This window comes from Peromyscus californicus, unplaced genomic scaffold (assembly GCF_007827085.1).
Source record: "Peromyscus californicus insignis strain IS unplaced genomic scaffold, ASM782708v3 Scaffold_12__1_contigs__length_115047231, whole genome shotgun sequence".
NCBI classification, from domain to species: domain Eukaryota; kingdom Metazoa; phylum Chordata; class Mammalia; order Rodentia; family Cricetidae; genus Peromyscus; species Peromyscus californicus.
Genome location: NW_026294413.1, coordinates 74,881,770 through 75,170,127, shown reverse-complemented (window position 1 = coordinate 75,170,127; position 288,358 = coordinate 74,881,770). Strand labels below are relative to the sequence as shown.

Below are 288,358 nucleotides of genomic sequence, written 5' to 3'. Positions count from 1 at the left end.
ATTCTACAGGTCATAGTTTCTCCAAGGTACCTCTGGCAGGCTTCCATTGGAGCAAATCTAACCAGCTTGCCTAGAGGGATCACAGTGTCACCAAGGCCCTGCTGGTGTTGATTCTTCTGTTGACAGATGAAGAAACCACAGCCTCAGGAGGATGGGTCAACTTGCGCGTGGACACTTGGCTGCTAATAGCAAAATCAAGATAGGAACTGGCTCCTAGTCCTCAGCATTACAAACATTCCAACTTTTGAGGCTGTCTGCAAGTGAAAGGGCTGTGCCCTGAGTGTGGTCTTGCACAGTGTGGTCTTGCACAGTGATGAGCTCATAGGTTTGGGGGGCGCGTAGGTGGGAACTGGGGCATGTCTGCAAGGCGAGGGGGATGGTAACCTTTGTGCTTCACGCTCTCTGAATAGGATTCCTTGTTGGCTGACGTTCAAAGCCTTTTCTTGCTCCTTCAGCATATCAATCATTTCCTTAAAACAGTGACACTCATTATAGCTTGCAAACAAATGGGCAAGAGCTAGGCAACTCCAATTATTTCGCTCAGCATGTGAGATCATTTTATGAAAGTTCATAGGACTGAATGAATCGTATGGGAAAGACATAGGTCCCTAGAATGAACTCTTTTGTGGGGAGAAGAGAGCTTGTATTTATTGTGGCCAGGAAAGATATGCTGTACGATGTAAATGAGCAAAGTGTTAGAAGGTGGGAGTGTGGAGCCCAGGATCCCCCTTGAACATTGGTTTTGATTTCTTAGCTCTTTTCAGTTCAGCTATGGAACAATTACCTAATTACTGTAGAACTCATTTTCTCAACCAAATGGAGCTGCGGCCACCTTGAATCTTTAAGGATCTCTTAGAGTCCTGCCATGAACCTGCCTTGGTAGCATCTTCACCATGCTGCCTATCTGGAGCATGTTTCCAGTGCTGGAAACACCGAAAGGGGCCTCATGAAAAAGTGCTTTGGCAGTTAGGCATGTGCCTCTGTGGCAGAACCCCTACTCAGCCTGCAATGTGCCCTAAGTACTAGCCTTGAGTTTAGGGAAAAAGAAAAAAGTGGTCCCAGCAGGGATGTACACTATGGTGACTGTGCGCACACACGTTTCTAAATGCTTAGAAGTCAAAGGCACACATCTATAGATAATTTTGTGTTGGCCATCAGTTACCTTTTTACTTAAACAGCATAGGCAGCTTTTTGTTAGATATGAGCTTGTAGGGGATGGAGCATTGCCTGGGGAACGTACTAATTGGAAAACACATTGAAGACAGAGCCAGAGAGATGCTGCAGAGGGCACTCATCCCTCCTCCCGTCATTACCAGTCTGAGAAGAAACCTGCCAGGGCCAAGCGTGCGGGAGCAGGAGGCTGCCAAGGACAGGTAGTTTTCTCTCCAGCCCATCCTGACTTGACGCAAGCTTGCCCATGGCTGCCTCCCCTGAGGTGTTGCTGAGATGTATGATGTTACTTGGAGAGCGCTCATTCTGCTTGTCCTCAGGAATTCTTCGTGTTCCTTTCTGAGGAAAAAAAAATGAATACTCTCCCTTGACTGGTGGAGTCTCAGGATATAAATGTGCAATCATGGGGAAATGGATGCAACTTCTAAATGACAACAGAGACAAGATGGTTTTCCAAAGGCAGTCATGAGCAGAAGTCTAGCCCCGCCACTGAATAACAGTCATTTCCCTTAAGCATTACTGGATTAGCCTTTCCCATCTCTGTGACTGAACACCCAAAACGACAGTTTATGGAAGGAGAGGTTTGCTTTTCCGCTCATGGTTCAAGTATATAATCATCACAGTGACTGAGGTCATGGCGTCAACGGTATCAGGCTGCTCACATTGCATCCACACACAGCAGTGAATGTCCATGCTGAGCTTGCTTTTTCCTTTTTATTTTGGTCCAGGACTCCAGTTTATAGAATGGTAACACCCATATTTAAAGTAGATCCCACCTCGATTAACCTAATCTAGATGATCCCACAGACATAACCAAGGATTTCTTTCCATGATAGTTCCAAACTACAGGGAGTTGATAGTTTTAACCATTTCAGTTACCCAGAAAGGCTCTGGCAACTGGGGAGGGTGAGGATGGTAGAGGCAGGGAGACATTTTTCTCTTTCAACCTAAATTGTCCCTTGGAGGCTTACAGGGTGAGGGGCTCTTGTAGCTGAAGTTTTTTGTGTCTACCTGGCTCCTATGTCCTTGTGTTTTCGCAGCTGCTCAGACCCAAATAAACACACATAGGCTAATATTATTTAAAACTGCTTGGCCATTAGCTCAGGCCTACCATTAGCTCTTACACTTAAACTCAGCCCATTTCTGTTAATCTATATGTTGCCACGTATTCCATGGCTTTACCTGTGTGCCTGTTACATGCTGCTCCCAGGACGGTGGCTGGCATCTCCTGACACAGCTTTTCTCTTCCCAGAATTCTCCTCTCTGCTTGTCCCGCCTATACTTCCTGCCTGATTACTGGCCAATCAGCATTTTATTTATACAGAGTGATATCCACAGCAGGCTCTCTTTTAGCTCTGATTGTCTTTTGATTTGTTTTAAATATCAAATGGTTTTGGAAGGCGGCATGCCACCTAGACACAGGTTATGTGTAGTGGAGTGATGCTGGAGTGACCGGGAATTTATCCCAATTCAGACCCATGTACCTTTCTGAAGCCCAGTCCTGTGTTGGGTCTTGGAAGTAGGCTGTGTGAGATTTCATATGTGCTGGCTTTCCTATTTGTTTGCAGTGGACCTCTCTGAGGTTCAGTGTTAGTGGAGGGAAATGGGGGTCTCTGTCTGTCTGTCTTTCTCTGTCTCTGTCTCTCCGTGTGTGTGTGTGTGTGTCTGTCTGTCTGTTTTTTTGAGACAGAGGCTCACTATGTAGCTCTGGCTGTCCTGGAACTCAATGTGTATGCTAGACTGGCCTCAAATTCATAGGTTGGCCTGCCTCTGTCTCCTGAGTGCTGGGATTAAAGGTGTGCGCCATGTCTTGTTCTCTTGATGTGTGTGACTAGCCAAGCCTGGAGGGATGGGAGACTGGTGGAGGTCTAGGGGAAGCAGTGGGCAGAACTGTGTTAATTGTGGTCATGTGATTGGTCAAACAGAAGAATCATGGGGATCACAGTGCCATGTGATTTTATTTCTGGCCGTTTCTTTTATTATTAATTTTCAAATCCTTTGTACTTTTCCTCCCAGAAACAAAACTACAGATGCAAAAGAGAGATCATAAGAACTCTAAGCCAGTCAGGTGGTGGTGGCGCATGCCTTTAATCCCAGCACTTGGGAGGCAGAGTCAGGCAGATCTGTGAGTTCGAGGCCAGCCTGGTCTACAGAGCGAAATCCAGGACAGGCACCAAAACTACACAGAGAAACCCTGTTTCGAAAAACCAAAAAAAAAAAAAAAAAAAAAAAAAAGAACTCTAACCAAGAAAACCTGTTCCTGGTGGATACCACACTGAACCACAACTTGACTTTGGGCCTGACAAAGGCGAGAAATGGCCTTTTTAAATATTCTGAGTAGGGGCTTGGGAATCAGAAAATGTAAAATTCTGGCCTCCGAGAGTGTGATTAATTCTGGGTGGATGCAGTGGCTCTAGCCACGTAGTAATTTCAGGCTTTCTAATTGGCACTTTAAAAATAGCAGTCAGCCCCTGCTCTCCCGGCCCCTTTGTTCTGCCCGGGCTGTGCCTTGTGTTTAAGGAGCTTGCAAGGTCCCACCGTAAGTCCCAATGTAGGTCTCCTAGGGTACCCGACTCTGCCCTGAAATACCAGGGAGTGATAAACCTTTGTGCTCCTTGCAAACCCTGCCCTCCTGCCCTCCTGCCCTCCTGCCCTCCAGCTTACAGGCCTATCCTTCTCCTTCCCTAACAACCAGGTGCCTAAGGGATGGATTCTACCATGGCATTCCCTTCAGGCCACGTCTGGCCACTCTAAGTTGCCAGCTGAATGGCATCATTTGCCTGTGAGGTAATAAATAGTTTAGGCTGGCACCAGGCAAAGGGAAACCGAGTATTTACCAAATCCTTTCCCAGATCTGAGTGAGCCCCATTCCTAGGCAGAGGTGAATGCTGGCCTTTTTGTCACTGTTTGAACTGGCGGTGAGATAATGAACCCGTGGAGACGTCACAGCAGAAGCAGCTGCATTTGTCTCTTTCACCCTTGCCAGAGGCTCTGAGAGGTCCGTCCCATCAGGGGCACAGTCCCTCATTTCAGTGGGAATGAAACGCCCTAATTTCAGTCTTTGTTTGTTCCTTCTGGGGGATACCTGCAGTTTCACCAAGGATGGTAGGGACGCCCGAGTACTTAGCTACATGGAGCTGTCCCTAGCGATTCAAGAACTGGGGTTGCTTGAAGCCTCTCTGATGATGATTGGGCTATCTGCTGCTAATGTTTTAGAAAATAACCTCTGGCTTCATTTGGCGCAAGACAGTGGACGAGAAGAATTGTTTTGTATCAGAGGAGACCCATCTATTTCTGGGCTCTTAAAATTTTTATATGGTGTAGGAGTTACATGCATTAGAGTCCACCCGCCCCTGTGAGCATAGGGCTTTCCTTGATATTACTGTTAATGTTGTTTTGTTTTTTAATCACATTGTTTATGCTTTAAATGTACTTATATCCCTCCTTATTATAATTCTACCTCTAATCATACCCTTCCCTCTGGTAAGCAACTGCCTTTGGGATGAACCTTTTTTTGTGAAAATATTACATATACTGTCCTTTCTGTGGGTTTTAAAGGTTTATATGGAATTTAAAAAAAGAATTGGGGTTATAGGTAGTGTTGGGGGGCTGTTGGGAGAGTCTCAGTTGGCTCCCACATGCCCTGCTTTGAACATTAGGTACATGGAATCTTGCCCTTCCTAACTAGTAAGGTTGCAGACACAGACTGTATTAAGCCAGTCAATCCCAGACTGCCCTAGTCCTGGCCTAGCACCTGATGAAAGTGGCCTTTCTCTCTGCTGCCAGTTGTGAATGCCCCACTGGAAGGCAATGGAGGAGGCAGTGTCAGTGAGAGCCCTGCTTTGTGAGAGGACAGCCTGTTCCGTCCTTCACTCCCTGCAGGACCTCCACCCGCTGCTCCTGCGCATCTTAAATCCTCTTAGCATGCAACACTGTAAAAGACAGAAAAACAGTGGTTTTTGTCTAGTATTTTGCAGCAGAAGGTAGAATCCACTGGTAGACTTTTGTCTTCCCTTCCAGGCTCTTGGGAACACACTAGACACATTAACAGAGGGAAGTGGCCCTCTCTTCCAACAAGGAGAGAATTAGCCACAGAAAAACAGGCCAGGAGGATTTCTTTCCCTGCAGAGTGATGGTGAGGAAGGGCCTCGGTTCCAGGGAGGATGAAGGGGAAGCCTTGGCTCCCCTGTTGCAGGGCTAGACCTTAAGCATTTTGGTTTGCCCATCATTAGCGGGACCTGACAAATATTCTTGAGGAATGAGGGGAGAACGAGCTGGAAGGGCCAGCCGAGAACATACTCCAATGACAATCAGTGGGACGGGGCTGTGTGGGCAGAAAGAGCTTAAACTAGTTATTAAGCCATCTTTGGTGATTGTGACCCATGTTCCTTTTATAATATACCCAGGGTAAGGTCTTGGACACCGGAGGACCTGCACCCCCAAGGCTGGAAAGTGTGCAGTGCCCACATTTCTCAGCTCAATGCCCCTGAGCTGCTCATTCCTGGGTTCCCTACGCCATTGCACAGCCTGGGCTACACTCTCATGGCTCTTCTCACCCATCTCTCCTGCATTTCATATATACGATTTGTGTTATATGAATATTTAATATTTTGATATATGCACATTTAAATGTATGTAAATATTTATATCGATAATATGTATTCATTACCAGAGGAAGAGATCAGAGGATAGAGGAAAGAGAGGGTGATAGAGCATGAGTTGATATATACTAATAAGAATTCAGAATGAAAAAACCCCACACAAGCTGCATGGTTGTGAGCAGAGAAAGGAGCGACAAATTACAGAGGCCTCTCCCCCACCAGGGCCCCTCCCCCTCCCCAGTTTTCCCTCTGGTTATTAGCACCCAATTACTTATTAACCCGTGAAAGCCAGCATGGGAGAAGGTTGTGACAACCCAGGGTTTCACCTCTGCTATCTCTTTTAACAGAAACTGTTGAGGAAATAGACTTAAAGGCTGACAAATGTGCATGTCACTGTTGATGGGGTCCACAGTGCCCCCACCCGCTCCAGTTCTCAGGGACTTAGCCTGTGTTCAGAGTGGAACACCCTAAAGAGTGGGTAATAGGACTATTTCCTGTGGCTTAAAGCCATACACATGTATTATAGTACTGTAGGTATGTATTATTTGCTATTATTATTATTATTATTATTATTATTAAATATATAGTTCTGGAGTTAGATGTCTAAAATGTGTCTCAGTGAGCTAAAATCAAAGTGTTCTCATGACTAAGCTCCTTCTGGGAGCTCTCAGGAGAGAAGTGGTTTCCTTGACTTTCCTGGATTCTGGAAGCTACTGAATCCCTTGGCTTGCAGCCCCCTCCTTCATTTTCAAAGGCGGCACTGGTTTTTGAGTCTTTCTCATGTACGATCTTTCTGATGTAGACTGTTCTTCTGCTTCTGTCTGCTACTTAGAAGAACCATTGTGATGAAATTAAACTACTGTATATAAATCTGGACAACCTCAGTTCAAGGACAGCTGACTGGAAATCTTAATTCCATTTGCAATTTTAATCCCCCCTTTCCAGGTTCTGGGATGTAGCTCTTGGGCATTGTGATGGCTAATCTTGGCTGTCAACTTGACACACTAAGGAGGAGAGAAACTCGACTGAAGAATTTCTTCCATCAGATTGACCTGTTGGCATGTCTGTGGGGGCATTTTCTTGATTGCCAATTTCAAAATAAAAAAATTAGGAGGGACAAGCCCACTATGGGCGGTGCCAACCCTGGGCAGGTAAGCCTGGGCTGGGTAGGAAAGATAGCTGAATGTGAGCCTTGGAGCAAGCTGGGAAACAGCATTCCTTCGCGGGTTCTGTTTCAAGTTCCTGCCTTTTAATGCTTGCCTTGATGTCCCTTGCTGATGGACTGTAACCTATAAGTCAAATAAGCCTGTTCATCCCCTCAGTAGTTTTTAGCCGTGGTGTTTATCACAGCAACAGAAAGCAAGTTAAACAGGCATCTTTAGAAGCCATTGTTCTGACACTTCTGTGGGCTGCACTCCTTGAGGTCCATTGCATATGACCCATCAAGAAATTGCACAAGAATTCAGTTCAGGATTTAGTGGTAAGAAAGATTGGACACATCACTTCCCCTGGAACTTGGGGGATTTACACTTCAGTCCCCATATCTCAGACATCAGAGCAAAGTGTGTCGATTAAAAATCATGATTTGAAGTAAAACCTTGCTTTAGTTCATGACTGCAAAGCAAGGAAGGAGGCAGTGTGGTCTACTCAAGGACTTTCTTAAATCGAGAAATAAATCATTCACTTTTCAGCATCTGGTGCTAATGACCTTCTCACTTGGACCTGTTTGCACAATGCCAATCCTGGTTCATCTCTCTGCTTACACCTCAGACTCTGAAAAAGTCGAGGTCACTCTGCAAGGCATGGCCTGTAAATTGCCACCTCCCAGCCTAAATGTGCACCAAATGGCATGTGTGTGTCTCCAACTAGACTTCGCTGCCACTGGAGAAAATGAATCAAAGGCAAGGATTGGTCTTTGAAAGACCTACAGAAATTTATGGCTCAACTTAAAACCACTTGCAGTTTATCAAAGCAAAAGAAATGGAATGGCCAGCTGCAGGGCAGAAATGAAGAGGAGCCTTGCTGTCCAGGTCTGCACCCCAGCAGGGCCCTTCCTACAACCCTGCTCCGAGGCTCTCACAGGCTCCTAACAATGCAACACTTAATCAGAACTCCTGACTGTCCAGACTGCCTCTCTTGGCCTTGACTGGCTGGAGATTGTCCGTGGCCACTGGCGCAGCAGGAGAAATACAAAGCTTAAGACTTAGTCTCAAATTTGACTGCTGACCTCCACAACATGTCCCAAGCAACCACTTTCCTTCATGGGGGCGAGGTTGTGGTGCCAAAGACTCATCATCAGCTCGTCTTCTGTTCTTTGAAAGTGCATAGTGGTCCAGTTTGGGAAACACATGAATAAGGGGTTCCCCATGTCTGATCCAGGCTCACGGAGACCGTGGCACCCGGCAAGGATCGCATGGTTTCAGTCCACTGGTGCTTATGGCTTCCAGGAGCAAGGACCTGATGACAGAGGCTTGAGCACATGACAAATTTCTCTTGCGTATTAGAAGTTTGGAGGTGGATACAGGTTGACCTTAGTTCAACAGCACAAAGATGTCAGAGCAGAGGTCTCTGGTTTGTGTGAGTTTTCCCCTCATTGTCTCCAGTGGGTTGCCGCAGCTCCAGCCATTACAGCCTGAACCTCAGGAAGCAGAAAGGTGGGATAGGAGATGTACTACTGGAGGTCTCAGCCTGTGACCTGTTCTGGTTACATCACAGGTGCCACACCTAATTGTGAAGGCTGCTGGAAATGTTGATTATCTTTTCTTTTCTTCCCTCTGTTAGGCACTTTTGATCCCCAACAACACAGGAGAAGAAGAGGAAGACAAGGACCAGGTAGAAAAAGAAACTTCCTTAAAAATTCACAGCTGACATTCAGTACCGGAAGCCTGTCCTGAGATTGATGTAGCTGAACTCGGGTGGGTTTCACCAAGCTTTTCTGTCTACTTGGAGGACTTACTCCTCCTCACTTTCTCATGGAATTCTTTGTTTTAACAGCCTTTTGAGGGTCTGGAGAGACAGCCCAGAGGGAAAAACACGTGCTGTGCAAGTGTGAGAACTGGAGTTCGGATCCCCAGTACCCACACCAAAGCTAGGCAGATCTGGTGATCTGTGTGTAATCCTAGGGGCTGGACAGGAATCCTTTGGGTAAGCTGGCTTGCTAGGCTAGCCAAATCATTGAGCTCTGGGTTCAGTTTAGAGACCTTGCCTCAATAAACAAAATGGAGGATGATTGAGGGAGATGTCCAACATCAACCTCTCTGCCTACCACATGTACCTGTGTACAAAACACATGTGCACTTGAACACACACACACACACACACCACAGACACACATACACACACACCACAGACATGCACATGCAAAAAAAAAAATAAAATAGAATTAAAAAGCTTTTTAAACATTAGCTATTTTTTCTCACCCTAGGGTCAGGGGTCATACCTCGTGGATTTTAGTGGGTTCTAGAAAAAAGGATGCTTTCTGCATTACTTTTGCACCAAACAACACATTTACCAATGATTGTGGGGCCATTACCTGCCAAGCTTTTAGAAAATACTTGGAAAAAGGGGTGGGAGCGGTGCTTAGCTAGTGCCAGGAGCAAAACCATTTCCCAAATGTTAGATGGTAGTGGTAACTAATTATAAGTGTAACCATTGCTTACTGAGAGAAACTTAAGCACATAAGAAAATACGAGAAGCCTACAACTGCATCTGTAATCCTGGCAGTGAGAGCAGCAGTGTGGTAGTGTCTAGTAGCATGTATATATACAATATATAAATCAGGGCTGGTGTGGCGGCACACACAGCTGTAATCCCAGCACTTGGGAGGAAGAGGCAGGAGAACTATGAATTCGAGGCTAGCCTGGAACACACAAGTGTAAACAGAAGTGGAGTTTTCTGCCCGACTGCCCAGTCCCAAATAAACACACAAAAGCTTATATTTATTACAGAGTGTTTGGCCGATAGCTCAGGCTTACTACTAACTAGCTCTTGCATTTAAATTAACCCATTTCTATTAACCTATGTATTACCACGTGGTCCATGGCTTTACTGGTCCTCTGGCATCTTGCTTCTTGGGCTGGGCAGCTCGTTCATGTCTCTTTCAACTCCGCCTTCCTTTATCCCAGTCCTCAGTTTGATTGTCCTGCCTAACTTTATTCTGCCTTGCCGTAGGCCAAACAGCTTTATTATTAACCAAAGAGAGTAATACATATTCACAGCATACAGAAGGATTATCCCACAACACACAAGGTAAACCTGCCTCAAATAATAACAATACACATAAAGTAAATATTGCATATTTTCCAAGTCAGCATCTTATATGTTGTATACATTTTTTAAAAGTATATTGAGAGTTGTTATCTCAGGCAGTAAAATGTTTGTCATGGTCATGCAAGCACAGAGACCCAAGTTCATCTTTATAATCTGCTTTTTAAAAAAGCCAGGTGTGGTGGCATGATCTTTTAATCCTGTGAGGTGGAAATAGATGCATCTCAGGGGCTGCTGACCAGCCCGTCCAGTCTGCAGGATAAGTTTCAGGCCTGTTGAAAAGGGAACATCAAAAAGGTGGATGGCACCTGAGGAATGACTCTTGAGGTTGTCCTCTGGCCTCTACACACACCTGTCCACACACACAAAAAGAAACACACTGAGATTAGCATCAAGTGCCATCATTCCTCAAGACGACCCTTTAGGCCTCTGCTTCGCAAGCTGTGCTGTTCTGGGGTCCTTTGTCCAGAGCGACCTGCCTGTGTGCATAGGCTAGCCTGGAGAGCAAAAGCCCAACCATCCTAACCACGACGACGGTTGGGAACTGGAGCCTGAGCATCCGGGCTTCCTGAGGGCCTCTACTGAGCCCACAGTCACTTTCTGTTGCCAGTCAGAGGGATCTTTACCTCTCAGTCTGTGACCTGCTTGTTCATGGCCCTGTCTTCTGCCAATGAGAAAGAAGGCATTTGGCCAGTCAGTCTCTCTCAATTGCCACATGGTAGGTCTTAGCTCACAATGGCTGCTTGGTCTGGAGGGATCCTGGACATTTGAAAGTGACATTGCTATTTCCAACAAGCTAAGACTACTTCCAGCCAAAGGTAAAAATTTACATTTCAATGATCAGCAAGTTTCTGAGCACTTAAGAAACTGGCCTGGGTGCTCAGCCCTATGCACAGGTTTTGTTAATGAATTTGGCAGGAGGAGAGTTGCATTCCTAGATTAAGTCTGAGAACAAAAAGGACCTGTTTTTCCTGTGTAATGAATTGCTGAGAAATTATTCAAAATGTGACTTAGAAAGCCTCTAGCCAGGGAGCTCAATTCCCTGGGCTGTGAATTAGATAAAAGGCTTTTTTTATGAGCCCACAGAGGGAGACCTCTGAGGATTTATGTGGGTGAGGAGAGAATGTCTGTGCCGTGGCACTGCCCCCTCCCCAGGGCCCATGCACAGTGCAGAGGCCCAGGGACATGCCATGCCAATGCCGAGGGGAGCCAGAGCAGGGCTGGACCGGGCAGTGCACATTGCTGTTTGCCCCTAGCTCCGAGCTGCAGTGCGCACTGGAGCCTAGCCGGGCCTTGAACCTGCCCTGCCCTGGGAGCTAGAGTGGCTGGGAGGACAGGAAAGGCCTCCTCCCAACCCAACACCATCCTAAAGACATGTTCCTGTCCCCTTAATCCAACACTGATAAGTGAGAAGCCCTGAGCCTCCTGTGCTGCTAGGACTTAGATCCATATAGAGGAATGTTTGAAGATGCTTTCACATCAAGATCAGAATCCCTTGCACAAATGGAACTCTAAGAATGAAAGACAGCCAAGAAGGTAGCAGACTTGACAGTCCTTTAACCAAGCTGTCCTGAGGATAAGTCCATTCACAGGCACATGGAACTTTCCCTCTCCTCCTGAGTGTTCTCTGGTACGAGACACAAAGCACGTTTTATTATGAGCAACCTCCATGTCTTAACGAATTACCCGTGAGGCTACACGCTTGCCGTGAGCCATCAATGTCTCAGATTGACGGTGTCTCATGTCTGCCTTCTACCTGGCTATGTGTGCCCTTGGGCTGACCCTTGGAACCCTGACCTGGCTCCTTCCAATCACTTGGGCAGGAGGACAACCTGGATGTGACATCTGTCAGTCCGATGATGGCCAAGACAGTTTGGCAACACTAACCTTGTTTGGCTCCCCAAATGTTCCCTCAAAAGACTATCTAGCGGTCTCTTGTGACTAGTGGCCATGAAAAGCACAAAGGACTTTTCTCTGTAAAACTAAGCTCCCTGGTATGAGAAGGAAATAACAAATAAGCAAATAGCAAATGAGAGGGAAAAATACAATGGACAAGAGTGTTCTATACTATTGTATCAGACCACCCCAGCACAACACCTACAAAAAATCAAAACCCTCTTCCTACCCAGTACCTGTGCCGAGGTGTCATTATGAAAAGGGCCAACATCCCCATCTGGTAAACTCTCACATCTATCTTGCCAAAGCACAAAGGATACAGACTTAAGAATGCATGTTACATCCTAAGAGTATGGGGGGGGGGGGGCGCAGATCGATATCAACAGGAGTTATCCTGCTGGATGAATCCTGGAGGTGTGGCCCAGAAGCCGAGAGGCTCAGTGGTTAGTATCCTGCAAGAAACTGATGAACATTTGAATTGGCAGCTGCCCTGCCAGCCTCCTCGCAACTGTGGTGGCTAGCCTTGCCACTCTAGCTTTATGTCTGGTCACCTGGTGGCATATAAGTACATGTCTATGTCATCCCTCCTGTAATTCAATACATCTGTGTGCAGTGCAGTGCCCAGCATTGCAGAAGGGGCTCCCTGAGAGAAAAGAACCAGAGGAACTTACAAACCACTGCAGGAATGCCTGACATCTATCTATCTATGTATCTACTTATCTTTCTTTCTTTCCTTCTTTTCTTTCTTCCCTCCCTCTTTCTTTCTTTCTTTCTTTCTTTCTTTCTTTCTTTCTTTCTTTCTTTCTTTCTTTCTTTCTTTCTGTTTCTTTTTTCTTTCTTTTTGTTTCTTTTTCTTTCTTTCTTTCTTTCTTTCTTTCTCTTTCTCTCTCTCTCTCTTTCTTTCTCTCTTTCTCTCTCTTTCTCTCTCTCTCTCTTTCTCTCTCTTGCTCTCTTTCTCTCTCTCTCCCTCTTTCTCTCTCTCTCTTTCTCTCTCTCTCTTTTTCTCTCTCTCTCTTTCTCTCTCTCTCTTTCTCTCTCTCCCTCTTTCTCTCTCTCTCTCTTTCTCTCTCTCTCTCCCTTTCTCTCTCTCTCTCTTTCTCTCTCTCTCTCCCTTTCTCTCTCTCTCTCTTTCTCTCTCTCTCTCTTTCTCTCTCTCTTTCTCTCTCTCCCTTTCTCTCTCTCTTTCTCTCTCTCTCTTTCTCTCTCTCTCTATCTCTTTCTCTCTCTTTCTTTCTCTCTCTCTTTCTTTCTTTCTTTCTCTTTTTCTTTCTTTCTCTTTTTCTTTCTTTCTTTCTCTTTTTCTTTTTCTTTCTTTCTCTTTTTCTTTTTTCTTTCTTTCTTTCTTTCTTTCTTTCTTTCTTTCTTTCTTTCTTTCTTTCTTTCTTTCTTTCAAGTTTGCTTCATTTTAAAATTCAACAAGCTGCTTAACCTGCAGTGTAAACAAATAGACCACCATCACTACCCACATGTCTCTCAGAGTCCATTTCACCCCTTCTGCTTGGCCTCCAGCCTTCTGTCTTTCCCTTAGGTGACGTAGATTCCTTTTCCTCGTGGAAGAGAAATCCATGGCTTGTTGCCTTTGCAGATCACAAAGATGTAGGAGAGGAGGGCAGCAAAGTCATTGCTGTTGGCATCCTTCACATGGACCATGTCAAATGAGACCAGGTGGCACTCTGGGTTGGTGATGGCCTCGATGCACCCCAAATTGGTGCCTCTGGTCACCATGCACAGGTTGCCTGTGTTGAATTAGATGACATTAGCAATATTGCTGGTGTCCAGCCAGATCAGCATGATGCCTTTAACCTTGATGAGTGGGTTGGGGTAGTGGATGGTGTGTGTGTAATGCATTATGAGATGCAGGATGCCTTTGGTACCCACGACAACCATCCTTATCTTGAACTTGTTTTTGGCCTCCTTGGGTGTGATGTGGTGCATGGTGAAGTAGTCCTTGGTGTCGCAGACCAAGCAGAAGTTCTTGCCACTTTTATTGATGGTGATGACATTCATGAAGCCCGCCGGGTAGGCCACATTAGTTCTGATGTAGAGATCTTCTTCATCTTGTCTCTTATCAGTGCATACTTGAGTCTGTTCCTGAGGGAGATGCGAAGGGGCAGGCACTCACACAGGCAGCATCCAGTGGTGTGCTTCTTGGAACCTCTCATGAACTGTGGCGGAGCAGCAAGTATGCATGCATGAGCGGAGTGGGTCATTTTTCTCTTTCCTTTCATTCCAAGACTGTCTTTCTCTCACACCTGATGCCCTCTACTAGAAAACTCAGCCCCCTGTTTCTCCACCATTGCTGTCTCAGGTAGCAATGGGTTAGCAGCCCTACTAACTTCTCTGGAATCTGGGATTCACCTGGCACCTGCGTGCCCTAGAACAAAGCCATGACCAACTGCTTAGTCTTTATTTACTTGTACAATTATTGTCCCTGTTCATTTGTGCCCGCACCACCCCCTCCCCCCATTGCCCTTAGGTGTGAAGTTTTTCTTTAAATGCTAAGCCATTTCTTTGAGGTCTGGAGAGCTCACTTGGCTTTTACCAGGACTTGTTCTTTGGGGGTGAGAACTGTCTGGAGCCATTGCTGCAGAGTGGAGCCCTGTCCCACAATGGGGAACAGATACAGTCACTTCTTTGGGATATACTGTTGGCTGTCTTGGCAACTACTGCCACTGCTTCCCATGCCAGGAATGCTTGGCCACTGCTGTCTGTTGGGTCAAGGCTGAATGTGGTGTTTACTGTGGGGTGACTGACCACCTGTCCCTTTTTGGCCTGCCTATGTTCATGCTATGCCTTGGTCTCCTCTCTCTCCACGGCTCACATTGACACCTTGCCTAACTGAGACCTGAAAGCCAGGAGACACTAAACCTTGTGACAGACAACCTCCACCACCTTTTTATGCTGTGATAGTCCTTTCCCGTGGAGATGTGACCTCCCAGGGTGACTTCCTGAGTTAGTGCTCACTGTACTCCTTTCTCTAATTTCCCAAACTTCCAAATCCAACCTTCTTCTAAAGCAAAAACTTTAACACCCACCACTTTCTGCATCGTCTCTCTTCCCAGTCTACTCACTTCTAAGTTGAAGCATCAAGGAAGTTTTAGCAGAACAAAAAAAAAAAAATGAGAAGTGTGTGCATGTGTGTTCGTGTGTGTGTTCGTGTGTGTGTGTGTGTGTGTGTGTGTGTGTGTGTGTGTGTGTGTGTGTGTAGTTCTAGCTGTTCTAGAGGTTAATTAGAGTCAAAGATAATTAGTTGTGTAGAAATTAAAAAGAACTCACCCTAGTGATGCTGAGGTAAGCCATTGCCCGTCCTTGCTCTTGACTGGCCATGGCAAGTATCTTGTCTCTTTCCTTTTATGGTGAACAGGCTTCTTCTTTTTCTGTTACTTACTTATTTTTTTATTACATTTATCTATTTGTGTGTGTGTGTGTGTGTGTGTGTGTGTGTGTGTGTGTACACATGTACTCACACTTTGTGGTAGGAATGGTAGCATTAAAAGCAAGGAGGCAAGGAAGTTAAGGACAGCCAAATGGGCTGTTTTTCCAGTGGACTTGGGCTCAATTCCCAGCACCCACGTGGCAGCTCACAACTGTCTGTAGCTCCAGTTCCATAGGGATCAGACATCTTTTTCTGACCTCTATTGGTACCAGGCATGCATGAAGTATATATACATACACTCATGTCGGCAGTCACCCATCCATTAAAAATAAAAATAAGTCCTTGAGTTTTTTTGGGAAATGATCCTGCTTACCATATGTAGAAACTATGCCACCAAGGAGGAGAGCAGAGCTTTGGAAAGCAACAGAATAAACTTCAGATGACATCATTGGTCTCAGCCATTTTTAAAACACCACATCCCATGGGCTTTTCAGTCCAAGAAAAAATACGGTATGTTCTTACTAGGTGAACTTGAGTTAAAGTCCTCTCCTTTTAAATCAAAACATTCCTAATAAATATATGTGTTATCATTAGGATAATAAAGACTTATCCCAGGACACAATGAAATTGTGGGGGAGACAAGCTGTGGTTGTTAATATGCTAAATGGACACTTGTAGTGGGTAACACACAATCAACAGGCTTGGTTTTTCAAAGTGTTTATTCATTTAGAGGGAGTGTGACATTTAAAAAGAAAAGACGTCTTTTACTATAGAGCCCAGATAGTTATGACATGAAAACAACAGTTTTCAAATCTGCTGACTAAAGCTGTTGGAAACCGCTGTATGATCCACCCTCTTGAAGGAAACCCAACTGTTTCTCAAGCATCAGGAACCGAAATGGAGTGAATTGAAGGACAAATCTCTCTGCCTTCCCACTTTGTGAGAAAATACAGAGGGGTGAGTTAGAGCTAATTGCCAACTGAGCCTATCATATCATGATCCATGATTTCTTTTAGGGTGGGTCTCACTTGCGGGTCCCTTTGGCAGCACCAAAGAGATAAAGTAAAAGAATCAGCAGCTTAAGTATGACAGGAGCTTCTGGCTGTCTTCAAGGAGTGCTGAGTCTCTCCCGGCCCTCTAGTCTACCCTCCCTGGAGCTTTGAGTTGGGTTCCTGAACTCCAGTTATCATTGCTTCTCTCCAGGCAACCGGATGGATGTACTGTCAAGAGTACAGCTCTCCCCATACAGAGTCTTCCCCCAAAGTCACATGGAACTCCATGACCTAAACTTAGTCATTGTGGTCACCCTAACTAAACTCTTTTAATTGATGACAGACTGCCCAGCTAAAGAGCAGAAATTACATTACTAAGAAAAAGTGAAGGATGTATGTTTGGGGCTAACTAGCAATCGGTGGGTGCCAGGACCTGGGGCAATAGGCAGGGACAGCAAAGAAAGATTGCTAAAGTTTTCAAGACTAAAAATATCATTGCTTTCTAAACTAGATGCATCTTAGCAGAGCCTGTTGAACTGCATTTGATAATGACTGATCTCTTGGATTCTCTGAAAATGGTTTTATTCCAGCTTTCCCTGCTTGGTCTTTCATAAAATTCAAGTTTCCCAAATACACTCTCTAGATGTTTCCATTACCCATGGCTTTTTAATCATCGTATCAGCTAGGCTGTTCATATAGTTGCTAATGATGGCTGTAAATCAAGATTTTAATGATAAAAATGAAATATGAATATAGTATTTTTTTTCCTCTTGGTATGCATCTTTTCAAGTGTGTTTTCTGAAAAATATAAACAAAACAATCATAGCTCTTAGACTACAGAATTGCACTTTGGATGACGGACGGCAAGCTCATTATGGAGGAGGATGACAGGCACAAAGCTCGCTCTTAGCTATTCCACATCAGTCATTACTCACCTCCATTCCCACCTCCTTGCTGCCTCCCAACATCTGAAAGGTGCTTGGCAGGCACATGTTCTAAAACCAGAGAATTGCTAATGGGTTTTAGTACATCACTCTGTGGTAGTTTTGCTGGTTGGTGAGTAGGTGAGTTGCTTTTGGAGATAAGAAGGATTAGAATTCCTCCCTGAGGTTCAGGGGCCATCAGGAAGGTGGCAAGACTGTAAGAACTAGAGGTCTGGGGAGACTAGAGTGAAGCAGTGTCTTCCGGACACGACAGGACCACTGCACGCATGGACCTACAGCACTGTGGTTGCTTGTATGAGATCAAGTCAGTCAACATTCTGGCACAGAATGGGAAGAGGTACATGAGCCCCTTCCTGCAGCAGAGGAGCAGGGGACAGTGATGGCTTGTGGGGACAGAGGTAGTCAGTTGTCTTTAAGCGTGTGGCTCCTTGTAGGTTGGATGGTCTCCAGTGGTGACTCCTTATACCCAGGAGTACATGGACAGCAGAAATTGGAGTTGGGGATTATTTTTCTTTTAACACCAAGTTTAGGGAAAGTTGGGAGGTGGGAGTAGTTTTGGAAGATTTGAGGGTAAATAGGGTGAAAATTTATTGTATGAAATTCTCAAAGAATTAATAAAAATAATTTTTAAAGGATTAGAGTTTATAGAGACCCCCAGTCCAGATGTCACCATGCTTTATTCTTTGAAGTATTCATGTGCAAAGCACATTGCAAAAATAGACTTATTAGTATGAGCCATATGAAATGCCCAGGAGTTGACCATTTTGCCAACAACTGGCAATTTCATAAGACTAAGTTTAAGGATGAAGAGAAAAAGAAAGCAAAAAAAAAAACATATCCAGGGTCAGAAATAAGATAAACTAACTTAAGATTAGATCTGGAAAAGAATCATGAGTTGGCAGAGAGTCAAGGTGTTCTCTCACACTCAGATGGAGACAGGCAGAAATTTGGCTCTTGTGGTATAGTGAGGCACCCCAAGTCCACAGACTTGAGTTAATGAAGCTTCCTGAGAATATAAACTGTAGACTGTTCCTGGTGACAAATGGCAAACAAGGGGATGGAAAGTCACAGATTCAGTCTCGCAAATGCAACCAAGTCAACTGCTGGTTGGCCCAGCAAATCCATATGTAACCAATATCACATCAGAACAAGAAAACTAGACCGGCCTTGTGGCCAAATCTGGGAATAATTGCATTCATAAAGCCACTACTCAAAGAAGGCTGGTGATATAAAAGGAGAAAGGAAAAAAATATTGAAGGTGGACGTGAAAACTGTAGAGACCCACAGGGGGTTCCTGGTGAGACCTTACTCAAGGTCCAATAATCTGAGCTTGCTGTACCCAGCAGGGCTGCATAAGGGGATGATTTGACCACGGGCGTGGTTACTAGGTGTTTGGAAAGGTCTACACTTGGCTGTACGGTGTGCTTTGATCTAGCAAGGGGTCTTTTGCTCCACCCCTTGGCATTGTTTTAAAAAGTCCTTTTGAAGAGGCAGAAGGGACCATTGGTTTTTAATTCAGGTCCTCCCGAGGCTACCCTGTGTTTCTGTCTTTCTCCTCTTTGCTATCTTTCTATCTAAACGTTTCTTATCCCTCTCTCCTCCTCATAGGAATCCTTTTAAAAAGTGGGAGCTGGCCTCCCACAGAAAACCCAAACTCTAGAGCACAGAGAGTCTCCTGTTATAAGAGCCAACTCCTGAGTCTTTAATGTGAATTTGTTCTACAGGAGATAAACTTTTAATAAGATTGTGACAGAAACTTTAAACCTTGACTTACAATAAAAGATAAATTAGAAAAATAGCAAAAACTAATTAGAAATTTTCAAAAATTAAAAATAGTCATTGAAGTAAAATGCAGTAAACACAATTTAATCATGACTGTAATGAAATAAGGGACAACAAATGAGCTGGTAATTCATCTGGAAAACATAGATAAAGGAAGTATTTAAAATCACTAATAAATAGTTAAAATATACAACACAAACTGAAAGTCTCTAACACACACTTGATAGGAGTCCTAGAGGAGATGGTGGGAGAAGTTAAAAATGTATTCATGCTAGTGCTTGCCAGGACTTTACTTCATGACAGTAAATGCAGTTTGTTTTTGTTTTTGTTTTTGCTGTTTGCTCTTTTGGGGGCCCACCACCCAGCTCCCAAATAAATCACACACAGAGAATTTTATTCTTTCTTATGAATGCCTGGCCTTAGCTTGGCTTGTTTCTAGCCAGCTTTCCTAAAGTTATCCCATCTACCTTTTGCCTCTGGCCCTTTTCCTTTATCTACTTCTGTATATTTTTTCTGTCCTCCTTATTCTGTCTGGTTGTGTGGCTGGGGGGCTGGCCCCTTCTTTTCTCACTTCTTGATCCCTCTTGCTCCTTCCATTTATTCTCTCTGCCTGCCAGCCCCGGTGATCCTTTCTCCTGCCTGGCTATTGGCCATTCAGCTGTTTTTTAGACCATCAGGTATTTTAGACAGGCACAGCAACGCAGCTTCACAGAGTTAAACAAATGCAACATAAAAGATTGCAATACATCTTTGCATCATTAAAGAAATGTTCTGCAGTATAAGCAAATGTAGCACATCTTAAAATAATATTCCACAACAAGTAAAGGAATAAAAAAGACAGAAACACATAGAAATATAGATTAGAAACAAGAAAATAGATGAAAATTTTGGGAGTCTGGGAAGTAAATAACTTAGCAGATTTGGCAGCTAGGAGCAGAAACTTAATCCTGAAAGAGAATTTCACAATAAGCTTGATCTACACCTCAGGACACAGGAACAGTCAGGAAGTGCAGGGCTGTGTGCTGGTTAAGTCTTCATGGATGAACATCTCCCACCAGGTACATCTAGGGGATCTCTCCTGCTTGAGGGCTGCAGTTCTGCTTTTGAAGAAGCATTCTGGGGGACTCTGGGATCGGAGACAGTAGACCTAGACAAACTAAATAAAAACAGAATTTTGAGTGCTAAAGAAAATGCATTTAAAAAAAAAAGAAAATGCATTTGAAGCTTGAAAGCATCCATCTGAGACCCAGACAAGGACCCATCTCAATATACATCATTTTAAAGTTTCCAGTTTGCAGAGATTAAGAAGAGAGCCCAATATAGTTTGAATGCTGTTTCTAAAAATTTAAGAACAACACACCCAAACTACAAAGTTTAGGGGGCTGAGGGTAGAGAACTTGCCTAGTATGTGAGAGGGTCTGGGTCATTTAAATCACTTGTGTTTTTCTATTTCTGTGGCAAACACCATGTCACAGGTCTTCACTGAAGGAAATTAAGGCAGGAACTCAAGGCAGGAACTGAAGCAGAGCCACAGAGGGACACTACTTGGTGACTTGTTTTCTATGGCTTTTTCAGCTTTTATATATCTTCCAGGACCACCTGACCAAGGATGGCACTGCCAAAGTGGGTTGGACTCTTCCACGTCAATCATTAATTAAGAAAATACTGCACAGACTTGCTCATTCGGATGGGGTCATTTTCTCAGTTAAGGTTCACTCTTCCCAGATGACTCTAGCTAATATCAACTTGGTAAAAACACTAATCAGCACACTCAATACCTGTCAACTTGATACACAAACACATCATAATTAAACCATAATATTTCCTTTTGTGTTTGTCCCCAAGATCTCATGCCGAGATCACATATATAAAATAGTATAACTTTAAAAGTTCCACAATTGCTAATATGTCCAACATTTTAAAAGTTCAGCGTCACTTTAAAACATCCAAAGTCTCTTCACTGTGGGCGCCTGTAAAAATCTAAAATAAGTTACGTACTTTATTTATTCAAAAGGGAAAATGTAAGGAACCATTACAATCATATTAAAGGAAAATCAAAATTCAACGGTGTAAAAAGCTCTGTGCAGTTTCTGAGCTCTTTTCACAATCTTCTGGGCTCTTCCACTTCTTCAGCTTCCCATCCTCAGGAAACACAGCTTTCCTCACAGGCTCAGGCTGGCTCACTCTACACCTGCCTCTGTCCACGGCAGATATTCCATACTCCTAGTGAATCTGCTGCAACTGATCTGCACCTTCACCAATGGCCTCCAGGCCACTCCAGCCCCACTAAATGGGGCCAAGCTTCAACTTCTCTCCATGACACTTTCAATCCTGTGGTTTCCATTGCAATTGGACTGTACCTTTACCAATGGCCTCTTAGTGGGCCAAACCTCAGTTGGTCCCTGTGACTCCTTTAATACTGTGGCTTTTGTGCCACCAAAACTAGTATTACTCTTATATATTAACAAGTTCAGCTTCCAGCACGAGGTACCTTCTGGACCACAGCTTCAGTTTTCTGATTTCAAGGAAATAATGCATAGAAGATTTTACCTAAATGATGCTTCTTAATCACCACCAATTTCTTGGCTCCAGGTGAATAGCATCAATTGTCCCAGTAAAGCAAAGATTTTTACCTTAATGGTGCTGGTCTCTTGTTAATCACAGCTGATTCTCCAGCCCCAGCTGACCAGAAACCAGAGATTCTTAATTCGAATCTGTCACATGAATGGCTCTAATAGTCTTTGCTTCCCTGTGAAATGTCATAAGCCATTGTCTACACCTGTCTCAACATTCCTGTCTTCCATGTGCCCACAACAGCAGCTAATCCATCTCGAACTACTTCCAGAGTTATGAATGCTTTCACAATCTTCCCCAAAACAAAATAGTCAGGTCTGTCACAGCAATAGCCCACTTACTAGTGCCAATTTCTACTCTAGCTTTCCTTTTATTGCTGTGATAAAGCATTCTGACCAAAATCAACTTGGGAAGGAAAGGATTTATTTGGCCTATGTGTCCCAATCACACTTCATCACCAAGGGAAGTCAGGACAGAAGCTCAAGGCAAGAACCTGGAGGCATGAACTGAAGGCCATGGAGGGACACTGCTTAGTGGCTTGCTTTCCATGGCTTTCTCAGTGTGCCTTTATATGCAGCCCATGGCCTCCTGCCCAGGGATGGTACCATTCACAATGGGCTTGGCTCTCTATATCAATTATTAATAAAGAAATTGCCCCCATAGACTTGCCAACACTCCAATCTGATGGAGACATTGCCTCAATTAGGCTTCCTCTTACCAGATGACCCTAGCTTGTGTCAGGTTGGCAACAAATAAACAAAACAAAACAAAACAAAACAAACCCACAAAACTAACAGCACACCATTCATCAGCAAATTCTGAGAACATGTTTTCCAGTTATCATGACCCTTCTGGAGAACTAACCAGGGTTCTGTAGGCTGAGTTTTCTTGTCCCAGCCACCTATTCCCAAATAACCAGCAACCACTTCCCAAATAACTAACTTGGAGACTTAATATAAATTATAAATGCTTGGCTGATACCTCAGGCTTGTTACTAGTTAACTCTTACATTTAAATTAACCCATATTTCTTATCTATGCTTTGCCACATGGTTCATGGCTTGTTACTTCATTTTCTACATGTCCTATTTCCTCGACAGCTGGCTGATGTCTACAGGCTCTGTCTGCCCTTCTTCATCCCAACATTCTCCTAGTCTGGCTCCCCTGCCTAACCTTATTCTGTTCAGCTATTTGTCAGTCAGCTTCTTTATTAAACCAATTACAGTGACATATATTCACACACTGTAAAGGAATATTCCACAGCAGGATTTCTTGAGAAAAGGCATAAACTTTTCAAGAGAATGCCACCAGTGACTAAGGATCTCCAACCAGGCCCTGATTCCTAAAAGTCTTGCCAGCTTGCCACATCAGAGAACAGACCTCTGACCCATGAGCCTTTCTTGAACAGATAGCATCTAACCAAAGCTTTACTTCTGTGACCTTGGACAAGTAATTGGCCTCTCTAGTTTCTTTTTCCTCCATAAAATAGAGATGATAATAAAATTTACCTAAAAAATTGTTTGCAAGTATTCAATGGTTAGAATGTGTTAATTGCTTAAATCTGTCCCCAATAAATTGTTCTCATAAAGTATTTAAGTAGGCTAAATAAGTAGACAGACTAAAAAAGACCTTTCTGTGCTAGAGTTCCCAACACAGTCATTCCTCTGAGTTATTTGCCAAAAATATAAAATCACACGTTGCCCTATGATCCAGAATTGCCAGTTGATTGGCTAGATTAGATCTACTTTATCTCTGTGAGCTAAGAACTAGAGGCCACCCGACTGAAGGAAAGGATCATGACCTCGTCACTGGGGACTTTGACTTTTCTGAGTTATGCACTGTTGTCTTTAACATTTCTTTGCTCAGTGGCCCAGAGGTTTGTATACCTAAAGGACATATAGTGAGCTTCCATGTTGGGAAGCCGTGGGGCCTTTCTTCATTAGCAAAGGCAAATTGTGAAATGTGTTATTTGTTGGAAGGCATGATCATGAGGAAATGGTATAGGGAACTGTGTGCATGAACATCAAATAACCTAGGGAATTACTCTTGGCATCAGATGATGTTGGGACCCTGAAGTTTGTGTTGCCCCTTTGAATTTGTTGTTTTCTCAATTGCCAGGCATTTGTCATTTTTTGGTTTTTTTTGTTTGTTTGTTTTTTCTTTTTTTAAACTTACAAGTGAATTCATCAAATAACCAGCTATTTAAAAAATTTCAGGCTGGGTGGTGGTGATGCACACCTTCAATCCTTTAATCCCAGTACTTGGGAGGCAGAGGCAGGCTGATCTTTTTGAGTTCAAGGCCAGCCTGGTCTAGAGAGTGAGTGCCAAGACAGCTAGGGCTACAAGGAGAAACCTTGTCTCGAATATTATTATTATTATTATTATTATTATTATTATTATTATTATTATCACAGCTGGCTAGGAAATACTTTGCTTTGATGAGATGTGTGTGGGTGTAATATTGTCATTACCACACAATAACACTTTTCACCTTCTTCTAGCCTCACCCAAATGCACTAAATGTCACAGATCAAGGTTGCTTTCCATTAATTAATGATGTTTTGTGACTCCCCTTTTAAGGTGGTAGATACAAAGACTCAAGGAATATGTTGAAATTCCATGTATGTTCAAGAAGATTTCTGTGCCACAAATGTTTTCTAAGTTTTTATAATTATATTTATCTCCTGTGATCAACAGCCAGAATTTAGGGATGTGATGGGACATTCTCATCAATAGAAAGAAGGACCTTAAAGTCTGAAAGGCTCCAGGAGACTGATGTAGAAACAGCATCAGACCATGAGGAGAAATGACATCATTCTTTTCCAGTGTTAGATGGTTGGGTATCACCGAGGGAACTCTCCATCTGATTAAAAATAATTACAGCTGGCATTAAATCCAATTGGAAACGCCCCACACAATTTATCTTCTACTTCATGCTGCTACCATATGCCTGACATTGCAGAGCAGAAGCATTCCCTCCCTCTCTGATAAATAGTACTTTGTAAATATTTGGAGACGGGAGCTCTGGATCACTGAACCATCCTGACAGGGAACATGTGCAAATGAGCCTGTTTATCGTGTTCCTGCTAGAGACTCTCTTTGAGGGGCAGGACCCAGAAGCAGTCAAGAAGCTGTGAATTTTCTTCCCCCAAAGCCTTGTTCATAATTAGCAGCCATTGGAGGAGCCTGGCTGGGCTGTCTACCACAAGTGGCGGTTTCCAAAGAGCACACATACATTGGAGTGAGACATTTTGCTGTCTGGCTGGGGCTCTGTAAGCTGATAAATTGCTATGTTTATTAAGCCGGCTTTTCTTTCAACACTTGACTCAAGAAAGAAACCACACCTAGGGGGACATTATTTGTAGGTTAAATCTTTACAGAAACGCTCAAATTTAAATGAGCCCTTAAAGCAGGCTCTACTCCATTAATGAATGGCGTCCCTATGAAAGAGGAAATTGGGACAGAGAGGTGGGCAGTTGGGGAGGGGGAGACAATGTGAAGAGCTGAAGAGGGACATCTACAAGCTAGGAGAAAAGCAGACCCTATACCCATAGAACAAACCAGTCACATTGTGGGGGGTTAAGTGATAGTGTCCCCTATAGACTCATATATTTAAACATTCAACCTCTAGTTGGTCGTGCTGTTTGGATGAGGTTTAGGAGGTGTGGGCCTTGTTGGGGGAAATGTGTTACTAGGCATGGGCTTTGATGTTTTGAAGACTCATGCCATTCTCAGTGCTCACGCTCTCTACATCATTCTTCTCTCCCAGGATGAAAGCTCTCCTCTACTGCTCCATCTATGGCCATGCTATCCCGACACTGTGGACTCTAACCCTCTGGAGCCATAAGCTCAAATAAACTCTATTTTCCTTAAGTTGCCTTGGTCATGTTTTATCACAGCAACAGAAAAGCAACTAATACACATGTCGATACCTCCTGCTGGTAGGGGGTGCTGGTAGTCTTATGGGGATCCTGAGAAAATGAAGAATTATAGTTAAGTCCTGACTGGAATAGTCTGTGAGGCTGCATTGTCTAAGCAAATTGCCTTGAAGCCATTCTGGATGTTGGTTCATCTGGGTCACGGTGTCATCGGAGACCTTTCAGGGGGTCTTGGCTGGTCAAACCATATTAGCCTGGAAGCAATCCACAGGTTCTCATCTTCTGTGGAAAGAAAAGCAGAACCTCTTTTCCAAAGCAACATATCCTTAGACATAGATTTTGAAATAAAGATACCTTTAAAATATACATATTGGTTTAACTGAGCAGCCTTTACAATCAAATGTCTTTCTACAGTAAAAATATCAAAGACAACACAGTCCAGATTCTCTGTGTAATATCCATCTTTACGTGGCTTATTTTTTTATATTACTTTTACTGTCTCTTTAAAGACTTTATTTTTAAAACTCTTTATATAACTGTCTATATTCATTTTCTTCTCTCTTCCAAGCCTACATACATTTTTACACATACTGTAAACCATTTAAAATCTTACTCCATCTGAATCTGCCTTATTGTGAATCTATTGCTTTAAATTGCAGTGGCTAGGACTGAAATGGCAGCTTTGGCTGCTGGTTCCACCCACCTCAGCTTCCCAACATGGCAAAACTACATTTACCACCAGCTGTGGGAACCATGCTCACTGCTGACTGTGGGAAGCAGTGGGTCTATGCTTCCATCCAGTAACTTGTAGCCAAAAAACCTCTCTCTCTCTCTCTCTTTATTTATTTTTTGTACTAGCAAAAGCTAAATCTGTCACAATGCAGTGCATTGTGTGGCTTGGAGACGCCTCTTTCCCGCCACGCTGCAGGTCAATCCCACACTCCACGAACCTGCCATAGAGTAGCAAAAGCCCACAGGCTGTGACTGGCCTGAGAGAGACAACAAGGAAGCTGTAACTGCCAGACATTCTACAGGACACAGAAAAAAAAAAATGACTGAGAGACTAGGTGTATGGGCTGAGGATGGATGCCCCAACGTTATAGAGGAACTTTGGATGACTGTCCAGGCAGGCAGCTGTCTCTGTCATTCTAGATTCATGGAAGTTGCTTACAATGCTCTTTCTGTTTACTTAGGTACTATTGTATCCTTCTGAGGTCTTTGATGTGGTTAAAAACTAGATGATTTTCCTTGGTTATGATAAAAGATAAATTAGATATAAAATTTTAGACTCAAAAATATAGTATAGATAAAATATTTTCTTTAATTTTACAAAATACAAACAGACTCAATATTGTAACTGTAATTCTTGCTTGATAATTGATTTGTTATATATAACTTTACTATGCTAAAGTTAAAACTTTCCTTTTTAATTAAGCAGAAAAGGAGAAATGCTGTGGAATAATGCTTTTGTACACTGGTTCAATAAAATGCTGATTGGCCAGTAGTCAGGCAGGAAGTATAGGCAAGATAAGCAGACACGGAGAATTCTAGGAAAAGGAAGGCTGAGTTAGGAGATGCCAGCCTGCTGTCCAGGGAGCAGCATGTAATGGCACACAGGTAAAGCCAAGGAACATATGGCGACACATAGATTAACAAAAATGGGCTGAGTTTAAGTGTAAGAGCTAGTGAGTAGTTAGCCTGAGCTAATGGCCAAGCAGTTTTAATTAATATAAGCCTCTGTGTGTTTACTTGGGTCTGAGTGGCTGTGGACCAGGTGGGACATAGAACAACTTCAGCTACAGATACCTAACATTCAGTCTTCCAGCCTGATTATGAGACATTCCAGCATTATGAGACAGTAAACTCATGCTGGGGAAGCCACCAATTTGGAGCACCTTGTGACTAGAGCCTTAGAAAGTCAATGTAGGAAGAAACAATAGTGTTCTTGGGGTGTTTCTATGTGGAGAAGTTCCAGTCACCTATGAGAGAAGGTAGACTTAGGGGACGGTGTGTCCCTTTTTCTTCTCATGTGAGGAGATGGGGCCAGCTTGTGACACTAGAATTTGGTCATTGATTCTGATGGCTAGCCTTGCTCTCACTGGGCCACTTGACCTCAAAGCATTCTCTTTTCCTTCACTCCTGCTCCATGTAGCAGAGTACTCACATCATGCTAGCTTCCCTGGGGGTAGACCATTCATTCTCTAGAAAGGCTACACAGGTTCCACTCAGGGAAAGTATAAGAAGTCCTAGTTCAGACTCTTCTCAAGCAGGGTCACCATCCAACATCTGGGAGAACAAAGTTAGTAGTTTGATATGTGTCTTCTTGGTCCCTAGTAAGATCGTCCCTTTGGCTGGAATTGTAGGAGGCTGAATAACAACCCTACAGTTTGATTTAAATATCAGACTGTGAAGACCCTAGACTCTTCCAGGACTAAGGATGTGGACTATGGTGCTCATCTTACTTGTTTCTTCATGTGTGGCTGTCCTCCCCCCAAACCGGAAAAGATTAAAAATAGTAGCTGGCTATGCTTATAATCCCAGGGTGTGGTAAGGATATCAAGAGTTCAATGCTAGCCTGAGCTACATAAGTAAACAAAAATAGTAACCACAACATTCAGTTATATCAAGTTAGATTCCTCTGCTCATGCCTTTTGTGGATAGCTGGTGTGTTGCCAAAATGAAGAAAATTGCCTGATTAGTGATTCTTCTATGAAAGCTGATAACATTCCTGAGAGGAAAAAAAATCATCGACTATTTCCAGATCATTTTGGATGGGCTTTCTTCAGAGGAACACCCTGTCCATCATCCATGGCGATCTCTGTGGGAGATGCTACCTCTTTCTGAAGTATGCAGAGCTAAACTTGAGCAGCTACTAAGGGCAAGGCTGAGCATTTCAGGCCACCAACTTTATCCCCTTGCCAGCTTCTTGTTAAAGGTCATATGTCCACTCTGAACACATTGCTAAACATTTGCTGAGTGTAATTATCAAAGTGAAAGAGTTTTCCAGTCAGTAAGAGCAGGCACTGGTAGCGTTTTGATATAGAGAATGGAATGTATAAAAAAAAATGTCAATTGTCATTAGAAACAAAGAACAAGAGGTAGAAATACAAGAAAAATGTAAGGTCAGGAAGCAATTTCACTGTTATTCCAAACATGCTCTAAGGGAGTGAGAGAACCCATTTTCCTCGTTCTGACACTGTGGAGCAGAGCCAGCCAGGCAATCAGAGAGAAGGAGGAGCGTGAAGAAGAGGGAATCAAAAATAACTATTAGTCATTTTGAGACACAGAGGGGAAAAAATAGAGGAAATGGTGCATCTGCATGCATTTTCTCCTGATTAAACCTGCACAGATAAATACCAGGGCTTTTCTAAACAGTCACCAATTTTATAGCTAAATATTAGACTTAATGGTATTTTAAAATAGCATTTATATAGAATACAGGTTCTCTGTTCTTTATTCTCTACCAAATAAGGCAATACTTCACATAGAAAAATTTGAATTTTATAGTTTATGCACCCAGCAGAAATGGGCCTAACACCTTTTTTTTAAAAAAAAAAAAAAACAAAAAAACAACAGATGATTTAAAAATAGCAGTTTCTGTATTTTTTCACTAGTAGGGGAAGAAAAAGTTCTTTATGTTAGGCTAGCAAAAAAAAGGGGGGGCTGCAGCCCATGCAACAGTTGAAGGGTCTGCAGACCAGCTTCAGCATATCAGGGGCATCATTACTGTTTACCATGGTAGATGAAGAGAGGGATGGGATTACAGTTCAGAGACACCCATGGAATGTTGGAAGCTATGATGTGGGCTGTTGGATAAAGGTGGGTGCTTCTCAAGAACCATCACTGAGTGTGATGGCTATTCTTGGTTGTCAGCTGTACCACAACTGGAATTACCTAAAACACAAATGGCTGGGTATATCTGTGTGGGAATTTTTCTTAGTTAAATCATTTAAAGCAGAAAGACTACTTTTAATCCAGATCTTGGTTGTTTCAATGGTATCCCATATGACTTATCCCTGTAGCTTACAGCAGATAAGAACTTTGCCTGCTACATTGTTCACCTTTTACCAGATGTTTTCATCTTATTACTAAGTGGACACTGCCTTGCACTTTTTCCATATCAAATTTAAACTTTTTAAACATTTATTTATTTACTGTGTGTGCAGGTGGGCATGTATGGAGAAGTCAGAGGACAACTTGCAGGAATCAGTTCTCTCCTTCCACCATGTGGGTACCACCCAGCTCATCATATACCTGCTGCATCAGTTTAAAGAGTCAGAACTCCCACTAATGAGAAGACGACACGCCAATCTTGCTGTTGTGGGGATTCCCACAACACTACCAACCCAGCAGATTAGCTTAAAAACCTCACTGCCTACTCCCATGAGGCTCTTTGATGAAGGTCAGCTCTACCTTCCGGTTGTGAACTGGCAGGGAAAGGGGATGGTCTCTGTCTTCGTTAGGATTTCTACTGCTATGAAGAGACACCATGACCATGGCAACTCTTATAAAGCAAAGAATTTAATTGGGGCTAGCTTACATTTCAGAGGTGTTGTCCATTATCACCATGGTGGGACATGATGGCATGGAGGCAGACATGATGCTAGCCACATATCAATCAGAAGGCAACAGGAAGTGAACTGAGACATTGGGTGGTATCCTGAGCATAGGAAACCTCAAAGCTTGCCCCCATAGCAACATACTTCCTCCAACAAGGCTACATCTACTCCAACAAAGCCACACCTCCTAATAATGCCACTCCCTATAAATTTATGGGGGCCAATTACATTCAGACTACCTCAGTCTCTAAAAAGATTAGAGGCTCCAGACTCTGAAACATAACTTTCTTTAAGAACAGTGCACTGCCATGTTTTCAAGTTTGAGAACAAAAAGAAAAAAGAATGCATGGAATACAAAAAGCTTGATCTCAGTCTGGACATAATGAACCTTCTGTGTCCTGGTTCCCTGTAGCATTTCCAACTCTACCTGGCTAAACACTTCCCAGTAAGCACTCCTCTGGATGATGACATGGGTCTTTTTCTTGTGTTTTCATGTCTTAAGAATGGGTTTGGGGCAGGACTGCTAATTCCTTCCCCTTCCTGCTTGTCACTCACTCATCTGATGATGCGCATACACAACTCAATAGCTACTGTTTCTTCTCTTTTCAACATTAATGTCTAATCCCTCCCCAGAGATTGTAAGTTTCTAAGAAAATGGACCATCCTGAAAAATTTTTATCCCCTTATAGTGCCAAGCATGCAATGATGTTTTAATTAAAAGATGGATAAGAGCTAAGGTTTTTGTTGGTTTTTTTTTTTTCCTGTCCATCCTATCCTTTTTATCTCTTTGCTGAAACTGCTAGTTAGTCAAGTTTTTAATATACCTTTTTTTTGTATGTGGTCCTGGGGACTGAACCCAAGGGCCTTGACATGCTAGGTAGGCAAGGTATCTACTCTGAGCAACAGCCAGCATTTTGTTAATGGAGAAAGAGACCCATAACATCTACACATTTATATTTTAGAATCTAGTTCAATGCCATCCTGCCATGATTTCACTGCACATGCATTAGCTCCCTTAACCCTTGAAATATTTTAGCCTACTCTTTATGTTGCTCATCTTTAGATATGAAGGAGCAAAGTGAAGTGGCTAAGGGCACAGATTCTGAAGACAAGTTTCTTGACCTCACAAATCTGGCTGTGTTTTTTCCTTCCTAGATTTGTGGCTCTGAGAAGGTTTCCTCATTTGGAAAATGGTGAGTAAAGCGCTTATCTCACACAAAAATTGTATGGGTTTACACAACAAACGGTTGGGACAGGGCAGATATCTAGGGTGTGAATATATGCTGACCTAATTAATGTTGTCTGAGCATTCATTGATAGATATCCTTGATCATAATGACAAAGTGACAAGATTTGGTGTAAGTGGGATGAAAAGATATGTACCAACTAAAGTAAAAATTTAAAACAAAAGCACCAATAAAATTAAACTGATAACATGCCCTTTGATGGTCTACTTCAGTAGTTACAACACAGATTTCTTTCTTTCTTTCTTTTTTTTTTTTTTTTTTGGTTTTTCGAGACAGGGTTTCTCTGTGTAGCTTTGCGCCTTTCCTGGGACTCACTTGGTAGCCCAGGCTGGCTTCGAACTCACAGAGATCCTCCTGGCTCTGCCTCCCGAGTGCTGGGATTAAAGGCGTGAGCCACCACTGCCCGGCTCTTTTTTATTTATTTTTTTAAAGATTCATTTATTTATTATGTATACAGTGTTATGTCTGCAGGCCAGAAGAGGGCACCAGATCTCATTACGGATGGTTGTGAGCCACCATGTGGTTGCTGGGAATTGAACTCAGGACCTCTGGAAGAGCTGTCAGTGCTCTTAACCTCTGAGCCATCTCTCCAGCCCCCACAACATAGATTTCTGTAGTGTGCTCCCAAAGTGCTATGTCCAAGACCTGAAGAATTTAATCTGCTTTAAACAGTGTATACTAGAAATATGCACAATGTTTTACTAACCAAAGAGGGATGTGGAGCTATATACATCTCCACAAAAGATGACACCATAGTGTTTTAAATAAGCTCGATTCCATGACATCTAACAGATGATGGACAAACCCCAGTGGTCCAAGCCAATGAAATTTTCTAACATTGTGGCTATTTATCCTGATACACTAAATGCAAATCACCTAGACTCTTCCAGGAACTGAGTTAGTTATTTTCTTCACAGGATGGCTGGGGTGTGGCTTAGTGGGTTTGCTCCTGTGGAAACAAACTTAGATGTGGAGATTTATTTGCAGGAGGTTGACTGGGGTCATGCTGAGGAAGAGGCCAGTCAGGAGACAGAACAGCAGTGATGAAGATGCTCAGCGATGCCATAGCAACGGGTGCTCCACCTCCGAGGGTGGGTTCTGAACCATTGCATCACCTCCACTGTTCCCACTGACCAACTGGAGGAAGGAGAGGCAGGACAATGAGCAAAGTCCTCTCAGCTGTTGGCAATGCCTGAAGGGCCACTCAGCCGGGAGTCTTCAGTAGCTAGCGCTCCAGAGGCCAAGGGAATGAGTATCTAAATCCCAAAAACAGGTTCCAGGCAACAGCCTTCAGCATTTGTTACACCACACACAGGAGCCAGCAATTCCCATGGCCTGCCTTTACCATTCTAGTTAATGAAGCAGGTGACACAGACCATGCAGTGAATTCTAATTCCACAAGTCCCTTATCCTAGTCACCCAGGGTCCTCGTGTGAAGATTGGAGCTACTGTATGAGAAACTGCCAGATCTGGCCAGGCGGTGGTGGCACACACCTTTAATCTTAGCACTTGGGAAGCAGAGACAGGGATCTCTGTGAGTTCAAGATCAGCGTCGTCTACAGATCGAATTCCAGGAAAGGCAAGGCTACACAGAGAAACCCTATCTAGAAAAACAACACACAAACAGACGAAAACAAAAGAAAAGAAATTGGTAGATTGGGAGAAAAGAGTCTTGTGGAGCAATGTTGCCTTGAATATCCATAGACAGCCCTTTCTCAGGGCTGTTACTTTAAGAAACAGATCCCCAACCCTTGTGATTTTTTTCCCCACTGAAGGCCAAAAGAATAGCTCATCCATCCCTTGCCTATTGAATTTATCTTGAATTTCTTTGGGCAGGTAGGGGGAGGGGCAATCTGGCATAATTTATGGCAATGGATTTTCTTCCTTGCCATCAAATGTATACTGAAGATGAGAAAATGGGAGGACTCTGCACATCCTTTATGCATCTGACCTCTGGAGGTGTCATCATTTCTGTATGTTTGTTTGGAATCTGATTGAAGCCCTTGAGTAAACAAGACATATTAATTGATCCCTGCATTTAGGTGAATGATAATTTTGAGCCCCTTAGATTGATTTTTTTTTTTCCTGAGCAAGACAATGAAGTGGGTAAACTTTGCATTATTTATCACTGGCTAACCAGCTCGGTGTGTGAGCCCGGCTTCATGTGTCTCCTCCAGGAATAGAGTGGGCTGGTTTGAGGAGAGACCACGTTTTTATGCCGCCTCTGGTTTTCCCTCCAAGCCTTCCAAAGTATCACAGAAGGAGCACCACAGTACTGTGTCTTCCAGCTTGCCGGGTGAGTAGAACCACGTAATGGGGAAGATCGTCTGCCTGCAACCTGGGAGAGAAAGCAGCATACCCGAATGAAGCCACATGTATTTTTACCAATGTATGAGTCATTGTTCCCGCGAGGTTAATTATTATTAACGATGTTAATTAAGGAATCGTGTGAAGTATTTTTCTTGGAAAATGTGGATCTGTGTGGGCTTTGTACTGTTGGATTTTAGCTCTCTGCTGTGATGGCCCTCTTTCAAAGCATCCATCCTATTGGTGCTTAGTTCCTGGTGCTGTGTGCTAAGACAGCAAAGACCTAGGGCCTGTTTCACGGTGACATCAGCCACTTTTAGCTTGGCATTTAACTATCAGTGGAGCTAGAATTATTCTTGTTCATTTGAAGTCTCCAACTTGGAATTTATAAGGCAAATGAGTCAGTTACGTCTCTTCTCCAGCAATTAACTGGTAATTGAGGCATTTAATCAGAAACTAACTTGAAGAACTTTGGCCTGACTAGATGCTGTTGGTATGGAAGAAAAAAAAAAGAGAGAGAGAGAGATTAAACCCCTAGTTCATTTTACTCCTATATTCTTACCCTAAGCCCAGATCAAACACAAATTGAGCTCAGCAACAATAATTGTATAATGAGTTCAGTACTTACGAATATGCTTTACATAAAAAAAATTAATAGAGTTAGAAATCATTATTATACCACTCAGGTCAACAATATTCATATTCTGGGTGTGGTAGCACATGACTATAATCATGTGTACTAGGGAGGTTGAGGCAGGAAGGTGATGAGTTAAAGGCTAGCCTAAGCTACATGATGAGACCCAAAGAAGGTACTTCTAGGAATAATATAGGTGTTGAATTCAAGAAATCTCAATGACCATGTTTTACTACAACAGAACAGAAATCAAGTGAGGAGTTCCTTCAGTTTCCTACCTAAAAAACAGATAACCACCTAACTTCATGATATACACATTGAAGATGCAGCAGACAATCAAGGTTTTATGGTTTGCATAAAATATAATCAACGTTATATATGTATTGGCGAAAGTCAGTGGCGAAATTGCACTGCCATTCCTGGCAATGCACTGGAATCACGTGGAATGGTCTCAGAAACAAAGTGATTCTTGAACAAGGTTTGCTGTGATTCAAATATGGTTTAAGTAGGTCCCCAATCGTAGGTGTGTTAGAAGCTTGGTCCTCAGAGTGATGAGGGTAGAAAGCAGTGGACTCTCTAAAAGGTGGGGCTTAATGCAAAAAAATTAGGTGATCAGGCATTAATGCAACTGGAAGGGATCATTGTAACTCTCATTAGATCCAAGTTCGTCCCCACAGAAAGGACTGATCTGAAAATAACATAGCTATTGCCTCCTCTCTGGCTTCCTGTCTTGCCATCTGATCAATTTCACAGGTGTCCTTTGTTATTGTGATACTATCCACCCATGAGTCCCCATCACCAGAGGTGATGACTGTGCCTTCTCCTTGAGCCTCCTTAGCTCAGAGCCAAATAAATCTTTGTGCCAAATAAATCTTTGCATCACCCAAATGTTCAAGTTTTATTTCTGTTCCTGTGCCAAAACACCTCAACCAAAACCAGCTTAGGGGAGGAAAGGGTTCATTTAGTTTACAGTTCCAGGTCACAGTCAGTCCATCCTCAGGGGAAGTTAAGGCAGGAACTGAAGCAACTAGTTACATCACACCCACAGTCAAGAGCAGAAAGAAACACTCTCATCCATGCTTCCTGTTTACTGTGTTGCTTATGCTCAGCTTCTTCACCCCTAGAGTCCTGGACCACCTGCCCAGGGAATTGTGCCGCCCTCAGTGGGTCTTCCCAAACCTGTCAACAGTCAGAACAAGACCTCACAGACATACATACAGACCAACCTGATCTAGGCAATTCCTCAATTAAGCCTCTCAAGTTCTAAATCCAGGTTTTGGCAAATTGACACTTAAAACCATCGTGCACACCAGCCTTGGGACACTTAGATTAGTTAAATCTGAGTATATGGTCATTAGACCATTGCATGATTTTTTTTAAACAAGTTGGATTATGTCAATGTGTCAAGAAGTGCTAATATAAGCAAATACATTTTTATTTAACTTTAATTGATGGATACAAAATGTGGGGAATATAGATATGAATATAGAAGGATAGAACTCATGTTGGGTGTGTAAGAAGGAAGAAAGCATTCTGGGACCATCCGAATTCGGCTCTGTAATTGCTTCTCCACTGAGAAATGGTGACCTTTCTTGCAAGCAGAGAGAATGAAAGAAGAGTGGCTTCTGCCTCACAGCGATCCTCCTAATCTTAAGCCCCGACATTCCCGTCCTTCCAGATGGTAGGACAGGAAAACCCTGGAGGAAGAACGAAGCAGAGTTTGAACTGGACATTCACGTATTTCTCATGGCCTAGTACAATGCCTAGTACAACCAGGGTATGTGGTGAGTTCATTTGTGCTTCCCTTTCAAGGCCTTGCCGTCTGGCCCACACTGAGGTTGATTGCATTTCTTGCCCAGCAGACCAAGAGCTGTCTCTAGGAGATCAGATCACATCCCTCTTCCTGGTTTTAACTACCACCGAGCGAGGCTGTCTCAGTTACTTTCTCTGTGGCTTTGATAAAATACCTCGACAAAAGCAATTTAAGAGGGAAAGCATTTATTTCGAATCACACTTCCGGGTTTCATTCCACAGTGGGGAAGTAGCGGGCAGGAGCTTGAGGGTGTTGACTACATTGTGTTATGTCGAGAAGAAAGCAAAGTAGATGCAAGCTTCTCCCTCTCTCTCTTGCTCCAAGTGTGGAGTCCAAGACCCAAGCCAAAGAATGATGCCACCCACAGTGGACAGGTCACAGTGGACAGGTCTTCCCACCTCGATTAAACACAATAAAGATACTCCACAGACATGCCCAGAGGCTTACCTCCAGGGGATTCTTCTAAGATGGAATTAATACTAACCATCACTCATATCAGTTCCTGTGGTTAAAACCTGCTTTCCTCAACTTAAAATTTAAGTATTTAAATGCTACCAGGCATATCTAACTAGAAAAGGTAGGTCATCTAAAGTTGATGTATTGGCCAGACTATACTTGCCTCTCTTCTGACATTTGGGTTGTTAAGAACATTATTTTCATCTACTCAGGCCCTCAGCTGCATTCTCAGACTCTGTGTGAGGCTCTGTCCTTTGCTTCACTTCCCATATTTATTTCTCACAGTCTGTTTTGCCTCATCAACCTTTCATGTTAATCTTGTTCTCCCAAGCCGGGCTACAGCTATCCTAGTCCAAGATCATAACATCTCTTGGTTGGATTTCTACCAGAACTTCCTTACTGATTTGCCCGGCTCCGGTCTTCAGCTCTCCAGATTTCTCCTTCATGTAGTTAACAATGACTGTGTTAAACACACATGATCAAATCAGCTCCCTGCTTGAACCTTGCCCCAGGTTCTTCATTGCCCATTGCAACAGCCTTAAACATCAAAATGTACTGTCTATTATATGGCATATCTTAGGAGTTTTCAAAAGCATCAAATGCCCATGACCCATCTCAGATCACCCTAATCAGTTGGAATCAGTATTTTCTAACTCTCTAGCTGACTTTAATATGGAGGTAGTGCATGTTAGACCAAATCCTGCTTGCCTAGTTACTGCTACACAACACAAGATCATTCAGCAACAACTTCTTAAAATAAAACAACCATTTTATTGCATTGTGTGGATTGCAAATGCAGGCAGGATTTACCTTGGCTGTTCTTCTGCTCCACACCATCTGAGGTCACTAGCTGATATTCAGATAGCAGAGGGTCCAAAGAGGCTTTGCTGAATTTAGAAAGACTGTCCTCTGCCCCTACAGTACTGGACAGTGCTCACAGTTAGCCTTTCAGTGTGTAGCAACCCCAGACAAACATGGTGCGAAATACACACACACACACACATATGTATATGTATGTGTGTGTATATATATATATATATATATACACACACATACATATATACATATATCAGCAGGGTAGACATCATCACTTGGAAGTGTATCAGAAAATATAGTCTTTGCCCACCCCATACCTCTCAGCAAGTAATTTATATACACACTGAAATTGAGGTGCACTTATATACAGGTCCAAATCTGATGACTTAAGATATTTGAGGTCATCGTCATCTGATCTTAGCCAAAAGGCAGAGATGCTACTTGAAGTCTTCTTTAGTCTGGTACATGCTGCTTCACTCCTGACCTAGTTAGGGCTTCTGTTGCTGTGATGAAACACTATGACCAAAAGCAAGTTGGGGAGAAAAAGGGTTTATTAGACTTACACTTCAGCATTGCTGTTCATCACTGAAGGAAGTCAGGACAGGAACTCAAACAGGGCAGGATCCCAGGGGCAGGAGCTGATGCAGAGGCCACAGAGGGTAAGTGCTTACTGGCTTGCTTTCAATGGCTTGCTCAGCCCACCTTCTTATAGAACCCAGGACCACCAGCCCAGGGATGACACCATTCACCATGAGCTAAACCCTCCCCCATTGATTACTAAATGAGAAAATGCCTTACAGCTGGATCTCATGGAGACAGCTCCTCAACTGAGGTTCCTTCCTCTGATGATTCTAGCTTGTGTCAAGTTGACACACAAAACCAGCCAGTACACTCTGTATTTGTAATAGATGTGAAACAACCCAATTATGATTCGATAGGTGGGATGGTTACTGGTAACTGTCAACTTGAAAGACTCTAGAATCGTCTAGGAGATAGGCCTCTGGGCATGCCTGTGGGAGATTCACTTGATGGTAGTAGTTGAGGTGGCACCATTTCCTGAATAGGATACTGGACTGTGTAAATGGAGAAGGGAACTGAGCTACACTCATTTGTTCATTGCTCTCTTCTGGCTGTGGACACAACACATCCAACTGCTTCAGGCTTCTGCTGCATTTATTTCCCACCATCATGAACTGTACTGTGAATTCGAACAGGCTTTTTCTCCCTTAATTGCTTCCATTGGAGTGTTATGTCACAGCAACAGAGAAAGAAACTAATGCAATCGGTAAGTGGATGATCATGCCACATTCATGTGGGTTGGCTAGTTTCATCAACTTTATACAAAGTAGGCTCATCTGGTGAGGGGGGGCAATTAAGAAAATGCCTCCATTATATTGGCCTATAGGCAAGTCTGTAGGGGCACTTTGATATGGGAGGCCCCAGCCCATTATAGGGCATCCATGGGCAGATGTTCCTTAGAGGTGTAAGAAAGCAGGCTGAGCAAGGCAGAAGGAACAAGTCAGTAAGCAACACTCTTCCATGGTCTCTACTTCAGTTCCTGCTTCCAGGTTCCTGCCCTGTTCCAGTTCCTGCCTTGGCCTCTCCCCTCAATGATGGTGTGTGACTGGGACGTAGAAGCCAAATAAACCCTTTTCTCCCCAAGGTTATCACAGTGACAGAAAATAAATGAAGACACTATGCAATGAAGTCACTTGTTATTTTAAAGAATGAATTGATGGTCTATGTAAAGACATGAGTGAATTTTTGAATTATTATGGTGAGTGACAGAAACACTATACCAGTGACAGCACATATGACCCAACTTCCATAAAATTCTAGAAAATGAAAACTAATTTATGGTGACAGAAAACAAGCCAATGTTGTGCCCTAGAGCAGCAGGGGGAAGAATTTAGAAGCATGTGAGAACATGGGAATGGGGCAACACATTTTTCCCCATCTTGACTAAGGCAATAGTTTCAAAAGTTATGAATGTACCAAAATATCAGGTTGTAATGAAATCAACTCAAATGAATGCCCATCAGTAAAAGGACAAGTATAAATATTTTGACATGTATTGTAATATATCTGTATATTATATAAGACAAGTAAATTGTCATAAACAGAATATAGCAGAAGCCATTTTTTTCTATCTTTAATGGTCAAAGATGTCACCTGAGATCCTTTAGCTTTGAAATGGGGCTTGATATTCTGCCTCTTTTGTTACATTTATTTATTGTATGTGCAGGTGTGTGCGTGTGTGTGTGTGTGTGTGTGTGTGTGTGTGTGTGTGTGTGTGTGTGCAGTGTGTGTGTCTGTGTGGGCATGCCATGACACATAAATGACATAGATTGATGTCTGTCCATGACAGGTGCTATAGCTTGGATATGCTTTGTGTCCCTGGCTTAGGCTTTCTATTGCTATGAAAAGATGGCATGACAAGGTGACTCTTATAAAGAAAAAACATTTAATTGAGGTAGTGGTTTACAGTTTCAGAGGTTTAGTCCATTATCATCATGGTGGGGAGCCCGACAACATTCAGGCAGACATGGTGCTGGCTACATCTTGATCAGAAGGCAACAGGAAATGGACTGTGACACAGGTGATATCTTGAGCACAGGAGACCTCAAAATCCACCCCAAAAGTGACACACTTCCTCCAACAAGGCCACACCTACTTCAAAAGGCCACACCTCCTAATAGTACCACTCCCTGTGAGCTTATAGGGGGCAATTACATTCAAATGACTACAGTTCCCCCATTGTGGCAGGGTCCTGTGCTGTTGTTTCCTTTGGGGGAGAGGGTCAAGTAGGAGCAGAGTCAATGACACAGACTCTGGGAGAATGTCGAAACAAGCAGCTCAGTTTATTCAGGAAGAGGCAAGCCTTATATACCCTCCACCCCACCCTGGGGGGAGGTCTGATGAATATGTATCTGCTGGTGTGACATGGCTGCCTCTCACTGGTCCAGGTCATCTCCAGATCATGTCTCAGCTGCTGTTGCTAAGGCCCTTAGGCAGACCCAGGCTGGCTCTCAGAAAGTTTCTTTTTTTTTACTGGTTTGGGCTGGCTGGCCCTCAAGCCTGTTAGGGATGAGTCATCCCATACCCCATCACCAAGTTCACAGGAGACTCTAACCCATGAAGTCTCAGGCTATTGATATTAAAAGAGGCTTAGTCTGACTGAGGTGCTTAGAGATGGAAACCGGGGCTGGAGAGATGTCCCTGTGGTTAAGAGCACTGGCTCCTCTCTCAGTGGACTTGCACCCATGTGGCAGTTCACAACCATCTGAAACTCTGGTTTCAGGCAATCCAATGCTCTATTCTGACCTCCAGGGCACACAGTGGTTCAAAGATGTATATGCAGGCAAAACATCCATACACATAATTTTGTTAAGTAGAGGTTGGGCTTTAGGAAATGATTGGATTGAATCTCTAAAATGGCACCCCCTGATTCAATCCCAGTGCTTTACAAAGAAGAGAGAGGCTGACCATAATGCAGATACATGCACTTTTGCCATGATGGGTACAGCCAAGGAGGATATTTGCCATGGCCTATGCAATGATCTTTGGTCCTTATATGACCACAACTGAGTCAAAATAAACCTCTTTCTTTATAAAGTAACCTTCCTTGGTTACTTCTTTATTGTAACTAAAAACTAACTTATTCATTTAGAAAACAGAGAGGAGAAAAGCAAGTTGCCAAAAAGATTTATGCTTACGTGATATATTTGGCACAAAAGTTTCAAAAGCATAAACCAATATTATGTCATACATTGTTCATAAATAGAAATGAATAAAGCTAAAAATGTAATATAGACATGGAGCTTAAACAACAGGAAAAGTTAGTTATAGAGGGGAATAATGAGAATAAGTAAAACTGGGAAGGGAAATAATAATTTATATTTCAGCCATAACATTCTACTTTATTTATATATTTTTTTAAAAGCCTGAGGTAAAAATCCAAAGCAGTAACATTCCTTTCTTTCATTGGATGTATGATGTATACTATTGTTTTATAGGGTTCTGTTAATGTTGGCATATTTCAAACTTATAAAACAATCACTAAAGGCAGCAAACACCCCAATCCAACCTATTACACCACTCAACCTCCACAATAACAGGCCTAGATCTTTACACACTCAGTGTTGAGGTGGCTAAGTTGTCCAGGGCCCTAGCAAACACCTCAATCATGTTTCATGGATAGGAGGGGACGTCTCCTGATTATGTGTAACACCACATCAGAGTTCCTAATATGCTCCTGCTTTTGTGCCTTAGTCTTGGTCTCAATCTATTTTGTATTGCTGTAACAGAATACTCAAGACTGGGTAATTTATAAAACACAGAAATTTATTTCTTCCAGCCTGTATGCCAAGAAATCTAAAAGCATGGTGCCAGCTGCAAGTGAGGGCATTTTTGCTATTTTATCTCATGGAAGAAGGACCAGAGGCCATGTGAGACAGACAGAGTAGAAAGAAAGAGATCAAAGTTATCCCTTTCATTAGGAACTTGTTCCTGGAATAACTACCCCATTTCTAGGATCCAGTCATTCATGAGGGCACCTTCTTTGTGACCTAGTCACTTCTGAAGGCTCTGCCTCTCAACTGTTACAATGGCCATTAGATTTTGACATGAGTCAGAAAGGGTGTTCAAACCATAACAGTCTCCCTAAGCAAATGCCACTGAGTGACATTTTATTTCTTATTTATTTCCATGGCCTCAAAGTTAATGGGATGAACTTGTCAGTGACTAATGCAATTGGATTGTATGTGTGTGTAGTGTGTGTGTGTGTGTGTGTGTGTGTGTGTGTGTGTGTGTGTGTGTTCACCCTGTGTGTGAGTGCAGGCACAGGACAGTCATGTGGAGGTCAGAGGACATCTGCTGGTGTTGGTCCTTGCCCTCCACAGTTAATAGTAAACTTATAAAATAGGTAGCAATGTGATGCATGGTTGTATGGATGGTCTTAGCTGTATGATTTTAAATGTTTCTATAATCTGGCTACCTAGGACATGGCAAGAAAGTCCAGGCTTCATGATTGATAGCTGTCTGTCAGAGATAGGCCACTATTAGCTGACCCATTAGAAGGGAAAGGAGAATCTAAGGAGTCCCCTAAACTGTGTTATAACTATCAAAGCTCTCAAGACCTTTTGACATTTACCTATTTCTTCTTCCAAATGAATGAATGAATGAGCGACTCTGTTGTATGATATTTTGATTGTGTTCTGACAAATAAAGCTTAGAGTCAGAGGGCAGAGCTAGCCACTAGCTGACCATTGAGGTTTGGAGGACTGTAGACAGAGAGGAGACAGGAAGTGGTAAGGCAGGGCTAATGGAGGAGCTCAGCCCTTTTGGACGGAGGAGCTCAGAGAGAGGTAGGAAGTGACTATGGCTGCTCCTGGTTCTCTGATCTTTCACATTCTGATCCCAATATCTGACTCCTGACTTTTCATTGATAAGATTAACTTGATTAATGCTTCACAACTCCCTGTTCACTAGATCACTTGACCCCTACCTGAGTTCACGAGAAACCAGCCCTAGGTTTAATATGACTCCTGCCCCTCTCCTCACTGGGTCAGGCAAGGACAACAGGGGATATTAAAGTAAACTTGTTTTTAGTGAGTCCTCTGAATCTGTGCTTTTGTGTGGAGGAAAACTATCACATTTCACTTCCGGAACTAGAGAGTGTCCTTAGGCACATTGAAGAGAGGCCTCTTGGTGCAGAGTTCCCTGTGCTGATGACAAGTGAGCCTCGGCCTGCAGTGTGGCCTTCTGCTCACTCACAGAGACATTGTGATCAGCAGGAGGATGAACTGGGATGCTGCAGCCCAGGGCCCTGCAGTACAGAGATGCCTCTGTAGAGACAGAACTTGGCTCCTGGTCCTCTGGCCACCTGGAGAGGTAGGAATCCATTGGTCTTATTGTTGGGAAATTGGAAAGATGCCACTGTACCTTGAAGCCAGAGATCTTGTCATTGTTCTGGTTTAAAAAAAAAAATTAAGAGTGAGGAATGTTTTTCTGTATTTAGCCCAGGCAGGAAGATGGACACAGAGAAGGAAGGGTCATCAGTAAGGTTGATTGAGCCTACAGTGTGACAGTGTTAACACAGAGCTTGTTCTGTTTCACACAATGACTGACGGATACCGTCACCAGGGCTTAGTCAGGAAGATTCTGGATATTAGCTATTGGACCATTTCTGAAATCACCCCTCCACAGATCCCTGTGATTATATGTCTCTAAAGACTTGGTTGTCCTCCCCATTGTCCTACTGAGGCCACCCCAGCCCACCAATTCTGACATGGCTGTGTGGGTGTGAACGATGGACCAGATTCAAGTCCCTGGTTTTTCCCTGGTCACTTCACTCCCCACGTAAATGAGTGGATAAGAATAGAAATGTGAAGGGAAGGAGCAAAGTCTACAATGGTGCCTACTGGCCTGGTGCCTCAAGGACACAGTTTCTGCCCGAGCCTAGAAGGGACTCTGTTGTCAATGCATTGCCTTCATTTTCCTTCATGTATTTCCATTGATTATCACATGGACTTGTTATCCATATAGTCACATGTTTTGATACTGCAGTCAAAGCTCAGAGATTTATGTGAGAAGTGACATGACAAGTTCTTGGAGAAAAGTTAGTAATCCAAGTAAATAATTCAGAGGTTGGGTGGGCTTGGTCCATATAGGGAGTGATCCGGGAACTGACTCCAGGCCGGAGCTTGCAGTGAAAACCTACTCTGGAAGGTGAAGCAGGGAGGACCACGATCATGGGCATTCAAAGGCAGGCCAAAGGGCAAAGGTAAGTTATTTCATGAGTACGGGAAGCTCTGCCCACTGTGAAAATGATGTGGGTTGATAACTGGCTCGAAAGAGTGAGAAACAAGAGAGAATTTAGGGAAAATAGGTCAGATATTGCTACAGTAACTCAAACAAGATAGGTTGATCTGAGGTGAGGAGGAAGAAGGACAAATCCCTGATACTGCAAAGAGAATAGCCCATTATACCAGACTGAACGATGAGGCCAGGAGACCAGAAGAACCACGTGTCTGTTTTTTAGGATGCCGCTTATATACCCTGTGGGAGTAGTCTTGAGCCTCTCTGGGGGAGGAACTGTGTTTGGTGGGCTTTGAAGGGGTGGGTTTGGGAAGGCGCTATGTTTGGTGGGCTTTGAGTGGGTAGGTTTGGGGAAGAGCTGTGTTTGGTAGGCTCTGAAGGGGGGGGGGTCCAGGGAAAGAGATGGGAAGGGGAGCCGAGGTGGATCTTCCACCAGACTCCTTCCAAACAGTAGCCAGGAGTTTCTCTGGTCCCACCCGGCCCTGTGGTCCTGTAGCTGCTTATAAAATAATCACTCAGAGGCTTAATATTAATTACAAACTGTATGTCCTATAGCTTCAGCTTTTGGATAGCTAACTCGTTCATCTTAGATTAACCCATTCCTATTAATCTATATGTTGCCACATGGCCGAGGCATTATCAGTCCGCTGGCATCTTGTTGCTCCTTCAGCAGCAGCTGGTGTCTCCCCCGACGCTGCCCTTCTTCTCTTTGTACCTCTGCTTGCATTTCCCACCTGGCTGTAAACTTTCTTGCCAGAGGCCAAGACAGCTTTATTTATTATCTGATGAGACCCACACATATTCACAGCATACAGAAAGACATCCCACAGCAGTGAACCCTAGAGTTAAGGATAGAGGGAGTTTCCAGGGTCCTCAGGGCTTCAGGTATATTCTAGAATACAAAACGTTGATGAAATACTTGGGCCAGATAATTTGAGTTGACTCTATGATATAAAGAGGAATAATTATTCTAATCACAGCTATCTTCTGGGAAATCCTTTTGACTGGACACCTTGAATTTGAGTTTGTGGTGGTATTGTGTTCCCCAAAATATTGTGCATGCTAATAAACTTATCTGGGGTCAGAGACAGAATAGCCACAATATTAAACATAGAGGATAGGCAGTGGTAGCACACACCTTTAATCCTAGCATTCCAGAGACAGAAATCCATGTGTTCAAGGATACAGCCAAGCATGGTGACTCACGCCTTTAATCCCAGAAAGCGAGCCTTTAATGCCAGGGAGTGATGGCAAAAACAGAAAGATATATAAGGCATGGAGACCAGAAACTAGAAGCATTTGGCTGGTTAAGCATTTAGCTGGTTAAGCTTTCAGGCTTCTAGCAACAGTTCAGCTGAGATTCATTCTGGATGTGGACTCAGAGGCTTCCAGTCTGAGGAAACAGGATTAGCTGAGGAACTGTCGAGGTGAGGTAGCTGTGGCTTGTTCTGCTTCTCTGATCTTTCAGCTTTCACCCCAATAACTGGCCTCAGGTTTGATTTTATTAATAAGACCTTCTAAGATTCCTGCTACATGAGTTATATAAGGCTGAGCTTGGGGCTTTAGGATTTGACTGGCAGAGAAGAATTCAGACTTGGGCTTTGGAGTGGGGAAGATTGAACTGTGTGATCTGGGCTGAAATGCATCAGAAATATCTCTACAGAGAATGGATAGTATGGCCCTTTGTGGAGAGCCAACCCAGAATGCTAATGTTCAAAATTACTGAAATCTTATGTTAGGATCACCTCCTCTTTGGAATAGATAACATTTCTTAAGATATGGCTAAAAAAGTATGAACCATGCAGAGAAAATGTGGTAAGTTTGACTCACAGACATCAAAAGATAGCATTGGGACAAGTAAGGTGGCTGGCTCAGCAACGAAAGTCTGAGGACCTGAGTTCAAATCTCCAGAGCCCATATGTAGGTGAAAGGAGTGGAGTGACTCCATCTGATCATCCCCTACTCCTACCCCACCTCCCATATATATCACATGTGCCCCGTCACACACACAGTGATAATCATTAATTTTAAAGTAAATTTAAGAGACAGCATTGAAGAAATGAATAGACAAAGTCAGAGTCAGAAGAAATGGTTGTGGAGCATCTCTCTGTTAGAGAACTTCTTTTATCTGGAATAGATAAAGAGAAAATGTTTGCAGAGCATCTATCCGAGAGAGAAATTTTATCTAGAATAAAAACCTCTCAGTTCAACAGCAAGGAGACAACACACACACACAAAATAGCAACTTGGAGATTCGAACAGACACCTCAGCCAAGAGGAGTATGAATGTCCAATAAGTACCTGCAAAGATGCTCCGTGAAACGCATCGTAAGGGAAACATATGCTGCACATCTGGAACCTTAAAAAGACTGTCCACACCAAGCACTGATGCAGTAGACAGTGACTACCTTCTTAAACGTTGCCGGTGGGATCCTAAAACAGTACAATGATTTTGAAAAAGAGTATGTCAGCTTCATGAAATTAATCATACTTACTGAATGGTACAATCATTCCCAATCCTAGTATTTTTTTCCAAGAGAAAAAGAAAACTAGATATCCACAGATAGACTTTTAAATAAATGTTCATAGTAGACTTAAATATAATCACTTCTTCTTCTTCTTCCTCCTCCTCCTCCTCCTCCTCCTCCTCCTCCTCCTCCTCCTCCTCCTCCTCCTCCTCCTCCTCCTCTTCTTCTTCTTCTTCTTCTTCTTCTTCTTCTTCTTCTTCTTCTTCTTCTTCTTCTTCTACCCTAAGTACTCACTAGACTGCCTCTTAGATGTTTAGCCTTATGTAAATGTAGTTCACATCAGGGTTAATGTGTTATGGGATAAAAGATCACATTTGAGTTAGTGAGAAGAACCAGAAATTGGATTATTTAATCAGGGAGTGGCACCTTGAGCCAGCAGTGAAAATCAGAATGCAAAATGAGGTTCTTCCATGCCCCTCTGGCCCCTTCACCCTCCATTGCTATTTCCTTAGCATTCCAGAAATCTCAGCATAGGGCCATTAGGACCTCCATAAGATACAGTAAGGGTATGAGCCAGACTTGTCTAGGTCTCAAGGGGATGAGGAGATTCTAGCCACCATATGGGCTGAGTTAAGAAGCTTCACCCAGGCAGTTCTGATATGGCTCACTGGATTTGGATAAGCATTTGAAAACTTTGTCTCCAAGGAACTTGAGGGTTTTTTTTTTTTTTCAGTTACTTCTCAGCAACTGTTACTCAGTTCTCACGGTGGCGATGTCAAACTCTGCTTAGCATGCTAAATTCTCGGGTTTCTGCTCTATGAAGGCTTACACACCAACCTTCTCTCCCATCTCCTTCCTTCCCCGCCTCCTTTTCTCTTCCTCCTCTGCTGTGCCCCCTTCCTCGTATTTCCTGATTCTCTACACCTTGTTTGTTTGTTTGTTTACCTTTACTAACCTAAATACTGCTTTAAGGAATGGCCCTGGTAATAAATAGTCACCATCTATTCAAGAATCAAAATTAACCCTGGGTTTGATCCTTAGCAATGTGTGTGTGTGTGTGTGTGTGTGTGTGTGTGTGTGTGTGTGTGTCTTATTGGATAAAGGCACTTGCTGAGTTCAATTCCTTGGACCAACCTGGCAGAGAGGCAACTGATTCCTACAAGTTGTTCTCTGATCACCATAAGCATGCTATAGTGCACACACACACACACACACACACACACACACACACACAACTAATTAAAAATTATTGTGAGGGCTGGGACTGTAAATCAGTGGTTCAGTGATTGTCTAGCTTGTACAAGGCTATGTGTTTGAAAAAAAAAAAAACAAAATGAAATCTAAACATCCAGGCATAGTGGTCCCTACCTGAAATCCCAGCACTTAGTAGTTTGAGACAGGATGATTATGAATTTAGGACAAGCCTGGGCAACAAAGGGCTATGCTATATAAATAATAATAACAACAATAATTAAGATAAGAATGATTCTACCACATTGGGCATTGTTTTATTTAACAATCTCATGCATACAAAACAGCTGAACCTCAGACGATGTGTTGCAATGGCCGGCTCATGAGGGTGGCTTGCATTCAGACATGATTGAATTGTCACCTAAAGTAAATAAACACCAACCAAAAAGGTCTGGCTAATTTATGAATGAACGCCTTGAATCAATGCACACAAAGAGCACAGCTGTCCTCATATTGTTCTCCCGGAGCTACTTCAAGTTTGTGGCACTGAGTAGTAAACACCAGCGAGGAACAGTCCAGCAAGCAGGCACAGTGCCGTGCTGGGCGACGACAAGGGAAGAGTGGGTGCTCAGTGTCATTTTTGTGTTTCTTTTGTCGGGATTGGTTTGAAGTCAAAAGATGATAAGACTGAAAAGCCATAATCAGCTTTGGGACAGACATAAAAACTGCCCGCAGCTCTCTAGAGAGAGAGAGGAATGGACAGCTTCCAAGGCATAGAGGGGCTGTGGTGACAGAGAAAGCTTTGCCTCTCAGTTTTCCCTCTGCATCCGAGGGCTCCCAGAGCAGCTCACAATTAGGGAGAGAAAAACCTTTGAGAACTTATTCTAAAGGGGGTTATTTTGGGGAAAGTGTAATTGAAAGAAATCGCGGCCAGTTGGTTTAGAATTTGCTCATGTAAAATGCATGCCTTCCACAATGCACAAAGGGTTCCTGTTATAAGCCTCCCTCGTACCAGTGAGGAGAACTGGTCTACTGGCAAATTTATCGAGGGATTTCTCAGCTTAAGTACTATTTGTCTGTGAAATCTTTTGCAGATGGTAAAGTTATTTTAGTTCACCGCGATGTCCTCCACATTTGTAAAACAGAAAGAAAGAAAACCCTAGACCGGTGGGTTGGTGATGCCATGAACTAATTACACACTGCCCAGATAGTTTGGAAGGAAGACATAAAATCCAGTGGATGTCAACAACCCTTATTTAAAAATGAAATGAAGAATATATCCCAAAAATATCTCAAATGATCTAATGCTGCAAGGCATCAAGAAAGAAAAAAAGGAAGGGAAAAAAGGAAGAGAGGGAGGGAGGGAGGGAGAGAGGGAGGGAGGGAGGGAGGGGGAAGAGTAGAAGGAGTAGCAGAGAAGGAGGGAGGGGGGAGGGAAGAGGGCACTTCTCATTTCAAAAGGAGAAGGTTTGCAGGAAAATGGGACCCATTCATCTGATACCTGAAGCATCAACCTTCAGCACACACATCACTGACGCCGAATAAGATGCCAGCTGTGGGCCATACGTGCTGTTGACAACAACAACAACAACAAAAAAGCCATTCTGAAACCTCAGGTTGCTGTCTCATCATCAGGAAATCACTGACCCGGAGAGTCAAGGGTGTCATTTGTCGGAAGAGACTCCTAGAACCATGGAGGGAGAGATAAGTTCCAGCCTATAATGCTGAATCAAGAAGGGAAAGCAGAGGACCTGCTTCTCACCAGGGACTGTAGGCTCACAGCGCCATGGATGACGATGACATAGAGCACATGGCTTAAGTGCTCATTCCATTTCCGAGACAGCTTCTAGAGGTCAAGGTCCATATCTTTCTCCCTACAGGGGATGAAAATGATAACAAGAATTAAAGGAAGCTTGACTTTGGGAGGCTAAGTAATGTGCCACAGCCAGTCAAGCAAAAGCAGAGTGGCATGGTGCCCACCGTGGAATAGTTCTCACCTCTGCTGTTCCATATGTGGGTGGAGGCCACGGAGCGTCAGCTGTTGGACTGCTCCCCATTTCCAGAGTCCCTTTCCATGCTCCACAGTGCACTGCTCCTCCTTTATCCCCACCCCTAAATGGCAGTGCTGAGAAAAGCAACTCCTCTGTGGGTTATCCAGAGAAGTAAATAAATGAACTCCTGTCCCTCAATAACAGCAGCCCTTCTCTGCAGCAAAAGCCCGGAGATCTGGAGAGCCGTGTGCGGATGGGATGGGAGGGGCAGGTGTGGGAGCAGAAGTGAGCCCAGCAGTGTGCAAGACACAGGATGCACTTCTCTGTTTACCAGGGAATTGCTCTGTGGTCTTATCTTGGCAACCCTGCTGTGCTCCATTCACTATCCAAAGAAGGTTGGAAAGCAGAGGGCTAAAGAAGACTGAATTATTGGACACAGCCAAGAGTCTGAGAGATTTCAGCCAATAGGAAGGAGAGAAAGAGGGCCATGATTTACATTGTCCTCGGCCCCATGGGAGAATCTGATCTCTGTATTTATTTCCATATGGCTAGCACCCAAGCCTGGAGATGGATGAATCTAACAGTAGTGTCTTGGAAGATGGATCATCATAAAGTTAACTGAAATAAACCCTTTCCCCTCTAACCTGAGTTTGTGATTACAAGGCGAGGGAGCACACCAGCTGTCCATTTGGTAGTCACAAAGGTAAATGGACTGTCATGGTGCACAGTGGGACACAAAGGCTACCAGCTATTAAACATAAGAAACAAATGCATTAACACTAGACACCTCCTGGAAGGGAGGGAAGCCTGGCAGCTGGTAAGAACTGTCCTGAGGTCCCAGGGCAAGATCTCAGATGTGCCAAGAGCAGCCTGGAGCTGCTCAGTCTTTTGTCTGTCCCTGGCCCATCACTGCTTCTAGACCTAGCCCCATCCCCACTTCTCAAAACCACCTTCAGGCTTTAATGAAGTGCCATATGCTGTTTTAAGAGCTCACTGAGCCCTTTTGCTCAGACTTGTAGACTTACCTTTTCACTAGTCATTTTAGTGGCATTGTCTTAACAACCAGGTCCATCTCACTCATTTGATAAACATCATTTACCCAGATGTTTGGTTAAAGTTTCTGAATAGTAATATCCTAGGTCAAAACAAGATAACCAGTGCCTTAACCCTTGACCTAAAGCAGATCTTCTTTCAAGAAAGCAGCTAGTGGGTGGGTGGAGAGATAGCTTACAATTAAGAGCATGTACTGCTTCTTCCAGAAGACATGAGTCTGGTTCCCAGCACCCATGTTGGCCAGCTCACAACCACCTGCTACTTTAGTTGCAAGGGCTATCGTATCCTTTTCTAGCCTCCACAGACACTGCATTCAAGTGTACAAATTTATACATAGATGTACACATGTATGCATAATTAAAAATAAAGATAAAAAATCCTGGAGTATGTGGAGTCAAACATGTTCCTCACAGTAATAAAACAAAATCAAATAAAAATTTGAGAATTCTTATTTTTTTAATTTATTCAACTTTGCATTCAAGGATTATCCAGTAGTCCTTACCATAGTATTTTTTTGTAGAACTTCTTTTTTCTGTTTTTTTTTTCTTTCTGAAAAGTTTGTGCAAATCTAAGAAAGTCTAGTAGAAAACATGGAATTAGCTGAGGTTCCGAGTTAATTCCTTTATGTACTTCTTGCCCATGTCTTACATTAATAACATGCTGCAGATGACCTAAAATTATAGTACAGGCTACACCCATATTTTCAGATAAATATTGTCATTATGTATTGACATTTAAAAACTAGAAACAAAGGGGAAACAAATACAAAATACCAATGTTTCTTAGAGGTAGTAAAAGTAATTGTTTATCAAGTGCCTGCCTCTGTCCTGGGTATTGGTTGTTAATACTGATATTTCTGTGCGTATCATGAAAAAAATCTGAAAGTGACTGACTAGGACCTATCATCCCTTCTTAAACAGTAAATGATACACAAGAAAGGTGATATTTCAAAAGTCTGGCAGCTTTTGGGCTGGATATAGAAACCAGAACACTGCGGATGCTTCTTAGAACAGAAGTCGATTCTTATTATCTTCAGCATGAAAGGAAGTTTCAAATAGATTAGCATATTATTTACAGACACGCTGAGGACATTAGCCAGCCATGTACAGGAAATTAACAGAAATGAAGACATCCCATCACCAGAACCATGGACATGTCTTCTATGCTCAGCACTGGAGAGTGTGGCTGTTCTGCTGTCTGAGAACTCCTGTGGGACCCTGAAGACACTCGTTGACTCTGCCAGCTTAGCTGCTGCAACCAAAGGGTTCTCCTTCGTTTCTGCCCTCTATTATTAGCCCCAGACCTAGGATCCAGGGTAGCTGCCTCTGGTTAGCCAAACCCAGGTGCGGCCCGTGACTATAGCTGCAAGAGAGGCAGGGAAAGTCATCTACTCGCTCTGTCTTCTACAGCAAGAAGAGATCTCCAGCTTCCATTCAGATTCATGCAATGAAGACGTCTCTAAATGCTGGAAAAGTAGTCAGTTTACCATGGCCACACTAGACTATTGTAGTATGATAGCTACATCATAGTGTAGTAACAAAGGCTCAAAGAAGGAGGGTGACAACGAAGAGGCCAAAAGGACTAAACTGAGAGGTGAGGAGAAGGAGAAATAGATGTGGTGATGGATTGATTATATATATATGTAATATATATTATATATAATATATTATATATGATTAAAGACAGGCAGTGGAGAAAGCTAACTCTGGGCTTCTGTCCTGAAATTGATAAGAAGCAAGTGCCAATTGACAGATACAAGAACTGAGAGAAGAGAGAATTTTAAAAGATCCTAGAGTCATATTAGTAGCAGCAAACAGCTTCATTATTTTTACCTATCTCCTTCAGCTGGGCTCAGTCTTTGAGTTCATCTGTAATGACTATGTAATGACATCTCTAATGTCTATTATTGGCTTGAGTGGCTCTTCAGAATGTCTTCAGTGTCACTGGTGGTCTGATAGTCTTGACAGTTCAAAACTTGCTGAGTCAGTATTCCCAGGTAGCCTGTATCCTGAATCCTGAGTCTTTTTTATCTTTAATTTTATATATGCATTTTAAAGACTTGAGTTAAAATGAGTTTTAAAGAATGATTATTTCTCTCAAAATTGTAATAGGACCCACAAGAATCAAAATTCTGAAGACCTGGGTTCAATCCCCAACACACACAGACACATGAGTCACAATTCCCATTGGTCAAGTTAAAAGTCACCAAAGTGTCTAGTCCATACCCAGGAGCACACATCTGCACTGAATGATAAGCCTGTATAGTCACTAACTGCCTACATCACTCTTTTTATGATGTGTGGTTCTTTCTTTGTCATTGCTTGGATGCCCTTTGCTCTCCCCATTTGAGATTGGAACTAGAAACTCATCACTATTGATTGACAAGTGGATGCATGAACTTTCTCAATTGCATCTTATGTCTGACTGTAGGTCTGCTCTACTCCAAACTTTGCAATTATGAAAGCAGAATGGGGACCAGAGAGATGCCTCATCAGATAAAGGTGCCTGCTGCCAAGCTTGATGATCCTAGGAGCCACAAGGTGGAAAGCCTAAAGGAGTCATTCTGGCTTTTTTGACATGATCCCTGACCTGTTCCTATGGATGAGATTCCCTCTCAGAGCTCAGGTTTCATTCTTGCCTCCTCAAAAATCCTAGTACTAGGTGCTGAGACTCCTGCTCAGCCAGGCTAAGCTCTGCTGATCCCGTTGAGTGTGGCAATGGCCCTCTTTGACAGCTTGGTCCTCATTCTGTCCCCCCTCTAGCCCTGGGGACACCCATGGCTACAGGCTGTAGTGACTCCTTTCCCCCCCTCTCATCCATGGGAACCGTGATTTTTCAGGACATGTATGACTTCTATGAGTGATCAGGCCTGCTCCCACTCTGACGTGGTCTTTCACTCTTTCCTTTTCCTCCCTCAAACCTCTTCCACTAATTCTGCTGTATGTGGTGTGTCTACGTGGTGGTATACCTTGGCAGGGCCTGCCAAAAGGTACCCACTTACTTGCCTCCACTCCCGTCAGATCTGTTCCCTCCTGCCTGTAACAAGCCTGCTGTCTCTTTCACTGGCAGCTTTGCCTTCCATTCAATACTGTCACTCAGGTCTCTGGCGGAGCTACCTGCCTCTGACCTCCCATTATGTGGTCAGGCAGATGCCATCTTGACTAAGGTCAAAGACAGGAAGGTCATATAGCTCCACCACCATATTTGATAAGGGCAGCAAAAAGTTACTTCCTGTCTGTGGCTCAAGCATGGGTAGGGCTCCCAGTGCTTGGGCCATCTGTACAGGGGGAGGTCAGGAAATTTCCGCCTTGCACTGACCATTGTTTTCCGGGGCTGAGGACTTGAGCCTCTGGTTATGGCCTGGTGTTCCTCTGCTGCTGCTCTCATGCTCATTGGGTAGGGCCTAGAGACCTGTCCTCTCCCTCCCTGGCTCTAGGGCTCTAGGGCATCAGCGGTGCCACATGCTGGCAATATGGCCAACTTGCCAGCTCATTTTATAAATAAAAAAAAAAAATCAAGCCTTACTTTTCCTAAAGCTACTAGGTCTCTTGACATAAATGATTTAAATGCTTCAGATTACTTTCCCTTTCTCTGATATTGTTATATTAAGATTTTTTTAAATTTCAAATTTTAACATTAATAGAGTTATGGTGCAATTTGGATCACAAACCCAGGATTTTGGATTTTTTTTCAAAAGGACTCCAGATAAAAGAGTTTTCCTCACCTGTCTATTCCTGAGGATGGTATTTTTCTCTCTCCTGGTCTCCGTTTCCCAATCACTAAGACCATGGGCCTAAAAGTTTCAAATAAGTTCATGAATTTTAACTCTTGTCTCTAGTCTATATCTGTTTCAGTGGGCTTCCATTTGGCTGACTGACACATCCAGGCATCAGCTACTGACTTCAACCTGTGACACCTGGACTTTCTGAAAGCTGATATGGACCAAGCCAGCTGATATGAATGCTCCTTGTTTCTAGCCGGATCAAATCAGATATTTCTGGTTAATGCTCCATTGCCTAAATTCCCTCCCTATCTTTGACTAGCTGTTGAACCTTCCTGGGCTCTGACTATATCTGTGCCCCATTTCAGCTTGAAGCAGTTACGGAAGAGAATACATCATCCTGTGCTCCCCATTCCCAAAGGCTAAGTTAAAGGTAAAACCCCTAACATAGGGGACAAATTGGCTACCTAGTGCCCATTGATATACCAGGAAACTGGACCCAACCTTGTCAATGAGTAGATTTATTAACAAAAATGGTTCTGCAACAGGATAAGACACTTGACCTTCTTTATGCAGAACCAAAGAGGTGTTATATGACCGTAACAAATTATTATTTCTATATAAATCATTCAGGATTATAATCTGGCTGTACTCAAAGATCAGAACTACAGGGCCTTAAAAATGGTAATAGATGCAGATGTCACTGCCAATGGCTTAAAAATGTCTCTCCTTACTCAAGGTCTAGTCAGGCTTAACAATGTAAGCCTCCTGTCCTTGATAAATTTATCTGTTCAGATTAACAAAAGCTAACTTAGAGATTTACACCTCTAGAGAATTTAAATAAATGATGCCATATGTTTGATAAATAAGATACTTGATAAACATATAATATATATATATGATATATATATATAGATAGATATAGATATAGATATAGATATAGATATAGATATAGATATAGATATAGATATCCTATGATGGAGTTTCTGGTCTCCTGACAGGGTCCTTTTCTCAGAAGGTCCTTTTCTCAGACTTAGGCCATACCCTGACTCACAAGCCCCTTTTCTCCTGTTCCCATTCATCCCTGGCATCTTTCCGCTGTCACTCTTCTTTGCCTTCTCAGGAGACAGTAAGTCCTAGCCTTATGGAAGCTGCTAAGATTTTGGAGACTTGGGGAATACTAGCTGGTAGTCAGCTATTCACACCTAATAGACAGGTAGTCCTCAAATTCTCAGAGATTTGCAGAATATGGCATTTAAAATGTTTATCAAAAAGTTTATTATATCAGACAGAGACTCTCTGATCCTAGCAGTGACCCAAGGTCTGTCTCCAAAGACGATTACAAGGCACCATGATGTCTCTGCCTGGATGATGGCAACACTGACCTCTGGGCAAGATGCCCCAATATGACATCTGCTGCCAGGACATGGCCCAGACTGTGGACAAACAGCAGGACATTGGGGAATTGATTGCACCTCTTTTGCCTAGACAAAGTCAGATCAGTCTTCCTTATGGCCATCTTCCACAGGAAAAACTCCCACCTTATTGGTCTGGTGGCCAAAGATTGATGCTGTTCTGATACTTCTGCCTCCAATGATGTGGAGACCTGGGTGTGGGCTGGTCCCTGTCATTTTTAATAGATTTGAAAGCTGCTTAGTCTGCACTCAGATATGATTTATCTTTCTCAGATCGCTGATTCCATTTGATGACCAGACTTTGCTTCAGCTGCCTTCTCAATTCTCTATATAAAATTCACAGGTCTCCCTCTCCTAGGGCTACTACTAGGTCTAGGCACAATTTACCTTGTTACCAGATAAGATAAACTCACAGAACAGATTTCAATGTAACTTTTTACTATTGACTACTCTCAGTATCTCCTGGAAAATTAGATAAAAGAAACAGCTTTAAGGTTTGTTTATATGAAGATAGGAAAGCTGTCTCACTTCTGTTCACTTACATATCCTTCTCAGATCTGATGATGTTTAGGGAAGCCTTCCTCCTCCTTCACTCACTCAACCACTTCCTATCAGTACATTTCCTCTGGTTATAGATTTAAAGAAATGTTCATACCTTTTAGCCCAAAGCCATAGCATTTTGCTATGACACAAAGATGTAAATCTGTTCCAATTTTACACATTTACATGTTCCTGCATAGGTCCACCCCTCATACCAGACTTGTGCCAAGACCAACTCTCAGGGGCTCTTCAGATACACCACTAGCCCCTGCATATGCTCCGAGGATGCTAACCACCAACTAAGGACACCAACTGGGTGAATACTGACAGGTTAGCTTCACCCACATGCCCATTCATGAAAACTCTGTCTCCTAATTCATTGGCACTTTTTACAGAATAAATAGAGACATTTCCACCTCCAGAGAAACAGCAGATGTGATGACTCCTTTACTCCTGATTTGAGGTGCTATTCCCCCAAGTTCCTGGAATATCACTGCTGCAACCTGACTTCTCAGTTCCCTCAAAACACAGATGCCTGAGGACTCCATGATGATGTTTCTTCACTCACACCTCCTGCCATGGGTGACCCCAACTCACAACTTCCCCCTCCCACTTTTGCCCCAAAATCAACAGGAAGCAATCTCATGAATTCAGTACCCTAGTTCCACCCTTGGTATCCATAACTTAGCTTTTTATAATAATCAAAATGGAGAAATGTTAGTATTCTGACCTGTTCCTTGGAGACTGGCCCAGCATCCTGATGTTATCTTATGTGAAAGCCCCCTTAAGAGGAAAAAAAACCCTCCTCCCTTCCCCTCTTGCCAGAGGTAGTGTGTATCTCTCTCTCTCTCTCTCTCTCTCTCTCTTTCTCTCCTTTCTCCTTCCCTCCATTCCCTCTACTCTCCCCACAAAAATAAACTTGCCACGTGAACGATGCATCTGCTCTGTGAGTAACTTTCCACTGTCTGCTGTACCTGCATAGCATGTCTCACCTGCCACAGGGCACCTTGGTCCAAAACCTGTCTAGGCCTCCTGTGAGTCATATCATTACAATAACCATGAGGACATAGTCTGTGTCCAGTTGGAGGTATGAGAAAACAGAAACAGGCTCATGGGGGCCATGGCCCTCAAGAATCAGTATAATTCATCAAAGGAGAAAAGAAAGAGCCAGAGCAGAATACACATCTTGGGTGCTTTTCCCAGAATGCAGTGCAATGTCTCCTTAGCCAGTAGTAGCCCTCAAAGCCAAGACAGAGCTCAATTTGTCTAACAGCTACCGCTTCCGAGTAAGTTCTTTGTGGCTCTAAACAACTCCTCTCTCCCAGCAAGCTGTAAGTAAAGAGGTGGAGAGAGAGGCTAAGCCAAGGTAACAGTTCCTGATGTTTGCTGAGTGGCTCAGGGCCAGGCACTGTGTTAAGAGTTACCTCTTTAACCTGCAGGGCAACTGTCTGGTGTAGAAACTTTCTTCTGAAATAGGAAACTGAAGCACAAAATAAATGACTCATTCAGGGCTGCACAGCAGAGCCAGGATCTGTACCCCAGATATAGGACTTGATGATCCACACCTTAGCTACATGATCAAATGACTCCCAATCTGCAGCCAAGGCATCTAACATCAAATATTTACACGTGGATTACTGGGCATATGTCCTTGAGCAGGGTCAATGGCTGACATAGTAAAGATTAGTCAGTCACAAAAGCTCCCACCATTATATAATTTATATAACTTTCCTTCCTTCCATTCTCTCCTTCCTCCCCCGACACCACCCTCTTATTGTGAGATACAATTTCTCTATATGGCCCAAGCTAATGTGGAACTTGCTATGCAGTACAGGATGGCCTGGAATTTGCAGTTCTCCTGCCTCAGTCTTGCAAGTGCTGATACCACAGATATGAGCCACCACAAGCGGCTCTTCCTTAAATTCTAGAGATAAATGAAACACAGAGGCAAGTAAGGACAGCATTTGTACAGGATCGCCGATCAATCCTGGAATGAAATATGACGATTGGATTTCTAATGTAGGAAAACCTTTAGATTCCCACGGCTGGTTTGGGAGTCTTAACAAACAGGACGAGGAAGTCCTGGGGGTGGGGTAGGGTGGATACAATTCTGTTAGATCTGCCATTTGGGAATCAACAGTATCTGAGTCTTAGTCTAATTTTCAAGGCTCTCAGAAAAGCTCCAGTTTCTTCCTTGAAAACTCGGAGGATTAGGTCAGGGGTGTTCCCTTCTGTCACTGAGAGCTGCTAAAAACAGAAATGCCCTGCACCGATCCCAGATTCTTCTGACTGAATCTGCTAAGATGAGACCTGAACATCTGTATTTGCTCATTTCCCTGGGTGATGCACAGATGCAGCCAGGTTGAGGACTTGATATCTGATGGCAGTTTTATTTTCTTTTTCTTTTAATGGATCTAAGCATTCATATTATAGAATCACTGGGCCCGGAGAGAGGCAATTTCACATGGTCCTTAGGGTAGTTTGTGTCCAGAATGCAGAAACACTGGAAGTTCAATGTTTAGGTGTGTGTACATGCACATATCATATGTGCCTATGAGGAAATGCCCATGTTAAGCATTGTCTGTGCAATTCCAGGCTGGCAGATGTCTGCACAGGGAGTCTTTTGGTCTGCAGTCAGCTATTTTTTGGACCTAAATACACTGTGCTTTTCATTCTCTCTAAACTGACATAAGGACGTTAGCTAAAACCTTTAAGATGTTCTAATTTGATTTTAGTTTGTTGTGGAAACTATGAAGAGTATTGTTCAGAACAGAGCTAAGAGCTCTCACTGAGAGCCATGAAAGAGCTGAAGAGGAGATGGGGACAAAGTATTTGCTTTAAAAATACATGGCCCCCGAGAGTATTCATTCTCTGAATCAGGGCAGGTCCATAGTTCCTTAGATATGGGGGGTGTGGCCGACAGAGAACAATATCAGTACACTGAGCCAGTAGTGTGTGTGCCAGCACAGTGATGTTACATCTATGCAAATCTCAACAACATTTCTAATCCCAAACATTCTGCTCTAAGTGATAGCCAACATTTACGAGGAAAAAACAAACAAGGGATTATGATAAAGGAAAATAAATGGAATCTAGTTTTAGTGTGATCAGGAAAGCCCCAAGTACATGCCAGTCTAAGCCTGAAAACATGTACCTATAGTATAGCATTTGCCAGTCTTCCTCATGTCAACATCCTCACCATGACTGACTTCAGGCTGTCGGCTGATGCCCCTGAATGCAGAGCTGAGAAGATTCGGTCAGTCCCGTGAACCGTTATCAGCTGCCCAAGCACACCCTACTTAGCCTTATAAATAGAGTCATGCTAACTAACAGATCAGTCTGTTTCTATGTCTGTGACACATGAACTTTAGAAAACTTCTGAATGAGACAGGGATAAGTGGGGGTGTGTGTGGCAAGTAAGGTGAAAGGAAAGAAAGACAGGGATAATGTGTAAGCAGTTACCAATCATTTCCTAGATGTTTACAAGTAGATATTATTTGTGAACTTGGATAAATGTGTGGTTGGGCCAGAATAGAAAGTCCATTATGGTTTGAAGCAGAATGTCATCTCTTTCTTCAATTTACAATCAAGGTTTTCCCAGAGCCATCCTGAATCTTAGATGGAGTTAAGATGACCTTTCTTGGATTTTATTTTAAATTTTGTGTGCATGTGATGCTGGGACCTGATCCCAGGGTTCTGGGCATGCTAGGCAAATATTCTATGACTAGGCTATATCCTCAGCCCTGGGTTTTTAAATTAAGACAATACTAACTAGATTCTTCAGATTAGTAGGGAGACCCAGTGGACAGTGTTGTCACAGTGACCATCTTGCTGTTTAGATTTAAGGGAAGGATCAGTGATCCATAATGCTATTTTAAGAAGAAAAGGAGAAATCAAAGGTCCCCAGTGCTACAGCCCATGCACAGAAGCATCCTGCTATTGCATTCTTACAGAAACAGTTGCATCCTTATATATTAGAATACATCCCTAGAAGCATTGCAACTGTTACTAGACTGAGACTTCTTCAGGACAATTGTCTTTGTTTTGAAATAAAAATAAAACAAGACCCAAACCAGCTCCCATTTATTATTAAAATTATTCGAGGAGAAACCTAATTCATAATTTTGTTTCACACCACTGTATGATGATGAGGCATTTCATTATCACAACTTAGAACAGAAACAGCGGTCTTACGCCAGTCAATACCAGCTCTCTGATGGTTCCTTCATTCATTCCGTGGGGAGAAAGTGAGGAGCAATTGCCCAATAGGTTCAGGAATTGGGCGGTGGTGGCGGTAGAGTCTTCTAAAATGAATTGTGGCAGTGGTCACTATACTCTGTCACAGTAGTGAAGACTGTTCGTTCATTTATTCTTTAAATGTTTACAGTGCGTCTTCAAAGTGCCAAGCCTTGCCGTTGCCCCTAGAGATGACAGAGAAAAAAACAAGTGCAGCCGCTCCTTTGTCCGTCTTACAGTCAAGTGGAGGTGTTCAGAAACTAAACCGCTGGCAAACCAGGGCTACCAGCTATGGAAACACAAATTCAACATATAACCTAGAGTTCGGTGCTCTGAAAATGGACCAAAGTACAATTTTTGAGCCCTGGCATATTTCCCAGAAGTTTCAGATTCCCAAACATTTCATATTTTGAATTTTTTGATTCATGATTGTCCTCATTTGCTTTCTGTTGCTGTGAGAAAACCTGTCTTAGTTAAGGTTTCTGTTGCTGGGAAGAGACACCGTGACCGTGGCAACTCTTATAAAGGAAAACACTTAATCGGGACTGGCTTACAGTTCAGAGGTTTAGTCCATTATCAGTGTGGCAAGAAGCATGGCAATGTGCAGGCAGACATGGTGCTGGAGAGGAGCTGAGAGTCCTACATCTGGTTCAGCAGGCAGCAGGAAGAGAATGAGACACTGGGCTTGGCTTGAGCTTCTGAGACCTCAAAGCCTACCCTACTCCACAAGGCCACACCTCCCAATAGTGTCACTTCCTATGAGCCTACAGGTGCCATTTTCTTTCAAACCACTACATAACCTCATGACCAACAGCAACTTGGGGAGGAGAGGGTTTATTTGGCTTGCACTCCACATCATGATCTATATCACTGAGGGAAACCAGGAAAAAAACTCAAGACAGGAACCTAAAGGCAAGAAAGAACTGAAGCAGAGACCATGGAGGAATGCTGCTTACTGGCTTGCTCTCCATGGCTCTCTCAGCCTGCTTTATTTTACTACCTAAGACCACTTGCCCAGGGGTAGCACCAACCCCAGTGAGTGGGGCCCTCTCACATCAATCATTAATCAAAATATGTTCTACAGACTTGCCTACAAGAAATCTGATGTGGCTATTTTCTCAACTGAAACTTCCCTCTTCCTAGGTGACCCAACTTTGTTTTACACTGACAAAAAAAACCAACCAGCACAGTGATGCTACATCTATGCAAATCTCAGCAACACTTCTAATCCCAACATTCCGCTTAAGTGATACCCAACCTATACTAAGAAGCAAGGAATTGTGACAAAGGAAAACATAGGGTATCTAGCCTTAGGATGATCCATACAAATACATGCCAGTCTAAGCACGAATGATAAGGAATCAGTTAAGATAGATACGGGAGTATGGAGCCTTCGAGCCTTGGAGCTGCAGGAAACAGCACCTTTAAGGGCATGATGCAGGAAAGAGTTGGGTGTATTTGGATCTAAAAATAAGACCAGACAAATGTATGGAGACAGAAAGTAGATAAATGGTTGCCTTGGCAAATTGTGGGAATTGCTAATGGGTACAACCTGGAGGAATGATAAAATGTTCTAAAATGGGTTATAGTGATAATCAAAGAACTCTCTGAATTCTAAAAATCATTAAGTTATATGCTTTAATTGGATGCTCAGTGTGACATGTGAACTTGATAAAGTTGTTTTCTCAGTACCATCATACATGGAGCCTAATGAATGAATGTCGGGAGTCAGAGAATGAGATGAAGTTGGAAATTCTCAAGCAGGCCTATGAGTCCTGGTAACAAAGCTGAACTTGAGGAGCTGCCCAATCACATTGGCACTGTATGGATTTAGGGTGGGTTGGAAAGGCATGAGGGAAGGAGAGATACTAGCTAGGAAAGCATTACAATAATCCAGGTGAGATGTGATGACTGATGGAGCCCCGGTGGTAGGACAGGCATGGAGAAGAGCAGCGTCTCAGCTTATTTCCTGCTGCTGTGATCAAATGCTCTGACAAAGGCAACTTAAGGGTGAAAAGGTTTTTTGTAACAGATCCAAGTTACAGTCCATCACGGCAGGGAAGCCAAGGCATCCAGAGCTTGATGGAGTTAGTTCATCACATCCTTCTCCTGCTGGTGTTGTTGAGATGCCCACGAATCCCAATAGCTCTTGCTATGTCTTGCAAATGCTTGAAACATCTGAAGAAGCCTTCTTTTTTTCCCCCATAGTTGTTTTAGAAAAAGATATTGACTGGGGAAGGGGACACAAAAGAGGAATAAATAGGTGGCTGTATCTTTCCCCTTCCTTTCCCATCAGCTTGCCCATCGTCTCTCCTACAGTAACTACTGTATTTCTCTCCCAAAGCATCCTGAGATGCTAACTCCTGGCCTTTTCAAAGATTTTGTCACTGCAGGTGCACAATGACCATGGGCATGTGGTGACTCTAGGGACAAAGAACTCAGTACATTCTCAGTCTCCCCACCTCCATCACTGAGCCAACCTTGCCTATCTTTGGCTGCCTCCTCTGTTATCCATATGGCTCTAAGACCAAAAATACATCTTTCCTTAGGCCCAAAATACACCTGTCCATGTCCCTAGTCACACCTCCATCCCTGTTTCTCAACTGTCTCTTGACACAGTGGGGAGTATGGAGACTTTGGCAGCAGATGGGAGACTCCCTGCTCTTCTAACTGATGGGTTCTATTGACCAGGACTCTCTTCTGAACTTCAGTTTCACAAAGAACTACCGAAAACAAAGTCATACCTAAATATGAATGGATACAAAGCCAGGTGTCCTTCATTATTCGTTCAGTAATGTTACTGGCATCTTCTCTAGGTGACAGGGCTACTGTGGTGAGTTAAATGCATGAAGCTCTGCCCAATGGATATCGTATTCTTCCCTCTAACTTCTAAGAACATGTGGAACAGGGGGTGGTAAGACGGCTCAGTGAGTAGAGTGCTTGCCTGACTCCCTGAATTTGATCTCTAGAACCCACACAAAGGTGGCCAAAGAGAACCTACTCCAGAAAGTTGTCCTCTGACCTCCACATGCACTCTGGCAATCACAAACACTGATCACACGCAATGATTTTTTTTTACAAGTCTGGAAAATGTGATACAGCACATATGCAGAGAAGCCCACAGATCCTAAATATATATAATGAGTGTATGTGTGTGCATGTATATCAATGTAACCATCACCCAGGCAAATTCCCCAAGCCACACTATCAGTGCTATCCCCATCCACACCTGCCTCCAAATAGAGTTAACTTCTCTTCTGACTTCTGTCCCCAAAGACCAGGTTAGCCTCTTGAATTCCTACAAATGAAATCATATATACCCTTGTGAGTTTCTCTTTTGTATTTAGCATCTTTTACTAAAAAAAAAAAAAGTTTGTGAAAGTTTTCATACTGTTGCATGTGATGGTGGCTTCCCCCCCCCCCCCAGTATAAAAAAGAGAATATTTCTTTTTTGTGTTGGGAACTAAAACCAGGCCATTTCAAGTGAACTATACCCAAGATGACTGGATGTATAATATTTCATTAAATGAACACATTATCACTTATCTATTCATTTTACTTTTGACTAATAATGGATTGTTTCCTATTTAAGCTTTTGCAAATACAATTTGATATGGACATTTTTATGTACTTGTTCCTCCTATATATTTAAGAGTGTCATTCTTTGCAGTGTGGAAGCTTTGATAACTTTGGGACACACTGACATATGACTTTCCAAAGTAGCTCTAACAATTTACAAACCCATCAGGTTGAACATATCAAGATTCCATTTGCCCGTGGAGAGATGGACAGAATTAAAAACATGTTACTATAGCGTGTTAGAAGGCTATGTAAAAATAAAACTTGGAGGGAGAGGGTTAACTTTAAATAGTGAGTTTATACATGTATCTCTCTTTATACTTTCAAACCATTTTGTATTCAACATAGTCAGAAGTGATTTGACTATCATTTAAAAGAAAAAAATCTTTATTGAGTGTTTGCTGTGTACCAATAACTCCATCAGGGGGATACAGAAAAGTAAGCCAGCAGGCAAGCAGGGCTGTCAAATCAATGCCAAATCACCTCTTCTCAGGAAGTGCAGGCCTCACTTGCACAAGACGTGGTTATCATAGTTATTAGTACAGTCTCTGTTATTCATAGTTAAACCTAATCTTAATGGATACAGAGCTGTTTCGGTTTAGAATGGTTTTCTTGACAAATTAAAATTTGTCAATTTTAATACAATCAATACAAACCAATCATCAGGTGATTACCATCATGCATGATGGAAGGTGCTATGTCCATTCTTCCAATTGCATTTTAAATCACAAGAGTGATTTCACACTTTCAAACTCTATGAAGATATTAGAGTAAAGACTGACAAATTCTCTTTGAAATTCTTGCCCTCCCCCACTCTTTTCCACTTCTGGCTTCCAAAGCACACACTGTGAAATGTAAGCATCATCATCCTTGAGTCCCCATATAATGCACACACTTTCACTGAAAACATATGACCCTAATAGACATGTTTGCTGCAACTTTTTTTTTTGATGACTTTAATACTGTAGTACAAATTCTATCTGGACTGGGGGATATTTTTCAAACACTTTGAAGCATTTGATAAATATGGATAAACTATAATTATTTAACCAGTTGACCCCTACCCCTTCCTGAGATGAGTCTCACTATGCAGTCCAGACTGGTTTCCAACTCATCCCTTCAGCCTCAACTTTTCAAATGCTCAGATGACAAGCATGTGCCACACACCTACCACAGTTGCCTCCAGGTACACTCTTAGGTTGTTTCCAATTCTCAAATCATAAATTGCAGTAGGATAGGCCCATAGGGTCAAGGAAATTGGCTCAAACAAGTTGCCAAGGCATGCACATAATGTACTTCCTTATGAGTCAACCTAAAGTCTACCTGAGGGTCTAGCAACAGGAGCTGTCAGAGTTCCTAGTCACTGTCAGAATTCCTGATCATGCCCAGCCAATGAGGGATGACCACACAATGCTACCAGATTGGGACAGAGACTGGGTGCTGGGAGGAGTGTATATAAGGCCTTCCCCATTATTAAATAAATGAGTCTTCTGTTTTCCTTCAGCTGACTCCCGGTGTCTGTGCTGTTGATGCCATGCCTTCTCACCCCCTCCCCCAAGGGAGCCATTAGGATCCAGCAACATCTGGTGCCTGAACATGGGGCTTCTGTTACTTTGTGTCTCCCTCTCTTCACTCCCAGTGCCTGACAGAGCCCCCAAGATGGTGTGTTTCAGTGAGAAGGCCCCTCAGTGTTGTTTTCATTTTGTCCCTTTGGCAGGTAAGCATTGGGACCCCCATTTCTTTCCTTCATTTGTGTTGTCTGTCATGTTTGTCTTCCCATCCCATTAAGAAGGCACATTTTTTTTCTGTTTTGGCTCACCCAGCACCTCCACATAAGGATTGACCCCCCAGGAGGTGGAACCAAGGCTCAGCTCCCTAACACTGTCCCTCAACTGGAGAGACCATGTGGGCATACGGCTATAACCTAAAAATCCACAGAAGTCCCCTACTAAGCACAAGACATAAGGGTCCGATACAAACTTTCACCCCTGTTGACTATCATCTCCTCTCTGTTGTTTGCTTACTGTTTACCTCTAAAAGATGGATAATCTTTTCATCACCCCCACCACTTCCATGTTGGATATCTCTGTGATATCTGATGATGAAGAAACAGTTCGGGCCCCACGAAATCTGTCAAGGAGAACATAGCTGTCAGTTTGGGCCCCAAGATATCTGTAAAGGAGAAAGCAGCTGTCATTAAGTCATGTGCGGCTCTCACCACCACCATGGGCAATTTTGCCTCCGCTTTGATATTCTTGGGTTGATCTACCCCAGTACCTACCTGCCTCATGAGGTGGCTACTCTCTGCCAGTGCTAGGCATCTTACAACCCTCACAGCCTGTACCACTGTCAGTCCATAGTCCCATAGAAGTCTTCCCAGTCAATGTGGGCCCAAACTGACAGCTCAGCCGATGCTCAGTCCTGGATTCCCACCCCCACAACTGATCTCTCCCTTATCTGTAAGGCAGCCAATGAGTCAGGCTCAGATTCCCCCTACTTTCAGCAGGTCCTTGCTCAATGGTCCATGCAGTTACAAACTTATTTTGATTGGTATCATTTGCTCAAAGCTGTGTTGGAGCCTGCAGTCTATGATGATTGGGCAGAATCCCAGGCCCAGACGAACATCTTACTTAATGTCCTGGTGACCTATGACATGCTCACAGAGCACAGGGGATATGTCCATTCTGTGCACCAGATTGGCTTGAATGCCTATTTTCAACATGTCTCAGACCTGGCCCTCCAAGGCCCTCAGAGCCTGTATTCCCTGGGACCCATCAGCCTACTTTCAAAATCTTATCCAACAGCCCAGGGAGCTCTTCACTGACTTCCTGGCACACGTCAATGAGGCAGAAGAGCACAGAGTGGATGCAGGCCTCACTAGAGATATGTGGATTAAACAGCTGACTTGGGAGGGGCTCAATGCACAAACCCATAATGCAGTTGCAGCCATGCACAATGAGGACATACATAAATGGTACAGGCCACCAGAGATCTCTCCCCTGCACCAGTCCCATCGCTGCTCTTACCACCTCCCTAGACTCTCTCCTTGCTGATAGGTAGCATGCAAATGACACTCCCAAGGGTTCTCAGGTAGATAGAACTAGCTGGGGATGTGGCAAACCAGGCCATTTGCAGTGTGACTACCCCCAGGCAAAACCTAGGACCTGATGCTCCAGATGCAATAAGGGATTTCATTGGGCAAAGGATTGTAGGTCACAGCCTGTCAAAACACCAGCCCCTTTAAACTACGGGCAGGGTGTTCCTCAACCCCACCAGTAACAGGAGGCTCTGGTAATCAAAAAATCTATTGGACAATGCCCATTTTTCCACACTGCCCAATGCTGTCTATCTTGATGGACAAGCTGTCAAAGGCTTGGTTGACACAGGTGCAGACATCAACATTTTAACTGAGACTGAGGCACTTTGCCTCCCTCATTGGAAGTTTAAACCCAGCACTTTCATCAGTGGTATGGGAGGCCAACAAGATTCTAAGATGACCACTCGTCCAGTCCATTGGAAGGATCTTGATGGCAATCAAGGAGCCATTCACTCTATCATTTCCACTGTACCTAGGAACCTGTGAGGTAGAGATATTTCAGAGGATACGGGTATTGTCCTAACTGCAGATGACAGGGACTTTTTTGATGACATAGAGGTCCATGAAATGGTGGGTCTCATGGTCCATGATCCTGCACAAGATCTGCACCCCCAATTCTGAGGGCAACTGTCCCCATGAGATCCACCATGATCAAGCTCCCTAGCCCCATTCAAGAAGTATGGGTGGAACAGAGGCCTATAATTGAACCCAAGCTATCAAAGCTAAAGGAATTATTTACAGAACAGCTAAAGATGGGGCATATAGAACCAACCACAAGTAAACATAATACCCCCATATTTGTTATCCCTAAGAGATTGGGACGAACTGTCTCAGTTTTCATAACAGGGGGCTCAGCCCACCCTACAAGCACTGGGCATCTCTGCCAAAGAACATGCCCCTGCCCTTGGTGAGATGGAGAGATCCTATCTCCCTCCAATGGCAGCCCCCAGTCCCCCTGCTAACCCATGGGAGAGGGTATGCTTGTGTTCTTCCTCCGAGTGCCACTATTCTCATATGGGTCCCAGTAAGAGATGTATGCCTGGCTACAGATCAGCCTGCTTCCACCAAGGAGAAAATCACCCAGGATGGGTAATATATATACTCCCTTGTTCTCATTGCCTCTCCTAAAGCTGACACTTGTGGACTCTCACTTTTCCACATTTTGTATGACACCTTTTGAGATGAGGAATGTTAGTTTAGCAAGCTAGGAGCTAGATGAATGTATTAAGGGCTCATGGTCAGCTAAGTTTCTATATTATTCATTACAGCTAACACACAGAATTTTCCAATTAAATCAGACAAGAGCAGAGGTTATGGCTTTTGACAATTTTTTGAAAAAGTTTGGCATGATATAAAAAGGCTGTTTGATCCTTCCTGGATTCTCAATTATGTTTTGATTGGTGGACTGGTGCTTTTAATCTTTCTCCTTTTTAAATATCTCCTAAAGCACATTCAGCAACAACAGGCAGCCACTAAGCTGACTCTACAGGTGTTAATGGCTCTTAGACATCCAACTCATATCCCTCCACAGGAGGCTATGCATGCCTGCTTTCTGAAATTCAAAATGCTATTGCCCAATCCTCCCCACCCAGGGTGACTCCCTAGGGATAGACACTCTTTGAGGGCTGATAGTCAATGACGGGTAAGAGCTGTTTGGCAAGCCAACCTAAGACGGGCACAGTTCAGTTGCTGAGTGCCCCTGAGGTGGGGTCAACAAGGCCCCAACAAAGAACTCCAACTCCTGCTGAGTGCCCATATAATAAAATAAAAGAGTGGATATGTAGTAGGACAGGCCCAAAGGGTCAAGGAAACAAATTGCTCAAACAAATTGCCAAGGCAAGCACATAATTTACTTCCTTATGAGCCAACTTGGAGTCTGCCTGAGGGCCTAGCAACAAATGCTGTCAGAGTTCCTGGTTGCTGTTAGAGTTCCTGATTGTGCCCAGCCAATGAGGGATGACCACACACTGCCACCAGATTGGGACACAGACTAGGTGCTGGGAGGAAGGTGTATAAGGCCTTCCCCATTTTTGAATAATGAGTTTGCTGTGTTTTCCTTCAACTGACTCCTGGTGTCTGTGCTGTTGATACTGTGCCTTCTCACCCCCTCTCCCAAGGGAGCCATTAGAATCCAGCAACAATAAATGACAGTTTGAACAAGGCACCTGTGGTCATATAAGCTTACTAAGATGGACATTCAGAAGTGAGTCTATGGGGTCTGGACTTTCTGAAGAGGATGCATTTTTGAATGGTCAGCAGCTTCATAGCAATTCTTTATTTCTCCTTCAAAGAGCAGATACAGATGGCAGAACCCAGGATAAGATGGAGCTAGTGAGACAGCTTGGTGCCCATTTCAGCTTAAAGATCCTGGAAAGGCCATGATCTATGAACTGAGTGATATCCTGTGAGTCCAGGAAGGGATGGAGCCTGTGGCCACATCTGACTTTGTGTCCACTTGAGGAGAACACTCCCTGACTCCAGATGTTCCCGTCTCCCAACTTCCTGAGTTGTTCTTTGTGGCTAATTTCTCACTAGGCTGGGTTCAGGGAATTACCCCAGAGATAGTCATGCAGTTCTGCCCCTTGTTTTACAGTTGCTTGAACCATAATCTGATTTAAAAGAAAACAAACACAAAACCAGGGTCTTTTGATGTCACGCAGGCAGATGTAGCCCTATGCTACTCAGGATCTGATTGCCTTGGCCTCCCAAGTACAGGCATTACAGGCTTGTCCCACCATGTTGGGCTTATCATATCTCATGTTAACAGTTCAAATACCCTTGAGTGTTCATCTTAAGAGTGCCCCATAACTAGAATCAGTGCATAGCATTGCACTGGCTCACAATTTCCCGAGAACAACAAAAGAAAGCTCCTGGGGCCCATTTTGAACAGGAGACTGAATCTTTAAAGGCCAACTATTTTGGGAAGGAGGTCAGAGCTTCCTAAGCAAACAAGTTCTACTTCATCTCCATTTGCAGCCAACCATTTCCTTTCATTTCCCATCTATTTCTGGAGTCTTTGGAATAGGTCACATTCTTCTCAGAGTATGGTTGCTCAGCAGAAAGCAGTGACTTATTGACCAGGATCACTGTCTTCAAACTCAGGACCAGAAGTTCTTGACCTTTCTCTGGTCCATGGATGCATTTGGCAGCTTTCTGAAGCCCATAAACTTCTTCTCGGAATAATGTTTTTGAACATTTGTTATAAAAGATATGGCATGACAAGTGATGCAATATCCAAATAGAGTTATTAAAATAATAAAAAATGAATGTATGGTATAATAAATATGCTTTCTTGTCCACATTAAATAACAACATTTAGCAGTAGGCCTAACAGCTAGTGCTGTTTTGAAGAAGTAATAAGTGGAAATAGTATTTCAAGATATTTGCAGTGATCAAGGCCTGATATGAACATGTTTCTATAGATGCTAAGCCTGGGCTGCTACTCATACTCTTGTGCTCTGTTGCTCATTCCCATAAAGGAAGCTCAGAATTTGAGTTTGAATGCAATGAAGAGAAAAAGTGCCTTTTTTCCCATCTAGTTTTAAAGACCTTGGTCTATACTTTAAGAACCCTTGTTTGAAAACCAAGAGAGCCAGGCTTTGTGGCACTTGGGAGGTAGAGGAAGCAGGACAGAAGTTCAAGGTCATCCTAGACTGTGTGAGATCCTGTTTCAAAACAGCAGCAATCAAAAGATCAAGAATTAGAATCAGACTTCTCAAGAGCAATGTGAGAAGCAATCAGAGAGTAAGACAATGTCTGCAAACATTGAATAAAAGTTATTTCCAACCTGGAATTCTATGACCAAACATTTTGCAACAAGCAAATGGTTTATTGCATGACTGATTTGGGAATAGTTTTTACATAGTCATAGCCTTATATACAGCACACAAGCTAAACAAGACTTACAATATAACCATTTGGTGACCAGAAAGTCAGGAAACAAATATACTATCATTTATACTAATGTAATGCCAATAAAAATCATTCTAGACATTTGCCTGCACATTCTCTTGTCTATCTGCTGGATCTCTCATCTTGATTTTCCAGGGCGATCTTAATTCACAGTGGCATGAATTCTCCACTCCCCATGTCCAGAAATATACCACTCTTCCTTTACATTCCTCCTGAGTCCTCTCCTCTCCACACTGCTCTTCTGTACATTTGGGTGTGCCTGTCTGGATCTCTGCCCCTCCGGTCAGGCCTCTGGACTGTTGTGGGATGGATGATTCCAACACAGCAATGTCTTCACAGCTTCCACATGTTTGAATGCTTCCATGACATCCAGATAGAGCTGTCTGCCTAGTGTGGCATGGAAGACCTTCTGAGGTCTGGCCCCTCCCACATTAATGCCTCTGTCATGTGGTTTCCTCAGCAGTACTCTGGGACCCAACCAGAAGATGCAACTCTACTTCTTCACCTCAGGCAGCCTAACCCATTCCACCCTGTTTCCCATGGCAGTACCCATTTGGTCTTGACTAACCTTGTAAGGCTATTGAAGGGCCACCTTTCCCATGAAACTATTAGTAACCATCTGTATACCCAGCCCTTTCTTGTATGTACACACATGCACACACACTTCTAACAAGAAAAAATATAAATATGATTTGGGTATTTTTTTCTTTATTGGGTCAAGTTTTTTATTTTCTAGAACCAAACATCTGACGTTTGATTTAATTTTCTGCTCCTGTCTTTCCCTCAATATTTCTTCTTAAAGGGGAGAGGGCTTAGTGGCTAATGTGCTTGTTGTTCAAGCATGAGGACCTGAGTTTGGATCTCCAGCAGGTATAAAAACCAGGCACAGTGATATGCATCTATAACCCCAGTGCTGGGGTGGAATGGAGAAGGATGAAAACAGGTAGATCCCAGGAGCTGCCTGGCCAGCTAAGCTAACCAAAACAGTAAGCCATTGGGCCAATGAAAGACCTTGCCTCAAAAAATAAGATGGAGAAGCAATCAAGGAAGTCATCCTACAGTGATGGCTGATCTTGGCTGTCCACTTAACTACATCTGGAATCAACAAAAAGACAACCAGCTTGGCATTCCTGTGAAGGATTTTCTTGATTGCATCATTTGAGGCGGGAAGATCCACCCTAAATCTATATTTTCTGAGGTCAGAAGACGCCCCTGTACTTGGGTCCTGCCTCCTGGTGACAGCCTACATGAAAGGATATGGAAGAAGAAAGCATTTGCTTTGGCCTGCTTGCCCTCACTCTGACTGGCAAGTTCATCTATCCTGTTGCTGAGGCATTCCTTCACTGGCATTAGCACCTACTTCTTTGGATTCCATCATAAACTGAAGACCAGCAGCTCTCTAGGAGTTCACTGGAACTCCAGCATCAGACTGAGACTGCTGAGACCTCCAGTCTTGTGGACTGAACAACTTCTACATCTTTACTGTCTCACTAGGAGATAGTCATTGTTGGACTACTCATACCACAGCCTGTAAACCACTCTAATAAATCTCATTATATATTGTACAATCTTACACACAACACACACACACACACACACACACACACACACACACACACACACACACACACATATATATTACTCCTCTAGAGAACCCTGACTAATACACCAACATTGACTTCTGGTCTTTATATGCAGAAGCACAAGTGAAACACACACACACACACACACACACACACACAAACACAAACACAGAGAGAGAGAGAGAGAGAGAGAGAGAGAGAGAGAGAGAGAGAGAGAGAGCTCTTCATCCTCACCTACTGCATTAATTTGCAAGCAGTGACTAGGCAGAACTGGTTTATCCATGTAGTTACTAGTGCTGTGGAATTTATACCCAAATGGTGTGCAGTGGGGGTCAGGTGGAGACAGGGGCAGTTTTCCAGAATTCTTCTAAATGCAGAAACAACTTTGACCTTTGTCTTTTATTCACTTCTGTAGTTAGAAGAATATTATTCAGTGGACTTACAAAGATGCTGATGAGTTTTTATGGTGGCATTTTGGGATCGTCTGGAAGCATCCCTGCACGTGTATTCTATCACCCATGCCTCTGGCCATTGGATTCCTATTTAGCTGTTAATTGGATGTAAAGCAGTTGAGCTGGAGCAACCACCTCTGAGAGCATTTGCCTTTCTTGTTAGGAAGACCTTCGTTATGACAGACTTGAGAATTGCTGCCAGGTACAAGACAAATGTGACGGTGCCACAGTCATTCATCAAATGAAGGGAGAGAGTGACCTTTGCCATCTATTAGGACAAGATGGAAAGCTTTGGCGTTAGCTCCTTGGAATGGTGAATCCACCCGTGTCTGTGCTTTCAGATGTAATCATGGCATTAGTAGGAGCCATTTGGCTGAACTGTCTGGTCCTCCAGAGATGATGTTTTATACAATAGAGTTGCCCATTCTAAAGCCTCTCCCTGGGGCCCTGTCCTATGAGACCCCCCATCCGGTGCCTGATACGCTTTGTTCGGACCAGGGTCATCTTCTATGAAACGGAAAAAAAAAATCTCCTCCTGGAGCTGGCTACCTTTAGTGAGCTCTCCCCTTCTTCCTGTTTCTGCAAACATAAAGCACACATTTCTTTGGCTAATTAGTATTCCACAAGAGAGCTTGGAGCTAAGGCAAGGAATCCAGAAAGTTTTGAATTTGTAGAAATGTTTTGGTTTGGATGTAGCCAAGGCAGTTTAAACATATCCTCTATGGGAAGCAAGGGAGAAGTGGGAAGCTGCTGTGAGGTCTTGAGAACTAATGGGCAGGCAACAAAAGATGGTCATAAAAGAAGAATGGGAGACGATTAGGGAAAAGAGAAGAGGACCGGGGGATGGATAGGATCAAAGTATGCTATGCGCATGTATGAAGTTGTCACAACCTATTTTTAAAATCTGTTTTCTTTCAAATTCTCACACCTCCCCCTCCCCCTGGGGTGTGTGTGTGTGTGTGTGTGTGTGTGTGTGTGTGTGTGTGTGTGTGTGCACATGAGTGCAGGTACCCGTGAACATCATGTGTGTGTGCACATGAGTGCAGGTGCCCGTGGACATCAGAGGCCAGAGGTGTTGAATCCCTCTGGAGCTGAAGCTACAACTTGTTGTGATCCACAGACAATGCTGGAAACTGAACTCCAATTCCCTGTAGGAGCAGTGTGTGCTCCTAACCACTGATCCATCTATCCAACCCCTAAACCCACATTTTATAATTAATATATACTAATTAAAAAGAATTCTGGTGAGAAGACTTGAGAACACCTAGTCTCTGCACATGGAGTTTTGGGCTAAGGATGTGGTCTCAACAAGAGTGGTCACAGAAAGGGGCCTTGTCACCTCGGATTCCTGTATCTCCATCTTTAAGCCATTTGCTTTATTCTCCTCCTGCCAACTTCTCTGAAATCCTAACCCCACCAAAAGAGCCAGTCACCTTAGAGATAAAACTAGTGCAGGCGAAAGCAGGTGTCCCTACTGGGTCAGATTATTGAATACTCTCAGACAAGGAAGAGTGCTAAGCCATAGACTAAAGCTCTGTGTGGCAAAGGTACCACTAGAAGCCTGTGCCAGGGAGAAAGTTTAAGAGCACCAGGTTCCAGGAGCCAGATCCAAGCACTAAGAGCTGTTTCTCAGAGCTGCCAAGCCAAAGGACTAAGAGAGAGGAGATTCTGGGTCACTAACCCAAAGTTTAGGAATATAGAGTCTTCCCTGGACAGACTCAGATCCTACAGAGCATGGGATTCAGTGGAGCTGGATGAGCAGCTGCTCTCTAGCTGTGCCTACCTGGCGTGTATATGTGCAGGACATTCGGGAGTCCACACTAGTCCTGTCTTCTATGGCAGAAAAATGCATCCCTCCATCCTTAGTGGAGCTAAGGCCCCTACCAGTGAGTGTCCTGAATCACACATTCCTCCATGGCGGTAGGAAACCACCATTCTTGCAGTGTTGATAAGTGACCCCCAAAGGTCCGTGTGTAAAAGGTTTGACTCCTGTGGTAGTCCTACCAGGAGGTGCTGTGGAGGTAATCTGAGATCATAAAGTTTTGGGGCCATGCCCCGACGGGATTCTTAAACTATCTTCTCCTCTGCCTGGCTCATGATATGAGTTGGTGTTCTCTGTCATGTGTTCTTGGCCATAAGAGGCCTAAAAGCATGGGCCCACTTAATCTTAAACTGGGAACTCGAGAACTATGGGTCAAAATAATGCCTTTTCTCTTTATAAGTTAACTACCTCGGGTTTTTACTATAGTGAAGAAATCTAACGAATATGGCCTTGCTCTAAATTTCCCTGTGCCCTAGCTGTCTTCAAGCTGTCTCTCTCTGTTGGATCTTCATAGCGTCCTGTAAACCCATTTTGTTTCCTCCAACCTCAGGGGAAAATTATTTCCCAAAGAAGGAGGAAGAGGAGGGGAAGCAGGTAGAGGAAAGGCAGGAGGAAGGAGAGGAGGTCATTGCCTAGAGCGGCTGCGACCCTTTAATACAGTTCCTCATGTTGTGGTGATCCCAACCATAATATTATTTCATTGCTAGTCTGTAACTGTAATTTTGCTACTGTGATGAATTGTAATGTAAATGTCTAATATGTAACACAGAGGGGTGGTGACTCACAGGTTGAGAACCACTGGTCTAGACAGTTCCAGCAACTGGGGTCAAAAGTTTATAATACAACAGTTAGCAGAAAGATGCTCACAGCTCCAGGAGACCATATTCTCCTTTGGTTAAGAAAGTGATTTACATCTCTCATCCATATGAATAACTTTCTCTTATTTCATTCATAGTCAAATGTGTTTTACAATTGCTTGTTTGGGGGATGTTACCTTCTGCTGCACCTGTCTGTGTAAAGGTACCACGTTGCACACTACAACAAGGTTCTGTGGTTAAACCCAGTGTCCCTGTCCCTCGTGTGATACTGTCAGCATTTATTATTATTATTTTTTTGGCATGACTTGGCCTGTGAATGGTATGGCCTATGATCTCATTACCTCTCATTTGCTAAAGAACATTGAGGTTCAAGAAACAAAGTTCAGGGGCTCCAGAGATGGCTCTCTAGTTAAGAGTGAGTATTGCTCTTGCAGGTGACCCAACGTGGGTTCTCATCACCAGTGTCACACTCACGATTTCCTGTAGCTCTAGCTTTAGGAGATCCAATGTTCTCTTCTGGCTTCCAGGGGCATCTGCACATTTGTGAGTGCACACGCATGCGCGTGCACACACACACACACACACACACACACACACACACACACAAATAAATTTTTTAAAAATAAAAGTTTTACTTGAGAAGCATTTGCTCTCATTTTGTTGCTTAGGTTTCTGGGACATGCTTGCTTCTAGAGAAGGGTGAAATAATCCAAGTGGGAGATTAAGTAAGAACTGATTACTAAAGAAATAGAATCTTGTAATTATGTAAATAGAAAAACCAAATCTCTCTCTCTCTCTCTCTCTCTCTCTCTCTCTCTCTCTCTCTCTCTCTCTCACACACACACACACACACACACACACACACACACACACATACACACACACACACACACAAAAAAAAAAAAACCAACTAAAGCACAAAACCAAGGATAAAGTGTGAAATATACATCAAATCCAACTGGAGTGCTTTACCAAATTTCACCTTCCAGCTGCAAGTTCCAAAGGAATCCAGAGTTTTAAAGTTTTGTGTCATCCTAGTTATTAATTCTCAAGGTTTCTTGACATTAATGCTAACATTCTACTGTCTTCAACATGAAAGTTGAGGCCATCGATACGCCCTGATTAGATTCCACCATCAAATGCTTGGAAAGTGAGGGCAAAGTTACACATTGACCAGTTTTACCCACCATGGTGAAGTCTATGACAGGAATGTGGACACGTGGAGAGTTTGTCCTTTCCCTTCATCCCATGTTCAAGGTCGACAGCACTGTAGCCCTCCTTCCTGTGGTCTGCTGTCCTTCACGTCATCAGGAAGGCAGTCAGTATTGGTGCCAATTATCCATCGTCCATTGCTGCTCGGGAATCTATCAAAACAGATTCACACTTTCACTCGTCATGATGGGGACTCTTGGGGACCGGAACTGTTGCTAACCTTGGCCTCCCTCATAGCCCTGAAGGAGCAACTGGCCTCAAGAACCTGGGAATGGCTGTGTGGAGAATGAGTCTGACAGGAGGAGCCTTTGGTACAAAGAGGAAGCTGAGCCTTTGTGATCAGCAGAGAGGAAGCTGAGCTAGGGAAAAGAGCACCCGGACCGTGAGTGTCCGGACCTCTGACCTCAGTGTGTGCTGTCCCTGTTACCTAAAGCAGAGCGGAAAGTTGATCAGATGGGATCATGGGAAAATTCCACTTGGTATCAGGTTGGAAGTGCACTGCTGGTTGCGCATTCTTGTATCTTCTGCAGGTGAATGAATGCAAAAGCAAAACAAAGAGAGTGAGTTGTGGATTCCGGGGGCCACGGGCCTTTTCCACCTCTGCTTTCCCAGCAGTAAGACAGGAGGGAGCTCTGGGCCTCTCGAATGGATGACACAATCTCCATTTCAAGTTTAGCAGTCTCGGCCCACGGATGGTTTGGCAAGGGAGTCCCAGCCGGTGCCGCTAGGGAAGTGGTAGACTGTTTTGTTCCTTACAAGTCTGAAGCAAAACATCCAAGAAAAATTTCCTCTCCTCTTCGTCTACAGATGGGATTCTTGTGTCTCTCTCCATCTGAATCCCTGGCCACCAGAGATAGACTGGGCTTTCGGGGGTGTTTATTCATATTCAGCCTCTATATTTTTGACTGAAACCTAATATCTTGACTTCAGTGTCTCCAGACGGCCATCACCAAACGTGGTTCTTTTGGGGGATGGGGGTAGGGAGGGGGCTGTTGTTTGATGGTTTGTCTTTTGGGTTTTTGAGACAGGGTTTCTCTGTATAGCATCCCTGGCTGTCCTGGGACTTAAGGTTTCATCTTACTGCCAGTTACTCAGGCCACAAATAGGAAGCTGGTTTTTGTTGTTGTTTGTTTGTTGTTGTTGTTTTTCTCTGTTGTGGAAGGTATTTGTGTGCCAATTTTCAGAAATAAATATTTTAAAACCGTCCATGGAACATTCTAGAAGGCACCTCAAGAGTGAGAAAGGCTTGTTGTCTAAGTCAGATTCATGTTAGCATCTGGCCTGTATTTAAATGATCACTTTAGAAGAGAAGTCTGTGGGAATTCGGCTAAAATATTTACTGCTGACGTAAAGATGAAAGAGAGACAGAAAGGAGATTTGATGTTAAAAATGAATTTAACATATTGTTGCCTTCTCCCTTTGGTGCAGGAGTAAGTAAAGTGAGGAGTGCACATCTATATCTATATATAATTTATCACACTTCTCATCCAGTCGTTAAAAATTCATCCAGTATTTATAGTCCATGTGGTCAGTGGACTTATTTATAACATGGCATATTTTCTAATTGTGTTGAAAGACATTTGCTCACTTTAATATTTAAAGGCTACTTACAAAACAACAACCCCGCCCCACTTTGTATTTTGGGCTTGAAGATCTCCCAAAACGTTATCAACATTAAACTTGAAAATCATCTTATAAACAAGTGTTTTCGTTCTTCCTGCATCAGGGAAACTAAATAAGAAAAATTAGGGCTCAAAGCCACAGGGCAGGAAGAACAGAATGCTGCTCTCTGTTTCTCTCAGCCGAGCCTCTACGCTTCCTGTCTCCTAAACTCCCGGCATAGCTGTTTTTCTAGACATGCCTGAGGAAAGCCGTGGAAGGGACAATGGTCTATTTCGCCTCACAGTCTGAGGGTCTGAGTGACTTCAGTTGCGGCAGCAGATGCACAGGACAGGTGTTCACACCGAGTCTTCGGCCAGGGAGCAGAGAGCAATGCATGGATGTTGGCATTCGTGTCTTTTTATCAGTTCCAATCACTAGTCCATGAGATGGTATCATCCACGCTCAGGCCGGGTCTTCCTACCTGTCAAATCTCTTTGGAAATGCCCTGCAGTGTGCCTCCTAGGTGACTGTAAATCCTAGTTGACAATCAAGATCAGTCACCGCATTGCCACAGCCTTTCCTTTTACTGTCCTGTCTAAATCCTCTCCTGTGGGTCTGCCATCCTCAAGCCCTCGCCAGTCACTTCATTTGTACAACGCCTTCATATTTACTCCCTTCCTTGAGCTACTCCATAACTTGGTATCAAATTCAAGACATGGTTGAATTAACTACTGAACAAGCCCCATCTGTCCTTTCTCTGTGCTACTCATTCCAGTTCCATCTATTCAGCCTCCCATAGGGAAAGAACACTGCTCCATGTGGTCTGGGCTAACCCAAACATGGCACTGGCCTTGTGAAGCCAATAGTAACTTAGAGCTGTGGTGTACATAATAAGTCCAGAAAGGGGGGGTCTGAGAGATGAGGGGCTTCCCAAGGAAGAACTAATTTTGACCAAGGGCAGATGGGTCTGAAAGGCTCTCTGGAGAAAGCAGACTGTGGACGAGCTTCCCGTAAAGGAAGGCAAACAGCCTTCAAGCTCATATTCAGCTAAACTGTAAGTGGCTCCTCCTTTAACAGTGTTTTTTGTATGGTATTGAGGATCAAATTGAGAGCGGGCACATTCTGCAGCTGACCTATACCCCAGCCCAGTGGACCAGCCAATCAGATCAGCCACAGCCTGAGCTAAAGGTGTGACTTTTTCATCCAGGGGAGATGGGGAACTTTGGCAGTGAGGGAAAGAACCCAGTGGGGAAAGTAAGTGAAAGGGAGAGACCAGGAATGGGCAGAGCTGAGAGAAGAGGGTGTGAGGAGGTTGTGGGGAGACAGAGAATGAGCACCAGGAACGGGAGGGGAGCTAAGCGCTCAGTCGCAAGAAAGCTCAGAGCATACATTCAGAACTTAGAAAGCTCACATTTCCAGAAGAAAACAACCAATCAACAAACCCAAGACACAGCGTTTCTACCACCGAGGCTGTAGCTCAGTTGGTAGAGTGCTTGCCTGCATAAACTAGGAGTGTTGGTGCATATCTATAATCCCAGATTCTGGAGTGGAGGCAGGAGGATCCGAAGTTCTAAGTCATCCTTAGCAACATGGCAAGGCCAGCCTGGGCTATCTTAAACACTTCCCCCCCAAACAAACTAACAAACAAACAAAATAGAGCATAGTTACCAGTACCCATGAGAAGAATGACAATAAATCCTGATGGACTAATTGTCACATTCCAGCTATTGCCCTAAAGCATCCAGCAAAGCTAAGAACATGTACTCAGAATTGGTGATGCCAACACACTTGACTCTGCAGATGTTGATCAGAATTAGGACACTGAACAGACCTTGTCCCGGGTAGTTAGGAGCCTATTCAGTCACCTCAAGTGAGAAACTTCAGGAGAATGGTTGGCGAGAATTCCAATTAAAAACAACAGTAAAGTTATTGAGCTTAGCATCTTTGCCAACAATTTTGGCAGCAAAGCTTGAGAAACAGGGCGGCAGCTTAAGAAGACAGGAAGAGATATTTGCAATGGAAGCACAATAGTGCTAGTCGTGTGGTTCAGTGACAACACCTGTAAGACCCTTTGTTTGATCCTCAGTATTACAAAAGAGATCTTTCTTATGGGAGGAGCTTCTTAAGCATTGCATTGAACACAAGCTTGAAATTCTGAGAGGAGATTCCTGTGAAGAAGAAGGGGAGAGAATGAGATTGGAAAGGCAACCCAAAGATTATCTTGGAAAGATGAGAGACCCCAACCTCCTACCCTTGAGAAAGGAGGAAGGCAGGACGGATGTGAATTGAGTCAATATGAAGCCAAGGGTGGAGGAGCGGAGAGGTTCATCTTAGGTGGTCCCCATCTCTCTACTCAGGCTTGCTGATGAAGGGGGCCCAGAACTCTGAGCACAGAAAGCAGAAGGACCATTGTGGGTCACATGCTTGGAAAAGCCGACTTAGTGAAAGTCGTAAATATCTCCTCAGAACGAGGAAGATAACTATTTGGAACATAGAATGCAGAAGGGAAAACCAGCCCTGGCAGAAGGTGAAATGGTAGCTGCAAAAGGAAGCCATCCCCAAAACAAAACAAGCAGACTCACATACCAGCAGTACCATGACTGCTCCCATTACCGATTCTTGGCTAAGAAAGCAGTAGACCAAATAGTTTGGCTATCACTATCTCAGGAAGACCTCTGATAAATTAAAAGCCACCTTGGCAGGAGGCAGGGCTCTAAATGTGCAGAGTGTAACAAAAGGTTCTTTGTGGCATAAATAAGGGTTTCAGGTAGGCGCTCCTGAGTGAGCTTAGGGAGAAGTACAAACACTGGCATTCGGTCAGAGAGAAAGTGCTGTGAAAAGAGCATGGCTGTGGAGCTCTGGAGGCCCAGAGGTGGAAGTCTGGACCCTCGCCTCATAGTCTGCTGCCTTTGGTAAGTTGCCCCATCTCTTGGACCTGTATTTGTAGAGTGGAGACAGGACTGTCTAGCATGGGAGCCTGGCAGAACTGGATGGCCTAACAAGTTTCTTTTTCTTTTTTCTTTATACTTGACTGAACGCTTTGAAAATCTCTAATTTTGAAGTGTGGAAGAAGATATATTTATGATATCCATCAAGGTCTGCAAACCTCCATCAGGGATTTAAGTCTGAATGTTAAAAAGTCATGGAAGCAGAGAAAGGAATTATCAATGGTCATTGTGGAAATTGCAATTGTGTAATTAATTAAATTAAATTAAATTGTGTAATTGTGGAAAAATGCAGGGCTGACCTGGAGTTCCATGGGGGTTCTTTTTGGTCCATTCTTTGCCACTTTTGTCTCTATAGTATGCTCCCCTGAATATTGGAGTTGAGGTTGACAGAGAGGCAGCATCACCTGGCTGAAGGAAGAAGCTGGCCCTCCTGAAACCAAGATGATGGGAGGTCTGGGGCTTCCCTCCTCATGTAGTCACAGAATCAGGCATGCAAACTCTCTAACCTGGGCATATGGACTCTTCTTAGAATGACAGGCTGGATTGAGCAAGGTGGCTCAGCAGGTAAAGGTGATTGCAGCCAAGCCTGATGACCTGAGTTCAAGCCCCACGATCCACACGGTAGAAGGAGTGAACCAATTCCCTCAAATTGTCCTTTGACCTCAGCACATACTATGCAACCCTCCCACCCCCACCATACACATGCACATACAATATAAATAAATGTAAAAGAAAGAAAGGTAGGCTTAGTTTCAAGGTAGAAGTAAGATCCATTCTATAGAGTTTCCTAAATTAGGCACAAAACTAACAACAGTCTATAATCCCAGCACTTGGGAGACTGAGGCAGGACATCACAAATTCAAGGCCCTGTTTGAGGCAGGGGGGACCAAGAGCAGCAAGGAACTCATAATATTTAGCTATCTCACACAGGCCTTGGTAGGTTTCCCAGTCACAAGACTCATAACGTTGACATTCTTTGGCTTCACAGGAACGCTGGAAGCTCCTTGTTTGTGTTAAGTTCACACACAGCACTTCACCAAAAAATGGAAGTGATGAGAAGAGAATGGTCAACAAGGTCTTTCGCTCTGCTTGTGCCTGGCCCAGCCTCTACCTCATCTCCTGCCACTGAGAGCCAGGCCAGTCGCCCTGTGCTGCCATGCCACTCAAGGACATATGCCCTAGGATTCTCCCCAACTCCTTCTCCTGCACCTTCAAGCTCTCTGCAAGATTCATCAACTTATCAACATGCTGTTGCCACTTTCATCTTAAAAATCACCCCCTCTGGAGCAGAAAGATTTTCAGAGTAAGAAGACCAGGAGGAATGCTGGGTAATTGTGTCTTCTGAACAGGCCAGAGGAGTTTCATCCATGTGCTCTCAACAGCTATGGTTGTGTGCACAAGCCCTGTGCAAGACCACATCAGCCAACAGCCTGGTTATGGAGGGGGACGTCCTCACAAGGCCCCACTCCGAGTTGAAGAGCCACAGGCAGTTGATGGCTACTGAGGGAGGGAGAGCCAGTTTCCCTCTGGGAAAAGAACCTCAATAGGTTGCCCAAGCAGCCAGTCCCACACCCGTGAGCACATGGGCAGCACTAATTGGACCCAGTTGGATATATGTCACAATAATAATTATAGATGAAGAGGGCATGGGTTTGAGGAGATGGAGAGGGACATGGGAGGAGTTGGAGAGGAGGAGGGAATGGTGGATATGATGAAAATACACTGTTCTCATGGATGAGATGCCTAAAAATAGCTAGCTAGCTAGATGATAGATGATTGATAGATAGGTAGATAGATAGATAGATAGATAGATAGATAAACAGATAGATAGATAGATAGATAGATGATAGATAGATCTTTGCTGTTCTTCCAACATGCCTGGAGTCCACTTGTGCCTCTGTACCTTTTCGTTTGCCACTCTCTCTGCCCAGACTGGCTGCTCTCTCAGGTTTCATGATGTCTAGAGGTCTCACTTCCTTGGTTATTCAAATGTAACCAGCTTGAAAAAAAAAAGCCTGTCCTACGTCCTTGCAACATTTCTTTCCTTCTCCTTAACATTTATCACTATGTATTTTACTTTCTTGTTTATTTATTCTCTTTGTCAATAGAATGGAGGTTCCCAAGGGCAGAATAATATTCTCTGGCCCTTGCAAAACTTTATTCTAGAACCTAGACCATTACTTGGCACAAACTATTTGTTGGATGGTTGGATGAATGAGTTTATTAATTCAATGTATTTGGACAGCTGAAGACATTGTCACCTTACTTCTCCAAAAGGTATTTGGAGGGAAAGGTGGTAGAAATCTACTATTTAAACTTACTCCAGACTTGGGGAATGTACCTCCCAGCCGTGACTTTACCCACTGTGAGCAAGAATGAGATGGTCGGGAGTAGCATTTGTTCAGCTGAGTGCTGATGGCAGCTCCAGCCAGAGAGTGACCCACGGCCAGGGAAGTGCTAACTCCGTGACTTTAGAACTAGTAACTAGTGTGACCAAGCAAGAGACCATGGCAGAGTGGAATTACTCCTCAATGATTTCTATCAGAGGCATAGGGTAACACACCCGACAGTGAGGAAAACACTTATGAAAAAGTATTATGGACTTGCTTATGATTATGGTTATAGCTATGGCTGTGGTAGATGGATGGGAACATCTGCTCTGTCATGTTTGTGACCGAGTGACATTACACAGGCTCAGAGACCTGAACTCAATTAGGGCTAGTGTCCCTTTTATACAAATGAAACATGACCTGAAGGGCCTCTGTTTCTAGAGGAGGGCAGGGGGCTTCTAGCACCCAGGTCTAGGAGATTTATAAACAATGAATTTGTAACATCTGAATTTACAAAGACCTTCCAGGAAGCTCTCACCCCAAATATTCATTAAATGGTTATCTCTATGATATTGATTAAGTTTTTTGACTGTTTGGAAATAAATGTCCACATCTGGAATCTATGTTTCCCTTGCCCTTCTCTCTGTCTCTGTCTGTCTGTCTCTGTCTCTGAGACAGGGTCTCATTCTGGTCTCAAACTGGAGGCACTCTTGCTACTTCAACCTCCTAAGTGTTAGACTGACAGGAGGAGCCAACACTACTTGCTCCTTATATTCATTTGATATAACGTCACTTTCCCCTTCAAAATAAAAGGATTTATCCCACATACTTCATAATTTGATTATGAGAATAAATTGCAATACTTCTGAAAGTTTTGATTAACAAATATATTCTTACTATTCTCTGCTAGGGTTCTCACCCACACACACACCCTTCTCTCTTCTCCTTCCTCCCTTCTCTCCTTTATTTCAAGGCAGGGTCTCATGTAGCTCAGGTTAGCCTGAAACTCCCTATTTAGCCAAAGATGACCTTGAACTCCTTCTTCAACCTTCCAAGGGCTAGGATTACAAGGGTGTGCCATCACTCCCAGTGGTAAGATGTTACTGTGCCCAAAAATATCATAAAATTTCAATGAAGGCAAATTTAACTATTTTAATACATAAAACACATAGATAATTACCATATGAGTTTTTCTAAAGCAACCTTTCTCTAAAAATCTCTTCCCATTATGACTGTTGGGCTAGGTATGATAGATGAGATAATTCCAATCAGATTAAGAAACTTGAATAGAAACTGAAGAGTTCGAAAGATGTTAGCTTCAAGCTGAAATCACTAGAGTTGAGTGGCTTTTCTGTAGATCCTTTATACCAGGTTTGTTTTCCAGCCTTGTATAATCATAAGGTGTCTTCTGGCAGCTTCCAAGATCGTCTCCTTCCCGGTTAGACTATGGCTGGAATCATGAAAGCCTTTGTCCCTCCTGTATTAGGAACAACCCAACAGGTTGCATACAAGTCTGCTGAACCAGCTCTTGTGAACAAAGGAAATATAATATGTTCTTTGACTTAGCCCTGTTCTATCTGTTAGCTTTAAATGCAAAAGGGATAGATCCTCACAATCCTTGGCCCATGGAAAAGGAGGCAGGATATTTGAGTTACCAGTGAAGAACCTGGCCCTTGGTCGAGGTGGCTTATGGTTTGGGATGCCTCTCCCCCAAGAACCTCTTTCCCAAGAATGAAGTGGAAACCAGAGGGAGGATTAAAAGTTTTTTTGTTTTGTTTTCCCAACATTTGGAAAGTCTCAAATCTTTCTTTTCTTTTCTTTTACTGAAAATAGATTTTTTTCATACAATATAGTCTGATTATGGTTTTCCCCTTCCCCCACTCCTCCCAGTTCCTCCCCCTCCCATCTGAACCTACGCCTTTTCTGTCTCTTGTTAGAAAACAAACAGGCATCTAAGGAATAACAATAAAATAAGATTTAAAAAACCATAAGAGAACAAAACAAACAAATAAATAGAAGAAAAAGCTATACACACACACAAAAAAAAATGCATATAGACACAGAGACACACACATTTGCACACACAGGAATCCCATAAAACCAAACAAAAAACCCAGAAGCAATAATATGTATGATCAGAGAGCTTTTCATGAAGCAGAAGTGGGAAGAGAGACCTTTGGAGAGTCAATGTGCACACTGGAGAGACTAAGAACAGGTGATGGTAGCTGTCCTTTGGGTGAACGTGAAAACTGTGTTCTTCCCAGAATAACAGTAGTCTTGGGCATGAAAACCATGCTGTACTTCCTAGAACCAACTGGGGCAGAAATAATAACATTCTATTACTGTTAGTTTTAATTTTGCAGTCAGCTACAGGATATTCTGTGTGGAACTGATGACTGCTTTAGGCCAGGAAGACACAACTAATTGCAGTTACTGTTATCAGTTTAGCTTTTAGCTTATGAGTAGTTTGGGGACAAAACTGCTTTTCCGGTCTATTTATTTTTAATTTAAAGTTTTACTGTATTTAGGATGGGTGTGTGCGCACACACACACACGTGCACACACACCCACACAGACACCCATGCCACACACGGTGTGGATATGGAGGGCAGAAGACAATTTCCAGCAGTCAGTTCTCTCCTTCCACCATGTGGGTTTGAGGGATAAAACTCAGTTCACCAAGCTTGACAGCAAGAGTCCTTGACCCGCTGAGCTGTTTGTAGGCTTTGGGCTTGCTTTCAAGGAATGACAGATTGAGAGGATGGCCTGCTGGCGCACTGACATTGGTAGGTGTTAGAATACCTTTTTGAGAATCTGCACGATCTCCTTGCCTGCCCCAACACGTGCATACATTTCACAAGAAAAACACAGTCATCAGCTCTCACCATTGCTGCTAGTAGCATCTCTGGTTGCCAAGAAAGCAACGCGTCCTTTTTACAAGGCAAATAAGCAAGCTGCTGGGAGACCAGAGCGCATTAACTGGTGTTAATAGAAAGCTTTGAGTTTACAGAAGGAAGCCAACCCCCCCTCAAGAGCTGGTGCGGCTGGCAGTGCTTTTCTTGTTCTTGATTTCAGGGAAGGTTGACTGGAACAGATCAGTCACGCCACTGACAACTAGGAGAAGGGCTGCATGTCGTGAGCATCCAACATCTTCTGAGGCACCACAGAGAAGCATCATTCACAGAGTTCAGGGAGAACCCAGTCCTTCCTCCAAGAGCAAATTAAACACAATTTTGTGGGCTTGGTGGTTAGCTGCCAACAAGAAGACTGATCTCTGAATTAATAGTTCGTGACAGAATGACTCCAGAGTTCTTGGCAAAGAACAGAGTTTCCAATATGAGCACTCCGTATGGTGAGCAAGGCACATGTGCTCCATGGTCCAGATTTACTGGTAGTATTTGCATAAAGGATTAGAGCTGTGATTCAATTCAATGCCAAAGTTTCCCAAGATGGAGGAGATGGTAGCTCCTCAGCATGAATATGGTAATGTAGCTAGTGTCACTAGGAACCCTGTGAATGGATTAACTATGGAGGATGAGCCTCCAGTGTGACAGGTTTGCACATGAGGTTACATTCTGCTGTGAATATGAATATCCCTCGGTGGTATCTGAGAGCTGAATCTTATAAAGAAAACTCTGCCACGCAGAGATTCGGTTAAGCTGTCAGGCCACTGAATGAGTGGTCTCTTGCAATTTGTTTATACCTCTACTGAGCTCAACATTTCAATAAAGAAGGGGAAATTTCAACTGCCAGAGGGAGATGGGAAAAGGTTACGAAGTCTACTGTGGTAGCCTTCATCTTACCTTTATTTTTCTAAAGATAGAGGAGAAAGCACATTAATTAAGATACCTATACTAGTCCTTTGTTAGTTAGCCAAATTCATGCCTTTCTTCTAATAATTACTGCCGAGAATTGGGGATCAATGTCTGCGGTGGCAAAAACAATTCTGACTTCTTATGTTCTTTGCTACTTTCATTGTGATGCCTTTTGATTTAATGAGACAGTAAGCCAATCCCTTGTGTGAACACAAGACTAAGGAATGGAAAAAGGAAAAAAAATCTATAAGGTTTGAAGTTTGCTTTTTTTTTGTTGCCAACTATTTTCCTGTTTAAATGGTTTTGATTTTTTTGGTTTGAGTGACTGTTAAATTTTGTTCCATGATATCTGTCAACAGAACTACTAACAGCAAAGTTAACAACGGCATACCAGAAGCCACAGTTCCAGCCAGTTCTGGTGCTTCCGTGGTCAGAACCAGCTGCTGTCCATGGAGGCTCATCTCTGGCAGTGCCTATACACAAAGTGGTGGGAAGAAATTGCTGCACCGATGCAGTGTGGCAGCCTTTATTTATTTATAACAAGATTGGCAAATATAACCAAGCTTTCCCCGCCTCTGGAGAGACAGACATGCAGCATCTATCAAAGACAGGTGGGTAAGTGTCATGATGAAATGTGCTGATGCTGGGGACAGATGCAGCGACCTAAGCCTCCTAGCAGCTTTGTGAGTGTAGGCGGGGGTACCAAATCTCTGGTCTAGTTTTGTCTCCAATACAAGGGTAGTGCCAGTGTCTAATTCTGTAGTGCCTTGATAATTAAATAAAGCTAAGGTATGGCTATATTGTGTACCCTAATAAAATTTACCTGAAGATCAGAGGACAGAACAAGCCTCTAGATTAAACATAGAGGCCAGGCAGTGGTGGAACACACCTTTAATCCATAGAGGCCAGGCAGTGGTGGCACATCTGGATCTCTGTGAGTTCAAAGCCACTCTGGACTACATGAGATTGACTCAGTCTAGAAGAGAAACAGAGCCAGGCAGTAGTGGCATACACCTTTAATCACAGTAATTGGGAATCACATGCCTTTAATCCCAGCACTTGAGATCTCATGCTTTTGTTTAGGAAGCACACAGGCCTTTAATCCCAGGAAGTGATGGGTGGGCAGAGAAAGGTATATCAGGCGTGAGGAGGCAGGAACCAGAAGCCTTTTCAGCTGAGGAAGCTCATTCGGCTAGAGGCCTATCAGCTGAGCTTTTCAAGTTGAGGGGCCCTAGAGGTAAGATGTGACAATGGCTTGTTCCTTTGCAAACGGATCTTTCAGCATTTATACCAATATCTGGTCTGGGATTTTTATAAAAAGACCATTTAGATTTTGAGTTACACTAAGGGCATAAAGTTCTGAGTTTCAAGCTCCTAATTAGTGATCAATAAATATTGACTATTATTATTATTATCTTTACCTGAAATATTTGCTTTTGTGCTTACAAATTGAAAGCTGTAAAGGCGGAACAAATCTACAGGAATGTTCTCAGAGGATTATCTCCATGTATCCAGAGACACAAGCAACTTCTCTTATCCCCACAAATAGGGAATCTTAGAAACCCAAAGTCTTTATGCTGAGTGTAAGAGCACTCAGAGATTTGAAATTGGGAAGTAACCCAAGGCTTTCTCTGGATCACCTCAGTGGGACACTTAGTTTTATGTTGAATATGTTGTTGTAGAAAAAGCTTCTCAAAGGTGCTGGGCAAGCTGTGAAGACAAAGAAGGAGTGTACAGTTTCCCCAAACATCACCCAGAAACACAATGCACACTCTCACACACTGTCGGAAACAGAACTGAATTTCTTCTCTGACCGGCACAGCTAGCTCTTTGTAAGCCTTGCCTGCTGAATTTGCCTGGAATGTTCCCATTCACCGCAGTGCATTTCAGAGTGGGAAGGAGGAAGGTGTGAAAATAAGAGAGTTCTGTCTTTGTTGCCTGGACTGAGCCAGGCATATGCTAAGGACCACTGGAAGCAGCCAGGGGCTTTCATGGCCTAAATGAGACCCTAGAAAGACCCTGGGAGCTACTGATCATCTGTCATTGCCAGGGACAGGGACAGAGAGGAGGCAAGGTTCCCAGGCAGCTGCTGCGGCTACATGGGGTTATTTTTGCCGGGCACAAACAAAGGTCAATAACACATCTTTCCCCCATATGGTGTCAAACCACACACACTTGGGAAAAACGTGTGTCCCTATTTTAAAAGAAAAAAATTTTTGTTTCCTTTCTGTGTAAAAAAATGTTTAGTAGGGAAAATAGGTTGCAAGACCAAAGAATATATATTTGTATTGCTTTGGCTGATGACCTATGAGAAATTGGAATTTCCTTTGTTGAAATTAAAGTAGAAATAAGGGAACCTCAAACTGGTTTCTGGAGTCTTTTGTCACCTGACACACGGGACATCTCTGTCAGGGTGACCACTACCGTATGATTGATAGGTGGCCATTGTTATGTTCTGGGCTCAGGTGGTGCATGGCTGGTCACTGAGGCTTTGGTCTCGAAATGGAATAAGAAGGCTATTTAACAGTGTGGCATGTTGCTGATGAGGGACAAATGTGGCCACTTTTATGTGCAAGGATACTGACGCCATTTTTTTCTCCAGATAAGGATAACAGAACTCTAAGGAAAGGCACAGTAGGGGACTCCCATTTTTTCCTCTCAGGAGGTGTTCCACACGGATCTATTTTTTTTTTCCTCTTTCATCGTTGAGGTTATTTGCTACTGCTGTTGATGGCGTCATGAATATTTCTCATGTTACTGTTGTCCTGAGGCGTATTAGAGCCAAGGAGAGCCCCCAATCTGAGAAGGCCACTCTCTGCTTTTCTTATAAAATGAACTCCACAGTAAACAGAAAACTCCGACTTGCATATCTCCGCATAGTGGAGCAGCTTCCCTGTCCACCACCTGCCTCTGCTCATCTTTGACCAGGAACAGAAACCAGACCTCCAAAGGCTGACTTATTGGAGGGCTTATTTTCTTGCAGAAAACAAAACAAAACAAAACATTGGGACAGCCAACTTAACCTTTGCATTAGTTTCTGAACCAGGCAATTCACTTTTTCTTGTCTCTGTGCGCTTGCTCACTGTTTTTGTCAGGCAAAAACAGCACACTGGTTCTGTTTTAACCTTATTTACCTAAATTTAAAATTAAATTCAAATTTACCTAAAGCTAAAACCTAGGGAAAAAAAGTAAGTGAAAAGAAAAATAAGTGCTAAAGAAAAAAAAGATAATGAATACAAAAATGAATGCAGCATGTGGCTTTTCTCAGGTTCCACATCTGGATTCCTAAAGTAACTAAGCAGACCCAGGACCTTTCTCATCTGTCCTCCTGGCTCAAGTTTTGCACAGAGCCAAGCCTACTCCATTTCTGCTGTATCTTAAGCTCTTCCAGGATTTCTGTGGAACCTTCCATGCATGATCCTCTTACCTGGATGCTTCTTTTAACTCCTGGAAACTCATTTCCAGCAGCATATTTAAAAATACAGGCAGAACGCAAATGTCTTGCATCACTTGCAACAGACAGGCATTTCTGTGTTAATGACGTCTTTAGGATCTCATCGCTATGAGAGGGATTTCTGCCTCTGTATCCATCCACTCGGTAGCCCCGAAAGAGTGCTCTGCAGGAACATTTGCTGTTGGGTCCACCTTAGAGTTTACAGAGATTAATAATCATAAAATTGACTCTATAGGCCCCTAGTAATGAAATTGACCATATCCAATTTTGACAGGTCCAAGACCTCCCCAAGAAACTGCAAATTAGCAGTGAGAAGGTAGTGTTCCTGGTGATGGGAAGCCCAAGCTGCAGTGTGGCAGAACTGGGTGGGTTAATATTGTCACACTAGGTGAAAGGTCAGCCTGAACATGAACTGTGCAGAGAGTTTTAGGCCTGGCGGAGGGTTTGCAGCTCCTAAAGAACTGAATTTATAACAGGATGTTTGCTTGTTATACACGAGTTAACAAGCACAAAGAGAAAAAGGAAGTAATGAAGGCTGTTACCCCCTTTTTGATGAAGAAACAACAGTCCCCCAAACATTAGTAATAGTAGTAGCAGAAACATAAATGTTTACTGAGTAATGGCTAGATTCCTACACAGTAAGCCACACATTTAATATACACTGTTTTATGATTTCTCCCTAGAAGTCGAATAGGACACACTGTTATTATTGCCCCCATTGTGCTACCGCAGACAATAAAATGATCAAGTAATGGACGTCAGAGTGGAGCCTCCACCAGGTCCAAAGCTGCTGCCATCTTCTCTGTAGTCACCAGCTGGGAGGCGGGGCAACGTGGCCCGGAAGGCTTCCCTTCTCGGACAGTCCCTTAAGCAATATTGCCAACTCCCAACTTCCTGGGAGACTTTCTTTTTGAAACAAGGTCCAGTGTCTCCTAGGCTGACTTTGAACTCCCTATGTACCCAAGGATATCTCCCACTTCTACCTGCTGAGTGCTGTGATTAGTCTTGTAGGAATGGTCCACCATACCTGGTGATGAACCCAGGGCTTTGTGCGAGCCAGCTGAGCCTCACCCCGACCCGACCCTGTTAACACATCACTTAAATCCCTCACCCTGTTCATTCAAGCTCTTAGCTACCATTTCCCCGGGTGCAATTAGAAGTTTCATCACTATGAGCCCTTTCCCCTCAAAGAACGCAGAAGCAAAGGAAAACAGAACTGCCGCCCCCTCCTCCACTCCTTTGGTTAACATCTTCAGGCTCCCATCCGCCCCCCGGGGTGGGGGTAGGGCTTCACATTGAAACTGTAGGGGCACCTTCTTGGCTGACACAGGTAATCTGCCGTGCCCAAAAGTTGGGCCCATGTGCGGTCTGAAGCCGAAATGCTAAGGTACAAAGCCCTGAGGGGAGACGCGGTGAGTCCTGTCTCCCTTCTCAAGCCGTCAATCTCCCTCACGGTGCTGCAGCGTGGCATTTAAAACCCAGCTGAGGAAAGATTGTACATGCATTTTCTCAAGCTCGAGCTGCACCTGCAGGGGCGTGGGGGCATGAGGGGCATGGGGGGGGGTTGGGGTAACGGGGTGGGGGTCGGCGGGCAGGGGGATGTCCCCCTTTGCCAAGGGTTTGAGGGCGAATTAAAGACTGACTTCTGCAAAGCCCTGGTTTTCCTCTTCCTCCCCACTCCCCATCCTGTTGACCATTTCTTCGTGGCTTTATTCTCGACAATGCCACTTTTAAATTGAACATGTGCTTCACAATAACAAAAGCTAAAGAGTAGTGTGTGTCCTCGATTGATTTTCAATTTCTTTTCAAGGAAAAAGAAAAAGATTAGCTCAGAAGAAGGGCAATCAAAAATAGAGTGTTCTGCCTCCCTTTCTCCTGCAGACACATGGGGCTTGGTTTGGCTTTTTGTCATTTTCTTTTTGGAGCCTTAGCACATATTTTGAGCTGTCTTCCCCCAGGCTACCCGTTGGGCTTAGCATCCTGGGTTTGGCCAGGATCCAACTGCCTCTTGTTTATGTGATACATTATTAGAAAAACAAAAGGAGTTTTTCATCATGAACACTTGAATAATGTGCCATATTACTGTGCTGTTCTGCATCTCCGTCTTCCTCCCCTACTCCATTAACTTTCAGGGCAGCTTGGATAGCAAAGGCTAAGCAGTCACACTAAATGAAGCTTCTTCAAGTCGGGAGATCATAGAGTAGAACAGATAAATGGCTTCCTCTATCTTTAATTGGCCACCTTATCAGGTTAAGAAGTCTGATAAAATGGGAGATTTGTACTTCTAGCTCATGGAAAATGGCATTATCTTTTTTTCTTCCTCTAGACATGTCACAGATCATCTAAATTTGAATATGTGAGACATAAGAATCCGGAGTTACGTTCTCTGGCTTATTTCTGTAGCAACTGGAATACAGTGTTATCTACAGGGGAGCTACTCAATACATGTGTGTCAGCTTCAGCACAGATGCTGGAAGGCCTGGGCGATACCAAAGAGATGGGGAAGAGAATGATGTGTGCAAGAAGAGTCTAACGGGTTATTGCTGATGCTTGTGCACAAAAAGAAACTAACAGGTTATTGATGCTTGAGCGGCCTGATGATGCCTCAGCAGATCGCCAGAATACAGGTCCACCCCAGCTTCTGATTTCTACAGAACTTTTAAGGGAGAATCCCAATCAATGTACCAGAAAGAGAATGTTTCTGAAACACATTAGATTATATAACCAGAAGTGTAATTGCCTTTGAAAATGAAAGAATGGGGGAACTGCAATCTAAATTTGATATCATTTAATTTAAAACTATGCTTAAGCACAAATGACCATAATGGAATTAACAGAACCAAGGCAGTGTTTGCTCACAGGGGCTTGGACTTGGAAGGAGATGGTCTGAACAGAAGAGAATGTTCACGGAGGAGACTTCAGAAGTCCATGTTCACGGTCTGTAGTCCTTTGGCAGCCTTGAAGCCTTGGCATCTACCTGCTCTTTTCTCAGCCTGCAATGCTACACAAGCAAGGCTTATGGCCTCTAGCTCTGGAGGCCAAGTGACATCGAGGGAAGCAGAAGGAACATGGAAAGGGTTTTACCAATTAAATCTGCCCTGAGGACCATAGGCTCCACTTTCAAAAGGGAGTCAACAATGCTAACTGCTTAGGAAATGGAAATGGCATAACTGTTGGAGATTCAGCTCAGTGCCACAGACAAGATACTGAACATTTTCCGGCTCAGGTTCTTCAGCTGTTGAACTGACATCAGGTGTCGGCTGCTGTCCTCCTTGGGAAGAGTCTTTGGAACAGGGTGGGTGAAGTTCATCATCCCTAGTCCCCTGGGATTGTGGTACCTGGGGTTGCTGGATGCTCATTACCTAAGGATGCCACAGCCAATGGTCACAAATCGTGGATTAGAACATCAGAAATGTATGATTCTAAAGCGGTAAGTTTAGAACCGAGGTATTGGCAAAGCCAGCTCCCCCTAACCTCTCCTGGAGCAGACGGAAGTCTTTGCTTCTTTCAGCTCTGGTGGCCCTGGGAGTCTCTTAGTTTGTGACTACATAATATTCATTATTTTAAATAATAGTGAATAAGCAGTGGACATTCAGTTTCAGTCTAAGCAGGGTTCCAGGTTCTGGTAGCATTTCTTTCATTTTCATGGGAATCATACAAGGCAGAGATACAATTCTCTCTACTTCTAGGATGAAGAATGGAGTGATTCAAGACTTCATATGACTCCCCCAGGCTATGATACGGTAGGCTGACGGTCAGGACAAATCCAGGTGTCTCTAACTGTGAGGCCCAAGCCTCCTGTGAGCCACCACCCTGCCGGGTTTGTACAGGGGAGGGGAGGGGAGAGGGAGCCAGAAGAGAACAGCTTCTTATCAGGAAGAAGGGGAAGGGCTCAGTGCCCTAAGAAGAGAGACCGTGTGACAAATAAATGACCTGCCATTGCTCAGTCCCCCCCCGCTTCCTATATCCTCTCATGTCAGCATAGCCTCTCTCACATGCTGATGGACAGGCTAGATCTGCCTGCCTGGGAGAAAGCAGGGGAAGCTGAGAGTGGAAGGTTTCAGGACAGCTTTTACTAGAAGTTCTGGCTTCTACACACACACACACACACACACACACACACACACACACACACACACACGGCATATGGTCGTTCTCAGAAGAGCTTTCTATGAGAAATGGGATTTCACCTCTTTATTTAAGGCAGACTCAACCCTGCCTTTGGGTGTCTTCATACACCTACAAGCTCTCCAATTCCCAAACCAAATGACTGGCCTCTCCTCAGTGTGATTGTGGTTCTTGTGAGGAGTCATGTCTATGTGGTCACGTGACAAGGAGCTTTCCTTCACCTTCACAAGTTGCAGTAAAGAATTCTATATCCGAGACCACTGGCTACTAAAGACACTCCCCAGTTATTGAATACATCTGCTCAAATATCCCTAAGTTATTTCTATTTCAGTTAGGAAACACCAGAGAGACTTTTGTTACCCCAGTTACAAAAGAGGAAATTCTTGGGAGTTCTAGATCAAGAAAAATAATTGTATATGTGTCAGAGGAGGAAAATAATGAAACACTTTTTGACATGTAGTATATAAACACTCATTCCAGGCCCTGCCCCTGAACTCACAGGAGAAAATTTCAATTTAAAATGTCTGTTCTTCAAGTTATTGCTACGAAAAATCATGAACTTTTCTGTTCAAATAAAATTTTTGTGTGCATGTTAACTTTGAAAACGATAATAATGGGCTATTCTTGAAAGGGCATAAGTTAGTCACTGCTGCTACATAAATATCCTCAAATAGTCCAGCTGCCCAGAGTGACTGGAATCTAGGGGCTGCGTGCCCCATGTCCCCAGCACCAGTGCCGAGGAGTCTTGAAGATTTGGACGACTAACCAGGCACCTCCATGTCACCTGTGAGATCTGGCTTCTTCCCAACACAGCTGGGCTTCCCAGCTCACGGTGGAACTAAATCATGTCTTATCAACCATGAAATCACTTTCATCAGAGTCTTGGCCAAACTAGTCAAGAGTCCACTGGACAGAAGGTAGGGGAAGTACCTGTCGATGGAGAACGGACAGCTCCACACTGTAGAATAAAGAACACCTGAGGTGGGAGTTACTATTGAAGTCCTCTTTCAGAAAATGCAGTCACCATAGGAGAGATACTTTTTTTGTTTTGTTTTGTTTTGTTTTGTTTTGTTTTGTTTTGTTTTGTTTTTTTCGAGACAGGGTTTCTCCGTGTAGCTTTGCGCCTTTCCTGGAACTCACTTGGTAGCCCAGGCTGGCCTCGAACTCACAGCGATCTGCCTGGCTCTGCCTCCTGAGTGCTGGGATTAAAGGCGTGTGCCACCACCGCCCGGCGAGATACTTTTTTTAATGCCAAAATGGTTTGCCATGTACTTTATTCAAGATGTGAGGAAAACACTTCACCTGAACAAGCTATTTGATGGGGCGTCCATTGTACCTAGTATACAGGTGACAGTAACAACGACAGCTGCTGAATTTCACAGTGTTCACTGTGTGCCAAATGCTATTCAAGTGCCTTGACCATGTCAGTCAGTCCATAGAGGCTGACATAAACAGAAATTAAGAAACCAGCCCAAAGTTCCATAACTGGAAAATAGTCACTGCAAGCTGTAGGCTGAGAGAATTCCAGTCTGTTTGCTGTGTGCTCTAATCATCTTGCCATATTGCCTCTCCAATCCAAAGGAAGAAACAGACAAAACATAAAAGCATGAAAAGCAAACTATGAAATGACATTCAGTTTTAGGCCATATGCCAGGTACTATGGTCCACACATGACTTCTGTTAGTTCTCTCAATAACCCTTGAGGTAGTTTGCTATGGGATGGTCTGTATGTCAAATGTGTTGCTGATTGGTCAATAAATAAATCACTGATTGGCCCGTGGCCAGGCAGGAAGTATAGGCGGGACAAGGAGGAGAATAGAGCTGGGAAGTGGAAGGCTGAGTGAGAGAGACACTGCCAGCCGCCATGATGAGAAACAGCATGTGAAGATGCCGGTAAGCCACGAGCCATGTGGCAAGATATAGATTAATAGAAATGGATTAATTTAAGCTGTAAGAACAGTTAGCAAGAAGCCTGCCACGGCCATACAGTTTGTAACCAATATAAGTCTCTGTGTTTACTTGATCGGGTTTGAGCGGCTTGGGACTGGCGGGTGAGAGAGATTTGCCCTGACTGTGGGCCAGGCAGAAAAACTCTAGCAACAGTAGTTATTAGGACTGCCATGTCAGGGAAAAGAGAATCAAGGTTCGAAGATGTGAAGTAGCCTGTCCCAACTCAGAGACGTGGGGAGTGATCCTGAGATTCAAAGACAAAGCCTCTAACTTTAGCTCACCAGTTCTCCTCATGGCTCCTCCGTTTCCAGCCACAGGGCTTTCGTCGGGCTCCACCTGAATCTTCGCTGAGATAATGCTCTAAAGACTCTTGTTTATTGATGATACAACATTTGGGGAGGTATCTGGATGACTCAGAGTAGCTTGAATCCCTCAATTAAAAACCTCATAATTGATTGAGGCTTCAGGGACTACTTACCTTACATTTATGTTTGTCTCTGTAAATTCCTGTTGGACTTGAACTATGGCTTTTATCTTAGGTAATACACCTGACTGCTGGCAGGATTTTCCTCCTTCTTTCTAAGAATATACCTTATTGAATACCTGACCTTTTAAGGATTTAGCTTCTCCCCTCCTAGACCAATAAGGAAGCAGTCTATGCTCTGAAAATCAGGTCCTCAGCTCTAATTTGATAGGCACATGGCCATTATGATCATGGGGCACTTCAGCAGAGCTACACTGCAAGACATTTCCTGAGTATGTTTTTGATCTTGTGTGCTTCACTTTTGAATGTCTCTAATCTCAGCCGTAGTTGGGGTTTTGATGGATTCTGAGAAAGTTCCTTGAGTTGCTATGGAAGAAAGAGGCATTTTGATTTGCAAATATAAAGATACGTTATATATTCTGGTGAGTCAGAGATATATCTCTTTGCAGAATATACAGTCTATTCTGATGTGGTATCTATCTTAGTTCACTTTCTAGTACAACCATTTTTTGATGAAGAGAAATCTTTTTCAGAGTCTATTGATTTGTTCAGAATTGTCTCAGAAACTTGTTCATAGGACTTTGTTTTCAGTTGGTATCCATTTTCAATGAAAGTTAAGGGAAAGAGGGACTGACGGGAACCCATGAGCACTCAATGGGCTACAGTAAATAGCACAGTGGTTGTGATTTATTGGCAACCTGACTTGTAATTCACCGGATGTACTTGAGGGATCTTGAGCTGTTGGCGGTGTCTCGCTCCTACAGTAGATGCTCTCAGTATAACTTGCTGAGTGGTTACAGTGACTGAACCATCCAACTCATTGGGTAAACTTGTCTGCTGTTGTACCTGTTGGCAGAAGCTGCTCACGAAATCCATTCCAGACAAGACTGCTATTCACTGCAAATGCTTACAAAATGCATGCTTTGGTACTTGCCTTCAGTTTCCTATGGAGAATGCCAGGAGGAGTGGAAGCCATCTCTTTGTGTCTTTTGACACACCACCAAAAGCAGTCTTCATCCAGATTAAACATATACACAAAATTAACCTTCGTCTTATTACCCACTCAAGCCAGTAGAGGAGACTGTATTGTCTGAGTTGGAAAGGACCCTCTGCTTCTCATGATGCAGCGGGGGACTTGGGGAACTCAAGCATCTTTGGACAGATAATTTCTCCTAGTCTTTCTTACTATATTGTCTTTATTTCTTTTTTTTATATTCGCTGTAGTTTCCCATGGAAACAAGGTTCACCTATGGACCTTCACTGTCTGTTTCCCTGTAACTTCAGCTATATATAATTTTGGGATGCTCTAGAGTCAATTTTTTTTTTCAAGACAGGGTTTCTCTGTGTAGTTTTGGTGCCTGTCCTAGATCTCCTTTGTAGACCAGGCTGGCCCTGAACTCAAAGATCCGCCTGGCTCTGCCTCCTGAGTGCTGGGATTAAAGGCATGTGCCACCTCCGCCCAGCTAGAGTCAATTTTAATGCAGATTGAAGATCTATTATCCAAGACATTTAGACAGGAAGTGTTTGGATTTCAGATTTGGGGAGATTTTGAAATATTTGCATACAAACTGTGAGCAGCCTTAGGGAGTAAATCAAAGTGTAAACATAAAACTCATCATTATTTTAATATTATATATACTATATATGCATAGCATGATATTGGTTTAAATATTAAGGCAACTCCATGTAGTTAAAAGGGAGGTTTATTTTGTGGGGTAACTCACAAGTGAAGGGATAGATAACAGGGTCTGGGAAAGGTGAAGCACAGTCCAGCGGTGTTCTCTGGAGAACTCTGCTCAGTCTACCTCAGCGTCCAGGATCCAGGAACCAAGAACAAAGAGAACCTGACCATCCGGGTCTCGGGTCTTCAGGGGTCCTCTCTCAGCTCCGCCTTGTAGGTGTGACAGTTACCGAAGCCTCAATGGGGGTGGTACTTCCAGGTCAAAGCTGGAACGCCTACCCACTACAGCATGAAGATAATCTTATGTAATATTTTAGTATATAAAAATTTTATATAATAATGGGTTTCATTATGAAATTTTCATACTTGGGCATTAATTATTTTGATCATATTCATCCCATTATCCTCTCCTTTCCCACTTCCAATAAACTCCTTCTTCTCAACCAATCAACCAGTCCCTATTTCTTTTCTTGTCTGTGTGTGTATGTGTGTGTGTGTGTGTGTGTGTGTGTGAGAGAGAGAGAGAGAGACAGAGAGACAGAGAGACAGAGAGACAGAGAGATTGGAGTCATTTGGAGGAGCACAGAGAAGGGATTTTTACAAGCACACAGGCACCTATCAGTGCCTACTACACCACTGAAGGTGTTGAATAGTCCTGCTTGTGTCACAGACGGAATTATTCAAATATGAAATTGCTGAAAGCACGAGTCAGTCTTTTCAAAGTCGTTAGCAAGCAAAGTTCTGAAGAAGAGAATGTGGGCAAAAGGAAATGATGACTCTATCTAACAAAGGGAATCTTTACAAAATACCATGGAAATTTAACTTGGGAAGGAGTATGATACTTTGGATTTCTTGATTATGAGACCATTTAAAATAAAAATCATGAGAATAAGTTTCAATGTTTGTACCTAATGTTATTTCACTATTTTACTGCTGAAATATATATTTCTCCCCAACTTGCTAGTTTTCTCTTCAAGTTATCTTTAGAGGGTGAATTTTGAACTTTGACCTTGAAGGTCCTATATTGAAAGCCAAATAGCTGAGTTAAAATGAGGCTGAAGAGAGCTGATCCCATATTAGGGAGGAAGGTGGAGCAGCTAGGGATGCTTCTAAAGCTCAGACAGCTAAAAGGGACTGTGAATAATCTTGAGGCTTTCTTTGATAATTCACTAATAATCTCTCTTCAAAATAATACATGAATTTATTGAATCATGAACTCTGGAAAATATGCATCATCTTATATTTGAATGATTAAAACAAGAATGACCAGGAAGGGATGCAAATTTAAATTTTCTAAATTGTTATGGCCGAATTTTAATTCAATGTTCAAAGCGGATGTTGATATCCTGTCGCCAAAGATCTTGCTTCACTTTGCTCCCAATATCTTATCTAGACATGTTTATAGCACCTGCTGGGCTACACAATAGGTCCAGGTGAGGTAATTTCAGTGACACACACACACACACACACACACACACACACACACACACACACACACACTCATACACACACATGCACAGAGACAGAGACAGGTAGAGACACACATAGAGAAAGAACCAGAGCTTATGGTTGGCAGCCTGGTTTTCTATCTCTTGAGTCTCCCTCACCAAGCTGATGACTGGAACAGAACAGACAGGCACCAAAGCTAGTCTGTAGCTCCTTACCTGATGCTCAGAAAACATCTGTTGAGTCATTTAGATTCTCTCTTAAGAATGTAAACTAGTAAGTGCACAGAGAAGGAATTCAAGAAGCATTGTTAGGAGCAAAAGCTGAAGCATATATGCCACAGGCAGACTGGATTTCCAGTGAACTCTGCAAAAGCCAGAGAGAAGAAAACAGGAGTCAAGAGAGGAAATACACACCTAGAGAAGGAGAGAAGAAGCGACAGTTCAGCCCCAGAGCCCCAGAGGAGAGCCGGGCAGCCTACCAAATGGTCTCAGCTCTTTCTTATAATCCAGGTAGAGACTTGAGCAGAAACCCCCTTTCCTAGAAGTGTCGCTAATGAATTTCTCTGTCTCTTGTTATTTGAAAGAACCTAACGTCAATGTCTTGTCCAGAGTTCATGTAAAAGGGCTCAGGGCTGCCATCTTCCTTTTGGCGATGGAACTTGATAATTTGATGTTCGGGATACTGACACTGATCCTTCCAATAATGAAATTTGAGAAAATTTGGCAAGGCATTTGCATGTTGGCCTGCTTTCCTGGAACAAATTTGTCTCTTTTCCTCCCCCATACTAATGTAAGCCAACCTAGTAGCTCAGTGACAGAGGACAGGATCCCCAAGAGAGGACTTCAGAGCTATCAAAAGCAGTGTGGGATGTGGGAGGGTGCTTATAGTCCTTGAACAAGCAAAAGGTTGGGCCTATGATTGCTGGCCTCTATCAGGAGAGAAACAGCTGTCATATGTGATCTCGAAGAGTGGTGGACATTTCATCTGGCTTCAAGATCGTAAAGCTCCTACTGGATAGTCATCTATCACAGTTTATGATTCACCCTCATAGTACCTTGAGAACGGACATCATCAGCCCTGTGGTTTTTGTCTCTTTGGGGCAGGAAGGCACCTAAGTTAAGGTCCTCCTGCTAGAAACATATTGTTACTGAAACTGTTGATCCTGACAGACCTGACATCACTAATAGGCATAAAGTAAAAATAGAAAAAATAACTGTCTTAGTTACTTTCCCATTGCTGTGATGAAATACTCTGACCAAGGCAACTTAAATGAAACAGTTGATTTTTGCTAACGGTTCCAAAGGGACAACGTCAATCATGGTGAGGAAGACATGACAGCAGGCAGCAAAGCATGGTGTCAAGAGCTCGTTGTCACACTGTGTCCACTCTCAGGAAGCAGATGGGGGTGGGGAAAATGCATGCTGCCACTCACCTCTATTTCTTCATTTATGTATTTCAGGATCCCGGCCACGAAAAGGATCCAAAGTGGGTGAGTCTTCTCCGCACACACACAACTAAAATCTGCACCCCACACCCTCCAGCCATACCCAGAGGCCCTAGCTCCAGGTGATTCTAGATTTGGCCAAGTTGACAACATTAACTAGCACAGTAGTTAAAGGGTAACGTAGCATACTTTTAAAACGCATGGATCTGGAACCAAATACTGTGTCTCTAATTCTCACCTCTGCCCCTTTCCAAGCTCTCTAAGCCCTAATTTCTTTACCTCTATCTTGAGGGTGGTGATGAAGGTCTCTACTTCACTCAGTTATTGTGAAAATTAGATATAGTATCTGTGTGAAGTCTGTCAGTCATTCCTGGCACAGGATAGACACACTGTTATTGTTACGATCATCTGCCACAGGACAAGAAGACAGACGGACTTGCAGAACATAGCTGGTCAGCCACAGGCTGGAAGGAATTCAAGGTCTCTTCGATACTGGTTCTTGCTTTTCTTCTTCTTCTTTTTGCTTTAATAGTTCACAGCGCAGCTGAGCTTTGCCCTTCTCATACTTCCGAAGGAGGTGTAAGGCCACTAGACTTCATCCTCTCTGATGGCTGCAGATCTAAAGAGTGAAAACCAAAGCTTTACTGCCAAGGTCATGTCCTTTGCTGACTTAGCTTTCCATGTCACTGCAAAGCCCTGGTTCTGTTGTCATTCTCTTCTCAGGAACATGCCTTTTCTCTCAGGTATGTGCAAAAGAAGGACCATGTGCCACCTCCCCAAGCAGTGTATGCCCTCTGTGTGCTCCAGAGCATCCTACAAAACAACCCAAGGTTCAGTGCGGAGACTGGCACAGAGGCGCGTTGAGTCTCTGACCGTCGTATTTGCTCCTGCTTCACACACCTTCTGCTGGACTGCTTTCCCTCAGAGTCAAGTCATTCACATGTGCTTCAGCTCTTTGGTGGCTTAACCTACTATCACACCTTCTGCTCAAGCCACATTCTTCTCACCACTTTTATCTCTCACCTAGCACTAACTAAAACTCCATCCACACTTTAAACATCTGTTTTCACTCCCAAACTCTCCAACTTCTCTTTGTTGGAATCAGTCAATTAGAAGATTTTTTTCCTCAGTCAGTCAATTAGAAGATTTTTTTTCCCTCCCAGTCATATACACACTTCTCTAAAGATTGCTCCCATCCAATCATGGTTGGACCTAATAACCTTGTCCCTCAACCCCAGATATTGTGACCAAAAATGGGCTCCTGGCTTAAGCTAAACTGAGCTAATCACAGCCTCTACCCCTAAAATTTGGCATGGGAGTTGAAAGAGACCATGCATATTTTATTTATAATGGCCTTTTATAAGGACATTGTCTTAATTAGAGTTTCTATTGCTGTGATAAACACCATGACCAAAAGCAACTCAGACAGGAAAGGCTTTATTTTAGCTTACAACTCTCAGGGTACATTCTATCCCTGAGGGAAGTCAGGTCAGGAACTCAAGGCAGGAAGCTGGAGGCAGGATTGAAGCAGAGGCCATGGAGGGATGTTGTTTCCTTGCTTGCTAAGCCTGCTTACAGCCCTGAGGACCACTAGCCCATGGGTAGCACCGCCTACAGTAAGCTGGGCCCTCCCACATCAATCTTCAATCAAGATAATGCTCTGCAACATTATTCACAAGTCAAGCTGGTGGAGGAATTTTCTCAATTGAGGTTCCCTCTTCCCAAATGACTCTAGCTGAGTTGAGTTGATATAACAGTAGCGAGCACAGTCCTATAACCTTAGGATCAACACGGTAAAGCCGTCCTCCTCCGGGAGGCAGAGACCACGTAACCTTGGTTTCTGGTCCTGTCACTGCGGAAGCCCAACTGGACTTCTTGCCCTTGTTTTCCCTGAACTACAAACAAACCCTTGTTTCAGGTTATCAGCTCTATTTAAGGTTAGCAATGTGAATTTCAGACATTTGTGATGAAAAACCTGTAAATAAGAAAACAGTAAGTAGAAAGATAGGATAGCTTATCTTAATCCATCTAGATTAACACAAGAGGCTACAGGTCATACAAAAGGTTAGCATATAAATATATATTCCTGAGGCTGAGTGTAATCAGCAGTAGATTACCTTCCTAGAATGTGGGAGGCCCTGGGATCAATCCTCAGCACCAGAAAAAAAATTCTATGAACATATAACAAATAAATAATAACCCACCCACAAATTGTGCTGAGCTCATCTGGGCATCTCATACAGTTGGAGTCCTATGAGAGTCACAGAAGGACCCACTCACATGGTGAGCGGTTGGGACTGGCTGGTTGGGGCTCTCAATTTTTTCCTTTACAGAGCCAGCCCAAACTTCCTCACATCATCGTGGAAACACTCCAAGAGGATAGGTCCCAGCACACAGATACCTAAAAGCAGATACCGATTGATGTGGCCATGGAACACTGTCTTATAACTAAGGAACTGCATTTTTAACTTCATTTACATCAGATTCATTTTTATTTAAATAAAAAGGAACAGAGGCTACATATTATTGAGACTATTTAACAGTCCTATTAAAAAGCAGTGATTGACAGAGTGGTATAGAAGCGAGACAATACTACATACTGTGTATAATTGACATACTATTGCCCCAAAGCATGTTCAAAATAAGTGGATGGAGAGAGATAAGCCAGATAAATAGCAGGCTTAGAAGGCTGGGTAAATATTTAAATATCACATAAAAAAAGACTGCAAAAATAAGTTCAGTATCCTTGATGACAGATTAAAAAGTGAGAATTTCTAATAACAAAAAAAGGATAACTCATCAGGAAGACAGAGCAGTTAAAACGTATATACTTAATAATAGAACCTATGAAGAAACTTGTCAAAACTGAAAAGGAAACAGCCAATTTGTAGCTAGAGTACACTTTCAGCAACTGAGAATAACTAGACAAAAATTAACTTCAAAATTCCAGCACTGTCAAAATCAATTGGCAAGTATGGAACCCTACACAAACGATTTCAGAATTCAATGGTTAACATTCTTTCCCAATGCACGTGATACAGAACAGCTCACGCAGCTTCATATAACAAGTGTCTACACACAGACACAGGGCCAAAGTAATACAAATTCATTTTCTCAAATTACAAGTCAAGATATCCTTAGTATGATATGGAGGAGCTCATTAGAAAATATTTTAAATAAAACAATAACAAAATAGGTCGGAATTTAGTGGCCCAGATAAAGCTGGGACAGGAGCGAGGGAACCACTTTCAACAGTTGACTTAGAAAAGTCAATAGCCTGCATTTTTTTTCTGCCACTGGACTGGAAGAGCCAACGAAACACAAAGGAGACACACAGAAACCATACGGGATCTGGGGAGATGGCTCAGTGGGTAAAGGGCTTGCTACACAAGCTTGAGGATCTGAGTTTGCATCTCCAAAACCTGTGTGAAGAACCAGGTGTGGGGGCAGTGCCTGGACCTAGAGCGCTGGGAACAGGGGTGGAGACATAGATCTTTCCTTCTCCTTTCTTTTTTGTCTTCTAGGTTACTTTGGGTCTGGTTGTTTTTTTTTTTTTTTTTCTTTTTGACTCTATGTACTGTTGCTTGTTTCTTCTACATCCATGAGATTTCCTCATTGCTATCTCGGCCTCACTGACATCTTATTTAGCCTTTGCCTATTGCTCAATCCCAATGTCAAGGCTACAAGTTTTAGATGTCATTCTGGCAGCATCCTACTTCTGGGTACCAATATTTCACCTCTGTGGCTCCCGGCCCTGACCTTGAATTTTGTGTCTCAGCCTTTTGGAAAACTGCCATCGTATGAATAAACCTGGCTAGTGCCCTAGATGTTGAAATATCATGTGTATAGAGACTATGCTGGGAGACAGCAGAGAGCCCAGGCATGGAGGCCTTCCAGCCAAGGCCCTGGAAATGTGAGTGACAGAAAATGGGACCATCCTGCTCTCAGCTGACTAGCACCCAACTGCAAATGCGTGAGCTGGCTAAAAGGTTGGGGGCAGAAGGAGTACCCACCTGAGTGTAGTCCACATCCCCACCCTGCAGATATATGCTTAGGTGGGCTTTGTTTTAAGCCACTACATTTTGGAATCTTAAATTCTATGATGATAGATACTTGATATAAATATTATCCTCAAAAGTTGTTTAGTTAAAATCTCCAATTATAAACTAAAAATATGCTCAAGTCATTTCAACTTGACATCCATATGATTTTATTGTAAAGAGATTATTCTAAGAAATTTCTCTATTGAATACGATATATGTAGAACCGATCATATGGCAAGTCCGTGATATATGCAGAAAAAGAGTATACAATTTTAACTGCCTAGGTGAAGAGAAAGGGTAAGTGATGATATTTTACAGGTTTAATTTTTTTATTTTGAATTATGAGCATATGTTTGTGTTGGATGGTATGTGCACATGTGAATGCAGATGGTGTTGGAACCCCTGGAACTGGAATTACAGGTAGTTGTGAGCTGCTAGAAGTGGATTCTGAAAACTGAAACCCTCTGAAAGAACAGGAAGCACTCTTAACCTCTGAACCATCTCTCTAGCTCTGGCAAGTGATATTTCTAAAGGAACATTTCTGTTTGGTTTGGTATCGTTTGGGATTCTTTTCTGGTTTAAACATCTGTTGGTCTGGATGCAGCTAACAAGACGTTGAGCATCTGCTCAGATGTTCCTCAATTGGTAGAAATTTGTTTTGCTTTGTTTGTTTTTTTTTCTCATAGTAAGTGTCTCTTAGTCTTGGAGCTCAGTCAGTTCTGTTTTGGCTGTTGTATATTTGTGGATTCCTTTTGGTTAACAGCAGATCTTCCTGGTATACTGACCACAGCCAACCATAAGCCAATGACTATTCATAGCAAGAGGGGAAAGGTCCCATTCTCAAGTAACTGACCAGTGAGCAAGCAAAGAGAAAGGTTAATAGGAACAAAATTGAAAAAAGCAGGTGAATATCTTGTGACTTAACAATTAGATTTTGTGGCATTCAAGTGTTTAATTCTCCCATGATGGCCATTACACAACCACCTTAACTTAAGCACTTTCAAGAGGAATGTGAAATGTCATCTCATCTTATAATTTACCTTCAGGGAGCAGTTATAACTTCCACTTGTTATCTAGTGCTCATTCTTACTTTAATTGTTGACCATGGGGGTTAGTTCCATCTGTGTTGAGCTGTGTCAATGTGCCCTTGGACTGTTTCTTTGAGTGGGCATGTGACAAAGGAGACGAGGTCATGCAGATGTCTGTGTTAATTTTGCAGATGTCTGTGTTGATTTTGCAGCTGAACACACCCAGTCCCTTCACATGTGCAGTCATAACAGCTGAACTTAAAAGATTATGGAAAAGTTAAGATAAAATGAGTATGGCCAGCATGACTTAAGGTCAAGTGATACTCACGGACTCTGAACTCTAACCTCAAAATTTAGCCCTGGTTTCCTCACAGAAGCCGAGCACATAGTGCCTCCTTGTAATCATACTGTTGGAGAGCACTTCACAGTTTTGAAAGCATTCTCATGTGGGCTCGTTTCTTATTTGATTCTGAAATTGGAGTTGCCACAACTGGGACATTTGACATTTCACAGGAAAGCCACACATCTGGTGGGCTCTGCCAGCCATAGTAAACGAAATTATATCCCAAATGCAAATCACCTCCAACACGTGAGCTTTGGGGCTCCTGCAGAACACTGTCTTACTGGTCACTGTGCCTCCAACATAATAGACAATATTGGTCAGGTTTGCTCTTCCAGGATGGAGTGTAGCAAGTGTGTGAAGCTCTCAGCACACACTGGCATGTTTTATAAGCATTCCCACATATTCTTTCCTACAATGTTGCCCTTATAATTTTATCCAATGACTGTACTATACATGGTTCAGTTACAGTGCATTAACCTGTTTGATTTTCTCAAAACCTTGTAAGATAAATAGACAGAGACTGAATAGTCTCACTTCACAGATGGGACAGTTGAGTGAGGCATAAGAAGATTGTTATAGAATTGAGGTCTCTGAATCCTGTCAATCCTTTCTCCATTTGCCTTTTCATGCCTCAGTTTACCTCTTTCCTTGCATTCCTCTCCCAGTGGTGCATGGGAGTAGGGGATCCTCTTTCAATGCCACCTCATTGTTATAAGTTTGTTTTCTTATTTTGGTAATTCTAGCTTTGGGCTAAAAAATGTAAAAATGAATTCCTCTAAAGGTCATTTATTAGATAGCTTTGAAAATACATATCTTGAGTCCAACAAAGCATCCTGTGATCTTTCATGACATCTGAGCAGGCATACTTGTTCATTGACTTTTTATTACTTCAACAACTATACCAAACTCTAGTGGTTCCCATTATCAAAAAGAAACAGGTCAAATTTTCACATCAATGCCCCATAGGCTCTGCCTCCTTACCTACTTTCCCCCTTCATCCTAAACCCCTCTGCACACTCTACACTATAACCACAGCCCGGGGTTCTTTCTGTTTTTAATATGACTCATTCCTAGCCAGGGCCATTTACATGTGTGGGGTTTGCTTCATGAAACACCACCAGCCCCATTGGACCTTGTAGGGGTGGCAACTTGGCATCATTTATCTGCTCGAAGTCGTCCTTGAAGAATCTCCCACGTCATCTTGCTAAGTGAGAAACACTAGGTACACAATAATGCATATAGCATACTACCATTCTGTATATTTTCTTAAGTATTATTTACATAAAAACATACATAGACTATTGCAAGAAAAATATGTAAGAGATTAATCATGATAGTGGCCACCAGGGAAAACTGTAGGATATAATTGAGACTAGAGGGCTAGAGAGATGGCTCAGTGGTTAAGGGCACCAACTGCTCTTCTGGAGGACCTGGGTTCAATTTCCAGCATCCATATGACAGCTCACAACTGTCTGCAATTCCACTTCCTGGGGACCTGACACCCAATGGCAAAACACCAATGCACACAAAATATATTGTAAAGAGAGAGAAAGAGAGAGAGAGAGAGAGAGAGAGAGAGAGAGAGAGAGAGAGATTAGATATTTTCTCTCTTTTGTAATATTTGAGTTGTTTATTTTTCACTACTACTTATTGAAAGATTTAACATCTTTTTCAAAGAATTACACAAAAGGATTCATTAGATTGTCTGAAACAAATAAATTGGAAGTAAAAAGGGAATACATAGTTGATATTTCACTTAAAGTCAAGAATTCAATCGCATAGAACCTAGTGAGGCAGGTCCTGATTAAAGGCAATGTATCTAATATTTTCTTGACTACAAGCGCAGTATAACCAAGCCAGTTGACAGAGTTCAATGCATCTATCCAATAGCAGAATACATGTTCTTCTCAAGCACACAAAACATTCTCCATGACAGATCAAGTAAGGTCACAAAGCACGCTCTAGCAAACTTAAGGAGATTGACATTATACCAGTTATAGACCTCGGCTACAACAGGATGAAGGTACAAATTAATCTCAGAAGGTAAATTTAAAAATTCACAAATATATAGAAATCAAACAGCGTATTCTTGAACAATCAGTGGGACAAGAAAAAAAGGAAAAACAGAAAAATACTGTGAAATAAGTAGAAAAGGAAATATAATATTCAAAATTCATTGGATACAGAAGTAGAAATGGAGTGAATAAATGTAGTCATGGATGCCTACTTTAAAAACAGGAGCTTCTCAGTGCTGCAGAGATGGCTCAGTGGTTAAAAGCACTTGCTGTTCTTCCAGAGGGCCCAAGTTCAGGTCCCTGCACCTACCACCACTTGTAACTGTAATCCTAAGGGATCAGATACCTCCTCACAAACCCCCTTCTGCCCAACGGCATGCACCCACATACATACACACAAGCATGTATATAAAAATAAAACTTTTTAAAGTTAAGAAAAGAGGCTTCTCAAGTTAGCAATCTGACTGTATGTTTCATAGAAATAGAAGAGGAAGAAAGATGAACCCCAAGATTAGCAGGAGGAATGAAGTGATAACATCAGAGAACCACATAGGAAAAAAATAGAAACAAACAAACCAAAGAAATAAACTAAGCATTAGTGGTTTTGAAAAAAAAATCATGAAATTGATGAACTGTTAGAGTAATTAAGACAAAAATACGCAAATAAATAAAATCAAAAATTGAAAGAGATATTGTAACAGATGTTACATATACATATACATAGAGGTATAAAGAATTATGAGACTTGGAAGAATTATACATCAAAAATTAGAATGTGTAGAAAAGTGCAGCCGAAGTCCTACAAACATGATCTAGAGCAGTCCTTCTCAAACCATGGCATGCTACCACTTTTGGAGTCAAATGACCCTTTCACAAGAGTCGCATATCAGATGTCCTGCATATCAGATATTTACATTATGATTCATAACAGTAGCAAAATTACAGTTATGAAGTAGCAACGAAAATAACTTTATGGTTGGGGGTCAGCACAGCATGAGGAGCTGTATTAAAGGGTCACAGCATTAGGAAGGTTGACAGCCACTGCCCTTGAGACTGAGTCACTATGATACAAGGGGTCTAAATAGATTGAAAAGGACTAAGGAGATTGAATGAACAGTCAAAAATTTCCTAACAAAGAATAGAAGTTTTCACCAGTGAATTGTATCAAATAACTAGAGAGTAGATGTCAATTCTTCTTAAATTACTTCCAAAAAATTAAAGAGGAAAGAACACTTCCAAATTTATTTTCTGAGGCAAGTATTCTTATGCCAAATCTAGAAAAGTGCCACAAGCTACAAGAACTACAGATCTATATCATTGTCCCATCACACAGTCTCTCCCTGTTGCAGATCCTGTTACTGCCATGGCATCTACCAAGAGTTCCTCAACAAAGCCAGGTAGAACCTCGTGCCTCTTGAGCCCCCAAAAGTTATGAGAAAACACACATACATCCTTTGTTTTTACAAATTACCCAGCCTCAAATATTTTGTTACATCAACTGAAAACTGAAAAAAAAAATATAATGCCTATGTGCTCAGTTAATCTTATAAGTGTATCAAGCCTGTACAATAAGAAAAAGTCTTGTCAACAATGGAATGGGACAAGGAAAAGTTGGAAATACAAATGAAAGAAATTGGACCCTACCAATTTACGATGGAATATACTTCAAAATACAACAAAATCGTAGCAAGCTGAATTTAACAGCACATTAATGGGATCATCCATCATGACCAAGTGGATTCATTCATAAGATGCATGGATAGTTCAATGTCTGAAATGTAGTATACCACAGAACACTGTACAAAAACCACACGGTCAACATAACCTGAAACTGAAAGCCCCTTCTCTAAGATGGGAGAAAAGCATGCGTGTCTACACTTGCCTCTTTAATTAAACACAGAACTGGAAATCTTCAGAACAATTAGGCAAGAAAGACAAATAAAAGGTATTAAAATTAGAAAGAAGGGTAGTAAAATTATCTGTGTTCTACAGCAGATTTGAAGACTCCACAAAAACACAACTAATAAACGAATCCAATAAAGTTGCAGGATGCACACCTCCCTAGCATGTCAAAACACTAAGAATAAGCAATGCAGGCCAAGTGTGAGCCTTTAATCCCAGCACTGGAGAGGCAGAAGCTGGAGGATCTCTGTGAGTCTGAGGCCAGCCTGGTCTATAGAGTTCCAGGACAGCTAGGGATACACAAAGAAACCCTGACTCAAAAACTAAAACCCAAAACAAAACAAAATAAACAGACAAAAAAAAAATCCATGCTAAAAGGATTTTTTAAAATTATATTGTGTGTGTGTGTGTGTGTGTGTGTGTGTGTGTGTGTGTGTGTGTGTGTAGATTTGGGAATCAGTTCTTTCCTTTCACCTTGTGGCTCCTGCATTTTGAATACAGGTCTCTATAGTTGTTTTGTTTGTTTTTTGTTTTTTGTTTTTGTTTTTGTTTTTACTCTTTTGGCTCTTTGGGGGCCCACTTCCTAGCTCCCAAATAAATACACTGAGGCTTATTCTTTCTTATAAATGCCCAACCTTAGCTTGGCTTATTTATAGCCAGATTTTCTTAAATTATCCCTTATACCTTTTGCCTCTGGGCTTTTATCTTTTTGTATTCTGTATTCTTTCTTTCCTTCTTACTCTGTAGCTAGTTGTGTAGCTGACCCCTGGAGTCCTCCTCTCTGTCTCCTTTTCCTTGCCCTTCTTTCATCTCTTTTTCTCCATTTATTTTTCTCTGCCTGCCAGACTGGCCTATTCTTTCTCCTGCCTTGCTATTGGCCATTCAGCTCTTTATTAGACCATCAGGTGTTTTAGACAGGCAGAGTAACACAGCTTCACAGAGTTAAACAAATGCAACATAAAAGAATGCAACACATCATTAAACAAATATTCCACAGCATCAACAAATGTAACACATCTTAAACTAATATTCCACAACAGGTCACAGTGGCAAATTCCAAAAGATCCAAGTTCGGGTCCCAGCACCCATTTTCTGGTACCCTGATGGGCCCTTTCACTGGTCCCAGAAAAGAAACTTAAAAATCCTACTTATTATAGTATCAAGAAAAATAAAACACTTAGGAACAAACATAGCCAATGAGTCAAAACTCTTGTAGACTGTTAACTTGCTAGAAGAAACTGACAAATGAATGTTCATGGATTGGAGACGTATTAGCCTGCTTGTATTAGCCAGAAGCTGCAAATTCGATGCAATGCCAACCAAAACAATCAATGGCACTCTTGCAGGATTAGAAAATAATGAGCTAAAATTTTGTGTTGAGCCACAAACATTGATGACTTGCCAAAAATGATCTTGAGAAACAATTAAGATGGATGTCTTAGAATTCCTGGCCTCGAAATCAAGTCAAAGCTGAATGAATCAAGACAAGTATGGGAGCAATATAAAATATACAGATTAAGCAGGCATGGCAGGATGTGCCTGTAAATGCAAGCATTTGGGAGCCAGGAACACGTTTGAGGTCAGCCTGGGATATAGAGACAGACTCTGCTTAAACAACTAAGGACAGGCTGGAGAAACGGCTCAGCAGCTAAGAGCCTTTGCTGCTCTGCCAGAGAACCAGAGTTCAGGTTTCCAGCACTCACATTGAGTAGCTCACAAATATCTGTAACTCCAGCTCCAGTGGGGGTCTGATGCCCTCTTCTTGCCTCTGAGGGCACTGCAAACATATGTGCAAACACACACACACACACAACACACTCACAGTCACAAATAAAGGAAATCTTATAAAAAGAAATAACAACAAAAATAACACACAGACCAACAAATGAACTCACGAGCTGTGGGTGTGTATGGCTCACATGGGCCGTCTGAAGTGTTCAAGTGTGGGAAGTGTGGTCTCCAGTGGGGAACCTTTGGTGGTGGAGCCTAGAGGGAGGTAATTAGGTCATGGGAAATGTTGCCCTCTGAATTGATTAATGCTGGTTGTCATGGTTTAGATTTTAAGTGTCCCTAAAGGCTCCTGTGCTAAAGGTTTGGCTTCGAGTCTGGGTATTAATGAGAGGCAGTAGAATCTTTAGAAAGGCAGAGTCTGGTAAAACAAAGGTCACTGGGTTATGCCCTTGAAGGGGAGTTTGGGACCGTAGCCCCCCAACCTCCTTTGTTTCTCAGTTACCATCATGGGGATAGACTTACCCCTGTTATGATCCTTTGCTTCACTACAAGGCCCCAGAGCAACAGATCATGGATTAAAACCTCTGCAACTGTGAACCAATGCAAACATTTCTTCCTTTGAAGTTACTCCTCTCCAGTGTTTTGGTTACAGCCTTGTAAGCTGGCTCATACATTGACATCGCAGAGTGTATTCGTTCTAAGAGGGAATATGTTAGAGAATAATTAAAACCGGATGTTTCCTATTGTCTGGCTTCCTGCCTCATAGTGTGATATCTGCCTCTGACATATGCTCCTGTCATTGTGTCATGATGTCATCTACCAGGAAACTCTCACTATAGCCAAGCAAAACCTGCTTCTGCATCGGATCTTTGGAACAATGAGCAAAATCTCTTTCTTTTCTTTCTCCTCCTCCTCTTCCTCCTCCTCCTCCTCCTCCTCCTCCTCCTCCTCCTCCTCCTCCTGTATTTCCTCTCTCCTTCTACCCTTCATCTCCCCCTTCTCTCCTCTCTCCAAATTGCCCAGCCTCAGATATTTTATAATAGCAACTGAAACCACAAGAATATATAATACATATGGTCACCTAATTTTTGGCAAGTGTGCCAAGGCAAGCAAAAGCCAAGGATTGTTTTAACAAATGGCATCGGAACAACTTGAAATCCACACACAAAGAAATGATATTGGATCTTCATCTTACACCACTTACAAAACCAACTAGAAATGGACAAAAGATTTAAACGTAAGACCTCTAACAGAATGTCTAGGCATGTAACCCAGAGACAGTAATGGAATACCTGCCTAGCATGTGCAAAACTCTGCGTTTTATTTCTCACATGTAAAACATGCCAGGGCTCAGTTGCATACACCTTTAATCCCAGTATTTTGGAGGCAGAGGATCTCTGTGAGTTCAAGGCCAGTCAGGGATATAAAATAAGACCCTGTTTCAAAAAACAAACAAAAGAATGCCAAGACCTCAAATCCTTAAATTGTGGGAACGGGAAGGACATGGACAGGAAAGAGTTGGAGGTGTCCATCTGGCCAGTGTCTTAGCTATGGCACAGGTACAGACAACAAAGTCACCATGGCAGGTGGAGCTGCATCAGAATGAAGGACTCTCGGCCAGCCAACCAGCCATCAAGCTTCTGAGAGAAAATGTTTGCAAATGACTTATCTGGAAAGGGGTTAATATCTAAAATAGATAAAGAATGCCTATCCTCCCAAATCAAACAACACACAGCCCGGCCAACCCAGTCAGGTCACCAGACTGAAAAATGGGCAAAATTGAAGTGGACATTTATTCAAATTTGACCACGTACAAACCTACAGCTGACAACAGATGTTAATACATCAACAGATACAGCAAAAACGATGCCTCGGATCAGTGAACTGCCAATCAAAATCACGATGCGAATCACGTCATGCCTGTTAGGACCACCTCACCAAGTAAAAGAAAACCAAACAGAAAGTCACTGCTGGTGAGAATGGGGAGAGATGGGAACATTTGTATAATGCTAGTAGGAAGATAAAATGACATGGCTTCTGTTGAACATAGAATGGGGGCTCCTCAAAACAAACAAAACATTCCAAAACTGTCACATGTGGCAAGAAACCTACATCTATTTATTAAAGAGTCGAACTCAAGATCTCTGCAAGTTATTTGCACTACCCTGTTCATTGCAGCATTATCTACAGTGTCCATCGGTTTTCCATCTTCAGTGTCCGTCAAAGAGGAATGGATAAAGAAAATAGGATATTCAGCCCCAGACAAGGAAATCTTACCACATTCTGCAATATGGATGCATCTCGAGACCATTATGATACAAACAGTAAACAAGCCATGGAAGGGAAAGTACTGTGTGATTCACTTACAGGAGGTATCAAAGCCAAAAGTAGAAAAGAGGCTGTGGAGGGAGGGAAGAGAAGGGAAGAAAGCTGCTGCCCAACGGGTGTGAAAATCCAGCCATGCACGATGCGAAGGTTCCGGGAAACCTGTGGTAGAACACCACTTATAATCCACAACACAGTAATGTAGTGTGTGCTTGAGATGTACGAAGGCAGGCCTCACATTGTGTTTTTTGTTACACAATGAAAGTAAAAATGAACACATTTCAGAATAGTAATCACAGAAGTGCAAATAAAAAAAGGATCACCTGTCAAGCCAGTGATGACTGAAAAACGCTGCCGAGCATTCCTGTAGGCTCTCATTTACTTTGAGTTGCTGTGTAAATTGGCAGGCCCTGATCGTTTCAAAAAACACTTCGGAAGTATACATCAAAAGGTCTTTAAAATGTTTACACCCTTTGATATAGTAATTATTTGTAGAAATCCATTTGCGCAAAATTGTAACAGATGCAAATATCTTTATAAGAGTGAAAACTTTTAAAAATATTCCATAAAGGAGGAATGATTAATAAATGTTGATACTTTTGATCAAATCCCCTAAATTATCATGAGGGTTTAGTTTAAAAAAAAAGCACTCAGAATATAATATTAAATGGGGAAAAGTAGGACAACAAATTCTGTAAGGGGGAATATGTGGAATCAAAACATGCACACACACACACACACACACACACACACACACACACACACACACAGTGGGGGAGGGCCTGAACTTGGGGTAAAAATGCTTGCTACCACGCCTGGTGATCTGAAGCTTACGTGTGTGCACATTTCCCTCCCTCAGGTAGATAAAGATGTAAAGATAAGTTTGAAAAAGGAAAACACATCATGATAAATAGGGTTATTTCCAATCAAGTTTATAGGCGATTTTTAAAAATGAGTTTCAAAAATTCCCTTTCCTCACATTTTCCAAGTGCTTGGCAAGGGACTCACATTACTCTCTCAGTCAGAAACAAACAGCAACATGACGCCTATAGTGGAAGACATGGTTTAAAAGTCAAATGTCTGACGTTTCACACACATGAAATCAACTTGTCCAAATATGTATTTTCGAAACAGAATACTTGTTCCTTAGTCTTTGTAAATATAGATATGGTGTGATCAAAAGTTAAGACTCTCCATTCTAGAAATATGGTGATGTATATGGTTGGTTTAATTTCAAGTATGTCAAAATAAATATAACCTTTTGACTAAAGCTTTTACTTTGAAAGTAGAAGAGGTAGATCTACCAGAGAGAGACATCAAGAGAAGCATTGAGTTACTGTAGAAACTATGGCCTCTGGAGTGGGTTTGAGGGCCATACATGACAGACAGCAGGGAGGGTAGAGAAGGGGCTGAGGGGATAGCAAGGACAGCCAACCCCACCCTGGCTCTCAGTGGATTGGCAGATGGCACAGCCAGATTGTCCCACCAGCCTGGAGCTAGTAAAACAATTACATTCAGGAGGGGATAAATTCCTGCTACAATCAGATTCCTGGTGTTAGCTGGGATGGTGGTGGTTATATTCTTACTTGCATAAGCTGTAAGCAGGTACCTGATGAGAACAGAAGATGGGAACAGGGAGATCACAAGTTGGCTTTTTTAGGGCCCCAGACCATTGCCTCTAAGAAAGTCAAGTCCACCACTACCTCCCAGCTCCACTGTTTGATCCCATTTCAGAAGTATTCACTTATTATCATTCATATATGCTTCCTTAAAATCAGCAAAAGCAAATTTTGGGGCTTTGGGAACCACCTAGAAAGTGGACATAGTTTCAGTGGGCCCACACTGTGTACAAAGGGCAGCCAACCAGTCAAACAATATCATGCATGCAAATCCAAAAAAGTTTGGGTGCATTTCTGACCGTTCATTGTTGGGAGGTTAAGCATAATCAGGACTGGGGACTTGAAATGTGTGATTTTCATACCGAAGAGTGAGCTGTCATTGTCACGTGGCAATAATTAGGAAGAGATGAGTGTCTGATACTCTCTTGAGAGGGCACAGGCCACCAATGTCCCCACTGGGTCCATTTGCTCATTTGGATTCCCACACTTGCAATCCTTATGCATGTATTCCTGCTGGTGGTCAACAGACTGATTCTGGAAGCTTGCAAGGCTTACAGTGATTGACAGAAGTGGTCTACTTACTAGCCCTGGGCTGCCTAAGATCAAAGCCTCCACTGATACAAAACTCAGAGAGCACAACACTACCTGTAAGTAACTTTCATAAAGACAGACCCGATTAAATGCTGCGGACATGTGGGTGAAATGCTGTGGTCATGCTGGGCGAGAAGAGAAAGCTGCCCTTGTGGAGGGCAGAGGTGTCTGGGCAGCTGATGGCAATGGAGGAGTGCCTCTGACAATGCTTGGGACAGCTTCTGGGAACCCCAGCCTAGTGTTTGGACCTTAGTAGGAGGTTAATAAATATTTGTTTCCGTCCTCCGACCAGCAGATGCAGAGCGCAGCAAGGAAGAAATGGAGCCAGAACAGTGTAATGCAAGCACAAAGGCACAGCATGCCAAGAGAGAAGCGGGTAATTGTAGCCTAGAGATCAGTAGCAGCAAGAGACTAGATCTGGAGAAGTTCGGATGACAGAGCTAGGTACTGTAATTAGGGAGATGGTAACTGCGCCTGATTCAAAGGGTCCTTGACAGTCGCATGTCTGTAGAGTAAGTAGGACCAGAGAGTAAAGAAAGCTACACTAATCATGCAGAAATCTACCAACACCGCATGAAGAGAGTTCAACTCTCTAATGAAGGGTTGCTGGTTAAACCTTTCACGCAGAGGAAATGGCAGAGGATATGTACAATAATCTGGATAGCTGTCCTTAGTATAAGAATAGAATTTCTGTACTTAGCCGAAATAAGGTAATTGTTTAATAAAGTTTATTTTAGGCTCATCAATAGTGTGCCTTTTGTTACTCTGGAGTAATTTATTTCTAAAGCCTCAATTAAAAGAAGAAAAAGCCAGTTACTAAGTGAAGGAAAATTACAGAAAGCATGACACTACAGTAATAGCCTGTCAGAGAGTGATACATACACAGTGTGGAACAGAAGAATGGAAAGCTACCCATGCAATTATTTCTTTTATAGCTCTTTACTTAGAGTCATAGCCTAAATGCGTGTGTGTGTGTGTGTGTGTGTGTGTGTGTGTGTGTGTGTGTACACTAGCTGTTTATACATCGAGTAGCTTTTGCAGTATTTATTTCTTTAAATATTTAACAGTCTGGAAAGGCAGTGACAGGCAGTAATATGCAGCGTCTCTAGCATGTTGCAAGGGCTTAATAAATGCTAGAATAATAAATTCCTCTCTGATGAAAAACAGCAGTCAGTAAAACTATCACAGTCTACACTCTTTTAAAGATATAGTAACGTAAAAAAACAAAATACAAATGGTGCTTTGATTAAACCATGGTAATAAAGAAACATTTGTATTCATTAAAAAAAAAAAAAGTCCACCTAGGTAATTCCTTTGTAAATTCCCTAGGGGATTGAAAGAAGGGACAGTGACGCAAATGAGGGATTTAAAATAACGTCTAACTTTTCACTTTCCTTTTTTCTTTCTTCCTCCTTCCTTCTCTCATTCTTTCTTCTTTGCGCCTTTCTTTCTGTCTCTTGCAGTGGTGGGGAGCTCCTGGTGCCTCCCCAACCCCTCACCCCCACCCCATCCCCTCACTAAGGGACAGATTCCTTCAGTTTTCAAGCCACCCTCGAGGGCTTGGCTTTGGAAGCAGAGCCCCTCCAGGTCGGTGTGAGCAGGGCCACGGCGAGCAAAACGCCTGGCTTCCCCCGGGGGCCGGGCCGAGAGCCCCGGGCGGGCGCGCGGTTGAGGCCCGGGGACCCCGCGCTCCAACTTTCCGGTGGAAGTGAGGAGAAAAACAGAGCTGCCCCTTTAAGGGCTTCCCTTCCCCTTTACTCTATGTTTACATAACACGGGGCGCTCGCGGGCGGCGGGGGTTGGCGGGCGAGCAGGCGGGCGAGCGGGCGGGCGGGGGCCGCGGGAGCGCGGCGGCGCGGGCGGCGGCGCGGCCGTCCCACCTGCCCGGCCCGCTCGGCCCCCCGGCGGCGCGCGCTCCTCCTCCCGCGGGGCTCCGGTTGGCCGCTCGCATTCCGTGCCGGGTCCGGCTGGCAGCGGCCGCGGAGCGCGGAGCTCCGGGGAAGCCGGCGGGCGACGCGCTTCGCCACGACGGAGCAGCCGCGGGACTGGCCGCCCCGCGCCCCGTTCGCAGCCGTGCCGTTCCCCGGCGCTCTCACCCCGTTCTCGGGATGGGAGTGTAGCGGCGGCGCGGACTCGGCGGGGATCGCGGTGGAGGCGGCTGCGGCGGCCGAACGCGGCTCCATGTTTTCCCCCGGCCAGGAGGAGCCCAGCGCCCCCAACAAGGAGCCGGTGAAATACGGGGAGCTGGTGGTCCTGGGGTAAGTTGGGGCCGTGGGCGTCGGGGCGTCGCGGCGTCGCGGAGGGATGCGCTCCCTCGGGCCCGGGTCCCCGGGGCGCTTGTGGCCGCGGCCCGGAGGGTGCTCCGGTACCGCGCGGGGTCGCTCGGTGCAGCCGGGAGCTGGCGGCCGTTGGGGACCTCTGGTTCCCGGGGACCACGAGCGCCGAGCCCCGGCCCTTGAGCCCAAAGCGCGTTCCGCGGGGGCTGCGCATTGTTCCGGTCTGTGACCCGGGCGGCCCGACTGGCCTCCGCTTTTCTGCGCCCGGAGTGAACCGGGCCGAGGGCCTGGACCGGGTCCTGGTTTTCTCAGGTCCCCTCACCCACGGTTCCCGGATCCCCCGGGTCTCCGCACCTCTCAGGCTCCCCCCGCACCCCTTGGTCTCCGTACCCTCGGGCCCGGCCTTGCCGATGCCCTCCCGGCGGCGGTAGGGAGCTCGCCAGCTTGCCCGCCTCGACTCCCACTCCGCTGGTGAAACCACATTTTGAAGATAGTAATTATCTACAATCGTTAAACGGCAGCAATTAGAGACTTCATCTACTTCCTGAGTTTCCTTGTGACATTTCTATTGTTTACCCGTAATAAGCCTGGAGGGAGGCTTCGCAGGATTAAAGCAGGGGAAAGTGGGCAATGAAAAGCGAGTGCGAGGGGGAGGCGGAAAGTGCAGGAAACTCGGGGCTGGAGCAACTTGGATTTAGTGCTGCAGGGAAGGATTGTTTTCCCTTTGGATGTGCCAGCTCCAGGGAACCCGCGCTTTTGTCTTCCCGTTGAAGGATCTGTATTCAGACCGTCACCGACGCTGATGGGTGGGCTTAGGCACTCGAGGAGCCCTCCCTAAGCGGAGACACTGGGAACTTGGAGAAACGTGTTTTGCTAACTACCTTGAAGTAAGTGCCGACTTAAAAATAATTTTTAAAAAGACTTAAGCTTCTAGAGTTAACTCGTCTACAGTTTCCTAGTGTTCGTCGGGTTGTTGCTAGCATTTTAAGTGGGGTAGTACTGGAAATATCATTGCTTATTTGGAAGCTCAGCAGATGAGCGCCTTCCGCACCTGCATGGGAATTGTATGCACTTAAGAGACTGTCAGAGTTCGCTGGGACAGGGGAGGAGTAAGAGGGGGGGAAGCCACAGTTTAGTCTGTCTTATGTAACTTCAGCCCAGCCTAATTTTGTGGAGTTTGGTTTTGTTTATGTGGCTAGCTTCAGAGTATGCTTAACACTGTGAATTTGACACAGAAGATTAACTTAGGCCAGAGCCATTTCATTATTTCCTTTTGAGGCAATCTGCTGAGATGTTTCAGAGCAGCGTAGAATGAGTCTGGAGAGATTTTGAGTTCATAGCCCAAAGTGTAGGGCGCTCCAAAGCCGGGGAAAGAATTTATACTCTGAACTGTTTAGTGTCTACGTAAATGTGTTGCCTGTATCACCTGCTCTGTCCTTTACTAGTGCTTTTCCTGGAGCCGGGATGGTGCACTGGTTTCTTACCTAATAGTTGGAGGCAGGCAGAACATTCATCAGTGTACCTACTACATGCCAACGACTAACATGGGCATTGGGTATGTACAGTAGTGGATGGAACACTTCCATTTTAGTGTCGACCATGGCATAAGTAGAAAGAAACATGAGTAAGTGGGTAGGTCATGATTTCAGGTGTTGCCCCCTCTCCCCAGAAGCTGGTTAACAGTGGAACAGGGCAGCTTATAGGTGGGTGTTGCTTCTTGCTGGGTTAGGGAAGGTCTTTAAGGGGGAAAAATGGGGGTAGCAGATGCTGGTTTGGATTGTGTATTCCTGAATCGTGCCTGCCTTCCGTGTCTGTCTGTCTGTCTGTCTGTCTCTCTCATTTCTGACTCTTGTAATACTGAGCATACTAAAGAGTGCATGTGAAAGAGAGAGCTAGTTAGATTTTAATGAAGCCTTATGTTTCACCCACTGGACTTTAGAGAATGCCTTCTTTTTAGAAATAACAAGTGCATTTAAATAAAAACTGCGATCACTTTGCATGCCTGGTCCTTTGGGACATGAATATCGGTGAAGAGAGACTGGCTAGGGAATTTTCTTGATGAAATTGTTCTCGAGGGTAAACATGCTCAGCATTTGATAATGATAGAGTTTTTTGTGTAAATTCGAAGTACAGTGTTCTTATTTTAACTGCTATATGATTGTCCTCTGCTGTGTTCTGAATCCTGTGGTAAAATGTTACTAGGAAATTTGGAGATCAAACTGAAAAGTTGATTTAGGCCTAGATCTACATGCCGATGCTTGTGATTCTTGTCATAGATTGTACAATGTGAGAGAACGCCACCTAGGATTGTAGTGGGGCTATCACTTTCTGTTCAGAATAGTGGAATTTAAGTTCTTTGATAATTCTAACCAGTTACCATCTCATAGTCATAAATCTTTGTGTGTCCACTACTTACCTGAAGGTGGAGAAGTGACTGGCCTAACTCTTTGCTCTTTTTAGCTGGGATTTTTAGACTTGGCTGTCACTTTAAAGTTGACAGTGGTTTGGGATTTAAGAGCCAGTCAGTGTAGTGGGGCCCTGATTAAAGTCTTGTTCTCTGACCCACTGGCTTTGCGGTTTTGATGTAGTGCCTTCCTCTCTGTTTCTTTAGCAGTGTCGAAACAGTCTCAAGAAGCCTTTCTGGCGTACACTCTCTTGTTCTGTTTGTTGGCTCAAATGTGGAACATACATAGTTAAATTCTAAATAGCTTGACATTTGTTGGTTTTGTGAGTCTTAAGGTGATAGTGCTAGAATTCACATGGGCACATATCCAGTGTCATACTAGCAGAAAGACAGTTAGTGCTAGGCTAGGGGGAGGGTTCAATGAATAATGAAAAGGCATGTGACTGCATCTGTAACCCCAGCACGGTGACATGTGGATCCCAGGGGCTCCCAAACTGGCCAGTCCAGCCCAAATGGCCAGCTTCAAATTCAGTGAGAGATTGTGTCTCAAAAATTAAAGTGGAGAGTGACAGAGGAAAACACCTTACGTTGGCCTCTGGCCTCTGCAAGTGTGTGTACACATTTAGGCATGTGTGCATGTGCATATACCCACATGCGATGTACAGAAGACCAGTGATAGGATTGCCTTTTATCAAATAGTTAGGCACAAAACAGACTGTTAAAGGTTGCAGCACTGTGCAGATTTGACTAATTGGTGTTTTGTGTACGAGATGGTGCAGATTTGGTAAAATTTGCTGTTCCAGGTTCCAGAAAGGCAAAGGTGGGGCTGCTGAGATGGCCCAGGAGGTGTGAGTGCATGCCATCAGGCCTGGCAAACGAGGGTGACCCAGGGTCACCTAGTAGGTCGAGGGGCCCTACTGGCATTTTGTCCCCTGACCTCCATCACACCTGCATGGCAACACACACGTGCCTCCTGAGCTGTGCCCCAAAGAAGTCAGTGTAATTACGTTTTTAGAAAAAAATCATGTTTTGTGGCTAAGCGTCCTGAAAGGAATAGAAGGAAGAGGCTCCTGAGAGCAGGGAGGCTCCTGTGGGGGCCTCTGTCTGTCTCTGTTTGCATGACTCCCCGCTGGTGGGCTGACTCTAGCTGAGCTGCCAGGGCCTCAGAGCCCCCCTCTGAATTCATTTTGAAGCATGCAGTTCTCCTGCTGACTAATGGCCCATCATGTTCTGGGGCTAAAAATATATTGCTCACTCTCTCGGTTTCCCTCACCTCACAGTCAGGTGGGTGATGCATTTTGTAAGGCTTGAGTTTTGATTCGATGCGTCACAAAATATGTTTTTGTTTTTCAGCACTCTCAGCCAAGGGTTCTAAATCAAGGGTCCACAAATGGAATTCAGAGAGCCCACAACTGGGATTTGGAAAAAAAAAAACTCTTTATCTTTACAAATTCTCCACCCCAAATCTTAGCATTTCACTCAGGAGAATAGGCAATAGGAAGACTTGCCGCCTGTTTGTTACTTAGTATCTTGATACAGGTACAGATGCAGGCAAGTTATAGTGGTACGCATGGGAAATCCTAGGGAGTTGGTGGTCGTCTTTGGCTACATAATGGCATAGTAAGTTCAAGGCCAGCTTGTGCTATATGAGGACCTTTTCTCTCTCTCTCTCTCTCTCTCTCTCTCTCTCTCTCTCTATATATATATATATATATATATATATATATATATATATATATACACACACACACACACATATATACATATACATATGTATATATATATATATTTATATATAGTTCAGGGGTGGGCTGAGACCATGGCTCAGTGGTACAGCTACCGCCTAGCATGTGCACGGCCCGGCAGTCCACCTCTAGCACTTCAAAACAGGCTCTTAGAAGGGCCTGTGATTGTTTTCCAGTCTAAAGCTATTTTGATAACTAAGTAATAATTCCATTACTAATCCATTGTATTTTATTTTATCCACTGAAAACCATTCTTTTGGGCCGGGTGGTGGTGGTGGACTTGCCTTTAATCCCAGAACTCCAGGAGGCAGAGACATGTGGATCTCTGTGAGTTTGAGGCCAGACTGTTCTACAGAGTGAGTTCCAGGACAGCCAGGGAGGACACAGAAAAACCCTGTCTCAAAAACCCAAACCCAAGAAGAAAAAAACAAAACAAAAAACAGTCTTTTTAATTTTTTTTTTCCCCTGAGCGGGCCTCAGTAGGCTTCAGCAGACTGCTAAAGAGTCCTTGGCACAGAGAAAGAGGTTTCAGAAGCCCTTGCGGTGGAGGCTTGTCATTCGCTGTTACTGGAAATGAGGTCCACAGGGCAGGTGCCTGCTGTGCCCTTGGATCGGCAGTTGTTCTGTGAGAGGAGACAGACGGCCCTACTGCTTGACCACGTTATGGACTTTATTTATTTATTTATTTATTTATTTATTTATTTATTTATTTATTTATTTTGTTTTTTGAGACAGGATTTCTCTGTGTAGTTTTTTTTGCACCTTTCCTGGAACTCACTCTGTAGTCCAGGCTGGCCTCGAACTCACAGAGATCCTCCTGCCTCTGCCTCCCAAGTGCTGGGATTAAAGGCGTTCTTTAGTTTTTAAAGCTCTCACCTGTGTATGTGTTTTCTCTGTCATGCTCTTTGGACTCGCCTTCACTGCCTCTCTCTGGAAGTAAGAAGCAAACTTACATCATAACTTATGTATACTTTCCCTTTTTAAAAATTTTTTCACTCTAATTTGAGCCCAAAAATGTCAAGCATTTGTATTTTATAGACTAAAAGATCTTTGAATGTTTAAAAATAAACAAATAGAATCTTTGCTGCCACTCAGCATGTGGAGTGATGTGGAGAGCTGTAGCCGGTCTGTTTGTGGGTGGGTGCCTCCTTCTGCAGGCTGTTATGGTTATGGTTATGTTTGGGTTGCTGTGTTTTCCCTTACTAACTTTAGCCTTGTTTGGTGTGTGTGGCTGTCTGTGTGGCTTTAGGGTTGCCAGTATGGCTTTTTTGGATTTGTTTCTTTTCTTTTCTTTTCTTTTTTTTTTTTTTTTTTTGAGACAGGGTTTCTCTGTGTAGCTTTGCGGTTTTCCTGGAACTCACTCTGTAGCCCGGGCTGGCCTCAAATACACAGAGATATGCCTGTCTCTGCCTCCCGAGTGCTGGGATTAAAGGTGTGTGCTACCACTACCCGGCTAAAATCTTTTTTTCTTTTTGTTTTTTTGTTTTTCGAGACAGGGTTTCTCTGTGTAGCTTTGCGCCTTTCCTGGATCTCGCTCTGTAGACCAGGCTGACCTCAAACTCACAGAGATCCGCCTGGCTCTGCCTCCTGAGTGCTGGGATTAAAGGCGTGTGCCACCGCCACCCTGGATTTGTTTCTTTAACATGCCAAGACTGAAAACTTTATTAGGACTTTTTATTTGGGGTGTATTTCCTTCTTCGATCATTATTTCAAGATACTTTGTATAAATAAAATAAGACTAGACTGATTCAGGGACCAGTGACTTTACAATATTTATTTATCCAAAAGATTAAACACAGACAAAAATGAAACAAAACAAGACATTCAGTTCATTTGAGGGAGAATGATACTGTCACCTTGGGGCTGTGTATGGGGTTGTGACCTCTCTGAAGTGATGATGTGGGGTTGTAGCTTGTCTTTTAAATGAACTTAACAGCAGCACATGGGTCATTGGCATGGGAGGAAAAATATCCGTGAAAAGGAATTGCTAATGCCCATGGTTTAATTAAAGGGTTCTCCTGGGCAGTGCAGAGACCTGCTTCATAAAAGGAAAACGAAGGTTAAATGATTGACTTACAAGTTCTAATTGTCATCTTCTGGAAAACAAATGACAAACCCAGCACGTGCTTGGTCTGTCTTAGTTTTGTCCAGATCAGCTCTTCTGAGCTGCTCTCAGCCGCCTCCTGTGTGGTGACGAGTCTGGAGGTATGTGGCTGGTGATTTATGACAAGCAATAAAGGGTGCATCTTCCAAATGATTCAGTGATGTCTCTTTAATGATGCCATGTTTTCACCCACATGCATTGTGATGTTTCCTCAAGTGGGAGAGGAGGGGTAGAGTCCCATCAGGCAAGCTAGGGATTTATTCGTTCAACAAATATTTATTGGGTGTCTACCCTTCCAGCCCCAGGGACTATAGCTAGAAAATAAGGCAGGCAGGATTCCTACCCTGGTGATTTGCTAGATATTCTTGTCACATCCCTATAGTGACCAGCTATCACTGATTCAAAGTTCACTTATTCCCCAGATGTTTGCGTATCTACAAATAATGGTAGATGCTGTGCTTGGTACTCAGATGCACAAGATAGACTTAGTCCTTGCTGCAGAGCTTCCAGCATAATCAGGACGAGCAAAAGGCTGGGATGCATGCTGGTGTGTAGCGGACCCTCTGTCTTCTGCTAGAATGAGAAAGAGTGGCCTAGAGAGAGGCAAGAGAATACAGAGTATGCCCATTATTCGGGGCAGAGGAGGAGAGCGCTGTGCATCGTTCCTTCAAGAATACAGTTGACCAGAATAATAAAGTGAGAGTGAGGTGGGAAAGGAGCTGGGCTGTGAGAGGGCTATGCATTGTTGGAAGAGTTTGAACTCTTTGGGTGTTGGAAGTCGACTGCAGGGTCAGAATAGAAAGGCTGTGGACAAGCCTTCAACCAAGAGGGCATAGTGGTGACAGAGGAGGAAACTGAGGTAGATTCCACCAAGGCAGAGAGAATGGACTGTGAGCCGGAGAGCAGTGATCTGGCTTTCCAGACCCTGCTTCCTGTCATTGGGACTTTAGTTTCATCCCTGCCTTGTATGAAGGATCAGTTTGTTCGCTGACAACGATCTTACTGGCCAAGGCCCGCCCTAGTCCTGGGCCACTGTTGCGAATAGGAATAGGCACCTTCTCTGCCTACCATCATGTTCACTTTTGAGGGGCAGAGGTGGCCAGCATGCAGGCAGGCAGGAAGCAGAATTTCAGAGAGTGAGTGGGTGTGCTTGAGGAGTGGGAGCAGGGTAGGGTGCTAGGGCTAAATGGTGCTGAGACTCCTTTTGGGTAGAATACTGCAGGACACGCTGTTGAGAAAACAGTCCTCTTTTCAGGGCACCAATGTTCAGTTTTTCATCGACGTGTCTTTATTTCTTTTCCTTGTTAATGCACATTCTGTTGTTACAGCCAGAAGGTATTTGGGTATTCTGTCAATTAAGGCGGCAAAGCAGTTTCCCAAAGGGAAAACAAAGGGACAGGTATGAAGACCGATACTTACTGCAAGCATGTGGCAGTCCGAGGTGACAAGGTGATACCTGTATGGACCCAGTATGCCAGAGTGGTGCTTGAATTCCACCAGCATTCATGGAAACTTCATTCACTTCCCTTGATCTACCCTTCAGGGCAGGGACCGGTGATATCCACCAGCTGTGGGGTGCTGGGCACATCCCTTCTTGGGGAGCAACAGATACTCATGGAGTGTCTGTCTCCCCGAGAAACGAGACTTCACAGACATCAGCTCTTTCAGTTTCAACTCTTATTTGTTTTTCTTTTCATGAGTTCCCTAACAGTCATTTTGTCACCTGCACAGAGTTCCTCGCAGGGAGGCAGGCCATCTGTTCCGACTCTGCCAGCTGCTCTGAGCTGCATTGCAGCGCCATGGTGGTGTTGAAAGGCTGTGGTCATTAATGCAAGTTAAGGACGGCTGGAAATACTGTGGCATCCCAGCGTCTTGGATGGCACCCTAATGCATATGCCTCAGGAGCATTTCAGCTGCAGGGTTAAGTCTTGGACTGAGGTTTTCTTCCCAGCCACCCACGAGACGTTTCTCACTCACTTAACTCTACTTGTTCCTTGCTTTTTCAGCTCACGTGAAATCTGTTTTTAGGATAAGAAATCATTACTCCAAGCTTTCTGCTTCCATTCTAATTAGTAATGGTCTAACGGAATTTTACCTCAGTGGGCGGTTGCTGTGTTCAGCTTCTAGGTTTTAGGTAGGAAAATGAGCTCTTAACTATCATAGCAAGCTCCTCAGAGGAGATCTCTTCCCTTCCTTTTTCTCCCTTTCCCACCCTCCCCACCCCTCCCCACCCTTCCATATCCCTCTCTGGACTTCTCTTGTTCCTAGACTGTGTAATAGGAATCGTCACCACACCACCTCCTGCTCTGTGTAATTAGGTTTTCCTGGGACACTTGACTGATGAATTACCTTGAGGAATGGTTCTTTCTTCAGAAGTACTGTAGACACAGAAGTTTGCTTTCACCCAGAGTCCAGAAAAGTCTGCAGACTAGTCCTCTACTTCTCAAGATGTTTTCCCATGCCGCATCTGTTTTCACTCAATATGTTCAGGGCTTCACCTTTAGGCATTCCTAGAAAGAGTTGTACTGGCGTGCTGCTGAGGTGGCGCTGAGGCCATTTCCCCGTGTGGTCGTAAGACTGGCTGGAGATCAGAGAGGGAAGTCAGGTGTCTGGCATCACCTCTGCTCCATTCATGGAGTCAGAGTGCCCCCTGCCCTGCCTGGGTGTGCTGGACCTCGCTGCTGGTGGAAGGGACATGGCCCAGCTTCTGTGTATTGCCTTAATGGCTGCTGTAGCCTCTGCCCTTCACCCCCCACTGGAGCCATCATATCAGAGTACTGTAGACAAGGTGACAGCAGAAACTTAACTTTTTGTAGTTACGGAGGCCAGAAGTTTGTCCTAAGGCCTCTGTCCTTGGCTAACCTGCTCCCATCTTCTCTGGCTTCCTTACCTTACTCACCTGTCTGGACGACTTTAATTACTTCTCTTAAGGCCCATCTCCAAATACGGTTACATCCTAGGGCTTTCTGGGAGTTAGTGCTTCAACATGGATTTTATGGAAGTACCGTTTTACACCAGAATGTTTCCTTGGAGGATGGCCGCCATGTCAAGAAGCTTGACCACTTCCCTGGAGAGAGATGCTGGTATATGAGAGCTTTAACCGAAGGGGAGGGAAAAGGCTTGCTAGACCCTGTCCATCATGGCCAGTACAGCTAAGGCTGTGGACCCACAAGGGAGACTGTCATAGCTCCTTGGGCCCATTAAGCTGCCAGTTGGTATCATCCAGAATCACATGAAGTCTCTTTCCACCCTCCTCTGCCCAAATGAAAGAACTGTGAGCAGATGGGGGTGGGGTAGGGAGTGGATGTTGTGTTCTGGGAGGCTTGTTATGCACCCATACACTACATTTGCATTTAGCTCACTTGTCAGATCTGACACTGATAGGAAGTAAATTCATGGGGCTTTTGTTGAGTTATTTTTCTTTCCTTTAGGTTATTGATTATTTTAATTAGTATAATCACAGTATTTTGGATGAGTTATTCTAAACATTAAGTAGTGTAGGGTTTGAGAATCTTAGCTAACGAAAGCATCTGTGGAATAATAGCTTTATCGAATGTTACCTTCGAGGTTCCTTGCATAATCTCCATCTTCCTGGGTACCACCTCCTGAGCCGTGCTGAGAACAGGCAGCTGACCACTAACCCGCCTGAACTGAGAACAGTACTTCTGGAGACTTCCACATGAGCAGCTTTCACCCAGGACAGCTTAGTTCATGACAGAGAATTTCAGGCTTTTAAAGGTCACCTGATGTGAACTAACAGCGAGCAGAGACTTGAGAAGGGGAAGGAACCCTACCAGCATCCTGTAGGTACAGGGTTCCCACTAGAACAGAAGAAACATCTTAGCATTGCATTTGGGGGCAAGTGTCAGTGTGGAAAGCTCACGTGCCTCTCTGAGACTTGGGGAAGTAAGAATGTAGAACAGTGTAAACCACCAAGGACTCACCCAAAGGCCACCGAGAACTGTTCTGGCTAACAGGCAGAAGGTGGCTGTGCTGCTGTGTGCCTTGGAGGGAGGCTAGCTTGTTTTCTACAGAGAAGCCAAATGTGACACCAGCCATGAAACAAACCCTTTCCTGTGCTATATCGGGCACAGGGGAGCTGCAGACATGGAAGCCACCCGTGCTGGCCCTGAACATGTCCCATAGAAAGGAAAACAAACCAAGCCAAACCAGTGACACCAGCACAAAGAACAAGGTCTTCTAGTAGGTAGCTGAGAGAAATGCAATTTCTAAGATTTACCCAAATGTTCTCTACTTCTCATCAACTAAGTGTTAAGTGGAACTTTCAAATGCTGTGTTTTTAAGTTTCTAGCATTTTACAGTTTTGTAGTGTTAAAGTTTAAAACTGCAGTAACAGTTCAAGGCCAGCCTGGGCTACAGAGTGAGTTCCAGGAAAGGCGCAAAGCTACACAGAGAAAACCTGTCTTAAAAAAACCAAAACGAACAAACAAATAAACAAAAAACCCCGAAAAACAAAAAAACAAAAACCTGCAGTAACATTTGGGACCACATATAAAATTACATGTGTTCTACTAGGAATTATTTCATGAAAACAAGATTCAGCGAACATACCAAAACCGAGCCAAGTGACCCCTCGGTTTGTGCTGGTGACCCTCTTTTGGTGGTTTGGTCATGCCAGTTTCAGTTAGAGCTCAGGAGTGCTGGGATCCAGGCACAGAGGAGCAGCACTCACAGGGACGTCATGTGCCGGGTTTGTTAGGCATCTTATGTTTTATGTTTCTGTTCCAGGATTGCATTTTATTATTTGGGCAGTGAGGTCCAAGCTTGGTGACTTGTCCAGGCTTCCCTGGTGGCAGAGCCTGGCTGGGAGGTCACTGTGGATGGCTCAGAAGTCTGATTCCTCCCACTCGGCAAAGGAGGGAGAACATGTTACTGGGGACGTTGGAAGGATTTCTTGGGGCAGCCTTTGAGCAGTTTTGAGGGGAGACTTTGATTCTTCTGGAACTGTAACACAGAAGCCACAGGGACGTTGGAACCTTGAGCCTGAAGCGCTTGGGGAAGGAGACGGCGTTGGGAAGTGTGGCTAGCGTGGTATCAGGAAGTCAGGAGGCTCTTCCGTTAGGGGCCTGGGAATGATCCTAGTCCTTGTTTAATTGGACCTTGTAGCCTACTGGCAGAAAAGGACTTTGAGCAAATTAAACCTAGCTAGATGCTGCCGAGTGTGAGGGTAGACATGGGGGCAAAGCTCGCTTTTGTGTGAGGGAGCGGTTCTCCAGCTGCACTTCAGCGGAAGTGGAAAGGTGTGTAGGAGGTAGTGGGGTGTGGGCGAGTGGGTTCGTGAGGTGAGAACCTGGTTCATGAAGTGCAGGGAGAGCCTGGGGAGTGCTTGGCAGTCAAACAGGGGCTGGAGAGCTGGAGATCCCTGGAAAGGCAGAGGCTCTGGCCAGGGACGCCCTGCTGAGAGTGGGTCAGTGAGCTTTCCTGGGAGTCCTCAGGATGCAGTTCCTCTCCCCTGCCCCTTCCTTTCCTGCTGAGGGACGGTCACTCCGAGTGGGTGTAGCACCAGGTGGCAGTGGCATTTGTGGAGCAGTGTGGAGTGCTGTCACTCCCTCGCATGTTTTTATTTTTGAAACACGAGCTACAAGTGATGAACATTTTGAGATTGAACCCCACTGGCCAAGTAGTCAGGGATCTGATAACATTTTCCCTTTCCACACTGTCCTTCCCCCACCCCCTCCAGCCTGGCATTCCAGCAAACCCAGGTCACCGTGTTCCTGTGAGTGTCTCCTGGGGTGGGAGGAAGTGGGATGACCCCATTCCCCTTTCCTTGTCTTAGGAGGCCCAATGGTCTTTCTCATAGAAAGGAAGCTGCTGGCTGCCGTCTTTAGGCCATTGCTGTGGTAGTTGAAAGCAGGCTGTTCCCCCTACTTTAGAGTCCCCCCCCCCCACTACTCCACTGGCTTTTGCTAAGCCTCACAAGGAGTGTGCACAGGACCTGGCCTCTTGCTCCAGACCAGCCCCTCTGGCATTTGTGAGAGTCCTGCCTGCCCCGCCCAGCCCTGCTCCTCTCCCCATCTCTGGTCTTCAGGGTGTACCACTCACTCCCTGTGAACTGAAGGGGCAGCGATGCTGTGAGAACCTGAGTTTGAAGTCTCTGTTAAGGAGAAAGCATCCGGTGCTAAGCTTTTCCTTTTTCTCTGGTTTCATCTTGCTGGGTTGTAGGGGTTCTGGGGCTGGAACCCAGAGCTTCCTGCATGCGGGGCGTATGTTCTTTCATCGGAGCTATGGTCCCCAGCCCGAGCTCAGTTAGGCCTGTGTCTCCACAACAGTTGTCAAATGTGCTCCTACTTACCCTGTTCAGCAGCGGCTTTATAGCCTTTAACTGACTCGGCCAGGTTAACCTGCACTGGATTGTTTCATTAAGCACCCAACACAAGACTTCATACCTTTAAGGAAGTTAGCAGCAGTAAAAGTGTTTTCTTGTGTTTACAGCTTAGATTATCTTCTTTACTAAAAAAGTTTGCTTTGTTCCTGGTTGTCTTGGTTAGGTTTCTATTGTTGTGAAGGGACACCATGACCATGGTAGCTCTTATAAAGGAAAACATTTAATTGGGGTGGCTTATTTCAGAGGTTCAGTCCATTATCAGCATGGTAGGACATGGCGGCATGCAGGCAGACATGGTGCTGGAGAAGGAGCTGAGAGTTCTACATCTTGATCCAGAGGAAAACAGGAAGTGAACTGAGATACTGGGCATGGCTTGAGCTGCCTCCACAGTGACATACTTCCTCCAACCAGGACATACCTACACCAACAAAGCTATATCTCCTAATAGTGCTATTCCCTATGAGGTTATGGGGACCATACTGGTGCGTGCGTGCGTGCGTGTTTGAGACTGGGTTTCTCTGTGTAACAGGTTTGGCTGTCCTGGAACTCACTTTGTAGACCAGGCTGGCCTCAAACTCACAGAGCTCCCCTGCCTCTGCCTCCTCAGTGTTGGGACTAAAGGCGTGTGCCACCACGCCTGACCTGGTCCACCTTAAAACACTAAATACATGATTTTTACTCTTTTCTTCTTCACCTGGATGTGTTACAATTGAATTGATGGTTCAAGGAAAATATGCCTTGATCACCTAGAGCAGCGGTACTCAACGTGTGGGTTTTGACCCCTTTGGGGGTTGCATACTAGATATCCTACATATCAGATATGTACATTGAGATTCATAACAGTAGCAAAATTACGGTTACGAAGTAGCAATAAGATAATTTTATGGTTGGGGGTCAGCATAAGACAAAGACCTGTGTTAAAGGGTCACAGCGTTAGTAAGGTTGAGAACCACCACTCTAGAGTGATTGCTAATTCACCTCTCAGGCTTCCAAGGGGATCTGCCTAGTGACAGTTTAACCTTCCGACTGTAGCACACAGCCTGGAAGTCCTGTTTCCCTTTCTGTTGATGGGCTATTTAGAGCAGCGTTTTTATTAGGTTGGTAGCTTAAGGAAGAAGCTTCAGTGACACCTTCCTTCCTCAGAACAGACTGGCGTTCGCCTGCATCTCCCGGTCGCTGCCTTTGGAGTTTTCTTTCCTGTCTCTCCTCCTATTGTTGATGAAAGGAAAAGACAACTGCTGTCCTCTCAGTACAGCCTGTCCAGGAATGGCGCTCCTTCAGCTCATAGGGAGCACAGGCCAGCAGCAGGCTGGGAAATGCTTGCTCGCTTATACTGAGTGTTAAACTGGCCCAGATTCCAGCCTTAAGGCTTTGATGAAACTCAGTGACTTAGAGTCTGGGAAAGCTTTATAGTGTGTGGGGTCACTCTTCTGTAACATGCTTGATGAGGTACCTATGGGCACCCTGGGGTTCTCAAAAACATTCTTAGTAAAAAGGCATCCTAAGATGTCAGCTGGTAAAATGCCAGGGAGCAAATATTGCATCTTGATAAGCACGGTTAGATGTTATGTGGGGTGAAAACTGAGACCTGGGAATGCTTCAGGGAAGTAATTCAATCAACCTGGATGGTGATAATGCAATAAACTACCCAGAGTGAGACTCAAGTATTTACTCATCAGAATGCCCTTCAGTTGAATTACTGTCTCACAGCAGGTGGCAGCTCAGATAATACTGTTTTAAATATTAAAAGACATCACAAGTTGTCCGTCACCCTCCCCACCCCCGCCACCAGATGAGAGAGAAAAAAAAATCTTCATCACGTTAGTCATTTTTATCCCCCGCCACCACCTGACTTTCAAAGTTCATGCTTTGAGTTTTTGCTTGGGAATCCCATCTGGGGGAGCAGAGCATAAACTGCCCCGGAGGAGTTGAGAGCAAAGTGTTCTATGATAGGCAGACCGGAAAGGACCATAGACCCTTCCCACCATGAGGGGCTTATTAAAGGACCCAAGTTCCTACCATGTGCTCAAGCATAGCCATTCTAGAGGAGGTGATACCAGTTTTTTCCACTGAGTAAACCAAATGTATAAAGCTGGGGCATTGCGTGTATGTACAGCCACCAAAGGATTCTGAAGTTCAGGAATTTAAGCACGAGTCGCATGATTAAACTCATGCATTTCAGCTTCTGGAAGTTTGTGTGACGGTGTTCCATAAGACTGAAGACACGGCATTGGGCCTGTGACCCTGTCAGGAAGAATTTCCATTCAAGATCAGAAGCAGGTAAAGTTTGGTTATAATTTGCAGTGCTGAAGACTTCCTTCTGGATCAGCAGGGGTGTAGGGAAAGCGGGTAGAGGCAATGGAGGTTTCTGGAAGTCCTGCTGGAGCTGACTCTGCTGTTAACACTTTCCTGGGAGTTCCTCCTCAGGGCCCATGGCATGGGTCAAAGGATGCCTGCCACCTTTCTTCCTGTTATCTCCTTTCAGACCTATGTGGACAATAGAGTGCTTCATCCCGTGAGAGAGGAGCTTTCTTGTAGGCCTTTAAGCTCAGTCTGCGTGAACCTCTGAGCTTTTTTATTCACAGGACTACTACCACTTTATGGTAAGTGACTAGTCATCCCTTCTTCAGTTCTCTTTGGGAAGTTGAGTTTTTAACCTGCAGTTTCTCTTAGGTTACATTAATTCTCTTCAAGTTGTGTGTCCTGGATTCTTACAACTTTCAGAGAGTAACACTAATCACGTTAGCTTTCCTTCCCTGAGAAAACTGTAAACGGAAAGTGTTTTTTAAGGCAGACCATTTACACTCTGGCAACATGGCCTTACCCTGAAGAGCTGTATTAACAAGTCTATATGAAGAGTTTATTTGAAAGACAATGCTCATTTTAGTATTTTTGCAATTCACTATCTAGTTATGCTTCATCTACAAACATTTTATATGCTTCGCTTTACACAGCATATGTGCTCCTTTAAAAACTATTTGTCGACTGATCTGCTCATTTAGAGAATGATTCATGCTAAAAATCTCAAATAAATCAAATATAGCTGTTCTTCATCAAAGTAGGTCTGCGTTAATCTGCCACTTAACACAAACACTCCTTTTTTGGAGGATGAGGAAGGACAGGAATTCTCCTGTCATTTCTAAGGTCCTGCCCTCATAATATCCATGAGAGGAGAATCAAACAGACCAGAACATTTCAGAAGGAGCAGCATGTGTGTGAGGGGTGTGTGTGGCTTCTGAAAATGAGTCTCTCTAGGCAGAGGAGAAGACACCTCCAGGCCAGTAACATGCATAGAACAGGCAAGCTCAGAGCAACTATCCCTGCCTTCGGGGCCTTCCCTCCAGAGTCTCTGAAATGGGTCCGGAACTTTGTCCCCCTGTCTTTTCATCTTCCACGTCTCTGCACAGGGTTCCTTTTTACCTGCTTGCAATTCAGGCTCTCTGCCTGCCCCATCCTGCTTACCTTAGGATGCAGCTTCCCGCAGGGTACCACAGCCTGCCCACATTTTCCCCTCCTCCCACAGCAGGGATTGTCTAGTGAGGCATCTGTGCCTAAGTGTCCCCTCAGCTGCTCTGTGTCCCAGCACCTGGCGGAGTACCTACCACAGCAAGCATGGGCAGAAAGAGTAAAGAAACACTCTGCTGGATAGGAAAAGGCCTCTCTCCTTGGTGCCTTGTTCTGGTTTTAAAAATATAACATGTTCCCTAAAGTAGATATTTATTTCTTCTAAAATTATTCTGTCTGTGTCTCCTGAGGTGAAGCAGGTTGTAAAGTTGTCAGGGCACAGATGTGGGGTGCTCGGTGACAACCGAATGTCCCTGAGATGAAGTGGTCACAGATTTAAATTTTTTCTTAAGTTTAACAAAGACAAGGCATTAAAATGGATGAACACAGGCTTATGGCAGCAGCTTTGGACTTTCTTAGTATGTGGTATTGAAAACTCCCCAGAAATATCAACAACCACAGCTATATTTTGACAGTGACAGAGCTTTGGTTTTACTTAAAATTAGTTGTTCCGACGTCTTATCTTTCACTCTGAAGTCACAGAGAAATATTCTTTCCATTATTTTTCCCTGATGCTTATCACAGCTGGCTTTGTGTGCCGGCTGGCTGGGCTGAGCTGAGCTGTGTGAGTTCACCCCTGCTTTCTCCTCTTTGCATTTGCTGCCTGGGAAGGCTGTGTGTGTGGATGGTGTTAACCCTCAACCAGTTCTGGTGTGGGCCCTACAGACACCCTACTGTGTGCTGACCTAGCCCAGTTATCCCATGTTGAACGTGGCTCATTGTAGCTTTGAAGCAAGACAGCTGGGGTACCCTGGAAGCCAACTGGAGTTTACATTGTTCTCGCTATCAGAAGGAACCAGAGACCTTATCATTGCACTGTTTGCTGGAGAGAGTTGTGGCTAGCAGGGGATCACAAGCCATCTCTCTTCTCTGTCTTTCATCCTTCCCCTCCACTGCTGCCTAGCTTCGCACTCAGCCTTTCCTTTGTGGAATTCTCAGATGAATATTCATCCCCTTTTCCCATTCCCACTCTTTTCTGTCGGGGCCGTGGTAAATAATGAAATGTCTAAAATTCAGATGATTCATGAGGTTCATAAGAAATAAAAGGACAATGTGCTGATTTAAAGGAGTTTCTTGTGTATTGGCCAGCAGTGTAATTGAATAAATCACCGTGAATTCAGGACCTTGTTCTTAGTACACCCCACCACTGTATTCTAAGGAGGAAACAGACACAGACCAGGCTCTGTGAGCACGGCGATCCTCATGACTTCCCAGTGCAGAAGGGAACGGCCCACTGCTCAGTATGTCCACAGATCTTTGGGAGAAAGCTGCAGTCCAAATGATTTGTGAGCTGTGGTTTTTATAAAGTGACTTAATGAAACTGCTCATTTGGTCTCAATTGGATTACAAGTAGCTGTCTTATGGTGACTATCTGGCTGATAAGTTTTGCCTAATGATAGACACATACTATCAATAAAAAGAAAATGACCAGAAAATTATAGCACTCTGAGAATGGTACCCTTGCCAGGCATGGCGCTCGTCTTTAATCCCAGCGCTTGGGAGGCAGAGGCAGGCGGTTCTCTGCCTGTTCCAGGACAGCCTGGTCTACAGAGTAGGTTCCAGGATAGCCAGGGCTGTTACATAGAGAAACCCTGTCTCAAAAACCAAAACCAAAACATAACCCCAAAGAATGGTAGCTGCAAGATTTGGGTGGGGGTGTAGGTGTCCAGTGAGTAAATTTATTACTGAATCGCTAAAAGGAGATTTCTCCAAGAGGTGACATTTGATTTTCTGTTACAAATGTATTAGCTACACATGGCAACAATTATTAAATTGAAAACAGCCTTTATACCCCTGATAAAATATATTTCAAGATCTAGAATGCTTATTTCTTCTGGACCAAAGTAACTGGATTTTAACAAAGATGTAAGACCTACAATGTAATCTGGGGAAGATTTTGCCCACTAAGGAAACAGAACCGAGTGGTCAGCTGCCTCTGTTTGGCCAGCATGCCTCAGGAAGATGTGCTCATGTACCTTTGTGGATGCTGACGGTGAGCTGGTTACTGAGCAGAGGTCACTGTAGAAGAAGTTTCTTTTTTTCTAAGCTATAGTTGATCTTTTTTTCAAAAAAACTGGCATCTATCTGAGTCGTTGGTGGGCATGGCTTGCTTCATTGATCTTTCTGTAGAACTGAATAACTGAAATTAAAAGAGCTGGAAAACAGGGACCTAAGGGAGTACTCTGAAAGTTCTTCTCAAACACATGTTCCTGGTAAAGTTAGACATTAGAATTCACGCATTAAGAGTGCCTCGACCTTCTAAACAATGGTTGAAGTGATCAGGAGATTTCGGGGTTCCTGCCCAAGGATTCCACACAAGTAGGTTGGTTCTTCAGTGCCCCTCAGCAGGGTTGGTGGCTTATTAAGGCCAGGGTGTCTTTTGTCATGCCCAGAGTGTCTGGATTTAGACAGTATGGCAACCAGATAAACATGTTAGCCTACCCATCTGTGGAGCATATAATTTAGAAGCATCCCTGATAGCTAATTACATTTATCACCTTCAAAATGGCAGTTTCTTGCAATGCTTTGGGCCAGTGAAAATGAGATTAAATCCTGGTTTCAGCCTAGGAGAATTGGGACCAGAAAGCCAAGCTGGAGCTGTCATCTGTGGTCTGTCCTTCTCTGGGGCTGCTCATTTAGAAGAAATGCCTTTGTTGAAATAAGAATAAAAACAATAATTGACTACATCAGTCTCCTGACCTTGGTAATTGTTACATCCGCTGATGTAATTTATTAGTGTGATTTATGGAGTGCCAAGGGTTTTAATTAATGAATAAAGCACAGATTTATGTGGGCTCATGCCAGTGTCTCACTCTTAGGCTGATGTGTGTCTTTTTCACTTCCCCGCCCCCTTCTACTTCTCTCTTCCTCTCTTGTATCTTTTTCTTCCCTCTCTTCCTCTCCTCCTGCCCGTCCCCCTCCCCTTCTCCCTCTGTTCTTCTTTCTCTCCCCTCTCCCTTCTCGAACCTCCTCCACTTCCCTGTCTTATGTCTCCTGTGCTTCTCTGACAGCTTTCTTTTGAGGTAGGTAGACCTGGTTGCTTTATCTTTTGCAGCTTTTAAGAGTCGTATGTGTACGTCTCCGTGGAACATCTCCTTGAAGCCAGGCTTCCTTGGCGATGGCTCCTCCTGGAGTGTCTCCTCTCGCCTCGGTTTGTTTGGGTGCTAGCAGTTTTCACTCACCAGGTTGGTTTCTTTAACTCACTGCACTGGAGGAAACAGCATCAGGGTTGCAGGGGTTGGAAACGGGTTTCATGATGTCTCGGAAAGTGTTTATGCCTTAGCATCAACGTAAGAATCCTGTAGTAGCTCTCCTCCCCCCATATTAGAAGGGAGATTTTCTCTGTGGGAACTTGAGGAATTTCTTCCATAATCATTGGAACAAACAGCAGGAAAAACAGAACTTTTTGGACCACGTAACGTGTAATCATGTAATGACTGAGTCTGGATAAAGGGAGTAAAGAAAGCCAAGCTTCCTAGATTTAGTGGGTCATCTGGTGCCTTTCTGCCACCGGGGTAGATCCGAGCAAGACAGCCGTCCCCACCCTGGTTCCTTGTCACCTGGAAGACACTGCTGATTGGATTGTCTTAGGCTGGATTCTTCTGCAGACACTCTGCTTGCTCACATATAAGGAAGAGGATAGGAGAGGGGCTTTGTTCATGTTTCCTTCCTTTGAAGGTATTTAGCAGTACAGTTCATATGTGGAAAAAGGGCCACTCACATCGATGTGTGAGCTTCGAACATTATTGTATGTGGTGATGCATTGTGTACCCTAATAAATTTATCTGGGGATCAGAGGACAATGCCAGCCACTAGATTAGACATAGAGGCCAGGTAGTGGTGACACACACCCTTAATCCTATCACTCAGGAGGCAGAGATCCATCTGGATCTCTGTGAGTTCAAGGTCACACTGGAAACAGAGCCAGGCAGGGGTGGCACTCACCTTTAATCCCAGTGCTGGAAAGCACATACGCCTTTAATCCAGAGAAGTGATGTCAGGGCAGAGAAAGGTATATAAAGCACAAGGAAACAGGAACTAAGCAACAGTTCAACTGAGACCCTCAAGGGTGAGAACTCAGAGGATTTGTGGAAACAGGATCAGCTGAGGAGTTGATGAGGTTGTCTGTGGCTTGTTCTGCTTCTCTGATCTTTCAGCTTTCACCCCAATATCTGGCTCCAGGTTGTTTTTTTTTTTAATTAATAAGACCGTTTAACAATTCGTGTTACAATCGTACATCGTTTAAAAGGCAAAATTGTGCATGATCCAGTTTGAGGCCTTGGGTTGATGGTTTGAAATCCCCATCTTAAACCGTTCAGCATTTGTCTGTCTTGCTTCAGGGAGTTGAACCAGGTTGATCTTTGCAGAAAAGTTCAGAAATTGTTACTTTGTTGGGGAGTTTTCAGTTTGCAATGAGGCAGGCGCACCAGCTCTGGATTCTTGGTCTGCTGGTATTTCTGCCTGTAGTGTTAGGGCAGCAGGATGGGCACCAGGAGGTGACTTCCCTTGATGCCTTAGGGGGCTGCCTTTGCTTAGACACCCACTGGAGGAAACCTTACCGTGCAGAGTGCACAGATGAGCATGTGCTCCGCACAGCATCGCTCAGCACAGCATCGCTCTGCTCAGTTGCTTTCTCCAAGAAAGAAAACATGTTCCTTGTGTTCTTTTCCCCTCCCAAACTGACAAGTACTTGTCATTTTGTATTTTCTGTAATGTCTGCAATAAAGGCTGAGTGGCAGCTGCCACCCAGGGACGTTGCGTAATCGGGACTTGTTCAGTTTGAGTTCATGAAGTTCTGAATTTGGAATCTTTATAAAACATCCTCTTTTGGCACACTTTAAAGTCGGGCTTTCCTGGTCGGGATATGTGAGTAATGATGGGGTATTTAAATAGTAAAGGTTTGATCTGCCAAGCTAATCCTTGCAGACTTTCTGTTTCTCTCTGTAACCGGTTTGTGGTTTAAATGAAGGAGCAAATTGTTTTAGGTCTGCTGTCGGTCTCCTACTGCCTGCTCATTCATTCAGCTGGCTGTCCTCCACACAGCTCCTGTGTTGTTGGCATGTTTGTTTCCTCAGGTGCCTTCCACTGCCCACCTTTCACTCCTCCTGCTGACAGAGTTGATGAGCATGTGGGAAAACAGGGCTGGTCTGTGATCTCAGCCAGCAGGGGAGCTGGAAAGAGGGATTTTCAGAAGGAAGGCTGCACTGTTGTGGGGACAGCTGGGTGGAGGTGGAGCCTTTGGGAAAGCCATAGGATCTTTAATTATCTAACCCAGCACCAGGCCCTGGCCTAAACCTAACTGATAGGGCGGTCCATACCCTGTGGCTTTCCTTGGTTTGCTCTGGCTGGGGGTGGAGAAGGGAGCCAGGAAGGGAAGGAAGACAGATGGGCCAGGGAAAGGGAAGTCCAGGGTGGGAGATGTGAGGCCGGGCCGGGCCGGGCCGGGCCGTGGGGCTGCTGAGCCCAGTGAGAGGGATTTAGAAGGCTGGGTAGTCTCGCAGTTTGTCCTAGACTGGTTATGAAGCTGTATAGAACTTCATTGGCATGCGTGTTCCGTCTGCAGTTGCTTCTTTTCTAAGCAGAATATCCAGCAGTTCCGTGTGTCAGTCATTCTCGAGCTGACCCCGGAAGTCCTGTGTGTTACTCCTTCTTATCATTGTTTACCTTCCTTCTTCTCTCCTCCTCATTGGTACATTTTAATTTTAGTTCACTTTGCTTGTTTTTAAATCTTAGAGCGAGTTTTATATATGGGGACTCTTTTTTAAAAAGTTGTATTTTTTTTCCTTTTATTGAAATAGATTGTTTTCCCCCCTCACATAATTTATCCTGGTTGGGGTTTCCTTTTCCTCTAGTCTTCCCAATTCCTCCCCACCTCCCCTCCCATCTGGATCCACTCCTTTTTTCATTGGAAAACAGACTTCTAAGGGATAATGATAACATCCACTAAAATGTAATAAGGTAAAACAAAAACTAGCACGTTGGAATTGGACAGAACAAACCAACAAAAGGAAAAGAGCCCAAGAGCAGGCACAAGAAGCCGAGACCCACCCATCCACACACTTGGGAGTCCCGTAAAACCACTAAAGTAGAAGCCATGATATGTACGCAGAGGACCTGGTGCCTACCCGTGCAGGCCCTGTGCACGCTGCCTCGGTCTCTGTGAGTTCATATGAGTTTTGCTCATGTTGATTTAGAGGGCCTTGCTTTCTTGGTGTCCTCCATCCCCTCTGGCTGTTAACTCTTTCTGCCTCTTCTTCCCCAGAGTTCCCTGAACCCTGAGGGGAGGGATTTGATGGAGATGTCCTCCTGTTTAGGGTTAAGGGTTGCAGGGTTCCTCACGCTCTACATATTGTGTGGCTGTGGGTCTCTGTATTCTTTTCCCATCTGCTGCAGGATGAAGCTTCCTTAGAGTGACTTACAAGCCAAGTGCAGAGGGCCTTTTCATGCTGACTACCCTTTGTGCTTTGGCTTGCCCCTCACTCTGTCTTTTTTTGGGTGGTGGCTGTTCTTCCCTGTCACAAAAGTATATTTAAAGCTAATTTCCTAAATACACGATTCCAGTACCCAGTGAGATGCTGCTGAAAAAGCTGGAGCCACAAGTCCTGACACTAGCCTTGCACGCCACTCCCATGTGAAGTGCGCTCACAGGTAAAATCCCATTCCTTTCTTGAGAACCTTAGTACAGACTGACTTTACTAAAGGAAGAGGCAGATTCTGGTATTTGAGACACACTGTTGGTGTAGGGCATTCCATTGCTCCTGAAATTGACCTCCATCGGAAATTAATGGCTGCCTTTCCTCCCTCCCACAAGAGACGTGCTGATTATGACCAGACTGTGCACCATGCCTTCAGCAGGCCTAATTCAGAGCTAAGCTCCTCACGTGAGTGAGGTTTGTAATTTTATAGAGCTGATACGTTCTTTCCGTGGATGCCCATGGATATTGCGATGAATGATTTTTAAACCCGCTCTTTCCAAAACAGAGTTTATTCTCCACTCATAGTTATTTACTTAAAATACTCAACAAATAGCACCAAAGCCGCTTCAAGTGAAACTCAGCGGAATGGTCACACACTAATATAAACTTCAGAGATAGCAAAAGCAGCAGTAAATACAGCAGCAGTGGTGCTTTCCGTTTGCTTTGCGGTGGGACCTGAAAGGGAAAGTGTATGGATCTAGCAAACCTTTGAAACTGACTTCTGAATTGTTTCCAGGGCGATAGTTGGTCTCTCCTGGTGGGACTCCAGCGCGATAAGACGGTGATGAGACTTAAGATTACTTTTAGTTTTCACCTAAGGGGCGAGAATGCTTTAGTTTGAAATTCCGATTAATTGGCACTTGAAGGAAAATGGACGGTGCAAGAGCTCTCATGGTACGAGATGAGCTGATGGGGTTGACTCGGTACCAGAGACCCAAAAGCACATAGGGAAGGCCAGGGAAGATTCTGGAGTCTGCTGGCCAGACCAGAGCACTAGGGTGCAGCCTCTGAGTATTGATTTCTGCCGTTTTCCCAGGCTCTTTATTGTCAGTTGACCTACTAACCCAAAGAGAGGATGAGGTCAGTGATGAACTGGCTCGGTTATAAGCATTACAGCTTGGATGGAAAGGTATCCTGGCAGCCGGGAGCCATGGAATACCACAAAGTCACACCGCACAACAAACCTCACACAAGAGATTTATTGGGAAGGAAAAAAAAAGAGGGTGGCTGCCTCCGCCCTGGTGGGAAACAGCGGCAAAATGAACAGGGTACAGGGCTTATATAGAGCTTCTTGGGAAGGGGGTGGAACTTTTAAGGGTGGAGCTTTCCAGGGTAGAGATTGGTGGTATTTCAAGTCCAGAGATTGGGTGGGGGGCAGGGTCCAGCAGTTAGGGCAGTTAGAGTGTTGTGTGGGTGGGACCTGGCAGTTGGAGGTCCTGGGGGGAGGGGCTTAAACTTGGAACACAGGCTCAGGGCAGCAGGCAGGCCGAAGTTGTGTTGTCCCAGGCTGATTGCAGTGAGTCTTGGCTTCAGCGGAGATGAAGTATAACTTGATCATTTGATTCATAATGAAGACGCTTAACACTCTTCAGGCATTATTCCCTCCACTGAGTTTGTGAGTGGGAAAATGAAGCGTAGGAAGATGTCGCCAGACCAGAGTCTGGTTGGTGCCTGTTGGGCCTTGGTGGCTCTTCCTCAGGATGGGTTGGAGGACTGCTGAGACAGGATTGGCTGGCACATGCATGGCTGGTGGGCAAATCATCACCTGCTCTTCTTTGCCTGCTGTACTCTTTCCGAAGCAGAACTCCCCAGTGTTCAGGAGCAGATTTGTTTCATGGACCATATCTCAAATCATTCCAAGGAACACATTTTGTAGCATCGCTGAAAGGCATTGGCAGAGCTTAAGCAGATGCATTCACCTGGACAGTGTAGCACACTGTTAGCAGAGTCCCAGTCCTTTCCAGTCATGGAGCATTCTTTTGTAAGCACTGATCTTTAAAAGTGCTCTTTCTTTGAAGGAACCTTTGAAGAAATAGTTGTGAGCTCATGAGCAGAACTTCAGACGTTGACATTCATCAGTGAGTTGGGTTACCCTTTAAAGTCAAATACCCAGAATTGTAGTTCAGTTGGTAGAATGTTTGCTTAGAATGCACGAAGCCCTTGGTGCCATTTCTGGTATCACATAAAACCAGGCATGGTGGTGACACATGCCTGTAATCCCAGCACTTGGGAGCTGGAGGCAAGATCAAGTTCAGAGTCATCTTTGGCTACGTAATGAGTTCCAGGCCAACCTGGGATACACGAGACATCGTCTTTCTAAATAAGGAAATAACTGTTGATCAAATATGTAAACAACAGATGTGTTATTTATTTATAAATACCGGGAAAGTCGGGCCACACAGCATCCTGCATGCTGTTACCTTTAACATTTTGGTGCTGTCCACTGTACTGTGTGAGAACGTGGGCTTTCAGCAGGACATTCCTGCTCCTGCTTGCCATTGCCTTCTCATTTTAATTGTCCTTGGATGCCTGACAATTTATAATTTTTTTGGAGAATTAAGAATTTAAGGCTTAGCCAGGCAGTGGTGATGCACGCCTTTAATCCCAGTACTCAGGAGGCAGAGGCAGGCAGATCTCTGTGAGTTCAAGGCCAGCCTGGGCTACCGAGTGAGTTCCAGGACAGCCAGGGCTACACAGAAAAACCCTGTCTGGCAAAACCAAGAGAAAAAAATAAAGAAAGAAATTTAAGGTTTAGGGATAGCTTTATCTGTGAGCTCTGATCCTAACCAAGAACTTTTAGATTTGAGAAACTTTTGGGGGTATATTTCATATAAAGCCCCCCCCAATTGTTTTTTGAAAATGAGATCATGTTCTATTTTGTCAGGTCCTTTTATGCTGATATTAGGGGGGAAAGGGTACAGTAGGAGATGTCAGCATTGCTAGCAATACACCTGCACAACTGTGGAAAGTCGAAGTACTTCCTAGTTCTTAAACCAGTCATTGTTTTTAAAATAAAGCATTAGTGTATTCATGGCTGAAGACTCCGAAGATACAAAAGGTGTAAAAGACCTCAGTTCTCAGAGCCCCTCCTGGCAGGCTTCCCCTGGCCACTGACAGCTCCTTTGGAAGCCCTGCTTTCTGCCCTGCAGCCCCAGGACCTTTTCAGTTGGGTCACATGGTCAGGGCTTCCAGGCAGCCTGCTCTGTGGGCTCTGCTGTCCTGTCCCAGTTTCTGTCAAAGGCGATGGTATAATTTACTTTATATTTGCTCAGTTGGCTTTTGGCTCTTCTCTGGATGAACTTGGTGAACCCCCGGACCATGTCACTGTAGTATCTGGACCTTATCTGAGAATTGGAGAGTAGGAGTTGATAAACATGTAAGGAAGGGGCAACTTTCATTCCTTTCTCTTTGAATACACAACTGCGTCTGTTTTCCCTTTACAGAATTGTGTGGTTGTGTGCCCCTCCCCTCCCCTCCGCCAATGAGGACTCCCCAAAGCCAGGCCTGGTTGAGCACCTCTGTACACATGCACTGTGGCGTCAGCGCACCTGCACCGCCCACATTAACATGTACACACATGCATGCACCACATAGACAGAGGATGAAATTATGACATACTTTTAGAAAAGCCCTAAGACTTGCTGTTTATAATGTGTATGTTTAATAAAAATAGAGATATATATGCCTCACGTCCCCTCAGCTGCTGTGTAGTGGGAGGGAGAGGGAAAAGATGCCCCTTCCTCCTTGACCCTGCCACCTGTGGTGGGCGAGGGAGCTGACCCTCCCCCTTACCAGCTGCAGCACTCTAGTGGACCCTGCACCTCCCCTGGGCAGCACAGTAGAGCTGACCCTGTTGGCGGAGGTGTGGGTGAGCCAGCTCTGAAGTTGTGACCATGGGAGAGCTGGCCCCATTAGTCCTCTGTCATGTGGCAGCATGGGCGGGTGGGGGAGAGATGCCCCCCCCCCCACCAACCCCTGAGGCAGGTGGAGGAGCTGCCCCTGCCCCTCCCCAGCTGCAGCACTCCAGGGAGTGGCCCCTACACCTGCCTGGGCAACACTGCAGAACTGGCCCTGAAGTTGTAGGTGTGGGAGAACCGACCCTGAGGACATGACAGCAGGAGAACCGGCCCTGCCCCTTGCTCATGGCTGCAAGGGGAGAACTAGCCAGGGCAATGCTGGAGAGTTTACCTTGGTGAGTCCAAGGGAGAACTGGTGGGCTGACCAACCCTGCAACTACCCAGGCCCAGAACCAGGGTTATGGGTTGGCCCACCCCAACATCCACCGCATCTGTGATCTGCTGGAGCACAGGGCGGGGAGGGGGAGTTGGTCCTGCCGTCCCAGAGCTACAGGATCTCCAAAACACAGGGCAGCCGCAGGATGTCAAGGAAGAGTACCAGTGAGGGCCCAGAATTGTCAGTTGTGTAGCAGAGACCAGGGTGAACGCCTGCATGTAAAAATGTAGGGATAAGGGGGTTTACTGTGTGACTCACTGTCACACTGCAGCTTCCATGATGAGATTCTCCATTTCTCCTCTTTTTTTTTCTTTTTTCTCTTAAATTTTATTTTGTTTTATTCTGGGGGTGGGGGTGATGGGTGGGATTGGAAGGCATGATGTGAAAAACACAAAGAATAAATAAAATATAAAAAATAAAATACAGAAATAGATTTATATCTGTATATACATACATGCAAATACACACGCACATCAACGTGTACACACACGCATGTGTGCATGCATATGCACATGTACCATGCTACATGCATCCTTGTATTTATATGTTTGTGTGTGTTTATATATACACATGTTCGTGTTTCTGATTCCAGTCTGACACCTTGTACATTTTAGTGTTCTCCATCCCTTGTTTGAAACTGCTTTTTTAGAATGAGAAACCGTGTATTTACTTATTCATTCAGTTTATTGTATCATTGAAGACTGAACCAGAGCCAGAGAACCAGTGGGAGATACATCACACAGTGTCTTTCAAGGGGTTGGCTTATTTCGAGATGGGGACTGCAGTGGGTGAGTCCCAACTCCGTAGACAAGGCTATGACATGGCGCAGATTCAAACTGTCAACAGGTGGGATTTCTTCAGGAAACCCTCAGGTGCACTTGGAAGGCTTTTCAGGTTTTTGAGTCAGGGATATGTCAGCTTTCTGTTATAACAAGTCCATGAAATAATTCATGAGACAAAGGTTTGTTTGTGATTTATAACTTCGTTTAGTGTGTCTCGGTCCCATGGAGCTCCAGCCTTGTCCTGTGACCCTAGCACTGAGTGACCATCTGTCAAGTGGGCAGAGTGAATAAGGTTGCCCATCTTAATGCTCTGTTATTTCCAGCTTTACCCTTTGCCAGTGTTTCCATTAAAAGACAGGAACAAAGTGAAAAGCCCAATTTGGGAGGGGTGTACAGAGACAAAAAAGCTGAGTGTTAGGTCTCCTTGATTCCAAAGAAATGTTTTCTTTATCTTGGGTTAATACTGAATAATTTCCTTCCTTCTTTTCCTTCTGTTCCCTCCAGCTCCTTCCACTAGGTCTGCTTTGATTCATTTTTACCCCCTGCTCCCTATAGTTTAAAGCTTCAGAATAGGTTAGCCCAGGCCTGTCAGCATCAGACAGTGGTGAGTCGCACGTTTGGTGTTTGGAGTAGCAGTAGAATGCATACTGCATCACCCAAGTATCTTACCAGGGTTTCTGCTGTGCCTTGCACTGGGGTCATTTGAAGAGTGTGTATTCTAGTGTATGTCACCATTTAGATATGAAGTGTGCTCCTAAAAGGCGCATATGCTAAAGGCTTATGGACCCAGTCCCTGAGAGATGATTGGCTCCTGCAGGCTGTGACCTCATCAGTGGGTTGACTACTTAATGCATTCATAGTATGATAGCAATACTGGCAGATGGGGAAAGTGAGAGGTAGAATGGAACCCATATGGGTGACACAGGTCCTTGGGACCTGTGCCGCTTCCTGGCTGCTATGAAGTGAGCAGTTTTCCTTACAACATGCCTACCACCGTGATAATCATGCCTTACCATGAGCCTGAAGACCATGTAGTGAGGACTCCATGCACCAAAACCTCTGAAGACATGAGCCAAAAGCTTCTTCCTTTTAAGTTGTTTCATATGTTTGACAGAGTGATAAAAAGCTTGACATATGCACTTTCTATTTTGATAATAATTCTCTTTCAAAAGGAAAAGATATTGGGCCTCCTGAGTATTGACTTAAATTCCTTTTTTTTTTTTTTATTAAATAAAACCGGTTAGGTTTATAGGAAACTTTACACTTGTCTCTCTTTTACTGCTGTACAGAAAAGCCAGTGTGTGATAAATTTGGATCTCACTCTCAGCTTAGTATGGCAAGTGATGTGTTGTAGAATATTATTTTAAGGTGTGTTACTTTTGTTTATGTTGCATTTGTTTAACTCTGTGAAGCTGTGATGCTTTGCCTGTTTAAAACACCCGACAGTCTAATAAAGAACTGAACAGCCAATAGTGAGGCAGGAGAAAGGATAGGCGGGCTGGCAGACAGAGAGAATATATAGAGGGAGAAATCTGAGGAGAGATCTAGAACTAGAGAAGGAGGAGGACATCAGGGGCCAGCCACCCAGCTACATAGCAAGCCACAGAGTAAGAGTAAGAATTACAGAAGTAAGAGAATGGGAAAAGCCCAGAGGTGAAAGGTAGATAGGATAAGTTAAGGGAAGCTGGCTAGAAACTAAGCCAAGCTAGGGCCAGGCATTTATAATTAAGAATAAGCCTCCATGTATGATTTATTTGGGAGCTAGATAGCAGGACCCCTACCCACAAAAGAGCCAAAAAAGAGCAGAAATAAACAACAGCAATGATGTTTTGCTAAAATGAAAGCATTAGCTGCAGTATAGCATTCTGTGTTGACTGGTGTTGGCCAGAGCTTTGAGTCTGACCTGCCCCTGGTGCCATGGGATGGGATGGCTCTTCCTGCCTGAGTTCTGTCTTGAAGCCACTGGGGACTTGGATTTTGTAGAGTGCAGTATAGTTTCCCATGTCCTTCTCTTGTCCCAAATGCATCTTCTGATGAGATCTGCCTCAGTTAGTGTCTTGGTGGCATATGATGAGAATTTTCTCCATTTTAATTGAAATGCAGTTCCAGTTAGGCACTGACAAAATGTCAGGTGATTCTGAACGTTTTGTGGTTCCCCAAGAATGTGCTCATGAGTCCCTTCTGGACATGCACTGGTCATTAGAGCCTAGTCCCCTAGTCCCAAAGGATGAACTCCCTGCTGGACTGGAGGTGGTATAGGGGATGTTAGTCTTGTTGAAGCAGGAAGATTGACCTGCAGGAGAGGACATGTCACACAGAGCTCAGTGCATGCACATGGTTCAGTGTTAGTGCAGACAGAGGACTTTAAGGCTGAGGGTAGCATGCCATTAGTCCTTATTGCAGATTTCTTAAGTTTTTGTGAGAAGTCTATTTTGCTTGTTTTGCACATTGTAAGGCTTAAAGCTTTTCTGTTTCTTGTTTCAGCCTTGTTGAGATAGCCCTGGTGCTGCCCACTTTATCCATTTAGCATACAGTTCAGTGGTTTATGAATTCCTTGTCACAGTCCAGTGGTAGAACCCTGAGCACCCCCTATGTCCCCTCCTGCCAGGTTATGGTTAATTTCTGCTCCCTGCCTGTCTCAGAACTGCCGATCTCTCTCTATAATTTTGCCTTTTTCAGGAAATTTTGTTTGAATTGAATCATTCAATTGGTAGTCATTTGTGCCTGGCTTCTTTCACTGAACTAGTTCATTCATGCCACAGTGTATGTTAGTTCTTCATTCCCTTTTTATGTCCAAGAGGTATTCTGTTCTGAGTAGACCACATTTGATTTGCCATTGACCAGGTGATGGACACATAATCCATTATGCAGTTAATGGACATTTGCTTGCTAGTTGTAGTGTGTTTTGGTTTTGCATTGGTGGGTTCTTAGTAGTGAATTACTGTAAGTCTATGTTTAACTTTCTTAGAAACTGATGAATTGCTCCCACTAAAATACTCCGCCTTATGGAGTGTATGTTCTTATTGGCTACAAGCCATCATTTTGTCATTTACAATTAGGGCGAACAGTAGCATGTATGTATGCAGCAGAGAGATGACATGGTGATTTTACTGTGGTAGGGAGGTTGATTTCTTTTTTGTCTCTGAATTACTACACTAAATTGTACAGTTTAGCTTCCTGGGGGGGTATTACAGTATTTGTTTTGATGTGTAATGTTAATATTAATTCCTTTTCTTAATTAGCTTTGGCTTTATATGAACTGGCTTCCAGTCACTGGAGTCTAGAGAAATGCCTTTATGTGGCCCTCAACTGTGCTGGAACAGATCACCCCCACAGCTAACTGTCCTGTGGATTTTACTGGCCCTAGCTTTCAGAAAGTTAGAAGAAAGCCACAAGTGTGCAGGAGGAAGGGTCGGTGTTTGGAAGCATGTGGTTTGGGTGTGTGTCCAGAATGGGAAACTAGGGTACTGTTACATGATTACCCATGTGGTGTTTTGACCACAGTGTTTTAGTGTGACAGGGTCATCAAATTAAATTTGATGTGACTTAATGTCCCATGTGCGGACAGCTCAGGAAAAAGGCAGGGTTGGTGGGAAGCACAGATTACTTCTTATTTTATGGTGACAATGTGAAGTTCTTTCTCCCCCCGGAAATCTGTCTCTCTCTTAGATTACCTCTGAGCAGGTGGCACTACCAGCCATGACCGCCTAATCCCAGAGCTCAGGCCGGATCGTCTCACCTCCACAAAGACCAAGTTTAGATTTTTCTCACAGTCTTACTTTGATTTCTACCCTGGTCACCTGCTGTAGTCTTACAGTTCCTTCTCATTCTTTCTCTGTCTCAGTTCATCCTGCACAGTACTGCCAGAGACATGCTTCCTCATATGATGCTTGGGGTTTCTCAGATGTCCCCATCTCTCTTGCTTCTGGGCCTTTGCTCTTTCGTGGGGGAGCTGCCCCTCCCCAGCCATATCTACTCCATCTTTCCAGGACTTTGTATGGGCACCTAGCTCTTCGAATCCTTCTTCGATGTTCTGTACCTGCTGCTTTGCTTCCTGGGTTCCTGTATCACTTTCCAAGTCATCTATGTGACTTTGGTCCCAAGTTCAGTCACAGTAAATTGGCTTTGGTTCTCTACTAGACCTGTGCTCTGGGTAGTAGTTGTGAACCTGGCATCCGGCACAGTGTTCAACAGCAGACATGCATGCACAAGGTGTCACAGATGGTGAGGGAAGAGGAGTCATTTTGGGGTTTGGGATTGGAGATGCTTGGGACAGATGAGGGGCGGTCTTTGACGGTATAGGGAAGACATGGGCTCTCTGAGGAAGGTAACTGTCAACCTTCAGTGAATATTCACTGACTGAGAGAGCTGTATGAGAGATCCCACCACCTCTTCAAGAGGACTTGTTTCAGTTATCAGAAACACTCCTGCCCAGAAGCTTTAGACTGACACCTCACCCACATCCTTTATGGTAGGTTTGAAGCTGTAGGCTCCTTCTGTGGAGACAAACTTTGACTAGGAGTTGTGAAATTAGAGTTGTGAAGTTGGATGCCATTGGATGTGTGAACCACACAACTTCTGCTTCACTTCCTCCTGCTGTGAAGCTGCTGTGTGTCCTTTCTTGCCCTGCAGCTTGCTGCAAGTAACAACTTATAAATTATATTAAAAGTTAACAACAGAAAGCCTGTCTGAGGGAGTCTGGGGATGCAGGAAGACACATGGGGGACGTTTCATTGCCAAGTTGTTCTGTTTGGTTTCATCAGGTGCTTTTCTCAGAGGTTGGAGTCCTTGTACTTTTCTGGTCTTTTTGAAGTCCTTGTTGACATGACCTCCAGAGTCCTCCACCTCAGCTCACTGACTGGTCATCTTCACTCTGCAGAATCTGTGTGAGTGGCCCGTGAAGATGTCTTTCTAAAGCGTTGCATACATTGTGATTTTGTTCTTGGCCTAAGAACTCAGTTTTCTTTTGATAGTATAAATATTTTGTTTTACTCCTGTTATTACTGAAGGATGTTTAATGTCCTTTATTCTCAGTTTAGAATGTACATTTCCCCTCTCTTCCTTTTTTTTTGATGGTGGTGAAGGATTAACAGATCCTGCATCCCCATGACCAATCATGCTGTCTCTATGTGACTGATTTAGTGGCCTTCCTAGAACTCAGGGATAGACCTGAACAACACAGCCTTCTCCAGTTTGCCTATTTCTCCGGGCAGGAGAAGGGTCCCTCAGTCCTCTGAGAAACTTGATTCAGACTAACTGATAAAAGACAGAGGTCTAAGGACATTAAGTGATTGTGTCTTTTGAATGTAAGAACTCAAAACAAGAGCTTCAATCGGCTTTGCCACCTTGGAAGCTGAAATTTAGACAAGGAATGAAAAAAAAAAACGAGATTGCAGGTTAAGTAAGCACTTCCCTTTAGTTTTGAGGCATAGTGTCTTCCCACCCCATGTCAACTCTGAGCACAGTGGCTGAGGTGTCACAGCATGTGGCCCTTGGCCAGGCAGTCCCTCTGACTGTCTCTTGTGCCTTGTGCCCCCACTGCTCTTCGGCCATCTCCCAGTGCACCCCCTGAGACTTCACTTGCTCCATGCTTGCCACGCTGCTCACTGGTCACGGTTAGTGCTTTGAGATCTGTTCTGGGACAGCACTCTGTATGAGTGTGCATTTCTCAGAGCCGTACTTCCTAAACACGCTACTTTTTTTGGGTCATTACTCCCACTGTTAGACGTCTCTGGCTAGCTAGGACTCAGTGTTCCATCTGTCCCAGCTGCCCCTCCTCCACATGCTCTTTATGGAGAGCCAGTGAGTTAAATACCAGTAAAGCGTGCTTAGGAGCCCATCAAGTGTTTCTCTCTGGACCCAAGTAGAGAACCAAGTTTTATTAAGAAACAGATTATTAGAAGTTACTACAGAAGACAAGGTTCAGGGCACACATGGAAGTCAGCTGTTTCTAAGCAGAGTTCCCACATGACACTTGTGTACTGCAGGGGGGAGTTCTGCAGATGTTTCCCCTTGGGAAGCTGCTTGAAGTTGCACAGTCTCAGGACTGCTGGAATCCTAGGGTCATCCAGAGACCTAGCTCCCTTGACTGTTGAGATCCCCAGGGAGCTGGTGCTACAAAGCAGAAATGGCCCTGTCTCCAACCTCTGGGAGGAAAGAGCTTGGGAACTGTGAGAGGATGTAGAAGTTAGGCACGTTACTTACAGCCTTATCTCTTTATTTCACACAGTCATACAACTGTAGCACAGGCCGGTGGCTCCCCAGCCTGTCCCATTCCTTAAGATCCCTTGGTAGCTACAGACGCGTAGTGAACTGTAGGTTTCAGAAATTTAGGTTCCACCTAAGCCTGTCTCTCAGAGATCTCCCCACCTCTGCCCCACAAGTGCTGGGATTAAAGGCTCTTGTTTGTAGTTTGGGTTTTCCATTACTCTTATCTTCTGTCGCAGTAGCTTGCTGTTAACATACCAAAGAAGTTAATTTTGAGAGCTGTTCTGTTTGTAATTACATTCATTTTTAACATTAATTCCTTAATTTTTAAAAGATTTTACTTTATTTACTCATGCTGCATGTGCCTGTGAAAGCCAGAGTGGGGTACTGGATCCCCTGCATGTGCCTGTGAAAGCCGGAGTGGGGTACTGGATCCCCTGCATGTGCCTGTAAAAGCCAGAGTGGGGTGCTGGGTCCCCTGCATGTGCCTGTGAAAGCCAGAGTGGGGTGCTGGGTCCCCTAGAGTTTGAGTTGTAGGTGGTTGTGAGCCGCCCAATGTGGGTATGGAAACTGAACTTTGGTCCTCTGAAAGATCAGCAAGTGCTCTTCCCACTGAGACGTCAGTGTGGCCGCTAATGCTAATTCTCATTGCAGATGTATTTGGGAAAAGATGACTCTGTAGTATTGTTTTACAGATTGAAACCCATTTCCAATGACTGTCCATTTGAAAACGTGTGTTAATGGAGAAGTGGGCATTGTGCAAGTCCAGAAATTTCTAACTCATCCTTGTAACAGCATGGTAGACTCACAGTGTACCACCGAGATCACTGCTCTAGGAGTTGGTTGTGTATGCCGCGGTAGCAGGACAGTGGAACAGGTAAATTTGGGGTTCTGCGTGCTGTGACTTACACATGCTGATGGGGAGGGAGAGCTAGGAGAAAGGTGGTAGGAGAAATGTCTTGTTAAGTGCGTTAATCTGAAAACCAACTGCTTTGGCTTCTCAAGCAGTTGTTACTGAGCAGTGCTGACTTCCTTTGAGTGTGGTTCAGAGCACTGCCAACGCTCTCAAGTGTTGTAGCCCTGTGGCTACGAGTCCATGTAAAATAATGACCTGCTAACACCCTGTTCGTGCAGTGAAGGGAGCAGGAGGGCAGTGGCAGGAGGCAGTGGTATTGCCTGATTGGAGCGATAGGAGTTCTTGTCTAATTTTAGGAATTAAAACAGAAACAAACTTTTCAAGTTAAAATTTCCCGAAGGATGTCTTTAGGCCAGTGTTGTACTTTACATAAAATGATATAAGTTAAAAATTTGACTATAGTTCTATGTAAAAGAATTAAATGTATCCATGTCTACAGTATCTCTGGTAAAAACAGAGATTATCTTTATTTAAAAAGAACGCACACGAGTAATATGTAGAGTTGGTTCTGTTGTTCTTTTGGTAGAACAACAGCTTCACCAAGCGTACTGCATGTTTAAGATGGAGGAGAGCATCAGCACGCCTCTAGAGTTAGTTTTCCTGTGTGCCGGAGATAGTCCATGTATGAGCATGAGAACGGCCATTTAGATACACGATGCCATTCTACTGAGTATATATCTAAGCTTCTCATCCCATGGGTTGGTTATATCTGGGTCCTCTTTGAATTATAGAGAACTACTGTGCTACTAGAGAGTAAAACAACCATATATATGCATATATATTATATATATTTAAATATTTAATTCTGACTTAAAGAGATCCAATGAGGATACCTAAAAGAGAATATAAATAAAAATTGAATTATGCAATTTTAACAACCACTGTTAATATCTTGATATATTTCTTTTGCCATTGGTCCTATGTATATTAAACATTTTTAGCATCAAAGAGGATAACATGTATACATTTTACTATTTACGCCATTTTGGTTGTCATTAGGAATTTATGGTGAATATTTCATCATGTAGAACTACACAAATCGATCATTATTACTGAACATTTCTGTCATTTGCTAGGTTTTGCCATTACAAGTAATAATATAATTAACATCTTTGTGAACAAAATTTGGCTTTTATTTCAAAATTATGTTCCTGGGGTGGAACTCTCAAATTAGAATTTCTAAGCTACATAAAGTACATGAGCATTTTAGAAGGGTGTTGCTGTGTGCTGCTAAATTGTTTTGCAGAGGAATTACAGAAATTAATATTTTCACCAGAGGCTTACTGGGGTGCAGTGGCATTTGAACAGAGTTCGATAATGTGACTGGCAAACAGCGCATTTTAAAATTCCCAATAAGGTTAACCATTTAAAAATACGCATGCGCTCATCGTCACTGCTCTGTGAGTTGCTGGCTTTTCTCTGTTGTATGTCTGTGAGAATGTCTTTGTCTTTACCTGTAAGGAAGAAATTAGCTGTTAAAGAGACTGTGCTTTCTGCATTGTGCTGACATTTCTCTAGACTCGTTGAGTATAATTTTATAACTTTTGGTGTGTGGAAATTTCAAACTTTTATGTATTTAGTACACCAGTCCATACTATTATATTTATGAGAATATTCCTGATTCACAAATAAGATGAACAATCAAATTTTTTCCCTTTAAACTCCATGACTGCTCATATTTACCTCTTGGCTGATCTAAAAAGTGTTGTGTGGTAGTGCGTGAAACACATTTTCTTTCAAGTAATTTGTTTTCTTTCCAATAGCTGCGGGACGGCTGATGGAGTGGTCCGACTTCTCAGTGCACGCTGGTCCTTTCTTCACTGTCTCCTTACTCACCCAAGGGTCTCCCGCAGAGCCGCTCCTGCTTGGTCGGTTGGTGGGTTTGCCCCCCAAGCTGGTTTCATCATTTTGACAGCAGCAGCCCTGGCTCTGTGTCCTCTAGCAGCGTTTGTAACTCACAGATCTATTTCAGTTTTATTGATCAGGCTGGAACTTCTGCCACTACTGAGAAAATAGTAATGGATATCCATGTTGTGCCTCCAGTATAATAATGGATATCTATGTTTTGCCCCTGATTTTTAATCAAAATGCTTTACTGTTTTATCTTTAAATACTCATCTGAAGAAGCATTACTTTTATGCTCTTAAAAACAACATGGCACTGTGTTTTATCAGTGCTTGTTTGGCATCTGCAGGATCTGCGTTTGGAAGTTGTTTGTAAGACGAATTTTTGTGGGTGAATCACACTTTGTTAGCAACTTACATTGTAAATTCCGAAGTGTGTCTCTAGAGGAAATGCGTCAGCCTCAAGCAAAAAATATTTTTGATGCCAGAATATTTTTTTTCCCTCAAAAGGCAATAGAGCATTTTCTTAATCACCAGCTGGAGTGGGGCGCGGTGGGGAGGGCTGAGGAGGGGAGGGGTGGGGTAGGGAAGGGTGGTCTCCAAGCAGAGAGAGAGATGGAGTTTGAGAATGTGTTCTAGCCCTGGCATTATTTCAAGGAACTCGAGTGTGTTCAAAACTCCTTAGATTCTGGAAATCTCAAGGATATACTTGAACTGGGACTCGGGATTCTTCTACTGATTGGCCACGTGATCTCAATGAGCCCTTTATTTGACGTGCTAGAAAATGTGTGTGAGTGCTGTCCCATAGGCCTTATACACGGCAGCTGTCCTGTGCATGAGCCACGGGGCTTAATACGCTGAGGCTAGTGGGATAAGCTATTTTAATTTCACTTTAAACTGAAACTTTAATAGCTTCATATGGCGAGTAGCTACCATATTAAACAGTGCAGATCTATGTGGTGAAGTCTAAGGTCATTTATAGTTTGTGAACTCTGGCTCTGACTGTGAGTACAAATTCCTATTATCTTCCTCTATTTCAAGAATTTATAAATGGAGCGATGGGGTGGATCTCAGATGTGCTCCAGTTCTTGAATAATTGATAACATCGTCCCTTCATTAAGATTATATATGTTAGCTGATTCCTGGTGGTCACTGAAGTCTGGTACGCTGTTTGCTAATTGACAAGGTAATGTGCTTATGTACTTTCAGGCCCCTTTCCTTTTGAAGCCAGTGGGTTAATGACCCACAGCACATTAACTTCTGGGTAGCATGCTTCTGGGGCACTGAAGAGTTTGTTGTGGCAAATGCCACTTACTATTGAGAGGCCCAGGAGCACTTTTGTTTAATTGACGACCTTCTTTACCTGCTGCTGTGCAGTTAAAAGTGCATGTTTAAAAGTGATCCCGACTCCCTATATTTTACTTTAAGTATTTCCTAATCTTGTGGTTCAGTTACTATGGACCGTCACGGGAGGAGGGGTGGTCTGCGTAGCGCTGACAGGTATGCTGGGAAGCCGTGAATGACGTCATTACTCTTTGAGATTCATTAAAACACTTAGGTTTGACACAAAGTCATGTTGTCTCTGAAACTTTTGCCATGAATAATTGAGCAAGGCTAAAATATAACAAACTGCAATAGCAATTAAAGCCTCTTTCTGTAGCAGACAATGGCCAACGCATAAACTCACAGCTGGTCAAAGTGCAGAGTGATGGAGGAGTGCTCAGCCATAAATGGGACAATGATTACCACAGTCCCCTCCCCAGGGCTCAGGAAGGAGGCAGAAGTGTACAAGCCTGAGGTCAGAGAAGACCGAAGCAAGTCTTAGTAAGAAGTCTATTTGCGTAGTAGTATTGAGAGTTTTTGCATGCTCTGGCTTGTCTATATTTCTGTGAGCTTCTAAAAATTGTCTGTGCACACACTGGTTTAAACACACTGGCATGGTTTGTTTGGGAGTAGGAAGAGACATGCCATGACATTTTTAAACAAGAGAAAGAGATGGGAAATGAGTTATTTCAATTCTGGGGATGGGAATGGTACAGAGGACATTCCAGAGCTCTCTTGTGTTTCTAGCTTAACACTCTCAAGCTTTGGGCCAGTGTCCAGATTTCTTCATAGTGTTGAGTTTTGGGTTTTGAAATACGTCATATCTTAATGCAGGTTTTGATGGCATGGCCAGTGCTGGGTTAAGATACTGCCTCTCGTCAGAGGGGGACTGAGCTGCCTATTTCTAGAGACTTCTTGCTGAAGTAGGTTTGTGTAGAAACAGATTTTAACAGGTCAATTCTTGGCCAAATAATAGGTAATTTTGTCTTAATTCTTTTGTGACTGTGACTAGGAGAGATCAAAATTATGGAATGCATACATTAATTGGTTTAAGAGACTGTAGACTTTAGTGGACATGATTAATTGTGAAAAAAAAGACAAATATATCACCATTCTCTTATTGTGCACATTTTGAAATCCCATTTTTTAAAAAAACATTGATTTTTAAAGGGAATACACTTGAAATTATCTCTAATTTCACTTATCCTTTTGGATGGGTTTTCTTTATGTATAAAAGTTTGAAAAGAAATTTACTGTATGTTTGTCCCCAGCTCTTTAAGTACTAAGGAAGCTACTTAGTTAACCAGCCTTTGAAATGCAGAAGTCAGCTAATCATTGCCATGTGCTACTTTGTAACAAGCTGCTTTCAACCACAGTCAGGTCTTCCCAGTCTGTGGGAGCGTTGGGGAGACTGCGAGGCTGTGGTGAGCTGCCATTGTTTCTTACTACATCCATGAGATTGCTTTTTCTTTAGTTAAAATTTGTATTTCATTCTCGGAGAATTTCAGATAATGTTTTTGATCATATTCACCCACAGCTTCTCCCCTTAGCTCCTCTTTGATCCACCCCCACCTCACTACCCCCACCCCTTCTTCCTTTTCCTCCTCCTCCTCCATCTACTCCAGTTTGCACTGTCCATCTGCTTCTGAGTGTGGGGCATCCACTAGAGTGTGGTTGACCTACCAGGAACCACACCCTTAAAGAAAACAAACTCTCCATCCCACAGACTCGCCCAGCTGTCCATAACTCTTGAGTCAGGGCTGGGACCGTGCTCGGAAACTCGGTTGCACTGCACAGTCGAATGTTGACTGGTTTTATTCCGTGCAGCCGGAGAGCTGCCGTGGGATCATGGGTGCAGTGGTCCTGTCACGTCTGAAAGACGCTGTTTTGCTCCGGTCTTCTCTGACCTCTGGCTCATACTGCCTTTCTGCCTCCATCCAGGTGGTCCTGAGCTTTGGGGAGGGGGTGTGGTCCCAGTTGTCCCACTTGTGCCTGAGCACTCTCCCCATCACGTATTCTCTGCACTTGGACCAGTTGTGAGTCTATGTGTTAGCCATTGTCTGCTACAGAAAGAGGTTTCTCTGATGAGGTCTGAGATCTGCACTGAACTACTGGGAGAGTTGTACAAATGGAGAGGGCAGTTTGATAACTATGTCCACATACAAAACTATAGCAGTCAGTTCGGCCCTGGGCTTGAGAGTACCTGGACCACATTTTTTTTCCCCCGTCAGAGTTGCAGTACCATGCATGTTTCCTCTTGTGGAGTGGGCCTTAAATCCAATCAGAAAGTGGTTGGTTACCTCCGTAACATTAGTACCAGTAGGCATGTCTTGATGACAGTAGTAATTACTGCAGTTCACAGAGTTCACCACTGAGTAAGACTGGTGATTACCGGCCCCACGAGAAGCCACAGAGCACCTTCCAGCACTATCAGAGAGAGCCAGCAGGGAGGAAGCTTCCTAGTCAGTCCTAACTTTCTCCATGACCTGTGACCAATGTGTGTGGTGTCGCCAGCAGTCTGGTCTTACCATCAAGTTCTCCTGGGCAACTGGGAACAATGTCAGTCGCTTGTATTGTGTGGTGTCTCCAGGACAGGTTTGACCAACAACTTGAGGGAGGTATGTCATATCTGATACTGGCCTCTTTGTTTGGCAGCATATGGGGCTGAACATAATGCATTGTGTAGGATAACTCCCGTTAAAACCTTACGTGAACACACACACACACACACACACTCACACACAGTCAGGATGCTGAATGTGTTCTATGGTTCTGAGAGGTCCCCAGAGTCCATTTCACCACCAAGCACGTCTAACCTTTGCTTGTCTCAAGTCTCTTCATCCCATCCATTGACTAGAATGAGTCCTCCTATGGCCAGACCCATGCAAGGGAATGAGCTGGCGCAGAAACTGCCTCCAGGGTGGCATAAAGAATTGGGACCACCTATGGTTTATATACCCTACTACCTTAATTTTGGTAGTGAGAGGCGAAACCAAAATAAACAAATGTCAAAGTGATGAAAAAGGATTTAATCTGTCTTAAAAGTTTATTAGCAAAATTGAAAATATATTTGACGTATAAAAGATATTAATTCAGAAACAAGATTCAATGTTAAATCTTTATCTGATATCTCAAACTGTAAGTAATAGATATGGCAAATCCATCTCTTGCTTCATCTTCTTTCCTTGTGTGACATTTTTGTCCTTTTCGAAGTAAAAAGATGACTGCAGGACAATAATTACAATTTTCACCAGTAAAAAGTTTCTGACATAAAGCGTGGACACTAAACCTCTTAGCTGGAGACACTTTGGCTTGTTGGCACCAGAGACAGACTAAAAGAAGTAGTCTGAAAGAAATAGTGTTTGAACAGAGAGAGAAATGGCCCTTCTTGTACCTGGCTCTTTGCCTACCCTCTTCCGGTGTGCTGAAAATGTTTGCTTAAATATCAAACCTTAGCACAGTAAAAACAAAAATTACTTTGCATGACTCTGTGACAGCATTGATGTGAAATGAGGAAACCCTCAAAAGGCAAAGTGGTGAATGTCAGATAATTTTTTTTTGTCATGAATAACTGCCTTGTTTAGGTTTTCTTTGTACATTTTTCTCTCTTTCTTTTTTCTTGTAGCCTACTTGGAGGAAGATATAGAGGAAGTTTGGCCTTCAAGAATCAATAAGAATTGAATAAAAGCAAGAACGAGCAGAGTGCTTACCCGGGGATCAGTGTAGGTGTGCAGAGTGCTTGCCCGGAGATCAGCGTAGGTGTGGTGCTCAGGAGGCCCAGGTCAGGAGGAGTCAGACCTCTGAAAGTACACTGGGCAGAATCCACATTGTAGAAACGCCCCTGGGAGGGAATTGAAGAACCAGAAGTGTAGGGCCTTTGTGAGGGAATGTTGAGACTGAGGTAGAGCCAGGATCCTGGCCCCTCCCCTTCTCACAAGGCTTGTGACACAGAGCAATAAGTGCTTGCAGGTGTGCCCACCTCGGGAGGGCAGGTGGAAATCAGCCGAAGGTGTGTCTAGGATCGAGCTCCTGATACTGAGGGGAGGGCACTTTGTAAGGCTTGGTCTTTGGGAGTATTATTATCATGAGGAAGCTAGAGAACTAAACACTAAGCAAAGGGTGGCCTGTAGCATCGCTGTCTTGCCTTCATGGCCATGAAAAGTCGGGTGTGGTTTGTCAACTGGAGTGGCAGTGTGTATCTAAGAAGTGACCAGCCCATGTGCCCTCTTAGATGGGATGCACAGGATGCTGGTGTTAGAGTTGGATGGAGTGCCTCCTGTGTCTGGACTGAGGGGAAGTGTTTGTAATCACATTGGTGATTTGTAGCCGAGGAAACTGAGAGGTACTCACAGCTCTAGCTAACAAAACAGCTAAGTCACAGTTCCTGTCTCACGATCCTTAGACCGCCATCAGTGTTCCCTCACTGATGTGGCTGTTTACTGTGCTTTTCCTCCGTGTAAAGCTAGCGGTAGATAGGAAGGAAGGATATGCAAAGAGAAGGAGCTGCTCAGAAAATAACCACCTTGCAAAGGCGGGAAGGAAGATGAAGACACTGGGCGGTGTGTGTTGTCACATGGGTCTGCTGTCGAAAACGTTCATTTCTCCATGACTGGGCTGGCATGTGTGGGACATGCAGTACATTTGCCGCAAAGATACCAGAGCAGTATCATAATGCAAAGTTGGAAGTCTAGAGCCATGTCAGTGGTAGATAATGTATTTATTATATGTGTGGCCTTGGGTTCACGAAGCACTAAAGGGTAAAACTGGAAAAAAATGGGCACAGTCACACTCTTTTGATGTTTTTTTATTTTTCCTATTTATTTTCTTTCATTAGCACTTACCAGTATAGGTTTGTTATTACTCCGACGGCATCCTCCACCTGCGTACGTCTGTGAAGACTCAGGTGTATTTGTGTGTCTTGGCCCCTTTGGTCCAGCCTTTAGTCTGACACACCCTATGTACTTGCCTGATACATTTTGGAAAAAAAAATGGGTGTGTATATGTCTCACATTGAATACTTTTTGAATAGCTTCTTGGAGCAGGGACTATTGCCAACAAGAACTTGAGACTTGAAAATCTTCTAATGCCAAAGCTGGGACACTTCTTCCCTGAGTGAACCGATGTTTACAGGGCTGGAGAAAGTTACCTTCAGAGGGAATTGATGTTATGGTGATGCCATAATTATTGTTCTGGCTAAAATCCAATTCTGCTACTCATTTTATAAGACTCCAGTGTACAGCACTGCTTGTGCATGGAGAAAGAAACAGCGTGTCTCTGGGCTGTACAGTTCATTAGGATGGGAGACGTCCAGACATCAGTACGCTAACTTAAATAATAAAGGGGTTGAGACTGTAATTGTTTGCGGCCAGTGCCAGGCACTAGTGGTTTGCATGCATTTTCTTGCAGTCGCAGCAATACATTCCATGTGTGAGTCAGTGGGGGCTGCCGCAACACAGGTGCCACATCGCAGGGGTTTGTCAGGGCCGGTGCCTTGCCTGCCAGCCTCTCATTGTTAGGGTCACATCCTGTTCCTCTTCAGTTACAGTAGCTGCTTGTGATTTATTGGTGAAAGTGACAGGTGTTACTTTGAAAGGCAGGCAGAGCCTTCAGTCTGTAATGAAAACCCCGGCTGTCTCTGGAGCATGACCGTTGGGTGCTGACGATGCGTCGGTTGCTGGAGCCCACAGCCTTCATTCCACACCGATGCCGCTGTAAGAGCTCATTGCCTTTGTGATGTCTCCAAGGTGGGAACTCCTGGCACCCTTCTGTCAGCGTTCGTTTTTCCTAAGGATTTCTTTTATTTATCTGTTTTTTTTTTTTGACAGGTGAAGTTTTAGGTGGCAAGTGTTCTTTTGAGATGGTGTCATTGGCGTTTTATGTCAGGAAATGCCTTGGACTGCTGCCTTGTCATTGCTGTCGCCGGGAAAGCACACAGTGTGGAGTTGGGCAGGACTGGCCGTGGCATTGGGTTCTGCCTGACCTTTCCTACCTGTTAAGTCTGTGTTTTTCCCACTTTGAGCTTTTTCTTAGTCTAAGAGCACTACCCCCATTTCAGAGTTTCTTGGCAGAAAACAAGAAATGATATTCATGGACATTAGTATCCGAACTCCATATTGTAAATCAAGGGAATCCCTTTAATTCTTGGGCAGAATTTTTTCCCCCACAGGATTTTATCTTTTGCAAATTCCAAATATGTTTAAAAACTCTTCCAAACTTGTCTTTGTAATAATCACTCATCAACTAAATAAATGGATGTTTAAAAACATCCTCATTGTTTTTAAAATGTGAAACGTGATAAGCACCTTGTAGGCTCAAATTGGAGCACCCCATTCAGCAGCTGAAGTGGATGATGAGTCAGCAGCACCTGGACATTTTATTTCTATAGATTTCACTGTGGAAGGCTTGCTAGGCAGAGGACGTTCTGACCTCCTTTTGTGAGCAGTGCCTTTTTGCCTCTATAAGCAGAATTGTACCTTTCTGCCCAGGCCTACTGTACCAAAGATGCTCTGCTAGCTCAACTGGCAGGGAAGCTTTCAGTCTCTGGTGCACTGTGCCGGGTGCCTCAATTTCCCAGAACCCACAGTTGTCTAGGGGATAGTGAGACCAGATGGGGAGGGAGAGGGGAGGAGAGCTGGTGATGGCTGTCAGGTGGTTTTAAGCCTAGTTCTAGGCTTGAAATTGATTGGGCATCAACATAAAGGCTGTGACGCAGAGAGAGCAAACGATTCTACTAGTGCTTCAGCAGCATCTGAGGCTGCCCAGGGTCCTCAGCATCCCAGGCAGAAGCCACACAGCTTCTTCACACCAGGCCTGGGAGGTGTCAGACTGTCACCTCTTCTACATCTTGCTGGCAAATGGGTCCTAAGTCAGGAAAGTCAAACCACACTTAGGGAAGGGGAAATTAGACTTCATTTCTCAGTGGGGCAGTGAGGGGGGATTTGTGACCCACCAGACCATGTTCCTTGACAGGGGAGCCTCCGAGAGACCTTGGAAAGGGTGGAGGGACGTTGGGTATTCATAGTGATGACCAAGTGCACTTTTCCATTTGAGACAGAAGTCGATGATCGTAGGCTGAAGGGGTCAGCATATGATGGGTCTGGGAAACTGTTGTGAAGATGGGTGCAGAGTGCTTTCTTAGAATTCTGCTGCTCAGAGGGCAGGGAGGCCTAGGGTTGGAGGCATTGGCTCATTTTGTATTGCTTATGAAACAGTGAGGTCACTAGTGGGCTGTGCTATTCTGGATCTGGTCGTGCCTTTTTATTCTCATGCCCCATTGACCTGCTTAGACACTCGAGGAGGTCTGTTCTGTCTTTGTGATGGAAGGCTTAAAGCCTGAGATCAAGGTGTGGACAGGGCTGCATCCCTCTGATGACTCTAGGAGAGATCTTTCCTTGTTTCTTCCAGCTCTAGGTGGCTCTAAGCATTCCTTAGAGTGTGCTTGTATGACTCTGGGCTCCCCATCAGTCTTGACATGGCCTCTCTCCCTGTTCCTGGGTGCCTCTTAAAGATGCTTGTCGTTAGAGTAGGTCCCACCAACAGTTCTAGACGACTTCATCTTGAGAGCCTTTGCCTTTTTCTGAAAGGACCACACACAGGGTTCAGGATGTGTTCATATCTTTTTGGAGAGGGGATACCATCCATCTTCTGCCTGCCCCCTCTGGTGAAGATGTGCTCTCCACCGATCATTTCCACCAATCATAGTAGTCCATCCTGCATCTTGCACCCCACATGATTACTTCCTGTGTCCTGTCACAGTAACTGAGCAAACCCTACCAGACTTCCTCGTCTCCTTAGGATAAGAAACCAGCGTGCTTGTCCTGAGTGCCCCACTCTTGTAATCTCATCCCTTTCCATGGCGTCCACTCTTCTGGAACTTAGAACTTGGAGCTCCCTTAGTCCTCCGTGCTCTGTGTGTGCTCCATGTTCAGTCTTCCGGCTTGGATTCCAGACCACTCCAGAGTGTCTTTCCCTAGTGCCTCTTGTCCCGTGTGTTCACCACACTGTTGTATGGTTCGCTCCTCCAGATAGAAGGCTCTGGAGGCAGGAAACTGATTGTCATCACTACAGCTCTAGTACTGGGCACTATAAATATTGAATGAATGGCTTGGGAGCTTAAACTGATTAGAAACTGGTCTCATCTTTATCATTGCTTTCCCACCACTATTTTGTTTCCAATAGGATTTTTCACTTGTCATCATCGTGATACATTAAGTAGGCAATCTGTCCACACACTGGTTTATTTGTTTAACCTACACTATCTGTTCATCTGTGCACGGACACAGGCAATTTAAATGAAATTCTTTCTGCATGGGTTGGCATTTCTGACTCCTCTTTTTGCTGGATATAGCTTTGAGGCTGTAAGAAAGAATCTCATGAATAAGGGTTAGAGTACATCCGAACCAACAAAAGCCCTTATGAATTCTGTTTCCCTCACTTTTTGCTTCAGTCAGAATGCGACATTCCCACAGCTCTGTGTTTATGTGGCTTAGGCCACCCACAGAAAACAGTTAGTTGTCCCTTGTCCCAATTTTATGTGTGCTAGGATGAGGAGGATGGTTGACCAGATTGGACCAGATGTAAGGTGGAGAGGGACGGGGAAGATGTCCGCAATACCATCTTCCCCAAACAGGGAGTGGTGCTGAGTTTCACCTGTGAGGGCAGGGGCAGACTTGGGAGAAGGGAATGCAGTTAGGAGCAGAGCGCTGCACTGAGCCTGTGGCCCGCTTCCCAGGCTGGGTCCCCTCCCCCTCACTGGGAGTGGGGGGGTGAGGGAAGGGTGGAATAGGAACCTTGACAGAACCTGTAGTCTGTCAGGTCCACAGCAGGGAAAACTCTCCTCCTGGTTGTTTGTGTCGTGGCTCTAATTGGTTCAGATGTTTCCTTGAATATAGACTGCCGGCCCTGAGTTAAGTGGTGTCAGAATGTCCAAAAGTGAGTTTGTGATGGTGGTTTACTCATGAGTGCTTGAGAGCAGTGATTGCAGATTTGTGGAAACTGAATTTTTCTGATCTTGCCTCAGGGAAAAAAACAGTTCTAAAACTTGAAACAAATTATTTCTTCAGTCTAGAAACATCTTTAGGTGGCTGGTTCCTTTTTGATGGAATGGAAACAGATTACAAGCACAGTACAAATAACTTCTGTGGTAATAGAAACCATTGTCTGATAGAGCTGTTGACTCAGCTCTTAAACATACAGCCAGACCCCTTTGTTCCAACTTGTGCAGTTCCCAGGGGCCTCCCTGTCCCACTGCACACCTCTCTTCTCTGCCCAGAGGGAGAAATGGGGGAAGCCATCGGGCTGCTGGATAAGGCAGCGCAGGGACAGGCCACCAGACCTGTGGCTGGCCCTTCTTGGTGTTCTCAGAGGACCTGTGAGCAGCTGTGTTTATCTGAGTAAATTTATATGACTCCCTTTTATTCCTCTCAGGGAGGGTCTCCATGTCGCCAGCCCAGAGTCTCAGTCAAATCCACATGGCAACATGGGATGCCGGTTACAGCATTTGGAGCTCAGTAAATCTGTGGTTAGCACATGCAGTTGAAACCAATCTGTCAGTTGTAGTCCTGAATTTCTTTAAACTCTGTCATTAGCTAAATGTAAGAAATCTACCTCAGGACTTGTTTACTTGCCAAGTTTTCTGAGAGTGGGCTAAAACCCATGTATAATTTGTACAAGCTGTTTTTTCTGTTAACCTAGCAGTATAGGGTTCAAACAAATGAGAATGCATATAGGATTCAAAACTTTCAAGAAAGTAAGTAATTAAATTCGGTCTTTTTGCGAATAAAGATCTTAAAGAAAGCATTAACATGATTTGAGAGTGAGAGATGTTTCAATTAGCATACTCTTTCCTAACTAGTTCACTTAAAATATTTCGCAAGTGTTTTCCCAAGGTCTGTTAGAATGGTACTAGCTGAATCGAGCCAACACTCAGATGGCCTCTGCAAAATACTCATTTGTCTCTTCCGAAAAAGATTTGAAGAGTCTGTCTTTATAGAATAGGAAACCTATAATTACTTGTACATCACTTGTAAATGAAGTCTCTGGAAGGGATTGGGATTTTATTACAGCCGAAGTCTACTTGCGGCGCTTTCCCTCTGTGGGGGCTCAGTGAGCAGCTTCCTGACCACTGCTCCTGGCCTCTCCTGCTAACACTGACACTCCGAAGGCTGACAGACAACTGAGTGCTTGTGTCCCTGTTTTAGGTACAATGGTGCCTTGCCCAGTGGTGACAGAGGCAGGAGGAAAAGCAGATTCGCCCTCTATAAGCGGACCAAGGCCAACGGCGTCAAACCCAGCACAATCCACGTGGTCTCCACACCCCAGGCATCCAAGGTAGGTGGCTGTGGCGAATGGCAGTGTGCATGTTCCTTGTTGGCTGCTGTTTCCTCTGGTCTTGTTTTCAGGAGGACAGAGCTTCTCGGCCATGCGAGGCTGGAGAATGTTTGTAGAGTTGTGCTGTGCACTGTGAGATGTTGAGCAGCGCCCTTGACCTTGACCCAGGAGGTGCCCACAGCTTCTCTCTTCCCAACCCTCACTCTTGATGCTCAAGCTTATCTGGAGACATTTCAGGACATTTCAGGCGACCTCTGAAGTTGATGCACTGTTTTAGGAAACAAGGCTGCTAGTGTTCATCAGATTACAGTGGTGTTTGAAAGCTACATGATGCTTTTTATCTTAAGGAATTTTTGTATTAAATCTGGGTATAAGCTTCACAAAGATCTGCTATTTCCTTCTGTCATTGAGTGCAGCATGTTTTCACACTGTTGATACGTTACTTGGAATTGAATTTGCATGACTAATATACACAGGTCTAAGTGATACGTATGGGATGTTCACTGTTCTTATTTCTTCTCAATGAGTTTGTGGTGGTTTGAATAAGAATGACCCCGTTAGGCTCATGTATTTAAATGCTTGGTCCAATGTTGGGGAACTACTTGGGAAAGATTAGGAGGTATGGCCTTACTGGAGAAGGTATGTCACTGGGGGATGGGCTTTGAGGCCCAATCTTTATCTGTCTATGCTTGCTGCCTGTGGATCAGGATATAAAGCACTCAGCTACTGATCCACTGCCATGCCTGTCTGCTTCCTGCAGTGATGATCATGGACTAACTCTCTAAAACTGTAAGCAAGCCCCCAGTTACATTTTTATAAGAGTCGCCTTGGTCATGTTTCTTCACAATAAAACAGTAAGGCAAAGTTTGAAGTAAATAAAATGTTAAATTAAAAGAAAAGAATTAAGTCATGTGTTCTCTGATGTATAAGCAAGAGAAAAATCTGCGTTTCCAATCTAGTTGTCAATATAAGTTATTACTTTGACAGATTTTTACATATTACACTTATGACAAGATTTCATTCAATAAAATCAATTCTTTGCTATATAACAGTTGCCTTCTTGATAAAATATTAATGTATGATGTTTTTTATGGGTTTACTGGGTGTGTTTGTGATTACGGCTTTGAACAACCTGGGCCAATCAAGTATTGATTATGTTTTTACTGGACACCGGTCTTCAGAGAACATGATGCTTCTTTGGAATCAAGTGTGGCATATACTTGGCATTAACTGTGATCAGCCTGTGAACCCTTTGGTATTAGGAAGCCCTGGAGCCGTGCCGTCGAGAGAATATCATAGAATAGACCAGCTCACATGGTCTGCTAATAATGATGTGAGTGGAAAGGGAAACATCAAGTAACAGAGATAGGAAAGATTACTGGTGAATGGGAATGTTTGGGCTACAGAAAGAAACAATGTTGGAAGAGGAAATGATTTTTTATAAGTAAATATAGCTTTACCAAGAGCAGAAGAAAGGAAGAGAGAGAGAGAGAGAGAGAGAGAGAGAGAGAGAGAGAGAGAGAGAGAGAGAGAGAGAGAGAGAACCAACAAGTCCTTGGGAGGTCAGGGACACTAGGAACATTTTATAGTCTGTATTAGTTACTTTTTTCTCTGACAAGTCAACTTACTCTGGCTCACTTTCAGGAGATACCAGTTTATGGTGGCCGTGATGGCAAGTGGCCAGGTGACTCAGTCCCTGGTGGCTAGATTTTACAGTGTACCCTTTTGACTTTATGGTGAATCAGGAAGCAAGAGAGGAGACTGGAAACCAGGCTGAGAGCAGTATCCTACAATGACTGCCTCCAGCAGCCCAAGCATCCACGCCTCCCTCCCAAGGCCATGCAGCCTCCCTAAACAGCGCCATCTGCTGGGGATGACACACATGAGCCGGTGCAGGACACATCAAAGTACAGATGCGTGAGAGCACGTGACAAGTGCGAAAACTACTCCTGTAGTATAAATATGGTCCTTTTAATTCTGTGTGGCCATTGACATTTATCTTCCTTTCCTCCTTTTGACTTTGTACTGTTCATTTCCTTTCTAAATCAGGAATTTCACGTTAATAGGGTGGCCGACAAAAGCTACAGAAAGCTGCGGCTGTAGCTTGGTAATAGAGTACTTGCCTAGCATGTACAGGGTCCTGAGTCTGGTCCCTAGCATCTCTCTCTCTGTCCCTCTGTCTCTGTCTGTCTCTCTCCCTCTCTCCCTCTCCCCCCTCCCCCCCTTTCTCACTTTGATGGCCCAGGCTCATTCTGTGATGAAATGTAATAATTGTAGTTGTGGGGTATGTGGGGCTCAGCAGCTCTTCTTATCCTTTCCTCCGTTCCTCCTGCCAATTTTAGCTTTTATTGTTTTACCTATGTGCTTAGATTTTGCTTCAAGATATTTAAGTCATGTATCTTAGTAGTTGTCCAAGTCTGTGTTTAAACATATTACCCACAATGCTGAGAATTGGGCACATCGGGTCTTGACCCTCTGTGTGATTTCCCTCTGTGGAAAAAAATATTTTTCTTAGCACCTCAGAATATTCATTTGCAAGCTAAGCGAATTGACAATAAGCAGGAGCCGTAATGTGCTTTGGTTGTGAGCAAATTCTGACTAAAAATAAATAGGAAGGGCAGAAGTAGACAAGTCAGGGTAGAGAGGGTGGAGGAACCAGACTCAGGAAAAAGCTGAGCACCGCAGTGTTGAGAGAGAGGAGGACGTGTGTCCTAAGGGAAGTCATTCACGTGGCCGCTCCTTCACTGTGCGGTTGTCTCCACCAAAGATTTGTGTTTTCAGAAGAGAATCTGGCAGCTGAGCCTGACTCACCATGGCCAATGAAGATGGAGAAACCAGGGACCCTTGTGTGTGTGTGTGTGTGTGTGTGTGTGTGTGTGTGTGTGTGTGTGTGTGTGTATGTGTGTGTGTGTGTGTTGGGGGTAGCTAACCACTGGTATATGTGGCCTTACTCTTTTGTTCCACTGCCTCAAAAGGCCTTGTATCTAGTAAATACAGAGTATTGTTGTATTGTGAAGAGGGACTGAATCTGTTTGCCACCATCTAGGGACCTGGACCTCAGTCACAAGCTCTGCCCTTCTGGGGCCTCTCAGATGTACACCCATGTCTGTGTGGCCATGCCATTCTTGCTGCTTCTGAGTTCCATTCAGCCATGAATAGAGTTTCTTCACACTTACGTATTTAACTGAATCTATAAACCAATAGGCTTTGGGGGACAGGCAGTGCTGGGGAGCCGAACTCTCAACTCCTAATGCACCCGATTATTAGTTCCATCTCTGATAGGCTGTGGCATTAGACATGACATTCATTCTGTTCCTGTCTTCTCTGATGTTACTGGGTTACCTTGTCCCTGGTCCCTGCTGCCCACTCTGACCTATGGTTTACTCTTTGTGCAGCTCAGTGACCCGGTGTCTGGCCAGTCTCTCCCCCAACACCTTTGTCCTTGTTTCTCCTCTCTGCCTCTGTTTGGGGGCAGAACAAAGACGTCCCATTGCCAATGGTAAACAGTGGGAGACAGGGCCTCCTAGTCACCCATGAGTGCCAGCGTCTATGCGGGAGGCAGATTCTGATGGCACACCTGTGCTATTGCTCTGTAATCCCTATTTGCATAACCTTTATTTGTGTACATATTTGCTCTTCGAATAATACAGGTTTTCTCTGATGATATAATGTGCTTATAAAGTGTCAGTGTCACAAGTCCTGCTTCACTTCTGACAGATCTGTTACATAGGCATAAAGCCTCATAATTCATTCACCCATTCATTTATTCAGCAAATATTTATCCAGCACCTTCCACACCCAGGCACCATGCCAGGTATTGGATAGACTGCCTCGAACAAACACATCAGCATGGAGCTAATCGGGCAGTGTAGGTAAACAATGGAGACTTACTTGAATACATATGCAACTGTGCATTGTAGGAAGTGCTGTGAGGAAAAAGGCAGAAATGTGGACCAGGGAGGCAGGGGAGGGTCTCTGAAAAGGGGCATATAAGCTGCAGGCTGAACTAGGAAATGTTGGGGGTGGAGCTGACCAGGGGAGCAAAGAGATCAGGGCCTCGCTGGAGGTTCTGACCTTTTCTGAACGGGAAACTTTGGGGAGTGTTAAGCTGAGAGAATGGCATGATACAACGGAGACTTTCCTTTTTATGATATGCAGAGACTAGTTACTATTATTCCACCAGTCAGGAGCGTGGTGGCCGTGATGGTGCCAGTATCTGATAAGGAGTATTTTTATTAACCACGTGCTGAATTTAGCAGCATTGCTATGGAAAACTCCATAGTTTTTCCCTTCTTAGATTATGTTTTACAGAAATCTCCTTTAGGGGATATTTTCACTTTCCAAAAGTAATTGGAAATCATTTTTCCTAGTGTATTTCACAGTGGAAAGTATTAGCAGTATTTGAATGATGGTTTAGAAAAAGATGAAGGCTCATTGATACACTGCGTGTCCAGGGCTGCTTAGTCTGTGTCTTTACCCTCTTTATGTTGCTGTGGGAAAGTACACAAGGCTGGGTACTTGATGAAGAGATTGTTTGTCTCAACTGTGCTGACGACTTTGAGGGTCTGGCTGTCATGGCATGGTGGAAATGGAGAAAATGAACAGGCCAACTGCTGTCAGGGCATGTACCGTCGAGGAAATGGATCAGCTAGGTTCTGAGCTATTCCTCTGAGCACTGGTTCTTCGGGGAGCTTAGCCAGTCTCTTGAGACCTTGCCTACTTTGTAAGATAATCACTCATCCCTTCTGAGGGTGGTACCTGTATGGCCTACCTCTCATAGATGTACCACCATTCAACATTGCTAGCACGTGAGCCTTTGGGGACAGACCACATCCAGACCACAGTGGTGTGTTTGAGTTGGTAGTGCTCTAGTTGTTGATGTAGTATTCAGAGTCTTCTGTATCACTCTTATGAATGTTACAGTAATTGTGGGAAGTAGTAAAACTAATGTAATTGTCAGTGTTAGCATCTTAGCCTGAGCTAATTCGTAGGATTTAGTGAGGGCCACTCTTGAAGCATGTGTCTGAAAAGCTTAGCTGGACTCTTCTGTGCCTCAGGAGAAGCACCAGTTTATCAGTGTCTGAAGACTGAGGTGTTTACCCAACCACCCCCACAGTTCCCCAGAGTTTTCTTGAGTGCAAACAGCAGGAAATATTAGGATTTATTTCGGAGAATTTTGCGGAGATAGACAGATAGAAAATAAAGGATAGCCTCGAGAGGGCCTGGAACCTATTCCAACGGCCCCGACTGTCTCTGTCCCAGGGTTTTTATAGAGACGCCAGGGGGTGGAGCAAAAGACCTCCTCCCCCAGCACAGCCAAATGCAGACCATCCCAGACACCTGCACTCAGGCTTGTGGTCCTAATCATCCTCTATGTGGACATGCTGGGTAAAGCCACGAGGAACCCGAGAACGGGCTCCCACAAGTCCCCCTTTCTTAATATTTAAAAAATAACTATTAATGGCTTACAGCAATCTCCGTAGCTGTTACACCTCCCAATATGGGAGTAGAGGATGATAAAGATGGCATTTCTCGTTTGAATTAGGTCCAAGGTGACTACAGCAGTCTTAGCTGCCTCAAGCCCTTTCTAAACCAAAAACTCTTAAGGCGACTACAAACTTAAAGAATTCCTTAGCTTCATCATTACCATTAACAGGTTAGCATAAATATTGCTATACATAGTCACAATTCTCTCAATCTTACAACTCAAAGCAAACTCTTAACAGAACCATTTGAATTAGCATATATGGTGCTATATATAGTTAACAGTTTTCTCCGTCTTACAACTTTTACTCAGTCATTTGAATCTTCTTGTTAACAGAACATAGGAAAAACTTCAATGTATTCACATCAAACTTAAATATTTCCTTAACTCCACAAAACCAGGGTGCACTAATATCAATAGGTTTCTGCAAACATAATTCAATCTCATAACTCCTCCTTTTCTTTATAATTTTTTAAACAAAATCTCAAACCTAGTTAGAAGAACCCAAACTTATACAATTCCTACAAACCCATATTGAAAAGCAATCTTCTCAATCTAACCATTAACACTTTGAAAACTTTTAGCAAAATATCCAAAAGCAGTGTCTTAATAAAATTCTTTACACACTTTAATAGTGTCTTAGTATACACCATTTGCAGTTCTTACTAACAAAACATGTCATTAATCCACTCAAAGAAAATATTTTTTAAATTAAACAGACTAAGGAGTATTAACTGTCCTTTTTATAATTTAAGCAAAATCTCAAGTCTAGTTATAAAACCCAAACTTCTGTTTAAACAGTTCCATTTGTAACACAAAACCAGTTCCATAAGTAATTCCATTTTTACATAAACAGTTCCACAAAACAATTCGTGAATCACCAGTTAATAAAGCATATATGCATACACAAAACTGCATCTTGATTCTAAGTAGAAATAAATTTCTTCATTTAAACAGTTCCATTTTTAACCCAATTCCAGAAAACAGTTCCTAGGTCATTACTATAAGTAAACTCAAAATTGTCCCATTGCAATGAAATCTCTATTGTTCATGTCATTTCTTAAGTCCCAAAATTCAAATGATAAATTCTGGTACTAGCCTTCCAAATATGAAGAAATCCATAACCAAAATCTTTTTGTAATTTTATCTCATTTTAAGTTCAAAAAGTTCAAACAAGAAATAAATTCTGGTATCAGGCTTTCACTTCAAAATATGAAGAGACGTTTTACAACCAAAACTTTTGACAATTTTCATTCAAACAAGCGTCTCTGCAACTTTTATTCTCAAGCCAGAGACCTTTTTAGTTATAGTAATATTTTAAACTGCACCATTTTTGCTGTTAACTCAGGTTTTTTGTGTTGCGTTGATTTTCCACGGATCTCAGCTGCGGATGCCTTGTGCTGGTTCTGGTGTCCGCCATTCTTAGCTTCTTAGCGGCTTCTGGAGCTTTGGAAAACTGCTCAGACTGCCTGCTTTGCAGTCTGCTAGGACACTAACTTCTGTATCTCAGGTTTTTTCACCATATACATTAAGCATAGATTCACACTTAACATTTACACTTTTTAAACTCACATATAACATTTTTTGCCTTGCAAAGCATTTAGACTCACATTCAACATTTACATTTTACAAATTCACATATAACGTATTAACATCTACTTATTTATACTCCTTAAGGAAACTATAGAACTACTTTAGCAAATATTTATTACTTCTTATGTACTTATTTAAACTTACATTTACAACTAGCATCTTTACTTATTACAAGCTTATTACTACATGTCTTAAGACTACATTAGATACTTCTTGCGAGCTTATATTCTTAAAGGAACTCTATAGATCTATTTCACAAACTTATACAGGGCTACTATTAGCATATATTTAACTTAGCAAACACCTAAAGATTTCCTAACACAGATCTAACAAGAGAATTTTTACAAACTCACATCTTATTTTCATCTTTTTCTATTTCTTACTCTTAATTATCACTATCTCTATTAGAAAGATTCTCTTAACTAGACAGGAAGTACGTACATCATTTCTAAAGTTTAGAGTTTATAGTCAGCTTTGCTATAAAACACTGGGATTTAGTGAGTGTTATAGAATTGTGATAGTTGTTGCTAGGGGACTGTAACCTTCCCAGGATGAAGCCACACTCCAAAGTTGCTGAGTTCTCTCAGCTGTTCCGGACCGGCAGAGATGCACTGTCATCGGTAGACGGTTTTTAACTAGAGGCTGTCCCTTCACCTAGATTCATAATAGTCTCCTAAGTGCTTCAATTCAGACAAACGTTTCTATTACAGCAGTACTTTTGGTTTGTTCTACGGAAAAACTTCACTTCACACTGAGGGTGAAATTACCGTATTTAGCTTCTGTAAAGCTCTTCGCCAAACACTGCACAGCTATTAGGTGATATAAAGTATTTTTTGAAGGAGCTAGTATAGCCAAAAGCGGCACATCTCTGAACTCTATTTCCTCACTGTTTGCATTAACCAGTGACAAAACCTCAGAAACACTGATCGAGCCACTTTCATTCTGGTTCCTTTGTAGGAACGTCATTGGAGCTGACCTTGCTTAGTTCCATGCTCCTTAGGAAACGCTCTGGTAACCACCAAGCTTCATTCTCCTGTTGTGAAAAAACACAAACATGTCCTTGACCCCATATTAACACAGGATCGGGACCCTTCCATAATCCCGAGCAGGGATCTTTCCATTTTGCATTACCCTCAGCTAAAGGACCAGGAAGATTGGAGTGAACTCTAATATGGCCCATAAAGCATGACAGCTTTCTTTTGTGGAATAGGGTCTTGGATTTGTTGAAACATTTTGACTTGATTGTTGTTAGTTCCAATATTTTCACCAAAACTGTTACTGTTCAAAGGAGTCAAGAACATAGATGTTCTTTCATGAAACATATCCTTCATTAGCTTACTTTGAGAAAAAGCATTTTCAGGATTTAGTATTTTCACTTCGCTTCATTAGCTTTAACTCCTAATGTTATTAGCAGCTGTAATATTTAGTATTGATTTCTTATAAGGAACTTTCAGGTGAAGCAACTCTTTTGTAAAACAGCTAGATTTTCTGAAGTTTGTTCAAGTCTATAAAGCAGTCATCTCTTTTTGAATGCCTGTTTCCTTGTATCCTTATTAGATTTGCAAAGGAATTACTCATTGCAGGCAGTTTGTTCAAAAGGCAAAGAACTTTTTTAATTTCAACATAAGTTTCTTCATATCTAAGACAACGTTCAGTGTATAAACTGCTTTCCCTTGTTTTCTTAAGGATTTTAAAGTGGCTTGTTTGCTCTTATAGGTAGCTTTTTGTCTTCCAACTACTGTAAAAACTTTGCACAGCTATTAGGGTAAATAAGGCATTTTACCAAAGGAGCCCCAAACCGTGAAGCACCTAGTTCTGTATCCTTTCAATTTTTCATTGGAACTGACACTTAAACTCTTAGATGATTTTCCTCCTTATTCATTTAAAAGCTGTATTTTAAGTTTACCATGAACGTATTTGAGCTGACAAAAGTGTTTCAAGGCAATGTCGCCATCTTTAGTGGAAAAACTACCTTTCCCAGAATGCATTTCCCTTATATCAGTTTATAATATCAGTCCCATATCAGTCCCATATATAATTTTCCTTATATCATTTCCCATCAGTCATTTCCCATAGTTCTTTTCGAGTCTGAGTCAACTGGTTCTCTTTTACCAGACTTGCTTACAAATTCTTGCCCGGGAGGTTTGAACAAAGTTTTTTGCTTTTGCAACGGGAGATTTGAACAAGCATTTTACATTTTCAATTATGGAACATTGGGAGATTTCTATTCTCTCCTCAGCTGGCTTTAACAGGTGTCTCTTCTTCATTTGACACTGGCCCCCAAATCAGAACTGCGCCTGCCTCGTTAGTGCGCATTGAGGTGGGCAATTCTGATAGCAACTTTCCTCGGGGCTTGTGCTTGTCTTAGCCAGTCAGTGAAAAACAAGATCATGTACAACAGCTTTTCCATAGCTCCTTCAGAGAGATTTTCTCCCACTGATTTTATTCTCATTTTGCTTGTCTCCCCCCCCCCCCCCCAGATGCAGAGCTTCAGATATCTGTCTGTGGCTCTATACCTCTGCTAGCTGCCTTTGGAGGTAGGGGCTTCCCCCCCCCCAACCTGCCTCGAATTCTAGCAGCTTTTTCAGGTCATATGTTTTCTGGGGGAGGATTATGTTCTCTGTTTCTTCAGAGTCTTTCTCCCAGACAGTTCCCAGTTTGGTCTCAGTTTATCCCCTCTACCTCAGAAACAGTTTCCAGACACTACAGTGGTGGCTTTCCCTGCTCCTGAAGGTAGGGGATTTTTTGTCCGTTTTCGGGGTCTGTGTGGTTTGCGTACAGACTGAAAATCTAACAAGGGAGGTTTTTGCCATTTCTAAAGTCCCATTAGGACAGGCGTTTTGTTTCATTAGGCCTTCACCTGGCCCAGTCCTCCAGTGGGTTGCATTTGCTTGTCTGGGTGCTCAAGGACAGAGCTTATGCCAGAGGCTACACTCCCTCATCTCATCGGGAGTCAGTTAAAACAAAGCTTTTTTTTTTTAAAGAGGTGCTTTCTCTGAAGCTTTACTCCTGGATAGTTCTGTTCTGCCCTAGCTGGACTCCCCAGACATCGTTCTGACTCAGCAGCACAACTGCTTCAGACACAGTTCGGCTTTACTGTTTTCCCAGAAAGGTCCTTTTTCTGATAGGAAAGCTTTTCTCAGATTTCTTTTGCAGCTGTGAACCTATCAACCCGGGACTTGTAGGAAAGTGGACAACTGTGCCATTCCCACTGGTTTTAGTTTTGTTTGTTCATTAGCAATCTTCCTCTGGGTCCCTGCACCTTCCTGCCTCAGCTCTGTGCTCCAGGAAGTTTGCAACTTCAGGAACCCTAGTATCCCTGAAATGCATTTCAGCTCAGAGACACTGGCCAGTTGCCTCTGGGTTTTTGCTCAGAAGCAAGGATACAGTGCTAACAGTTTGCATGCTTCAGGGGATCTTTGCATTAAGACAATTAGGAACACCTTTTCAAAGAGTTCACTCAGACAAAACCCTTGATGCCTCAGCTCAGCTGTAACTGAAAAGCTTGGCTTTTTTGCTTTTCTCAGGTAAAGTTTCCTGCCCTTTTGGGCTCTCTGTAGCTTTTCACCCACACTCTCCCAAGTGTTTCTGACCCACTGTCTTTTACTACCTTGAAGAGACAGCTTAGTAGAGGTTTTTAGGAACTTGTCCCTGCCTCCTGCATTGCAGGGAGGATTTTTAAAGCTTGAAAGAGAACTTAGAGGTTTTGCTGTCTTAAGAGGTTTGTTGTTTTCCCTTAGAACTAATCACAGGTGGCCCCCATACTATTATCTTCAGGTGATTCTAATTTTTGTCCTTCTGAGAAAGTTAAAGGCTTTAGTTTTAAGTTTTTTAAGAGAGCTTTTGAGAAAGATTAAGGCTTTTTAGAGAGATTTTCCCCCAAGTTTTCCAAGAAAAGTTTTTAGTTTAAGAGAAAGATTTTTTTCCCAAAGAGAAAGACCACCTTTTCCCAAAACTTCCCTTTAAACTTTTTGGCTTTTTACACCCCCATATTTGCCTCGGGGAGAAATCACTTTCTCCTGCCGCTTGGACTTAGCATTTCAGCTGTCCCCAGGTCAAAAGCTTCCATAGGAAACTTTTTCTTCCCCATAAGCTCAAAGAAGAGCTTTTTTACTACCCGTAAAGCCCAAAGAAAGATTTTTTCCCCTCCCAGTTTGCATTCATAGCCCCCAAAGTTAGAAAATTGGAGTTTCTGTTTAGTTGCCTTACTTTTTTTCTACACAATCTTACACTTCTAAGTTTTTCCTACACTATATTACTACCCTATGCCTTATACTTATTTTTCAGATAGAAATTGAGAAAGGGATAGAAGATAGAAAATTTTGACAGAAGAGAATTTCACTACAGCATCGGACATCCTTCCAGTCCGCTTTCCTTTTCTCTCGAGGATAAAACCCCTGCCTCTCAATAATATATATAAAATATATATTTTCCATAGCACCGGCATGCCTTTTCACTGGCAGGGCTGACTCAGCACTTTCACCAAAAACTCTAATAAAACTATTATTTTCCTTTATCTTTAGTCCCTATTACTTTGTCTTTAGTCCCTGTCCATTTATCTTAGTCCCCTCTTTTTTTAGTCCCCCTTTTTTTTTCTTTAGTCCCTGTTCATGGTGCCATTCTGTGGGGCGTTTACCCAACCACCCCCACAGTTCCCCAGAGTTTTCTTGAGTGCGAGCAGCAGGAAATATTAGATAGAAGGATTTATTGCGGAGAATCTTGCAGAGATAGACAGATAGAAAATAAAGGATAGCCTCGAGAGGGCCTGGAACCTTTTCCAACGGCCGACTGTCTCTGCCCCAGGGTTTTTATAGAGACGCCAAGGGGTGGAGCCAAAGACCTCCTCCCCCAGCACAGCCAAGTGCAGACCATCCCAGACACCTGCACTCAGGCCCGTGGTCCTAATCATCCTCTATTCGGACCTGCTGGGTAAAGCCATGAGGAACCAGAGAACGGGCTCCCACAGAAGACCTGTTCACTAATGCTGCTTTTAAATAGTTTGGTTTTATACAGTATTGATTTGGGTTTCCTTTATAGTCATTGTATTATAATTCTTCAGTTAGTAGTATATGCTTTGTGTGTGTGTGTGTGTGTGAGAAAGGGTATGCTGTGTAGTCCAGGGTAACTCCAGACTCACTGTCCCTCTGCCTCAGCCCCCTGACATAAGTATGAGTTACCACACTCAATTCTGTTTGATATTTTTAATTTCAAGAATTAATGAATGAAATTATTACAATGATTTAATTAATTTAATGCAATATTTTATCATAATTCAGGTAACAGTGCTTTGATAAGGCTTTTCCATGTAGGTACTATAAGTATGGATATTCTAAATCTGTGGAAAGGAAAAAATGAAATAATAAACTGCAGAGCTGAATGTCTCTTGATTCTCTACAGGATACAAACTGAAAACAATCACTTCGTTTCTAGAATAAGCAACCACTTATTTCAGTAAAAGCATCAGAGGCACAAGTCAGCTTCTAAAAGGTCGAAGTCACAACTTACGAAAGTTTTTTTTTATTAATGAGTGTTGATATAGCGAAGACAAGGCACCTGTAAGGTACCAGCATGCCATGTGGTTCAAATGATTTCCTGACAAAATATCAAGACTTCCAAAATAGTTCTTGTATGAGGGGATCATGTCAGTTTAAATGTATGGTCCTCTGTAAACCAGGCTGGTCTCGAACTCACAGAGATCCGCCTGCCTCTGCCTGCCAGGTGGCAGTGGCGCACACCTTTAATCCCAGCACTCGGGAGGCAGAGCCAGGCAGATATCTGTGAGTTCGAGGCCAGCCTGGTCTACAGAGCAAGATCCAGGACAGGCACCAAAACTACACAGAGAAACCCTGTCTCAAAACACCCCCCCAAAAAAAAAGTATGGTCCTGATCCTCATAAAACATATCTACTGAGATGAAAAAACACCTTTTGGAAAACTTTAAAAATCAAAGCAGTAAAATTGGAGTCATTATTGATGAAGCTCCAACTATTTCACATAGAGGTATAATAATTTGCTTAAAAAAGCAATATTGAAGACTTTGAAAATGGCGTGATGGCTTTTGATTTCATAAAGCCGGAGGGAGCAACATCTGAAATATATTCTATTTTATTGTGGGTCTCAAGAGTTGAAGAAAAATGGCTTCCATGAGCCATGTTTACAGGCGGACCTTGTACATTTTGTACAGATGATGCAGGTGTACTGGAGAGAAGAGTCTCTCATCCAGAGGCCTGGCTCACCGGTGTTTTGCCTGGGTGGTTGGGAAGATAAACATGGAAACCTTGTAACACTTTATGTTGAAAAACTTGGTTACTTCGCATCCAGTAAATACTAGAGTTAATCAGCATTCTTAAGAATCCCGAGTTGCAGTAATGAGGCACTTGAGTCTTGGTAAGCATCGTGTTGTGACTTACATAAACTTAGCGTGGATGTCCAGTAATGGCGTGAAGATTCACTGGTGCAGGACTGTGCGATAGCAGTTGGCCAGTTGGAGTTTTTAGGAGTTTGACCTTAGTGGACGATATCCTAACTGATGTTGTGTGACATTTGTTTGTTTGTTTGTTTGTTTTGGTTATTGTTTGTTTGGTTTTAGGAATAAGAAAATTGTAATGGCTAACATGGACAGATTGTTGACAAGTAGTCGATGTCAGAACACATAAAACCTAACAGAGGAGACTATGGTAGTGAATCAGAATATAGTAGAGAACCAAATTTGAAAAGAAATAAAGTAAGAATTCCAGGGGAAAATATTAAGTTAACAACAGATGATATGAGCATGGACTTTATTGACTACAAATATAGGTAATGCAGTGAACTTTTAATAGCATCTTTTTAATGCATTGATTCCTAGGATTTGACCAGTTGTTTTTAAAACACTGTAGAGTGAAAGTAAAAATCCCATCTAATAACTAATTTTCATGCTTCGGTGGTGGTAGAAATAGTGGGTGTGTAAACTTCTTGCGGTTAGGTCAAGAGCAGGAATTGAATGTGCATTAGTTGGGCAGAAAGGACCAGAAGCTGCTTCTCCAGCACTGTCGGGGTCCTTGTGTGGGGGGACTTGTTCACCTGCTTCCTTCAGCCAAATGGAGCTGTGGACGAGTCTGGCTTCTTTAGTCAAATCCTAGCTCAGATGTTGAGTCACATGCACAAATACTTCAAAGAGAGGATCACACTAACAATTTCTAACAACTAACAGATGGCTTGGAAATAAGTGGGATGACTTGATGAATGATTGATGTAGCCTGCAATACTTGAGTCTAGTTTCCTATATGAATACTAGGAAATAGATGGGAATGTTTTTTAAATATTTAAAAGCAGCTTCACTTAGGATTTTAGGATTTGAAACAGTGTAATTCCTTATCAGCATTCTTCTGTGAGTCTTTCAAGTAGGTTTCAGTATATCGTATAATATATCTTAAATTAAAATTAGAAGTCTGATTCACGATTCTTACATTGAATACTTTCAAAACGGAGATGGATTGATTCAGAGTATTGGGGTTTTCCCAGTTTCCGCAATTAAAATGTTTGGCACTAATATTTCTTGTGTTCTCTAACACTTGTTTCACGACAGTGTGTGTGACTCTACTTTGCTGGGTAGTGTGAATAGAAGAGCTCACACTTTCAAATAGAGTGTCTCTTGCATTTTCACTGATTGGTGGAGTAGTTGTCCTATCCACATGCCAGGGCCCTGTGCCTGAATCTCTGGGACTTGTGAATATGTTGCCTTCATGGCAAAGGAACTCTGCAGATAGAATTAAAGCAAAAACTTTAAGAGGGATTATCATGGATTATCCAGATGGGCCCAGTATAATCACAAGGGCCCTTAACAGCGGAAGGGAGGATTTCTAATGAATGACTTAGAGAGAGATGAGGGCAGAGGGGCAGAAGGGACTGAGATAGAGGAAGAGGACCCTAAATCAAAGAGTGACTGCATACTTAGAAGTGAGGGGCAGACCTGGCAGCCAGCAAGGCAGTGTAACATCAGTCTTATCATCATGGGGTCTGTAGGCAGCCTGAATGTCTTGGAAACAGTCTTCCCTGGAACTTGCTCACTGCTTGATGTCAGCTGCTGTGACTCTGGCAGAGAATCCAGGGTGCCTGCTGAGTACCAGTGAATTGATCTAAGATACTGTATTGTTGATATTGTAATTATTGATATTGTTTTAGCTGCAGAGGTCTTTGGTGACCTGTTACAGCAGCAAGAGAAAGCTTATCCACTTTGTTCTGTGGGAAATTAATTATAAAATGTCTATATTTGTGATTAGTTCTTAGTCTTGTGTTAGAGGAAGCAAAGATGCTGAGGTTACAGAACTGAAGGTGAAGAATAATTTTGGAACTCGAGTATTAAAACAGGAAATCTTGATTCAAGCACTTGGTATCTTTAATTATCGGTGTAATTATCTATATTACATTTATATAATAATTAAAATTTTGGCTCAATGCATGTATTAGTTGGAAAAAATTTAATTTGTGTTGTCCTTAAAGCAAAATTTTATTTATTTAACCTATCAGTAGTGGAGAATTTTTTTATCTATAATTGTGATTTTAATCAAACTTGCTTGAATTTTGACCCAGTTAGTCACTTGCAAGCCTCTGTTGAGGACATTTAAAATGTCCAAAGAGCTGGGTAAGTTGACTCAGGTCATTGAGGTGGGTATGCTGCCCAGGGCCCCAGAATGTTGGCCTGTTGTTGCCGCAGGTAGTAAACTCCCTAGAGAACAGGACCAGAACCGAGGTTTGCTTCTGACAGTCCTTCCTCCCAGAGGTGCGACTTTGAAAATCCGTCCATTGCCAGACAGGGGCTGCTGTGGCGACACAGTGAGTTAGTACAGTTCTGGCTCGGCCCGTGGAAGCTTCCAGGCTGATGAGACGGTTCAGTGGGTAAAGTGCTCGCTGCACAAGGACAAAGGCCCGGCCGGGTTTAGAGCCAGCACCTACGTAAGAGCCGGGTGCAGTGGCATGTCAGCACATCTGTAACCCTGGCTCCGGGGGTGCAGAGAAAGGCAAAGCCCCAGAATGTGCTGGCCAGGCACATTTGGTGAGAGGCCTGTCTCAAACACTAGAATGGAGAGCTGTAGAGGAGGGCACCTGAGGTCAGCTTCTGGCCTCCGTGTGCACACTCACACTTGTATACAGCACACACACGTGCTTGAGGCACACACACACACACACACACACACACACACACATGCTTGTGAGACACACACACACACACACACACTTTAAAAGATTGGAAAAGGGAGTTGCCTTGCAGTTGAATCGACAGCACCTGTGGTTGATGAACTCGGGTGTTCTCAGAGAGCTCTGCAGAACCCCGGTGGTGGAGGCTTGGCTTTTATGACGGCTAGTTTGTTTGCAGAGGCGGTTAGGACAGCATGCTGTAGAGGTGCATGGGAAAGAAGGCAGTGGAGCTGAAAACGTGAAAACGGGGATGGGTTGCAGAGGGGAGCCGTGGGGTGTCAGCTGCCTTTGAAGCACTGCTGCCGTTTTAGACACGTCTGCATTAAAGTGCACTGGTGATTCCCGAGAAGGTTTCTCAGCCTCTTTGAATCCTGTGTGATGATGTCCAGTAGTGTTTACATTTTTGCAGTTGATTGGTGGCATGTTCTAGTTAAGGAAAGTGTGGCTGCTGGGACCTTTGCTTTGTCTCACTGTGAGAGGAGAGGCTCATTTGTACTGTATTCTCTCTCCATTTCCAGCTGCCCCCTGAGCTCCTCACACCGTCTGCTCTCTTCCTCTCTACTCCTCAGATAGCCTTCCCCCGTCAGTTCTGTGGCTTTGCAGGGAACATCCTCATTTGTTGAAAGTGTTTCAGTCTCATCTACTGACTTGTGCTGTCATCTCTCAGGACTGTCCTCTCGCTCCTAGCCTCAGAGAGAAGTCCTTTCTGAGCTCATAGAGTGGCGCGCACCAATGCTGCAGTAGAGTTGGACTGGCCGTCCTTGTTCTCAAAGGCCGGAACTCGAGCATTTCTGCTCCCCTGCTGCCTGGCAGGACGTGTGCCATGCATGCTTAAACAGATACTCTTAACCTGTGTTGGGCCTGTCCTGGGACAGCAGGTTATCCTCACAGTCTGCCAGGTAGGAACTAAAGCAGTACTTGGGATGTATCAAATGCCTGCTGTATGGCGGCCATAGCGATTGACTAATGTGCAGTGATATTGGTGAGGTGGGCTCGGGAAAGAGTTACTCATAAAAAAGTCATGATGGGCTCTGGTTACATGAAACCGGCATCCACACTTACATACTGGCTGGTGAGTTGTATGAGAAACTTTTAGCTAAAGTGCATTGATGGGTTAAAATGGAAAGTGAATTTGAATATAGGCTTCCTCTATGAACTTGATAAGTTTATCATTTTCTTAGATCCCAGCAGCAAAGCATTAGTAGTAAGCAGCTTCTGAATCATTGAGTGCACTCACTGTGGAGCTCCGTGCATCTCCTCACTGGAGAATGTGGTCAGTGATGAGAGGGTGGGGCGAAGGCCTTCTTAAGGGAAGGTGCATGTGGCCCAGAGCAGGTTACATTGCTCATCACTCCTCAGCCTGCCAGCTGAGTTCCGCTCCTGGCTTTTTGAGCACAGAAGTTGTTCTGCATTTGTTTTTCTATGCAGTTGCACCCTTGTTAAACATGAACAGTTAGATGTTAAAAGATTTTTCTAAGATGGTTGGTAATATCTGGTTGAAATTGTTAATTATCAGCACCCTTTTCTATCAACATTCAAAAAAATCATTTTTATTAGTGTACTAGTCAGGGTTTTCTAAAGGGACAGAACCCACAGGATGAAAGGGGGTTCCTTAGATCAGCTTGCATGGTACAACGGCTGGACTACAGCCTAGAGGCAGAGTCTGGAGGTTGCTCAGCCCATGATGTCCAGAGCCTGGATGTCTCGGCAGTCCCAGTTTGGAACTGAAGGCCTGGCAGATTCCTGGGGAGCTTCTGGTCTCCAGTCTGTGGGGAAACCTGAAGAAGCTGGTTCTGCTGTCAGGGAAGGAATACGACAGTGGTGGTGACAGGAGAGGTGAACTCGCCGGCCAGAGGAAAGGCAAGCAGGCAGAACCACACTTCCTCCTCCATCTCCCCTGATCTGGGCTGGAAGGAAGGTGCCACTCCTGTCAGGCTGGGTCCAAACACACAAAATAAATACTGAAAAAAAATTTAAGGACGTTCTTACATTTACGACACTAGGCTGCAAAGGAACATAACTGTGATGGTTAATGTTGGTTGTCTGGATCCGGAATCAACCAAGAAGCAGGCACCTCCTTGGCCAGACAGTTTGTGTGTTTGGGCAGACATGCCCCCAGGTATGTGTGGAGGTCAGAAGACAGCTTATGGGACTCAGGTGTGTCCTTCCACCACGGGGTCCCAAGGATTGAATCTGATGTCAGGCTTGGCAGCAAGTGTCCTCACTTGCAGAGACTACTTCCTCTCCCTAGAGTGCCATGTTTGAACATCTGAATAGCACTGATACTCAAGTCCTCCAAGAAGGTAGAACTAACATCAAACCCAATTCTCTTCAGTCAGATAAATGAGACTTCTAGGAGATAGAGCTTATTTAGTGTTTTAGATCTTTTCCTACTCATTACATAGTTTGTGATGCTGACTGTAGCCTGGGGCCTGATCTATAATACTACGCACCCTACCACTGTGTACCCCCAGATCTAGTGGTTTTTATTTAATTTTTATTCTTTCAACATGCATAAATTTTACATGTGGAGTTTGGTGACTTTTCACAAAGTAAACACCTGTTTATACAGCACCCAGATCAAGAAGCAGTGCTCTGTTAGAGCCCCGAAGATCCTGTTGCTGTTACTGTCCAACCCAAGTGGTAACCAGGTAACCACCACCCTACCCTAAAACTGCAGGTGGCTTCTGCTCTTTTACAAACGGGATCGCTGTGTGTGCTTTTCTAGTTCTGACTTCTTTCCTGTAGTACCATGTTTGTGAATGAAATACTCGGTGTTAGATGCAATAGTTTGTTTATTGCTATTTACTATTCTGTGCAGATATTATTCTAATAACTAATATGCCTCATAGTTTTGATAGCGCTGAGATGATAGTTTTGGTACCTGATATTTGGCATTGTAAAGCTCTTTTACCTTAGGATGTAAAGTAAAAATAAATATAAGTCAGTTAATCATAGCCACCAATATTTACATTTGTAGGCTGCCACAATTTAAAATCTAGTTTTTGCTGCAAGTGAAAAATCTATTTTCATTTGGAAAATTGGTAAACTTGCTAAAACAGCAATAATTTTACAGAACTTAATATTCTAGGGGCAAATCTAATTTTATACTATTCTTTTAATGCTGAGGTATTTTGCTTTCCTCTAGAAAACATTCCTAATAGTCACTGGGGGCCATGTACCCCTTGGTTTCCACATTTGTGAGGTCTGGAAGTAGGGAGGGATGGTGTGGACCAGTGTGGGTGAACCCAGCTGGACTCTGGACTCTGCTCCTCGCTGGCCTATGAGGCCAGGGCATGCTCTCTAAGCATAGCTTTCCAGAGTTGCTGGTGAAGATCAGGCAGGGTGGACAGTACACACATCTGCCAGGTAGACTCTAGGGAACCTTTTAGTGACTATGTAAGGGCCTGACAGAGACATGAAGGAATCATAGACTCTTTAGCAACCACTATACCTCCGTTACTGTCCTGAACCACATGGCATGTGGTTCTGGAGTCATTGAGAAGACTCAGAATGACCATCTTTGTAAGTGTGTGCATGCACATTCTATTGGCTGTGTAGCTCGGTTTCAGGTCATAAATGCAAGCAAATTCTTAACTTTCAACTCTAATAAACACATCCTTAAAAGTTTATCCTTAAATGTTTATGGTGCGTGGTCATGAGCCAATCTGCACCATATTCTAGTGCCTGGGCCCCTTTGCCTTGGTCATGGTGCATCTTGGTTCCTACCAAACTGAGTTCACGGTAAGGCATGCTCTCCCCAGCAGGTGCCTGGGTAATTCACAGAACTGATGGCATAAACAACAGCCATTTTTGAGTTTTAGAACTTCCTGCCCTTCAGACAGTTTACTTGATCCCACGAAGTGCAAAGGACTTCAACAGTTTGGGGGTAGAGATTAAAGAAAAATATCTCAGAAAATACAATTTCTAGTGTTCTTGGCAGCTGAAATATTTGATACAGTTTATCTTCTTTGTAGAAGTTAATCTTTATAATGCTGAATGAAATCTTCTCATGGGAAAATAAAATTGTTTCTGGCTGGTAGCAATAATGAGTCACCAAGAAAGGGGTCAGAGTTACCTGAACAATAAGGTCCCAGCTCTGCCATGGAATGTTACCTGAATGGATATGTGGTAAAAGGAGGAGGTCAGAAGTGGTCACGTGCTGAAGCTCAGATGAGGAGGTCTTCCTCAGCTGGGAAAAGGGTACTGGGAAAAAGTGGTAGTGGTACCCACAGGGACCCTCATCTTTTCTCGGCTGCTTCCCACGCCTCTGAGATTAGGCAGATATGGTATGAAATTCTGTAGTGGAGCTAGCTGTGTGTCATCTTCAAAACTTGCAACTCGGGGGCTGGAGAGATAGCTCAGTGGCTAAGGGCAGCCGTTGCTCTTGCAGAAGACCTGAATTGGGTTCCAGGCACCCACTTGATAGGTCACAGTCATCCCTAACTCCAGTTCCAGGGGGTACAGTGCCCTCTTCTGACCTCTGCAGGCACCACGCGTACACAAGGTACACTTATATACATGTAGGCAAAACAGTTATTTTAACAAACCAACCAACAAACAAAGAAACAGAGAAAGCCTTGTATGCTAAACTATAATCTTGAGAACGTTCCTGCTTGAATTATAGTAATTTTATTTACTGTTACTTCTTGGTTTTGAACAACTGAATAAACTCCATCAACTTACTGAACTTCTGCTTCATCTTTTGTGACAGAGTTTCTAGTGAGTGTTCTCTGCTGCCCTGCATTCCCACTTAGATGGTGGGTGTCACAGTGAACAGGAGAGAAGGTTGCTGGGAAGTTAATCAGCAGAGCATCCCAGCCTCAACACTTGACAGTTTAGACTAGCGGACTCCTTGCTGTGGGGAATGCTTCCACACACTAGATCCCAGTAGCATCCATCCTCAGTGACTGCCAAAAGTGTCCCTAGACATTCTTCATCTTGGGAGTCCTACACGTTCGTTAAGGAACATTGATTTAGACTGTTAAACTTTAGTCAGTATGGAATCTGGAATTAATCCCCCTTTTATCTGAGTAAGAGCCACCCTGACCCTCAAATTCTCAAATCTCAAGTGAGAGAATAAATATTTATTCAACTCTCAAGTTGAAATCAATTATTAGTAATGTAACATTCTTAAAGAATAGCCTCCATACACTGTGAATCCCCAGTGACTAATAGTAATTGTTGTCTGTATAATAATTCTTTATTAACTACTGTTAACTAATACAATGTATTGGGATGTCCTTTTAGACCTTACCTTCTAGGTTTTTGTTTGTTTGGTTTGGTTTTTTTGTTTGCCACATCACAGAATGGAGTCTGAGGATAAATCATAGGAGATAAAATTCCTTGGCAAGTGAGCTCCATATTTAAAAAGCTACCTTGCCATAGCTGCTGATGTATAACAAGAGAACAGAAGGAGCCCAGGCTCCTCCACATTCCCTTCCCAGAAGCCATCACCTACCTTAGGCTTCATGGAAACGGAGGTGAGAGGTGCTTTGTACAGTGACTTTTGATGTGCGGTTAATTGGCTTTAGTTTAGATTAAGAAGGGCTGGTCTCAGTTCTCTGAGCCTCTGTCTTTTCAGGACTGTCAGCCCATATCCGGCCAGTGTCCCTGGCCCCAGGATGAGGTAGTGAGAAGCCTGTGTAAGGGAGACTAGGCTGGAAGAATGTTGATCTCCTCACCTCCCAGCTACTCCCGGTGCTTCAGTTAGTGGATGCTCCGCCTCCCTGCATTCAATCTATTATCTGATTTGACAAGGATGGATTCATGTTGCCCAAGCCTTGGCTGTGGCATGGTTACTAATTTCGTGGAATGAAAAGGCAGCGCTGGTAAAGGAGGAGCAGAGGGAGCAGCAGGGATTATGTGGGGGGAGCGGTGTTCCTTAGCGTCTGATTGTGGGAAAGGGGCTCCCAGGAAACAGCAGTCCTGCTCAACAAAGCGGGTCTCAGGGAGCCTGACCCAGCACACCCCCATCTGCTGACACGTGCGATGGACGCACGTTGGCAGGTTAAATAAGGAAAGGGAGGTGGGGATTCACCCCAAATTGGTTAATGAGGGATGTTCTTTACAAACCTTAGTAACCTTCTGACTTTTAGAACACACATTTGTTAAAGAAATAGCATTTTCAGTTTAGAAATATACATTAAGTTAATATGAAATCCTAAAGGTAACTTTAGAAATCTTTGTTATCAAATGGAGGTAGACTTATCAGGGAATCCACGGGCGATTAAGTCTGGAAACCTCTGTATATACCAGATCCACAGGTGCCCTAGTGCCTTGTATAAATAAAGCCAAGTGTTGGACAGAAACCACATCCGTCCTCCCAAATACTTGCCGTGTCTCTAGATTAAAGACAATGATACGATGATGCATAAGCCGTGTAGGCAATTGTTACGCTGTAGGCTACCTTGGGATGTCCCCATACATCATTTCTGTAGCTGTGTTGTGCTTGACCTGTGGCAGATGCAAACTTGGTTCTTTGTGACTTCCTGAATTTACTGCTACCATCATCACTGTTCCTCCTGCTGTGGCTAGCTGAATGTACAGGTGTGGAAGGCTGACTCTGATTTGCCCTCTGTTTTGGTGACAGTTTTCCAGAAGTCACCTAAGAAAGATCCTGGTTCCTCATGTTGGTTCTTGCCAGTATGAAAGCCAAAGCCAGAGCTCCACAGCCTTCCAGAGTCTCCTCAGAGTCCCGTCTTCCACTTTTTATGTTGTTGGGTCTTGACTTGGTTTGAGCTGATAAAAGTCTTTTTCCCACCTTTTCAAACTGAAGTAGTAATGGATTCTAAGTTTTGAACCGTGTGTAGTTCTTACGAATCGCAGCTGAAGTTAATTATTGCCAGGAAATTGGGGTGCAGGCCCCGAGCTCCCATTCATGCCCCATCTTACTGGTGACCTTTGCTAGCGTGCGTCTGCCCTTCTTTGTACTGGAGCAAAATCGGCTCTCCACCTCCACGTCTGGCCCTCCATGTGCTCCGTGCCCTCGGTCACAGTCCCTTCTCTGCTTCTTAGTGTAAGTGGGAAGCATGGTGGCACAGTTGCTCTTTCCTTCCTTTCCTGCCCAGGGAGTCCCAGAATCTGCCCCCAGTGTTTGACCCCCTCATGATCTCAGGTGTCTGTGTTAGTTGTGGTTTATGGGCGAATGAGTAGACTTCTCACAGTTTCCCTGGACTCTTAAGCCACAGTCTGTTCATGCCAATTATGTTTTTAAGGTAACATGGAATGCTTCTTCACGGACCTGTTCTCTGTTCAGGGACAACATCCCTTTATCCAGCTGGTGATCCCAACTAGCACACAGCCTTTCACCACATGATGCTTCTGACCTCTTTGCCCCACAGCACCCCATTTTTCTGCACCTGCATGTAGGCAGTGGGGAACTGGGAAGGGTGATGTGTTTAAGATTTTGTGCTTTATGTTGGAGAATATAAGACTCCAGCAATGCTGTCCCTGTTTCCAGAACTCAAGAGCCAGCTGTGTGGAATTAAAACATGCCAGCCTTTACTACATGCAGTGATGACCCTAATGAATGCCGTGGAATTCACTGCCTTCTGATGGGAATTTAATCTAAAACTATAAACTGGATTGCTTGTTAACTTAATGCTTTTCCTTGACACGTGCCTGCAGCTTTTAGTAAAATGTGTTTAGGCATCTGTGAAAACGGAAGGATGCATGCAAGCCAGAGATTAAGTCTAGAGAATGAACAACCTCTTGTTAGAAAACTATGTTTACAAAAGGAGTTCCCCAGCCTTGCTCTGGAAAAACTCGCTTCTAAACATGGCTTTTTGCTGTTGCTTGTCATGTTGCGTTGTGGTCTCCCACCTTTTCCCTGTCCTTAGTTCTCTAGTAGGGGTGTGGGTGCAGCACAGGCACCACAGCAGCGCCCCTCCCCCACGTCCTTGTCTCAGTTATCTTGGCATGCTCCTGCTGCTGTCCCTTCTCTCTTTACAGCTGGCTTGAGGCTGAAGCAGCTTTCCCAGGCATCTGTTCACCACAGCGCATCTAAAGCACATGGGCATCACGACGGCCGTGAAACAGGCTTGCTGTGGGAAAGGCTGTGTGGCAGCCCAGCTCACAGTGGTAGAGGCAGAGGAGATATTTTCAGTCATGTAAATTGGCACTAATGAAACAGGCAAGGATAGCTCTCCTCCAAACACCATCACCTCCTCTATTAAAATTCCATATACAGTTCGTGAGAAGTACCCCCCAGCCCTTGCCCTTTCGATTATACTTACCCCTGTCTTAGATTCTGGGGAGAACCTTTGGTAGTGTAGATGTGGCTCAGATGTCAGAAAGCCCCTGGAGTCTGGGATCCCAGTCTCAAAGGCCGTATGTCTGACCACTGTGGTTGTCTGTCACCCGTGGCTGTCAGGTTGAGTGTGGACAGGGCTTCTCGCTGCATGACAACACCTATCTCCTGTAATTCTGGTGGGTAGAACATAGCTTCTGTTCAACTCCACAGTGCTCATGTGACTCCTCGGGGTGGCCACTGGCGCATTATGTTGCCTGTATTAGCAGGTGGATACAGTAGATGACAGAAATGTCTTTTTAAAGTCTTAACTTTCAAGCCAGGCTGTAGTGGATCATGCCTTTAGTCCTAGCACTTGAGGCAGAGGCAGGTGGATCTCTGTGAGTTCAAGGCCAGCCTGGTCTACATAGTGAGTTCCAGGATGGCCAGGGCTAAGCAGAGAAACTCTGTCTCAAAAAACCAAAAATGAATGAATGAATGAATGAATATAGCTTCCAAGACTGGGGGAGTTGGCATCAATAGGATTAATACCAAGTGAGATAAGACTAGAAAGAACAGATTATGCAAGGATGGTTTCCTTCCTTAAAATAAGTGTTCCTTGCGAAGCAAGATTGGTCACTGCTTGCGTATCATGACCCCTGAATCCAGTGTGTTCTGGTTTCTGAAGAAGGTACCGACAGGTCTGTGTTTACTGAGAAGTTTGTTTGAGCCACAAGTTCAAATGTAGCTAGATAAGCCTGTCCCTTTGTATTCCTTCTTTTGTTCACATGCTTGTGCCTTGTTTAAATCATCTTTCCCTACCCTCAAGCCATGGAGAGTGTTAGCATTAGGCACCTGTACCGGCCTGCCCTTAGGGTCCTGACAGGATATGTCCTCAGCTGCAGCCAGTAACAGCACCCCCTGCACACACATTCACTGTGTTTCACTCTCGTCCCCAGGGACCGGTCTCTGCTCCCTTCTCTCCCCTCCCCTCAATAAACCTCCCACATGGGCCCTGTTGTATGGAGTGACTCCTTTGTGCCACTTTTAAAATACAACAGAGATGGTTTCTAATACTGTCTTTTATTAAGTCTTAAGGTGTTGCTTTCATAGCAGGACTTTAAACATCGGGGTTCTGTTTTGCACAGGTTGTAAGCTGTAGGAAGATTTTGTTTTCATGTACATCAGCAGGCTCCTCTGTGCCTTCTTACATTCATTTGTAACTCTTCCTTAGTCATGTACAAAATTACTGCAAATATGAGAACCCACATGTGTAGTGCTCTGCCTGTCTGGGGGGGGGGGGGGGGTCTGTTCTCGCTGACTCAGCGCCAACTGTTGTAATTGCTGCACTGTTGTGAGCGGTCCTAAGCTGCTGTGAGGTGAGTCCCCTCCCTGGTTCTTCCAGAGTCCTGACTGTTCTTGGCAGATGCTATCAAATATACACTGAAATTTTGAAAAGACTTGCCATGTCATTGGTAGATTAATTGGGGGTAAACATCTGGTATTAAATATGCCTCTGTTTTAGCATGCTCTCTATCTACTTAAGTTGTTCCCACACGGTGCAGTTTGTCTCTGTAAAGACCTTTCATCGCTTGAAAAATTAGACTTAGGTTACTAAAGGTCACAGAAGCTGACAGTTCTCCTGTGGTTTATAGTTCCTGTTTGTAAAGGGAATGTCATTTCTGTATGTGTGTGGGTATGTATATATGTGTGGGTATGTATATAGTTACCGATTCCTTTTTACTCCTGTTTTTGTCAAGCAGGCAGAATTTTTCTTTATAGTCTAGATTTACTATGTTACAGATAATACATTAAATGAAATTATTTTAACTAATCATTTGAGTCTGTAAATTACAATATTTTTTCTAATGTCATGTACATTTTTTGCTTCTTGCTAACATACTTTTACCTATTTTCAAAGAAGTAGATTTTTGACCTCTGTTTTTATTTTTTCTTAAATTTTACTAATTTCTGCTCATATCTCTTCCTACAATAATTCTCTAAGCAAACATAATTTTATTATTGTCATGTGTGGGAGCCCAAAGTTTCTATGTTGCTCCCCACAGTCTTTCTCATGGGAGTTGTCATGTGACATGGTTTAGTCATCTGGAACATCTGGCCTGCATGTCTCCACTTACCCATGTTTGGAAGCTGAACACAGCCCTCTGCTTGGTCTCTTAGGATGCTTCCTTCTGCTCCTGTTTATGCAGGAGACATCTTCGCTGGGTCACTTTTGCTCTGCATACATGTGACTTAAGTTCAGCTAAGGAACTGTGGGATTGGACATGTCCTGCTAACCGTGGATGGTAGAGCCTCCAGCTTAATTAAAAATCATTACTGCTGGGAAAATTAAGAATGGATATTTTGTTTACAATTTATAAAATCTACTTTGTGCTTACCCCTGTTGATTTCTAAGGGTGTGGGCAGCAGTGAGCTGAAGTTTCTAAATAACAAGTGTGGGTGGAGTCTCCTACAATTACCTCTACTGGCCACTGCTCTGGGATCCAGGGACTGAGCTGGACTGTGAGTTCTTCTTAGGCTTGTTCGGGTAGCAGGTTGTGATGAATTGTGCTGAAGTTCCCCTTCCCCATCCAAAGAACCACGTTGTGTGGGTGACAGTACTGAGGAGACTTACCTGGTAGACAAGAAGTCAGCATCAAGTTACTGTTTGCAAGCAGTCTTCGGGTCAAGTGATCATGCAGAATTTTGTCAGGTGAAGGATGGTTTATTAAAGCTGGAATTCTAACTCTCAGTTTAAGCATTGCATGCTTAGTAATCTAGGCCATAATGCATTTCCCAAATATTTCTCACTGTTACTGTTCCTTGAAGAAAAAAATGTATTCTACCAACCTGGCTTTGCTTTTTCTTCACCACACTGCTGTAACAACGACAGCTGGCATGCACAGCCCATTGTCTGCTGGGAATTAGGCCAGATGCTTTTTGTGTATTTACTGATTTCCTGTACTTCAGACTGTGGAGTAGAACCTTTATCGTTTTCACTTTCAGACAAGGAATCTCAAGGCACAGTGATTGAGTTGCCTTCACCAAGCCACACAGTTGGTGAGAGGTGGAGAGAATCAAAACAGAGTCTTCCTGATGCCATCTGCCTTCAGAGCAGCCATACTCTTGTGTATCCACATAGGTAACAGGAGCACTGCTAAGAACTGGAAGTGATGCCCCACAAGAAAGGAAATTACATGAAAAGGTGGAGAGATGAACAGTAGACCCTTTGGTCAACCAGAAACCACACACGTGTGTGTTGAGATGCTGGGTTCTCAGTTTCAGAACTCAGTGGTAGTGAGGGAGCAGTTTTCAGACGGGCAAAGGTGCTTCTTCGAGCTGCTGGCTTTTTCAGGCTTAAGTCCATAATCCCTTTTGATACCACAGTGGGCCTTGGCAGACCTGCTCGCCACTAACTTACCTCTGAATTTCAAGTTCATGGCTTGGCTCACCAATTTTGCCTGGTCTGGAGACTGTTGCTGGTTATTATTTATTCAGTAAAACATCAAAGATGTCATAAGTTTGTTTGTATTTCATAGAATTTGTTTTCACAAAGAAGGGCACACAAAGCCATCATTATATTAAACTAGACATAGAAGACCAATTAAAACAATGTGGAGCCCTAGCCTTTCACTGTAAATCCAAGAAAGAACACTGGCCTGTGAGCTTGGCAGCCGGGAACTTGCCTGCTGCTGTGTGGCATCAGAAGTGAGCCCCTCTCTCCTGTGGTGAGGAGGCTGTAAAGAGCCCAGCTGTAGACAGTGAGCTATCTCCACGCCGCCTGACAGGCTCCACTGACCTATGAGAGGACAAGGCTGCCTCTGCTGCCTGCTTTCCCTTAAAAATGTTATTTCGGAAGAACGTAGGAGGTGCAGAGATACAGGGAAGGGTGACATCATTTTTGTTTTCCTTTGAAATAGGCCTGCAAGCCACTTTCCACTCAGCACGAGATAGTTGTTTGCTCTAGAGTTTTGAACAACAGTGTGCAGAGTAGTAGCAGTTATTTGGGAAAGGCCCACGATGTTTTAAAGGTGTAGCCGCATGCTCTTCCTGAACCTCCTTTTGGTATAGAGCACATTTCACATGTATTCAGCCACCATTTTCAAAGGCCTCCCATCAGATGTTAATTTTGAAGGAACAATAACAACAAACACCGAAAGCCATTACCTTATGTGATTTGATAGAGTTGTATGTCAGGCTCCGTGTAAAGCCAGCCCTGCGTCCATTGCAGGTGCAGTGAATCATCGCCTTCCCACTACCAAGCCCCTCAGTGGGCTGCTTAGTGGCTCTTGGTTCATTGGGATGAAGCTTAGGAGTGCTTGGCTAGTGAGTTAGTCTTCTTGTGTGGTGTTGAGAATTTAACTCAGATCCTCATGCGTGCCTGGCAAAAGCGCTGTTACTAAGCTAACATTCCCAAAGTCCCAGCTAGGGACATTTAACCAGAATTCAGCTTGCTAACAGTTTACAGAAATCTCATCTGCAGGCAATCAGTTCATATTCTTTCTCCACAAGGCTAAAGTAATTAAAACAAACAACAAGGAAGGAGGTTTTTTAACTGCAGTCGCTAGCTAGATAAGATTAGTAATAACTAATAACTCAGGGGACTGCACAGGCGTCGAGCATGCTTGCTGTGCTTGCACTTAGCGCTTACCTTGTTGATTCTGATAGCTGAACACTCAGTTCTGCTACCCCATTTGATAGGTGAAGAAACTGAGACACAGGATGAGTACGGTAACATCCCAGCATCACACAGTCACTAGGTGATGTGCTCAGACTCCACAACTCACAGCCTCACCTGACTTAAAGTGAGCCACTTAAGGCCTGAGAAGAGGCTTTTAATTACATTTTAAATTATTTTTTAATTTCATACAATATATGTTGATCATATTCTTCCCCCTCCCCCAAGTCCTCCCATAGTCTCTCCACTTTCCTACCTGCCCAGCTTCATGGTTTCTTTTTTTTTTTTCTCTTTTTGAAAGAGGACCAGCAAAACAAGACAAAAAAAATCATCAAACCATAACAACAACAACAAAACCCCCCAAAAGCGGTGAAATTCATTTTGTGTTGGTCACCTACTCCTGGGCATGGGCCCTTACCTGGATACTCCATTGGGGAAAAAATGAATTTTTCCTCTCCCAGCAGCTATCAGTTGCAAATTGCTCATAGAAGATACGTTTTTAATAAAGACACACCAAACAGCAATGGAGATGATTGTCCAATACTTGTAAAAGTGGAAGGAAAAGGTATGTGGGACGTGCTGTAATTGTTTGAAGTGTTTTGCCTGGGATGTAACATGGGTCCTGGGGCTGCTGGTTGATTCGCTCCCACTTTGCCGTGGTTTCTGGGCGCTCTAAGCTCCCGGCACAGTGCTGCTCTTTGGCACCTTGTCAGCGCCCATGTTCCTTGGTGACAGACAGTCTGGTTCTGTCAGCCCTGTGTCCTGCAGCCCTTCACCTCTTCAATTCAGACAGAACTTGCTCTCTAGGTCCCCCATAGCCAGCATCCTGCTTGCTTTGTCCTAAGTGTTTAGTGACACTGGGGTATCCGTCCATTGGAAGGACCGTGGTGGCCTGTGGGAGCTGGGCCTAGGTGTATGTGGCATGTCTGTGGAGGAAGGAGACAGATCACCTGGGGCTTGTCACCTGCTGCATCAGGAAGTGCACATCGTCACCAGCACAATACTGCCATCAGCGTGTGGACACCTGTTAGAAAGAGTCGCAAAGCTCCAGCACAGGCAGAATTTTATAGAACCTGTGACCCGAACCCTTCAGAAATGTCTGTCACAGTCATGCATTGTTATAGGTCCCTGTAATCTCAATACTCAGGAGGATCTTGAGTTTGAGACCACTGTTGGTTGTACAAGACCTTGTCTCAGAAAAGCCCATCATGAAAGATAAATTTGTTAAATTAAGATAGGAGATGGTTGAGCTGTTTTTTGTTAAAGGAGACTATAAAGAGGTAGGGCAGCCAAATGCCACTTTCTGTTTGTTCCCCGGAACCAGAATTTTTTAAAAAACCATCATGGTGCACTTACCGAACAATTAATAAAGTTGGAATAAGGAAGAAAATACAGTCACTGTTGAAGGTTGACTTCACAGCTATTATGATGATGTGAGAAATCATTGAACTACTAAGGGTGAAATGTCACATCTGCAGCACACTTGGAAATAGTCAGCTCACCCCATGTCTGCCTGTACATGTGTTCCTCTCTTGCACACAGATACACACTTACATGTATAAAAATATTTATTTATACATATATGTATATAGATGATATAAATATTGTGTATATATATGAAGTATATATATGGTATATGTATGTAGATCTCCTCTGTAACTGTAAGTATCTATCTGGGAATTGTTTAGTATGAAAACATTCATGTTCATTTCTCACAGCTAAACACTCAAAGGGCAAAGCAGTGGTTCACAATTCAGTGAGATAGTTAAACCATAGTGATTATGAGGCTCTTTGTTGGCTTTATAATTTATTTATCAAAGACTTACTGAGGACTTGCTAAGGGTACCCAGGTTATTTTGAATAAGAGGAATGCAGTCTTTATCCTGGTCGTCCTCATGGCCTGGTGCCATCTCATACACATAATGACACTGCTATTTGGAGCAAGGTTATGGCTTTTTTTCCCCCACTCTAAGCAGAGAGAAAATCAACTTCTGCAGACGGTGACTTTTCAGGCAAGTCTCCTGAAGAAGAACTTGAGGCCATGTGTCTAGTGGGAAGCTGCACAGAGAGACTTGGGAAGGAAAAGGTAGCAGCAGGGAAGGAGGACTTCCTTGGCAAGGGTTATGTGGGACACACAGCGGGAAGCAGCTGAGCTGGAGGACTCCACCCACCAGGTTTCAGGTTGGTACTGGCAAGCTTTCCAGGGCACGGAGTGTCTGAGTGGGAAGTCGCATTGGTGGTTGCTTTGAAACTGTGAAAATAATCCGGGGCTGTATAGCAAATATAACAGATGAGTTAGCTGTCTTGCAAACAAGGGGATGGAATGCTAGAGACTGAGTTGGTGGCTATGAAAATAGAGCAGAGGATAACTTAGAGTGACATTCATGTAGATTATCTAGGCGCATTGGTCTGCCCTCCAGTGGTTGGATGTGCAGTAAGGGAGAATGAGGCTGGCATGAAGCCAAACTGTTGACTTGAAGAATTAACGGGATGCTTGGGGTCTTAGAGTTCCCGGGAAGAAGAGATGAGAGGAATGAGGTCAGGAATTGCCGAGTTGAAGGTATTTGTGAGACCGACATGTGCTGGGCTTGTTAGCTGGTATGAAGTGTGGATCTGCAGCTCAGGAGGGAGGGCTGTACAGGGTGAGTAAGTTTGGGATGTACAGATGGAGGAATAGGGAGTGAGCACCCTGGCAACTTTTAACTATTCAGAAGAGAGAGAGAGAGACAGAGACAGAGACAGAGAGAGACAGAGAGACAGACAGAGAGAGAGAGAGAGAGAGAGAGAGAGAGAGAGAGAGAGAGAGAGAGAGAGAGAGAGAAATGTTTAAGGGCTCTGAGCCCAAGGAATAAGAGGAGAACCTGGGGCTTTGAGTAAGGCCAGCAATTGGCAGCAAGTGTGGACCACGAGGGGCCAAGCAGGAAAGCACTGAAGGAATCCACTGATGTCACCAGTATAAGGTGGCCGTTAGGGATGCTCTTCACTGAAGTATGGTGCATTGAGGTGGTACTAAAGATGGAATGGGCTGTAGAGGTGTGGGAGGTAAAGACAGTATTGGCAAGCCTAGGAAACTGGACCAGTGAGTGACGGTGGTGACAGGGAAGTGGAGTTAAAGAGGGTTTATTTATACCGATGTTAATGTAGAAGAGTCTCGGACGTCTTTGCATCCCAAAGGTCCTGAGCCTGTGGAGAGGATGGGGTTAGGCTGGGCAGTCTCACAGACGGGAGCTACTGGAGTCCAGCCAGGACTGGCCAAGGAAGCAGAAACCCTCTCTCACTTGCAGCAGAAGGAGAGCTCAGGGTACCTGGTGAAAGCGGTGACTCGATAGAAAATTAAAAGGAATATTGAGGAAAGTAAAGCCATTTATCAATTTCAGACGTGAATGAAGTGTGCTCCCTGGGCTAGACAGCAGTGACGTGATGAGTGTTCTTGCCAAGCACAGTGTCACTCCGAGAGGGTGTGTCACGGCCTCTGATGACCTTGCAGAGAGCCTGTGGCCAGGGGTCCCCTTCACGTACTTTCTGGGTGCTGGATCTTGGGTTAGAAAATAGTTGGGAGGGGGAACAATTAGTGAAATGCAGTTGGAATAAAAGTTTGCCGTAAGTACCAGATGTTTAAGGGGTGATTGGAGAGTCAGAGTTCCTGTGGTCTGGTCCGTAATTACTAGTTTCAGTGCAGGAAGAGGACACAGATAACCTGCCAGACAGAGGTCAGCTTTCAGTCAGTGTCTCCTCAGCAGAAAGAATAGCGGCCATTCGCAAACTGGCTGTGGTTGACAGAGTTGAACGCCGGAGCGCACACTTGATGCACTGGTAACTGTAGCAGGGAAGAAGGTGACCTAGTTAGAACTAGTGATGGCCTTAAGAACTGGCTGTGTCCTTGGGTTGCTTCCCTGCACGTCATCAAAGCACACTGGGTGTGATTTGTTACCGGGACTAATCAAGGTTGCATACCATCCTTGCCCCCCATTCAAGGCGAGGAGGAGCTTAAGTTACTCTAGATAAGTGGTGCTCAACCTGTGGGCCATGACCCTCCCCCCACCCCCGGTGATTATACATCATATATCCTGCAAGTCAGATATTTACATTACAATTCATAGCAGTTATAAAGTAGCAACAGAGTAATTTTATCGTTGGAGGTCACCACAACATGAGGAACTGTATTAAAGGGTCACAGCATCAGGAAGGTTGATAAAAACTTTGCAGCGGTCTCTTCCCCAGTGGATTGTGCTGTGTAAACCTTGAGTTTCCTTGCAGTTTACCATCACTGTCCTGGTCACACTGAGTATTCTAGTATTGTCAGTCAGAGCTCAGTAGCTGTGTGCTACGCTGGCTGTAATGTCTCTATTGCTAGAGTTCCATCAAAGGCTGCCCTGTTTTGCTAATGGTTCTTTATTCCTAGAAAACACAATCAGAGCGGTTTCACTTGAGATGTTTTAAAATAATAGGAGAAGCTGCATGTTTTCACCAGCCAGGCGGAGTCCTGATGGCTGACATTTCATCAGTCCAGTGTTTCCGTCTCAGCCAGGGCTCTCATGTGCTGGCTGGTGGCTTTTGCCGTGGAACTCTGTCAAGTGTTTTCCGAATCCCCGGGTCACTGCCACTCCTTTTTATTAAAATCCCAGAGGGACTGGCAGTATGTTGTGTGAGACTGGTGAGTCCTGCTCCTGAAGTGTGTTTGGCTGGGCCTCATCCAAATATGCTCAACCTGTTGTCATGGCTGTTGAGTTGTAAGTCTGCAGTGCAATTCTGGGGAGATGGCAGAAATCAATAACAAAACTGACTGCCCAAGAGCAGAGACTCATGGTCCACATCATCTCTCATTGCCCTGAGACACATGCTGAGATTCTCATCCTAATAGAGAATATATTTTGCATGCATGCCAGTAAAATTACTGAATAATTTCTGCCTAAGCCATGGCATTCTTGTAATTATCATCCCATCATGATCCAGACAGCTTCCCTGTTGACTTCTGTGTCTTGGCACTGTGCTAAGAACTTTATATACATGATCTTATTGAATCAGCTTAACAGATACTTGGAGCATCTACTATCTGGTAAGTATTATAGTAGGCACTGGGTATATTTCATTCAATGTCCCTTAGGGATTATAACTTAGTGAGAAGTTCCAGCAAGCCATCAGCCCTATTAGAATCTGGTATCATTGGAGTAGATGAGGAACAGGAACCAACTTGGATGGTAGGTACATTTTCTGTCAGCAGATTGTGTTTGTCCAGAAACCCAGGCTTACACTGTAGATAAACCACAGTTAGATCTAGATCCAGTATAGAACATGGAGAGTGAAATTGCTGGTTAGATTAGAGCTCCATCACTGTGGTCAGGAGTTCAGTACCAGCTAAAGGCTAAAAGGACTTAGAACCAGCAAGACAGCAGCTAAGGCCTGCCTGGCCAGAAGGTAGCAAGGCCTACAGAGACCACAAGCACAGAGCAACACCTCTAACCAGTAGTGGCCCTCAGTGCCCTTGGCTTTCTGGGGACCGTGACAGCATGCCTTCTTTCTCTATGGATGCTGGAACTCTATCCAATGGCAGTCACTTCAACTGTCAGGTATTCAGAGTGAGCACAGAAAGCAAACGTGAAGCCAACCTCATCTAGACATGCAGGCAGGCAAAGCCAGGCAGACGCTCTTGCCTGTCTGAGGTAGTGGCTAAATTAAAGAAGTGTGTTCTCAGGTTACATCAGCCCGAGTGATGGAAGGCGTTTTCACAGTTAGGGATCAGTCTGGTGAGCAGAGAACAAATCCTTGGTGCAGGTACAGGAGGGGGCGTCTGAAGAACCTTAGAAACCTCATCACCTGAGTGCACTGGCGCAGTGAATGTGGCCCTGGAACACATGGCCTCCAGTCAGATAGGTAGAGAGGCTTTCCAGAGGTGGCATCTGTGCCAGAACAGTGAGTTTAAGGGGGAGGGAAGTGAAAGTTCACGTAGGCATAGACACTTCTGTCCAAGAATTCAAAGTATTTCCATTGGGCTACAAGGTGTGAGCGATGGAAAGCCGTTAGGCGATGACTGCGTTTCACTGTTTCCTATGACGACATTTGACTAATGGTTCAAAGGCAGCGGTGGGTAAAACTGGCGTTTTAGCGTGAGTCAGTGCAGTAGTTCACAGCCGGAGTCATTTTGCTCGTCATTGCCACAAAATGCCTGCAGTTCTGGAAATTCACTTTCACCTGTTAAAGCAGTAAACATTCTTTTAAAATTAAACTTTTCCCCTTGAGTGCACTGTGGTGGTATTGTGTTCCCCAAAATATTGTGTACCCTAATAAACTTATCTGGGGTCAGAGACAGAACAGCCACTAGATACAAAGGCTAGAAAATGGTGGCACTCACACCTTTAATCCTAGCACTCCAAGGTAGAAATCCCTCTGGATCTCTGTGAGTTCAAGGCCACATTGGAAACGGCCAGGCATGGTGACACACACCTTTAATCCCAGAAAGCGAGCCTTTAATCCCAGGGAGTGGTGGTAGAAAGCAGAAAGGTATATAAGGTGTGAGGACCAGAAACTAGAAGTATTTGGCTGGTTAAGCTTTCAGGCTCCTAGCAGCACAGTTCAGAGCCATTCGGATATGAGGACACAGAGGCTTCCAGTCTGAGGAAACAAGACCAGCTGAGAAGTTGGCCAGGTGAGGTTAGCTGTGGCTTGTTCTGTCTCTTTGACCATCCAGCATTTCACCCCAATAACTGGCCCTGGGTTTGATTTTATTAATAAGACTCTTTAAGATTCCTGCTACAGTGCACACATCTTCACATTCGTCATAATGAAATGAGAAGTGTGTCCATGGAACTTGCGTCATACCAAAATGTAATAGTTCTAAGAAAAGCATTTCTGTAGATTTTTGCAAAGTGAACTGACCATTTTCTTAGAAAGGTATTTTTACCTTAAGGAACATATAGAAAGAAGTGTGATTTTCCGCATGATTATTTGGTAGCCATTTTCTGAAAGGAATCAGTAGAAAGGGTTTGTTACCAAGTTTTCTAAAATAGTGATTTTAGAAACTTGTAACTGTTACTAAGACTTGACAGTTCCCAGTGCTTAAGATTGTTTGTTGGCTGGAAAGATGGCTCAGTGATTAAAAATGCGTGCCTCTCTTGCAGAGGACCCGAGCTTGATTCCAGGCACCCATAAGTGGTAGCCCGCCACAACCTTCTGGTTCACAGGCACCCGCACAGACGCATACATGCAAATGCACACACTCACAGTTTTTCAAATGAAAGATTTTTCTGCTGAGCTTAGTGGTGATACCAGTGATGTGGGGGGTCTTCATTTATTTGTAGTAGGACATCTGTACCGTTGGAACAATCTACGTGACTCAGTGAACTGATATGCCCCAAATGACCAACACAAGGTGGTACAGAGCCATAGTGTTTTAGTTTAGTTTTTGTTGCTGAGATTAACAACAACAAACACACAACAACAGGAAAAAAAAATCAACCTGACAAAAGCAATTCTGAAGGAGAAAAGGTGTATTTATTTATTTGCAATCCAGGTTACAGCCCATCATTTCAGGGAAAGCAAGGCGGGCACCTGAAGCTGTGGTCACATCACATCTACAGTCAAAAGCAGAGAGAAACAGAAGTGTGCATTCTTCACTCGAATAGTTTAGAACTCAAACTCAGAGGCTGGTGTACCACCAACAGTGGCCAGAGTCTTTGCACATCAATTAGTGTGATCAAGACAGTCCTTCAAAGACATGGACATAGGACGACCTGTGGTAGACAGTCTCTTACTGAGATTTTCTTTTCAGGTGGCTTTGTATTAAAACTAGCCACTGCACAGGCCTAGTTAAAAGATAATTCAAGATACCAATTAGACCAATGGGTTTTAGTGTGATTGACTAAGACCACTGGATATAGTTTCAGATTCCACATTACAACTAACCTTTAAGAAATGACCCATTGTCGGTTTTGAGTACAATATCATTTAAGTGTCTGCAGTTAGCTGCAGATGCTGTTTGTCCACATCCCACCTACATATCCAGACGAGGCTAAATTTCCTTCATAGACTTCAACCAAATCAATATATCACAACAGATTGAGTGCAAAAAGAAAGGGAGAGTCCAGCCAGGCATGAAGATTTGCAAAATATAAAACAGTGTCACGCTTCCCAGTAAGTTGTTCTTTCACATTGTGAAATACAGGATTTTGTTCATGAAGTATTTTATAATGATGTCATTTTTAAGTGAACTAATGTGATTTAATTTTTTTCAATTTTAATATATGATAGGGTAAGCATTTATAGATGGAACTTGTGGGGGGAAAAGCCTTTTGGAACTTTTCAGTGGTTTATAGAGAATACATATAGAGAGGCTTTGAGTTATTGTTCCAGACCTAAGGATCTGAACATAGAAAATGGAAAGGGTTCAGTACCAGGAATTGGATGCCTGCCAAACCTTTTGAGAAGCTGGAGGGAACAGACCAGGGTAAGCCCTCGCTAACTCAGGCTGAGCGCTGGCTTTGAGGAGCTCAGGAAGTGGCCACAGTCAGGAGTCAGGGGCTGCAGTGTGCCCTCAGTGACTTGTGCTGCGTGAGAGGAGGGAAGAGACGGGCAGCTCCATGAAAGGCACACCCCGTGATTAGATCCTGGATCTGGAGAAATGAAACGATAGGGTCTTGACTGGGGAAACCTGAATTTGGGCAGTAGGTTTGATATTTTCATATCAATGTTGAATTCCTGCGGTCCCGTTTCTGTTTTTATTTGGTTGGTTTTTTGACATGGGGTTTTGTGTTCAGACTAGTTGGGCCTCAGACTTGAAATCCTACATCAGCCTCCCCAGCGCTAGGATTACAGTGCACACCATCAGACCAAGACTAATTTTACATTTCGTTAGTGTGGTCATAGTACTGTGGTTATATAGGATAATAACTCTTATTCTTAGAAGCAGCCATTAGTATTCAGGAGTGAAATGTCACACTTCGAATTCACCAAAAAAGAAAAGATGAGCACATAAGAAGTGAGAAGATATGAGACATTCACAATTGGTAAATCTAGTTAAGGCTATACAGAATTCATGGCGTTGTTCTTAAAATCTTGTGGTTCCAGGGTTTTCAAAATGAATGTCTGGCAGAAACATAATACCAAGATGAAAACAAATGAAAAGTTTGGAAAATAAAGTTTGAAATTCTTCGTGGAGTAGAGAGGGTGGAAAATAGAATGGAAAATGAAGTGATGTGTTAAACATTCCTGTGATGACGTAAGGTTACGCGCCTAGTAAGTGCAGCCCTGCAGCCTCGTCAGAGGCCCTGCCTGGTTCCTGGATGCCGGTTAGCACGGAGGCCCACAGCTAGCCAAGGTGCAGCTTAGTGCTCAGCCCTAAGTGGGCGCCTGTGTCGTACCCCGTCTTCCCAAGATTTGGGGATCATTGCAGACGGGGGCAGCCTCAGGAGGATTGTAAGAGCCAGAGATAGTGAGTGACTGTAAAGAAACTGTTTTCTAGACAGACAGGGCAGTCGAACGTAGGGACTCACAAAGACACTGACAGCATGCACAGGACTGTGGAAGGTTGAGAATTCCCAGCCCCAGCTGAGGAACTATTGTTAATTGATGGCTGCCGGAAGAGGAAGTGCTGGTTTTCTTTAGGCTGTGGCCCCTGGCAGGTGAAACATGCTCCAATGATGGCCATACACCCATAGAATTCATGGTCAGTACTAATTGGGCTGGATAGATCTTTTAGCAAAAAAAAAAAAAAAAAAAAAAAAGTGAGGACCTAAAGCTGAGTGGATATGGACTGGGAATGGAGCCGAGAAGAGTTGGGGGAGGGGAGGTGAATATGATAGAAATACCTTCTATTAGATTCTCAAAGAGTTAATAAAAATAACTCATTACAAGTGAAATGATGGAGAGAAAAGAGAAAAAACTTAAAAACAGTACTCCATCAGGGAAGGGTAATAGCAAATAAATGTGAATCCAAGAGCAGACTGGAAGGAAAGGAGCTAAGTAATAATGGGGTAAAATTGGATGAAGTATTGACAACCCACCAGAAATAGAAGGAAAGAGCTCCATCAAGACATAACCTGAAATTCAGAATGCCAAACATAAAGGACTGTAGTAGTTTCCAGAAACAGCGGTCACTGCACATGAAGACCCAGGAGTCACAAAGCCTTCTCTCCAGCAACCGGCTTGAACAGTGTCCCACCCCAGAGTGTATTTCCTGCCGAACTGCTCGTGAATCGTGGGGCTAAAATAAGCATGTCTTCTTACGTGAGGGGGAGGGAAAGTGTCCCCAGCTCTGTCCTTTCTCCAAAGTTCTTGGAAGATGGATTTATCTAAAGGAGAGAGTGAATAGGAGTGCCCTGAGTCCAGGAAATAATCCCACGGGGGAAGAAAAGACTTCCCATGATGATGAAGAGACTCAGGATTCCAGCTGGCATCAGGCCAGAGGACATGGTGCAGGCTGCAGCGGTTGCCTGATGTTTTGTTTACAAGGGGGAATTCAAAAACAAAAACACCCAGAATGATGTTTTTGAACTCTCTGATGACTGACTATATTGGTAGATTTATACTTTTAGAGAGAGTCCAGATTAATCGATACAAAACAAATCAAAAGCTAGTAAAACTCCAGAGAAAACTAATAATTGAATAGAAAAAAATTTAATCGTCATTCACTGCAGGACTTGGCTTTGAGCACCATTAATATCGTAAAAAATAATGCCATGATGGATACTGACTTAACTAAAAACTGTATGGTACAGTTGGAAGAATGAAAGGAGCTGTTTGCCTGTGGTGTTGGGGACAGAGCACAGAGGAGAGAAGAGGGAGCGATCAATCAGTGGACCAGTCTGTAAGCTGCGCTGTCCAGGAACACAAAAGTAATTAGCGGAAGAAACAGCTGCAGGACTTAAGATTGGATTTCTCTGAGAGGACAAAATTGGTTTTGAAGTAAAGGTGGATCCAGCTTTTGTGTTTGACCTTTACCCTGTGGAATAATTTGATTTTCTTAGCTTCAAGCTGTTCTAAAACTTTCGGTCCATCTGTGATCTTTTTTGTTTTGTTTTGAGACGGGGGTCTCACTATGTAACCAGTGTTGGCCTCTATGCATAACGCCTCCCTGAGGCTCCCGAGTGCTAGGATTACAGCATGTACCACACCAGGCCCATCTCTGTGTGTGCACGCACACCAGATGTTGACATTGACTGTCTTCCTCAGTTGCTCTCTACCTTATTTTTGAGACAGGCTCGCTCACTGAACCTGGAACTCGTGGATTAGCCTAAGCCGGGTAACTAGCCAGCATGTCCCCAGGATCCACCTGTCTCCACCTCCCCCCAGCACTGAGATTACAGGCCTGCATCACCCTGCCATACACTGCTTCATGGGTTCTGGGGTCAGAACTCGGTCAGGTCCTCATGCCTGTGTGGAAAGCACTTCAACTGAACCCCTGCCCCAGCCTCTGCCTCCATGATTCCATACCCTTCAGCACAGGGCAGGGATGGCTGCTCAGATGCTGAGTAGGCTGCTGGGTCAAGGTGCCTCAGCTTGGTTGTGTGGTCTGTCACCTGTGAAGTCTGCTCTTCTCCACACTGTGCTAACTGTTCGTGGGGTGCTTCTTACAAAGGCACCTCTTAGGAAGCCTCTTACCTTTTGTGTTGTGTATATTTTCAGGTAGAATCAATGCTGTTAATGCAGAGATACACTGTCTGTATTTGTAGTTCCAATTAAAGTCCTTAGAATTGAAGTAGAAATCCTAGTTACAGGATGTAAATAGATGAGTTAATATAAATAGGAAGATATTCTCTGGCATATCAAAGCCAGAGAAAATTTGTTACAGTATTAAATACGTGTTGTTTTGCATTTATTTTCCATGGGCAGGGTTGACAGATGACAGAATTCCAAGGCAGCAGTAGGGTAAAAGGTTTTTTAGTGTTTCTCATTATAGATGTAGCTTGGTTACTCTCCATCTTCCTCCTCCTTGGGGTACTGGGGATCAAATATGGATACTTGCAAATTTTATACAAATGTTCCACTGAATTTCAAATTCATAGTCTTATCCTTTTGTGTGTGTGTGTGTGTGTGTGTGTGTGTGTGTGTGTGTGTGTGTGTGTGTGTGTGTGAAATCCTTGCACCCCAAACTGAAATCCTTATAAATGGGCTTTCTTCTAGGAAGAGATGTGAGGTGTTGGGGAGCACTTCCATCAAAGGCCTGGGTCAGCTGGCAGGCTGGACTCCTGTCAGCAGAGAGGCTGAGTCTGTTACATCCAGGAGTCTTGTGTGACTCTGTGCAGAAGACAGCACACTAGAGAACTAGACGGGGCAATATCACCAAAGAACAAGAGAAGATGGGCTGAGAAACAGGACAGAGCCACTTCTCGGGATGTTAATACATGTCTCAAGCCAGCTCGGGGCCAGAGTCTGGGGTCTGACACAACCATTTTCTCTCTGTCCACTCCTCAGCAGGACTTATTTTCTCTCAGCATTGCTTGCTTTCCATGGCTTCTCTGTTAGCGCTTTTATCATTGGAGAAAGTGTCACTGTTTCTGCCGGAACTCTCCTGCCAGGCCCAACTTGCAATGAATCACTGCATCAGGAGCCTTGACCCAGATGCCATCTGCCCCAGGCAGCCTCTCTCCTGCTCTTGTTCTCCCTGGCCAGGCCAGGTTGTAGAAGGCATATGAAATAGGCAAGGGGATGGTTGAGGGCATTTGGTTAAGTACACCTGGAACTCCCTAGCCTGGCACTGTGCTTGACGGGAGGAACTGCTGACCCAAGGTCACAGTACTACTGCCACACGTACGCAGCAGGATCAGAACCAGCTGCAGAGGCCATTTTGACTCAGAACTCTTGAGTCTTCCTTCAACACCTCACCTGCTTCCTGGAGATTGGACCCTGAAGTGACAGTCTGGGCACATGCCCAGAGCCTGAACACACCCGCACTGTGCTGGAGGCTTGAGCCTTAGCTATGGAGAGGTCCAGATGAGGCCAGTGGCCAGCTACAGCAGTTGGCCATCTTCAGAATCAAGTCGCACCTGGGTCAGGAGGCACCTTTTGGCATGCACCTGCCCACGTGTGTCACTTTTTGGAGCCCTTGATATCAAGTGGATGGCAGAGGCCTCTCCCAGAACATTAGGGTGACAATCATTGCTTTATCTTTCTAAAATTTTCTCTCCGATTATAAAGGACACAAAGACATCCTTTTGTCCTCTGCCTACCCAGGAAGTAGGAAAGTCTCTGAGTAAGAATAGCTTACCTTTATCTACAGTGTACAGATGAAATCACAGTTCTCATCCCAGATTACTGGTAGTTCTGTTTTTCATTTTACATTTGCATTTTGCACAGTAGATGCCAAAGGAAACCCAGAAAGGAATTGGCTTGATGGAAACCCAGTGAGGAGCATATTTCCCAGGCAGGGCCAAGGTAAGCGTTGACCAGCAAAAGCATGCCCACCAGCCAGTTAGATGACACTCCAGGGGGAGATAAAGCTGGTTTGCAGAGAACTAGTAGAAAAGGGGCAGAGGCTGACACATTGTGTGGACTGCTGTTCCTGAGAAGTTTGTTGAGTTGATAAAGGTCGGTCTTTAGTAGTGGTGGTGTATTAGTGTGGAGGCGCTCAGATGTGCTGGGGTGAGGTTAATAGTTCAGGGGCAGAGAGATTGAGGGAGCAAGAGGGGCTCAGAGTGAGCAGTGGTGATAACGAACGGGGAGCTGCCAGTCAGGAGCTCAGGTCTGTTTAGCTGGTTTCCTCCTAAGGGACATATCAGTTTTCTGAGTGACAAACACGACCTTCTGTGGTGTTAATTTTCAGAACCACTCACAAGGCTTGTCCTTGTGTCACCGTGATATAATTCAGTAAAACTCACAGATCTAAATTGGTGCCCACAGGGAAATATATTTTCAATTGAAGGCAAGGCCAGGAAATTGGTCTGGAATTCTCCTTGTGGAGAGGTCTGCAGCTGAGAGGCATGGAGAGTGAGGTTGAGGGGATGCAGAGGAGGCTAGAAGATCTTGAACCCTGTGTGGCTCTTAACAGGCACTAGGGGTGGATTTGGGAAAGAAAATGATGGCATTTGGTCTCAGTTCATTTTTGGATGTTGGATTGTTTTGGTGTGAGAGAATATTGTATACAGTAGCCAAGAATGGTAGAACTTGTATTGTCTTTGTAGGTAGGTCATGCTTTTGTAGAAAGGCTAGTAGTTGTCTTCAGAGCGTAGCCTTACGTTTAGTCTCTCCTCCCCTCTGAGCCCCCTGAGCAGAGTGAGTGCTCAGAAGTGGCTGTTGCTTCTTTATTCTACTGGTAGGAAGAAACTCATGTGTCCTAGAGGGGACTGAGCTTGGTGCCTGCTGCTTTTCCATGACAGGACAGTCTTGGAGGGTTAAGTGGCACAGTGGCCTCTGCCCTTAGGAGGTATATGGCTATATGGCCACTTTGGTGGGTGTTTAATGCGTTTTCCTGTGTAACATATCCATGCCTTGCAGAATACAGAAGCAGAACTTGAAATAATGGATTAAGTGGGGAAGAGACACTGTGACATTTAGGATGCCTCACAGGGTGCAAGATATTTCAGGGAGAATAAGACCGCTCAGGTCTTGGGGAGGTCAAAGCTGAGAGAGATAGTTGGAGAGACATGGGACAGTGTGGGATCACCAACTGGAGAGCAAAACAGCCATGACAGGAAGTGTGTGTGCTGGCTTGTAGGTTTACTGTGTTTCACTTATATTTTGATTAATAGTCACATACACGGTCAACCGGTGACTTGAGAAGAGGCTTCAGTGATTACTACAGCTTCTTACTGAAGCTTCAAGATGCAGGTGTCTGTCATTCATGAATCCCAGTCTCACTTGGCATCATGGGTTATGTTGACTCAGATCTTTGACCCAGTACTTGTGGTCGCCCTCTGTCACCTCTGAAGTACATTTATTCACTAGGAAATGTATCCTGCAGGCTAAGGCCTGTTCATGAGCACCGAGCCATAGGGGAGAGGGAATTGTGTGGAAAGAGTGTCCTCCTAGGCCGTCACTGTAACAATACACACCTCACCAAAGATTAGTGAGGGGAAAGTTGCTGAGGGCGTTAGAAGCCAAGAGGCTTTGGTGATCTTTTCTTGTGGCTTGGGGGCTCCCCAGTAGGCAGGTAGGAGACAGTCATCCTCCCTTTCCAGATTGAAGACTCATGTGTGTACATGCATGTCTACCTGTTCATGTGTATGCATGCATGTCGGCTCTTGTGCCTGTAGAGGGTTGAGGTCAGCCTCAGCTGGCTTCTTCCTCAACCACTCTACTTTCAGTTTTTGAGACAGGGTCTCCCACTGAAGCGAGAGCTCACTGAGTGGGCTAGACTAGCTGGCCAGCAAGCCCGGGGAGCCAGCCTCCTGTCTCTGTTTCTCTAGCTCTGGGGTTACAGATGTGCATCATTTTGCCTGGCTTTTTATATGGACACAGGATCAAACTCAAGCCCTAAGTCTTATACACCAACCACTTTACCACCTGAGCCATCCCCTCATTTATAGCTTCAAAATACAACACACACACACACACACACACACACACACACACACACACACACACACATCTTAAGACTAAAAGAAGTGATGAGAAAAAAGTCAGTTGTTGGAACCTCATATTTGATGTTAAGCTGTAACAGTATTTCCGCTGAACTGTATGATTTGTTAGAAGAACACAAGAGTTGTATTAGTTTCAAAATGAACTGAGTCTTAAGATTCAGTATTGAAATAGAACCTAGTTCACAAATGAAAACTTGAATTCACAGTTGCTTAATTCTTCCTGTCAGATCTTGTCACCATCACCAGTGATGTAGAATGTGGGTACCTCAGACTCATGAGCATTGGTCACAAGCTTACAGCATACATGGTATGGATTTATAGTGTCCATACTGCTGTGGCTTGTAGGAGTCATGCAGCTTTGCTTGGTGGCCACATTACACATTCACATACTTCAAATTATAATGTCACATTTGTGCACATGTTTTATTTTTATTTGGGAGATGTATGCCAGCACAGCTCAAGAATTTGCTTGATCTGGCTTATATTCTGCAGAGATGTCATCTTTAGGTTTTCAAGGTAGTAATTAATTTGGCTTCGTTGTTTAATCAGCATTACAGAAACACAAACAAAAGTGTGCTGACACAGTCACTTTGACATTCCTGTGAAATAATCCTTGCTTTGGTTTAGATTCACTTATGTGCATGGGTGCTTGATTGGGGTGGGGTGGAGGCTATTCAAGGTCGCTTGCATTTGTGTAGTTGGCATTATTCCTTTCTGTTTGCTTTTCTACTTTCAAAGTAGTTGTGGCTACGCTACACCGTGTTCAGTCTTGTTCACTAGTTTCATCTCCAAGCTTACTATAAAGGACATTGTAAAGGACTTGTTGAGCAGTGGAAGCTAGTGTTCGGGGGTATTCAAGCCACTTTATTATTTTTCACACACACACACACACACACACACACACACCCCATAGGCTGTTTTGTGCTGCAAACATAATTATTCCTAAAGGCATATATTTCACATAATTTACTTTTGTCAGATTATAATTTTTGATCCTGGCTGTAGTGTCTGAGTTTCATGTATTTGATGATAGCTTATGTGAACCAGCTGTAATTGTGTGTGTCTTAACCCAATTCAGAGCTGAGAAGGGAGCAAACCTTTGTGAGCAGTGGCTGTGTTCAGAACACAGTTGCTGTCTAGGTTTGTGTCCCTGGGGCTCTCTTTTCTTTCTCCTGGGAAAAGACAAATTTGGTCTCTTTACTTACCCAGCTGACAATTGCCTCTCAGCCCAGAGCTTCAGGCAGTGAGGGCTTCCTAGAAGGCAAATAAGCAAAATTATTCTTAGAGACATTGTAAGTTGCTAACCTATGTCATAATTTGAGAATTTAATAATTTCAAAGCATGTCCTAAATGATTCAGTCTTTTGTTAGCATCTCACTTAATTCTGGAAGTTTCTTGCTTCTTTTTTTTTGTTTTATATAGTCACATGGGTGAGATAACATGTTAAACACCATAGGAAAGTGTCTCTGTGCAGGTCATTGTTACCGATGATTAAGTTTTTACATTCTTTTGCTGTGCTGAGGCTTGGCACATATGGCCTGTGAGACTGATGGCAGTCCTGTGAGTTAGGAACACTGAAGCCTGTAAGGAAACTGGGACAGATGTACACAGCCCCCAAATACTGCAGAGGAGTTTACTGCTCAGTGTCTGCCACACAAGGTAGACCTGTCTGTCACAGCTTGCTTTCTTGGATGAGAATTGGGCATGCTGGAACAGAGAGGGTGGAAGTGTCCCATTGCCCATCACTGTGTTGTGGAGACAGTTAACCTCACAGATAAGGGGGGAGTTGTGCTGAAGCAGTAAGAAGGAGGTTCTAGCTGAGAGACTGGTGTCTGTCTGTCTGGGATCCATCCACCCTCTATCACCTTCTGAATGGCAGCCAGTAAGTCAAGCAGCCTTGAACGTGGGCTGTATTCTGGTTTTTTTTTTTTTCTTCAATATTTGAGGTCCTATTATTCTGCTCTGCACCGAAGGTGAACATGCATTTCACCAGGGAAAAGACAAGGGTTAAATCCGGGCAGTTTTGTGTACTCACCTTAGGGGTGTTAACCTTCTGGAAGACATCTGCCTCCCCCCATCTGTGTTCCTGGTGGCTTATTCCTCCTCAGTAGGGCTGCCTCTTCTTCCTCTCTCACCAGCTCCTAGGGAACACTTCTCAAGCTCCCACTCCACTGGCCAATTGGCGCTGCCCCTTATGAAGAGCTAGCTGCAAGGTGGGTACTCAGCTAGGCACTTTTCACACAGGATTTCCAGTTAGCTGAACATGCTAAATTTTCCCGTTCTAAAGATTTTGAAAATAAATCAAACTGTAATGAAGAAAATTGCTCAGTACTTGACATCTAATTAAGGGCATGGCTGGAGTTTGAACCCGGTTTTGTTGACTCCATCCTCAGTGATCTAATAAATGAATAACCCTATTCTGTCTCCTCTTGGCAGATTAAATACAATGATCTATTGTTTTCTTGGACATTTTCCTTCAGAGTATAAGCTTTTGTTTGTTTGTCTAACAGCTTTTGTATTTGCAGATTTCTTTGTTGTGTGTGGGTGTGTGTGGGGGGGAGTCATTGTAAGTAAATTTGTTGCAACTCTGTGGGTTTGGTCCCAGATTTCGGCACTAAAACGTGAGTTTTGCAACTCTGGGGAAAGGTGTCCTGACTACCTGGGAAGTCAGGCAACACCTCAAGTTGCTTAGGACAGCACTGACAGCTGAAGCTGCAGGGAGATAGTTCAGCCCTGGAGGGTGAGGTATCCTGGACACCTCGAGCTGCTTAGAACAGCTCTGCCCTGGAGGTGTCCCAGACACCTGGAGCTGTTTAGCGCAGCTCTGATGGCTGGAACTGCAAAGAAACAGCCCAACCCTGGAAGGGAAATTTTTCTGACTTCTCAGAAAGTCAGGCCTGGAACTGCTTCAGCAGGGAAGGGTATCCTGACTGTTTGGGGAAAGTCAGGGTATACCTGGTGTGATGGGGAATGGTTCCCCCAGGATATAGCAATCCTGCTCCTCTCCTGGAGAGCTACTACAGCTGAGTTTTGCTCAGCCCCCACTTAAGGGGGCTTCCTAGCAGAGCTCTGCTTTTCCAGCCTAAGAAATTGCAAAAATGTAGCAATCTCCTCCGGCTCAGGAGAAAATTCTTACTTTTTCAGCTCTTTCAGCTCCTCCTTGCTCTATCCACTGAGGGCTGTCTCAGCAAGGGTCTTTCTCTGTGCCAGTGAATGAAGATCTTTACACCAAACTCTTTTGAGAAAGATGTTTGGGAAGGAGGAGTCCAGGAGAATAGCTACCTCTATCAAAGTGGAGAGAACAGCTCTTTTTCTAACTGGCCAGGCAGGGCAGTTTACATAGTATGTCTTGGGGGTGGAGTCAACCAGCGGTTGACTTGGGGTCCAGGGGTCTACTGTCCTGCTCTGTGATTGGTTGGTTTTACAAGTCAGTTGGTCAGGGGCAGAGATGGCTCTGATCTGACTGAGCCAAACTTTCTTTCTGCCCTGATCTGAGCCATTTTTCCCTAGTTCTGGGCTCCAGGGTCAGGGTGGGTTTCTTTAGCCAGACCCTTGTCCTTACAGTCATGCTCTAACCATTAAGCAAAACTTCTGTTTATAATAGATGCCACAAAATGTTTGCTTTTTCCTTTGTATTTGCACTTGGGAGAGATTAATTTGAAAGTGATTGGTCTTGAAGATGAAGAAAGAGGTCAGTTGCTTCCTCTTGCACTTGGTCAGTTCCAACATATTCAAAGACTGACTTGCTTGTGTTAGTAAATGTTTCCTATCACACTGTAGATAACTTCTTGTTGCCCACTTTTGGCATCCCTAAGTGGCTTCACCTTCCACTGTGTAAGCTTCCTGGTTCCTGTGCGTTCCTGCTCCCACCTGGGTCATGACTAGTTCATTCTTCCTTCTCCCTTTCTAGTAGTAATGAGAATTCTAGGAAGTAAAAACATTCATACAAAAGCATTTTAAGTACTCTTGTCTCTTCGTTTTTCATAGTTCTTCAAAATTAGTGTCAACTTGACTATAGTCACACATTGTTTTCAAGTCCGAATGATGCCAGCTGTCCTTCCTGGTTTGGGTCCCACCCTTTTCCATCCTTCTGGCTCTTGTGATAAGACAAGGAGATTTCTCTTCCTTCTGAGCATCTTCTTTCCCAAGCCTGTCTCACCTCTCTGAGCCATGTTTCCATCAGTCTGAAAGAGGCCCGACTGTGGCATCCTGAGGAAGTGAGCCTCAGTAGTTCCCCAGGGCCTCTGTGGCCCTCCCAGGACATTCCTTTTTGTTTGTGGATAAAGCTTAACTGCTGATCGTTTTCTATTTCTGTTGTCAGTTTAGACGCAGAAATTTCTGTGTAGGTTGGTAGATTAGAAAGGAGCCTGACACACGTTCGTTTTATTCAGCTGAAGTTTGTTGTTGTTTTCCCTTTGTATGTTTATAATGTGCCACTTTCCACAAAGGACTGGAGGTAGCTGACATTCTCACAGAGAGTTGCCTGTTGTTTCTTGAATAGATACAGGCTCCTTCTAGACTCTCAGGATTGAAAATCTCTTGCAGCTGAACAGATAATTTGAGTGTTGTGCTAACACTTGTTATTGCTTTATTAATGCTTGTCATGGGAATCATATCCCAGGCAGCCCAGGTAAACAGTACATTAACAGCAGACACTGAGGGTCTTCCTGTCTCGCTGACATCGCCTTATCTGTGGGCTGCAGACATTCAGCTCGCTCTTTACTTCTGCTCTCTTCATAAGGCTCGGAACAAGAGACGCACAGCAGACGTGTCCCAGCTGCTGATGACTGTGACAGCTCTGTCGCCAGCGCCAGTGTGACTGCAGTGGGCTGCACCATGGGAAGAACGGTTTAAAACTGCAGTTTTAAAATCAGATTAATTTCACTTGTGCAACAGCACATCGGTAGGGGTGCGTTTTACTCTTTGACACACAGATGACAGTCTGGCTGGAGGCTAGTGTTTGGGGGGGAAAATAACGGAACAGAAAATGACGGTTTGAAGTAACACAGTTATAAGGCACAGCATGGCTCTGTATTTTTCTTCTGAAAAACGTCAAAGTTTTCATCCTGGAAAAGCACCCAGAAATCAAGCAATAACCTTCTTGTGTTGACATTTGTATAACAGTTTGAGCAAAAGGATAACGCTGTATAAGGTCATTCTACTATGGCGTGCTGAGTTTGCCGAAGCAGTGAAATGAAACAATGATTGTGTTTGTTCTTTTGTGTTAGTCTGTCAGGATGTGACAATGCAAAGGGAAAACGAGAGGAAGAAGTCTGCCTGGCACTGGAGAAGCCAGCGCAGCAGCAGCTTGGAAAGCCGGGTCCCGTCAGTGGGCAGAAAGCCACGGCCAAGCTGAGGAGGCAGAAGCTGAGCAGGATGGAGAGTCAGTGGACAGAATGGCACCAACAGTGCAGTTTTGGTGACAGTAACCCACAACCCAGAAAATGCAAATGGCAGCACCGTTCCGCTTACATGTGGATTACATTTACCGCTCTGCTCTGACGGCTCTGGCCGTGAGTCACACTTCACTAATTCATAAACCAGCCAGACAGCCAGGCCCAGTGAGATGCTGTGACGGGGCAGATGCAGCTCAGAGACCAGATCCTTATCTCCACCCTGGCTTGCTAAGGAGAAGCTAAACCTGGAGACATTGGAGAAAGCAGCGTAAGGACGGGTGGGCTGAGAAGTGAAGAGACAGGCTGGGGTGAGCTCCCAGCAGAGGTGATGTGAGAATATAGAAAAGTGGGTTCAAGCCTTCACGTGGCTACCCTGCCCTTGCGGTGCTGGTGGCAGAGTCCAAGGCTTTGCCTTTCACCTGGTGAAGCAGGTGGACCTGAGAGAAGGGACATACATGCCTGCTCCAGATGACCCCAGCCACTGTGCGCGATCGATCACTTTATTCTATGAAACCAACTGCAGAGGCTTGTGTTTGTCAGGCCCTCATTGCAAATGGGTGTCTTCTCTAGGTACCTCTGTCTGATGGCCAAGGTTGTGGGTTCTTTCAGAACTCTTCAGGACCAACAGAGTCCCTCCGATGCATACAGATGCTGTTTAATGAGTTCCTTCCTCCTGTCAGTGGTCAGAGGGAATTCCTTGATAGAAGATTTAAGCCAGGGAAGATGGCCAACCAGAGGCCACAAGCCTGGCCCACCGCTGGGTGCCACAACAATGAGCAAGTATGTGTTGGAGAGAGTGAAAGAGAAATGGAGCAGTTGAGGTGCCGTGGAGGGAGGTGGAAATGGAAACTCGATGGTGGTAAGGAATCACCTTGATGTGAGAGGTCTGTGCTGCCCCCTGGAGCCATGTTGATGTCTGGGCCCCTGCTGCTGCTGAGGGCCATGTCTGGGTCTGTGTTGATGTCCCTGGCCTGTATTACCACCAAAGGCCATGAGGATGCCTCTGGTCTAGACTGCCACCTGAGGCCATCTTGATGTCCCAGGGCCATGCTGAGCTGTCCCTGCTCCTCGCTGACCCTGGAAGAGCTAGCCCCATACTTCACTAGGTACAGCAGTGGGAGAGCTGGCCCTGCCACTCACGAGGCAAGAGAGATGCCTCTTTCGAGGCCTGGACTTACCAACCCAGCTACCACACAGGCCCGCATCCAGGGCTTTGAATTGGCCCACCCCAACATCTACTGCATCTATGAGCTAGTGGAGTGCATGAAGGGGGATGATAATCCTGCAGAACCATAGCCACACCATAGCCACAGGATCTCCATGACTCTGGGCAACAGCAGAATATCCGAGAGGAGTTTCTGTGAGTCTCCAGTATTGATGGTGTAGCAGAAGCCAGAGGCCTTGAACCAGACCAACTACTCACTGCAGTGAACATTTACAAGTAAAGCTGCTGTTTGGTCAAAAGGGTCCCTGCGTGGCACACCGCAGCTCCCGAGGCCACTACAGCAAATGAACAAGTGATGGTGAGCGGGAAAGATGGAGGAGCAAAGTGGGGTTTTGTTTCTTTTTCTTTGGGGGTGGAAGCTACAAGGGTGGAGGGTGGACATGGAAGGACTGAGAAATGAGTGGGATTGGGGTGCATGATGTGAGATTCCCAAGGAGTCAATAAGAAATTTAAGGAAAAAAAAGAACCCTTAAGCGACCTGAAACTCTAATGAATAGGTGACTCGATAGAGATGACTTTCATAGATAGTCGATGGCTTGAAAAATCATATTTTTACAAATTTACATAGTTTTCAGTTTCTTTAAAAAGCGATTGGTTAACTGTAGCTAGAGTTTTCCTGCCTGGCCCACAGTCAGGACAAATCTCTCTCACCTGCCAGTCCCACAGCCGCTCAGACCCCACCAAGTAAACACAGAGACTTATGTTGGTTACAAACTGTATGGCCGTGGCAGGCTTCTTGCTAACTGTTCTTACAGCTTAAATTAATCCATTTCCATAAATCTATACCTTGCCACGTGGCTCGTGGCTTACCGGCATCTTCACAAGATGTTTGTCATCATGGCGGCTGGCAGTGTCTCTGACTCAGCCTTCCACTTCCCAGCTTTATTCTCCTCCTTGTCCCGCCTACACTTCCTGCCTAGCCAATGGCCAATCAGTGATTTATTTATTGACCAATCAGCAACACACTTGACATACAGACCATCCCACAGCAGTTAACCTTCATAACCTTCAGCTAACACAATTATGGCAAGCTTACCAGACACATCCCTGTGGCATGGGACAGCCGTAGCCGGGACCAGTAAGTTAGCTTCGCACCTCACACGTTTGGGGCGGGAGAGCAGAGCAATGTGGGGCTGCTCCAGTAACTTACTCTGAATGGAGGTGTATCTCTTTGATGTGTAATGTCAGGGCATTCTTGTTCTTTCTAAGGTTCTGACTGCCTCTGCACAGTTCTTCCACCTCTTTTCTTGTAACTTTACTAAGTCCCTGCTGGATTTTTCTAGATTCTTTATCTGCATCACCTCATTTAATCTTTGTAGCAAGCTATCCTTTTCCTTGGTCGTCGTATGTGTGGCTTAGTTCAGTACATTCTGCAGCTGTGATCCATTTTTTTTTTCAAATTCCAGAAGTTGTTTTGCTGGATGTAGATCAGAAGAAACTCTGTGTCCATGGAGAAACTACTGATGTAATTATATTGTGTCTTAAATGACAAATGTTAGTATCAAAAGCATTTTGAAAGGAATTTCTTTTGTGGAAGGAGCTGTTGTTTTAGTTCACAAAGATGCTGTAGGAGAGTAGGAAGGAGTCTGTCGTTGGGGTACTAGGTGGGCACTTTCTTTTTTAGTGTTGCTTTTTGAGTAGGGTCTTACTCTTTAGCCCAAGCTGGCCTGGGACTCCCTATGTGGCACTTTCATGCAAAGCAGAACAAGGTTTCCCTTCCTTGGGGTAGACACACCTGACACCTGTGGCCTAAGGAACCAAGAGCAGGCTGCATGGTTTTCTGGGTATTGCAGGATACAGTCTGATTTAGCCGCATGGTTGCGAAGTATGTGTGGATGTAGGGGATGGAATGGAACTGATGGGAGAATCAAGCTATTGATGAGAACAAGTGGAGAGTGAACGTGGGAGAGGGCAACGATACAGGACACAGTGGTGGATCACGAGTGGAGAGTGAACACAGGAGAGGGCAACAATACAGGGCACAGTAGTGGATCACAGGTGAGTGGTAAAACATCAAATGTAGAGTTGGGAGGGGAAGATAACAGCAGCCGACCCATGCTAAAGGTACAGAGACCAGGCGGGGCCTCCCTGTACCCCTGCGGCTCACGATTCCTTTACATCTAGAGCCTGTGGCCGGAGCCCAAAGGAAAGGAGGCTTCTGCACAGCACAGGCAAGTCACACTACTCCTACTGCCAGCCTGCTGCTGTTAGGGGTAGTTTCTTTTCCTCCACCTCAGCTCTTTTAACTGGTCTGATTTCTGTAGCTGCAATGCTTGAATGTAGTTGACTATAGGGCTTCTTCATACAGGGTGGAACACATTCTCAGGAAAAGGAATTACTGACACATGAGGGTTGGTTGAATTCCTCTAGTGCCTGGGTACCCTTTCTTGGATTCACATGTGCAGCTCTCAGAAAACCCATCCTGTGCCATGGTGTCCTTCCGCCCACTGGGGGTGAGCACTCCTCCTCAGTTTCTGAAGAGCAGCCTGGTGGCCACCCCTCTGATATTCTGCCTCCTCTGGATTACAGATGTGCACAGAAAGGCCAAGATGATGGGGTCAATGCAGCCTTGGTAACAGGAAAGAAGATGGCAGCAGATATGGATTGGATGTGGAAAAGAATCTAGCTTTAAAAGAACCTATTATTTATGACACTTGTTGTCTTAGTTAGGGCTTCTATTGCTGTGAAGAGACACCATGACCATGGCAACTTTTATAAAGGAAAACATTTAATTGGGGATAGCTTACAGTTCAGAGGGTTAGTCCATTATCACTATGGCGGCATGCAGGCAGACGTGGTGCTGGAGAAGGAGCTGAGAGTTCTACAATCTTGATCCACAGGCAGCAGAAGCAGTTGTGTCTCACACTGAGCATAGCTTGAGCAAAGGAGACCTCAAAGCCCACCCCCACACTTCCTTCCCCCACAGACCCAGAGCCAGATATTGGGGTAAATTCTGAAAGATCAGAGAAGCAGAACAAACCACAGCCAACCTCACCTTGCCAACTCCTCAGCTGATCCTGTTTCCTCAGACTGGAGGCCTCTGAGTCCTCACCCGAATGAATCTCAGCTGAACTGCTGCTAAAAATCTTCTAGTTCCTGGTCCTCATGCCTTATATATCTTTCTGCTTCCTGCCATCACTTCCTGGGATTAAAAGCATGTGTCCTTCCCAAGTAAAGACGTGAGATCTCAAGTGCTGGGATTAAAAGTGTGTGCCACCATGCCTGGCTGTGTTCCCTCTGCCTCCCAAGTGATAGGATTAAAGGTGTGTGCCACCACTGTCTGGCCTCTGTGTCTAATCTAGTGCCTGTTCTGTTCTCTGATCCCCCAGATAAGTTTTATTTGTTAGAACACAAATAAAATATCACCACACCTAAGGGTGATGCTTCCTATAGGAGCCATTTTCTTTCAAACCATCACACTTGTTGTTATTTTTGACAAGGGTACTTGTCCTAGATATTTCTCTTCTTTGATACTAGAAAATATTTGGACCATTGGTGTAAGTATGTGCACTTCTAAAAGTTCTGGTTGAAAAAACACAGCAGGTCTAGAGGAGTCAGACCAGTACCTGGATTGCATTCCACTTTGATTTGAACAGGCTGGTGTGAGTGGGAAGCTTTAGTGATGGCTGCACTTGCTTCAGGAAAATGACCTCCTGTTGCTTGTGAGACCTGTGATTTCAACTCAAGACAAAACAGGTTCTGTCATTGACTTCTTAAACTCGCCTTAAATCTTGTGTCCCACTGTGTGATGACTGTGACCTGACATCAGTAAGATGGTATCTCCAGCTCGGGAAGTCCTTAATGTTGTCCCCTGGGAGCTTTTTAAAAGTGCATCAGTAGCATTCTGTGAGACTTGATCTTGAGATCCTCTAGTTCAAGTTCAGTCGGGGTGCAGTGGAAGGGGATTTGGACCTCTCCTAATGGTGTTCTGTCAGGCTTTTGTTTTCCCTTTTAGTATACATATGTATCTCTCTCCATTCAATCAGTTCTGTTCCTTTAGAGAACCTTGACAAATACAGTGATTAGCTCACAAAAAATTTCAAAGTTTAAACAATGTGTTTTACTTGCAATGTTTAGATTCTGATTGTATACTTGGAAGGAGGTGTTCTGTACATTTGTTCAGGGCTTGTTTAACAAGGAACTCACTACTTAAATGGATGTGTGAGACTCAAATGTGAACATGTAAATTATAGTTGAGGGCAAACTTGGAGGCTGGGCTCCCCTACCCACATCTTTTCTGGGCCCCTGATTCTCTCTGTACACTCCTGACCTGGTACCAGCTATACCGCTGTATAATTGTTCATTTGCCAATCAGGTTCCCTCTCCATGTGCTGCCTGCTTTCAAGGTCTTGTCTCCAAGGTACATGTGTTCACAGAGCCTAGCGTAATGCTGGTCGCTCACTGTGTAAAGAGCAGGTAGATATGTATATACATACATGTAAAGTCGGGATAGGATGGCCATTGAGAGTAGAGGTCTGATCCTAGGAAATTAGGAAAGGAAATGGCTAGTCCAGCTGCTCACAGCAACAGGTAAAGTCACAAAAGTCTCCAGAGACACAGGATGGGGTAGGCACAAGAGTGTCTTGAAGTCGTTTGGAAGCAGGTCAGAGAGGTGGTACCCTATTCAGACATCTAGGCATCTGAGAACTCCAGCTCAGCACAGGGTATAGAATGAGTGGCAGTGACTGAGTGCTGTAGGGCTCTCAAAGGAGGCAGAGGTGAGAAGGGAGCCTGGAACTTCCAGAATGAGGGAGGCGCAGCATCATCAACTGGCTGGATGGTCTCCAGTGCTGCCCCATGTTAGCTGTTACTTAGGAAGGCATAGGAAGAAGGGACAGGGAAGGGTCATAACCCCTACAATGGTGCCCGTTCAGGAGAGCCACTGCTGGCTTCATTCTCTCCTGCTGTTCTTGTCCTAGAGGGAGTCAAGGCTCCCAAGAAGGCCACTGGGGAAAGCCTGTACAGAGAACTTGGTGGTAGTCCCAGTCTGCCTTTTAGCACTGCCCATCAGCAGGTAGGACAGGAGGATCCCAGCTCCACAAGTCCCTTTCTAGAGTTTGGGATTTTGAGGTTCTGGCTCTTGCCGAGACCACTCAGCTCATCCTATGAAGTCTGGATCTGGACTCATTGTAGTTTGAGAGTTGGAAGTATTGACAGTCCGCCTTCCATCCATTAGTGTAATCTCACTTCCTTAGTCAGGGATGTTGGGGACCACCCAGCATCAAAACAAAGCTGCCTCTAGGTTAAATCAGGTCCAAAGAGCCAGGTTCAACCCCAGGAGTTGATCCCAGCTCAGGTCTTGCTCACTCTGCTGCTTGTCTGGCGTCTGTTTTACCCGCCCTCCCTGTTCCTCCAGCGCACTCCCAGTATCGAGATCTCTCTCTGATTTTTGCACACACATACCTGGTCCTGACCCACACTGCTTCCCCTTGCATTTTGGTTTTGCCCTGTCCACCTCCTCGGGTGTCAGCATAGCCTGTTAGGTATCCCTTGCTGGCCACCTTACTTACTGATTACAAGGTCATTTAGGACAAAGAGGTGTTGTGATCTCTTCTTTATAAATGGCACAAGGACATGATAACAAGGCACTGTGCTTTTTTCCCTAAGCCACTTGTTTGCCTTTCAAAGTGTATTTGTAAATAAATACACAGGTGCTTAAACTTCCTAAAATCCTGATGTACTAAGATCGTAGTGAATTGTAAGACTTCCTGTGCTTGACTGTCTCCCCGACATAGATATGTTGATACTTGTGTTAAGGTTGCCTTTTGTAAGCTATGAAACATGAAATAGTTCCTGGCTGTGCCCTTAACTTGTGTCTCTGAAGAACTTAGTCTGGGTTCTGTGTTAGGGTGCAATAGGATTTTGTTTGTTTGGGAACAGTTGTGTATTCTGGGGTGTCCTTGGTGTGTATTCTGGGGTGCCCTTGGTGGGTGTTCTGGGGTGCCCTTGGTGGGTGTTCTGGGGTGCCCTTGGTGGGTGTTCTGGGTGCCTTTGGTGGGTATTCTGGGGTACCCTTGGTGGGTGTTCTGGGGTGCCCTTGGTGGGTGTCCTGGGGTGCCTTTGGTAGTATTCAGTGAACTCCTCGTACCTTTGAAAAAGCATGTTTTGTTAAAATGATATTCCACTAGCAGATGCATTTCACAACAGAATCCTAGTCCTTGAAGTTGGCTTTAACTTCTGTTTTGGTGCCAGTGGGATCCCCTTCCTCCTCCTGTCTTTCTGTCTACTCAACGGAAGAGTTGGAAAGGTTGAAATAGGAGCTGTTGCTGGGTACCCTTTTAAGTTTGCTTAAATCGTCTTTTAAAGGTTGGAATCTGTATTTTAACGTGTTTTCTGAACACTGCATCAGTCTTAGGAGCTTGCTTTTATTTATCACTCTGATTCGTCATCATCAACTCTGTGAGTGATGGTGTTTAGGAATGCTTGGACCATGAGTAACCTTTCTAAAGCGGGAAGCGTGGGAGGCAGTACTGGGTCCTGAATCTCTGGCCCCATCAGACACCTTTTCATTAGCTTATTGAAACCAGTGGCGTGGGAATGATGTTGCTGTTGGATGGTTTTGCATGACATCTGTTCTGCCAGCACACCTTAACACTAACGTGTAAAGAGCCAAGGAAGCAGCATTAGATAGTGGGCAGCCAACAACAAAATCAAAACAAAAAAGTTATTTGCTGATTATAATAAAGTTTGGTTGATGTCTCCATTTATTGGTAAATAAATTTTCCCTAAATCTACTTTTTATTTAGACCCATATTCACAGGGCTGAACATGAGCTTGGTCCCATCTGATTGGGCTGTTCTTCACCTTTTCCCTGGTTACTTTTGGCAGGGAAAAATGGCTGATGGGTTTATAGTAAGCATCATATTTTCCAACTGTCTATCTCCTGCAGAGTTCACATCACACTTGAAATGAGTGTTGGGTATGACTTCAATGCTTTTGTGAAGTGGGTATAATTAATTTTTTTAAGATTTATAAATTAGAACACGTTTAACTAACATGTTTCAGCATAAACATATTTGAGGTTAATTTAAAACATACACAGGCATGTATGAACAAGGGATTCTGTGTAGAGAAACAATCTTATAATGGATGCTGGAGAGAGGAGGCTTTAATTACACTTACAGGATGACTCTGAAGCTCCGTGGTGGAGATGCCACCACTTGGCTTCAAGTAGTGTGATTGGTGCTTGTGTACTTAGCCACAGCTCTCCCAGCTCGGCATCCACACTTGGTTATTCTTGCTGGCACTTAGTCACAGCACCTTGCTTATATATGCATTTTCTTTTAGTTTTTCTGTTTCTTTGTTTTACCTTGAGTTTCCATTTCTTAGAATTTACTAGTGGGAACTCACTCACTGGGGCCAGAGTTAAGAGTGGATTCTGCCCTCCGAATAGGAATCTCCTTTGCTTCTCCTGGAGCTGGACTTATTGCTGACCCCAGGACCAATGGAAACTCAGCTTTAGCTGAGAGTATGTAGGTGGTTTGGTTTGTTTGAGACAGGGTCCTACTCTATAGCCTTGGCTGGCCTAGAACTCCCTGTAGACCAGACCTCCAATGTGTAACCTTTTGAGGTTTTTTTTTTTTTTTTTAACCCTAAGTTACTTCTGTCTACAAAGTTATATTGAGACTGGCTTTGGTTTTCAGTTAAGGTTCTCTCAGAAATCTTTAGAAATAGAAATCATCAATTCTAAGATTGCACTGAACCCTTGCTTAGCCCATATGATCCAAACTATAGCTGGAAGAACTCATAGATTTCCTGTCTAAGGCATTGCAAACTCTGCTTCCTACACCGTGCCCAATGCTGCTTCCTGCACAGTGCATGCTGCTTCCTATGCAGTGCACGCTGCTTCCTGCACAATGCATACTGCTTATTCAGAACCTCATTCTAGTCAGACACCTCCAAATCTTCCGTCCCTTGTTTTTGCACAAAATTAAATTCTACCTCCCTACAATTTTCTCCTGGTTGTTTAATATTTGGTTCATTGAAGCACCAGAGATGAATCTCTTTTCCATGTGGCATTTCAGGTTCTGTGCCTCTTGCTTTCCCCAACGGACAATAGCTCTCTCTTTCCTGAATTAAACTCTTGGTGTCTCCAGACTTTGAGCATTGCGACCTAAGTCTCCATCCATGGCATTAAGAGTGCTGAGGCTTTCCATTTGTTGGGTATCTACTTTGTCTGTCCCTCAGACACTGAATGTTCATAATTGCACATGATACTCCAGTTGTGAGCTGACCATGTCCAAATATACCAATGGCCAAATGTTTCTTGTATGACTGTGTATTTCTGCAACTCTGTGCTCCTGGTCAGTGCAGTTGACAGCTGATGGTAGATGAGTTCTTCCCTCTACACTCCCCTGCTAGTTCACTCTCAACTCTGACCTTTTTCATGTTAGCTTACTCATCCTGGAACTAGGGGTAATATGCCTTTTTAAAAAGTAAGTGATGTGCTGTCATTCTATTCTGTTTGAATGGACTTAAGAAAGCCTTGATGCTATTCTGTTTGTCTTTACTAAAGAAGATTTCCTTAAATAGAAAATTACTTCAGCTATGAAAGTCTCTTGAAATGTTTAAAAACCTATCATTTTCACTTAACATGCTGTCAATCAAGTCTGTCTGCAGTTAGTAGACATGCAGTTATAATTACTAATAACCGATCATTACTTAATATGCTTCCTTCAGTTATATTGACTTTTAAAAGATTATGTCTTACAGGAAGGTTTCATTTACTACTACCTTTAATTTAAAAGAAGGGATGAAAGTTCTTGTATTCACATTTAACCAGTATGTTGTGCCAATTACCATTTTATAATGATCATATTAGTTAGATTTCCTACTGATTTCAGTTTCCCAGTACATCCTGTATCTTAAAATTTAGGTTCTTGTCACAGTTTTCTGAGGGTCATGCTAGTTAAAGATGATGAGTGGTCTGTCTGTCTTTACATGGTGTTGTGTTTCTTAAAACCTGGCTCTTGGAGCTCCTAGATTCTTGAATGTTTTGTTTTATTTGTTTATTTAGTGGCAGGTTCTCATGTCACCCAGGAACCAGCCTCCAATTTCCTATGTCACCAAGGCTGGCTTTGAACTTCTGACCCTCTCCTGTTCCCCTTCCAAATGTTGGGATCACAGGCATACATCATCATGTCCAGCCAGGTTTTCCTGACTTTGGACTGGAGCCCTTACTAGATCATATAGACGTACGGTAATTACATTTATGATATAATTTTTATATTCCCAACAATGAATTTGGAGTCTCATTAATCTGTTACTGTGTGTAACTCTACACACTGCTCTGAAGCATGTGTGTAGAGGCCAGATGAGTGAACATAGCTAACAAAAATGTTCAACTCTGAAGATTTATAGTTAAACTTATTTTAAGGGTCACATGAAAGGATTTGTTCTGCAAACTTGAAAAAAAAACTTTTTTTAAAAAGAAGAGTAACAAATTAGAAAAATAGTGAAAACCTACTTGATATGATTGAACCAACTCAAGTGGTAAATTAAACACGCTTTTTTGTTAATGATGAAGAATCGTTTTTTATTCCTTTGGTTTTGACGGGAAGCATGAGTTAATAACTCAGTATCACAGCTTTTGAAGAAGACTTTGATGCTAATATCTGTTAGTGAACTGAGGTATTATTTTAAAGTATAAATTGACCTACATAAAAGAGCTAAAATAATGAAAGTCATTAGTTACTAAGCCACAAACTGTGCTATTGACTGTTTCATATGTTTAAAAGAATTGCTTATGTTGGTTTCATACAGTCTGGAACATCCAAAAATATTTATGTAATCTTTCTTTAGACTTGAAATAGGTGACTAATGCTCAAGGCAAGAATAACTTAGAATATCTGCTTTTAAAAATTCTTAGTGCAGCTGGGCGTGTATTTCAGTTGCAGAGATGTGCTCGGCATGCACCAAACCCTGAGTTCAATCTTTGGCACCCAAAAATGAACCAAAACCCCAGTGGACATGTTTGAGTTTTTATTCTACCTGTGTGCTTGAGGATTGCCTAGGAAACAGTCTGTTAAACTTAGGAGGGCTTATAGGGGAGACAGATGACTATCTATGCTGCCATAGAGTTTATACTCTGTTGAAATTGCATTGAAAATAAATATGGCCCATATTAAAATACTTTATCATGAAACTGAACTGTAGCTGGTCAGTGTGACAATAATTCTGCATGTAGTAGTAAATTTGAAGTTTGCAAGTGAAAGCTGGGTGTAGTGGCACATGTCTTTAACCCCAGCACTTAGGAGACAGAGACAAGTGGATCTCTGTGTGTTTGAGGCCTGCCTGGTCTTCACAGTGAGTTTCAGGACAGCCAGACCTACATAGTAAGATAATCCTGTCTCAAAAAAATAAAATAAATTTGCAAGTGAAAAAATTCTTTATTGTGAAATTTCAGAACACCAAGGATAAAGGAAAAATAGTGAAATTTTCCCTAGAGTAGAAGATATGTTATATTTAAAGAACCAGGAATCAAGTAGAATGGAACTTCTCTCAGTAGTAAAGTTCTGGTGTTTTGTGGGCAGGGAAAATAAGTTCCAGTCAATAGTTCTATACTTAACCAAACTATCAAGTGTGAGACTAGAGCTAAGAAGTGTATAGACATCAGGACTAAACCATTAGTTACTAGGATATTCTCCACAGAAACAATGGAGTGAACTTCAGAAAGATAAAGGCATTATACTGGAAACGGGATCTAATACGAGAAAAGGATGATAGGCATTCTCAGGGTGAAAGGTGAAGAAACGGCTGTGTGGGGGTCCCTGCAGAGAGCCCACCTTGATGGGCGGGGCGGGGGGGAGGGAGATGCAGCCTCTGGAAGGAATGACTGTTGTAAGCGGTGTGGGAATAGATGGGACACTGGTTAATGAACTCATAGTGCAGAGTTGTTTTACAGTCGTATCACAGGGTTGCTAATAAATTTGTAATAGGAAAACAGAAAACTTAAGTAACTATAAGCAAAGTTCTGGATAATTCCAGGAGAAAGAGTTATCTAGAAAGGAAACACATTGATGGCATACTATAGATTCAGCTGCAAGTATTCTACTCATAGTCTTAGCCATGAAAACAGTAAGTACCAGTTGAATAACAACCATATATTAGGAGGAGAAGGAAGGAGGAAATCAAACAATTTAAAAATCAAGAAAGAAAATAGTATGTTTGATCCTGTGACATTAAACCAACCTGCCAAAGGAGACTGAGTAGTTTTTAGCATGAAACTTAAGGCTCAGGAGGAAAAGCCCAGATCTGGGCTACCAATTTCTCCAGCAAAACCCATCTCAGGGGAGTGGCTGAGTGGCTCTTTTGTGTTTAATGTCCCTGACGGAGCTGCCAGAGGCTTCCCAGGGCAAGCTTGCTTCAGTAGACCTCTCTGTGGGATTCTCTGGGCTGCGGGATCTGAACCCAGCATGCCTTTGTTTTCCTTTCCAGGCACTGACCTCTGTGTATTCTATCTTCATTGAGAGAATCACAGTAAAAAATAAGCCTGGTTGACCTTTGGCAAGTGATGTCATTCCTCAAGTTCCCTCTCTGTGAAATGGGGATAACAGCACTTTTTCCTGTCTATTGTGAAGACCAGTCACTTGAGATATGTGAAATCTTCCCAGTAATTCAGTGGTTCTCAACCTGTGGGTCATGACCCCTTTGGTGTGTGTAGCAGATATTTACATTATGATTCTTAACAGTAGCAGATTTTCAGTTATGAAGTAGCAATGAAATAGTACTATGGTTGGGGTCCCCACCCCTGGAGGGACTGTATTAAAGGGTCGCAGCGTTAGGAAGGTTGAGAACTGCTGCTCTGGTTCATGGTACATAGTGGGCATCTTACAGAGTGTTACTGTTTTGCTCTGGAGTTTTCTTTTTTAAAATTAAAATTGTGGGTTTTTCTTTTTTGAGTTCACACAAATGTATCAGTAATCCAGAAGTGGTTCTTTGAAATATAAAAAAGTGACAAAAATAAAAATAAAACACTGTAGCTAAAAATAACAAACAAAAATTGTGAAGGGAAACCCAGTATAATTAAGAATCTAATTCTTAATGTCCAGGGACCAGCAAATCTGGCAGGTTGATAATTTCACTGAAAAACAGAAAAACTGTCAGCAGGAAGTGCCATGGTGACCTCTGAAAGTTGGATTTGACTTGGTAGGTAATTTATCTGTCCAGTCTCCAGTGCATTCACTGTTATGAAGCTCTGTCAGAGAGTGGCCTGAAGCCCCAGCACCTGCCGTCACTTCCAAAGTAAAAAGCCTTTAGTAAGAGTGGAGTCCTCCAGACCAAGTACAGAATAGCGTTTGGGGGATGGAATTGATGAGTTCTGTCACTCAGGGCCAGCCCAGAAGAGGGCTGAAAGGCATCATTTAGAGTTGGATTCCTTATGGCAGAAGCCACTGTGCTGAGAAGTTTGCAAGCTCATCCCCAGAGCTAATAGCAAACAGAACCAGAGAACAACCTTTCAGCAAGCCCCTTGTCAAGTGCCGCTGTCGTGTGGCCCATAGTTCTAGGGGTGCAGTATGGAAGAGCAGCAGGGTATGAGAGTGAATGTTTCACTTAAAGTTGGCTAAAACCACTGATGTGCAGAATGAGAGTCGAGTCCTAAGCGTGGTCTGGGAACACATGTCAGGGCTTTGGTTATTTTGTTTTCAGTTGATTTATTTTTTTAGATGCTGGTGCTGATGGAAAGGCTCTTCGCCATCCCTCAGAACAGGGCACCAAGTACTCATAAAGATGCTGTTATCCTGGGAGTGCTCAGCCACACTCCACTCTCACCACAAGAGGGTCATGAACAGGCTATCATTGGCTTCCTTTCCCAGGGCTGTGGGAAACAGTGCTCCACAAACACATGTTTCAGCTTTGCTATGTTGAGATTTGTTAGCCAGTGAGATCTTTTAAAGATAGGGAAAGAAAGGAAATGCTTCCCTTTTTCCACATGTGTATGTGTGTGGTATGAATGCTTGTTTGAAAGTGTGTAGGTGAACACGTATGTGTGGGTATGTGTGCACGTATGTGCATTTACATGTGGAGGACAGAAATTGACATTGGGAATCTTCAATACCTCCATGCTGTATATACATGTTTTTTCCACTTGAACCTAGAGCTTACCAATTCAGCTGGTCTGGGTAGCCAGCTTGCTCTGGGGATCCTGTCTCCTAAGCCCTGGGACTCCAGGTGGGCCACTGTACCTACCTGGGACTCCAGGCAGACCACCGTACCTACCTGGCATTTACAAGAGCATTGAGGATTCAAATGCCCACTCTCAGCAAATGATTTTACTCAGAAGCTTCTCCCCAGCCTCCTGAAATGAAGTATTTCTTCATGCTCTTGATGGGGATCATGATCATTCATGCTGCCTCAGTCAGGTGGCAGAGCCTACGAGTATGCCTTACCTCTTCCACCTGAATATCTCTTCTTGGTTCATGTTGGAAACAGGACACTAAAAAAATTTTAAAGCAGAAGGTTTTAAAACAGTGATGTCAGTGGCTGGACCACTCCACCCAACTCTTTTCTGGCATGTGCTGAATCTTTATCAAGAAGGTGAAATGTCAAGCACATGTAGAAATCTGAGGCAATTATGTGACTGAAGAATCTGTTCCCCATTTTCCTAAGTTGAGATGTTCCATCTTACAGCATTGACAGATAATGTTGCTTCTTGTAGCTGCTCTGAGAACCCTTTTTCATAGTGCATGGGGTCATTGATGCAAATATCTGGGCTAATGACCAGAACAAAAGAATGCAACAACTTCTCACTGTATGTAGTTTTCTAACTTACTTAAATGAAAGCAGATTAAGTTAATTGGCTCAGATGGAGGCAGACCTTTGCTCAAGCTGAGTATGCCATTTAATACTACTGAGGGGCTGTGCTGATACAGGATGGAATTGTCAAACAACCCCTTTCCTTCATATTTAGAAATGGTGATAAGCATATAGTACGTATGTTTGTGGGCTGCAGAGGTGGCTCAGTAGATAAGAATCTAACGCTCAAGCCTGAGGAACCAGGTTCAGATCCTTAACAACTACATTAAAAAAAGAAGAAGGAGCCAGGTAGTGATGGCGCACGCCTTTAATCCCAGCACTCGGGAGGCAGAGCCAGGCGGATCTCTGTGAGTTTGAGGCCAGTCTGGTCTACAGAGCAAGATCCAGGACAGGCACCAAAACTACACAGAGAAACCCTGTCTCTAAAACAAATAAACAAATAAAAAAAAAAGAAGGAGAAGAAAGGAGGAGGAGGAGGAGAAAAAGACAGGTATGGCTGTGTGTGTACTGTAACCCAGAGCTGTTAGGGGGCCTTGCTGGCCAGCCACGCTAGCTTGAAACAGGTGGCCCATCTCAGTAAATGCTGCATCATGCAAAGTGAAAAGTAACTCCCATCAGCACACAGCCGTACTTCATCCTGGAGAGTGTCGAGCCCGTCCTGTGCTCTTTAATTTAAACAGCCACTTGCAAGGAGAGTTGATTACTTATACTAAAATGATAAGAGTACTGAATCAGGAGACACTGAGAAATTGCTCAAGGGAACCTAGCTACTGAGTAGCAAAACTGTGTCTTCCCTTCATTATTTCATTGTGGTGTTGGCTTAGAGTTTGCAGTCTTTTTCATAGGCACTGACTAGACCCAGTTCCTTCTCTGTAACTTGGGAAGTATCATATGCTTTCAAAGCCCTTTAGACAACACAGAAATATGCAAGGAAACCGTTCCTCATGCCCAAGACTATGCTGATAAGATGACTGCCTTTTAAAATTCCCGTCCTCCTGTTTCTCTTTCTGTGCCACAACTGAATGAAATGGAAATATGAATTACAACTGAATCCTCAGAGGGATTGGAGGGTTCTTAATGGAAAGCATGTGCAGAATAGCATCTGCTACATAGGAGGAGCTCAGATGTGCTGCTACACACACACACCTACCTGCTGTTGTATTAACGCAAGGGGGAGCTCAGAGGTCCTGCTACACACATACACACACACACACACACACACACACACACACACACACACACACACACCTACCTGCTGTTGTATTAATGCAAGGGGGAGCTCAGAGGTCCTGCTACACACATACACACACACACACACACACACACACACACACACACACACACACACACACACACACCTGCCAGTGTATTAACACAAGAGGGACCTCAGATGTGCTACTACACACAGACACATACCTGCCAGTGTTTTAACACAAGGAGGAGCTCAAATGTCCTGTTACTACACACACACACACACACCTGTACAGTATATTAACACAAGGGGGAGCTCAGATGTGCTACTACACACAGACACACACCTGCCAGTGTATTAACACAAACAGGAGCCCAGATGTCCTATTACAGACAGATTCTCAGAACTGCACAGTGTATTAGCACAAGCAGGAGCTCAGATGTCCTGTTACGTACAGACACACACCTGCCAGTGTATTAACACAAGCAGAAGCTATGCTGTCCTGCTGCACACAGACACACACCAGAGCAGTGTATTAACACAAAGAGGAGTTCAGATGTCCTGGTACACAGCCGCACAGACCTGCATAGTGTATTAACACAAGCAGGCATACCACTGCAGGTCTTTCAAAACCAAACGAATGGGAATATCGTGTGTTCAGTACCCTCAAACTGCTTGTGTCACCCGAGGTTATCATGGATCTTACTTCATATCATCATAATTCAGTCCACTGTGCTGGGTCTTACTGTGTTTTGCTAATTGTATCTTCAGTCTTGTTTTAGCTGCAAAGTATTCTGTATCCCCTGATAATGTTCAGATACTCTGCTGTAACAAATAGTGTTGCAGGATGAATGATCTTAAACATATATCATTATTTTTGAGAGTTGATCATCTGAGCCTATACATAGATATTTACATTGATCTCTTTAAAAGAAATACTTTATGCTGTTTTATCTAGTCTAATTTTGGAATGGGTTGACATTTGAGTATATTTGACCATGCAGTACAGTGGTTTGACTACCTTTGATTTTAGACATTTCATGTGTTTCGAGCGTGTGTATGTGTGTGTGTGTGTGTGTGTGTGTGTGTGTGTGTGTGTGTGTGTTGTATGCATATCAGTGTTCATAAGCATGCAGATGTGCATGGACACTTGTATGTAGGCCCAAGTTGACCAAGTGTCTTCTGTTCATTTTCTGCTTTCCTGAGCTAGAGTCTCTTGTCAAACCTGGAGCTCCCCAGTCTCAGCTAGTCTTGCTAGCCAGCTTGCCTACCTCTTTGCCTGTCCAGCTTGTGCATGGTTCTGGGGATTCAGACTCTGGTCCCCACACTTGTATGGCAAGCGTTTCATCCACCAAGCCATCTCTCCAAAAGCCAGACACTTCATTTTTTAATTTATGATTAAGATACTCTCACTTCATTCTTTAATTTATGATTGAGTTACTCTCCTTAACAGCGTAAAAGTCATGGATCTTAGTAGTTGAGTGCAGAGTTCTGTAGTTACCGCTAGAGGGCTCCTGGTAGGGTGAGCATAATCTTTCAAGTGTATTCATCAAGGTATAAATGTTCAGTCATACCTTCTGTCTGCATCTCTCCTTTTATGTACAGACATGTCTCTGTCCCTCATGACACACCTTTCACAATTCTTACTAACTCATTTCATGAGTAGGCTTTGTTTCCCAGTCTGGAAAATGATACCATACTCTATATTTGGAAAAACTTGAAATTGGAGACATCTATTTTTTTTTTCAGAAATGTCTGAAAATGCCTAAAAATGCCCATGGCTTTATTGCCAAAAAGAAAAGAAAAATCTTCAGTTCTGTTTTGACGCCATTGGGCTTGCTGCCATATAACTGGCACCCATGTAGAAATGCCGTTTGGACGGTTTTTCGTAAGATCAGCTGTAGTGCCATCCGTTAAAGTGTATTTTCAGAATATTGGGTTAATTTAAACCATTCAAAGTAGTGGCATAAATTTTAATTGAAGCACAAAAATAATTTTCAGTGTCTGTACTGCTTTTATTATGTAGCGAAGATGTCACAGAGCCAACTAAATATGTGGCTCCAATTAACATGGTAAATAATAACACTGTTTGCACATTCTTATTTCTTTTTAAGGTTTAAAGGGCTAGAAAAACACTCTCATTTGAGTGTTTCAAGATCTATAACAAAATCAAATGGTTATTTCTATTCTTTAGTTGAAAGAATTGAAAAACAAAATTTAAACTGCCCAGAATACTGAATAATGCATTCTCAGAATCAAGAGGTAAGGCTAACCAGGGCTTCACATTCAGTTAGGGGTGATGGATGGGGGCACCCAGCTGAGCCGTGAGTCACATGAAAGGCAGGGGAAACAGGAGGACAGGGCGCTCTTGGCTGGCATATGTTAGGGGATAGGCCCAGAGGAGCAGGGAAAGTGACCGACTACACAGTCCCAAAGTGAGCCCTGGAGTCTGGGCTTCAGTCTGCAGTCTAGGAAGCCAGTGAAAGAAAAGAGGACCTAGGCTTGCAGTGGGAAGACCTGAGGCCCTGCTCCTCATCCTGGTGCTTCACTGAAGAGAACCTACGGACCTGCCTTGTGTGGGGAGGGGCAGTCAGCACACCACCCTCGATGTCCTGGGCTGCTCTGGGCGAGGCCATTGCTTCTGTTCTGTGTAGTCGAGACCAGTGGGCGTGTTGAAGTACACTGGCTCCTCTCACTGCGTCTCTGTGCCTCGGCCCCAGGCTGCTGTTGGGCTTCCATAACCTCAGTCTATTTTGTCAGTTCCTCCCTGGCCCAGCTTGGCTGTGGGAGATGGACTGGGTGATGCTTCTCAGTGTCCACTAACTGACAGATCATGTGTGAGATGTGTAAACTTAATGAATGAATGTTTTCTATCTAGTACAAGCAATATTGAGCATTTCCCGTGTATCAAGTAGACAGCTAGAGGTAGAGGGGTGAAAATTAAAGTCAAGTCCCCTGTTGGATTTGGCAGTCTTTACACGTGTCGCATGTACGGCCCTTTTCACAGTGTTGGATCACAGTCTCATCATTGGGAAGTCTTCCCTCTTTCCCATGTAGCTTTTTCGCCCGTCAGTTTTCTGCCACCTCAGAATCCAGTTCAAATACAGCTTCTTCCCAGAACCCCTGGAACCTCTCCAAGGTGCGGGCAGCAGATACTTCTAGAACAGTCTAGTCTGTTCAGTGCAAAATCCCGCATGAGTAACTTAGACGTGGCAAGTGTCCGTCCCTGACTTTAGCCTTATAACCTCAGTGCTCACCATGGTGCTTAACAACAGCAGACGTTCCTGCGAAGTCTAAACAGTCAGGGAGTGTGTTTCTTCCAGGAAGCAATGTGGAGCTGTGCCCCAGAGAGTTAAATGACAGTTGGGGAAGCATAGGCGACAAAAACCATGGCCTGTGTCATCTCTAACAGGGCAGTCAGGTCAAAGCTGGAAAGTATGGTGCTGGGAGTCCCTCCTGCTGCTGTTCCCTGTGACTGTGGTGTGACCCAGTCATTCACCAAAAGGCCATTGAGTGCCACCAAAGCCCTGCAAGCCTTCATGTCATTTGGAAGAAAAGTGCTTTGGGGAGAGTTGTTTGACCCTGTGAACAGAGAAGCATTTTGTACAAGGAAAGAGGGATTCTTGGTTATTCTCCATGGGATTGGAGTTCCTGCCCTCCTCACCTGTAGGGTTTGGCAAATCCTGTCTTGACTGAGACTTCTCCAAGCAGGACTCTTCTCCCTCCTGGGATAGCAACTTCCCCATCTAAACTTGACATCAGGCTCATCTCCAAATAGCTACCAGTCCTGGCTGGGCTCCTGCGGCCCCATCAGATGCAGCAGTAGTTCCTAACGGAATTCTGGGCCACACTGGAAACAGTCTCATTTGCTGATGGTTGCCAGACAGATAAATCAACCCTAGAAGATAGGCACTGGCATACCTAAGTCAGTGGCCATGCCCATGGGACTTAACTAGAGTTATGCTAGCAGTCAGAAGTCCTGAAGAAGTATGGGAAGAAACTCTTAACTGTCGTCTTGCTCAGTCTGATCTCTCAGGAACTCTGGCAGGAAATAGACACAAGGTGCTCACCTTGAGTCAGGGGCTCAGCCTGCTTTCCTTAGCTCTAGGCTGCAGACTACCTCAGGGAAAGGATATCCTCTCACAGGCTTTCTGGACTAGGTGGTAACCATGGCAAGTTCTCAGTAGGAGAATTAGTCTGTGAGCTACCATTAGCCAGTATTCTATTGTCCACACTCTCCACAGGGGTGGGGGACTCAGGTCTATGAGGGCCATCATCAGAGGTACCTTTAGACATGTAGGTTGACTGCTCACCCTTAGCTTTCTGTTCACAATTGAGTCTTTTCTCTGAGGGAGATGGTGGCAAAATATGTAACACTTTAAACTTTAAAAACCAAGTTTATTTCCTTATTTCATTTTATCCCTGCAGCAATCCTGTAAAGTAATTAGAGTGGCTATTGATCGGTTTGGGTTGATGCCGTTGTAGTAGGTGCGGGTTGACTGAGTTCAGTCAAGCTCCAGCGGATCGCACAGAGCATGCCGCCTGGTCCTTGCAGCACATCCGTGAGACGGGCAAACTGTTAAACACAAGTGCAGGAGGTTAAGTGACAGGTCTGTGTTCTAAGCGCTGCTGTTGCTGGCGTTGCCGTGGACTGTGTGTCTGCACATGTAGTCTCCCATACCCTGCAGGCTCTTCGGTGTGTGGACGAAAACCAAATCCGGAGCTCAAGTGTTTGACACATTCACTTATGAGAAGAAGCCGCTAAGCATAGTGATGGGAAGAAAAAGCTGTGAGGTGTGATCTGTGTTCCTTGTTGAAGCGAGCCTCGCACATCAGGACACCAAGAACAGCTCCTGCTTTAGCTCTTCACTCATAGTCACCCCATGCTCTCATCCAGATTGACATGACAACCTGAAGCGTGGCAAGAGTGGGCACCCTAATTCCATTCTTTTCACAGCGAGGCGTAAGTGGATTATGAGGCAGGTCTTTGAGAACTCCTAATCAGCTTAGTTTGAGACTAGCATCAGGTAGTGATATCTTGGGCAGCTAGAATGCTTGGCAGGATGGGATATTCTGCCTCAAGGGTTTATTTGTCCAGCCAGAAATACGGACACTGTGTGTCAGGTGCAGCCTCAGCTGACAGGGTGTAGACAAGGGAAGAGTTGCCATGGCAGAGGGTCAGGGTGCTGTATAATAGAAGCAGGCTTGAAGAAAAAGGGGGACAGCCTTTCAAATTATCCTCGCAGTTCATGTTACATATTGCTGGTCTAGAGTAATCTTCCCAAAGCAGAGATGTCCCCGCTCATTAGTGGACGTCATCCTTGCTGGGCTACTGGTGTATTTAAAGCACTGTAACTCAGTCTGTCACATTCAACTCCAGGAGCTTTGAAAGAAGTCTTTGAAAATGCAATTCTAAAATTACTTACAGAAAATCGCACTGAGCCTGTAATGTAATTGTTGGTGGTTATGATGGAGTCAGTTTTGGCTAGGCAAAACAGCATAATATTCCCAGTAAAATGTAACTGGCAGTATAAGAAGCCAGGTACGGCTCTGAGGAAAGAGTGCATCACATCTGATTATAAGTAGAATTTTGTGTAGAGATTAAATCTGTTTTCCTTATAGAAACAAACTATAGTTAGAAGACACAAAACTTCAAAAAACAATTGGAAAACAACTAATACCTAACCTGTAAAATCTTAATCAGAAATTTTCGTAGCATGTAGATTTCAGATACTTCTCCTCTCCAGTACTTAGTTTATGTTCTGATGAGCATGGTTCATACCTTTGAAATGATGACTTTGGAGATCATGTCCTCTGTTTTCAGATACAGGCGTCGATCTTCAGAGTCTTTCTGATGGTTCAGGCACCTTAAAGGGGCCAGCTGTCTGAATATCTACATAAGATCTTGTAATATTACATTATTAAATTGATAAACATTAGGGTATATATTGCCATGTTTGTTGGTTGGTTGGTTGGTTGGCTTTTGGGTTTTGGTTTTTCAAGACAAAATTTCTCTGTGTAACAGCCCTGGCTGTCCTGGAACTTGATCTGTAGACTAGGCTGGCCTTGAACTCAAAGAGTTCCGCCTGCCTCTGCCTCCTGAGTGCTAGGATTAAAGGTGCGCACCACCATCACATGGAGGCCATGTTTGATGTTCTAAGGCAGGGCTGTATTTTAATAATTCATAGTGGCATCAAGGACACATAGGATATTATTTTAACCCAAATTCATTTTATGGTAAGTATATTTTCTATTATGTGACAGATACCTACCAAGCCACATAATAGATACCTGCAGTTAGGTAATCTTGTTCTACTTGTATCCCAGGAATAATTTCAGGTGCTAGAGGTAAATGATATAAAAAAATGTAGAAAATCATCCTACCCTATCATACCAATGTGGGCTGAGAGAAAGTAAGCAAGTAAAGACAACAAATGTTAACTTCTACTAAGTGCTCAGAATTAGAACTGAATTGAGATGGCACTTAATAGATGTCACTGTTAGGAGGGTGTAATAATTCAATACACTGAACTGTTTAAAGTTGAAATTGCCACCAATTCAGTTACACACAGTGTATCTTTCTGTGTATGAATGAATACCTGTATATATTATATACCATATGTATATGTGTGTGTGAGAGACACAATAAAGATTTTAAATTGTAGACAAAACAGAATTGCACTTTCTACCCCTAAAGAATTGCCCCCTTATGCCAGAAGACACAAGACAGTAAGCAGCTCAGAACTGTGATCCATGAGAGAAGCCCACAGGGAACTTCAGGGAGCCTCGGTTTGCCCAGTGGCAGCTCTAGAGCCCAGTAATGAAGTCCCAAGCAGCCTGGGAGCTCACTGCCATGAACTGACAGCAGCTAGGATTTGTGAAGGAGAGTCCCTGAGATGAAAGGACCTCATGCCCTGAGCCTACCACTGAGCATCGCTTTGCTGTTTGTGGGGTGTAACTCCACTGTGGGAGGCAACAGTCCTAACAATTCCTGTGACTCACAAAGGAAGGTTAGTTCATGTTCCCACCTGCAGAGTGGAAAGACCACATAGTACAAAAGGAATAGGATGGGGTGCAGAAGAGCATCACCCAGATAATGAGAGTAAATTACCCTAGATCAGAGTCTGCCTCCGGCTTGCCCAAACAAAGCTGGAAGCAAGCCTTGAGAGATAAAGCTGATGTGAGGAGACTAACTGCCTGCCAGAACAAGCCGGACACCTTCACAAAACCCAGCACCCATAAACGTGAAACTGCCAATGCCCTGCCTTCAATCACAGGAAATGCATAAAAGAATGAACTGTGACCAAGACAGGGAATTGTTAGGAACAAAAGCAGAAGTTATTCTAGAAATGGCATAGTCTTTTGAGACCTCAAAGCCCACCCCAGCGACACACCTCCAACAGGCCACACCTCCTAGCTCTTGCCAAGCAGTTCTACCAAGTATTCACATTTATGAGTGCATGGGAGCCATTTTCATTCAGACCACTCCACCCACCAAAAAGAGGTACACTAGATGATCCAGACTCTATCTGTATATCAAAAAGAATGTGGTCGCACTAAATCCCAATGATGGCAGTCATTCTATAAGTTACCGTGTTAAGTGAAAGAAGCAGGATTAGAGCACTGCACAGCAAGCTTTAGTTCCCTACAGAGACATCCCGCTAGGATGGGCAGTTGTCCCTGGAAGAGTATAGTTGGAGCTGGTGAGTGGTTCTCAGACTATCTCTGTGGTAGACTGGAATTGGAAGGTCCATTCGTAGTTTACCTAATTAAAATATCCTTTGTCAACTAAAGGGGCTAGAGAGCTGGCCCAGTGTTTAACAGCACTTGCAGCTCTTGCAAAGGACCAGGGTTTGGTTCCCAGAATATGCATAATGGCTCACAACCATCTGTAACTCCAGTTCCAGGGGATCTAATGCCTTTTGCTGACCTCTGTGGATACCAGGCTCATGCATGGTGCACATAGATACATGCAGATAAAACACTCATACACCTAAGAAAACAAAAATGAATATATCTAAAAAATATTCTTGCCTTATAAATGAATCAAGAACCCAGAAAACTCCATAAAGTTAAGTCTTAAATTATCTGATAGAGATTATGAACGTTTATCACGATGATTTGCTACAGTAGTCATTATGTACTGGGCACTGTCGGTTGAGAGGTTCGCACAGCCCTTCAAGGAAGTACTCATAGGTTAGGAGCTGGTCTAAAGTGTGCCTGAGGACATTCAGCTAATGCAGAGGATTGTGAGAGACTTAGACGTAGCAAGGTGTCACACGCCCTTAATCCCTCCCTGCACTCAGAGACAGAGGCAAACAGATCTCTGAGTTGGGAGGCCAGATAGCCTGGTCTACATGTGGAGTTCCAGGCTAGCCAGGGCTACATAGTAAGACACTGTCTCCAAAAAAAGAAACCTGAAGAAAATAGTTCAGTTTCTCCCCTCCCCTCCCCTCCCCTCCCCTCCCCTCCCCTCCCCTCCCCTCCCCTCCCCTCCCCTCCCCTCCCCTCCCCTCCCCTCCCCTCCCCTCCCCTCCCCTCCTCTCCTCTTCCCTACTCCTAACTTCCCTCCCCTAACTCCTCCCCTAACCCTTCCCCTCCCCTCCTCCCTTCTCCTTTCATTTTATTGCTGTAGCACTTGGGAGGTGGAGACTGGAGCATCAGTTTGCTTAGCCTGTCTCAGAGGTGTAGTCTGGGCTGCATGAGATCCTATCTCAAGCAAATAAATACGGTTTTGAGTTTAATGAGCCCTGAGGAGTGACATGTAGTGTACTCAGTCTTCCACCAAAATCATTTGTGAACGCTTCGCATGGTGAGGGTGCTTGCAAAGCCGGCAGCCCTTGCCTCCCTGCAGATCTTTTATATGGATGGTTGTAATTTCCTGAATCTAACAGGCTCAGCATCTTGAAAATGCCAACTTTCAAGATACATGTCTTCTTTTGAAAGCAAATATTTTCTTGATTTTATATAAGTAGAATTCTAGATTTCACCTGTCGCATGAAGAAAATGAGATTCTTCAGCAGACAGACAAATTTTAAATGTATCTGAGTCGTAAAAACAAAAGTCAGCTGAGGGAAAAATGGAACTTTTCTTTCTTATACCTTTTGAATGAGGCCTTTTGCTCCAATTGGTATAGTAGTAATCAAGGGGTTTTATGTATTGTTTTATTTGGAGCAAGATAAATTTCAGTCTTCCTTAGTACTCAGGAGATTGTTTAGACAGCTGGTAAACTGGCCTTCATGTTAAAATATGTATATGACAGGTCTTTGGGTATGTTAGTATAATATCAGTTATGTCAGGGCCATTTTATAGTATCTGAAGATTTGCCTGATCAGGCCAACAAAGTGGTCAGTCCCTGGGTGGAATTACTGGACAATGGAGTTTGCATTGTGAGTGAAGTCATTTGCAAGACACTTTATTCCACTTGTAATTCACATTTACAAAAGTTCGCTCTTTCAGTGAACTTTGCTTCCTGGGGTGAGTGACTCAAACATTTGTCAATGTAAATATTTAAAGGAGTTACCTGTAAAAGACTAGGGAAGACAGATTCACACACTTCATCCTTTAAAGCACTTTCTGTTGACTGATTAAGTATTTTTTCTCTTAGTTACCATTCTGTACCGGAGTCTGTCTGTCTGTCAAGTCTAACACATGCAACAATGAGAAAATATTACTTTAGTTTTGCCGAAACACTTGGTATTTCAAGAAATACTGCATCTGCCTTTTTACATGCTCTTCTTTGCTTGTGTCTAGAACCACAAAGTTTTCAAAAGCAGATGCACTGCTATCTTTATAAAGGAGTCTACCAGAAGTCGCTTCTCCACCTCTTACAAGATTCAAGTCACTCCCTTACCCTTCTTCAAGTGGCCATGAGTGGCCTTTGTCACCATGTAAACCCCTGGGGTGGCTAGCAGCGCTAATGCTTAGGTTTCTGTGTTGCTTTGTACCCTGAAGTTTGAGGACATAATCCCTCCTCATCTTCTCAGGCTCTGTCAGGAACTGCCACACAGAGTTGTGTGTAGAGATGTCACTAAAGAGTAGTAGAACTTCGAAAGTCATGATTAAAGTAAGCCTCCGTCTGTAACTGGTACACAGTGTGTGCTTGGTAGTGGGAACATGTTTAGATGTATAGATAGTGTATTCATATCTCAGTTTCTATGTGGAAAACTCTACTCTGTCCCAATTTTCCCAGAGGTAAGACGAAACAAAAGAAGGGGTTATGCATTAGATTAGCTTTGTGTGTTGTATGGTGAAATAAATTGTCCTCGAATCATCAAACTTGGTTGTGAGTGTGATGGTTGCTATTGACTGCCAGTTGACAGGATACAGAATCATTGGGAGACAATCTCCAGGCATGTCACTGTTTTTCACTGTAGACCTTGACAAGAATGGTGAGCAGTAGCCAAGTCACAGACTGAATCCTCTCCTGCTTGAAATTTCTGCCATCGAACACATTAGTCCCATTACTTTTAAATTCAGCCTCCCTCAAGTTCTCAGGACACAGACAGAATGCAGCCAGATTCGTTGTCAAATTATAACCTGAATGCCCCCATTCCTGATCATGGTAGAATCCTTGTTCCCCTCTGAAACCCCATGAGGTAGGCCTCTCTATCCACATTTCTCTCAGGCTTCTGGTCTTTCAGACTCCCATCAGAGTAGCCCATTAAGCTATGCTCACATCGTTGGAGGCCTTTCCTAGCTCAAAGTTCCACACTCTTCGTCCTTTGTGCCTCCTAGAGACCATGTGGTCAGGTCTGTCACAGCCGTAGCCTACTTCTCAGCACCAGTCTCGGTATCAGTTGCTGTCTTGTCGCTGTGACAAAACAGCTTGACAGACTCACCTCAGGGAAGGAAAGGATGATTGTGGTTCACAGTTCCGGGTATAGCCCTTCACTGCAGAGAAACTATGACAGGAGGAGCGTTAGGAACCTGCTCACATAGCATCCACGGGCAGGAAGCAGAGAGAGGCAAAGGCTCACACTCACTCACTTTCTCCTTTCTATTCAGTTTAGGACCTCGGCCTGTGGAACTGGCGTTGCCCACAGTTAAGGTGGGTCTTAGCACCTCTGTAAAGATCACTCTCAGGCCTGCCCAGAGGCTAGTCACTTAGGCGAGTCTAGATCCTGTCAGGTTGGCAGTCATGGTGAGACTTTGACTTACCATGCTTTGTGCTTACTTACAGGATGCAGAGTGACCAGAGGTAGTAGAATCCCTGTGACAGATTCTCAGAGAGACAGGAAGTAGCTTTTCTACTGTAGCCCTTGCTGTTCCTGTCTTCTATCAGAATCCAGTCGTCTCTTGTGACTGGAACCACCACCCAGATCCAGCTTCCTTATAGTTAAAGTCACCCCAAGTTAGGAACAGGTGTTTCTTAAGCATCTTAGTCTGGCCTCTGTGCACGCTGACTTGATTGGCCGTGTCTGCCCCAGGCACTGCCCAGCACTGTGTGTGCAGTAGATCTCTGTCAAGGCGTATGAAATAACTCACTAAGCTGACGTGGATGGGAGCAAGAGTGGCCTAGCGCCAAGTTCAAAACCCTTGCTGCTATCAAATAGGCTTATCATGTTGATTCACTAGGAAATACTATTGCTTTTGATTAAACTCATGTTAGCACTCTGTGACACTTGTCTGAAATAATGGTTCCTTGAAAAATAGAGTATCTTAAAGTGTATGCGCATGCACATGAATTGAGAATTCCTTTAGAAATAGTACTCATACATATTTTATACATAAATTGACAAGGATGGCAGAAACCTCATCTTCCCTGTAGCAATTTGAACCAGACTGATTGAGGATTTATTACCTAATTATACTTGTCATCCTGACATAAAAGTCATTAGTTCTAGAAAAACATGTTTGTCATACCAGGATTATCTCTAATTAATACAGTCAGTATCGAACATGTCTTTAAAGCCAGAGAGAATAGTTGTCTCCAGCACATGTGATGGACCCCAGGGAACTGATAGCAAACCTTTTTGGTTCTGATGCCGTGATGTAAGCACAGCTTGACGTGTGAGGAAGAAAAGTCCTAGGCTGCACAGCTTTCCTGGGCTTCAGAGCTCCTGGCATTGACTCTTTGTTGGGGAATAGGGTCACTGAAGAATCCGAAAGGGATGCCATTTATACTGATCAGTACCAGATCCAGTGTGCTGCTTCCTCAGCAATAAACTCCACTAACCAAGCTGATCTTAGCAGTGCCCATGTGCGACCATGTCCTCTTTTCTTAAAGTGCATGTAAAGTTGGAGCCCAAAAGAATGAAGCAGGTACTTACGTTCAGAGAGCTAGTTGAATGTGAATGAGTTTTGGGTGCGTGGCGAGTTATCAGTGGGCATTGCGGTGCGGTGGTGCTGATTCACATGTGGATGTTCCTGGCTAATGGAGCTGCTCTTCTGTGTTGCTGTGTACTTGAGACCATGTAGTACCCACGCTGCTCTGCCTAGCGTCACAAAGTACACAGTGCTCGGGATGCTGTGTCTTCCACCAGTTGCCACAGGCTGCACAGTCAAGCAAGTTCGACCAATTGCTGTAAGTGGGCACGTTTCTGCCACACACATACAGGTCAAAAGTTGATTTGGACCAAAAAGACCTCAACTCGGACTTACTCCCGACTATTGGACTCTCGTTTCCTGTAGCAGTTGAGGTGTTTCCGCAGATGGACACTTTGCCGTGGATGCTGTGTTTAGTAGTGGGCCTGCTGTGAGAGGTCACCGCAGCTTGTGTCTTCCTTTAATCAGGTCCTTTCTGCAGCAGTCACATTGTATAGTTAGTTCCTTAAACGATATCATGGACTTAAATATTAAATTACCAGTTAAAGTTAATATACAGAGTGACTTAAAATACTGCTGCCTGAAATGGGCAGGTGCCTGGGTGGGGGGCTGTAGTTGACCCATCAAGTCTTAATAAAGAATGCAGTGGTAATCGTCTTTGAGAACAGGATAGGTTGTACTTCTTGGTAAGCTCCAAAACAAGGGGGTCATGGCTCCTAGAATAGAGTATGAGGCCATATCCCCAAATTACCCATCAAATGGCTGAGGGGGAGGTGCTGGCCTCACCCCAGGATTGGCTTGAGCTTATCCAGCCCCCATGCCCCTCCTTCCCAGGTTCCATTGGTGTCTTTGGGTTGACACAGTGGAGAACAACACACTTGGACACCTAAGGCAATGCTCTCAGAGTGGGGCTGAGAATGCTGTAGTCAGGTGGGAGCGGGTCCTTCAGCATGTAGTCATAGAAAATCTCCTGATCTCCCTTCCAGGAGGCAGAGACAGCCCCAACTGCATGTACCCAGAGAGGAGACTAGGCAGAGTGAGCTCCCAGAAACATTGTATTCTAAATTAGTCACACTGCCATGCAGCCGGCAGTTCAGGCATCTAGAAAAAGACATTATTAAAGTTGTGAGTCATTTGGTTCCAAGAGATGTGTAGTAACAGACAGATTTGGTTTCATTTGAAGAAAATGAATTCCACTTCCTTGCATTTGAAAGTCAGATACTCAGTGTACACACACACACACACACACACACACACACACACACACACACACACCAATGCTGCACCCTCTTCACTGTCATTAATGTGACGTGTACGTGCTTAGATTTATGAGGGGAGGAGTTGGAACTATGTTTGGTTTTGAGTCTGGAGACTTGAAGAATTCCCTGACATCATGTTCTTAGCTGAAAGTTGAAGCAGGGCACACCCTAACTGTTCCCACCCTCAATGGCAGTGGCTAGGCAAGCTGAGCCTGTCACAGGGGCCGCACGGCACGAGAAAGGAAGCGATGCCCAGCTCAGAGTGGGCCTGCGTGGGCCTCTGGGACTGTAAGGTCAGGTTTCACTTCTCTAGGTACATGGAATAGAATCTGTTATTCTGCATGGACACAATTGCCTAATTGCATTAATCCAGTTCACACTTACAATAAAGTAGCCCTTGTGGACTGAAAACAGTTGTGTTGAGCGGTAACACTTGGTCACTGTGAGTACTTTAATAATGAGCAAGGACAGCAGCTAGAGGAAGGCCCGGGGAGGGAAAGTCTGCATGTCTCTTGTGTCTGCAGAGATTCTTTGGTTTGCTCATTCCTTCACCAGTGAGTGCTGTGGCCCTTGAAGGTGGACCACACATGAGATCAGTCCTGTTTGTAGGTGCCACCAGTGTCCTCAGAGCCCGCTCCACACTGGCTGTCTTCTTAGAACTTATTGCAGAATCTCACTGCCATCTTCCCCAAATCCAGAACCTCCGGGTATAGGCCTCAACTATGAATTTCCGAATCAAAAAGATGCAGAAAACATGCTTTCTTAATATAATATCATTTTCCTTTCCTAAATCTGCCCATTACTGTTTGGCAACATAAAGAAGCCACAGCAGTTTAAAATGATAAAATATCGTGACATGGGGCAGTAGTCGGTGTCCTGGCTGGGGCACTCAAAGCCTCACAGTTCCCGCCCCCATTCTCTTACCTGTTATAGGACTTGGGGGGTGGCGCCTCTGCCGTGGCAGTCTCTGTGGAAGGTAGTCTGTCCTCCTAAATACCCGTGCGGGTCAGTTTTTGTTGTCAACTTTAATGGAAACCTAAAGTCACCTGGGAAGAGGGACCCTTAACTGAAGCACTCTCTCTCCAGTTGGCTTGTGACTGTCTGTGGGAGACTTTGACTGATGACAGGTGAGAAAGGGCCCAGCCCACTGTGAGTGGCACCATCCCTGTGCAGGTGGGCCTGGGCTGTATGAAAAGCCTAGCTGCACATCAGCCAGAAAAGCCTCCTTCCTACATGGTTCGTGCCTCCAGGTTCCTCCCTGGAATTCCTGCCTGATTTCCCTCAAAGATGAACCTGGAAGTGTAAGCTGCAGTAAACCATTTTCTCCCAAGCTGTTTTTTTGGTCATGGTGTTTACAGCAGTAGAGCAACCATCTAGGACAATAAAAACTAATGCCAGGGTTTGCATTTTTATAAAGGCTTATAGTTTGGACACAAGCATGTTTTTTAATTAAACTTATTAGAACAATTGGGCTCAACCCGGCAGCTGTACAGTGGCTGGTTCTGGCACATCCCCGGGTGCTTTGGAGGTGTTTCCAGAGCACCTGCACAGGGCAGAGCCAGGCCTCAGCATCAGCGTAAGCAGTCTCCCCAGGGTCCGTTCCTAGCACATTGGGAGAATGTTCAAACTAGCAAGCATGAGTAATGTTTACGACTTTAAGGTACAGGGCTTTGAGAGTAAGGAGCTGGCCTCACAAGTTCCTGCCCCAGACACATACAGGGTTTATGGTGGGAATGTGAGAAGCTGCTTATGAAGGGACTGTCATACAGAAATATATTCCTTTTTCAAAGGTTTTCTGCGTGGCACTTGTTACCTCTTCACACAAGTAAACCGTAGGCTATTGTGTATAACATGTGTAGCCAGGAAGGTTGTGTTAGAATTGACAGGCTGGCAAGTTGAATTAATCTTAAATACAACATATTTGTAAGAAACCTTTAAATAAATTATTTTTAAAGTAATATCTCCCTGATTAGTAGTTTTATAAGTTTTTTGAGGTTTTTTTCACTAACTATAAAGATAAATATATCTTTATATAGTGCAATGGTTCTCAGTCTTCCTAATGCTGCAACCCTTTAACACAGTTCCTCATGTTGTGGTGACCCCCAACCATAAAATTATTTTTGCCAGTCAGTGGTGGCGCATGCTTTTAATCCCAGCCAGCACTAAGGAGGCAGAGGTAGGTGAATCTCTGTGAGTTCGAGGCCAGCCTGGTCTACAGAGTGAGTTCCAAGACAGCCAGGGCTGTTACAAGAGAAACTCTGTCTCAAAAAAAAAAAAAAAAGATTATTTTCATTGCCACTCCATAACTGTAATTTTGCTACTGTTATGAATCATAATGTAAATATCTGATATGCAAGATATCTGATATGTAACCCCCGCAAAGGGGTTGTGACCAACAGATTGAGAGCCTCTGACTTAAGTTTATAATTTGATTTTGCCCAGATTTACTGAAAACAAAACTTTGTGTCTTTAAAGTGTACAATGTTGTGGTGTAACATAAACACTATGAAGTGAGCACCACCGTGAGTTGATTAGTATGCCCCTTACGTTTGCCTGTCTTAAAGTAGCAACAGTTCTTTATAAGTTTGACTTTTAATAATACCATATCAGCAATGACGTGACTATCATTGGTTAAAACATTATAACGTCCAAATCCATATGGGACAGTCACATTTTTTTCAACGACTTTTTCTATGCTTATAATCTTTGTAGCCTAGAAAAAAAAATACAACAAAATATTTTTTTACCTGACATGCAAAATAAATTTTTAATTTTTAACTTGTTACTCTAAAAATTCTATCATTGAGTTTAAGAAATCTGCAGAAGGTGTATATTTGGGGCTTGGAGGATGGCTATTCGTAAACTGTTAATCACATAAACATAAGGACCTAAGTTTGGGTCACTAGCACCATGTGAAAGCACAGAGGTGTGCTTCTGTAACACAAGCTGTGCGGGAGCAGGGCAGCTGGATCCCCAGGGCTAGCTGAAGAGCAAGCTCCAGGTTCAGTGAAAGACCCTGTCTCAAAAATAAGATGGAATGTGAGAGTGGAAGACACCTTCTTGTGCAAGAGCACCCACACACCTGTGTGTATACGTTATGGGAGGGGTTTCTCTAGCAATATGGGTAAATCAAGTTTTCCAAACTAGTGAAGCAACTTTGATTTCACTTCAGTAGAATGTTGTTAACACTAAGATAGAATTTAGCTGACTCAGACCAATGAAGATTTTAGAAGACATACTTGGTGGCTTTAAATAAGAAATTTTTTGAGATTTCTGGCCACATTAAAGAACTCTGCTCTTAAGAAACTGTTTTAAAATAAGAAGATTAATCATGGAGTTCTTCTGTAGAAGTTATTCAGTGTCTGTGAGGTTCACTAGGCTCCTTGTGACTTAATTCTCCACTCCTTATTGCTCTGAACGGTTGCTAGTCAAACAAAGATGCTCAGTCTTTTGATTAACATGCTGGGTATGTACAGCCACTTCAGAAGGTTTTCGTGCTCCCCAGACAGTGCCTTCCTTCAAGGAATGTTTAATAGAGAGGCTTATTAAAGTTTTATTTATGATACTTAATATAAAAGTAGAATGAAGTTAAAGTACTATAGAACATGTAATTGAAATAATTTGGAGTATAATTTAAATTGATTTGCTTATTAATTTAGAAATATTAAAATCATTTAATTACAATTTAAGATGTGTCCAAACATATCATGATGGAGACAATATTAGTAATATCTTGTCTTACTATTCCTAGATTATTTGAAAAAAAATATTGGTTTTATTAATTGTAAAAAGAAAAAAAAGAAACTAAAACTACAAGTATATTGGCCTTATTTTACAGATAGGCTCTCACTCTTGCCCAGACTGACCTCAGACTCACAATCCTGCCTCCATCTCTCCAGCACTGGAATTTCAGTAAAGGATTCCCTAATCCTCTGCTCTGTTAAGATATGAAATGTATGAGCCCAGCAATTGTTTCTACAAGATGTAACTGAGATGCAGAACCCTGTGCAGATATGGCTGGCATGAGTTAGAACAGTATATTGTCACATAGACATCCTTGCAGGATATTAATAGTGTTTTCAATGACTTCTTTAGTCTGCTTATAATCTCTGTAATAGAGGAAGCAATATGACAAAATGTTATTAATGTGCCCACTGTGTGAAGGAAATTTAAAATTTTTAAAGAAATCACTATAGCTAGTCTAAAAGTTCTATCACTTAAGTTGGTTGAGAAAGAGAATGTATATATTTTCCTGGTAATATAATTAAATCAAATGTTGCAAATAGAAGAACTGGTTTCTCTTACACCTGTATAGAGTATATGATAAAGCTTCCTCAAATTATACCTTTTATATACCTTTTAGCTCCTCTGGTTTTTAGGGCAGAGCGTGGGGACAGCTATGACGATTGAGACGATGCTGGCTTATGCTGGATTTTCTGGGTAGAAAGGTGACTGGCCAGTCACTAGGATGAGATTTAAATGAGTTGTTTTTGTTTTTTCTCCTCTCACGATTAGGCTATCAGCTGCAAAGGTCAGCACAGCATATCCTACACTTTGTCAAGGAACCAGACTGTGGTGGTGGAGTACACACATGATAAAGACATGGACATGTTTCAGGTAACACTTCTTCTTTTAATGGAAACTAATCCATTTCCCTTTACTGGTATGTTTTGACATGCAGCCAGAACATGTGCCATTCAGTCGTGCCCAGGGGAAAAGAAGTGGGGATAATATAAAGTCATTCCCATTCTAAAGGGGAAAAGGAAATTATATGGCTGTATCCTCAGATAATTTTGATTGTTTGCTTGTTTGTTTTTGAGATTGTATTTTAATTATAACATTTCTCCCTTCGCTTTCCTTCCTCCAAACCCTCCCACATGATCATCCCCACTCTCCTTTCAAGGTCATTTTTCTGTATCAGTCTTCGTGCAATAAAAATTGGTATTAACAATAGACAAAAAAGGGAAAGCCAACCACTTTTAAAACAAAAAAATAATAGAAAAGTTTTTAAATAACACAAGTCAAAGAAGACATAAAAATATTAGAGGCTTCCAGAAATAATTGGAAGGAACAGTGTATAGAAAAATTCACATGATATGGCCAACACCTTACTCCCTTCTAGAAAATGTAAAGCCTAGGTGCTTTCATAATCAAATCTTAAGACAATAAAGAATGGTAGTCAAATTACTAAATGCTTATCTCAAAAAGCTTTTTTTTTTTACCTTAAGAAAGTATAGGATGAGTGTAGGAAGAGTTGATGACATATTACAGAGTTTAGAAATCAAACAGAAGCAGAAAAGAAAACATCAGTTAGTGAAGCTGAAAAGAAAAGAATTAGAAAATACATCCAAGATTCATTACTTAAACAACGGAAAGTTTTAACATGGACCCACAAAGACAGAAGGTGGAGGGTGAGCCCAGGAGGTGAGTCAGGCCTGCACTTATGTGTAGGGAGCCCAGGAGGTGAGCCAGGCCTGCACTTGTGTGTGTGGAGCCCAGGAGGTGAGCCAGGCCTGCACTTGTGTGTGTGGAGGGAAGCCATGGACAGAGTGGGTGCAGGAGGAGGAAACTGAGGCCCTGCAGCCAAGCTGAGATGCTTCCATGTCTTAGAGTGGAAAGGATTGGTTAGAAACGAAGCAGCAGGATTTGTTTCTCACACCGTGGCTTCTTTACCAATGTCAGAAACATGAAGAGTAAAGTGGGGACTCGAGGCAGCAAATCCAGATGCCAGCGGTCCATCCCCATCCTGCATTAACCATTTCCCCAGACTTCACAAAAGAAGCAAGGGCAAAACAGGGCAGCTGTCAGAAAGAACCATAAATCGCCGGTAGCTGTATTTTAAGGTTATTAACTACAGAACAGCTTATGGCAGAGTATTCCTTACTGTTGTTAATTGGAAACATAGCACTGAGCACCTTGTGTGGCAGTGGCCTCTGAACTGCACCGTGAGAGAGCAGCTCTCCACAGGGCAACATTGCAGCAGCACCAGTGATGTAAACCATTGACTTATACATAAACTAGTGGCTATACGTAAACCATATAGCCACTGGGTTATGAATACATAATTCAGGAATATGAAACGTGATTTAACCACAAAGACAGGTGGTACCAAAAAACTAGAGGCAGACCAGAAAGACCCATGGTGCATGCATGTGAGCTTCAACAACTCGGACCAGCAGAAGAACCAGCCTACGTCTTCTTTCTCTAAACTGTCCTCAACATTTTGGAGAAATATTTAATTATCTTTATAGCGATCAGATTAAAAACCAGGATCAAAATTGCTGTTAAGTAGCAGTCTGAGGAAGAAAACTTAGAACTAACACTATAAAATTCCAAATGATTAAATGCTCAAGGATTTTTTATTAAGAAATCATTGTATAAATTGCTCAAGTCAAAACATCCTAATCCTTGGAGGCTGGAGAGATGGCTCAGCAATTAAGAACACTGGTTCCCAGCAACCACAAGGTGGCTCACAACCATCTATAGTGGGATCTGATGCCCTCTTCTGGCCTGAAGGCATACATGCAGATAGAGCACTCATATACATAATAAATAAATAAATCTTTTAAAAAGAAGAAAAAAATAAATCTTTAAAAAAAGAAAAAGAAAAAAGTCCTGATCCCAACACATCCCCACAAAACATAAAATAAATTTTGTATTTTAGTTAAGTTTTTGCCACCAAAATATAATAAAATAAAAACAAAAGGAAAGTGACAAATGGGAGAACTATTTACAATTCATGTCACAAACAGTTAAGGCTCCTAAATATAAGACACTCCTGGAAATGACTAAGAAAAATACATGCAGTTGAATTGACATACCACAAAGAATTTAACAGATATTCATTTAAAAGGACAATAAATAGCTCTTTAAAATAAGAAAATAAACTGTACCTCACCTACAAAAAAAAAAAAAAAAGGAAAGAAAGAAAATGTGATTTTAATTCTTGGAGGAATATTACTTTTCTCTTGCTAGATTAGAAAAAATCCCAAAGACTTTTGTCAAAAACGTGGGAGAGATAGGTAAGTCCTATACACATTATAAATTGATGTGACCTCTGTGGGGCAGAGATTTGGAAATGGATGTGAGAAATCTAAGATGTTCACACACTTTGACTAGACACTGATCTTTCTGAGTGGAAGCTTTTCTCTTCACACAGGTTTGTCCTTACATATGTGCAGGAAGACATTGTACAAAGTTCTTCCTCAAAACATTGCTTAAGAAATAACTTCAGTAGGGCCCATGCCCCAAGTTTGGGTGCAGTGGTACACTTGAGTCCTGCAAGGCCGTAGAGCTGAACAAGGAAAGACTGAATGTAGACTCAGAAAGAGCTCAAAGCAGACTGATGGAGGAGCAAACATTATCCCACTGTATCTAGTGAGTCCTACAGTTAGCATTGGAGTCAGTTAAGATTACCTACTGTGAAGTGTCAAATAATCAAATCATGGTGTTAAATAAGGCAGTAATGCCAAATACTAATATTAAATTTTATATTAATTGTTAAGTAAGGTATCATTGAATGACTTAAACAATTCTTAGAAACTCGAAAGTCTCAAATGGTTAATTAAAGCATTGGCTAGGCAGCTAGCTTTGTGAAGGAAGGACTAGGCAGGTGACATGCAGATTTGGGGACCATGAGCTCTAGAGAGCCGGGCACTATAGATGAACAACAGACATAACATAAAAAACAGGCTTAATTACCCAAATGCAGTTCAGACTCAGAAGCAAGGTTTTGTTATTCACACACTGTATTAAGAGCAGCTGGATTCTCCATGCCAGACCACACACCACCTAAGTGCTTTCTTCATTATGTTAAGGATGGGCACACACTTCCTGTCAGTATTGTCATGGAACTTTATGATGGTGTTTAATGCTTTAAAAAAAAAAAAAGTATGCATTTTCCATTGTGAAGCCTTTTTACTACGAGTGAGCCGGGAGTGTTCTGAGCAATAAGAGGAGTGTCGCGACTGTTCCACGGCTGTCACTGACACTTTCCCACCTCAGTCAACAGCTGGCTCTCCCACATGAGGCAGGTAGGCAGGTGCTGCTGAGGTGAGACAGTGCACTCCTTTAAGGAGACTCTTGGTCATTTCCCACAGCCACGCAACATCCTTTGATGAGGAGGACAGTCTGCTTTGTGCCCTTCCCTCTCAGAATGAATTAAAGATGTAGTTGGTTTTTTTTCTTTTTTTTCCAGCCGACTTCTGAGTGCTTCATTTTGTCACAGTACTAAAACGATTCAAGATTTAATCAGATTGAGACTTTTTTCACCTACAAGTACAAGGCAGTGCAGAGGGTGCAGTTTGAACTCACACTGAAGTCCACGGTGTCTGTCACTAGTACTTAATCCCCAGCTTCACAGAGGTCATCACGGTGGATGGAAGTGCCATCCTAACATCTTTATTCTATTATGGAAGAAATTTGGCTTGTGGACTCTGACACCTTGATGGAGCTGAGCCCCAAGGGCCCTCTGGGGAGCATGGACCACGTTTTGTGGGCTGGGGGGATGGCTCAGTCTGGGAAATGCCTACCGCACAAGCGTGGACCTGTTTGATCCCCAGCACCCACAGAAAAGCCAAGCGTCCTAGAGACCCATGCCCCTAGGATGGGCAGATCCAAGAGCTCCCTGACCAGCCAGTCTAACCAGGTCGCTGGGGCTCCAGGATCAGCAGGAGATCCCCAAAATAAGGTGAAGAGAGTCAGCAAAGGGAACCAATTGGTAAAGGCATTTGCCATCCAGCCTAATGACCCAAGTGTAATTCCCACAACCCACAGAGTTGGAGAGAATCAGCTCAGGCAAGTTGTGCTCTGATCTCCATACAGTGCCTAACATGTACACCCACCACCATCACCACCACACCTCTGTCCCACATATACATATCCATATAAAAACAAACAAGTAAGTAAACAGAAGAAATCTAAAGATAAATAATGGTGAACGTGACTGAAAAGACACTGACTTCTGGCCTCTTGTTCACACACACACACACACACACACACACACACACACACACACACGTACTCATACATACCCTTTACATACATAGACATAAAAAGGGGAAATACTGGGGGGTTTTTTGTTGTTATTTTGGGGTTTTTTTTTTTGCTTGTTTTTGTTTTGTTTTATTTTGTTTTTTGTTTTGTTTTTTGTTTGCCAGCCTCTAACTTTGTGGACCTGAAAGCTCTAGGTTTTTAAAGGGGAAAGCCACTTAAACTAAGTCATAGTGATAGAAATAAGATTTAGGTCTTTGCTTTCAACACAGCACCAGAGATAAGACAAAAAGATTTTATAAGTTTCTTAAGAAAACATGACACTAATGGTTTTTCCTGAAGTAATCTGATTTTTTTTATGTGTCTCTGTGTGTGGAGAGTCTATGCTGTCTGTGTGCAGGTGTTTGCAGAGGCCAGGAGAGGCTGTAGATCTCCTGGAACTGTGGTTACAGAAGGTTGTGAGCTGCCTTCTGTGGGTGCTGGAAACCAAATTTAAGTCCTCTGGAAGAACAGCAAGTGCTCTCAACTTCTGAGCCATTTCTCCAGCCCTGTAATATCTATCACCTACTGTCTACTATACTAAACAAAGCATCGTGTTAGGAGCTAGCTGAGGTCTGTTTGGTTCTGTTTTTGGAACAGGGTCTCACTCTGTAGACCAGGCAGGACATGAACTCACAGAGATCCACCTGCATCTGCCTTCCAGATGCTGGGATCAAAGGCGTGCGCCACCCTGCCCAGCTTTTTCTCCTTTTAACAAGCTTGTATGTTCAAAGTCTACCACTGGCACAGTGTGTGTCCGAAGGAAGAGCCTCGGCGTAGAAGGCCGAAGGATGAGCCTCGGCGTAGAAGGCTGAAGGCTGAGCCTCGGCGTAGAAGGCTGGCGCTGCAGCTTCTCATTAGCTTGATGTCAGTGCTGCAGGTGTAATGATGGAGTGTCCGAGGGAACAGGCAGGGCTAGGTCTGTGTTTAGGGGAGGACTTAAGGATGGCAGAGTCTGAATTCATGCAAACAAGCCAGATCGTAGTAATAAATGAAGGAAATGAAGAAGCTCTCAGCAAGAGAGTAAGACATAAAATGTGAGGGAATCAAAGGAAGAGACAGATGCTTTGCAGTGTTCCTCAGATGGGACAAAGTACCAGGTGCGCTCTTACCATGACATGACTATAATTTAGATGTAGCACTTAATTAGCATCGGTTTAGTTAAAGAAAAACTTTAATAATACCTGCACTTTAAGTCATTATTTTTGGAAATTGTCTTGTACTATGCGTGTATGTGCGTATACTCAGAGTTGTCACCATTAGAATCCTTCCTTTATTATCTTTATATCATATATATATATATATATATATCTTTATCATATACATACAGATACATATATAGTGCATCTACTATGCCAGTATACTAACTCACCTAGTTGCAGGGGTAGAGAGCTAGGACTGTAGCTCAGCTTGCCTGGTATACGCAGTCCCCTTCTATCCCTAACACTGCTCATAATAGTTCAAGACCAAGGAGGCGTTCCAGGTCGACAGCGAGTTACCAGAGCCCCAAGACTGGAACAGAGGCAAGCAGGAAGTGAGGGGAGATAAGCAGATGAGTAGAGTCAGATACTGTTATTGCGAAGAAGGAGCTGGATAAATGGAGTCCCTGTGTACGATGATGATGACTGGAGCCAGGAAGGGAAAGATGCTGGGAGCTACAATGACAAGATTGTGCACAGGGACCATGTGCTCATGGGGCGAAGGGAAGACTACTTAGGACAGTTCTCACTCGGGTTGGATTGATGGGTGGAACAAATTGTATGGCCGCCATTGCCGTCCAGAGAGGGGCTGGAGGGGCTAAGGTTTGTTGCCCTCAGTCACACCAGAGATGCTCACTAGGCATAGGTGGGTTGATGGGCTAGCTTGTAGCTTGGAGAAGAGTGGGGCTTCTGGCTAGTGAAAGAGATGTGATGGGACTATCTGAGAGAAGGTGTCGGGGAGGGCTGGAAGTATTTGCAGGATGAATACCAGAGGTAGATGTGTTCAGGCTTGCAGCCTGGGGTTAATAGTGTGCTGACCCCAGGAGAGGGGAGGGGCAGGAAGCCAGCCGGCCTAGGCTGAGAAGGGAAGTGAATCAGATGGATGGGGACATGGATGTGGTTTTCCACCATATTACTGGTGGGCAAGAGCTAGGGGCTGCAGGCGGACAGACGAGCTTTCCTGAGGCAGGCATCCAGTCTGTGCCCCCTGTGCTTGCGGCAGAGGAAGGTTCCGAGAGCAGCTGCTGGAACTTTTATAGCAGTTCAACATGGCGGAGAGGATCTAAGCCATGGATCATTTTTCTAGTACTCCTTTTTACTGTATTTTTGAAAGGTTATCAGTGACAGGCTAGAATCTTTAAGAGAAACCAGAACAAATGTGTGCCTTCAACCCCAGTGTCGAGATGCTCCAGAATGTGTGAGATCCAGAATGAAGAGCAAGTGTGGGGGGACACCGTTGGGGTACAAGGCGTCTCCAGAGGCCTCCTGGGTAGAAACAGCCATGGTTCTACTGTGTCATGGAAACAAGGCAGATAACGAATGTGTAGAGGGAGGGAAAGGGGACCTGAGAGGCCTTTGTCCCACTTGAGTACCATCTTCTTGGGCTCCACTAGCATTCAACAAAAGAACTTTCATTATAGATAAAATTTCAAGTACGGTGAGTGAAGTTCTCACTACAGCTATTCTCTGAATGCCAGCATTCTATGAATAGCAGATGAATTTAGAAGCATCTTGGCTTGTGTACCACTTAACTGTCAAATGAAATGTAGAGGCATCTCAGCTTGTCTACACGAGTGCCTGTAAGAGAATGTGGAGCTGGTCCAACAGAAGAAAGGACAGGCTGCAGGTTTCCCACACCAACTGGGTTTTCCATAAGAAAGTGACTAAAATTCCTTTGCTGGCAAAAGCGATATGAGGCTTGTGTCTTAAAGGAGAGAATCTCCCTAACACTCCAGAGGTCAGATGCAAATGGAGGTAGAGTGGTGAGTCATATATGGCCAGCCAGAGAAGAGCATGCCTTAGAATGATTGATCCTAACAGGCTGCTCCAGGTCTTACGTCAATTTCAGTTACCTCATGAGACATGAATTTAGTGAGTTAGAGTAAAGTCACAATGTGGCACTTCTAGCGGGAAGTCGTTGCTGTGGCCATGAGGGGTGGGGCTGGGAAGTGGCCTCAATGGCAGATCACTTGCCTAGCCCTCTAGGAGTGGTGTGTGGCATCTTAGAAGAGTGCTCACTTTCAGCTTACAACAGTGTGTGGTGTCCTGCCTTTCTTCTCTAAGATTCATAGACATGGGACACAGGCTTCATTCAGAGTTTGTGACATGAACAGGGAAATACAGACTTCTCACATTTATTTTGCTTCTAAATTTCTTTTGGAATAAAAATTTAGGGTGAGGTATGATGCTATTTTGAAGAAGCCTTATTTGCTCCTTTTTATGTTTATGTATTTAATATTTCAGCATTTGTGACTTTCCTTTAAAAAAAAATGAAAGCTTTAGAAAAGAAAGAAACTTAGAGCTTGCCTCCACAAGATCTACACAAGATCAAGCTAGTCATTCCAGCTTGGGCCGGAGCAGGGCTGACAAGGCCCCTCTCTAGCTGAGGAGCAGTTGACAGCTGATGCCTGCTGGGGAAGGGGGAGTCCATTTTCTGTTAGGTTGTGGACGCTGGTAGGTAGGTGGCCTATGCCCTACACCAGTGCACATGTGGGTAGCACTAATTGGACTGAGGTTTAAAGGAAAAAAATAACAAAAGGTTGGGAGGGGGATTTGGAGAGGAGTCTAGGAGGAGGTGGAGTGAGGAATAGGGAGTGAATATGATCAAGACACATTGTATACATGTATAAAAGTCTCAAATAACATGTAATATATATTTTTTAAAAGGAAAGGAGATGTGCTTTCATTCTACGCTTTTGTAGATTTTTATTTTGAGCTGTGCACATATAAAACTTCTTTTTAAATTTATTAATAAGTAATTTCAAGTTTTAAAAAGAAGATTCCTGGCTTTGTCAGTCCGTAGAACTAAGTTACACGTCCATCTTTAAAAGGAGTCCAACAGAGGGAAAGTTGTGCAACTCTAGAAAGATGAAGTGTGTGGTATGGTTTTATTGTGTCTCTAGTTTAGATTTTTATGCTGCATTAATCAAGTTGTATGCATTTTAATCAAGTTGTATGTTTTCTAAGCCTGAAATGCATACAGCTAAGCAATACACATCTGCTCAAGTTGATAAGTTTCAGTGAAGCCAGTAACTTTGTTTATTCCAGGCACATTTCATTAGAACAAGGAATTAAGGGCCATTAAGGTATAGAAGGTAGACGGCTGTTGGCTGTTGGCTTTATGGGGTAGTGTATGCATGGGAACAGACAGGAGAAATTTGCAAAGGAAATTAATGACACTTCCGGGAAGCATGCAGAGCTAGATGATGTAAGATCTCTTCTTTTTACTTTGCTCGTTTGAATTTTTTAAAAGATCATGTATTTCACATTGCTTATCTTTTCAGACATAATTCATGATCAGAATAAAAACACCTTGGAAATTGATTTTCATGGCCTTATGTGCATACATGTCAGGGCCCATGTGTTCCCCCCGCTGGCAGCTTCTGAGTCAGTCTCTGTTTGCAGGCGAGGGCATTCGTGGCATATTTAGTGAGGAGTTCTTCATCTTCGTGTAAATGCTTTTGATTGAAGGCCATGTTTGTCACTGCCTTCTAGGCAAACACATAGGGAGCATCAGTATATAAATGTTTAATATCCTGTTAAGCAAATGTGTCTTCCAGTTCGCAGGGGCAAGTAGGGTCTGTTTTAGTGGAATCCACTGAAAAGGAAAGGCTGTTAAAACACTAACATTGTAGTGAAATACAATCTCCTGGCAGCTTTGAAATCTCACTAGGAAAGGAGGCCACTATAAAATTGGTAGCAGCTTTTAGACTTCCACAGAGAGGTTTCCTTATAATCCAGACATGAGGTGCTAAGACCAGCTTTTTAAAAATTCCTCCACTCACATTTCGAGCTTTGGACTGACTTGGTTCACTGAGCAGTGGCGGCTGGTGCTTCCCATCCGTCCCATGTAAGGGCTTTGTTTGCTCGGTGCCATGAGTCATGGGCTGACTGACTTAGGGAGTCCAGCAAGGCAAGAGTTCCTTTGTTTCTTCAAAGGTTTGCTTCCTCCGGAAATAGACAACAAAGAATGATTTGCTGTAAAAGTAGTATCTCCAGCTGGGACTAAGAGCGAGACTCTAATGTCATTCTCCCAGAATTGAGCTTTCTCGGAATATTAAAATGGTGGACTAACAGTCATAAAGTTACAGTTAAAATGAAGCAGACCTAGAAATCTCCTATATAGCATTATACCTGTAGTCATGTGCATTTATGTGTGCCCATCTCACGCTGAGGAGATAGCTCAATTGGTAAACTTCTTGCCTCTCCAAGCCCTAAGTTCAAGTCCTCGAACCCACAAAAAAGAAAACATAAATAAATAAACCAACCCTTAGCAGTGGTGTGTGCTTGTAATCTCAGTGCTGGGAGGTAGAAGCAGGAGCCTCACTGCAGCCTGGTGAACTGACTCAGAGGAGGTAGGCAGCATCTTTAAAGATGACATCTAAGGTTGCCTTCTAGCCTCTGCATGCATGTGGACGAGGACGGACACACACACACACACACACACACACACACACACACACACACACACACACCAGGGGGAGGAGTAAGATCTCATTAAGTGTTAGTACCATGATAAAATGAAACAGGTTTTTAAAAAAGAGCTGATGGTTGTGTACTGTAATTTCTCTCTTAGGAAGGAAGGGCACATAATTGATTAAGCAAAGATAATGAAGTTGACAGGGTTCTGGACTCCTGTTCCTGTGGTGTTTTTCCTGTGAGTCATGAGAGTGTTCGGTTTGTTCAGGTGGGCAGATCAACAGAGAGCCCTATCGACTTCGTGGTTACGGACACAGTTTCTGGTGGACAGGCTGATGACGCGCAGATCACACAGAGTACCATCTCTAGGTTTGCCTGCAGGATCGTGTGTGACCGCAGTGAGCCATACACAGCACGCATATTCGCAGCTGGATTCGACTCCTCCAAAAACATATTTCTTGGAGTAAGTACTATGGAGATATATATATATATATAATATATATATATTATATATATATATGTTTCAAAATCCCACCCCCTACTGTGAGAGTTACTTAATTTGGGAGGAAATTGTTTTGTGTGGAGGCTGTAGTTAGATTTTCGAAGTTTTAGTTTTCAGAAGGAAAGCCTGAGAAGATAGTGGTAAAAACCTGAGGATAATTTGAAGCCTAGTCATATGTAGCCAGCACGGAGAAGCTGAGGGTCCTGAGTTCAAAGTCAGCCTGTACTACATAGAGAGACCCTGTCTCAATAAAGAGAAAACAATCTTCAGATTACTCAGTTGTTATACTTGCTGCATCAATTATAATATATGCAATAATTATTTTTAAAGGAATACATGTTAACGTTATAATACATTTATGGTGAATTTGAGAGGTTTATTTCAAAGGTAAAAGTAAGTGGCCAATTTCAGACATTTAGAGCTCGGAGGAAATTGTTAGTGAGCTGTTCATTGAAAGGTGAATGTTTGCTGTATTTCATACTGGATGTGGTATGTGGTAACAGAAAACAAAAAGCCCTGTCCTCATAGGGTATCTTGATAAACAAACCCCAAAAGTTTTAGTGACTATCATATCTCAATACAAATACCTTTTGATTCAGAATTTTGGCTGCAGAGAGAAAATTGTCCATTGTGACCTAAAGGATAATAAAAGTATATTATCCCACATGCCAGGAAGTACCGAGGAAGGCCAGTCCAGCACTGGGTGATGCAGTGGTCCTGTGACATCTCGGACCAGGTTCTTTCTGCCTCACCCACTGCCTCTCCTGGTCCACCAGCCACCCGGGGCTCGGGGAGAGTGGGGGTCTGCTCCTGAGGTGCACCTGCTGAGATTCCTGACATCCGCTGCATGGGGCAGCTCCCTGAGAAAGAGGAGGGAGGTGGTGAGCCTCTGAGCCTCTGTTACTTCTCAGGGCAGAGCTTCCTCCCTGCGGGCACATCCCCCCATCCCCTTTCACCAGACATTGGGAAGCCTGGGGCTGTTCCTACCGGTTTATACTAAGCAGGACTTTGATCCTTCCTGCCCTGCCATGGAGACAGAACGTGAGCTCTGCCTGGAAAGGAGAGGGACATCAGAGCAGTGTAGCAAGCAAGAATGTCTGTCCCATCACTGCTGCCATCACCTGGAGGAGAGACACAGCAGTTTCCATGGAAACACACTGGTCCCCAAATTACTGGCTTAATCTTTTTAAGTTTGTACCTCTAATAAAAAGTACTTTTTAGATATTATTTTTCCTTCAGTATCCAGGTAATGAGTGTATGTGAAACACCTTTAGGTACCTGGGTAAGAACAGGCTTGACACAGGAGCAGGGGTCTTTTAGTATCACTTTAGCATGCTTTTTCTGGTCTGTGATATTGTTCTCCAGGAAAAGGCAGCAAAATGGAAAAACCCCGACGGACACATGGATGGACTCACCACCAATGGAGTTCTCGTGATGCACCCTCGAGGGGGCTTCACTGAGGAGTCCCAGCCTGGAGTCTGGCGAGAGATCTCTGTCTGTGGAGACGTGTACACCTTACGAGAGACCAGGTCGGCCCAGCAGAGGGGAAAGCTGGTGAGTGGACTTCTCTCTGGGGAATGTACCAAAGTGCAGACACTTCATGGTGACATCACTCTCCCACTGATGAAACTTAGAACCTTTGTGCGGGGTGAGGTGTGCCGTTCTCTGACCCAGAAACAGAATTCCATAAGCTCTAATTTGGGGTGGGGGGGGGCTCTTCCTTCCTTGTAGCTGGCCGTTCCTGTGTGGAAGTATGTTACTTTTCATCCTGTCTTAAGAACGAGATCATTTATTACATTTATCACTGCAGAATTCATCTTTTCCCTTAATACTTCACTAATTCAGAAAAATCCTGAGCAGTGGAAACAGTGAGTGAAATTTTCAAAATAAAGGTCTAGATTTTCTAAAACTAAGAAACAATGAAGTTCAATGAAGTCAGCATCTCCACCCGCCCCCGCCCGCCCCTCCCCCCGCTTAGTTTCATAGTTAGAAATTAATAGGGTTCTAAGTATTGTTCACCAGGGATAAAGATAGGATTTTTACTTGGAGTCTCTCCTGTACCGCCTCGGCATGCTGACATTCTCATAAATGCCACTGCCGAGCCTCAAAACAGGAGTTCTGCCACCCTTTTCGGGCACAGGTGGGAGCCTGAGGTTTCTGGCCGTGCAGTAGCCTGTGGGACAGACCCCTAAAGACGTGCTCACCTTTCACTCCTGCTTTGTTGCATAGAAGCTAGAAAGAGGGAACAGGGGCCTTTTTCTAGATTATAGAGAAGAGGGCATTTCCCCAGGCAGCCATGGACAGAACACACGGGCTGGAGGGTGCGTGTCTGTGGGCGGCAGGGAACCAGATGTTTCCAGGATGGAGAAGGGATGTGGGACCTGGTGAATGGTTGGCTGTCCTACCCCTGAGGTTTGCTTCAAGGAGACCTTGTTATTATTCCCTCTGTTTCACACTCTAGGGACAGGGGAGGCCCCTTGATCTTACAGTAAGGCCACCTTGTCTCAGTGTCTCTAACAAATACACAGGAAAAGCGTTTTCTGAGACAGGTCAGGTCAAGTCTGTTTCATTTCAATACTTTTCAAGAAATTATAAATAGGAGAGGGACGATGAGAACAGTTTCTTTACAAATGATGATTCAATAGTTTTACACAAGACTGGCCAGATGAACTGTCTTGTGATTAATCGCTACAGCAGCGGGAGACGGCACCGTGGATGCAGACACTGCGTTAGCGTTCCTTACCAAGACTCAGCTCATCCAGCCTGCACCACAGCCCTCTAGAGGAGGCAGAGTCACCCCTCCTCACCTGTGAAGAGGGGGAGCACAGAAAAGTTCCATACTGCCCTGAGTCACAGAGTTAGAGTCCAACTCCAGTCATGACTGCCACACAGTGCTGTATCACAGAGGTGTCTGCTTGGCGTTCACCTCAGCTGGTTCACACTTGACGTTTGCCTACCTGTGTGACTAGAAGCCGTACACTGAGCTGGGCACAGGAGCCCCCGCCTCTAATTAATACTCAGGAGGTGGAGGCGGGCAAATTGTGAGTTCTGGGTGTGACTGGGCTACATAGTGAGACCCTGTCTCAAAACCAAAGGGTGGGAAGACAGCTCAGTAATCCCCTGCAACAACAACAAAGGAATTAAGTAAAGCTACCCTGAGGCCCATGGCAAAATTGTCCAGTGAGCATGTCACCAGGTGGGTTTGTTACCCTCTCTGGTTATGGCAATACAGCTTAGGCAGCAGTGTGTGCCATAGACTTTTGCTAAGGTTGCTAAAAAGAAACAGCTCCAAAAATGGCTTGTATTGGTGGTGGTGGTGTGTGGGTGTACGTGTGTGTGTTTACGTGTGCACATGGAGACGACAGGATGACCTCTGGGGTTGTTCCTCGGGCCCTGCCTGCCCTTTTTAGACAGGGCTTTACCCAGTAAGCTGAGCTAACTACCCAGGGATTCCCAGGATCCTCTGTCTCTGAGATTCACAACACCACCGCTGACTTTCTTACATGGGTTCTCCTGATTGCAAAGGAAGTGCCTTACCAACTGAGCCACTTCCCCAGCCCAGACAGACTAGTTTTGAAATTAGTGCCTATCAGTAGCGTGTCTTAGAACTATATGTAATACGGACATCTTTCTTTCTCACATCAAGATCTCAGGACTGTTGGGTCTAATACATTGTCTGTTACCACAGATACCCTTTGATGTGATACACTCACACTTGGCCTAGAAAATGAACCTGTGCCAGCTGCCCTGCACACCCCTCCAGTCCATTTGCTCTAGAGCTAGATGTGAGCTAACAAAAGGCACACTGATTCTCTGAGCACCAAGACCTCCCCGCCCAGCCGTCCAGCCTGGGCCTGTTGCTTCCCACTGTGTCCTTACCCAGAGTTCCCCAGCCTGTTCAGTTCCCAAGAGCCCTGAGAGCGTCTCATCCACTCCATGCACAGGATGATCACAGCTCTCTGGTGTGCTGGTCTCATCACCCTCCTCCTGGCTCCTGACATCGTTTCCAAATCTCCAAGAAAAATCCTTTCAAAACTCATTGACTTCCACAAAGTAACAGCACCAGTGTTTACTGCATGCCAGACCTTCTAAGAATTACATTTGTTTTCATTTAATGCTCACAGCCACCATCTGCATTCTGAAGAAAGGGAGAGCATGGGGCAATATGCCCCAGTAGCCACCCCAAGGTCACACAGCTGTAGGTGACAGACCCAGGTCCCTGACAGGCCAGAAACGCCAGAGTCTGCCCTCAGCCACTGAGGGCCGGTGGCCGGCCTCGCCGCTGTTCTTCGTTGACTCCCAAAGAGAGGCTTTCTATATGGTTAGTCTTGCTCCCTTCAGGCCTTAGTGTGCCTCTGGCACAAGTAGAGGTGTGCTGAGTCCCGCTGTCTGGCCTAACCCTGCTGCTAGTCAGCTGTTAATCCCCTGTGCACACACGTGGTGCATAGCACAGACGTCCTGTGCAAACAAAGGCTCTTCAGGAAGACTCCCACCTCTGACCGTAGGGGAAACGGATGAAAGAGAGATGGAGGTGTGCACAGCTAAGGGTTGCCTGGAGTGTTGGATGCTGTGGTGAGGCATTGGCTCTGCTAGAGGAGCATGGGTCTTCACTGGCAGCACACCTCTCAGCCCTCATGAGGTGTATGGGTATATTACCAACAGAAGACGTGAAAAATAAAAGTATAATGTTTATGAGATTCTTGAGTAACCACTACATTAGTCAAACTTGAAAGGTCAACATTGCTGTGAGTACTGCACCCTGGACAGTTATTGAGGCTTGAGGGGGTGGATGACTGTTCCCAAGTCCTGTTTAGTCAGACATGTCCCTCCCTGTGTCTTCTGTTTTTCTTAAGGAAAGGATGTTGGGGTGCCTTTGCCCCCATAGTTCACAGGACCCTGCTTTTAATGGTGTGTCTGTTGGACCTGTTGCAGGTGGAGAGTGAGACCAACGTCCTACAAGATGGCTCCCTCATCGACCTCTGTGGGGCCACTCTTCTCTGGAGAACCGCAGATGGCCTTTTTCACACTCCCACTCAGAAACACATTGAAGCCCTCCGGCAGGAGATCAATGCAGCCCGACCCCAGTGTCCTGTGGGTCTCAACACCCTGGCCTTCCCCAGCATCAGTCGGAAGGAGGTGGTGGAAGAGAAGCAGCCCTGGGCGTACTTGAGCTGTGGCCACGTGCATGGTTACCACAACTGGGGCCATCGGAGTGACACGGAGGCCAATGAGAGGGAATGTCCCATGTGCAGGACTGTGGGCCCCTACGTCCCTCTCTGGCTGGGCTGTGAGGCAGGATTTTACGTTGATGCTGGGCCCCCAACTCATGCCTTCACCCCCTGTGGACACGTGTGTTCAGAGAAGTCTGCGAAGTACTGGTCTCAGATCCCACTGCCTCATGGGACTCACGCATTTCATGCCGCCTGTCCGTTCTGCGCCACACAGCTGGTCGGGGAACAGAACTGCATCAAATTGATTTTCCAAGGTCCAGTGGACTGACACCCTGGACAGCCATCTACGCGTTATTAACAAGTTACTGTGAAGATTTTGCCACTAACTCTAGATTCTACCTTTTTTGTAATGATGTTTGTTAAGGGGAAGGCCAACTGCGTTGGGAAAAAGGAGGGGGTGTCTGGTTATGAAACCCGGCAGGAGTTGACACATACCACTGTGTTTTGCATGCTTACAGCAGCAGCAGCATCACTGAGGTCTGCCTGATTAAACCTTAATACCTGTGTAATAATTGGATTTCAACTACCATGCTTTATTTTTAACTTTGGGTTTTTAACCGAGTTTTTTTTCTCCTTTGTAAACTTGGACAAGATTTTACATCCTTTTTTACAAATGGAGAAGAAATTTATTCAACAGATGTCTCTTAGAACACAGCCTGTGGTGTCTCTTAGGCACAGGTGGCACACACAAGATGTGCAGTGGCCGGGAATAATGGACAGTGGCCAGAATCTGACCCATTACCAAAGGGCCAGCTCTGCCGGCCCTTCCAGAAGCACTCAGTAGACAGGAGGCATAGGCCAGGCACTTGTTTTAAAAACTACAGCTTTTTTTCTCATTTATTTTTCTGACTTTGGGTAGAAAAGAATATCCATATACTATTTTATTTTAACTTGAGCGGAATTTATTTACACACTCATTTATCAGATACTTGGCATGTCAAACAAAGACTTTCCCATAAAGTTTTAGTCTGCCCTGTTATTTTTGTTTAATATGGGCTGTCTCTCATCCTCATCTTACACGTCAAAAATTGATTAATTAATTAAAATCTAGCAGCATTTTGAAATTCATGAACTGAGGGCGGCAGTGGCAGCAGCAGCCACGGGCTCAGTGAGGCTGTTGCAGCCATGGGCAGCCGTGGGCATGTCCTGGGGACTCTGATACCAGCTTTATCTGCATCCTGGACTGCTGAAGACCCAAGAGAGATTTAAAGTACGCTTTTACTTGTTAAAGCCACTTGTTGGCACTTCGTAGTGTGACTTCCCCCCTCCTCTTCCTCGTCCTTTTTTAGAAATCTAAATTTTGTGAGCCCAACAGCAGCAAATGACAGTGAGATGGTCGTTTTGGTTTGCTGCCTCCCACCATCTGTCACCTTCCCTTTAGGTTAAGGAGCCCCGCAAGATTTCAAATGTTTGCGAATCAAATTAAATTTAAATGTGATCATTAGATACACAGAGCACTGAGTGGTGCATCTGCAGAAATCATTTGAAATTCTTGATTTTGAGAGAGAGGTAGTGAGTGTTCACTGAGAAAGAATTCAATTGGAATTTCATGTGAGTCGTGCTAACCCTCTCTGCTGGTTTCATGTTGTGTTAGTTAATGATTCCTCAATACTCATTTTCTGTGTTTGTTACCAGGAGTATTGCGGCTCCCAGAACGTAGACACTCTCTTGGGCTTAGCTCTGTTCCACCCATTCCCAGTGAGCAAGTCTTCAGTTAAACTAACCTCTGCTTAAATGGACCATCCACAGCTATGAGCTGCCTGTTTGAGCTTTCGTAAATATGCATAATTTATGTGAGTCTGATATACTATGTCCGTACTTGAACTGGTTTTTCCAATTTGCAGATATTCCACCTGTTTGCAGATATTTTGCCTGTTTCAGCAAATTAAACCTATTGAGTACTTTTTCTTAAAAGCAAAAAGGTATATTAATTACTCTTTAATGCTGCTGCTTAATTTGACCAAGTATGCTGGCTTTGTTTGTCAGTTTTAAAATAGCTTTATTTCCCATGGAGACCATTGTGTAGGAAGAAGGATTTTTTTTTCGTTTTAATTATATTTATGATGTGGAAATCCAACCACAGTCTTCTTTTAGTTAGTTTCCTCTCTTCGACATAGATTACCTACAAACAAAAAAGAAAGGAAGAAAAAGAACTTTCTGGAAAAACCTATGGGATGCCATCTGATGCAATCAGTGCTCTTCCAGCACTGGTTTTCAGAGAAGGATAAAGGGCGTGTGCCTTCCCTCCCCTTGTTATGTGGAGATAGTTTGAGGATTCTTGATACCCGAGGATTATCTTCTAATTAAAGGGCGTTACACCCAGAAAGGTTGCACTTCACCCATCAAAATAAATAAAAAGTAAGCTTTTATTTTTCAAGGACATTCCACTCAGATACCAGACTTCTCTGTGTCAAGGATGTGTAAGTCTGCTAGTTCTGCACATGACACAGGCCCTCAAACCAGGGGAGCACTTGACCTTCGGAATCCATGGTGTCACAGGCTCAGACACCTCAAGTGAAGGCTGAAACTCGGTAATGAAGCGCCAGCCCTTCCGTGGTGGTAGGCCGCCCACAGGTGTCGTCTCCTTTGGTTTCCAGGTGGGGAATAGCAGGTGTCACACCTGCAAAGGAAGCCTGCTGACTCTGACAACCTCCGAGAAGAATCACGTTCTACCGAGGGAAGAGTTTTCAAGTCTGAAAGCAATTTAGTTTTTAAGAATAAAGAACTAATTCATCCATGTAGAATGACAATTGAAAAAAGGAAACTCCCCCGAGGTCACCTCTGTTTTCATGCTTGGCTGCCATCATATTTAAAGGATGGATCCTAACGCGCGCGTGCACATACACACACACACACACACACACACACACACACACACACACACACGTACATAAGGAAATCACCAACCACTTGCCCCGGTCTCAGCCTGATCAGTTGCCTTTTCAAATAGGTTTTTAGAAGTAAAGCCCTAGTTACATGCTTCCATAGATAATAGGTTTTTTTCAGTTCTTTGTGTCATTTTGTTACAAAAAAAAAGAAAAAGATTCAGAGTGAACAGGATACAGCTCTGAGTATTTTTTCTAGGGTTTTTTTATTATTGATCGGTGCTGCTGGGTCATGCACACTGCAGCTCTCAACATTTCTCTGATTTCGTTCAGCTTTTTGCAAAAAAAAGGGCTACAGTTCACACTGCGGAGTAAGTATTATGCTTTCTGGGTCCTCCCCCCAACACTTCTGTGGCCCAAAAGAATTAAAATCTTTTAATATAAATAGAGAGCATATTTATATCATTCCTCAATAGTTAATTATAGGGTTTGGTACCTTTGTGCCTCAGGGAAGCCATGTGATGTGACTGGTAATAGACTTTCAGGGTTAGGGTGTAGAGAAAGGAGAAAGCCATTGGAAAATGTGATGGGCTCCATTAAGGAGACTAATTAATCTAATACAGAAGTATGCCGGAATCGGCATAAAGTGATTGTAGTAATCTGTTTCCCAGGACTAGTAGGGAAATCGTTTTTAAGTTATTACATATACTGTATTAGGAGAGTTGAGAACTCTTCATAAAACATCTATGCCTCTTATTTTTACTTACCAATCTCTGTTATTAGGAGCTCAGTATTGATATTTGAACACTTTGCAGAGTCTAGGGGACGCATTTTCTACATAAGTGTACTGAAGGTTCCGTGATTTCGCTCAACTGTTCTTCTTCTCGGGAGCTGTTCTTTTCCTTGGATGTAGATGAGAGGTGGGTAAGCACACTGCCCTCAGTGTTGTTTTCATGCAGTCTTGCCTCTCACAGTGAAAATGCAGACGGACAGGCCCCAGAACCGTGATTTCAAGCCAGATGGGGTTCTGTTCCCTTGGCTGTCAATCTCATGACCCCATAGTTCTGCCTTTATGGAAGAAGGGTCTGAAGCTCCTGTTGTGGTGGGGAGCACAGGACACAGCTCCAGTCATGACATTAGGACCCAAGGCCAATGAGATAACTTGAGAATATTTTTAGAAGAAGCAAAGCATTACTGAAGAGGTTAAACAGTTCTGTCTTGTCTTTTTAGTAATATGTCCTCACCAGTGTCTGCCCTCATGACTTTTTCCATAGTGAACAATAGGGAAAAACGAATATATTTTCCATTCAGCTTAACTTTCTAAATAAAAATCAGCGTGCTGAAAGGGATGTTCTCTCTTTTAAGCTGAGATCACAGATTGCTTCTCTGTATTAAGTAATCTAGAAATAGGGGGCTGGTCATATTTACCATGTATAGTGTTGTAAGCAGTTAAATTTTATGGCTATATTTGTAAAATTTGTTCTTTTATATTTCATGTCAAATTGAAAAATTTATTTCTTCACTGTTGTACTTGTGGAAATACAAGCCATTTTACAGGAAAAAAAATCTTCAAAAGCTATTAAACAAATCTTACCTTGTTTGTAAGTCGTCTTCAAGAGGACGTGGATAGAAAAGTAGACTTGATGTGTACATTTCCTGAACTCCCACACGAATCCCAAACAAACGGGTTGATTGTTATTTTATACTCTGCACACCGCATACTTAAATCTGTGTTCTGAAAAATTCCCACAATTTTTTATTAAACTCCATTGGTGCTCATATTCTATCTCTTGTGACATTTTATCACTGTCAAATAAATGTAACTTGTAGGAAAATTTAACCTGGCTTATAGAATTAATGGATTTTCTTCATGATGATTATAATTGCATTACTACCTTTTGTGGTAGCCTTAATTCCTTTTTAACAGCAAAAGGAGCGTGTGTAAGCCTTCAAGCCTTAAGCTGGTATGTCTATGTCTATTATAAGAATATATTTGCATCTGTAGTAGGCTTTATTTTCTAGTCACATTGATATTCAAGGTTATTACTATTGTTATGGGAAATAGATTTCTCATTTCAAAAAAGAATGCAAACACAGCCTTTTATATCGGAAGCAAGTGTCGTGTTTTTATCAAATTTGAGGTGTCATGAATTGTAAAAGGTGTTTTATAGTTAAACAGCCAGTTATACTTGTCAGGTATATCCTGTTCAGCAAGTGTGCTGGAATTCATTCAACTTGGGGGGAAAATAGTGTTTTCAACAAATGGATAGGGGACCACTGGATATGTACATGCAAAAGAATGAAATTTAGGCCCCTGCCTTAGACAGTATGGGCCAAAGAGCAGAACTGTAGAACTCTTAGAAGAAAGCATAAGCTCTGGTGTCTTTAAACTAGTCCGCGCTTTCTTAAATACCATAACCATGAAATGCAAAAGGAGACAATAATGAGCAACTTGGATTTCACCAAAATTAAAAACTTTGGTGCACGGAATGAAATTGTCATAAGTAAGAAGACAATTCACAAGGTAAGAGTATATACTAATATATTAATATATGGTGGCCATAGGTCTCATGAGGACATTGAATCCAGTGCAGGTAAGAACTTCAACTTGTTGACAAGAACAGGACCCCACCAAAAAAGGTCAAAGTTTATTTTTTCCAGAGAAAATGCATAAATGTCCAGTAAGCCCATAAGACATGCTCAACATTATTAGCCATTGGGGAATGCAGATTAAAACTACGTAATTCTGCTTTTTATCTACTGGGATAACTTAAAAAAGAAAAGAAAGGAAAGAAAAAAAAAGACCACCACAGGGCTTTTTCAAGAGGTTGGAACATGAGAATCCTCATCCCCTTTTCTGGGATAGGAAACTAATGCTGATACTTTGGGACAAGTCGTTTGCAGTCCCTCAGAACAGCCAATGTGTAGTTACTATGCGATCAGGCAGTCTACACCCAGGTATCTGCACAAAACTGAAAACCCCAAAACATGAATGAGCGTCGCACTTTTAGCTTAGGAAGTAATAGGTTTTCACATGGAGTTGCCGTCCAGATCTCATTTTGATTCTTTCCCATGCACACCCCAGCTGTGTTTCCTTTCACACGCAGCATTCCCCTTCCATATTGCCATCCCCACCTCCCCACTCAGAGCCACCCTTCGTCTCCTGGGCCCCTTTCTAGTTTCTTGGCCTTCACCTTTATTTTCTCCCACCTGAAAGTCCATGTTTAACCAAGGCCAGGATCTGCATGTAAGAGAGAATGTGTGCAATTTGTCTTTCTGAGCCTGGCCTACCCCACTTACAATAATGGTTTCCAGTTCCATCCACTTTCCAGCAAATTCTGTTTTTCTTTACAATGGAATACAATTGTATTGTGTGTGTGTGTGCAGGCAACAATTCCAATATTCATCCATCTGCTCATGAACATCGAAGCTGATCCCTTGCCATTGTGCAGAGCCATGTGGGTGTGTCAGTGATGGTGTGGCATTATCGGTAATAGGAAAGGCCAGAAAGCAATCCAAATGACCATCACCTGAGAAATGAATAAACAAAATGTACATAGTTACAATGGTATTTGGGCTGGAAAAATGAAGTGTTGATACATACTTCAACACAGATTAACCTTGAAAATACATTACGTTTGTAAGAAGACATAAAAATCAACATATATGTCAGAAATGGAAACCCACAAAGGCAAATTCATGGTCACTGGGGATTAAGGGAAAATAAAGGATGGTTACAAATAGGTTTAAGGTTTGTTTGGGGGGTGATGAAAATGTTCTAAACTTAGTGGTGGCTGGTCAACTGTGAATATGCTAAAAAACAACAAATCATTAAATTGCACACTTGAACAGGAAACAACTACATGAATTTTATCTTAAAACTTATTTTTTAAAAAGGGTACACCCTAGGATCAGAGAGATGTCTCAGAAGGTAAAAGCACTAGCCACCAAGCCAGACAACCTGAGTTCAATCCCAAGAATCCACATAGTGGGAAGAGAGAATAGACATTCTGACCTCAAAACACTCACTGTGGCATGAACATGCCTACACACACACACACACACACACACACACACACACACACACACACCAGTAATGAAGATAATGATGAGTAAACAAGTGTAATTTTTTTTTTTTGTATTGGAAGGATACATCCTAAATTCCAAATTCTGAGTAGTTAGGTTGTGAAAATTTGGGATCTTATAGTTAAATACCATGTTATAATTTCGGTTTGATTCTATGTGTGGCAATATTTGACTTTTCTGTATTTGGCCTGACTTGAGATGTTCCCTCAAAGTCTTAGAACACAGCCTGTCCCTGTCTGTCATCCTCCCATTTGCCATTAAAGAGTGCATAAGTCTTCCAAAGGCAGCTTCGCAAACAACCGCAATGTCTGACTCTGCCTCCTTCCATTAGGAGGAAAGTGCAGAATGCTAGTCCCAAACGCTTCAAAATCCACTTTATTTGAGAAGCATTCAGCTGGGTTTGGTGTTATATATCTATGTAATCCCATTGCTTAGACGGTAAAGGCAGAGGCAGAAAGATCAGGAGGTACAGGTCATAGTGAGTTCTAGGCCAGCCTGGGCTACCTGAGGCCCCATCTCAAGAAAAGAAAGGAGGGGAGGAAGAGAGAAGAAGGCTCAGGAAGGGAAGAAAAAGGACATCTTTGTCAATGAAATTTTTTTCATAAAATAAAAACTAATAGAGAGCTATTGTTTAAAAGAATTTAAACACAGGAGGCATAAAGTAAAAGCTATTCATTGTCTCAAATGAACATCATTAACAGAACTACATATTTCTAAACTCAAAAACCTTTTTAAAAATTGTAACCTCAAATTTGAAGTTATGGTTTGAATCTAAAATGACCCCCCAGCCCCCAATAGGTTTACATCTTTGCCCCCCAGTTCATGGCACTTTCTGGAAAGATGAGGGAAACTTTAGGAGGTGGGAGCTTGCTGGAGAGAGTGACTCACCGGGGCGGGTCTCAAAGTTGCTTAGCCTGGCCCCGGGCCACTTCTTTTTCACTGCTTCTTGAGTGTGGATGCTGCGACAATGTGACCAGCCAGCCTCTTGATCCAGCCACCTGCTTGTCTCTGCCTGCTGCTGTGCCTTTCCCACCACACAGGACTGTCTCTCTCTAAACCGTGAGCCCAAACCAGTCCTTTCTCCCTTAAGTTGCTATTGTCGGTCTGTGTGATTGCAGCAGCGAGAAAGTGACAAAAGACAGGAGGTTTAAAGGAAAAAAGCCATTTATAACCTCATCAATAGAAATGGACATTGTTACGAGTGGCATTTATCTCTAAACTTAAAACATGAATTTTCAATTGTATCCTGTGATTTTTGTTCTCATCTTGCTTTGGTTGTATAAGAAGTGAGGCTTAGGGGATGTAGAGGGAAGTGCTGGCCTTTATGTCCACAGCAGGACTGTGTCTGAAACTGGTAAAGCGGGACCACAGTCATTATGGCTGCTGAGCTGTGATCCTGAGCAAACGTTTTCCAAACTGCCACATTGCCCTGAGTATCCATTAACAACAGTAGGATGCCCAACTGGACTGTTCACAAGCATCATTTCGTGATTATTGGCTAAACAAGTTCTAATGGAAAAATATCAAGGTTGGTATTATGAATTGAAAGAGACCTCTTTCTTGCCTAATTCCAGGTCAGAACTTGAACTTACATCAGAGTTTCCTGAGACAGTTCCTGAAGGTGTAGATTTTGTAGCCACTTCTGTGGGTTGGCATTCTAGTTATTAAGGATTTTCACTTGGGACAGATGCCACTGTGGGCTGCCCACATACCATACTTAGTGGAATTCTTCTAATCCATGGTATTGGTAATCTGCCTCTGTGGTACAATGTCCTTAGTACATCCCTTGCATTCATTGGCTTCGGAAGAACCAGAACTTGGGCATTTGAGGCATGTGACTATGTGGAGATGGGTAGACATAGGAGAGTCAAGTGCCGTCACCTCTCGAGTCCAGCTCCACTTCCACTAGGTAAAGCTACATGGCTCTACTAATTCTATTTCATCTTTACTAAATGTTTGTTCTTTATTTCATTTTGCAAACTATTTCTATCTGACAGAAAACATCCACTAGATATTTTCAAATTAAAGTGAAGATTTCCAAGACGATAGTGAAATTTAAACATCAGTGTCTTCTTCTAATACTCTTAGCCTTATTTTCTTGAGACAGGCTCTCCTACTGAATCCAGAGCTTGCTGTTTTCCCCCTAGGCTGGTGCCCAGCCAGCCCCCCAAATCCTTCTGTCTCCCCATTCACCCCCTACCACCGCTAGCCAGCACTGGAGTTATGTGCACACATGACTTGTCTGGCTTTTTACATGGGTGCTGTGGCTCTAAATTCAGGTTCTGATGCTTTCACAGCAAGTGTTCTTACCCATGGAGCCTTATCCCCAGCCCTTGAATCATCATCATCATCACCACCACCACCATCATCATCACCATCATCATCATCATCACCATCATCACCATCATCATCATCATCCCATCATCACAATCATCACTATCACCATCATCACCATCATCACAATCATCACCATCATCATCATCCCATCATCATTACCATCACATTCATCGTCGTCGTCGTCGTCATCATCATCATCATTAATCTTTTGAATTTGCTGGAAAAAAAGAAAAAGGCATGTGATTTACCTGTGTTCTTAATACTCTTCAATCCAAGCCAGAAGCTTGAAAGACAGGTAATGGATATCCTTCTAAGTCATTTACACTATGTAGTAGTTAATATACATTTTGATTAATATTCATGTCAGACAAAAAAAAACACCATATAGAGTAAGAGCAAAATCATCTACTGCAGGAGAGCCTAGAATCACTTGTAAATGCAGGTGACACCAAGTGGACAGGCCTGGGGTGCATTCTTATTTTGTAGGCCTGAATTTTTTCCAAATAGCTTATATTCATGGATAATTAATGTTGGAAGTGTCCTGTATGCAACAGTCTCACTGAGTCAGCTTTGCCCTCCAGGAGCCTGCTGCCTAAATGACCTAACATGCCACAAATTGTGCGTGTAATTTTTAGTCCACTAATTTGGAGTTTGTGATAGCTCAAACAAGATCAGACACTGCATAGCAAACCCTTGGGTGAATAATGAAAATAGCAAAGGAAAACTTCAAATTCTTCAAAAGAGACCATTTGAAGCATGACAAATATGTCTTATGTTCAATATATTACTAAAAATGAATTAAGTATTTTACTAGATATAGATATTATCTGTTGCGGAATATTAGTTTAAGATGTGTTACATTTGTTTATGCTGTAGAACATTTGTTTAATGATACAAAGATGTGTTGCATTCTTTTATGTTGCATTTGTTTAACTCTGTGAAGTTGTGTTACTTTGCCTGTCTAAAACACCTGACTGGTCTGATAAAGAGCTGAATGGCCAGTAGCAAGGCAGGAGAAAGGATAGGTGGGGCTGGCAGGCAGAGAGAATAAATAGGAGGAGAAATCTGGGGAGAGAAAACTGGGGAGCAAAAAAAAAGAGAAGAGGAGGACATCAAGGGCCAGCCACCCAGCTACACAGCAAGCCATAGAGTAAGAAGTAAAGAAAGGTATATAGAAAGATAAAAGCTCAGAGGCAAAAGGTACACAAAATCATTTAAGTTAAGAAAAGCTGGTTAGAAATAAACCAAGTGGGGGTGGGAGGAGAGAGGAGGGGGTTCTGTGGAAAGCATGAGGAGTGAGTAGACAATTTCCTAATAAAGAAAAATAAAATAAAAATAATAATAATAATAAAAAGAAATAAACCAACCTAAGGCTAGACATTCATAAGTAAAAATAAGACTCTGTATATTTATTTGGGAGCTGGGTGGCGGGTCCCCCAAAGAGTAAAGAACAAAATAAAACCAACAACAATTATCATATGCATATGTAATGATGATCTGTGTATTGCATTATTATTCATTCTTTACGATAAAAATGGGCACGTTTGCATGTGTGTGTGCATGTGTGTGTGTGTGTGTGTGTGTGTGTGTGTGTGTGTGTGTGTGTACTGCATGCATATGAGTGTACAGATACATGTACCCTTGTTGGTGCAAATGGAGGTGAGAGTGGGATGCCAGGCACTTTTCTCTGTCAATCTTGACCAGATTGCCTTGAGACAGGGCCCCTCACTGAACTGGAAGCTCACTGTTTTGACTGTGGTGGCAGGCCGATAAGTTCTCAGCATCTCCCTGATGTCCTGTAATGCCGTACACTGTGTGTTTTCATGTGAGTGCCGAGGATTCAAATTCATGTTCTCCTGCTTGCAACACAAGTACTCTTCCCCACTGAGCCATCTTTCCAGCCCTCCTATAGAATGGAATCAACACTTTGGGGTATTTATCTTGGTTAACAATTAAACTATCATATATTTAAGTGTGTTGAAATGAAGACTTTCTCTGATCTTGAGTAATAAGTGCTGTAGACGTTCCCTTCCCTGACCTCCACTCCAGTTCTTACAGGTTAGATCATTGTCCTCCATTGCTTCTGTCCCTAACATGCCTATGCCACAGCTATTCATTTTCTACTCTCTACCAAATCTTAAAAATTGTTTATTTATATGTGACCAGTGTGTGACTCCCACAGCACACATGTGGTGGTCAGAGGTAACTTGCAGGAATTGGTAATCCCACTTGTGTCTTCCAGGGAATGAACTCAGGTCATCAGGCCTAGTGGCAAGTGCCTTTACCCACTGAGCCATCTCAGTGGCCTTCTGCCCATGTTTTTGATGTTCCTAGTTGAATTGTGTGCCTTACCAATAATAGTGACATTTGTTTTAAAACTTAGACTGTTGGGATTGTGCAATCGGGTACTATGTAATCTCTCCAAAGATGGTTAAGTATCAAAACCTTGTTTGATCAATGAAAATTAAGTTGAACACTTTGAGAGGGCTCTAAACAAGTTCTTAAAATCTGGAGTTTCTGTAGAATATTTGGATGTGTGTGAATTATGTGATGTTTTTCTTGGGTTGTCCCTGGCTGTTGGATTCTCACTCCACTTTATAGAAACTAAAAATCCGAGACAATCCCTCAAGAAAGTAGCTCATCCGGGAAAGGACAGTCAGATCCCATGGGCCTCTAGTGAAAGAAAAGACTGGCCAGACCACCAAAGTGTTAGTGGGGTGCTGCAGTAAAGGCAAATACATGTGTTCTGTTTGTAAGTTCCGTGCTACAGATGACACAGCTCACCAACCAACTGTTCTCAGTAGACGGAGCTTCTGCCGTAGCTCAGAGTAGGCCATTGTTCACCCGGCGACAACACTGTACTGGGACCTGCTTTCCCAGAGAAGGCAGACATTGGATTTGGTTTCCTAAACCTCCTTCACTAGTTCTATCAAGACACACACACACACACACACACATACACACACACACACACACACACACTATGTTCCAGGTATGACATCAGCCACTTGAGAAGATTTGTGGGAACAAGGTAGATACAGTCTGTGACCCAGATTAACTTCTTTAACTTCTCAGCAAGCCTGGTGCTATGGGAAAGCAGAAAAATGATGCCTGCTCTGTGTCTGGAAGATGAGAGAATCCTCATTAGCACACCAATTGTCTGAATTTATTTATCTTCCATATTCATCTTTGGGGTGCAGTAAGTAGAATTTTTTCTTATTTTTGTTTGAATGCTTTTCAAATAAAAATATGTTTTTAAAAAATCTTCCTTAAAACTCCTTGGCCTGACCCCAAATAAGAATTATGTTGGACAAACTACTGACATTCAGTGCATCACCAGGAGTTTGGGCAATGCTGTTGTTAAAAGCAGTTGCTATACCACTTAGAAACCAATGTTACAGACATAGACACAGACCAGTGCCTCAGCACCAAGCCCCTAATCCACTGTGATGTCCATGCTCCCAGAAAGCTCTGGTGAGATGGACTAAAATGCTGCAACTGTTAACGTAATGATTAACAAACATGCAGCTGGGGTCCCCCCCCCCATGTTTGGTTGCATGATAGACCTTGGGTGGAGAAGTGCAGAGGATTTATTCTCCTCTAAAGGAACCCCACTTTAATTTGCTCAGCAAGCCGAGAAGGAACTGATGGACACTCACCACCCCCTCTGGAGTCAAGTCAGGTTGCCAAGGCCTTCAAGAAACACCTGTCTTTTTCACCAGGCCTCCCCTTGGGGAATCCTAAACCATACTCCTTCTTCCCCAAGCATGGTACAGCGACAGCTCTGCTCTTCTGAATGGCTTCCTACAGACTTTTTACCCTTCTTCTCTGTGAGGATCTTGAAGAGAAATGTGCCATATGCCAGAGTGAGTGTCCTGCCAGTCGCCAAGATCTCAGCCACTTACATTCTCAGCTTTGTTATGTGTGTGGTTGCTTGCTTGTTTCGAGACAGGGTCTCATGAATCCCTTGATGGCCTTGTATTACTCAGGGTTCTCTAGAGAAACAAAACTGATAAAATGAATCTATACATATACATAAATTGGATTTGTTAGAGTGCCTTACAAACCATAGTTGGACTATCCCAACAATGGTTGTCTCCCAACAGAAAAGCCAAGAATCTAGTGGTTGTTCAGTCCATGAAGCTGGATGTCTCAGCTGGTCTTCAGCATGTGCTGGAATCCTGAAAGTGGACTCTAATACCAATGAAGGAAATAAACTTGCTGGTGAGAGTGAGGGCAAGCAGGCAAAGAGCAAGAGCTTCCTCCTTCCATGTCCTTTGTATAGGCTGCCACCAGAAGGTGTGGCCCAGATTTAAGATGGGTCTTCCCACCTCAAGTGATCAAATGAAGAAAAACCCCTCACAGGTGTGCCCAGTGGCTTGGGCTTTAGTTAGTTCCAAATGTAGTCAAGTTGAACCAAGAATAGTCATCACAGGCTCAGACTTGAACTCGCTGTCTCCCTCCACCGTCCCAGTGCTGGCAGTTCAGGCACCACGTCTAACCATGTGCAGTTTATCAGTGCTTAGGGATGACCCCAGGATCCAGGAGTGCTACACAAGCACTCCACCAGCCAAGCCGCACGCCGGCCCCCCACCTTTGTCTTTCAAACCCCCAAGGCTGCCAAAATCTCCCTTGGTTCCTTTACCTTAAGTAGCTGATTCTCAGGCTCACTCCTCAACTGTGATAGCCCCAGGCCAAGAATACCCCCTTTCTGCAGCTCTGCCTTCAGCACAGTATGCCCTTTCTAGTCATCAAGGCACCAACGGCCCTCCTGTGCCCCCCCCAACAGTTTCTAAGTCTATGAGGCTGTTCTAGTTCTTCACAGTGGGAGCATCATCCACTGTGGACTCTCTGCAAAGGCAAATGTCCTCAACCTGTATTAAAAACCTTTGGACAGGAGCTACGTTCAACCATGTACCTTTTGTTTATACAATTGCTATCCAGGGCTCTCAAGAGTTCTCTGACCAGTTCTCTGTTCCTCAAGCTCTGTCAAATGTATGTACACTGTGGTAGTCTGAATGACAATGGTCCCAGGAGGATCGTATGTGTACATGCTTGGTTGCCAGCTGGTGAACTGCTTGGGAAGGATTAGAAGGTATGGCCCTGTTGGAGGAAGTATATCACTTGGGATCAGCTTTGAGGTTTCCATACCAGGCTCAGCCTCGTGTGTGTGTGTGTGTGTGTGTGTGTGTGTGTGTGTGTGTGTGTGTGTGTGTATCAGGATGTAAAGCTCTCAGCTACTGCTCCAGTGCCATGCCTGTCTGCTTCTTGCCACGATGATGATCATGGACTAACCCTCTAAAACTGCTAAGCAAGTTAAAAACTCTAAGCAAGTCCTTGATTAAATGTGTTCTTTTATAAGAGTTTCCCTGGTCATGGTGTCTCTTCTTAATAATAGAACAGTGACTAAGACACACACCAATAGTCACCTTTTATTTTCTCTTCTTAATTTCAAATAATGATGTTTTCTTTAAAAATTTACATACTATACACACTAAATCCTAGTGACTGCTTTGAAGGCTTAGCAATGATTTGTTAAACAATTTCATTTTAGCAGGGCCTGTAGAATCTCTTTCCCAGATCAGAACTGACACGAGTGAGGTCATATGTCCTCTGCCTGTGACCCCTGAAGGAGTTATTATTCATATAATCAGAGATGTGCACCAGAGCTTGGTGGCCTGGGCACTAACATAGGTCAGCAAATCTAATCATTTGGGCATAAAAAGCCAGTAGATGCTGCTGTGAGGACACACGCTCCCAACATTTGACAGTTGTAGAGGACGTGGTCCTCCTGGGCTTACAGAATTCACCTTCCATAATTCTTTTCCACCATCTACAGCTCTCTCCCACTTGCTGCCTTTTCCCAACTTCCTTAGAGGCCTTGACAATATAGTAGGTCTGAGGATCAGATAAACATAGAGAATGGATCACTCCGAATCAAAGCTACACAGAGCTGAGAACTCATGAGGGTTGTCTGCTAGGCTTCCTCTTTGGTTTGGAGTCATTTTAATCTAGACTTTGAGGAAAACAAAGTGTGTATTGATTTCTGTTAAGAAAAGAAAATAGAGTCAGGTGGTGGTGGTGGTGCATGCCTTTAAACCTAACCCTGAGGTGGCAGAGGCAGGCAGATCTCTGAGTTTCAAGGCCAGCCTGGTCTACAGAGCAAATTCTAGGACATCCTGTGATACACGGAGAAACCCTGTCTCAAAAAAATTTCTTTTAGAAAATAAAATAAAAATGTGTCTATATCCTTACCTCTTCACTGGAACCTGCAACCCATCATTGCTATAATGACCTTTGGAAACTGCCTCAGCATTCTCTAGGCTACCTCTGTTTAAGAAACAGCCTCTCCACACCCCACCTCAGAGTGCCTTTCTCACTGTTTTTCACTGATACCTGCCGCACTCCTGCCGCGGGACACTGCAGCGTTGTCTTAAAAGGAAGGAAGACCTGCACACATGCTGGGTGCTCTCTCTGGCTGCCCTGCTCATCTCAGAACTGCCTCTTTTTGCTCTGCTGTTCTCAAGCCTGGGGACTGCTGTCCCCACTCCCACCACGCCACTGCTCATTCCAAAAGCCACAGCTCAGGCAGGTGCGAGGGACGCCCACTCATCCATTCAAGGGGCTGCTGCAGTTTCAGGGGTTCAGCAGGTAATGAAGAAACTACGTGCAAACTCGGGGTTTGGTGATTCTCTAGGGGACTGAGACAGAGCGTGGAGAGAGCGCTCGAGCTTCAAGGAGAATCTTCGGGATCTGTCAATGGGAAATGCAAACCCAGTGACTTCATCCCATGAAGCATGGCAGGCCCCGAGCAACAGGAGTGCCCGTTCTCATCTTACAACATTTGGCTTTCCTGGATACATGTGGTGATATTTTATTTGTGTACCCCAATAAACCTTATCTGGGAATCAGAGGAATAAGCCAGCCACTACCTTAAACATAGAAGTCAGGCGGTGGTAGTACACACCTTTAAGCCTAGCATTCAGGAGGCAGAGATTCATCTGGATCTCTGTGAGTTCAAAGCCACACTGGAAACAGAGCCAGACGTGGTGGTGGCACACGCCTTTAATCCCAGTGCTAGTTAACCATCGAGGTCTGGAGGTCTGTACAGACAGACAGGAAGTAATAGAGCTGGGCAGAAAGAGGAAGTAAGATGGCAGGGCACAGAAAGGTACATAGACATGAGTATTCAGGAAGTAGCTCTCTCTGGAGGCTGAGGAGTTGGTAAGGTGAGGTTGGCTGGGGCTTGTCCTATTTCTCTGATCTCTCAGTTTTACCCCAATATCTGGCTCTGGTTTTTTTTTTTTTTGATTTTTTTTATTAATAAGACCTTTTAAAATTAGTATTATAGATATATTTATCTTATATCATATACTGCAATTTATGCTGAGATTTTAGTTGGATTCATCACCAGGTTAATAACACCATTCCATAGACTTAGGAAAAGATAGGCTTGTCCAGGGAATTGTGCTAATTTACACTGGCACTTGGAGTCACATTTCTTCCAGTGTTCTTTCCTAGGTCTAGAAGGCAGTGGTACTCAAATTCTCTGCAGAGGGTAACCAGGCCCTCTTCATCTTGGAAAACTGAAACAGTATCTAGGGGTAGCCAGACATAGAGAGGAGAGGGGACATCATGCCTCATTCTCCTCTGTCACTGTCCATCATTATGAAGGACTTCATAGTAAGAAAGAACCAGGTTGTAATTTTGGCATAGTCACCAACAGCATAGACTCAAGCCAGGTTAGGTTCAAGTCTCAACTAATTCACTCACAACCCATGGCCTCACTTAATGCTCTTTTTGAGTAATCTACTCTATGGAAAGTGCTTGAGCCTAGCATGTAGGAAACACTCAGTAGATGTTATCTTAAATCATGTTTCTCTTCATTAATAATCACCTATAACCATTTCAACTCTAGAAGGACAATAAAAATAGCTCTTTAGTATTTTTTAACATCTGTATGAGAGTTAGAGCTCCATCACTTAGAAGTTCAAAAACTCCAATTTCTGAACTAGCCTAAGGGGACGTAAAGGGACTTCATGGCTCTTGTACCTGGGCAGAAATAGTGTGCACTTAGCTTAAAGTACAACTGAGTCTAAGAGCTCTGTCTTCTTCCATTTTTTCTCTGAACTCACATAATGATTTCTTCCATGTTCTATCTAAGAGGAAGATGTCCACCACATCTCATGATTGTATTCTTCTGGGCTGCCTTTCCATCTAGAAATGGTCTCTTCTGATGCTTCAGCTGAGGAGTCCCAGGGAAGACGTGGATCGGCTGAGCCGAGAACAATCAGTGTGGATATAAGAATGTTATTTAGCCAGAGGCAGGTGTCTTCCCCTGGAAATCCGAGGTGAGAGTGGGAGAGTTCAGGGAGGAGATGGGGACAGTAAGATTGACCTTAGCAGTTCCGGCCAAGCTCCCCACACCTGTAGAATCAGGTCTCCACTGAGAAGACTTACCCTAATAAGAGAGGAAGTAGCCTGGAGGGTGAGACAGTGCAGTGTGGGTGCCCATCTGAAGTTAACTGGGAATGGACTGGGTCAGTTAGCAGGGACCTGGGGTGCACGTTGCAAAAGACAAGGCTCCATTATAAAGATCTAAACATCAAATAGTTTCTCTCTGATTTCTTTATTAACCAACAAAACTGTATTATCTTTCAGTATCCAAGACTCCAAAACCTCATTTTAACCATAGAGGCAGGAACCTGATTTTCTTCTCTATAGAGAAGAAAATAAATTGTGTGTGGGTTCCTAGGACCCTACGTTGAAAGAGATTCTAAAGTTTCATCTTTGAAGAAACTAAATGACACATGCCACTAGTATGATGTGGGGACCCTGACTGTGTAAGCCAGATGGTACCTGCTTGTGGTGGTATTGTGTTCCCCAAAATATTGTGCATCCTAATAAACTTATCTGGGGTCAGAGACAGAACAGCCACAATATTAAACATAAAGGTTAGGCAGTGGTAGCACACGCCTTTAATCCTAGCATTCCAGAGGCAGAAATCCATGTGTTCAAGGATACAGCCAGGCATGGTGACTCACGCCTTTAATCCCAGGGAGTGATGGTAGAAAGGAAAGATATATAAGGCATGAAGACCAGGAACTAGAAGCATTTGGCTGGTTAAGCCTTTAGACTTTGAGTAGCAGTTCATCTGAGAGCCATTCGGATATGAGGACAGAGAGGCTTCCAGTCTGAGGAAACAGGATCAGCTGAGAAGTTGGCGAGGTGAGGTAGCTGTGGCCTGTTCTGTCTCTCTGATCTTCCAGCGTTCACCACAATACCTGGCTCAGGTTTGATTTTATTAATAAGAACTTTTAAGAGTCGTGCTACACCTGCTTATATAGTGGCAGCCTGAGAACCCTGACTTACCAACGACTGAAGACATCTCTCTGCAGAAGGACTTTCAACTAGAGCCGTGCATCAGTGCTGAGCTTCCAAACAACCAGAACTCCTTCCTGTTGGCCACTTACTGCCAAATGTCAGGTTAGGCATCTGCCAGTGAGCTGTCTTACAACATTACACCAACTGTTAAGAGAACAGAAAAGCTAGGTTGCTCCTCCCAACGTCTCTGGGTCCCTTCCTGCAAACTTCACCTTGAGCTCTCTGCTGGAGAGCAACAGTAAATAACAACATGACTCAGACCTTTTTCATTTCAGGTCTCCAGTTTAGTCTTTGGAATGAGAGCACGTCTATGGTGTTGCACCAGTTGCAAGGCGCGGTAAGCGCTTTCCAAAGACCTGTTTTCACAGATATTTTCACAACTTCTCTTTTCTTATAAAACATGTGTGCTATCAGTAATAAAAAAAGAGAGAAGAGCAATGTCTGTAATCCCAGCATCCTATGGTTTAGCCAGGAGGATCTTGAGTTGGAGGCCAGTCCGGGCTGTGTATCAAGAACTTTACCACAGAAAACAAACTTAGCCAAACTTAGTTCTCAGAGGCACTTCTTCAGAAAAGAACCTTCATAACTACCAGAGTTTTTGCATCCTATTGTTTTCTGATGCTTTCCCATCTTGGAGGCCTTAGGGACTTGAAAGGGACTGCTCCTCCAGGATTAGCTGATTCTTAGACAGTAAGTTGCCTCTAGCACACACCTTCTATCAACAATCCACTCAAGCCACAGCCCCAAGCCCCAGCCTCCTCTAACTCTCACACTGAGCCAAGATCTTCCCTACTCTCGATCTGCAGAGACCAGACAGCTAGAGAGCACTCCTGTGCCCTAAATCACTCTACGATCCTTTCACTTTCCAATCCTACACATGCTCACATCCACCTGCCTCTCCCATCCTTTCCCAGAGAAAACCAAGGCTTC

At 43.8% G+C, this 288,358-nt stretch overlaps 1 protein-coding gene and 1 pseudogene across 1 annotated transcript; one reads left to right on the top strand and one right to left on the bottom strand.

Moving 5' to 3' along the window:
- Positions 1-13,457: 13,457 nt before the first annotated feature.
- Positions 13,458-14,143, bottom strand: LOC128106962 (40S ribosomal protein S4, X isoform-like; annotated as a pseudogene).
- A 105,850-nt stretch (positions 14,144-119,993) lies between these two features.
- Peli2 (pellino E3 ubiquitin protein ligase family member 2) lies at positions 119,994-273,461 on the top strand. Its single transcript, XM_052733406.1, has 6 exons — positions 119,994-120,359; positions 168,521-168,650; positions 252,931-253,032; positions 263,332-263,526; positions 264,931-265,119; positions 268,498-273,461. The coding sequence occupies exons 1-6, from the start codon at positions 120,283-120,285 to the stop codon at positions 269,062-269,064; spliced, it is 1,260 nt and encodes a 419-aa protein (XP_052589366.1). The 5' UTR covers positions 119,994-120,282; the 3' UTR covers positions 269,065-273,461.
- Positions 273,462-288,358: the final 14,897 nt, after the last annotated feature.

What these genes read in the sequence shown, in the direction of transcription:
- Peli2 (XM_052733406.1), top strand. Translation starts at nt 120,283, where the DNA reads ATGTTTTCCCCCGGCCAGGAGGAGCCCAGCGCCCCCAACAAGGAGCCG. An exon ending in CCACACCCCAGGCATCCAAG is followed by an intron (nt 168,651 to 252,930) that starts GTAGGTGGCTGT and finishes TCTCACGATTAG; the next exon opens with GCTATCAGCTGCAAAGGTCA. An exon ending in AAGACATGGACATGTTTCAG is followed by an intron (nt 253,033 to 263,331) that starts GTAACACTTCTT and finishes CGGTTTGTTCAG; the next exon opens with GTGGGCAGATCAACAGAGAG.